Source organism: Anopheles arabiensis, chromosome 2 (genome assembly GCF_016920715.1).
Source record: "Anopheles arabiensis isolate DONGOLA chromosome 2, AaraD3, whole genome shotgun sequence".
Classification (NCBI taxonomy): domain Eukaryota; kingdom Metazoa; phylum Arthropoda; class Insecta; order Diptera; family Culicidae; genus Anopheles; species Anopheles arabiensis.
This window is the reverse complement of record NC_053517.1, coordinates 29,958,176-30,226,476: the sequence shown is the minus strand read 5'-3', so window position 1 is coordinate 30,226,476 and position 268,301 is coordinate 29,958,176. Positions and strand designations below refer to the sequence as shown.

Here is a 268,301-nt window from a genome sequence, read left to right as displayed (position 1 = left end):
TTTTGATGTCCCAGCTATACTCTTGACTACATAAATTGATTTAAATGTGTCCGTACGTACTCAAAGCCATTACGCGTGCAACAATTGAATTTCACTCTCTTCTTCAACGTCCACTTGCGTTCACAATTTCTCAACCAACTGCTTTTAATTGTCTCTGTTTCATCGATCAAAAGTTTGCTGTAATTGAAGAAGAAGTAAACACACTCAAGATCACATTTTACATAGTTAAGCCGTTTCCTAATTTGCGGAAATTTTACAACGCATCGCCCAGTTCCGGGAAAATCCAATCCAAACCAATTGGCCAAAGCAAACGTAAAATCGCATCTATCTTCTACCGCACCGATCGGCACCGATCGCGCCTGGATGACAAACCCATTCGCCTGGGCGAGCACCGATACACATCGAGATGGATTAGCACGGTTTCGGTATAGTTGCGTCGATTTCGTATGCTCTCGTATTTTATGGCTTTCCGTGTCGCTGTGTGTAAAATAAATCAAAAATTGGACCCAGCAAAAGGTAAGTTTACCGTTGAGAAATACGGCATTTCAGCTGAAACGGTTCGCGAGAAGGGGAGAGGGAAAGCGAAAACACCAACCCTGCAACAATATATTGGTTTTGCTGGATGTTGGATTAATTGGAATCGCGAGCAGGATTGAGGCAACCGCCGTGTTGCAGCCGCGTGTGGCATGGCACCTTGCGCGATTCGTTCGCCCGGTGACTTCGACATACGGCAGCCGGCAGTTCACAAATGATTGCCATGATCGAGCGCGCTTGATTATTGTGATCTGAGGTTTGTCTCGGTGAGGCAACACGGCTGGATGGCAACTACAGCCTATGGGGCATTTTTTATGACAGTTTTTTTCTTTTCTATTGCACGCTCCGCACTAAATGAGCGCCCTCGAAAGGGCGTTGGGCTGTGATGAGGTGAAAATATGCTTGCATGCGAACTAATCAACCCTAAAGCACCGAGTGATTATCACTTCGGCATCGATACATGGCATGGGCAAGTAAGGTCAATTGCAAATGCTCATACAACCCACAAACCCCCGAAGTCAGCGTCTAGTGAGCATTAGCGTCAGCTCTACTCCCAATTCATGGCTGAAAGATTAAGCTAGCTTTTGAAAGAAAAAGAAACACATGCACAACTCACTTCAGCCCTTTCCGGGTGACAAACCGTCGGCGCGTTTGCTCCCCCAAAAGCTACCAGGGAAGGAAAACGGACCGATTAACTTGAAGATCTCTGCATCAAATTGGATTGACTCAAACCGGCGTGCAGGCCCAAGCTGCCGAAACGAACCGCCACAGCCGTAAATGAATGGCGTTTTAGGCGATCCGTTTATTGGACTTACGATCGATTTATGTTTTATTCCCCTAACCATTCCGTTTCGGCATCGTTATTTCAGATCGCTTTGAAAGAAAAAGGGGGCCAACTTCAGCTTCACACTCGTATGACTTGACCACTTGGTTTCACTTTTGCTGCAGCACTGGATACTTTTGTCTCTCTACCGAATCACCGATCTGCCTCAGCCGATAAGTCCTGCCCGGCGCTTGACTCCAAACAGATTACCCGAGCCCCGGCTAGCGCTATTCCTGGGACTGCTTCGGGAGAAATTTTGCTACCAATTTGGTCGTGGCGATTGATCGATTCTGATTTGACGGTGACCAATCCGTCACTCACGGACAGCTTATAATGATGGTCGTTATCGAGGGCGTTAGGGGAAAAGTGATTGACAAATTAGTAACTCTATCAACCGGGACTTCTCGACCTTGCTGCAGCATTAAGTGCGAGCGCCCTTACGAAAACCAATGGTACCGGCTAGCGTGGTGCAATCGCCATCTCAGCGATTTCCTCTACCCGGCTGCCCACCAGCCTAGCACTGGCCAAGCAGCAGTGAAGGAAAGAGAAAAAAATGAGCCGCAATTTTTCCAACCGCCGCGATCGCTCAATCTCAATCATTACTTCCCTGTTCGAGCTTACCGATTAACGAGCTAAGGCACCGCCATCGCGCTGGAAGTGGGGCAATTTCTAAAATGCGTGGAAGGAGTGGGGAAAGGAGAGAAGCAAAAAGTGTACGTGGAAAAACTATCTCAACCGAAATGTGGGTTCCTCCTTCCTCACAAACCACGCTTCCACTCTCTTTAATGAGTCGAATCCGATGCGAATCACTGCGCACCTTACCCGCGTTTAGGTTTTTCCTAAATAATCTTAACCTCGTTTCACTCTCCCGGCCTGCCGTCACCCGTTTTTTCGTTTGCAGCCAGTGCGATACTGCTCGACTCGACTGTGGATCTGTATTGGGCTTCTTTTTTGTTTTGTTTTGTTTAGTGGTAAATTGACCTTAATTCGCCTATTTCATCCGATTTAGTAATTCATTTACGCCGGCTAGGGTTACAACAGCGTGTTTTGAGCGAGCGGCGATTCCGGTGCAGTTCGAAAGTACACACGGGGGGAGCGCGCATCGAAAGCTCAAGTTTGCGGATCTAAAACGGTGGGTTTGGCGCGAGAAATACAATGTCCAAATGGTAGTAATTATTCCCAAAGATTGTTTGGGAAAGAAAAAGGAAATCCGAAGGGATAAATAACACACAGTGATTAATAAGCTGAGCTGATCAGGAAACTAAATATTACCAAAGTTGATTTAAAATTGATAAAAATATCATGTTATACCCATTCAAAAAAATTTCAATTTCATTATTAAAAGCATTTAATTTAATTTTAAACGATTTCACATAAATTTATATCATTTTCACTAAAAACGTTTTAAGATGAGAAACGGAGGTGTTTCGATTTCTTAAAACTGTATGTTAAATCCTTTAGAAAATATATCATCGTGATTACCTGTAGTCTCATTACTTTTTGAAAGGAAGAAAGGCTCAGCTTTTAATCATTTTTAGATCATAAGATCGATTTTTTTTATTTACTTTTTTTAGTCTGATACTATACTAAAATAATTAATATTTTATTTATGAAGCCGTGTACCACCAAGAACACATTCGGGTTTAATAGACCTAAATTATAGCTCAATGAAGCAGACAGCATATGCATGAAACAACCATTTAAAGCCCTTGCCGGGATCCTGCCAAACCAATCGTGCATGTTTACATCGTACAGCAATGCACACAGCCACAAGATCAACCAATCCGCCTTTCCGCCTAGTCAAGCTCACTCACTCCAAAACATGTTGCTTTTGCCGGGATGTCACGCTTTATGTAAATTCTACCCCTAACCTACTCACAGCAAGCCTTCTATTGTATGTCTCCCCGGTTTCTAGCGTATAAACATAGCAGTGCGCTCAAATGTATGGAAATAGTTATTAACCAACCCTTAAGCAAACCACGCAAAACCCTACAATAGTGCATTAACACCACATGCAAGCGTCCTCTGCTAAGCAAACAGGAATATTGTTCCTTCCCCCATTGCACCGATCCCGCATCGGTTGGTGCAACATATTTATCACTGCTTTACACGCGTTCCTTCCCCCCACACACACTCATCAGTGGTGCGTAGGAAAAGTAAAACAAATCCAACCAACCAGCTCCCCATCAGCCCCATCATCTAGTGAGCGTAAACATTTGCGTGGAAAGTCAACATGTAGCCATCGTGAAACCAGCACCACACAAACACATCGAAGAACGAATGAACGACAAACATGCAACGCATGCTAGCAAAACGCTGTGATCGATTGGGTCAGGTTCGATTAAAGATTCTTTTTTTTTTCATCGCCCTTGCCATAATCCACGACCAAAGTTCTTTTGAAATATCTATCCATTTGAGTAATTCTGTAACGCTATTTCACAGCGCTCCTCCGCCAGGGGGAGGCATTTATTTATTGCTCAACCAAGCCGCTTTTGCTTCTGCTGCTAATATCACAATCTCACACACGCGGTGTCCAGATCCAGATGCCAATTTATTGCCCTGTCCGTGACGAACAATGACTTTATCCTGCGACTGTACAATAGCGCCAGTGTCTTTTCCCGCTGTCCTACTTTTCGCTGTAAGGTATACATTGCAGTTTTCCATGCACCCCGTGTGCTGTTGCGTACTCTCTCCCTGTATGCGCTGTACGATGGTGAAGGAAGTCGCTGCACACACCGCTACCGGTGATATGAAATCGTAAAGAAGCGCACCCGCGGTGGTGGTGGTGGAAGATCATATCCACGGCAAATGGCGGGAATGGCGATCTGGACGCCCACGGTACGTCCACGGACGCATGAAAGGGCGATCGCGCGTGCGCTCGTGCAGTCGAATTGCATAAATTGTGTCACTCAATTTAATTGCTAATGCGCAGCTGAGGCGCCCAGAACGCCCGCCTGTTGCCCTCTCCCCCTCCTCCGTGTGTGGTGCAGCTGGGGATGCGTGTCGGCCGATTGGAGTGGCACAGTGTACACAGTGTGCTACCATGACCGAACCTCTCGCCCTTTTCCCAACACGGGTCGGCACACACACACACATTGGCATTATTCAATTTGTTTGCACGCGTTTGCGGGTCGGGAGTCGTTCCCAAACCGCCGACCGAGCCCTTCGCGGTGGGCGATCGTATCGACCTGGAGGGTGGTCCGTCCGGAGGGTGTGCTGATGGAAAGTTCGTATTCATTCGATTGGTGCTTTTTCCATCCCCTTTCCCTTTAGAATTGCATTGTAGGAATAGGTACGGAGTGATTTTAACCCTCGGAGGTTATGTTTAGAGGTAACTATTATTTAACATACTATTACATGAAGTATGACTTTTTATTATTTTAAAATATGTTATGCTTTCACAAACACGCTTTATCTGAAAAAGCAAGCCAATATAAATCTAGAAAACACATGAAAAGAAGAAAACAACTTTGATAAATAAACGTTAACGTTCATGTATGATCAACGATCATTGTAAAGTATTTAAAGCATATTCCATACCAAAGCTTCATTCCACCAAACCACACAAACCGACTTGTCTTGCAAGGGTTTATGCAATCTCGCAATGCAATTCAACCGTCGCACGAGCCACGTTCACAGCACGACGAATGGGCGAGCTCGCGTCGTTCAACCCCGGCACTAAAGAGATTCAATAAAACTGTACCACCATCAGCATCACCACCACCACCACAATGGCGCTCATCCCACCACCGCGGGTACAATCTCGGTACAATCGGTCGCGCCACTCCAATCCACAATAGGCGAATGGCCATGATAATGAAAATTTCGCACCAGCAAACCAGTCACCGGGATGAACGTGACGGAGCGCTGGTAAAGGGGTTGTTGCTCACTGCCAGGCACCGGCCAGCGGGGCCGTGTCACGGTCAGTGTCACTGCCACCCGTGTTGTGACTAACACCCCCGGGGCGCTTTACTCCACCGGGCGTGTGAGTGTGAGAGATGGATCGCGCACGAGTGAATGACCGTCGTAGTCGCCGTCGCACCCGCTTCATTTAAGTGCCGTTGAGATGCGCATGTGATGGAAGTGCATTGATTGTTGGTCGGACAATTTAGCTTTGGCGTTTGATGTGGGTTTTCGCACCTTTTGAGGGAGCATCAAGATGAACTACACTGGCTTGGAGGAGTGGTCCAACAATGGGAGTGTGTTTGTAACCGGGCATTAAATACAATGGACAATTAACGGGGATTTGCTCTCCCCGACATTGAACATTGACAGATGGTTATCCCATATTTAAGCAACCAAAGACACTCAATTTCAAGACACATTATTTCAGTTGCAAACTAAGTTAAGTTACATTGCAATGTCCGCCTCAGGAAAATCTTCCAACAACATTACTTAAACTCCCAAATAAAGCATCGCTGTCCTCTATCCTATACACACTTGCTCCTGCCACAAAGCGGTCACGGTTCACTGTGTCACCGGTCTAATTGTGTTTGTTTAAACATTCGACAAACTCTTCAACTCCATTAATGGGAAACTATTCCTCCGCGTCGAATCCCTCCAGAAATCGCCTAACCAGGGATGGAATATTTGCAGATCATCTCCCAGTCTCCGGACGCGGTCTCCTGGGGAGAGGGGGGGGGGGGCGTTCCAACCTTCCCACCCGTACCGGCCGGTTTGCTACGGGGCTTTGACGCGGGAAATCGTCGTCGTAATTGAAAATTGAGGTTACGGCAACGTTGAATTTCGGCTCCAGCTCCAAGAACCTCTTTTGCCCGGGGGTTTGAGAAGTGTTTGCAAAACATCCCTCCCCTTTGCCCCACGTTCTGCCGAAAATGAGTGCCCTAAGCTAAAGTGATACCTACACGCTACGATACATCTTGCCCATGTCGGTGAGATGTCAAGCTTTGGTGTCCCAAAAAAAAGAGCAAAGGAAATGAAAAAAAAATGGAAAAGAAGCAACAAACATACAGCACCTTTACCAAGTGGCTAGCGAGCAGTTAACAAGCGACAAGGGCAAGAACCGAACGGTCTCCTCCACCTTGAGGAGCCAGCCAGCAAATCCAGCGATGCCACACAAGCTGGGCGGTGTGGGGAACGTTTGAAATGGCTCGTAAAGATAAGACATTCGGCTAGCTCGCATGTCGGAGCTCTTGCTTTGGGGATGACTTGTACGGAGCGCTTTAGGCAGAGCTATCCCACTTTCTGGGACATCTTCATGAGTCGTGAGGCACGCCGCTGGGCCTGAAGTTCATAGTTGAAAACCTGTGAAGCGCTTCGCAGCAAGTGACTCTGAAGGCTTTTGTCTTCTTTTTTTCGGATGCTTAAGAAGGGATAAAGTATTTTATGAAATGGCACAAAATGATTCGTGCTGGCTCAAACTGATGGAATTCCACTAGAATATTACCTTTTTAGAATACTCCTCTTTAGGTCCGAACGGTACGGATATGCAAAGTACAGTACCAGTGCAATCAATCCTTGATCCTACGCAAACCCCGCTCCATATAATTGAGCGTAATTGAGCTATAAAAAATGTTAAAAAAAACTAAGCCCCAACCCACCAACAACTAACCGTGTGATGTGTGAAACATAAAGGGAGACACACTCGACTACTTGCATTTTGCATTAACACATTTTCCAGGGCCCGTAAGACCCTCCCTCTCTCCCATACCATGCTCGCAAATCACGCATATCCGTGTGACCTTGATATTCAGCATCGATTAGTGCGATTATGTTGTGCCGTTGTGCGGTTTCGCCCCAGGCCTGCTTAATTGTGCATCCGACTGACTGGCCACCACCCCTTACACTTCCCCGCCCCTTTCCCACCCAGTGATTGCGATCATTTGCGTGCGTGAGCAGTAGCCGAAGCATAGCCTAATGCTGCCGCCACCGATCGCCACCAACCCATCGGTTCGGCACCGATCGTTCGGCACAACGTGCCACGAATGTTTGCGCCCACGCCTCCCCACCCAGTTCGGGCTGTGTAATGCTTTGTGCAATTATAGCGCGCGGCATGTGCAATTACGTTCACGTTCGACTTCCACTTGAAGTGGTTCATGCGGCCACTCATGCAATTGTACACGTTGTTTGACCTGAACCGTTTTGTCTTATTTCGGTGCAATTCGCTGGCCGGCCACGGAGGACGGAGGTATTGAGTTAAAATATCACATTAGGTCTGAATGTCAAACTGCAGAATATACCACACCTACGTCTGTCTGCTGCGTTGTGTTTTGAAGGTTTTGATCGCTCGAAGTGTTCTTTACATGCGTTCGACATTCACCAAAATCGAAGGTTAGTGTTTGGGAGTGACTGGTAGGAAATAATGACTAATGTTGCATGAGGTAAGCATAAGTTTCGACATGAAATGGTACAGTATTTAATAAATGAGATGCTTGAAGATCACTATCTCTTGACAAGTTGAAATTCTTTCAACATTCACGCAAAAAAAACCCTAAACTTCACACATTTAACCTTAGCTTGCGATTGATTGATCAATTCTTCTTGAGTAACGAATGCCTTTAAATTCAATCAAACCCAGCCCCCTAATCAACCACCCAATTGAACAAGTGGCCAACAGCCCGTATCATTCCATTTTCCATTCTCACACTATTAAGACGCCAGTCGGCTCTGCTCGTCCAGTTCAGCGGGAATCTTCGTTGAAGTTTTTCCCATTTCCCACCGTCACTCACGAGACGGCTCTTCTCGTGCCTGTGTATGCGAACATGACACCGATGTGACCACCGGCACGAGAAACACGAGACCTCCGACCATGCAAAGCAACCAATACCGTAAGCAAGCATCTCCATTGCAACCTAGAATCGCCCGATACGTTCCCTTTATGCAGCTCCTCCGGCGCAAGACTGCAAATAATTGAGAGAAGAAAAAAAACGGCAATCAACAGGATAGTGTACGTGCGAACACGAGGTGATAGCTATTTTAGGCAAATTACCTTTCAATTCTCTAGCGCTCGGTGCGACTTCACCCGGGTGGTTCCCGGCATCCGAGTGCATCCGAACCCGGTTGACGCCTTTTCACATCGCTTCTCGTCGTCGCCTTTGAGGATCGTCGGGATGACGCCGACAGTTTTTTATTGGACGATGAGGGTTGAAACGGTCCTTCCCTCTCCCCTGTAACCCGTGTAGCGATGATGACGTTGACGGGCATTGCTTATGATGTGTTGTGCCGCGAGAAGGGAGCCTACTTTTCAATCGTTTAGCCCTTCCTAACGCGGAGGACGCTGCAAGAATTTCAATCGCTTACCACTGCACCAACTGTTAGCTACGTGCTGGACACTAATAAGATGCCCTTTGGCATTGTTCCTTTCGTACGCTTGTCGGCGTGACGCATACCCACCTGTTCGTCACTCGTCACCTAAATACATCGCACTTCTTTTGTACGATGCCGCGCTAAAAACCTGCATGAAACGCTCTCGTGATCGAATATTACAGGCGCCTGTGACTTAACGAGGAGCACGATACGCTTATATTGTCCAGTGGAGGTCAAATGAGTGAAGAACATGGATTTAGCGATGAAATATTTATCAGCAATAAGGATTACAATTGAAGCCATCCACGAAATTGATCATGAAATATGATCGTTTGCTTTTACCGCATATGTGTGCATAAATGTGCATGTGTGGTGCAAACGTGTAAAGACTATGCTGTTTATAATCCAATATTACTCCCTACCACCTAGATGTGCTGTGCCACCTTTCCTCAGCGCGGTCTGCCGTCAATCGAAAGAAATGCGTACAAACGACCCATTATGTACTCATTAAACACCTCCAAACGAATGCTAAGGGGCCCACTTTAATCAATTTTAATTGTTATTCAAAAAATAATTTAACCAGTACAAGCACCATCCGCCGACGTGGGGTAGAGAAAACATGTTCAACACTGCCCGAGGCACCACTCGTTCGGGGGCGAAAAAAAGGAAGCGAACAATATAAAACCCCACCACGAGTGTCCCCGGCGAGGCCCGAAAAATGACGATGGTCCGAGTTTTGGGGTGTACGCAGATAAAGGTAATAATAAAAAAAAACCTAAAACTTCTCCTCCAGAACCGGCCCACGGGATCCCGGATGGGTCCGGATGGATGGAGCGAATAAAACGAGCATCCAGAAACATTCACTCCTCCTCACCCATCCCTGCCGCCCAACTCCCCCCGACACTCTGGCCCGTGCTGCTACGGGTAAGATGCATACCAGCAACGTTTACGATCGCCCACAAACACACGAAAATAATGATAATAAAATGAAACAAGGCAAGAATAGGTCTCCCGAGTCGCTCCCCCGAACATGTTGGGCCCGCCGAATGGGCTATAATCTGTACGGGGGACCGAGGTTCGGTCCTTCCCGTGCACCCAACGAACGAACCCGTTCGCGTGAATGCTGGTAACGTTGATGGAGGGAGGCTCGTGTATTTTATTTCGGGAGTACAGCCTCCTCATCGTCCAGTCAAAACGATGCCCGGCCCGATCTAGGCGCAGCGAGAGGGAAATCCATTTTTTTCTTTCTTGCGTTCTTCCAAAACCATCGTCCAATACACACCTACCCAAGCGCGCACCACGAACGACTGGTGTATGATGACAATAATAAAAAAACTCCAAACGAATAAACGGTTGTGTGTGTCTGTGTGTCGCTTCGGTAAGACAACGCGACCTACCGTGGCTGTAAACCGGGAGTGGTCACGGCCAGGGCCGAAACCCGACTTTAGATCCCCTCTGAATTCCCAGCTTCGACAAAGTCAACCCCACGTCCACGGACATTGTGGATACTGCGCCAGCGGTAAGGCAACACTCTACTCCTCAGCTCACACCCCTCCCCTCCCCCCCTCCTTCTCTTTGAACACCAGGCCTTCGGAACCAGTTTTCAGCTCATAACAGCGCCGTCGCAGTACCGTGCACCACATCGTCACCGTACCATACCCGATTCCGTGCCGGCCAACGGCGCAAAAGGAAAAAGTGTGCCGTAACCTAAATTTCTTCTTTCCTTCATTTCTCTTTCGATCCGCAGCGTTCCACAGCGAATGGAAGGGGCGGCGGGAGGGCGTGCAAGGGAAGGTAGAGAGGGGGGCATCGCACCTCACGGCTCCGTGCCGCACTTTGGCGCATGCGCACCAACCAGCTGTGCAGCGACCGATTGAAGCCCACGGTCTACGGGTCTAGGAGGTCTGGGTCTAGGCCACGGTGCAGTCTCGCAGCGCTTTGGCGACTGATGCTTCAGCGAATTTTGTGACTTTTAAACTTCTCCAGGGAAGCCACGAGGCGAGAGTTTTGCAGCCAGTGAGCTATGGATGTTTTGGCGAGATAGCAAGCGAAGAGTTTAAACTACGAAACCAAGTTTAACGTAAAGCCTGCTTACAAAGCTAAGGGTTGACTTGCTGGAAGTAACACACAGCTAGAGCGAACGACTAAACGCCAACACGAAACTGGTTACAGTCAGCTAAGTTTTACAAGATCAAGCTGAACGAAACAAGCCTGCCTTATAACTTGTTTTACCCTTAACAACTTCGCTCCAGCCAGCGCTCGGGTCGCTGCGTCATCGACTTCTGCAATCCCTTTTTGGAGACTGCTCGATCATCATCATCAACATCAACATCGTCATCAGTGCGCCAACCAATCGGACGGATGAAAGATCACTTGGAAGATTTCTGGAGATTGCACTGTAAAAGGGCCACATTCAGATGAGCGATGGTGGTGGCCCTAGCAGGCAGTGTGATTTGAAAAATGACTCCCCGCGCCATTGTGACCCCGGGCAGGGGCAGGGACGAATCGGACACTGTCAAGCCGCAAGCCTCCACGATCTCGACATCATTCGCGCCCGAAAACCCGATAATGAAATATTATTCCGAACCAAACGGTTCGAATGCTGCCGCTGCGTGCTGCCCCGCCTGAGTGGCAATTTTGGCCATATCCTATCTCCTGCCTCCCCTTTGCCCCCTTTGCCGGATCATGGCGGTGGGGTGGAGTGACCCGAGGTCGAAGCGTTTGTTTTGAGAAGGTCCACTCCAAACATCGTCACAACATGGCGTCGCCCTGGGCACCGTCCGAAAAGGCAGAGAAAAAACAAACCACTGTAATCTTGTGCTTGTGCTGGCCAACCCGCCCCAAAATTCCGAACCCTCGCATTAGCGGCCACAGCGCTCGAATACGCCGTTTTGGGGCACTCTTTCGGGAGGTGCGGAAGTTCCTCCGTGCAGCACCCGGCACGTACAACGCTGGGGACACACACACCGTGCTCTTAGTATGCACGTGTCTGTGGGGAGTGCGGGGCGCACCATCGCCTTCATTTGACTGGCAGCTTATCATTAGTTCTTGGGCGGCTATCTATTTGCGCGGAAGTGGGTCACCCGTCAAATACCAAACATCGATCCGAAACGATCCTCTCCTTGGTTTGGGAACGTGAACCCCGTAAAGGGGATTCTAGCTTTTCGACCGCTCAATCGCACTGCCCTCGGGAAAATGGGAAGGCATCCGATACGGCAGGCCTGTCAGGCCAGGATGGATCGATCGAGTTCTTTGTCTGCTGTGACAGTTTATTAACACCGGCTAGTTTAGCACCTTCGGATGCCGCCTGGCCGCGGGCTTCCCAAATTTGGAATAGAGCATTTTCACTCCAACCGTGTACCGTGTACCGTGATGCTATCTGGACGTCATACCTCAACGCGTTGAAGCGTTTCGCACCTTTTGGGGCGCTCGTAGCGAAGATGGGTGGCGAAAGATTTCGAGAACCCATGCTCTCTCTCTCTCTCTCTCTCTCTCTCTCTCTCTCTCTCTCTCTCCATTCCTAATCGATTTGCTTCTAACAAGTTCGCGGCATAATATTCGGGTCGAATGGTGTACAGTGACATATTCAAAAACATTGGGTTGCAAATGGGCATGATAACATGGACTCTTTCGTGCACTGTGGACCCATTTTTGGCGAACAAGATAACGTTCGTGGGTTTTGGGTCTTACCGAGCAAGATACACTCGGAGTTTTAGGACACTGATGTACTGATGCTTCAACATTTATGTAACGATTTATCTGTTAGGAAGTAGCATGAAGTGCAATTTGGTATAGAGTAAAAAGAAAATAATAATAATCAATAAAATTTTATATTATGTCTGTTCTTGAATCGTTAAACAAATAACTGAATGAAAGATACAGTTAATCTTACATGCAAACTATCACATAAAATTTAAACCAAATCATTTATTTATTTATATTTTTTCGTAAAAGCAAAACACTCCGATAGCTCGGTTTATGATAAAGATGTTTGTCAAAAATGAGTCTTATACGTCAAATTATTCCAACTCTAAATAAATGCTCATTTACCACCCTTTACGTTCGTACATTGTTGACCCATTCGCTGGCAAATAGTTATAGCCATTGAACGCTATTTAATCAATTTATTACCCCTTCACACTACAACATCAACTTCATCCTTCAATTGTGACGCTGGAGTGTGGTTGAACGTTTCCCTACTTATCTTAATTTCCACTCACAGTGCTCCATTAGTGTCGAATAAATTGTAGCTCTTTGGAATCGCAAACCGTTTGATTGCTTCAGCCTACCGCAAACGCACTCGACTCTACACAACAAACCCCAATAGCCAACCATTAGCCGTTTGACCATTGCATTTAAACAGATTTGTTGTTTTTTATTGTTGTTATCTGCTTCCTCCTTTTTGACTGTCTAATTTAATGCTAACCGCCTCAAAGTGGCTCCCGGGAGGGCGCCACGTACCAATTTTCACTCCAATTGTTGCCTCGCCACGACCCCTTCGGTGCCGGTATGCCTAGCCCATTTGGATGTTTGCAGCGGGCAAACGGTTGTCTAAGCCTCACCATCATCAGCTTATCGCCGACCTCACTGCAAAACCCGCGATCGCAAACTGACCTGGAAAACAAAAGGGCCGCTACCCCCAAAACACCGCTGACCAGACCCGGGGCCACAGATGGTTTATTTTGTTTTACTGGTTAACTCCGCCGCTGGGTCCGCAAAAAAAAATCGATCCTGGAATTTAAACGAAACGAACCAGCCTGGACGGGATCACCCGGTGGAATGGGAACGTGCCCACACACACACTCGCTCACCCGTTTCCGAGCCTTCAGTACCGGTCAAGTTCACAAGCCGACGCACACGTTCGCGTGGGCCACCACGTTTTTTTTTCGCTGGGTTGCATTATGCCGCCTAGCATGTGGTGATCGTCGAAAGAAACAAAAAAAAACCGCAAAACTATTCACGCGCCTGGCCTGGAAAAAGGTTCGCCGTCTGCACGCTGCAGGGGCTGTGCGATTGCGTACGAAGAGAGCATTAGCGATTTGGTGCTTTTTATCGCTTTTTTCCACTCCCGATTGCGATCGTATTGACAGCGTGAGCATGATGAAGATCACAGCTGGGAAGTGCTTACGGCAAGGGGGGGGGGAGGAGGCAGGAGTTGGGAGTGTGTTCCAATATATGCTGCGGAAAGTGTTCACTTCGTACGGTATGGTACGGCCACAAAAACCACAAGCTCACAATCCAAACACGCACACCGTACGCGTCCATGCGCAACTCATCCATTGATCGGTAAACTTTTTATCGTTGCGCCGTACTTACCACCCAACTTTAGCCTTCGATGAAGTGCTTCCTCCCCGACGCCAATGGCTTATTTGGCGCTCAGCAAATCGGGACCGCTTATCGTTTTCTTTCCTGTGCAAGTCTCGGCTAGCGAGAATTTAACCCCGATCAGATTGATCGTCCGAGCGATCGAGTGCAAATTTTATGTAGGTTTGTATGCGGTTGTGTATGTGTGTTGTATAATTCCATCACAGTAAAGCTATCCCCTCACCGACTGCCTCTATCCATCACACCCGATCAGTGGCGGTATGGTTGAGTTTGTTTGTGTTTACTTTTTTTTACTAAATTGGATGCCACTCAATCAATGGCACTGAAGACACTACGGGGCAGGGGGAAGGGAGGGGTAGCCGACAAATTCAACCAGCCTGGCGCCTCGAGCTATTGCGCTTGTGTCGCTTCAATAGATGGAAACATTGGGCAAAATAAATACGGAATAGATGTGAACCCGAGAAGGAGCATGTGTGCGTGGGAACAATTTATGGCTAAATTGATTAAAATGATCCCCATTTAGGGATCGCAAGCGGTTAGAGATCATTGATCTTTGGTTAGGTAAATATATTTAGTGAAACTATCCCCTCTAGTTTGGATGTTTTAGCTGCTCACAGTTTATTAAAGCTAGTAGACTACGAAAGAAACTATTTCCTAAGTCATAACATTATTTTTTTGTGAATATATAAATTGTCTTAATTTAAACAAATTTCCAAGAACAAATCGTGTTTTGCCTTCCAATATCCTTAATGTTATTTACTATGCCTTCGTTAAACGAAGATTCATCAAAAACCACTGCTGAAACGTTTCGAATATGTGAACAAACCTTGGCTTGTTTCTTTATTCGTAGTCCAAAACAAAAGACTTCCTCAAAAGCGACGAACTCTATAATTTTCAAAAAGTTTTGTTTATCTACAATTTGCGTTCATTACTGACATATTTCACTGAGCTTTTTTACTACTTACTGTAGTTTTATATTATCTACATGCTTTTATACCGCTTTTGCCTGCCCTCGTAATAAAATTTCGCCGGTGGTCCTCAGCTTACATTACTCTTTCTTCCTCCCAGCAGAGGGGAATGTCCCTTTGGAATACTGTCAACCGCGCAAAGACCACGCACAAAGCGGCTACGGCTTTGCGACGAACAATCAGCAAGCTAATGCTCAGCGCGGAATGCTACAATTATCCAACGGCAGCAACAGATTTATTACCCATCCGAACGCTGGCGCTCCGAAAGCGCACCGGGACCGTTCTGGCAAGTCTGGCTGCTCGCGGCGACATCCGACGCTGGGCGGAACCATTGTTAGCTGTCGGTTTCTGGAACACGTGTAACGAATCAGTTTTGCAGTAACCATTTCACCGCCGTCCGTCGCCCTCGCCTGGTGCGAGAGCCTGCGCCATCGATCGATTTCGAGCGCAAATCCCGCATTCAGCCGACGCACGGACGAGAGAACAAGATCGTACATTAACATTGTAAGCGAACTGATCGCATCGCTTGCGCGAGTGCAGCGCGTACCCCTTGCTTCGACTAGCAACCACCTCACCATACATGAATTCGTTAGTAATGAGTAGAAAAGTTGCCCAGCACAAGATGGGGAAGCTTTGAATGACAGCGCAACGGGAAGCGGGAAGCGGGAGTGGAATTTGAAGCCGAACATGTCGGAGGCTAATGTGCTGACATCGATGAAACCGGTCAGAATGTGTAATAGCACAAATGGTGGAGCGTGTGTGCTTCGGTATCAGCATCGGGAAGAAGGTCTGAAAACTGTGGGCGATTTATTTTCAAATAAGATGTGCTGATGCCTTAATTCAAAGCTGTGCTTTGTGTTTTCTGGTTACAATAAAATTTGTAGGTCGCTATGTAAGAGATTCGCTTCAACAATATGCCCTCCCTTCTGAATGCCTTCTTCATGCTTCCTTGTGCCATTATTTTCGCTCTCATCAATAAATGTTTGAATAGCTCCAGCATCATCAGTCACGGGGTTTTCGGTTGACAAAAAAAAACCGCTCAACAGGTGCTGTACAAACGTGTCTTTTTCTCTCGAAAACTGGACACAATTGTAACTAATCAGCTCGCGTAGCGGTTCGGCCATTGACTGTTTTCTTCCGCAAAAGACACGCATAGCAACTTTTCAACGCAAGCGTCTAACGGCTTCTAGCCAAAGTACGAATTTGAATAAAGCAAAGCCCGCAGCTACGTAGTGGCTTTCTGCGCAGTTTTTGCACTTTTCTAATTAATTATGCACGACAATTTATTCTCCTTTAGTTTGAGGGGTGTGTATGTGTGTGTGAACAGAGATAGGAGATGAACGGCAGGGAAACCTTTCCCGATCAGCTACGATCATTAGTCATTCTTCAATCAGTCTCTGATTAGGCATTTGGGATGTGTGTGCTGCTCGCTGGTGCGTTGGCAAGCGTATGAAAGCGCGCGAAGCTGCTTAAAGGAAAGATAAATGAAGAACATGGAAGGTAAAGTGGAAAGGCGTGATGGAATAAAATTAAAAGCGTAACCTCAACAGTTGTAGGTTAAATGGTGTGTATAATCGTTGTGCTTAGAATCATGCTATATTTTAATGTAGAGAGAAAGCCCATACACTCCTTTATGTTAAAAATAACGTAAATAATATCGCAAAAACTTTGCTAACGCAAGGAAAAACTACCTATGTGTCCTCCCATATGTTTGCATATTTCCACACATGATGCCTCAGCCGAATAGCCGCCCCTAGACAGGCGGTTACTAAATATGCGGTTACAGAATAGCCCGACACCCGCACAGCATAAGCATAAAATGCACATCGGTTTGGTGAAGCGAAAAAACAAAAACTTGTACCGTTCGCGAGCATCCGTCTTTGGGTCGACCTTCATTCGAGGATATTACCACAGTGCCAGTTGCCTTCGTTTTCCACACGTACGCACACACACACACACAGTGGACGGTGGCCCTGGCGAGGTCGTGGTGCGGATGATGGTGTAAAAGGTTATTCACCGGGCCAAGGTCAATAGACTGAATGTGTCGATATGTGTGTTCGGAGGATGAGCGTTTCGGCTTTGTTTTTCACCCCCTTTCCATTCGTCTATTTCTTGCGGCCCATTTTTCCCTGGTGATGAGCGCGAAGGTGAGAATAGAGCAAGGGGGAAAAAGGATGCTAGAACTTCGACCACAGCAAACCTCGAAAAAAACAGCCCAATCATTTTAATTCCCAAATCCTGTTTCGTGCGTCCCTGTGCAGGGGTTCGAAATCGGGAATTATGTTCGCGTTCTGTGTGTGTATGTGTGAGCCAAGTACAGCAAAGAGAGTAGTTTGAAAATGTTCTTTTGAAGTCAAGTTGGATTTGTTTTAAGAATTATCGTTACATAAAATACTTATGCTAGTAGAGCAAATCCATGCGCCATTATTTCAATTTCAAGTACGGCAAAAACTGGTTCTACGAATGCATCCTTTTATTTAAGGTTGAAGATCAAGCTCGATCGAAACTCACCACCACATAAGCATTGATGCTTGACTCCAAAATAATCGACCGCTTTGTCTGGAATGCTTCAACGTATTGTGTGATGTAAGAAAGACGCGTCATAAATTCTTTTTAATAGCCAATGCTCCCTCCCTTACTGCCGGCCCAATCTGTCTCAGTCGGTTGGTTCACCCTTACCGGAACATCCCGAATCTCCGGCTCCGGAAGGGGTCATCACCGCTGCGATCGACACAATCACCAAACCAAAATACCCCCCGTATGTGTCTATTAATGCACCTGAGCGATCGAGCAAGCTAGAACCGATCGACAGAACTAGGTGGTAAAGGTTCGGACAAAGTTAGAAGAACGGAATAGAATAGAAGAACTACCCAACCGCTGTGATATAATCGTATCTTCTCCGGGCTCTGCCCACAGCCACAGAGGACTCATAAACTATTGGTCAGACGAGTTCTGTGTATGTGTGCTTGATTACGATGATTATCAAGGAGTCAACGTACCCGGCGCGGTCCCTACTGACCAAGTTCCGTGACCTTTCGGGTTCGTTGATTTGGTCCATTTGTTGTTGTTGAGAGCGAGCATCTACGAATGTCTGGCCGAAAAGTATCATAACTAACGACAACCAAGTGAACGTTTAGTTTCTGAAGTTAACGTTTAACTGTTTATAATTTTTAAGAATACTAAAATTGTTTTGTGAGTCAACTACAGTTCAATCATATGCATTATCGTTTTTTCGGCGATTTATGAAAATCTTTAAAAAATCAAATCGATCAGTTTGCGAATGCTTTGAAAATATTTCTTCGTTTCAATGCTCAGTTAACCACTTTAACTGGTTTTCATTTAACAATATTTAAAATAATTAAAATCATTTTTAGCCCATCTTCCATCTTCCAATAATCTTAATATCTCATCATATTGCCTCTACACTTCCCCATCCCTACGTAGGGTACCCGCGAGCGAGAGGGAGAGAGAAAAAAATCGAATAAAGAATAATAACAATAAAACCCTCGTCCAGCGTGTTCACGTTAGCCTGGGAACGCATCGCGCACGATTCACCTATTAACACATTGCCCTACAGGTCCCGTGTAGGTCGACATCGATGCGGCAGCCTTTGGCTTCGGCGCGGTGGAACGAACTTTTCGGCCGTTTCGTGTCGATCGGCCGTTCCGTGCAAGCGAACCACCACCGCGAACGCATCCTGAAGCTTCCTCTCTGCCCGATCGTGCCGAAGGAATCCAGCCATCCCTGGGTGAGCTTTTTGGCCCTTTTTGTTCCTTCACCTTCACACGTGAACCCCCCATTGACGCTCCTTTATTGCTGGCCGTTCCTGTGCTGCTGCCGGTGCTGGGGCTGCCCGAGCCCCAGCTGGACGGACAAATTGGTTGCAGTCCGGTTGAGGTGTTTATTTTTTTCGGTATATCTTGCACGCTCTTTCTCTCTCCCTATGCTCGTCTCTCTTTGTCTCTTTGTCCCAATCTTTCGCTGGATGCTTTGAAACGATTCCGAATGATACAGCGATGATGCTTTGGCGGTGGGCACCGTCGTGGGATGGGCGAATTAAGTAAATTGATGATCCGTCCATCCGCCGCTCCGTACAGGGCAAGGGACGCCCGATTATGATGGCGACGACAGACGCAAACCGGTGAAAAGGACAACGAGGAAACATTGTCGAAGGTTGGGACAAGAGGGGCAAGAGCTAAAGCGGTGTAGCGTCTGAGAGAAAGAGAGCTGGGAAGGCGAGGAGAGCCCAAAATAATGACGATCGATTGAAAGAAGCTTCCAACGGAGAGCAACAAACATGTCCAGCGCCTCTGCATGAGCTGGAAATGGTGTGTTTAGTGCGAGGATGAAATGAAAAGAAGCAACACATATAAAAAACAACAAACGAAGGAATCGATCCCTTCGAAGGGAAAGGTGTGTGTAGCTGTGTGAGCAAATCTCAGCTACCGAAGCATACCACCGGGCTGCGAGTGTCATGCCGACTGGTTCAGATAAGAAAAGGGTACAACCATCGATATATATTGGAAGGATGTTGAACTCGTCCGATTGGAATGGTTTGTTTACGTGAGATGCCCTGCTGAAAGTGTAGCAACATGTTGCGAGCTTGAAACAGTTGTTATTTGAAGATGAAGATCATGAAGATCATGTATAATGCTGCTTGCTGTCGTTTGACAATTTTAATACAACATGAAAGCCAAACAGAACAAAAAAACTTTACACACTACACCAACCAGTCGTTCTGTTTGTGCCACATTCAAACTTGATCTTGCCACAATTGATGTCAACCTGTCATCTGCAAACACTTTCTTTTCCTAAAAATCCTTAACCCCATCCCTAACCCACCTATTCATTCCACCGGTGGATCAGGTGTAGCCGTGCAGGTTCCTGTTCTTGGCCCATGGTGCCTGCTCCAGATCCAGCTCAACCGATTCTCATTCCGCCCCGGGAACTGTCACGTACTTGTGCCTGGGCGCTGCCCCAAAACTGACGCGTACGCAGTCTGACCTCCCGAAAACTAGGTGCGGCCTAACGGTACCGCCTTGGCAGCGAGTTCTATCATCTAATCCGCTTATAGCGTTTCTGATTTGGTGGTGACACACCACCACCACCACCACCACCACCCCGCCCTCGGTACTAAACCCGGCACAGACGTGTGCGTACGCGTAATACTTGTTTAAGGTCGGCACAATGCGCCGCACGTTCTGGCGGTTTGCACGCAAATTTGGCCCAATTTTCAACAACCCTCGTGTTGTTGCCTCGTGCTAGGCCTTCCTTCGCTGGAGCTACACACACTTAACTTGTCGTAGACACACACACACACATTATTCTTTTACTGCTTCTTGGGTGCCGCTCTCTTCCTGCTGTTTGACCGCAATTTTTCCCGCAACGTCAAAAAGATGATCATCACTCGCTCGTGCTCGATCATACGATTGACAGTTTGACAGCTGAACTTGAAGTGGTGGCCGATACGATTCGGTGCTGTTGTGGTTGCTAATTCATTGCTCTGTTTTGATTCCCTTCGTAGTGCTACTCCATATGATTGGAAGGGTGCTAGTGGGGAAAAGAGAAATGTTTTAACCGACCATAGCAACAATCATCTTGCGAGTGATCTTTCAACGACACTTGTTACTTCAACTGCCTACAAAACTAATTGCAAAGACTATGGTTAGGGTTTTCTTACATCCGTAATAATGCTTTCCACAACAATGTTTTTCCCCATAACCCGTCTCAAAAGGATCCATCGGGCATCAAGTTTAAGGCTCGCATGGCTCGATCGGTTTAAGCTAGAGTCATCCTGATATGTCGCCCCATCCATGATCGCTTTCGCCCCCAGGGGGGAACAATCATCGCCGGACCGGACCAGATTTAGGTCACACAAGGAACCCTTTTGGTGAGTCTCCCATCTGAATATACTCCTGCCCCCACTCATCCCGCTTCCCTTGATATCGTTCACCTCGACGGTACCCTTTCATTTTGCCGCCTTAGGGAATCTGAAACTGATTGCTTCTCTCGCACCCGCAAAATCTGTACAAACCACTCGTAGTCTGCCGTTATCCTGCCAACAGTTGCCGAAACACAGAGAAAGAGAGAGAGCCTACACACACAGCGTTACACAGCATTTACGAGCAATTTGCTGCTGCCAAAAAGGTAGGAAATCAATTCCAGCCAGGCATGGGGCATGCGTGCCTCCGCGGGCGACGATATGCACGATTTATTATTACATTTTCTTTTCGGGGATTTTTTTGTTCGTTGTGTTAGTGCTTCTGGTTCAGGTTTGGGGAAAATTGGGAGGCGAGCGGCTTTGTTTTAGTGCGTATCTGCGGCCAATAAACCTGTTTCGGGCGTACGTATCGGGCATCAAAATGCGTACAGTCAGGTGAATTAGTGGCAGGTTCGTGCCCGTTTATCCCGTTGTGGCTTGTGGCGATCGAAAGCAGATAGTGTGCCGCGTGGGGATTTGTTTTTAACGATTCGATGTGTTTCTATCAATTTCAACTGTACTACCGTCTGGCTACTACTGTATTGTATTTGTGGAGTTTTGCGTTTGTTAACGCAATTAACTGACAATATTAACTTAATTGAGTTGATATTAGGATAATTAGGTTGATGATTAGTATTGTTAGCTTTTTTATTTTTCTAAGTTTTACATTTAACGCATTGATTGTTTTGGAGATCTTCAAACGAAACTATACATATTTGCTACAAGAGTTATACATTTGAATTGAAATTAGATATTCCTTAATTCCTTGGAATTAAGAATTCCTTCGAAAAGTTGAATAGAAATTAAGTATTCCTTAATTTCTTGGAATTTTCTTGAGCTGTATTTAAAAGCTTTGCCTGCTTACCGTTCTTAAAAGAGCGAATAATTGAAGTTAAATTGTTTATAAACCCACGTGGTAAACTGGTCTTAACTATGTAGTTCAAACTAATTTCAACGGTAGACTAATAACATCTTACATCTTCTCGTGCTGGTATACGCTAAACATCTTTATGGCAATTTAAAATATGTGTGTTTGTGTTATCAATAACACAAAGAGCATAAAACATTTCCCCCAACTTAAAACTCATCCTCTACCATATCGTAAAGGTGTAAAGCTATCTCCGAACATAACAATCCAAAACCGCACGTTCATTAGCGTTCGTTTTCATCGGTTAACCTAGTTGCCGCAGAAAAGCGTTCACACAACTGGCCGCTCTGCTCGTACGTCACAGCCTCTTGGGGTGAGGAAAAAACCACAAATCATCAGCACACACACACACACACACAGACACATTTACACCTTCTAGAGCCCAGAGTTTCTAAAACATTCGATTTTCAAACCAAGAGGGACACCCCGTTTATTACTCAACTCCCCTTTTTCGAAAGAGGAACGATCCGAACAACCGCCTCACCAGAATAGGACCAAAATAAGTCCGCTCCTAAGCAATGCAAACTAAAAATGAAGAAGAAAAAAACGACAAAAAAGTGCTAATTCTCTTTCTACGCGATCACCCATACATCACCGCAGCAGAATGGGAAGGCAAACGCGTCCCAAAGTCCCAAAAACTGAAGCAGCGAAAACGGTTCGCTACAAATCTAACCCACTCGCAGGGCTGGTGGGCTGATTTTGATCGCGACTAGTGGAACCTAGCGGCGGACTGCGATCCGATCCGAGCTTCCCAAACGATTCTCGTTGACCTACTTCTGTGGCACGGGATCCAAGGAAGCAAAGAAAAAGCATTCACACACCTTAACAGTGACTGACTGGGACTTCGCCAAAGCGGCTTGTTGAAGCAGGAAGGGTTGACACACCCGGAAGATCGGATGGGATAGAAAAAGTAAAATTTATTTCGCAACCAAACAACGCACCAAAATTTCACTAATCACAAGTGTACACTAGAGCGCGTTGGACAAATATTTCGGACGATGAATAGGTTTGCTAGAAAGACAAGTTTTTTTTTTTTTTCTAGGGAACTGCACTGCTGAGGCGTGGATGCTGACGCAACAGAGATGGAAAGTTTGTGACGCATCGCCATCCAGGCTTAGGTATTCTGCATATTCCGATAATTCTGAAGTAATATTATGTTATTGCTTTTATTCCTTTGTGAGTTAAAATCTATTCCAATTCAACAGTTTAAATATTCTGATAAAATCTTTTGACTCACTTTCTATTTCTCAAACTTTAATTTCTGAATTCCGCCTAAGTTCTGCCTCATTTTTGGAGCTTTTTTCCATAAATTATCCTTTCCAGACTGTGTTTATCTCACGTAGATATCGAGGCTCGATCTCCGATTCAGAGCCCAAATACAGGTAGCTTAATATTTCAGCTAATATTTCCGGTTCCAGAACACGATCGTTTCTTCGCCTGCTCCGTTGGGGACACATTTTCGGTAAGCCTGCAACGAGAAGCTGGTTTACAGCTTCCACATCAAGCATTTCCTCTTTCGCCAGCGGCTGTGTTGCACTGCTTCTTCCCTCCACCATTACCCAGCCCAGTCTACAATTGCTTCTTTCTTTCTTTACTATCTCTATCTCCCTCTCTCGATCTCACTCTTTTATCTCTATCTCTCTCTCTCCCCCCTTTCGCTCGTTCGCTCTCCTGGTGTGCTGCTGGCTGCGGCAGCCGCTTCATGTTGGGAAAAGTTGGTCACGAAATCGCAAGTGACCCACTTTGCCACGAGCATACGAGCCGCGTCCGCCCCATGTCCGGGATTCCATGTCCGTAGAGCAGCGCGATCTTCAGCAGCGGCTTGGCGTAGGACGGCTGCTGGACGGACGGGGTTGGGAAAACATGCGGGCCAACATAGCGCAGTCACCACAAGTGCACAACAGCGAGCGTTACAACGTGCCCGTCTGTGTGCGCGTGTGTGTGTGTTGTGGTTGGTGTGTACGTGTGCACGTCGCCACACCAGCCACGAACACATGGTAGGCGGGCATGCAAAGCTGGTAGGAAAAAAAAGTGTTGACAACACAACACATGCATCTTAGCTCCCTCTGGCTTCACTGTGCACTGCCAGCCGATGGCTTCATCTAGCATCCGCGACAGTGCAACGAAGATGCTTCATCATCGTCCGCAACAAACTGCACACTGTGTGAAGCCCTGCATAAATTTCTCCCCCTATTGCGCGGAATGTTGCTACCGTGGCGGCGGCGTACAGCCTCCTACCGTCCCAAGCGACAAAATCGACAGGCTTTCTCGCTCTCTCAGGTTTACTGATCTATTGGGTAGAATGAGAAAGCATGTCGATTTTGTTACTTGGGGTGTAGCTAGACAAACGACGACGCTTCCTCGCACCGGAATAAGCACCTCCGCCCCACGCGCGCATCGAGACGGCACGGTTCGAAAACACACCACCAGCGGCTGTACCAGAGATAACAACAAGCTGGCACCATGTTGCCCGTTGCTGCTGGGTAGTAAATTTCACGTGCTTTGCTCTTACGCAGCCAGCCGCGCGCGGGTGGTCTGCGAAAAAACAAAACTGTGAACAAAGTACAGCGCCGCTGCGCTACTTTGCTACATCTGCCAGTCTGCCGTTTTCGTACAAACCGATTCATCAAAGCAACCTTGGCAATGCACATTTTTCATCCCCTTCTGCTGCTGCGGCTGCACCGGCAAAGGGGTGTTATGGACCCATTTTTCCACTCCAATTCCGACTGCATCAACACATCGGGATCGGGCGACTGACCCAGACCCATGCAGTTGAAACGGTGCACACGTGCACGCGTGAGATTTAAGCTGGTGCAGCTAGATACTCAGAAGTGGTAACGATCGTATGATGAGAAGGGTTATATCGCTAAACGCCTGAAAGTATGCAATTTGCCTAGCAGCATGTACGAATTTTGAATTGGATCTGCTGCGCGACACGTGATTCGTTAAGCGTGTCCGTTAGATTATATTTCATCAAAGGAAAAGCCTTTTTTTATTATTTTGTTTATTATTTTAAGCCTTCTTTAGTTATTTTATTATATGTGCTAAGTGTGCGTAAAAATAAATGCAATCATATTCGTTGTGCGACTGAAGCTTCCCAGGGTGCAGCGTTAAGTGCGTACCTTTGAAGGGAAAAATATAGATTTAATCGTTATAATTCGAGCCCCGCGAAACATGTACCATGTTTATTGCGAAACATTATAAAAAGAAGCGACTCTGTACAGCGACATTGCACAATCATCTGATTCTACTACACACAGAAACTAACATAACGTTCACTTTTGATTTACAATCACAATACACTAACTACGCAGCTTTGCAAACCCGTTCATTTGCACCCGATAGCAATCTAGAAAGCATTTCCCTCCCGCTGCTTTCAACCCGTATTGCTCAGCTAAAGCTATACCCCCCTATAAAAAAACAAGCTACATCACGAATAGTATCGCCGTACCTCGTCCAGCAATCGGTCGATCGAGCTTTCGTCGATCGCAATGAACCGTTTCGAGTTGCGGCTAAAGAAGTAGATATCGCCCGTGTAGATATCGAACCAGAGCGCATGGATGTGCAGATCGTGCGATTCGAGCCGGCGCTTGAGAAACCCGTACGACGCCACGTTCTCGATCTGCTGCAGCGTGTTCACCTGGGACAGCTTGTCCTCGATCGCAAAGTTGTTCTCCGGATCGATGTACGCGACGAACTTGCGGAGCGGCGTTTCGGACGAGAAGATGAGCGGTTTGTCGAGCCCGATTTCTTTGAGGTTTTGAAACTTGGCCAGGCTCGTGTTGGCGTGCTCGCATAGCCACGCCCGCAGCGGCGATATGCGCCGGTTGTCCTGTGAAGCGAAGAATTGGTAAGGATTAGTGATGCGTGATGCGACACACTTCTGCTCAATACTCATCCTACCAACGAGGCAAACTCGGGATCTTTCAGCTTGTACAGCAAGTTCATCGCTTTACAATCGCTGTGCCCGCAGACGATGATGTGCTTGATGTTGTTCACGACACAGCCCAACTCTAGGGCGGCCGGTTCGCAGCTAAAGTACTCGTCCTGGAAGTGTTCTGCGTGCGGTACGAGATTGCCGGCATTACGCACGACAAACATGTCGCCGACGTGCGTCTCGGTAAACCGGGTCGGGATCATGCGACTGTCCATGCAAGTGAAAAACACGGCTTTAGGCTGATCAGGCGAAAAAGGTGAGAAACGAAAAATATCCCTTATTATCTTGGAATGAAAGAATCGCCCCCCAAATCGCTACCATACCTGCGGATTGTCACGAACTTTCCGAAATTCCTGCACCATTTGCTCGCGGGTCGTATGCCGGTAACGCATAACGCCTCGCAATATACGCTCCATGACTCACAAACCGACTGGACTGGGTGACTGGGGTGGATGGGTGGGATCGGCTTACGGAAGCAGCTCCTCGCGAAGACGATCTCCTACACCCCCGAGGCAGCGCACCCGGGCGTACAAACACGGCACTTGGAAACACTATGATGACACGCAGACACACTACTCACGGGTCACCGAATGGACGAGCATCGTTTCTGCTTTCGGCTTGTTAGCAACAATTACAACCTTGACCGATAAAAGCTTACTGCAGCCAAAAGAAATATCCAAATTAACACTTTTAAGATGCTGCTCGTCTTTAACAGCAAAGAATTGCAGAAGGGAACGTGCTTGCAGCACGTCTGTCCCCAGAGCCGCGTAGTCCAGCGATGACTTCACATCGGCTGCTGGATTAAACGCAAAAATAGAGTGACGATCGTAAACAGTGTGGTACGTCGCGATCAGCGATCGAATGCACAACGACATCGCCGATCCGAAATGCTTCCAAAAGACGTAACGCACACAGAAGCACTCGATGCTGCAGCCCCCCTTGAAACTGGCCATGTATGAGGGACATAAACGTGTCCAACGCGTCCACAGAGAAAGGGGTTGGAGCAAGGGCGCGCTTAGAGGGTGGAAGGGTGAGAATGATGACGGAGCTAGTAAACAAATCTGTGACGGTGTGCGTAAGCGTTGCAGCAAACGCACACACTCACTCGCACGTGGCGGTCCCGATGGAGCCGCCAGGGAGCAACGGCAGCGGCATCAGCAACACGTCCCTGACTACTATCTCTTTTCCGTGCAGGGCGTTATGCCGGCTGGCAATAGAAACCGTAGGACCGTCCCTTCGGCATGACACGAACGTACGATTGCGCGAGGCAAACAGATATAGTGTGCGTGAACCAGTCTCGGGCGAAGGTCACTCTCGATTTCGAAGCGTAAAGTTTCTACGTTCATTGATTTCGATTCGATTGGAGCAAAGCTGGAGCACGCACGATGTAAGCGATGATTAGATATTAGTTGTGGATGTAAAAACACATTAAACGAAATGAATTTAATTGTTGCAGTACGTATTTAATGAAAGAAATTCACAACTAAATGAGCCCTTCGCACACGGCGATCACTTTAAACCGATTTTGTTCATTGCAGTACACGAATAATTCTCTCCTTAAACGGTCCAACACGCACGAAAATCTAAAAGTGAACTATTTTACCAACGCTGGGCGCGAGCTCGCCCCTATTCCCACGGACGATGCGGCACTAACTGAGGCGATAGTCGGAATAAAGCGCTGATAAGATGTGATACCATCGCTAAACATCGGCACCCGACTTCGTACAGTGGGTCAGCTGTCGGCTGGAAAGGAAGGGCAGCAGAGTAAACAGGAATTGAGCGACGGACCTATCCCACACGCTGGGGCGGGATGAGCCATGATTAGAAAGAAGGGAAGAAAAACGGTAGAAAAATATCACGATGTGCATGCATTGCATTTTTGCTATTGCCAAAGGGCATTATGGAAATCGAATTCGAATCGAGCAGAGCCAAGCTAATTCAATTCCGACTAATTCCAATAGGATTTCATTTCTCCAACTAGAACTTAACGACAAGTGTTTATATCAATATTATTTTATTCATATTCTTCTGCAGTTTGGCTTTATTTTACAGTTTACATCTTCATTTGCTCCAGCCCATAGACCCTTCTCCTCCTCCTCCTCCTCCTCTGTTGTCCTGAATTTTACCACTATCAATAATAGGGTTCGCTGGCGGATTCGAAGCTCCTTCTACTCCTGCAGCAACAAAATTTACACCGTTTTGCTTTACTTCTTTCATTATTCTATTCTGTTTCAGTTAGGTACCATAAACGCTCGCTTTTTTATCTGGTCACAATATTCAATATTCTCCCCTGCGAAACACTTTTCCATTAGCGTGTCGATAGTGTGAAGAAAGGAAGGAGGAAGATCCTTTGGTCCATGTGTAACGAGAGTTCCAAAGGCGTGAACCTGTTTTGATTCGCAAAAATTGCACAACGAAAAGGGAAAGTGAGCGCTGGAAGCTGGAAGAGCTCAAACAAACAGCTTGAATCACTTATCCGAATAATCGGCTATTGAACACGGGAGCTTACAGGATCGATTCAGCGCGCGCAGCAAACCAACAGCAGCTAAATATACATATGGCGGGAGCAGCAGAAGCTAATAGTAACACTTCTAGTAAAAAGCAAACCCACTAATTTCTTCTGTAATCATTATAAAGTAGTAAAAACCAGCCAGCCACACACAAACATACGCGACTTAGGATCGTTGCAACGGGATTATCATCAGGAACACGTTATATTGAACAGTATGGTTGGAACGTTCTACTCCTAAGCGTCAAACCGGCAGCAGCGGTGCGGCCCTTTCGATTATTTGGAAACAGGAGGGATGCTTCAAAACAAGAACAACAACAACAACAAAAACTACGGAAACAAACTTGCCAATATCCTGCCGAGATTGCACGCGTTCTCAAACATTCACACAGCGTCTGACTTAGGTGGTGGAGTTTGCTCTTCCATAGGGGGGGGGGGGCATCATCATCCAATGTTTCTGCGGCTGCTCTCAAGCGTGCACAGTTTCGCACCTTCCACGCGTGGTAAACTAAACAACAAAATGACTGCGCAGGAAGGAACGTCGAAATCCGCACGACCATCAGGCTTTCTTTTTTTTTTTTGTCTGGAAGATCACGTCCTAGTATTCGTTTTGCTTACCGGAAGTAGTAGTACTTCTTCCGGTACAGGTATCAGTGATAAGCGTTCGTTGTGGTGTTGTGATGGTACGATTGATATTGCGTTAGGTGGTGTGGTTGCAGCTGCTGGTGCTGTTGCTGCTGCTGATTCGGTTGCTGGTAAAGCTGCTGCTGCTGATGCTGCTGCTGCTGCCCAGCGTACTGGTGATAGCCTCCGCCGCTTCCGGCGTACTGGTTTGGATGCGTCGCACCATTCACCATGCCACCGTGCGCACCGTGATGGCTGATGGCTGCATGGTGCAGGTGGTGATTGTTCGCATGGCTGGCGCCGGTGCTGCTGTTCGGGTTCTCCAGCTCCTCGAAGTACTTGCGCGCGTTCCGAATGTTGATCAGCGTTGCCTCGGACGGTATCGACGGATCGGACATCACCACCATCACGTACGTGTTGCTCGTGAACGTGTCGATAAACGCCGCAAACACGCTGTTGCGCACCTCCATCGACGAGAACTTGGCACCGAGCTTCGAGCAGGACAGCTTGAACTGTTTGATGATGTTCGACACCTTCTCGAACCGGTGGCTGTCCCGGTGCTGTTTGCGCTGGCAGTGCGAAATCACCAGAAAGGTGGCCCGCTCGAACAACAGCACCTCGTCCGCGTCCACCACGTTCGCGAAGTAGTTGAGCGAGTGCTCCAGCGCCTTCACGTTCGGGATCAGCTGGTAGACGATGCTGCTCCACGCCCGGTACAGCGTCTCGTCCCAGATGCTCGTCCGAAATGCCGTACACTCGAGCGGGCGCGAACAGCGCTTCAGGTCCTCCTCGCGCTCCTTGAATATTATGTCGCGCTGCTCCTCCGCCACCAGGTCCATCTTGTGCACGAGGCAGAAGATCTTCGCGTTCGGCGAGTTGACCAGCAACGCCTCCAGGCACGACTGGTAGTAGTGCATGTCCTTGTCCAGCTCGCGGCTCTCCACATCGAACACGTAGATCAGCACCTCCACGTTCCGGAAGATGTTGTCCTTCTGTGAGGCGAAGTACTGCTCCATGAACGATTCCTGCCCACCGCAGTCCCACAGGTTAAGCACGAGATTGCCCAAAAAGCGGACGTGTGAGTGTTCGACATCGACTGGCGGGGGGAAAACAATCGAAATTAGCAAATGCGTTCTGGTGGTTGTTCAGCTGCCTCGCAAGGACACTCACTTGTGGCCCCCAGCCTTCGTGTGTCACGGGCGATGTAGTTGGCGAAGATGATCGAACGCATGCTGGTCTTGCCAGAGCCGCTCTTGCCCATCAGGAGCACCTACAACCGGGAACGAAGAAATATATCCCATTTGCATGAATCATTGCCAGCCATTGATCAAGAGACACTGTTATGACGGCAAAGTCGTAGAAAACAAAACACACTACAAACCTTTTTCTTCATTGTGTCTGGGCGCGCTGGTTTGGCTGCAGGGAAGAAATATGTGCGCACGGCCACCGAAGCGTCAAGCGTCTAAATAAAAGCGTAGAATGTACACGAAAAAATTACAAAGTTCTGATTGAAAGTAGATTAGAATCACGGTCGTTCTTTCTTTTTTCCCTTCCAGCACAGATAGCAGCGACCAACAAAAAAAATAACAACAAATGTTATTGACGTTTGACGTTCCGATGACAGCTGAGGCGAAGCGTTATACGGAAATGCTTTACAAAGTGTTATACCGTTTGAATGTTTGGCGCGAATTCAAAAAATCTTTTTTTAATAACTACGAATAGCACAACATTTACTAAAGTACAGCAATGAAATCAAAAACAAAAAACATAAATGATCGCTTCCACACTTTAAAATACAGCTTTTGTTTTATTCTGATGGTATTTAACCTGTTGATTCAAAATTACAGGCGGTCCCCGAGATACACGGTTATTGGGGACCGAAAACGGCCGCAAAATACCGCGTATCTCGAATTTCCGCGTAAGTCGAATCTCGTGATTTCCTGCTAAAATATCACAAATTTTCGTGTAATTTTGCAAGTAGGGGGCGGTTTTAGTCACTTTATGAATTATTTGATATGATTCTGACTGAATATAACTGTTTTAAACCTTTTGAAATAGTTTTTAACATTCGATCAGAACGGAAATTATTTGGCAATTTGAAATTGATGTGTCAAATCAGTACAATTTGCTCAAAGAATAGTCAAATTTAGAAAACCGCGTATCTCCGAATCCGCGTATAAGAGGTACCGTGTATCTCGGGGACCGCCTGTATTTGGATTGGTCCTGTTTTCGCATAACGGTTATTGAAAATTAGATATGTTCATACAACTATCTTTATCTTTTTGGTGTAAGAGTGTACGTGATGTAATGCCGGGCCAATATAGACTCTGGAGACTTAAAGACTACAAGTAAAGTTATAAGAATAGTAAGTCAGAAGTTCCGTACAAAGTTTGAACCCACGACGGGCATGCTGTTAAGTCGTATGAGAAGACGACTGTGCCACGGGACCACCCCCAAAAGCGTTATCTAAATTTTGTAAAAGTTCTAAGCATCACACACATGTTTTAACATCTGCTTCATTCGAGTATATTGTGACATTGTACACTGATGATAGTAGAAACGTTCTCGTGAGTAAATGTGCTTCTGCCCCCTTTGAAAAGAATCCCAAGAATGTAAGGTATGGATTGATTTTTAAAATACAATTGGCACTCAAACACAGCACCTCGCAGTGCCACACTATAAAAGTATGGTGTCACAAGCGGTTGAAAAAAAATCTAGTTATGGCTCATTGTGTTAAGCTGGTGATGTTGCTCAAAGTGTTGCTCCTATCGTGCTGTTTCGGTAATCAAAGCTGCGTGCAGCATGCATTGCTAAACATCGTGTAATTTGAAATCCATCCCTTCCAATAGCACATCCAACCAATCAGCAGCAAACGTCCGATCCTCCCACCACGGAAAATGTGGAATGTTTAATCGAGTTTAAGGAGCTGCTGAAGCTCGTATTTAAACTTCTTTCTGTAGAATCGTTTGATTTGTTAAGCGAAATGAATCATTTCGAAAAGATGCAAGCTCAAGAAAATGTCGGCTCTGCATCATCTTCAAAATCGACTGAGAACAATCACGACAACACCGAGCAGCATATTCATTTCCTGTTGGAAAAGTTGGACATGCTAATGAGGAACTTTAACCAAACAGTTGGCACCCTTTCCTGCTTTAAGCAGGTAAGTAAAGAAATCGTTTAGTTGCAGTACTCAACTAATAAAGCATTTCAAACATTACAGACTCGCTTTAATCGCGAAACGGCTAGCCACGTAGCCAACTTACGCCAACAATCCACCATCAATTGCGACACTTCTCCAATGGTGTGTATGGTGTTTCGTCTTCTGCACTGGATGTACGTAGAGCCTACGTACGAGATTATCCAGCTGTTGCGCTTTTGGATACGTGGTAACAAATCCTTTCAACAGTGGTAATACCTTCAAGTCAATGTCCAATAAGGTGAGACCGAGATAATAAAGGATGGCGTTTTAACTGCCCATTTTAGATAAGATAAACCGCGCTCCTATCGATCGAAGGCGTTCGAACTGCCGGAAGGGATAGTCCCGACCCCGACAATACCGTGACACCTGACCAGATAAGACTGCACACACACAGACACACACACCCACGCCCGAGATGATAAGATTGCAATTGTTTTAAGTGACGGCAGATTTGCTTGCATTGATTGACGATCGAGTGGAAATTTGAATGGAATCTGGTAAATTAATAGCAAATCACAGACAGATCAAAAGATGGTTCAGTAGACTGAGGAAGTGTGTGCAATGTCACTGAACACAATAAAGTGTGACTAATACTTACTCCCCATCAAATGATTGATTTTAAAGAAACCGTAATATTGTTTCATTTTTCATTGTAATATCTTCATCCACATTGCCTCAGTAACTTTTCGACCCGGCCAACCTTTTCCCACACAATTTATCTCCATAGTTGATCACGCTCCATACAGTCCCCCTCCGAGCGCTAGGGCGACCAACTTTACCGAAACTATAGTACAAATGTGTACACAGACACACCTAACGTTGCAAACCAAGCCCACCGAAAGGCTCATGCTACACACGCATTACGCAGCCCAACGCTCTAACCGACGCACACTACGATAGCACGTGGCAGTACGCAACGACAGCCTGCTCGCCCGCTCAGAACGCACTCTCGCGGCTCCATCGCGGTCGTTGTGATGGCTTTATCCGATCCAAGCGTCACACACCGACCGAGGGTCGATTTTCGGCGGTGGGGAGGCGGGGAGTCGAGAACGGTGAAGCGAAAATAAGCATTTAGCACGACCCGTTTCGGTTGCATTCCGCTCGACACCTTCAGACGCAACGGATCAGCCTAGCATCCGACCCAGCAGCTTACGCGTGCTTTGCCAAGCCTTTGAAAGTGATTTTACTCCACTCTACCTCGGCGACCATGAAGCGATCTTTGGCGGCGGTCCTAATCTTTGCAGCGTTCGCTGCCAACGTGCAGGCGGTAAGCGTTAACCAGGCTGTGTGATCGTGGTAAAACCAAAAACCTTCGGTGGAGGTACTTACGGCAGATGTTGTTTCTTGTCTTTGGGACGGGTAGGTGACGGTGGACGTCTACTATGCCCACCTTTGCCCGGACAGTGTGCGCTGGGTGCAGAATCAGCTGCTGACATTGAATCCGGCGCTTCTGAACGCCATCACCCTTGACTTCATTCCGTTCGGCAAAGCGCAGGTAAGTGCAAAAAGCGACAAAAAGGGAAAGGGAGCCAAAGTTTGTAAGTAATTTTTAGGCTACATTTAATCAAAGTTAGCTATTTCTAGAGACAGACAGAGTAAGCTATTTCTATTAATTTGGGCTGTGTGAAACTATGTGCGTGCGGGCAGTATGTGTGTGTGGTGATGTATGCTGTGGTCAGTGTCGCCCACTAGAAACCTGTTTTGTTGCTATTTTCTTTGCATCAGTTCAGCATCAGGAGAGTAGAGCGAACGGTGGTTTCTACATAAATTAAATCTAAAGAAGCCTGGCAGCGCTTTGCTGTTGGATTGTTCTTAAGACCGATTGGAACTCCCCGCCCGAGGGTCGCGATCGTGCCTACGGAGAGCAAACCGGATTTATTTCGTAAGCTACGAACGGGTTGCTTGCCTGTGCAGCTGTATGTACTTAAGTGTTTTTGGTGCCATAATATTAATGTTTGAATGAAATTTCAAGAAACTTTTACAAAACACGGCCTCACGGCCTTATCCCCCCAACCGATCGCGATGTAGCAATACAAGAAAACCTTCCCACGCAACGCTAAGGTCAATAGCGAGATAGCGTTGAAATGGATCTATTAAAACACCTACACACACCGGGCCGATGTGCGCAATTGGGCGAGATTCTGCAACGATTTCGAAAACATCGTTTCCGTCCCATTCTTCTCCCTTCAAACAATGCGCGCCTGTGTGCTGTGAATTCTGGGCGTTAGCTAACTCAGTTGCTTTTATTGCATCCATTGCATTACTTTCCAGAGCGTCAACAATGGCCAGAGCTTCATTTGCCAGCACGGTCCGGCCGAATGTGAGGGCAATCGTGTGCAATCGTGTGTGCTCAGCCTGCTGCCGACTCAGCAGGCCCAGGTGAACTACGTCGGATGCCAGATGAGCTTCACCGCTGATCCACGCGGCTGGGAGGTAAGTAGCGAGAATTGATGCAGAAATAGTGGTTAACCTAATATAACTGTTTGCCTTTCGTCAGTGCGCCTTCCGTTCGGGCGTTAATCTTAACGCTGCCGAGCAATGCGTTGAGGGTACCCAGGGAACGACCCTTCAGCTTGAGGCGGAGCGTCGCACGCAGCTCATTACGCCGGCGTTTATTCCAACCATCGTGTTCAACGGCGTAAGCATCATGCAACTAACTATTTTGTATCAGCAAATTCAATTCACGTCTCCGGTTTTGTTTGCTTGTGTTTTGTTTCAGCAATTCGACCAGGGTCTCCAAGATCGATCTCTGACCGACTTTGCGGGCATTATTTGCGAACTGGCCGGACTCACCGGAGTGGGCTGTTAAGCGTCCCCGTGTGTGTTGACTGTATCGAGCTGACGCGTAGTGATTAACTATAAGAAAGTCAATCTGACTGCCAAAATAGCCGAAAAAGAACGTTTTTGAAATTGTACATCACTTCAAAATAAAAACAAAAAACAAATAAAGTACAAAATGTTCGCATGAACTAAGACACGCGAAACAACTTCTATCTTTGCAATTCCGAGACATGATTCTAGCATGTTTACGTAAGTTTGTACAAAAACAGGGCAAATCGATCGAACCTTATCATCGGTACACAGCATTGAACGGAGCCAATTTCCGTAAGCAAGTGCTATCGAATTTAAAGTCCGAGGCAAAATTATTGCTGATAAAGTATCGGACGTTTTAAGAGATTGTTGGTTTTCCAGACATAATCATGGTGATTAAGCACAAATTAAGCACAACAATGTACACTTATTAATCCTATTGGGAGGTCACAGTTTTACCGTTCTATGGCTAATCACTGCTCCGAAAGATTAAAAATGGCTTTTTTGAAAATTGAAAACAAACATTTTGAGAAATTTACATCCACACAAGATTTCACATTTACATTTACCCATCGGATTTATGACCACCACAAACCACTGGAGCATGCTTCTGCAAATTTAAGCTCAAATGCGATACGCAACGTTCAAAAATGCTGGCGCTCGACAAACGCGCTAATAATTCACCTTCTATAAACACACCTTGGTCGGGAGCATTCACTTCCATTGCCCGTCCTCTCGTGATTTGCTGATTTGCTGCAGCCGTTATATATTTTTGATTGTACATTTAAATCTGTAAGTATTTTACATTGTGTGTTACATTGACGCGGAAAAACTGGCTATTCTTCACTTATATGAGTGGTTTGCTGGTGTATTGTTTGCCATTATACCCTTTCGATGAGGCCAATTCCATCGCCATTATGAGCCCATTATGTCGAGTGTTATGAGGCTTATTAATTAAACATTTCTCATACATATATCATTTCCGAAAATATGGATTCAAACAACAACAAGCGACAATTGCCGTGGGATGGTAATGGCATTGCCGCTAGCCCAGATTCCAGGCGGGGCTGAAAACAAAACCACTGATATTAAAACATCAGAACCGCTCCTACAACGCTGGCTAGTGGCATTCAGAATGATTTTTTCCGCGCTAATTAAATACAGGAAAGGTCCAGCAGCCAAACCAAGTACAACTACGACAACAGCTTCTTTTTCATCATTTTTTTTTTTTGGCTCAACAACCGTTGTCGGTCAAGGCTTGTCTGTACCCACTTGTTGGGTTGGCTTTCAGTGAATTTTTTTTACCCCCCATAACAGGATAGTCAGGCCTACACGTATGGCGGCACGGTCTATTTGGGGCTTGAACCCATGACGGGCATGTTGTTAAGTCGTGCGAGTTGACGACTGTACCATGAGACCGGCTAACCGACAACAGCACCAAGGATAATAATAGCAACGGGGACAACAGCATCAAGGGCAACAATGAATCCTACTCAGGCCAAGAGCAGTCCAGCTCCAGCATGCTAGCACTAATTACTAGGAAGCTAGGAGGGGTTGGAGGCGGGCTTGCGGGAGCAGCAAAATGTCCAGGAATCCAAGCTGGACGAAATTCTGCAAACAGTGCAGCAGCAAGATACGCACGGGCTAATCATCCGCAAGGTAGTGGGAGTGATCCAGGCGGAGGTAGAACAAATCAAGGATGTGGTTTGTTCTTGCGAGTTTGTTGTGGCGATAACCCTCTTAAAACCACGGGGGAGAAACGCACGTGCGGAGGAGAAAAAAAGCCGAGATGGTGGCTGGCGTTAGCCGCTGCGTTTTGAGATGAGAAGCTTGAGAGTTGCCACACAAGAAAAGTGATCTCTCTAGCGATGGACTTGTATGAGATTTCCCTTTTTTCCTCCCCAATCGTACGGCTCTCAGTGTTGAACACCGATCATGTTGTATTTTAATGGAACTTTTACTGCTGCCACCAAAACACCCCGACTCAAGGCATCGTGAGTTGATCTTCCTACCGATTGTGGTGTGTTGCGGAGACAAAAGCGCGCCCGTTTATCTAAACGAGCAAACAAAAAAAGGGGAAATGTACACTGGGAACGAAGCTGTGGAAAGTGTGCATATTGTTTAGCGTGCACAGAAACCCCAGAAACCCCCGTTTCTAAATATCTAGCTAGTTGTACTTAAAAGATGTAAAATATATGTATACAAAAAAAAAGAAACGTTGCAGTTGACCGGAACATAATTATTCGTGCACCGTTGCTTTATTCTTGCGTACATCAACTCGAACTGTGCTGCTCTCGTGCATTTATTGTTTGCCTTGGGCCTGTTTTTCCAGCTTTTCCCGCTCCATGCTTTGCAGTTGCTCGAGCGTAAGTAGCGAAACGCCGAGCTGATCTTCGCGAGTGAACGGCTGTGCCATCTGTCGGAGCCAGCGTTTGGCAAGCTGTGAAGGGAAAGTGTTTGATTTTTAGCAAAAAAAAACAGTTGCATTAAAAAATTTGCTCTCTAACCTGCATCGATTCTTCCGTGCTGAGATTGCTCAAATTATCGGTCAGATGCTCCTGGATCCATTTCGGCAGCTTGCCCCGCTTGTCCTGCCGGGAGAAGCGCTTGTCCGCGAAGATCATAATACCGTAATCGGTCTTACCACTGTTTGGGGAGGCAAGCAAGCAAAAAACAAACCATTTAATGGGTACATACGTGACACAAAAAGCAGAACAACAGGTGCAGGTGAAAACCTACCGAATAGCACGACCAACGCACTGTGCCGCATGCCGCAGTGCATCGAAGGTAAGAAAATCGTTCTCCCGTATCTGGAACTGATCGCGCAAATAGTCCAACCGTGCCTTCAGTATGCGCGACTGGGTGTACACGTACGGAATGCCAAACATCAGCACCGCCCGACCGAGATGGTGATCGAAATCCACACCCTCCGACACTTTGCCACGGGCGACGGCCAACAGCACGGCACCGCGGCCACACTCGCACGCCTTCACGTAGTTCATCAGCGCGTAAGACGTTTCCGCATTGTCCTGCGTTTCGATGAACAGTAGCTTGTAGCGCAGCAGCGTATCGATGATGCCCTGATCGTACCAGGACGCGACGACCGACTCCAGGTACAGGTAGGAGGTGAAGAAGCACACCACCCCGTCCGGTACGGTTTTGGCCGTCTCCACCAGCAGCTGGCCGTAATTGCGCGTCACCGCCGTATCTTCGCGCGTTTCAAAGCGCGATGAGATGGCGACCTGATCATTGCCACGCGCTACAATCTGCGGAATGGAAAGAGCAAATGACAGTATAATCCCAACCCCATCCAGTGGGCCATTTGTTTCGGCGCCTTTGCTTTACCATCGGCAGCAAGCAGGGCCGGGCGAGCGTCATCGTGAACGAGCTCATCACGACCGGCTCAAAGTCCAGTATCTTCGGGTACATGTCCATCGGGGACAGCGTGCCGGACGTGATGACCACGCTCTGGAACCGCTGGAAGATCGGTTTCATCGCGATCGACGAATCGAGACAGCTGAAGTGCATGATCGGATTCGACACGGTGGGCGTTTTGTCGTCGAACGGCTCGATGATGATGGTAAAGCCCTTCGTGTACGTCGACACGAGCGTCGCGAACGAGGTAATGACCGACAGCGGGCCGTACTCGCTCAGGTCCGTGATTTCCAGCGTGCGCAGCAGCGACTGCAACCGATCGGCACAGAAGCGTAGCGGTTTCCGCTCGATGCACACCTTCTGCTGTACGTCGCGCAAAAACCCGGCCGGACTTTCCTGCACCACGTGCTGGACGCGCAGCCGCGATTTGATGTACTCGATGAAGCGCTTCAGAAAGGACAGGAAGTGATCCGCATTGCGTATGTTGCCCGGCACGACCTCCCTGATGACCTCGTTCGGCAACACCGGATTCGCCAGCACCATGTCGGTTTCGCGGGCGAACGACGCATCCTTCAAGCCCTGCACCAGCCGGACGTACTCTTCGTTGAGGCGACGCTTGTCGTCCTCCTTCAGTCTGCAAGCGGAAGAAAACAGCTTCATCAGAACGTGCTCTTCAGAATGCTGCAGCAATATAAACAAAAATCGCAAATCGCGCTTACTCGGCCACTTTCTTCTCCAGGTTGTGTATACCGGTCGTGCTGCGCTCGATCAGCCGCCGGTTGATCTTTACGCTCATCGAGTCCACGCACACGTTGTCGATGTTGTGCGCCTCGTCGCACACGACGACCGATTCGCGGGCCAGCTCCTTCGAGACCACCTCCGCCACCTTCGGATCGAGCAGGTAGTAGTAGCTGTACACGACCACGTGCGCCTGGTTGATGGCAAAGCGGGACAGAAAGTACGGACACCAGTTCCGCTCCCGGCCGAACTCTTTCAGATCGTCGATCGAGTACACGCCCGGCGGTAGCATGTTTTCTTTGCCCTCCGCCTGGAAACCCTCGTAATACTGGCACACCGGTGCCGACTCGTCGTGAGCCGCCCGTTCGCGCACGTAGCTCGCGGTCATGCCGTAGCACCGTGCGTCAACAATCTTGCCCTCCCGTTCGCGGCTCACCTCCGGATGGATGCACATGTTTTTGCGCGAGCTAAGCACCAGCCCGGTGATGTTCGGCATTGCGCCCGTCTGCTTTTCGTAGTAGTTCATCAGATGCTTCAGCTCGGCAATGACCTTCTCAATCTCGGGCACCGTACGCGAGCAGTAGATCAGCTTGCGCACGACGTGCGGGTTTTCCAGTATGTACGCCACGATCAGCGAGAGCAGCGTGGTGGTTTTGCCCGTCCCCGAGGGCATTTCCAGCAGACAGTGGCCCTTCGCATCGAACGTACGCTTCAGCTCGAGCATGTAAGCGTACTGCTCCGGGTAGATGTACTCGTACGGAAAGTACACCAGCAATCCGTCAACGCTGATCCTGTGGACGCAAGGTACCGCGGTTAGGGGAGTGCAATTGGCACATTTTGTTCGTATTCTTACCTCATTTTGTAGCGATTATTCCATTCGTGTGATGCAAACGAAGATGCGATGCACGCGCGCCGGCTGCAGAATGGGTTGTTGTTGTTTTGGAGGATTTTGACAGATAAACGATCAGCTATACCAAGGTGGATTAAAGAGATCAAGTGGACGAAAAGGGCCTTTGGGGGGTCGCCATGTATGAGGGACCTTACGTCATTTTAAAACCGTTAACGACTGGCTTCCGCACACAAAGTATAGCAAATAAAAAAAGATTGCTTGGTTGTTAAGTGCATTTTTGTATGTGTTTTGATTATCTTAAGAGAAATGAGTCAAATTAAAGATATAGTTTATGATTTTGTTAATCTCGAGATCTAAAATCAAGTAAATCACTTTATTTTCCAATGTACCTCATAGATAATTCGGAATGAATGTGAACATATGTAAAATAAAATATTTCTTATTTATTATCCTTAAATATGTCGAAAACAATTTGAATCATACAATACATTCTCGAAATAGCACTCGAATTATTCTTTTTTTCTGGGATATATGTGCTGAATCTATGATTAAATGTTTGATAAGAGCTCAAAAATCCCAAAATATGTTTAAAAGTATACGAAATCATAAAAAATTTGTAGATAAATTCAATGAACAAGTTGAAAAAACCTAAACTACAGTTTGAATCCTGGGGACCTTATGTCAAATGACGAATTGTCAAAACGCTCTAGATTCCACCACCTCGTTTCTTTAATCCACCTTGGGTAGTGACAGTTAAACAAAATTGACAACACGCACACACAGACACACTCTCTCTGTATAAGCAATTGCAAAACAAGAAGAGGAAGAAAATGAAGATAATGTGAAATGTAACGCATACCGTACGAAGGAAAAATCGAGTCCCCGTGTCGTGCTGCTAATTTTCTCCAGGTGTTTGCCCGTTTTTCCCGCAACGCACAGCTCACGCACGCTTCGGGCACGAGTTTCCAGCCAGCGAGTGTGCCCGTGTGGTGTCTGTGTTCCAGCTTCCCAAATGGTACGGATGGTCGCAGGAACAACCCAACCCGTCACCCTGCTCCGCATCGTTGGTCGACGACCGTGGCCGTGCCTCTCGCTTCAGTTCTAGATGGAGTGTTCGCCGCCGTCTTTGTGGAGCGCAAGGTAACTACGAGATTTGTCGCCCAGCAACTGTGGATGCTCGGGGATGCGTGCTATGGGAGCACCTCACTCTGGAACGATTCAACATAATTTCCACGCAGAAGAAGCAGAATCGCTTACCTCCGCCAACGTCATATGTGTGTGTGTGCGTGTATGTGTCGGGGTGCTTCGCCCAATTCGCAAAGCCTTTTTGCTTCGTGTTTCGCATTATCACTTATTCGATGCAGTGAAATGAGTTGAGTGAGTGTGTAATCATTCCGAAAATGTGTGTGGCTTCGCACTCCAGCGCTCCACGAAAAAAGAAGGAAAAAGAAAACAGACGGAAAACCCTCCATCGCAAGCCTCGAGGCTTGCGTAAATGAATTGCTGATTCACGCGAGACAGGAAGGGGGGACCGCGTTCGGTGTAGGGAGCAGGTCGCGTATGATTATCCGCCCTTTGCCCCTCCCGTCTTCCGCCCGCCTGCTTGTTCTGTCGCGTATTTCAACAAGCGCAAGCGTGCATGTGCAGCTTTGTATGTAGGTGCGTGAAGGTGTGTGTGTGTGCGGTTGTCGCGAGAACTGTCGCGACCATCACGCAAAACGGTATCGATTTGGAGCGAAATCCGGATCCGGTCGGTAGGCTCACGGGCACGGCTGGCATCCCATCCTCGTGTGCCACTCTTCCTTCCTTGCTAACGCTCCGCGAGTGCGGTAAGTCACCTTTACCCATCGGGGCAACCATAGCACACAGGAAGTGAAATGGAAGAACACCCATAACGCGACGTTTAGTGAGGGTGTTAGTCCGTGGAAGAAGGGTCTGAAGACGGAGAAAACGAGTGAGGCGGTACGGTGTGAAGTGTGTTGCTTCGAGAAAGAAAAGCTACAAGACGAAAACAGTGAGAAAAAACACACATGCGGGACAGCAGCCAGCAAGCCTCCCCGTGGTCGGTGGTGGTGTGCGTGCGTGTGCATCGCGCTCTGTGTACCTGTGTGAACAAAGTCGGCGGCGTTACCATCCCTAAAGTGCATTCGAAGAAACCTTTACCACCACCAGCACACCCCAAAGGTCTGATGTGGGGTGGCGGTGCGTTGGAACCGGTGTGTGATTTTTATCGTGCCCGTGCTAAAAACGGAAGGATTATCACCTCTCCCCGGCGTGTTGGCAAATTTGCGCAAAATGCAGCGAAAATGAGCCTCCGTTTCTGACGCCCCAAACGGTGCTGATAATGGACTTGCTTCGCTGCTTTTTATCGCCTGATTGGTGCCCGGGTGCCACAGCTCAAAGGAAAGATTGATGAGGACAGCGGCAACACACCTAGGCTGCGTCCGATAAACGTCGCCGTCGTAGGTCCCTGGTGCGGCATTTCCGTCATTATCGTCGGTTTCCCCGATTCCTCCCGAGGGAGCTATTAATGTTTCAAGCTTATGCGTGTCTGCATTAAAAAAAAAAACAGTATCGACGAGTGTCATCGAGTACCCAAAAAGCCTTAAAACGCAGCTGGACATGTGTCACCGCGTCACAAGCGCACAGGGAGCGATGTTTTATTCCATGCGGATGCAAGAGATTGTGGCTTGTGCACTTTTCTTCTATCCACACGACCGCAAATAGGTAAGTGCAATGTCGTTCCAAACATGAGTCATCGGTTGTATCACCTTCTTTGTAGGCCTGGGAATTGATGCAAACACATTGGACGACGACTGACGACGGCTTAGTTGCTTAGTATGACACACACACTCTCAGCCTTACAATATCGATAAAGAGTCATGTGATAATCAGCGCTTTCCGTTGCTGTATTTAGAGTGTGGGAGCCATTATTAGCAAAAATCATCCAAAAGAAAACCAGTGCGATTCAGTTACAGCAGCGGGAGATTTTTAGACTTCAATACTAAGCTGCTTTCTTTATGCAGCATTTGAGCCAGGAAATGCATGCCAGCTGGGAGCTTCTCCCGTACCAAGTCTCCACCCGCCCGACACGCTCCATGCTCACGCTCAGGAATGTTAAATTCAGTTTCCGATGGGTTTTGGATTTGCTTCTAAACTAGGAATAAATGGCCTCCTGCTACCCAGGGTGGTGGGCTAGTAGTAGTGGTGCCGGCGCTACAACACTCCCCAAAACCACACCATGCAGACATGCACTCCCGTGTCCGTGCCCATTCATCATGCTCCAATCCTGCCCGGAGGGTTGCTTCCTCCCAAGCGATCCAAAATAGACGGAAAAGAACTAATAAAATTAAACTGCCAAGGCGCGGGCGAGAACGCCACGGCGAAGCGTGCAGACCCCAGTGCGCAACGAACGCGAGGGGAGAGAGCGGGAGAACGATGTAAAGAAAACAAGCGTCTCCTTACAAATATAAATATATCTCTTAAGTGCTTCACCGCACACTCATATATGGACAGCACCACACACACACGCGCGCTCTCTCGCTCGCTCGTTCGCACCTCTTCCGTCTCGTCTACCGGTCCCAAAGGTTGGGTGATCCGGTCGCGATGCATTTCACCCCGCTTGCGGTACGGTCTGCGCCATGTTCTTTGATGCAGCGCTGTCCACGGTGGAAAATGGTTTCAGCTTAGCCTGTGTTCGGTGTATGTGTGTGTGTGGTTTGAGAGTGCCGTGTCACCCACTCCCTCTATACACCGTCTTCTCAATCAGAAGACGACGATGATGAGGATGATGATGATGATCTCTTTGGGTCGCGCATTTGCCGAGCCTTAGGAGAGTGTTGGTGTGTGTGTGCACTTCCCACTCCCACAGCATGCACTTTGGTGTGATGAAATTAATGGTCGAAACTAGACGGTGTGGTAGTATGTTGAACCCAGCTGTGGGCGAAGGTGGAAAGGAAGCACGGCAAGTAGCCGGCACGCGACGGAAGCAGCAGCAGCAGAAAAAGCTAGATTATTCCACGAGAGACAATTCCGCGAGATGTAAAATCATGACCGCATGCATTATATTCCCCATGATGATGCTATTGCTTGTGACACATTCATCTCTCCTACGGGCGGGAGTGCGCTTGCCATGGCCCCGATAAAAACAAGCTTAAGCGATGGTACGTGGAACGCGTAAACGTGTCACGGTGTGTGACGTATTTCATTTTCTTCACCTTACACTGTGACAGAGGTTTACTTTTATCATGCTCTAACCAAGGCCGCCGAGCGAAAAAGCGTCCACATCTCAACGCGTCCATCAAATCAAGCTGAGTGAGCTTTTTGTGATAGGAGAAATGGGGCTTCAGCTTTCCGTAGATAAAAGCTGCCGTGTTCATTGCAATGGGAGCGGTGGGCTAGAAAGAAGGTGCAGTGTCCCGGTCGACACACGCTTCATTCGCTTATCGTCATCGTGTATGACTAAAAGGTGTGACTCAACGGAAGGTTTTTGCCGTTTGACCGTTTAGTTCGGTCAGTCAATGTCTGTTGAAAGCTCACAGTGCTGTTTTCCGACGCTTAGTTTGCAATTTACTTGGACAGTATTTATTACACGATGTTTTGGGAAATTTGCGTGTATGTTTGTGTGGGGGTTAATATCGTACACGTGCGTTCAAGCTCATGCTTTTCGTCAGACAAGAGAGCATTAGGCTTTTGACAACAACGTCACTGCGCCACGTGTTTCTGCCATGGTAATGCATTGCGTACGATGTACAACAAGCTCCCAACTGAAAATTCACGCTGAGTTGGAAATGAACTCCAAAACTATCTACGAAGCAGCAGCAGGCGTTGGTTGCTGTACGCCGTCCCAAGAAGGTCACCACCATGCTGGCACCATCCGGTGCGGATTTTCCAATTTTCCTTTTCGACGATCGAAATCTTTGCGCTCAGAACCGACCGGGTGGTGCCGACCTGCTTCTTGTCCTTTTGTGTACAGCGCGCAGGGCCATTGACTTTTATCCGCAACACCCTAGGATAGGGCGTCAATTAGGGTCGTGGAAATAAAACAAAAAAGAAAAAAAAAGAAGCAAACGGAAGCTCACGGAGAGAGACAACGAGCTCTCGGGTTGTGCCATTTTTAGTTTGAAATTTTCTTTCCCCCCCCCCCCCCCACTCGTCGCCGCTTCAAGGCGACCGTGTGTAGTACATGACGCGAGCTGCCACTAGAACTTAAGACGCCCTAGCAACCAAAGATTGCTTCGCCGTGCTCGGTAAGCGATATGAGAAAAAAGCTATCACCAAACACAGAAGGAGCGGACATTCGTAGCTGGAAATAACAGCAGCAAAATTCACCAACCGCCGTTTCGTTGGTTGTTCATTTCTTTTGTCAGCGTTCTTCATTAGGAGCGCATTAGACACTGAACTTGAGCGGGGCGAGAATCGATTTTCGTCTGGATTTACTAACTTTTTCTTCCCATGTTCAGCAGCAGCGCCGTTGGGTGCGATTGGATTGGGTGACCATTTTGCACCCGCGTAGCCTCCGGTTACCAGACACAAGGTTAATTAAACGAACCGTCCTTAGCGTGGCTGGTTCAAAAGTTCTTGTCCTTGGGAAAGAAACTCCCGGGACGCTGTGTCAAAGTGGAGCATATATTTATGACAGTGTTGTGATTAGTTTGGGGATGAAATGAGATTCATATGACTAAAGTTGTACGCGCAGGAAGAATAATTAAACCAACAAAAAACCGAGCTGTGTCACTTTTGGAATCACTTTTTATTTTGAATGTTACTGAATATTGCTCGTAATGTGACGAACGAGTACTCTGTTGTACTAGAAAAAACCTAAAACCTCCTCTTTTACAGGGATTTCATAATTGTGCAACACTTCCTTGTCTCTTTTTTATAGGAAATTAACTGCATAAGATGGAATTTTGGACTCTATGGAACTCTTATAGGACAGGCTACTTGGAAAATCTTGTTAGATTTGTCCAACAAGGGTGCGATAGATTCTAATTCCCATAACATTCAGTTCATTTCTAATGAGAAAGTGTCAATAAAGTGTCCCAAAGCACCTGGAAAACTCAGTATGCTTTACAATTGTTCAATATCGTAACGTTGATCGTCACAGCATGTTTGCACGTCCTTTTTGATCACATTGATCATGCGATCGTTATTTAATGTGGCGCCTTCAGTTTTGCCGGTATTATTGGCAAAAGAAAAGAGATTGTCTATGCGGTTAACAATTCAACGACAGAGAGAAGATAAAAAAACGTTCCCTCGAAAACACACCACCAACGGGGAACACGGGACGCGATGACAAATAGCTTGTGCTTTTGCGGGTTTGTGTTTCGCACAGGCACAGGCGATCGACCTGCCAGCAACCTGAACGGAAAGCGATTCGTTTCGCTCGTTAGATAATATCGATGAACGAGAAGATCGATTGTATGTAATGAGTTATGCTATATCTCCCGAGCCTGGCAACCTTTTCGCCGCCTGCGAGGAAAACGAGGAATCTTTTCCGTATAGAAGGCAGAAGAAGAAGAAGAAGAAAAAAAAACAACAACAAACGGTAATGGTTGAATGAAAAATTGGTCTGTCGCAAACTGGTGAAGGTAACACGTTATACTGCCTACAGCGAAAGTCCAGCCTTTGTCCATATGGGACGAAGTCTTTCCATCGATCCGCAAACATGCGGTGGCACATGGTGGGTTGAATGTCTCATATTTATTCTTGGCAAAAGAGACGCTTGCAAGTCATTGTAGATCGAATGTGTGTTTTGTAAATATTATTAAGCTTAAGTTTAGAGGTTATCTGTTTTCATTATACCAGCCGATTCGTTGCGGCTTGAATATTGTGTAGACCTCTTTGCTATACATCTTCGTAAGCATTGGTAAGAACCAACAAAGGAAAAGGTACAAAAAAGCACACGCTTAGAATCACGAGTGACGACAATATTGTTTGCCAAAAATTATGTTGCCTCGAGGCAATGCTTCTCCCACCTCCTTTTGTGTACCGAACGGAAGCTCCAACCGAAACGCACGTACCCCACCGTACCAGGCCTGCGGCTCAATACTGTACGCGGCCGCGATTTGTCTAAATAAAGAAGAACTTTGCCGTGTGACAGTGGAATCGATTGAAACACTCACCTTTTCTTCCTCCGGCCAATCGGCGGTGGCTACCGATTCCCATCTTTGGCGTGCGGGCCATTTTTGCCGTTCTTTACCATTCTTCGCACACGTTTTGCTACCGGCGGAGGGTCTGCCTTTGCGGGCGAGCACGCGGTAGACGATCTTTTCCCGCTGCTCCAGCGTGTGTGTGTGTGTGGTGCGAAACAGGAAGGGGGAGGCTGGTTATGAACAGGGTGGGTGGTGGTGGTGGTGTCATCGCGTCCTGTTTTGTTCGTTCCTGAAATGGTTCTCGCTAATAATATTACCTCCATTTTTGACGGAGCCTCCCAGCAACATTAAGGTGAGGTTGCCGTTGTCTGTCGCGGGCGGCCGTGTCTCGTTTTGGAAGTATTAAGAAAGTAAAAAGAAACGCTTCCACCGGAAGCAATGCTCCTCCATCACACCGCCGGGCAGCCCTGCTTCTGTAGTGGCTTCGGCTGCTTGTTCGACTCCACGGCGAGAATAGCAGCGGTGAATAGAATTTACGGATTTACGGAAAATCTATATGGATCAACCGAAATCCGTTTGCCCGGTCTGTTTTTTTTATTCCTCCTCCCCGACAGCGTGCTTCGTTGAGGAGGAGGAAGGTTCTTTTCGACAATAATCCGTTGAACGAGCGCAAATTGGATTGCACTTTGCGCCGCCGTGGTTGATTCAATGGTTCACTGCCAATGTTAGACTCATAGTCGAGGCTTAACGTGTGTTCGCTGGCCGAAGGTTAAGAAAATCGATCCTTTTAGATGAGCTGGTGTGTAATGACCCTGTTGTGTTGGGCTCGAAGTGTGTGTTAGACGATTGTTCAGTCAGGTATTATTTGGGTTTAGGTCGTCCGAAGGCGTTCAAGAGTATGTTTCATTATAGAATTATATATTGTCGCTGTATATAACATCTTTAATGTATGCATTTGACTAATTGTTGTTTTTTCTATATTTTGTATCGTTTCAGATCACACCGAGCAATGAACAATGTCAGGCAGCGAGCTGGCATTTTTTCTCTGCAAATGCATATTATAAGCAGTTACAACATCAAATCTGCTTTCTTCTGCAACTGAAACATTTAAATGTTTTTTTTTTTTCTTCTATCAAATAGTATTTGAAGCAGTCAAATATTCTACAATAAATGCCTTTATCGCTCTATTCTCTCTTTCGTAGGTGGTTTTCAGTTCGCAAGTGTCATTAAACCAAACACGTGTGACGGCACGATTGTCTGCACTCATCCAACACCCGGTGCAAAACGCCAGTACCAGTGCAATGTGAACGTGCTCGATGCGTAAGGATAAAATCCTGCAAAATCCTTAAATGGCGCAACAGCGATAGAAATTAAGCGTTGGCTTTAAAGTGCATTTTCCCTCTACGTGTGTGTGTGTGCGTGTGTGTTGCTCTGCATTGGTGCATTTATGTTGTGTTACTTTTATTTACTATTTATTTCTCTTACCCACCCATCCCCCCGTTCCCGTTACCAATTGCGGCCACTACTGCGATCCTGCTTCAGTTCGCCTAGATGTGGTCTTTTGCTTGATTGTGGTTTAACCGTTAAAGTGTCCGTTTGGTCCGCCATTTACGTGTGAATCGTGTGTGCGCGAGTTCGCGACCGTTGCTTCCCTCGTGGTGGGTGTATTTTAAGTGTTCGCTTCCGTTTTGCATTTCGATGGGAGAAATCAGTTCCCCGCGTGGTGTACATGTGCGCTGTCGGTTGGTGTGAGCGAGCGTCGTCACTCGGTGGAGTTTATCGTGGAGTGCGTGTTGCGAATTAAATTATAGAGTAAAGTATTTAAAGTGTATTGAAAAGGCGCACAAAAAGCTGGCCAGTAAGGAGTGTACCAGTGGAGCAATAAAGTTGTGAAGCTGCTTTTGCTATAATAGTGTTGCGAGTGAAGGGAAATAATTGCTGCAAGAGGAGTGTGCCGGAGTGCAAGAAATAAAACCAAAGGGCGTTTGCTTGCAACATTTCGTCCCTTATTTATTGAAAGGAGTGTGTAGCATAATACATATCCCGCTTGAAAATCGTCCATCGACGAGAGCATCATCTGCGGCAAAACATGTCCAGCGAAGAGGATAAACCTCCGGCACCGCCCGTGCGGTTGACGAGCAATCGGGGTGGCGCTGGCGGCGGTGGTGGTGTCATTGGTGGCGGTGGAGGCAGCTCTGGAGTGATCGATCGAATCGATGGTGTCGCTCCGGTGGATATGAAGCCGTTGCCAAAAGGTACGAAAACGGGAAGAGCTGTTCAAACTGTACAATATTAGTTGAGAATTGCAACTGAAATTGTTCTCATATCATCCAATCAATAATCATCCCTAGATGAATCATTTGTTGAATCATTTCTTTCAACTTAAATTGAACATTTAATTAAACAAATTTCTAAACACTAAAGGACCATATATTGCATTGGTTTTTCCCTCGAACGAAGCGTAATATTAATCTTGATTCTCTATCCGTTCCCATTTTACAGAACCAGAAGATGCCGACCGGAAGAAGAAAACGCTCAAAAACAAGATCAAGGTATCGAAGGCGTCCCACAACGACTCGAAGCCGAATATATCCTATCCGACCAACTTCGAGCATACGGTGCACGTGGGTTTCGATGCCGTGACCGGAGAATTTACGGTAAGTGTGTGATAACGGAAACCAAAACACCAACAAAACACCCGTCTTAGGCGAGCGATGGATAAAGAGAGCGAGCGGGATGGAGGTGCTCGGCTCTTTAAATTAAACCCCGGGCATCCTTGGACTTGCACGAAAGCAAGCGCACGTGGTAAGATCGAGCAAAGGAGAGCAAGGTTAATGTGTGTTGTGTATTAAACCTCCTCCCACCCGCTTGGGCAGCAAATGAACCCCTCTGCCCCCTCATCCCAATATGTACGGTAAACAACGCACAAGAAACGCGTCTACTTTCCACTAATGGTGTGATGCAATCTAATTTGAATTGGTCGGCGTTTGGTTCAATTGCCCCCATCTGCTTTTGGATACAGGGGGGGATATGTTGGATATGTTAAGAATTGTGGAGTAGATGGCGCATTGTTTATATCGAGTACGGCGCCCTAAACAACCTGTCCGCCGGACAGCATTGCGCGTGTACATATGCCAATCAACCTGTTCACGCAATCAAGACGACCTCGCCAAAAATAAAACGATGCACCTTCTACCACCCCAAAACTTCACTTTCACTTGCGATGGCCATGTGTTGGCAGGAGGGGTTGGGATGGGAATTATTTTCCCTATGCGCGTTCCGCAAAACCGGGTGGGTCACCGGCAAAATCGAACCTTAATGCAAGAGTTAGTTAACGACCGATGGGAAAGCTGGTGGAAAGGAATAAGTAGAAGTGTGCTTCTAGCCAAGTTTTTGTTGTTGCCATTTTCCTTCTTTTCTTTTTTTAATCGCGAGGAGGGCCCAAATATGATGGCGATTTGGCGTCGCTATTTTGTTCCGGTTGTAATTTTTACCGCCGCAGCCGTTGTTGCCTTATTTTGATGGTCGTGTTTTGCGCCGTGAGTGTATGGAGGAGGGCATGTGCTGTGCGTGCGTGTAGCGGTGGTGGAGGAGTGTTTTTTTCTTCTTTCTGTTTTTTGGTTGCAAAAGTATTCGCTAGCATTTTGGCGCATTTATCTCGTTTGCCGAACGTGCGTCACGTCACGCCGGAACGATTTATGGCCGTTTTGTGTTGGGTGGTCGAATGGTAAATATCCCTTCCCGTTTTGTTTTTATGCTCCCCCATGCAGAATCCCAGCCACACCCTCCGCCCTCCCTCCGTCTCTTTGCGATCTTTCACGGCAAAAATTGTAACAGAATCCTATTTTTGTGTTTTAGCTCGTTTTGGGGTGTGTGTGTAACCTTTACCATAGGTTTTGCGTTCGCTTTCGTGCAGGATCGGCTCTAAACTTTCACTTCGACACGCCGAAACCCTTTTTTTACGACTTTTTGGCTTTATCTACTCTTCGTTCGGCTGTGAGCGCGTCCCATTCCTTGCGGTGGGGCTGCCTATGTCTGTGAAATTTTGATTAAATTGAGATGAAATTCCTCATCAACGTGTGTGTCACATGCACTCCACGTCAATAAAAGTTTCCATCGAGCGGACGCGCACCATCATTTGCATTTGTGTAATGCTACATGTAATGTTGTAAGATCGTATGGCTTGTGTTAGCCCTATGCTAGCAAATTTAAACTTTATCAGCAGGGTCCAAAGCGAACTTTTTTTTATTTTGGCGAAGGATCGTTATGCCATTTCCGATCGTGACAACATTGCAAACTGCTGGTGCTACATCTCACCATACTTTTTGATCGTTTCGGATTCGTTGAACCCCTTGCTTGACAAAAGAGAGAATGTTCTGTTCGGTCGGAACCTTGTTTGTGGTCGCTTAGCGGAGTGGCAATTGATTGATTTATCACGATTTTTTCGACAATTTTTGTTTGCTGCATTTTCTGCCCCGGTTTGCTCCTATTTTCTCATTTCCACTCGAACACGGCTTGAATAAAAAAAAAGGTATATTTTCCACCGAAATGGTAGCATTTTATGTACTGCAATTTGTGTGTCTGTTTTTGTTTATCGTTCTCAAATTCACTCTCGTGCAATAGTTATAAAAAAAAACAGCAAGTACATGGGTGGATTGGGATCGTCAAGAAACGCAAAGATAAACATGGGCAAACATGCTCTCGGTCTATAAAAGCTTCGTGATCGATTGTTGTTGCAGTTGGTTGACGAAGATTGCACCGAACGTGGCACTGCTTCGGCCATGTAATGAACTGCGATTCGATTGATGGTCGATATAAAATTGACATGAGCGTGACAGCATTCCGGCGACAGTTCGGCTGACGCAAATTGATAGACCCGCAGACGGAGAAACGTGTACGGTTTGCGAAGAAGATTCGGTGAAATGTGTGTGTGTGTGTCTTTAAATGTCCAAAAATATCATCCAGCTTTTTTTGGGTTGTTGTTGTGTGGAATGAGTGCGTTCTTTTATTTAATTTATTTTGAATGATCAAATTTGGTATCTGTCCGTCCTTCTTAAGATTGTTGCGTAAAGGGGTTGTTGTTTGCCAGCTTAATCCATTTAACTCTTAAAACCATAGCTCGACGAAGGTTTTCTAAATCCATTTTTTTACACTGTGTCTGTTTCGATTATTTGCCTCATAAATTCCAACTCCGCAACCTAGGGTGTTCTGTTCGTCCGGCTTTTTTTTTGGCAGACGCTAGAAACACACGCTCTACTTTATTATATTCGCTTTGGAGTTGTTTGTATCGGAAAACTATTCAACATCCATGCCACCTTCCCGCGCAACTGTGCGTCTGTGCAAACCATGGCACGGTATCTAATCTTTCCCGTTTGAGTGGCCGCACGAACGTCATCCCGGGCAACTGCAACACCCCTACTCGGTGACTAATTATGGCGGCAGCTGCTTGCCAAACAGTTCGTTGGCTCTCGCCACCACAGAGTTCGTTATGAGTCCCGGCGACTGGAACTGGAGCAAGATTTGCATTCGCCAGCATTCGCGGCCATGCTGCGATGTGCTTTCCCATTTTTTTTTGTTAAAGTCCAACCGTAGCCAAACAAACACTTTCAGCAAACTGCTGCTACGCCAAACTTCTTGCGCTACAGCTGCCAATCGGAATGCAAGATGTTTAAGGTGAATGGATGGTGGAAGCAATGCTGTGTAGTTGTGGTGTTTGGTTTCATTTTTTCGTTTTTTTTGTACACCCTGGAATGTAGGTGGAACTTACCTTTTGCGCAATGGGCATAATGGGATTGTAAACTGTGTGTTTCCATCGCCCACGCCACTGCGCTCCCCTTTGCCCCTTTGCTGTTTTGATGTTTGCGAACTGTTTATTCTGTTGGCCAGCTATGGGGCGGAACGGTCGCAAAACAGTGTATAACCCATAGCCAGGGGGTGTGGGGGATATCAATAACTACTGATCGATCTCGCAGAGGCTGACTGACTTTGTGCATACTTTTGCGCTTGTTTGCCAATGCTACAAGTTTTACCATGGGTCCTTTATTCTAGGACGTAGGAATTACAGGGCATCAGGTGCGGCAATGCCGTGGCGCGCTCTACTTGTTCATTTGAGCATCTGATTGCATTGAAGGCAAACGAAGTTGTTTTTCCGCATTTTTGCCTGCTGTTTTGCAATTAGTGAATTGCAATTCGCTCTGAATTTACGTTAATTGATGTTTGGTGGAGAAAATAAATCTTCAAAAATGAAACCGATACAATAATTAGGCAATAATTATGTCATGAATAATTACAAGGTTGTTTTTTTTTTTCGTTTAATTTACTGTCGTGATAATGTTTAGCAGGGGTCTCAAAGCTTAGCATTAAAATTAAGCTTCAATAATAGGACGCTGACGAATGTTTATATATCCGGTTAGTATTTTCTTATTAAAATGAGATTTTAACGTTCATCCACTAGCTAAAGCTAACGTCAAAATGGCCTTTAGCAATGATATTTATGAGACTCCTGATGTGTATCATCAATCGAAATAAGCAAGTATGTTGTTTGGTATACTTTGGTATAACGATTCTTAGAATATGCTGCTCATTAATTAGCTTAACATTTGAACTAAAATTAATACTGGTTCGAGCAGAAGTATCCAAACTTTTCAATTGATGGGCTACATTGCCTCCCAATTTACGTTGTCGAGAGCCATTTCCGCCAGGTTTAGCTAATTAAGGTGCTGTGCTGTATATGTCAATAAGTTTTAATAAGGAAATACAAATTGAGTATTTAAAATTTTGACAGTTTGAAGCCTTTTTTCATCATTTTTTTTAATTTTAATATTTAAAAGGTCGTCTAGGGCTGCATTCGCATTGCATTGGGTCTTGAGGTTCGCATTTTACTCCAGGATTACAGTATTGTACTCACATTTTTGCCTTCATAACTTATACAATTTATTAAATAACAGTATTGTGCTCACATTTTTGCCATAATAATTTATACAATTTATAAAAAAATTCCGTTTGTACATAAGCTATTTGTTTAAGCTGTTTTCATCTTGCGTTTGCTCATGAGTGCTGTATCGTGTTCTGCATGTGTTACATGAGCTAAACTTTAGAATATTTGATGCAAGAAACGATGCTGGAAGGTCCTTCAAATCTGAATTTATAAACCAATGACCAATGCAAAATCAATTGCTTGAGACGTTTAACAGTTTTATTCATTTATACATTTTAATACTTTCGCCCAATGTATTCAACTACCAGCCACTAGCCACAGGTGTTGAATTCAGTACGCTTCTAACGCAAGCGGAGTCCCCACTGACACTTGCAGGCGCAGGAACGTTGCTCATAATAATTTCAAAACCAAGTCACAGAACCACAACTGCAGCGCAGTTTCCTGAACTTTGCCTGAATGCTTTTCAATTGCTATTTGCAAAACGATTCCAATATTCCTCCTGCGCCCCTGTGTCACTGAAACTATCACCCTTCGTGTGTCACCGAATCTGACGACGCTTTTCGAAGTGCAACATGTGAGTTGAGGTAAACGTTTGCCAGCACTGGTGTCGCGCACCAACCCCGGGGGTGTTTATGGACCGGCTCGGTATATGCACATCGGCAGTGATTGCATCGAGCTCCAACACAACGCAACTCCCCTTTGGGGGGGTAGTTCGCTTTTATGCTGCAGTTGATGTGTCGGGATCGTGTCGGGTGTCGCAGCGTAAGCGCTCATTTAACTCCCGCTCGCTCGATTCCCGTTGCTGCAACAACGTGATGCTGTTTTGAGGGGAAGGGGGGAGGGAGGATTGGCGCTAATTAAGTTGTTTGCGGCGGAGAGGGCCCTCTCGGTGGAATGCGGTCCAAAATCAGGTGTACAATCTAGCTGAAATTTGCGGGAAGTTTATACCGCTCGACGTTGTGCCACCATTAAAGCGTTCGATGTCGTGCTAGAGCACGAGTTAAAGAGCACACACACACAAAACCCTAAAGAACAGACGGCATGACATTGAAGTCAGTTAGCAGGGAATGTTGTAGCTTTAATTCGTACTGTTTAGTGCAAAACAACGTGATATTAGGAGCTTTAAAAAGGACACTCATCTCACATGATCGTTAATTACTGCTTTCAGACGTTAATTCCAATATTATTTTAATCTGTGTAGGCTCCGTTACAAAAAAAGAACGACCGCTCAGATTATCCAAATGAACCTACTATAAATAGACCGTTTGCTCTCCAACGTTACAAACAACGCCACAACCAACGACAGCTGGTATGGTGTCTTTCCCATTACGCCGCCTACCTTCGCATTGCAATTCTGCGTTGCTTAATTAATTTAAATTCAAATCATAACGCCGTTGTGAGGATCCTTGTTTTTTTTTGTGTGTGCTCCTTTTTAAGTGCCCACTTTACTACACCGTTGCCCCCCCATACTCTGCTGCTTTGTGTGCCATGCCAAAGGAAATGAATGAGCAACTCATTCTCCGCTCCATCCCTTCCGTGGCTGCAACCGAGTCCGCAATTGGAAACGCGTGACGGAGCAACGGCAAAAAGGATTATCCTACTGCTGGCAGGCGATACCTCTCGATTGTATGCCTTTAATGCGAAAGTGTTTGTGTGTGTGTGTGTGGGTGTTTGGATGTGTTAGGCTAAAACACGTACAGACGAATTGAACTTCCTGTGCAGCCACCAGCACCATTCCACGCGGCGCTGTGAACTCCAGGTAGGTTATGGCAGCATCGTTTGCCGGCAAAAAGTGTCGGGGGTGGAATGTTTTTACAACACCCCTAGACATGCCCTGTGGGCGTGTGGAAAAGGAAAATTAGATTTTACGTAAAGGTGAAAAACGCTTCTCGCTACTCTACAGTAAAGCGTCCAAATTAGCTCTCTACCAATTCGCAACCCTCAGGCTAATTTGTATCGCACTCAAGAGAGCGAGAGAGAGAGACAGAGAATACAAAAACATGATTATTTTTTAAAGTTAGCAAAAATTGTAATAATTTTACACAACACCATTTCCCATCAAAACATATGTCCGTGTCACTTTTGCTGCTGGTGCTGGTACTGGTGATGAAGTTTGTGCGTTCTTAATGTGACACTTTGGTTAATTTGCTTCATCCATCTCCATCAACGTCTTGTGGCGCTTGACTGGCTGGGCGGTGTGGTTCGTCCTTGCGTTTAATTCGGCCTTTTCTTTTCGGCAGAAACTGGCACTGGCACGTTGACGGATCATCCTGTCCCCACCGCACGGCAACCCACACACGCGCGGCTCTGTGTGTTTTGCCCAGCTCGGATGTCGGCATCCTAAACCTAAAAATAAACTTCACACTCTTCGACGGTGCGGGTCGAGAGTGCGCTTCTAAGACGTTTGCCATATTGGCGGGGAAAATCACGGGGCGGGAAAGTAGGTGCCAGTGGCATGGTCTCTAGTTTACGGGTGCTGGAAAACAGTAGGAAGGGGAAAAAAACGGTAAATCAGAAATATGCGACACGCTGTTGTGTCAGTGTCAGTCAGCAAAAGGGTGGTGGCCACGTTTGTAGCAGCCACCCACGCACCCACGTTTCATTCATTCGTTTGTCGTTTGTAGAACGTTTGCGGCATTGCTAACGCCGGTAGGAAGATTATGATGGTGGTGTGATGATTGGAACTACAAAAAAAAAATGATTCGTATTTCATCCACAAGCAAATTTCATATCTTTTTATGTTGAATAAAAGTAAAGAAATTGCAAATATCTTCATTCGTTTTGAATCGTGTTATTGTGCGAGAAATTTGCTCGTTCTTCAATAACTCATAATGTTGTTAACATAAAATTTTAATTTTGGCTTATTTATTAATAATATTCATTTCCGAAAAATGTGCTTCCTTTCTTTGCACGTATTATAATATTTGTTGCAATTTTTTATGATTTGTATTCCATCCTGCATAAAACAACTTTTCACCAACTTCAACTTCACGCTAGTATTTTACCTTTATGTTGTAAAATTATATCTAAAAATATATTATCGTTTCATGCATCAAACATCATAAACGGTCAATTTCAAAACGATTTCACATCTGAAATGAACAAAAATCGATTCCAACCTCATCCCTTTTGACCCCGTTGGACGACCGTTGCTGTGTTGTTCGCTTCGCGCCCATTAACGCAGACACGGTATGTAAGCTCCTCTCACCAGCAAGGCAACATTCCTGTGCGATATTATGGCCTTTTATCATACTTATCGCGCATCCACACGGGGCCCCCAGGATGCCATGAGCATGCACCCACTCGTGTGGGAGCCGAAAGCTGTCAAACACCGGTCAGAAGCACCGGTTTTTTGGTCGAAACATCAAACACTGGAAAGCAAAACACACGAGATAACACGATCTCTGCCCCGATGGGTACTGCACACTCCTCTGGGATGGGTTTCGCGGGTTTCGGAAGCAGTGCGGGCAAAACGCTTTCGCTTCAAAACAGCTTTCTAGCTGCCCGGTTTTAGGACAGCCTCCGACACAATAGAATGTCTCCACTGGTAACGACGACAGGACGGGGCGTCGGCGTTGGAGACGGGGAGTAGCGATAAGATGCGCTTTTCCCGTTTCAACCAGCGAGCCAGTCAGCCATATCGCTCCAGGTTTCGCTGTCTGATGAACTGAAGCACCTTTTAGGGCTTAGGTCAAACGTCTTGGTCAAAGTAAAAGCGCGAGAGCTCTCGGAACCTCTACCCTCTTGCCACTGGGCGCGCAAAACCGACACCCACGGTGGATGGATCGGTCCGCTTAATCGGCCCTTCTTAATCTGCCCATCAAGGAAAGTAAATAATTCATCCTCAGCACACCCGAGAATCTACCGTGTTCCACGGCAGCAAGCTACGGTGTGTGTGTGTGTGTCGCCCAAGACCGGTTTATCCAGGCGAGGAGGGGAGTGGTGTGTGTGTGGTGCAGGATTAGGGTACATATTTTTTTAATGAATGTATTTTCGATAAAACACGCTTTTATGTTTATTTCCCTGCGGTTTTAAAACGGCTTCTCTTCGGTGACCCTCCCTCATGCTGGCATGAAGGGGTGTGTCAAAATGATGGGAAACTTAATTTGTTATCGAAGATCGAAGGGCAGCAGTGTTGTGCCACTTTCCAATGCATTTTGCTTTTGTAATGCTTTCAAGCGGAAGTTGTAAGCGAATCATTTTCAAACGAATGTCCGAGCTGCTGGATTGAGAATTGTGTTCATCGTGCGATAGTGAAAATTCTCCAGCATAACGTTCGGTCTGTTTCATTTCAAAGATATATACTTTTAATCTCAAATCTTCCTCCACCCGCGTGACCTCTCGTTGTGTTGAGCTTAGACGAAATGGTGAGAGAATTTTTGGTTTTGTTTTCTTCTCAGCATGAAGTGGGCTTTAATTTAGTAGTTTCTTCCCTCCGGTTACTCTCCAATGGCGATGGCGGAAGCGCACCCGCTGCCAGTGAAAAGCGATAAAGATGATCTTGTTGTGTGTGTGTGCGGGTCTGGTGCGCGCCAAGCATGATTGAGTGCCGTCATTACCACCAACCGTCGTCAGCATGATGATGGGGCATCCGTGATCGTCTTGCGCTTTGGCGTCCGACTTTGCTCATCACAAATGCGTCCATAAAATGCTTCCGTTCTTTTTGATGCCGTATCAGTTTGTGAGAGCAAGAACGTTGTAAATAAGAACGGGTAGAAGAGAGTCAGGCCTGGGAGAATATGCTTTCACATAATTTAGAAATGGATTAAAAAAAGAACGATGTGACAATTGTTAAGATTTAAGATAAGATTCAATCCTACAAACCTGCTTCTTTTATTATAATGGAAATCTTAATGTTATATTTACCGGGGGGGTAAATCTGAATATTTCCGGACAAAAACAATGAAAAACAATAATCCAGTAAGAAAAAAATGTGAATCCAAAACTAAACAGAAGGAGAAACACAAGCACGGTGGAGCAGCGGTGCGTTGAAAGCGATATTCGCACCGTCACGCAAAGTGCTGCAGCCAAACACTGCGCAAACGTCGGTAATAAAATTAGAACGTCGGTGTTAAATCATCGCAGCTCGTCGCGGGATCAACAAAAAACAAAAAAGACCTCCAACCAAAAACGATCGCTTCACTGTAGCCCTTTTTCCAGCCAGTTTCTTTCACGGTGTGTAGCACCATCGGGCAAAGGAAAGCCCTCCCCACCATGGTATGTGTCATGGGGCTTAGAATGCTGCCCCAAAACGCACACACACACGCATGCAGTGGCCACTGTAAGAGGAAAAACTTTTATGGATGTGTGTAATGGTTTATTAAAAACGTTTCGCGCTCGCAGCTGTTAAACTGTCTGCTGCGGTGAAGAAAACTGTATGCGGGAGAAAGTGTGCGCCCGTTCGGTGCGGCAAGACTTTGGAAGCATGTTTCAGTGTGTGTTTGAAATTTAGTATCGCCTGTCGCCAGCCAAAGGATGGGTTATAATTCTCGACGGAAGCGGCGGGCCACTCCGGATGGATGGTTGAAGTGCGTGAGAAAGGGACTCCTTTGCCGAGCTTTCATTAGGTTCAAGAACGGTACAAGAGTGCAAGCCTCGGTGCCGCAGTCGGCTACGCTGGAAGTTGAGTGGAGTGAAGAAAGGATTGTTTTATGATTTTATTAAATACACATGTTCCGCAAGCATATTCCGTACGCGGGAGCTCTTCTCTGTGCCACGTCCTTTCACAGAATTTACGATCAATTTTCCCGAAACCACCACCCCTGACACGCAGGCACGCACGCACGCTGCCGCTGCTCGCAACACTGTCCTCATAAATTATGCCCTCAAGAAGAATGTCTATCAAGCCGACAGAATTCGTTATGTGTGTGTGCGTGTTGAGCGATGAGAAGCTGGGGCTATATTATTGGTTGCGAACGTGCCACAGACCTTAGAATAAATGAAATGATGTCTTGTTAGTGGATGTTGTCTTAGCGATTGTGTAATGATATGTGGATGGATTAATTACACCAGATGTAGACAGCGCTCGAAGCATCAAACTCAATCAATCAATTCAATGCAATGAATACTATTTCAAAAGAATAAATAATTCACCTCGTTGTCGTTAATCTCGAATTGCTTGATTCCTCATTCGGGCTAGCGCAAAAATCACATTACTATTCAATTACCCATGCTCAGCGGATGGAGGCTCCCCGGTGTAGTGATGGGTAAATTTGGTAAAAATCTGGAGCCGACTCTGAACCGACTCTGATAAATTCGGAATCAACTCCGGAAGGTAGGTCCGTCCTGCACTATCCGGAGTCGTCCTGAGTCTTCCGAAGTTGTTCCGAGTCGTCCGGAGTTGTTCGGAGTTGGAGTCATTCGGAGTCGTCCGGAGTCGTCCGGAGACGTCCGGAGTCGTCCGGAGTCGTCCGGAGTCGTCTGGAGTTGTCTGGAATCGGCTGCAGATGGATTCATCCGAATTCATCTGGAGTCGACCTTCGAAACAAAGGTTTGCAAATAAAGTGCATGCGCAAAGTGAATGACAAAAAAACACAACGAAAGGAAATGTCTTATCACAAGCACATTGCACCACACGGCTTCTGTTGACCGACCAATTATGATTCCGGCCGACTCCGGACGACTCCGGCCGACTCCGGACGCCTCTGGATGACTCCGGACGACTCAGGACTACTCCAACTCTGAACGACTCCGGCCGACTTCGAACGACTCCCAACGACTCCGGACTACTCCGAACGACTCCAAACGACTCCAAATGACTCTGGACGGCTCCAGACGCACCAGAGAGCACATCACTACCCCAGTGGCCGCCCCAACAAAGCTTAGCATGCAAGCGCCCTGGCGAACGAAGAAAGTACACCCCGGAATGCGTCAAACCCTTGCTTCCCCTCACGAAGAGTGGGGATCATGTGTGTATGTGTGGGGCCTACGTATTTAGGAGCGCAGATGAATAAATTAATGTCATGTTTGAGTGGCAGTGGTTGGAACGTTTTGTGCACAGCGGCGCACCGCACAGCCTCTACCCGTCGCCAGTAGTGTAGTTCACGTCATGTTTCTGTATCAGCATTTCCCGGCCACATACTACCGGCAACTGTCTTCGCTACTGCTCTCCGCAGCATCACACCGGAAGAGGATGGTTTCGTTTTTCGTTAGTCAAAATCCACACACTCACACACACAGGCGCAAACTGATGCCTCCCCACATCCACCCATCATTTGTTTTCGACATCCTTAACAATAAAAACCACTAGACTCCGTTTGGCTGCCGGCTCCACGCAACGTTATGGTGCACTTCCCCACCACAGCATCATTTCCTCCCCCCTCCCTTTCACTACCCCATCGCACGCACACACACACACCATCGAGCATGAATTAAAGATGAGATGAAAATAGAACCGGAGTCCACACCATCCCCATCCACCGTTGTGTGTGTGTGTATGATCTGTACGTGTGCTATCGGTTTTTTGGGCCTTGTCCAGCACTTGGCCACGAAAACGAAGCACGGGAAGCTGTGTGCCGGAGCAGGGAATGTGAAGGAGCGTCGTTTGCAGTATGATGGTTTCCGCGAATGCCACATTCATACACTTTTGTTTGCGAAGCGGAAGATCTGTGTGTGTGTGTGTGTTTGATAACAACAACAGCAAAAAAACTGGGAAGAAACGAAAAGGCAAAAGCGATCGATTTACCCAATGTGCAAGGGAGACATGGCAGGGAGGCTCGAAGACTAAGCCCACGAGCATGAGAACCACGTCGTCACACTTCATTTACCGAATATGAAGCTGGTAGACCATTTATGCCGGAATTGGCACTGCCAGCACTGTCAGCTTCAGTTCAAAGACCTTCCTCATTGGGCCGGCTCCAACTACATACCCCTTTCTGCTGCTCGGTCCTTCCGTGCAATGCTAACGGGGTGAAACCGAGCGGGGAATATTAAAACGGAAGTGTGGAGCACGATGTCAGGACTGGGCGCGGGGATGCGGGACCACAAAAGGGGGGGCAACAAGCATTTGGATTAACCATTTTCAAGGTTGCTGCTGGACGAATGGAATTTGCGGCCGCTTCCACTGCATCGTGTTGCTGGTCGCTTTACATCACTTACAAACTGCTGCCACACGTGTAATGTCAACATTATCCATCCCCCCCCCCCCCCTGTGTTGGTTATCCTTGACGAACGTTTGGCGTTCTGAATTCGGTTGCCGTTTCTGCATACTTGGCCGCCTTTAGACATCTTTTCGGTCGATGCGGAGAATGAGTACACATGGAGCATGCAAACGATTTCAATTATCTGCCTTATCGTTATGTGTGACATTTTCTGTAGTATGTAAACCGGAAAGGATGATACGGGTGTGTTTTATCATCCTTTTTTAATCCTTGTATTTAACATGTTTTTTGGGAGCATCTCAAATCTAAATCACGAGTGGCAATACGCTCAAACTAGCTCAAAAGTTGTATGTTGATATTTTTTGTTTTTAAATCTCTTATTTTTTGTCACTTGGTTGAACCTGATCACATTGTAGACAGTGATGTAGATAGCAGTCGGATGGTCTAGTGGTACGTGCAACGGCTCTTGCACACGCCTTTCTAAGTTCGATTCTCGATCTGCGCACCATTTTCCATCTCATAGCCAAAGAGGAGGACATGTATGATTCGTTTTCGTGCCACAAATACGTTATTATACGGTCATAATCGGCATGGAGAAGGGGCTCATAAGTACATGAGCAAGAAGGGAAAACACCCCGAACCCACTGCCATTTCGCTCTTTTGCCTCCGGTGTCTTTTGAAAACTTTTATAATGTTTTTTTTTTAAGTTTAGTTTTATGTAATCCCAGGCCTACGTACTCCATGAATAAAACAATTGCAATGCGCACATACACACTATTGTGCGAGCGCCATCTACAAAAGGAACTCTACGCAACAAAAGGAGGAAAAATCGACTCGTTTCAAGCATGCTGCATTCATTGACAGAAAACCCCGCATTTAGAGTTTTCCTCGCATTCTCGGCGCTCTGTCGAAGTGCCAAATAAGCTCCACACAGCTACACACGGACCTCCCCCCCCCCCCCTCACCCCACTCACATCCCAGCGTGGTTGGTACTATTAGGGAAAGTCTTTTAAAACCCTCCGGCACATTATATGGATTGAATCTCGGGAAAGAGGGTGTACGAAAAGAGTTTTTGTATTGAAAGGTATGCAACCGGCAAAACGGTAACGGCAATGTTTATTCCCTCCTACCGAAAGCGCGATGGAAAAACAAAACTTTTCCTTCCACTAGTGCGCACACACCTGCATGAGTCGAAATAATGATAGAACGTAACGATTGCACTCACAGAAATACACACACACATACACACCACCTTCCAGCGTGTAGTGCCGTTAAGCAGATCTTGATGCTTCATTTAGTGTACACAAGGTGCATGGAAAGGGGTCCGAAAACCTTACAAACATTCTTTACTACTATCTTTCTTCTTGAAAATGTTGAAATACTCTCTGGTAGAATATAACGGGAAGGATATTACACTAAAGCTTGCTTCTGTTTGGGTGGAAAGAGCTTGGTTCTAGCATTTGAGAGCTTTTATATTTATCTTTCTCGCCTGATGCCTCTGCTGCTGCTGCTGTATGTGTTTCTACGACGTGTTTGCTTCTGTCCTGCGAACGGAACAGAAAGAAAAGGAACGTTGCTTTCGTATTATAATAACACTAACAACTCTGCTGCTTTGAACAACTCTGTGTGTAGCGTGTGCGCGATCTTGTGGTATTGATTTTTACGTTTTATATCTTACGTTGGTTTCTTTTTTCTTTCGTTTTTTTTAACAAGCTGCCTTTGAAAGTAAGTATTACCACATTTACGCTTTATTAAATGGAGAAGAAGAGGGGGGGGGGGAGGCGAAACAAACATAACAAACGTTCTTTTTTATCAGTTTTTTGTACGATGATGTTGTTTAAATCGCACACTTACGAGCATGTCCTTTAAATATATAGCTAATGATGTATGCTTTCGCTATGCTTTCTTCCTGTCACCTTGCTTTTCCTATCACTGTACCTATCGCTGCACTAGTTGTATGTATGCTACATGGAATTATAATAGCTGGTGTAATTGTATATACTGGATTAGCGTCTTCTACATTTCGGCATGGTAGTTGATGCTGCTTCACACATTTTCTATCATTAAATGGGAGTAATCAGCGTCGGAATGTTTCACTACGAAGTTCCAGAACCAGAATCCAGATCTAGTTCGATTGCACAGTGACTCGTCATAAAAAAAGAGTTGATGAGCTTTACTCGCCCAAACCACGGGTGATTTAATCAACTTCAAATTAATCACTACCGTGTGCATCACCGTTCCCTAATTCTGTCTATGACTCTGGGCACCCCCTCCCCCCTCTTTCCAGCTTAAAAAGAGAGAACTACGAAAAGATAAGAATGAAGCGTACAGACAAACAAACAAAAAATCCCGTTTCTCCCACCATCCCGTGGCAGCCAGCTAGCCAGCTTCATGCACTGTGCTCCAAGAAGTGTGTTGGGAACTTTGGGATATGTGTCTCGAATTTCTCTCACTCTTGCGCGCCTGGCGTTTTACGCTGCGCTGTCTAATTTCCACCTCTTGAGCACGTCACGAAAACTCGTGAGAAGAAGGCGTCCGAAGGCAACGGATGATCGGCCGTTATTCGCCTGATGTGTGTATGTGTGTGTGTGTGTGTGTGTGTGTGTGTGTGTGTGTGTGTGTGTGTGTGTGTGTGTGTGTATGTGTGTGTGTGTGTGTGTGTGGGGGGTTAGGTTGCAGTCTCCTCACGGTGTTTGTCGCACGTGAAATTCCCAAGCTTCCCCTTTTTTATTTTCTCTTTCCTTTCGTTTGTTTTTTTTCTCTTCTCTTTTATAACTGTTCTCAGCGTCTTTGGTCCAACCTGTGCCATAAACTTTCTGTAGTGAAAAGGCTGGTTAGTGGTGTTGGTGTGGACGCTTTTGTTGCATCTCCTTAACCCTTTGATGCTCTAGGTAAGAAGAGAGTTCGTGCTGCCGAATAGCAACTTTTAAACTACTCCACTACTGCTATTTTATTCTTCACAAAAGAGGAAAGTTTTCTCTACTGAAATGTTTTGCCAAAAATAAGTTACATCACAAAAAATAAAAATATTTTTTTGGCAGCTTCACCGAACAAGTGGTTTCCATCAAGTGAAACCAAACTTCCTTTTTTTCGCTCACAACGCGACAATCTTTTCCAGGGTTGAGCCCTGAGCAAGACTGTTGAATCGGTTTCCGAGCGATGCTTTCCGTTTTTCTCCCCACCACCGCGATCTCGCTCTTGCTCTCTCGCACGCTGCTCCACCGCTGGCCCACCTGTAAAATGGGAAGGGACGGGAAAAATCTCACACACACCAACACACACACACACACACACCGACAGAGAGCAAGCAACACTGATGACCGCCAGACTAAGCGAGAAGCCCTCCAGCGTGAATGGCGCACGGCGGCCTTTTTGCTCCATGCCCACAGTCGGAGGAATTGGAATCTCGTTGCATTTTGGAACGGTTTTCCATCGCATTCGGTTGTGTCGCGATCATCGCGCGTTGTTGTTGTTGTTCAATGCTCCTTGTGATCGTTTCTTAGCGTCTCAATGTGCTTTCGATTGGTGTGGTTTGTTTATGTTTTGTTTCTGTTTTCTTGCCGTGAATTTTCAATCATTTTCTTTGTTTGTTGCCTTTGAATTGCGCAAGTGTGTGTGTGTGTGTGTTCTGCATTTGCCGAGTGTGTGTGTGTGCTACTTCAGGGCGGAAAAATGTGTCGCTTAGTTTAAATCGTGATCAATTTGCGACCATCATTCGATCAATGTCGATGTGTGCCTACGAGCCACAGAGCGTACGATCCCGTTCCCGCCTCTGTCTGTCAAATGGTGTTCCAATGGTTGCTCCGATGCGTTTTTGTCGATTAAGTGTCACTGAGTGATCACACCCCGAGGGGAGGAGCACGGAAACGGGGAAGAATCTGTCAAGCCCCCGTCGCTGTTGTGTGTGTGATGTCAATCGATCAAACCAGCTGATCAGCTCCAGATCAGAAGATCAAACAGCGGAAAGAATCCGTTGGAATGAGTTACTTCATTAAGACCACACCACACTAATTTCAATCCAGTACTTACGGTGTTGCGTTCTATTTGAAAAGCAATACCACTGTGAATCATCCTCTCCCTCTCTCTCAACCAGTGATTCACCAGTGATACCAGTGTACGGTTTCCGGTTTATTGTCGGGAAAGTGGTGGGCCCGTTAGCGGATTTTCTAACCGAGTAGCATTATTTACTTCCCTAGACACATACCAGCGAGGGGCATTATCGCGTTGACATAATTCGAAGCTCTTACAAACGTGCCTCGCCGATCGTGTGGTTGTCTGGAACTGCTGACCTGATTGCGCATGCCAAAAGCAACCAGCGCCGGGCAGTATAGATTGAGCGAAGCTGCACGCACACCTGTCGTCTAGAACACGGCGTAAATAAATTGCGTAGGGTTTTCGTCTGCCAACAAGAAGTGCCTGTCCGTTGATGATATAATGGTGGGGATGTGTAGTTTCAGAGTGGTTAGCTTCGAATGAAATCATAATTGAAGTAGCAATTGCTTGCAAAACTTGCAAAGTGCTTAAGCTTAAAGAGGAGGAATGGGCGCAAGATAAAGCATCTGCAACAAGTCTCACATCTTAAGGGCGGTAATTGCAAGAGTGTAGCGGTGGTGTGTGTGTGTGTGCGTGTGTGTAACTGTTGGTGTGTAGTGTGTCAGTGGCCAGATTCCTGTTTCTTCTAGCGGCTGGGTTATCATCTTGTTTCGGGAACGAGCAGTAACAGTTACACGGAAGAATCGATGTTGATTTTTTATTATGTTGAGGTATGTGTGTGTGACTGTACAAATTTCATGCCATTTTTTTGTATCGTTTTTGACGAAGTGAGAAGCAAGATAATTACGACTGAAGACACTTTATGTCATAATTAATTACAATAAATTTCCCATTAATTCGCACCTCATTAGGCATAATAGTGTACGGCTATTTCCGTAATTATTCGCTCATTAACGACTGAAAAGCTAGCTCTCTCCATGTTTGAGGAATATTATTTTTATAATTTACAGGGAAATGATCGTGTAACAAAAATTGTACATTATCCTATATTTAAGATTTAATGTATCTTACAGGGTTTTCCAGGAGTTCTCATAGCTGTGGGACACTTCCTTGACTCTTTCTTAAGTGAAATGAACGTAATCTAACAGGAATTGGACTCTATAGCATCCTTGTTGGACAAATCCAATAAGAATTTCCTAGAAGCCTCCAAGAAGAGTCCAATTCTCAACATATCAAGTTCATTTCCTATAAGAAAGAGTCGAGAAAGTGTCCAACAACTATGAGAACCCCTGGAAAACCCTGTAATGGACATTAGCATAGGTTCTTGTTCAGTCGAGATGCAAGATTTGAACCCACATCGGGCGTGTTATTATTACGCATAAAGCTATATGTAAAGCGATGATCGCTTGCTAGCTGAATACGCAGCAGCTTGATTTCGACACTTGTTGCTGTGCTGCACCGTATCAACTCTTCGTGTGTCTTCGTTAAAAATATCGCCGTTTCGAAAGCAAAATCATCCTCCGCCATGGCGAAACGCGCGCGCCCATCGTTCACGCGCGGAAATATTGTATCGATTTGATCTATGTTTATTCGCCATTAAAACATAAGATTCTTGTTAACACGCCACTAGTCCGTTGCAGCATCGAACCTCCCATCCACTGGCCCACTTTTATCGCTCGCGACTGCGCATTGGGAGGTGAATGAGAAGTTAAACTTCTCACACGATTGCAATTTTAAACATTTACTAATCCACTAGTAGAAAACATGACAGCAGGGAGAAGAAGCATCACCGTTTCAAAATTGCCTGTACATTCGTTTCATCACACCCTCAAACCTTGTTTTTCGAAACGAAATGTTTGGAGGTTGCGCTGGAATCCATCCGACAGTGCGTAAACTGCGCAAACAGCTGCGTGCACACCAGTGGCTCAGTTAATCGGTATTTGGCGCTATTTTTTCTCCCCATGTGGCATTTCGGACACATACACCACTTTTACGGTAACTTCTACAACTGCGCTGACGACCAATTTGTCATCGTGTGCACGGTTAGTGTTTTAACCGCAAAGCATCCCCCCGTAGCCGGGGGTACACGAACCCTCCAAGGCAAGGTGCTGTTTTGGGTCATTTGTGTGACAGAAGCCCACCCCAGTGTTTCTTAGCTCCAGATGCCTTCAAATTTGTCTAACCACAGTGCATTTGTGCATCTCTACCCTGGAAAGGGGGTATAAGATGAAAACGACACTGGTCGTCGGGTGATGCAGTCATGTTGCTGTGAGGAATATTTACCCTTCTCCATAGAGTCGTATGCATCATAACTCGCTCCTCACTGCCATTGCGCCACAGTTCAGTTTTAAGTCTGCTTAAGGCTCAATTTTCCTCCATCACCAAGACTAACGGGGGGGTGTCTCTCTAACTATGGTTCTGTTTTTTTCACAATCTCCAAACACAAACCACATTGCTTGAGTGTGTGAGGTGCATCTTTCATGGTGGTGCTGCTACCGTTTCTCGCACTCGCATGTGACACACAGTCGAATGCAACAGCACACCCCAAAGAGAGAAATGTGGCAAGAAAAAAGGTGACTTTACAGATGTAATTGATATATAGTTGTTTGTCGATTTACCGAGACGACGACCACCACCACCACCACCCACTCACTCGCCCGTCCGTTCCCGCCCGTCAAAAGACAGCCAGGAGAGGCGCTGCGGCTGCTGTCGTTGAGAAACTGCTGTCAACTGCGAAGTGAATCAAATTTCATCGATTGTAATTGTATCTTTGATTTCGGAGTTGCTGGTTGAGAAAAAAAACGTCTCTTCAAGCAACATTACAACAGTTATCTGTTATTAAGGGCGAGGGATGATGCTCTGTTTAATATATGCGTTTTATAATGAATTTGTGGAAACAGTAGCGCAGCATCCAATTACAATTCCCCAGTTTCCTAAGCTCCTCAATCCTTTTGCTATATTTTTAAACAATTTTCTCGTGAACTCTCTCTCTCTCTCTCTCGCTCGGTCATCAAGTTATCTAGTGCGCGGCTGCTATATTGCGCCGGTGGCAGAGTTTTACAGTGTGGCAACTTTATGAGGTGTATCATAAATTGCAACCTTTCCCCCATGCTTTATCTTTCCTCTCTCCTACTTTACCTTCATCTTCTGCTGCAAAAGTGCAGAAACACATCGCGAAAGGGTAGCGCGAGACTGAACGAATTGAATTATTATGTCATGTGTCAAGTGTTTACTACGGTGTTCCACATCCGAGGTTCATCCGAAATAAAGGCCGTCCCCGTGCGTACACTGGGGTGTGATTAAGTAACAAAGCAAAACAATAATCATTCATAAAAAGACACGGCCCTCAAGCACAACCCCCGGTGGTGGTGGCTAGCGAAACAGTTACAAGAAGTTAATCGTCGGTATCATCGTGTCCTAGTTGAGGAGGGATGCTTTTAAGAGGTTTGTTTTACTTCGGATAACTAAAACGTCTTGCAAGATAAATGAGAATGTTGTTCAGTCGTCTTGCTTTCACTCGATCCTCCCTTTTTGGGAAGGGGTGGAGGGTCTGGTTGTGCGAAGAAAATTCGCTCTCCATTTGGGTGCCATCAATTCAAATGACCTTCTTTTCACACTCAACTGCTCGTCGAATAAATCACTGTTTGTCCGTTTTGAGGATGAATATTTAAAACCATGGATATTAATTATTCCCGTCAGTATCTCCTTCGCTCGTTGAAGCGCCGTTTTTTCGGTGTGGAAATTGAGAGAAAAGCTATCCTCTAAAGACTAGCACGGTTGGGAGGGAAAAAGGCACACTCAGAAAGTGCAGACGATTCAACACTTCAATTCTTTATTCTTTGCCCGGTTCACGCTTGATTGCTTGGTCAAGGGCAGATGATTGAGAAGAAAAACCTCTCCCATCCAGCCGCCTCTGCCGCCGCCGTGGCGTGGGCACCGCGTTGACAGCAGTGCCGAAACACCGATGCCAAGAAACACTGTCGGGGCTCGCCGTCAACGTTTTCGTGATTTCAAAAGCAAGCTGAAATTTGACCTTTTTTTTCCACCGGGACCGGCAACAACGGCGGGCGTGTGTTGTGTGAGACTAATCATCCGCCCGTGAAAAACTGCCGCCGGTGTGAGCACACAAATAACGGTGATCGGTGGTTTTGTTGTTGTGTGTTTGGCTGCTGGTTTGCGCGCTGTGTGTGTTGCGGTTGGTTTGATTCCGAATCGTTTTCAATTCCGTTTCGATTGATCGAGTATTTGCCATCCAATGTTTGACCATCGACACCCGCGTGCGCTCTGGCTGTTGTTCCCTCTAGAAGTTCCTTTTGTTCGATTCGTTCGTCTGTCTTGAGTTTCTGTTTGCATCATTGACTGTTTTCACATGCATAAGGAATATAACCAGTAGACAGTAACGATTGGGGGAAAATACTCGTAAAGCAATCGTGGGGGAAAAGGAATAAAGTAATTTTAAATTTGAAAGATCCCAAAATGGACTCGGGAAGAAATTTTAAAACCTCAACTGTTTGAATAATGATTTTACTGGCAATTAATGTTGCAGTGAGTTCGTATTAACTTTTCTCTTAAAAAAAACAGCCTCGCAGCAATCGTAACTAGCATCATAACCATGATTCTAACTTTCCATTCTAAAATGTTTTAAACAACTCGTAATGCTGGCATTTGCTCAAGTTTTATGTTTCTTCCATTACAAGAGCTTCCCCTTGTGCACTCTTCGCCACTCCGTGCTGCCGTGCTCTGAGAGGTTAATGTTAAAAATTTAAAGCATTCAATGTTCCCTTTAACCCCTTTTGCACGGTACATCGACGGCTGCTGCAAGACAACGGCACACACACACACACATCATGAGAAACGCACTAACGGAGCTCGAGACAAAGTCCCGCCACACACACCGCACGCTCCGCAGAAGACGAGCGACGAGTCGTAGTCGCGTAATCGTGATGGGAATGATAATAGATGGTAAAGTTACCGTTCCTTTTGCGCCTTCGTGTGGGTGGAAACCTAGGGGCACTAGCAAAGGGTGCCTGGCGGGCCTGTCGGCATGTTGTATCTCTGCTAGGATGTGCAAGGGAGAGAGAGAGCGCGAAAGTCCCAACACGATGCTAGATCTTTCGTTTGGGCAGTGTTCTGATGATGTCAAGAAACTTGTCTTCACTCAGACACGCCGACAAAACCACTGACGGAAGTCGACGCGGTGGAAGGGAGTGTAAACTAAAGCTCCCTCGTAATTGAAACTAGAATATGCATAAGAACGGTTCGTTCACTCTTGTTTTTGCTTTAGAACAACCGCACTCCGCACTCTTGGCTGTGTTTCGCTCATCAGCGGAAAAGCTTTGTGCCAGCAGCGCGCTGCGTTCGCATTTCCCCGTTGCGTGTTTCTATTCTATTCTATATCGCATCTTCTAGCGGTAAGTTATAATGAGCGGCTCGTTAAGGGGGAAAAGCAGAAGGATGAAAGCATGATGTGCCCTTTAGGGGAGGGGGAGGGGGGTTTCTCGTGTGAATTGTTTCTCTTACGGTTCATTTGAAAAACTCATGTACCAGGAAGGGGAAATGTACCGGGGTGAGTGTAACGTTAGTGGCACACAAGTGCTATGTATGGGCTGGGATTAAATCACATTTAAATGACAATCTTACTAGCCTCATTTTACATTTACACAGTATCGTTAGTGGGCTGCTTATGTACGATTATATTTTGTTTTTTTTTAATGTTCTTCATCCACCGTTAGAATTCATAAATTATGTGCCAAATGAAATAAACTCTTTTTTAAGCCAATTTCTTGCCGAGATGACAAACAAACCTTCTGCATTGTATTTCCGGCCTTCGCTCTTTAACCAATGCACAATGTATCCAACGCAAGCCGTTCATCCCACACACACGCAAGCGATGCAAAATCGTTTTCAATTTCACTTTCAAATCGAAAGACTTGCGGAAGCCTTTGCAAGCGACGAACGGAAACATATCTATTAGGCCCAGACAGCATTTTTGCCCTAAGCTCGAAGGGGTAGCTGCTGCATGTGTGGTGGAAAGCAAACGATTGAATTTCCAAGCGTATATTTATTGCGCTGCGAACCGACGATCATCGATCCTTGCCGAGCGAGAACGAAGCAAATAGCAAGTTTATCTTTTGTCATTTTTTGTATTTCTATCGTTTCATTTTATGAATGTTGTTTGGGAATGAATTGTAAATGTATGCAACGAGAAGTACCAACTATCCTTACTCGAATCAAACTGCTCTTGTCTAAGAGGCATTTGCTTGTCGTTAAGTCAATGAGCGGAAAGCGTAACTTCCCAGCAAATCCCATAAATTGTAGTCCCCTTAAGCGACGATGAATCGCTGGCCTACACTCCCTATCTTTATTTCGCTCTCTCTCTATCTCTCTGACGCTCTGTAAACACCCGCCCGCCCTGTGGGAGGTCCAGTGTCAAAAGGCAAGACATAGGACGCAACTTTCCCAACCGAACGCGGGGAACCGTTCCCGATGCCTCTAGCCACACTGACACCGAGAGTGCGCAGGGAATAAATAATCGCAATCATAAAAATAAGTACGATATTAATATTAATCGGAAAGCTAACCATCAGCAACCCAACAATAACAACAATAACACACACACACAGAACACACACTCGAGCAGAAAGTCGCTCACAGTGCTGCAGCACACACTATTTCGTACGAAGCAGCACGGGAACGGGAAAAACCGAGCCTTCTTTTTGCAAATGTGCTTCGCTCTCGTACGCACGTGGGAAGTAAAAGCCATTTCCACAGCAACACAAAATCCGCACACTCTTAATCCTCGACGTCTCTAAACAAATGAAAGGGAAGAGGGTCTCTCTCTCTCTCTATCTCTCTCCACCACGTTTCCCCTTGCGTAACAGACCCCCCCCCTCCCCCACTCCAAAACCCCCTCCACGCCGTGTTTTGTGCCCGGGACTGTGGCGACACTTGCACTTTTCTGCACCACATGCAACGATGGCAAAGTGACGTGACGGGGGGGCATGTGCGACAGGTTTCCCCCCGGTGGCGTTGGCAGGGGGGGTGGAACAGTTCCCGTTTAATCCAGCGTACGCGGAAACGGCTTAACCTGCTTAGCGTTTGCTGTCAGCCCACGAATACGTTTGACCTGGCTGATTTTATCCCCCGCCTAGACCCGTGTGCCTGAGTGTGTGTATCCGTTGGGCTAAGCGTGCCTAACGATGGCCCGGGCCCGGCATTTGGCTTCGTTACGATAAAGTCACGTTCCTGTCCTGAGCCTGCTTCTTCTCTGGTCGCGCTCAAACTCGCGCTAGTTGGTTTCCGCGGTTATTTGCGTGCATATGCCTTCATGATCGCAATGTACACAGGGTCACAGCAACTATTTGCTGTTTTTTTACTGTTTTGATTAATTGAACAGTTTGCTAAATGGAATGGTTTATTTGTTCTATTATTTTAAGCGATGTTTTCCATGTTAATCTGAAGCTTAATACGTCTTTTGTTAAACATTGGAACGTTTTGTTGTTAATGTCTTAAGAAGGAACAGTTATAGTATGCCATTTGCTCGCTTGTACGATCGTTCAGTGCTCTCAAATGGTGTACACAGTAATCACTTATTCGATTGACCATTATATGACAAATTGTACGTACCAAGCGAAAGGGCTCACACCCTGTTACTTTAATCATTTCAACCCCGTACCCGCAGAAACAGCGATTGTAAATTTCACAACGCTCCAAAGAATTTGTATCCATGTTTCCTTACTCAGACACATTCAGATACACACACACGGACACTTCCTTCAATCCCATTTTCAATGCAGATCCTATCGGCATATCATTCACGAGCGTGACATGCGAACTCGCCGCAAGCCTGCGATAAAGCACATCAAACGACAAGCAGCAGGAACCTCCCTGTTCGTGGCAGTAGCCGGCACCAGCACTCCATCAAGGTGCTAAGTGTGCTGAAATGGGCCAGACGTGTACGGGAGAGAGGTGAATTATGTGGAATCGGCCAGGAAACTGTCAGCGCGGTTTGTGGTGAGGAGTGTGCAACTGTGCAACGATACTGGATTTTGTAGCATTTGCTTCAATCACAAATGGAACTCCAAAGGCACACACACCCCTGATTTCAAAACCGGCCGATGGCTACTGTTTAAGGGCAATTTCGATCGGGCTCGATCGAAAAGATTAGTAAGTGCCATTAGGGGAGAGGAAAGAAAACGACGCCGATCTCCTTGCTGTGAGTAGTAGCACAGCATCTTGATACTGTGGCTTGAGAAGTGTGGAGTAACTCTAACTGTTTGCAGCGTTTTGATGCCTCGATAATGCAAAGAAACGACCACTGCACCATTTTGTGGGACCACTATTTACATCGTTAGAGTAGCACACGAAGAAAAAAATGGATACAGAGGGATAAGAGATCAACCTAAAGTGCAGTGTTGGGGTATACCAAATTCTCTCTCCGGTACGCGTTGTGTTGAAACATACGACTTTGGGGAGAGCTGAATTAGTTCATCAAATTATAGGGAGTGAAATGAGCATTAGGTTTATCGTTGAGCTGCAAGTTGAGCAACAAATTCCCCCGCAGGGGAGAAGAAAAAAAAAACAAGTTTCGATTTCATAATATTCCCTAACTGTCCAGAGAGAAAAGGTAGCAGCGATTTGTAGCAACAACAATAAAAAAACATCCAGAGGACGCAAAGTGCTATTATCAGACTAAGGCGGAATGACTTTGCTTCGTGCCGAAATCGATCACAAGAAGGATGTATACCGCTCTAGTTGTGGCAATGCTGTTTGCTGTGGTCGTAAAATATCATTACGTTTATGATTACGTAGTTGGGTGGTGGTAGTGGTGGATGCCGTTGGCGAAGAATTTTTGCGCTAATTTTCTCTCCTCCACTGTACGAACGAACCTCCCCATTCGCTGATTGTGCCCTTGGGGTCCCGGGTTGAGAAATAGGTGAGCTTTAGCTGGCTGAAAAAGTAATACCTTCATGAGGAGGGGCTTGTTTGTTCGGTTAAAATTTGACTAAAATGAGTTAATATGTATGTTTTGACATTAGATGGCATCAAAAAATTAGATAATCCCTGGGGGGCTACGGTTACGCTTTAAGAGTTAGATAAAATCAACCCTTGATGCGAGAGATGCGATGCTTGTTTGTTGGTCGCAGAGAAATCGGGCAATCAGCACTACAGCCTTTAAACCAGGCTGCTTTGTTCAAATCATCAGCGCGGTGGACAATGTATTTCGCTTGCTGCGCTTGCTGCTATTGTGAGCTTACATCATGCTCCACGTGTGTGGATCATCCCATCATACGGGCGATTATGGTGGCCTTCCTTCTTGTGGTGCCGGTGCGTTTCATGAGCATTAATTCGATTTACTCTCTCGAATCCCCCAGTCACCAGCGAACGGAGCGCGCAGCCCGGAGCATCTTTCAGACGCTTATGCAATGAGCTTAATCGTACAAATTATATGATGGTTGTGCCTCTCGGCTGCCTACATTCCGCCTCTTAGCAGCACACACTAATTGACACACATGCAGCAGTTGTGTATCGCATAATGTGAGAGCGCACACGTGTGCACACACTATCAAATCGTTATTTTGATCTGTGCTGCCTTTCCAACGACTTTCTTTTAATTTTTAATCAAATCGAAAAGTAATTGTGACGGATTAGTTTGTGACTCCCGCGATTGGTTTGGTATTAATGTTGTCTCCCTATGTTTGCGTGTGTGTGTGCTGTGGCTATCCGTTTCAAAGGACCAGCAATACTGCACAACTGCGGCCAGCTGTCCATCCATTTCTTAAGGGCTTCATGGTACTTCTGCAGTGTGGAGGAGAATGCTCTTAACACGTTCGATTGAGTGAGTGTGTCTGTGGATTGCTTCCCAAGTGCATGCTTTCGAAATTAGCGACAAACAGCGAAAAGCTTTCCGAAAGGCTCCTCTTAAGCTTTAGCTGCCACCACTTAGGCATTAGTTTTTGACTCATAAAAGCAGGACGGACGATTGTTTATTGACTGTTGCTACATACGTACGTCTACACTGAAACACAAAAGTTCATCTAGAAAGGAGGGACTATGTTTGCCACAAACAAGAAGACTTTTTAACATCGATCGCAAGCCGCTTGTTTCTTCCCAGAGTTCATTCACAGCAGCTACAAGTGTGAAATTAATGTATTTTCCAGCTTCCTACAAGTTAATTCATATACATCGTCCCCCAAAACGGGAAAGTTAAATAATCTGCCACAGTTCGCAACGTCGCCTGCTGCCCTGTTGTCGGTCTCCCGCCTCACAATTTTTTAGACGTAATTTGCAACCACTTTCTTCTGCACGGATCGTTTTACGCGCTCGGCAGAATCAAAAGCAGCGACACAGCGTCCTTTCGATAATCGCCCTGTGGAGCCTCCCGGGGAGGATTGCGAAAAGCATATCTGTCAAAACGAAATGAAATGTGAAAATGATTTCGTCTTACCGTGTCGCCGCACAGCAACTCGCGTGCACAGGGACATAGTGAAGGAACCAACCAATCTCACCGTTCAGCGGAGCCACGGGAGGAGTGGAGGACGGAGAAAGGCAAGAAGGGGTGAAGTTACAGACCACCCGTTGGGACGTTTGGACCCTTTAACGATAGCAAACGTCATCGAATGGGGGCCACGGCGACTATGCAACGATCCGCCCGCCGCCCGTATGAACGAAACGCAAAGGGAACAAATTAAGACGTCGTCGTCCTGTCGTTGTCGTTTGGTTGGTTGGTACCTTGCGGAGGAGAAGTATTTGTGTTTGTGTTTTACTTTACTTTTACCGCCCGAAACAGCCCGCAATCTTCAGGCACTTTCATTCCCGGTTTGTGGTACCTGGGACCCGACAGCAACACTTCAGCAAACGACAAATAAAAGGGACATACGGCAGAGAAGTTGGGCCCGCTTCCTTCTTCGCACGTTCACAAATAAACAAAACAAAAATTTGTCGACAAAATCAGTGGAATCAAATGGAAGGATTTTTTGGCGCTTGCGCTTGTGCCAAAAGCTCCCAAAAAGCAATTTATGAAAATGTCAAAAATGTCAGCCCGCAACCGGCCGCATTCGTGACGATGGTTTTGTGGTGTAGCCGTATGGCCGTATGATCCCGAACCAATACCATTCTCTCCCTTGGCTTCAAGCGTAGTGCAATTATAAACGCATTCTCACTGCTGTCAATTTGTTAAATTACAACAACTTGTTAAATCGTTTACAAAAATGTTAATGGAACTATCGGGTGTACATTTTCACTTCAACGGTGTAATTATGAAACTTATCGATCGTACGGAACGGTTAATCGGTAAGAAAGTTTTTAATCATTCTAAATTATTTAATAAATATATTGTTGAGCCACTAGCTGTGCGTGAAACAGTGGAATTGTGAATGGAAATAACTTATTACAGGGTTTTCCAAGTCAGTTTCGAAAGTAAACATTGTTATTCACCGCGTGCAAAATTTTATTTCACATCAATCTGACATTTCATTACATTCCATCATAATAATTTTTAATTTCTTCAGCATGATTTTCAACACAACTCAAGCTGGATAGTTTTTCGGTTCTTTGTTATGTGTTGAAAATCATGTGTTGAAACTAAAATTTCATTTTGAAGCAAATACACCATTTGACAGCTGTTGAAAAACATCTTGGATGCGGTGATTACAGGGTTTTTCAAGCCACATTCTAATGTGCACATTATTTGTTTACCCCATCCAAGATGTTTTTCAACAGTTGTCAAATGGTGTATTTGTATCAAAATGAAATTTCAGTTTCAACACATGATTTTCAATACATAGCACAGAACTGTCAAGCTCAATCCAGTTTGAGTCGTGTTGAAAATCATGCTGACGGAATCAAAAATTATCATGATGAAAATGAAATATCACATTGATGTGGACTAACAATGTTGCACGCGTTGTATAACAATGTTTACATACGAAATTGACTTGGAAAACCTTGTAATTATGCGCACATTCGAAAGTGACTTGGAAAACCCTGTAAAGCTAGGAACGCTTGGCTCCACCCATGCAATCTGTGCAATTTTGCTTCCTTCTTCCTTCATTGGTCGATACCGCAATCCCCCTATTCCACAAAGGATCTCAGACTTCTTCATGCATTTCGATACGATTCCCAAGAAATGCTGAAGTTGAAAATCTCCACATCCTTGTTGCTGTATTACGATGATGAGGCAACATAAACCACTGTGTCTGTGTGTCTGCAAAGACAAGCTCTAGAAACGATAGCTCCAAGAAGAAGAAGAAATGAAGCAAAACAAACAAGATCTCTAACTATGCATTACAGAAGACGAGGCGCCGAAGAGGAAAAATCGAAGTCATTTACACCGCGTGGTGGTGGTGGTGAGCGCGTGACGATTACAAATTAATCACTACCACCCCGGAGTACACGTGTGTGCAGTACCTTCTCTTCCGCTTGGAGTGGTTTTTTCTGTTTGCTCTTCTCCCAAGCACTCCCCAGCAAACCGGGGTTCCCTTCCCCCTGCGGGGCAGAATTGGTTCCCTTATTGGTTAAAATATAACATCTCACCCGTTATTACGCAAAGCTATTCATTTGCTCAGTCTACGAAAGGTTGTGAGCGCAGCCCGGACGGTTTGCCGGTGTTGGTATTCATTAGTTAACCTTTTTAAATCTGTTATATGTTCGCTCCGACCACTGTTTAAAGGTGTGCTGTTCGGTGGAAGGCGACGCGTTACAAATTCTCTTCAAAAAAATCGAATCTTTAAGGTGTTAAGGTTTTTCATATGTTCAAGATTCTTCCATTGCATGAATGTGTTACGACTTTACTTGCTTCGAGAACCGCTCGTTGTATAAAATAGAAATAGAGACATTTTCTCCATGTTGCTTGTTTTAATGTTCACGTTGGCTCGATAGTTTTTCACATTGCTCGCCAAGCTCTGCTGCTCGCTGCAAATCTATTGTTTTAGCTCGAACATCATTCCACCGCCGCCTCTCGTTTGGCGATGCTCTTCACTTTCGTCCACTGTGCGCTACTTTATCGTTCGAGCTCTCTGTATCGCTAGAGGTTTTATTTTTAGGCCAATCGAACTTCATAAATCACAAGCCTACATGTCTCTCCTTCTCTCTCCCCCTTCCCCTCCCCCCTTACAGCACCACACTCCGCGTTTCTATGTACCAATCGCTAATTGATGTGTTTTTTTTCTGTTCCCTTCCACATTCACATTCATCCAACAACACACACAGGGTATGCCAGAGCAATGGGCGCTGATGCTGAAGAACTCGAACATTAGCAAGCAGGAGCAGAAGAAAAACCCGCAAGCCGTGCTGGACGTGCTGAACTTCTTCGACAACAGCAACAAGCAACGGCCGAGCTCGAAATATATGACCCATGGGCTGCACACGACAACGCACTCGGGTAAGTTTGTGCTGCGAACTAATCCTATCCTATGCACGTGATGATAAGGAGGAGGGCAATCTCCAAACACGAATCGGGAGGAGGAAGCGGCTTACCCTTTCCCGATTACCCGAAGCAGTGGTGAAGAGGTTCCAACGTTGCAACATCGTGTTGTGGTGGGTCGATTGTTTCAATCAAAAGCTCACCCTTCATAGATAATTTCAGGCATTGTGGTGCGACTTTGTGAGAGAGAAAACACACGCCGCACAAGTCTCGATTTCCAACCACACCTGGCGCAATGGGATGCAATCGCCTCCAAAGTAATGCAATATACCACCTCGAAAACCGATTACCGCGCTGAACTTTAACAACACACCTGTTGCAAAAACAAAACGGAAACGAACCAGCCCAACAATAAGGGCGACCATCAACTGGGAGAGCGTGAACATCTACTCTATCATTTCGGCGAAAACTTTGTGCAAACCCATTAATTTGCATAAGCGTTTGTGCGCTCGGGAAAATCGCTGTAATCGCGTTTGCGTTTGCTGGGTTGCCTTTTTTTTTGGGGGGGGGGGGGGGGGGGGCTGCCGATTTCCTTTTCAATAGCTGCGGGGTTCCAACGGAGAGACCACAGGAGGGACACAAGGGGCTGTGGCAACACTGTTTTATCGAGAGCAGTGTGGGTCCCCCCAACGGAGCACTTGCAAAAAAGAGTTGTGTTGTGGAGGGTTTCCTTTTTGTTTTGTGCTGGGTAGGTTGGGCGGTGGACCAGCAAATTGTATCATCGGGATCTGTTCGTAGCTTCGTAACGATACAATCAGAGCTTTGGGTATTTTTCTCGATCAAAATTTTCACCACGTCGCTTTTCACCCCAAATCGTGTGCAAACTGAAACTAGTAAAGCAAAATTGAATTATTTCTCCTCGCTTTTGCCAGCGCTTCGTTCGGTTCGGTGTGGGGTGGTGGTTTGCCATTCTTCAATTAAAATGATAAACCCTTTTTTTCGCTTCGTGCTCCTCCCCACACAGATGGTGTCCGCGCTGCTGTGCCCGTCCACACAAATGAACTGAAACTGAAAACATAAATCTCCTCACGCGTTGGCGGAGGGGTTGTTTTCAAGCCTTTGGAGTTGAGACGAGGGAGCAGTTTTGTTCTGTTGGTTGGTGCCCATGCATCCCTTTTTTTTTGTAATGCCTATATCGAACGCTTAGTGGATGGCCGTCTGCTCTGAAGTGGAAAGTAAAAGCGATAAAAGTATGTGTAATTTGCAATTAGTTATTTTGCCACATTTCGTAGGTCGGGCGGTGGCCGGGTGGGGCTACCATTTGGTGTCCCAGGCAGATCGATGGTGCCGTAAAATGGAGGTGCATTTTGTTAAACAATTTACTTGTCTTGTTCGAATCAAGTTGAAGGATTTATTAGGTAATTTGCATTGATTTCTTCTTTTTCATTTTTGCAACATTTGACGAATTTTGAAATGTTCAATCAAATAATCATAACATTCAACCCTTAACTCCCTTGTGGAAGGTTGCGCAATTAAATGTGTCTTGTGCGTGATTTGCATTGTGTGTATGCCACTTCTTCGGTTCGCTTGTTATACTACTACTCCTTACAACCCGCGCAAGGAGCGTCTTATGCTGAGTCAATGCGTCTTAGAAACTCACCGGCATGTGAAACATGACTGTGGGAAACCAGTGGGAGTAGAAACCATTTTTGCACGTTCATGGCACCTTCTTTTTTGATCGGTTCCCTCTAGTTAACTCGTTGTGACGCTCATGTGATGTGTGTACTAGTGATGGGTAAAGTTGGCAAAAATCAGGAGTGAACTCCGATATGATTCCAATAATGTCGGCGCCGACTCCGGAAGGTAGGTCCGCCTAGCATTATCCGGAGTCATTTGGAATGGTCCGGAATCGCTCGAAGTCGTCGGGAGTCGTTCAGAGTCTGCCGGAATCTTTTGGTGTCGGAGTCATCTGGAGTTGTTCGGAGTCGTTCGGAGTTGTCCGGAGTCCACTGGAGTCGTCCGGAGTTGTCTGGAATCGTCCAACATCTATTGGAATCGGAGTCGGCCTTCGAAACAACCACATTGCACCGAACGGCTCCAGTTGACTCCAACCGACTCCAATTCCGGTGAACTTCGATAGACTTTGAACGACTCCTGTTCATTTCGACTCCGGGCGACTCCGGACGACTCCGGACGACTCCGGGCGACTATGGGCGACTCCGGACGACTCCTACTCCAAACGACTCAGGGCGATTCAGGGCATCTCCGGACGACTCAGGGCTACTCCGGATGACTCCGGATGACTTCGGACGACTATGGGTGACTTCGGGATACTCTGGACGACTCCGAACGACTGCGGGAGACTCTGGCGGACTCCGACTCTGAGCGGAACTAGAGGTCCGGCAGTCGGAACCGGACTAACAATAGCCGGAGTCGGATCAGAGTCGTAGATGCACTCCAAAGACCACATCACTAGTATGTACACGTCAAATCGGGCAGTCCTCCTCCGCTTTAAAAACATGCTGATCAGACAGATAGGACCGAAATGAGACGGCACTTCTATTCGTCTACCAGTGGAGCGCCAGCGTCCGGTTATAGTAGAGAAAGCCGAACCCAGAAAGTCGGGCGAAATTGTCGATCACAATCGAAGCAACCTTTTGTGCTACGTTTTGAAATATCAACATCAAAAATGGTTGCCTGCAATTTCTCCTGATGTGCTTATGTGTGTTGTGTCCTTACTCGCACCCTCCCCACCCGAAGCGCCGCAGTTGCATAATTTGTTGTTTGCAACAAACAACAGCAACAACCCCCCCATCGCACATAATAAAAGGTGACAACCACCACCATATTCCGTTGCGATCTTTCCATCCCCCCGATGCACGTTTGACATATTACTTGGGTCGGTGTTCCGCTCCCCCAGATTCTACCTCAGCCCTTTGGGGTGCCGGGGATGGAGATGAAGAAGGCGGCCGCCTTTTTTTGCAAATCACGCCAAACGCTTCACGACAAAGCATTATTTCGACGATATCTCGATCGGTGGTGTGTGGGTTGAACCGGCACCAGAGAAGGTCGACGAGCTGCTAGGGCGCAGTAATGGCCGGTGTAAATAACACTGTTGTTATTATTTGGTGGTGCCATTTTTTCCCCGAAGCAATCAGGGAGCCATATTTACGGTTCGCTTCGGGGGGTTCGAATTGAGCCATTGATGTTTGTGTGTGTGTGTTGGCACTTCTTTTGGAAAGTGCGGCAACAGTGAGTCGACAGTTCATTTGTTTCGTGTTTATTGACATTTTTACCACCCTACGCTCTCGCGATTGGCGGTGGAAATTGCACTGTAAACAGCGTTAAAATATGATGAACAACAGCATAAATCGTGACATTTTTCTGTGCATTTTGTGCGTCGATGAAGGGGAATCGAATGAAGTTGAATGGGTTTACAAATGATAATTCCTGCCCGTACAATCACTTCCACGTTTAGCTGCCATGTGCTACACCGATAGTTTGTGTTTAATTTGTAGTTTAAATCCCAAAACCATTCAAAACAAACTCTCCCACTCGCTTTCCCTTCCGGTGTGTGTGTGTGTGATTTTCAAACGAATGCAAAATGAAAGAGGCTGGAAAGTAGTACTCTTTTCCAATTGGAAACCGCCGCCCTTGCGAATGATTAAACCGCGCTCGAAGGATGACAATTGTATGGCGTGCTAATAAGCTTAATGCTGCCGCCGCCGGCGCGATATACAAGCTTCAAACAAATTCACGCCCCCGCGCGGTTCCAAACAGTCCACAAAACAATGTGACTAGTAGAAAGTAGACTGCGCGGGCGCGCAGTGAAGAAAATCCGCGATACGACACTGCGTGCGCGAAGTGTTTAAGCAGCAACACACATACGCAAGCCGGCAAATGGTTTTTTTTTTTGGATAAAGACATTGTACGCACACCGTTACTATGGAACCCGGGAAGAGCGGTAAGCCTCTCCCAAGACACTCGGCACCAAACAACCAAATGCACACACCGAGCGGTCGTGCGCGCGTGACACAAGAGTACACGGGAGAGACTGGAGATTTTTAAATGGCTTTTTGCTTTCCTCCCGTGCTCCCACCAGCGGAGTGGGTGGGTCGGCCAGTCGGTGGGATAGGTCGGTTTTTGGACGCTTTTCTTTCCAGCATGCTCTCCATCTCTCTCTCTGTCTCTCTCTACTCCGGTTGGTGTGTGGTTGTGCAAATTCAAGTGAAAGGGATTTCACTTTCGTTGACTCTATCGTGCAAGATTTTGCATCTCATTCATCATTCATCTTCTCCCCTTGTGCCCTGTCTCTTCCTCCTACCTTCTGACCTAAGCCGACGATGACCGACACACACACACCCCCACCACACTCTCTCCGATCTTTTGGAGAATGCAAATTCTCACGACAAACGCTTTTTAAAAGTATCGCAACACAAAACAAAAACCAGCTACCAAACAAAACAATGCAACAAACAGGGGAAGGGGGGGGGGGTCATGGTGAATAGTAGAAGGTGATGAAAATGAAAGAGCTCTCTCCAAGGGGGCTTTCACACACACACAGGCTTGTTTTTTTCTCATGGTTGTTTTGGAAGATCGTTGACACTTTTGCGCTTTTCCAGCTCACAGTGGACAGGTTGAAACAATTGCCGGGATAAAACTGTGGGCCACGTGTACCTCTTTTGTATGAAATATAAATTCGCATAAAATCGTGGTTAATATTAAATTGCTTTAGATTGTTAAAGTTAGAGCATATGAAAGATTTTTCTAAATTGACAATAAAATATGAATAGTTTTAACGATGTCAAGCTTTGATGATTTTTCTTTTTTTTTCACTATTTTTAATAACATTTGAAAAACATTGGATTTATCTTCGTTCAATCGTTTAGGTATCGTTCTTATTCTTTTGGTATTTACTGTCCAATTATGAAAATAATGACTTTTGATACAATTTTGGTTGTTTTCTTGTTGTATTTTTATTGTTTTGCTTTGTTTGGATCATTTAATCGAAAAAAAACAACAGTTCAATGTTATGCATAAATATTTTTTTCAAACAAGATGCAAGAGATGATAAGCGATCATGGAAACAACGTATGTTGACATTTAGATAATATTTTAACTAATTTCTGCTGTAAATTGGACAAGAGTTTGAAAACTAACATTTTAAGCAAAATATGTGTGGCTCCACTATATTGGTCGAAGGAATTGTTATTTTGCATTTATATTCTTGATATTCGACCATTTATATGGGTATCATTGAATTATTCTATAAAAAAGGAAAAAAAACAAAAAGTTACCAAAACCGAATACATTACAAAGTTATTTAACATTTTGTCGATCTTTTTGCAAAATTTCATGATAATACGCCCTATCTGTTACAAGATATTAGGATTTAAAGTCAATAATTCTTCGCTATCATATATGATAGCCATGACACTCAACGTGTTAAAGATGGTTCTTGGTTTGTGAGAACAATTATTTGCTCGGTCTCCAAACTTTTGTCTTTTTCTTATGAATTTCCTTCGCCTTTTCCACTATTATCTCAAAGCTCTCAAATACACCAGACTATCTTTGTAACTTATCTAATTATGGAATGTGTATTAATGTCTCAGGTGTAATAGAAAAATTACTGAACGTGTATAACGACGCCCTTCATCTAATTTTGGTTATATGCGCTAAAATACGGTAGCAAAAACAAAAAGCTGATTTTTATCTTTGAGGTTTGATCTCCCGGCCAATGCCCACTGTGCAGCCGGGTGAAAATGCGCTCCAAATTTGTTTGTGAGTGTGGTTTTAACGCGCTTTTCAAAATAGAAACACTTTCAATTGATTGGCTTGAACAAGTTAGGCTTGTCCACAAAAGACAGCACAAGAGAGTTTGGCAGAAGAATTGCATAGACCAGGGGTCTCCAAACTACGGCCCGCGGGCCGCATGCGGCCCTCAAGAGCTTAAATGCGGCCCGATGACTTTGCCAGATTTAAAATAAATATTAGGTTATTTTGCCTTTTTCAAAAGAAATTGTATTTTTTGCATTTCTTAGACAAAAATTAAGCTTTAGTAACACGAATCTGTTCAAGTATCGTTAGTATTTTGTTATAAAAATTAGATTTAAACGTTCAGTCATCAATTATAGGCAACATTAAATGGCCCTCAACATAGTGATTTTTGAAGCAATGCGGCCCGCGGGCTGAAAAGTTTGGAGGCCCCTGGCATAGACGAAGCGCAACAATTATACAAATTTAAGGTTTTTATAGGGAAATGTCTCTAAGAATAGTAAAAAAAACACGTGATGTTGTCCGTTAAAAGCTCTTTTTTGCTCGGCTATTCTTTGTTTCAATACCTCGCCAATCATGCTAGAATCATGTTATAGGGGGCCTTCACGATTCTAGTTAGTTTTTTGTATGGAGTTTGACAGTTGGAGGCTGAAATCATGTAAACACTCCATACAAAACCACACTAAAAACTAGCCTGCAATTTTCTGTCTAGATTATTCTAGCCACAAAGCTAGAATTAGATTCGAGTATCTGCTCGAAAACACGGTGTTGTTTACATTTATCCCAAGGTGCATTAAAGAGATCTGGTGGTGGATTCTGGAATTAAAGTGTATGAGGTCCAGGTGGTCTCATAGCATGTGTTTTATAACCAAATTTGAATATCACTTTTTGACAAGATGGGTGAAAACTTTTGCTCCAACGAGCTTTCTGGAGGCTTGACGAATACTCTAAACACTCTTAAAATCTTCGTTCAGAAGTAGAAGCGATAAAAATCAATCTGCTAAATTAATACAGCTTGGGATAAGCCCACCTGTATATTATACCGACTTAGATTCTTCTTCTTCTTCTTCTTTGGCTCAACAACCGTTGTCGGTCAAGGCCTGCCTTTACCTCTTGTGGGTTTGGCTTTCAGTGACTAATTGATTTCCCCCCATAGCAGGATAGTCAATCCTACGTATGGCGGCGCGGTCTATTTGGGGCTTGAACCCATGACGGCTTAGATAGCTGCTCGAAAACTGCTATACAATGCAAACAGCTGACAGGCTGAAATTTCAGCCTACGAACTTCAAACGGAAAGGGCCCCATAGACTGATTATTTTACTAAAACCTAAATTTCTACTACCAACCCTAACACAAACAACACACAATTTCAATCTGCTTTTCTTAACCGATCTTTGCCGATTTCATAAATCACTCACTCAATTCATTACAATCTACCGCCCCAAAATCCAAACCCCCGCTCACTATCGTTCCCCTAACAATCGCGCTGGCGAATGAGTGTGTGTGAGAGAGAGAAACACAGTAACGGGTTGCCCCCACTGTCGTTCCCAAAACGGTCGCCGTTGTTTGGTGGTTGGTTAATTGCTTCAGTTTTACATCACACTGTGGGAATAATTGTTGCCCATTTATTGTTTATGCTCCACCAAACCAAACCAGGATGATGGTCGAGGCCCCAGGAGAGAGGGGAGAGAAATCGAAAACTGCGGCTTTTTCACACATATTTCCTCCGCCAGAGTGCAGGAGGTGACCGGGTACCATCCGGTGTTCGTGGTGAGGGGAAAAGCCAATTAACGCTTCAATAACATAACACGCGCGCGCGATCCAGGAGTAGAGTAAGAATGTGTTTTCACTTTCTTCTCGGAGTGAACGGGGGAAACACATTCACAACGAATGGGGGACCAGTCGGTCGTCGATTCCATATTAGTTCATCAGCAACAATGAGACACACCATTCGTGCTAACCATCGACCATCAAGGGACAGGCACTCTCTCTTTCTCTCTAGTGGGAAAAAAGGAGCTGGAGTGGACATCTGATACACAGGACCGGAAGCAAACAATCGTCATCAATTTTCGCTCCATTCGTTGAGTGTGATGCAGGACGACCCTGTTTATCCTTGTATCGTTATCTCGCGCCTTTCAGTGTGATTGGTGATTGGGCTTTTAGGTGCTGAAATTGACGCACCAATGTCACATTGACTTGTCATTTGCCACCCGTCCGGACTTTCAGATTGGATTGGCTGGAAGACAGAGACAGAAAGGGGACACACACACACACGCATTCATTTCCTCACTCGTAGGCTGTATTAAGTTCATCAATTAGTACGAGAGGATTCATTTTCGTGCTGATGTGTGCTGTTTTTTTGTTTCTTCTTTTTTATCACACCCCCATGTTGATTGTCTTTTCTCCACAACCCGTTTGTGACAGAAATCACGTACCCTGCGGCGGCGGAGTGGCAGCAGCCTCCCTCTATCTCTCTCTCGAGGTGTGTCCATGATGGCGCTTAGTTCAAATTAATTGAGTTATTCAATGGGACAGACGACGGAATTGACTACTAAGCGCTCTGCTTCATCTTTCTCTCTCAAACGATTGCACCCCGGGGCAATCGGGGAGGAAGGGGTGGTGGTAGTTGGGAACTTCACTCAATTAAGGGGGGGACCAGTCGAACCATCGGAGCGAGGTGGCCTCTGGGATCCTCTTCGATTAGTTTCATAGCCCGAGCCGTATGCCCGCAGTGATACACGGGCAATTTTGGTGTAATTTCCCATCTTCACCACCACCCAGGGCAGGGTACGCGGAGGGAGAGGGTGTGTTACACCCTGTTACGTTGCACCGTTAGAGATATTCCGGAGCGGAAGAACAGTGTCCCCCCCGATGGAAAGGTGGGACAATCACACGAACCAATAAAGCACAAGCCAAGGGGGTTCATTTTTAGTCGAAACTCGTTGCGCAAGTCGTTGTGGCGTTGTTGCGTAAAGCAAATGGTTCAATTGTTTTTTTCGGAATTGAGTCATTTTGAGGTTTGATGTTATAACAAGCCCACAAGAACACGGTGGGTAAAGTTGTTGTGAGAGGCTGCGCCCAACTGGCAATCACTTAAAACAGTATCAAACACCAAATCGTTCTGTAATTGAATGTCGTAAGCAGTCATGCCAATCATGGGGGGTTAATTGTTACCGAACTTCTCTTAGACCACTCCAATCGCCGACCCTGTCTCATTTGACCTCTGCGCAATTACGGAGCCATGTTGAACTCTGGCGGTGCGATTCGATACAGTTTCTCCCATTCAAATCAGTTGCCTCGTTTCAGTCTGCCCATAAATATCATCCCGTCTTAATTTGACTATGAAATAGAACGACTCGCAATAGAATGTAACGACGAAACTCTTCACCCGGCGTCTATCTCGCTTCCTCTCTACCGGCAGTCATGCCCCCAAAAACCAAACAAACCCGGCCGGCGCAAATGCCGTGCAGATATTAGGATTTCGTTATTAATGCTCAACTGCAGCATCGTCCATAGGGTCGTCGCTGAGCCGGGTCAGCAGCAGCAGCCCGAGCAGCACGCCAACCGACTCGGAATCGCACGGCGGCCCCGGGGCGCAGATCATCTCGAGCAGCCATTCGCAAGCGTACAGCCTGGGGCTGTCGTCGCACAATTCGGCCGGCGATCATGACAGCGACGATCTGGGCATACTCAGCGGCAGCGCCAGCGGTAGCATCAGCGGCAACGGCATCCCACCGCCCATCGCCAGCCGCCCGGAACGGACCAAATCAATCGTAAGTATCTCGGTGCAATTTTGTATTTTCCATTTCTTCTCTTCGGGCAACACACAACTTCTTCGGTAATGGCAATGTCTAGAATATAAGGTATTGTAGGGATCTGGTGCGTGTTTCCCGAACAAATTACCATACTGTTCTAGCTTCGGAGCGCCAGGGGCGCTATTCCCTTCATTTCTTTTCCTTGTGGAATTTCCCAGGACCACCACCATGTGCTTTTACAAAGTCCGTGAAAAAAGCATGGAAATTAGAAATCCTTCCCTAGTAAGCGCCAATGCTCTGTAAAGGTGTTACTGCTACCATCCCAGTGACCCGTGACAAAGCAACCCGCTCAAAGCCAAAAGAGAGCAGCAGCAAAACAAAGGCTCCTAGGATGCCTCGGGAAGTCATCCTTACGAATTGTAGGAAGAGCAAGCAGAAGGAAGATCATAGACCATAAACGTTCCATAAATTCGTAAAGCATTTCCGAACGATAGATTCTCCATTTGTGAAATAGCTTTTTGGATGGATGAGTTTGAAATTCCTCACCAAAATTTGTATTCGCCAAGGTATCTTTCCAAGGCTCTGGTTTGAAGATCTTCCTCATCGAAGCGAATGATCGGACGTGTCACGTATCACGTCTCTCCAGAATATCCTCAGAAACTCAGCAGTTGATGCTAGTTGTAGAAGACCTCGTCTAGCATATGCTCAGGTCACGGTAGGTAGAGGAAACAGTTCTGAGTCTCAGAGAGGCACGGCAGGTAATTTGTTTACTGGCCCAATCGGATTATGACAACGTGCAAGAAAGGACACAATTCCCTTTGCATACTTGGATGTTAATTTTACCTGCCAAGATCTACACACACACACACACACACACACACATGATCTGTGTGGTTATATGTAGTCTAGTCCGAGTTTTCTAGTTGTAGTTCAAATGGAACATTGTTTTAAACTTCCCAAGTAATCAATTCCGGTATGGTAGATAGTAAAGCAACATTAACCGGAAGCAGCTGATTGATAAACAACACAAAAAAAAACCGGATTTCCAATCATTCTGGAATGTTCAAACTCCCAGCCAACAGCGCCGGGATTCCCCACGTTGGTTTTCATTCAGATTCCTATTTCACATTGCTGTCTCCTTTTCCCTTCCGTGTAACCTTGGCATGCCGAAACTCTTACCCGCGATGTGAAACTCTTACCTAGCCAACCCGAAGGAATCGTTTATGGTGATCCTCCCAGCAATCAGTGCGACCCTTGAAGCCGTGCCGCACCCAAGCCCCAGACCTTCCTACCCGCGCGTAGTGTTCTCTGTGCCTGTGTGCGTGTGTGTGGGTCAGGAATGCGGAAAGACCGGATAGAGCAACAAAGGGTCACTGGTGAGAAGGTAAATTGCAATAGCGAAACGCAACAACACCCACCGAAGCGCATGCACAATGGACAATGTTTTTGGGTTGATTTTTGACCAAAAAGGTTGACAGTCAGTCTCAACGCATCCCGAACCACCCGAATCCTTGATCTCGTCTCTCAGTTGCTCGTCTTCGATCGTCTTGGACGCACGCACCATAGGTGTTTGGAAGAGCGTGTGCAAGGGCGCGATGTGATCAGTTTAGGGTAGTTTTTACTGTACTGTTTAAGGGGTAGAAGTGTGCCTAGTTTTTAGACAACGTGCAACAATTGTGTACTTTTACGGGATAAACATTTTGCTTGGCAAAGCCAAAAGATGTTCCAAGAGATTTACAACATTTATCACGAAACGTTTCACCGTACGGTGTCGGGTATCTTTGATCGCCTGTCGCTGCTGCTGTTGGTAATTTGACATTCCCATTTTTCCCCCAAAATAAATTTCGATTACCGTTTTTTTGTGTAGTGTGCTGCTATTGCCCGACTGATGCGCTGAGACGGAAGTAACCCTGTAGTACATGAAACTAAATCGTATTTTTTTCCTTCTCAACATCTGCAATCCCCCCTCAGTATACACGCCCGATCGATGATCCGATCTCACCGCCAATACCTCCACACTTGAGTGCCGGTGCGACACACCACCAACACCACCACCACCATCAGTCGGTGGGCAGTCACGGGTCCGTGCGCAGCCCGACGCAATTCGACAAGAACAAGAACTCGGTGAACGCCGCGTCCGCACAAACGATCAGCAGCCTGGCGGCGGCAGCGGGCGGTGCCGTGATCGCGCCAGGCCAACCGCTGCCCCAGCATTTGCACCATCACCATCAACACCAAGGTAACATGAACGCTTCCGCTTACGACCATTTCGCTTCCATGCCACTAACCGTACCAATACGATTATCGCAAACGCAACCGTCTAACCAACAACAACAACAACAACAACCTCCTTCGCAACCAACTAACAACCAACTAACAACAACAACCATAACGCTAACAACAGTAAACAATAAAACGACAACAGTAGTACGTCCCGCGATCGCTGCACCGCTCGCACGATCCGACGACGATCCCGACGACCTGGACGACCTCCCACCACCGGGGCCCGCCGATGACGCTCCGACCGTTGACGACACGCACGACGACCAATCGCTGCTGCCCGGTGGCACCGCCTGTCCGGCAACCGAACCATCGCCAGCGGCAAACCGAGGGGACGAGGAGAAGGAGGAGGATCCGGCGGCGACGGCTGACGCCGATTCTACCACCATCACGACAACGACGACAACTCCCATTACTACTACTACTACTACTACTTGTTCTAACACCACTAGCACTAGTTGTTCCATACTTACTGCGACATCGCTTACCGCTACTCCGGCAGGGCCGGTCCCTCCGGGGGCCAGTTCCGGCGCAACAGTACCCCAACCCACACTCAATCATACGTCGTCCAACCTTACAGCTGCCAACAATGGCCTCAGCAGTGGTGACAGCACCGGCACCTCGGTGGTGCTGCCAGCGTCGGCCGCCGCCGCGGCCGCCACCACCCCGAACAACGTCAACAACGGCGGTACCGGGAACCTCAACACGGCGGCAGCAGCGGCGACGACCGGCCCGACGACGACACAGCAGCGTGCCGCCAACCTGAAGAAGAAGAAAATGTCGGACGAGGAGATACTGGAGAAGCTGCGCACGATCGTGAGCGTCGGCGACCCGAAGCGAAAGTACAACAAGATGGAGAAGATCGGGCAGGGCGCGTCCGGCACGGTCTACACCGCGATCGAAAGCTCCACCGGCATGGAGGTGGCGATCAAGCAGATGAACCTCAGCCAGCAGCCGAAGAAGGAGCTGATCATCAACGAGATACTGGTGATGCGGGAGAACAAGCACCCGAACGTGGTCAACTACCTGGACAGCTACCTCGTGTCGGAGGAGCTGTGGGTCGTGATGGAGTATCTGCCGGGCGGGTCGCTCACGGACGTGGTGACGGAGACGTGTATGGACGAGGGCCAGATAGCGGCCGTCTGCCGGGAGGTGCTGCAGGCGCTCGAGTTCCTGCACAGCAACCAGGTGATCCATCGGGACATCAAGAGCGACAACATACTGCTCGGGCTGGACGGTAGCGTGAAGCTGACCGATTTTGGCTTCTGCGCCCAGATCTCGCCGGAACAGTCGAAGCGCACGACGATGGTCGGCACACCGTACTGGATGGCGCCGGAGGTGGTTACCCGAAAGCAGTATGGACCGAAGGTAAGCAACGAGCAGAACGACCCCTCGCGTGTGTGTATGTGAAAGGGTAACGGTAACGATTTTTCTCTCCCTGCAGGTCGATCTCTGGTCACTCGGCATCATGGCGATCGAAATGATCGAGGGTGAGCCGCCGTACCTTAACGAGAATCCGCTCCGTGCGCTCTACCTGATTGCGACGCACGGCAAGCCCGAGATCAAGGAGAAGGAGAAGCTTAGCACCGTCTTTCAGGACTTCCTTGACCAGTGTCTCGAGGTGGACGTAGATCAGCGCGCGACCGCGTACGAGCTACTAAGGGTAATATTGTGCCGTTTGTGTTATAAACACACTCGCTCCATCGAACCCGCACTAACGCGCTCTCTCTGTTTTCTCCGTAGCATCCCTTCCTGAAGCTTGCCCGACCACTCGCCAGCCTAACGCCACTCATTATGGCCGCTAAGGAAGCGACCAAGGGCCACTGAAAGCGGGCGGACGTCGTGCTACCATCGGGCACCGCTGGAACCGACGATACTGATGGGCCGCCCGGCGGCACCGCGGCTGACGACGGCGGAGGTATTAGTAGTAGTAGCAGTAGTAGTGGTGCGATCGCTTCTGCCAGTATTCCTTCGCCGCTTCCTGCTGCCCGCAGCGGGGCAAAGGACTGTTGTGCCGCCGGTGGCAGCAGCAGCAGCAGCAGCGAGACAACACGTGATAAACCCAGTATGGCCAACGTACTGTTGCCGTCCATCGATAACAGCAGCTGCTGCTAGAGCGCGTTTGTGCACGTTGTATGGAACAGATCTTTCCGGGAGTGCACGTGAAGGGTTAAAGGAAGGGAATACGCAGATCAGGCCGCGGAAGATTCAGAGGGAGAGAGAGAGAGGAAGAGAGTGAAAGAGAGACACACACGATGGTTTGTACATAGTAAAAAAATGAATTCAGATGGCAGCAAAGGATGCGCGACGCAACGGGAAACTGCGAGACAAACAATACAACAACAACAACACTATTTCGTAAGCGCAAACGAGGAAACGCAAAAGGTGAACAAAGTAAACCTAGCGTAGTCAAACAAAAAAACAAGAAAAGCAAATACTTTTAGTGTTTGAGCATTAAGCATTAACAAACAAACAAGAAAAAAAGAAGACTAATATTTAATACATAGACAATTTAAGAGTTAAAGAGCAACAAAGCAGCAGCAACAACATTGTCGGTGGATCGAAATGGCAGAAAAAAGTCAAACGAAACGGAGAGATAGATGGGTAGCATTGCGAAACACAATAAGGACGGGAAACAAGCAATGTGGATCGTACATGAGAACAAAAAATAAGGAAATAACAAATACACTACACCATTGCAAACAACGCGAGCCTGCTCCCATTGCGGAAGCGCATAGTGATAGCATTGATAAGCTAACCTACAACGTGTGCAACGTGTAAGAAAACAGTACAGGCAACAAAGAAAACAAACCCCTCCCTTACAGCATTAATGTTGGTAGCACGCAAAAACAGGTGAAAACAGATTACGCCAACATACACACATACACGCACACAAGTACACTCCTAAAACATATAAGCTTAAACTTGTTGAGGTGGTCAAGAGAAACTAATTTTGAAGAAAGAAAAAAAAACCAATCGACTCTCCATTGTATAGTGTATATAAATAGTACAAAAAACAGGCAAGCAAGATAAAAACAAATAAACCAATAAAGAAACAAAATCTAAACAATGCGCAAAAAATGTGGAACACATGTATTTGCTACACACAAAACAGCGTGAATGGCTTAATATAGAAGAAGAGAAATTAAATGCATAATTAAAGTGAATGGATCGAATGCAATGAGAAACTATAACAGTAAAGTAGTACTACAAAAACAAGCAAACGCAAGAAACTATACCACGTTAAAGATAAAAAAAACCCTTAAGACCTAAAGACGTTTAAAAAAACACACAAACACACTTGAGAATAGATCGGAAGGACACAGGCGAAGAAACAAGCGCGTGTAACAATGTAACAAATAACAAACTAGGTAACAAGCAAATCATATATAGTGAGACATTCAAATGTGGAAAGGAGCGAGACGGTAACAGTAAAAACCAAGCACACACGCAATACACAATTGTGACAAAGGAAAGGAGAAAGTGAAAGTGCCTGAAACAGAAACATACCGAGAGAAGAGTAACCGACACACACACACACACAAACGACGTATGAACGACGTTAAGAAATGATGTGTTTCTACAGATTCCTACTCCAACACAAACACACTCACACGCGCGCGCGCTCATATTCGTTTTGCGTTTTTCTTCCATTCACCAACAATCGTTTAATGATCTTCTACGGTGGATCCGGAAAATACAACCAAATTTACAGCTTTTCAGCTTCAAACCCCCCCCCTCCCCCTCCCAGTTTATGTTATTAACATTGGAAAGAGAGACAAACGTGTAAAAACACCATTTCACTTGAAGCACTTATGAAAGCAGACAAGAGATAGAGAGAGAGAGAGACGACACAATTCGAGGCAAAGTATTATAATTACATGTAATATAAAAAAGGTGTAACAGAAAGCAAATGCACACGTAGACGTAAAACAAAAACAAATCAAATCAAAGGACATCAAGGGCCTATGTGTTTGTGTGTGCAGGTTATGTTTAGCATTTGCGTTTACCGAACCAACCACGTTGTGTGTAATAATCTTTCGTTATGATTAACACGAAGTGCGAAGAAATGATAAATTTGCATTTGTCCGTAGGGTTAGTTGTGTGTGAGTATGTGTGTATGTGCGTGTGTATGCATTTTGTTCGAACAAATGTATTCGATTCCGGCTCGTTGTGGCGAACGTGTTAGGTTTAATTTAAGCTTTTCTTCTAAACTCGCCCAGCAGCACGCTCGTTTCTCCTCTAAGCGATAGTTTTGCCTACAATCATGTACAGTAAAACACTATTCTGGGTAGATAATGTACCACAACACTCACTGAGTAGGCGTCGTACGACTAAGCATCGACTGAGCCTGTTCGGTTGGGCGTGTGTGTGGTTGTGGCGTACAGCAGTTCTTCACCCACTACACCGACGGTCGTCACTTACTTTCAGAAACGATAATGTAACTTTATTATACTGAATTATGTTGCGTGTGTGTGCGTGCATGTGTGTGAGTGTGCGAGAAGTAAGTCTTTTCTGTTTTGTGAGTTTCGAATTGCTCGACAATAAATGAAGCCCCAGCAATTGGGGGGGAGGACGACAGATTGGTAAAGAAGGATTATCGTTACTGCAATATGAGGAGGAAGTAGATCCACCCCCCGTCGCTGCTGCACACGGTGACGGTGGGGCGCAATAGTTAAAAAAAACGGAGAAGGGGACTATATTTTTATCTACTTTTATCCGCTTTTTGACCCACTGTATGATATATGCTTACTCACTATCACTCTCTCTCTCTCTCTCTCTCTCTCTCTCTCTCTCTCTCTCTCTCTCTCTCTCTCTCTCTCTCTCTCTCTCTCTCTTTCTCCAAACATTGTAATGCAAATAAGTTAATGCGCACAGGGCACCATAAGGGCAGAGAATGTAGCTAACAAGAAAGGGTTACACGTACAGTGAAAAGTTTGTATTATACAGCGTACAGCAGTGTGGCACACGGGGAAGGAAGGGAATCGCACATATTAGGAAGAGTTGATATAAGTATAAAACTCACAAGAACGAGCCAGCTTAGAGGGTGTGGTGGTACTACACACGCTAAACTCAGGCGGGCAAAAGTCAAAAGGGGGTAAAACAAAACCCTTCCCCAAATGTCTCATACATAATGAGAGGGGCATGCATATTATTACATTGCACATGTTGTATTTTTTTTTTCCTAGTCTTTTGATGTGTGTACCACCACACACAGTGGTTTTGTGTGTGTTTGTTTCATCATCATTGCATTTCACAAGCTGGTCAACAACAAAACACCATTCGGCGACATGCGTAGGATTGCAATAACTTCAATTCAAACACTCACCATCATCAGCAGACTACGGGAATACAGCAAGTGCTGAGTGCTTTGCTATAAAAGAGTATAAAAAACATAGCGCAGGTGTAGCAATCGAGAAATATTTATTCCCCTCCCTTGTTCCGCTTTCCTTTCATCGAAAAGTGTATAATCCTCGTTCAATGCAAAATGCATACATAGAAAAGGAAGCATATTAAAGGATGGTTAGTAATGGAAATAGATGACAGAAGAAATTGGGAGCATCGTTTCGTTAAGAACGTATTGAGAGTAGAAACATAATTTGCAAAAGAAGAAAGGTGAGAGAAAACAAAGATTACTGACCCACAAAACAAAACACAACACACAACTGTTCAGTTATGAAAGATGAAATAACTAAAGCATATATAAATATATACATAGTGAGCAGCATAAAACATGGAAACTTTGTCAGGTAGCTAGGCCGCTGCTGTAGTTAGTGGCAGACGAGAAAAAGCAAACAAACAAACACCTATACCTAGAGACAAAAATCAGGTAGTGTGTGTGTAGTACACAACAAAAACGCGACAGTGCTTACAGGAAAGACGCACGCAACACAGCAATGAACAGAGGGGTTGTGGGGTGTGTTGTTGTCTTGTTTAAAATAATATAAAAACACACACACTCACAGGCGAGATGCAAAACGTGTCTAAAATACACGATAGCGCACGATGATAAAACACTCATGTAAAATTATGTAAAATGAAGTAAAGAATGGAGGGGCCGGGTGGTGACAGCGCAGGAAAAGAATCATAGAATGAAGCGAATGAAAGCATGAGTGTGAATGGAATGAAAGCAGCGCGGTCGGGAAGAAGCAAGAATTACAACAAAAAAGCTATATAATAGAAGTGAATGATCGAAGATACAAAATAAAGAAAACATTTTATACGACATGGTGTATGCATGTGTGTGTGAGTGTCTTGGTCTTGCAGCAGCACACCTTTCTGCTGTTTCCAGCTGCTTTGTGTGATTCATGTGCAATATTGGGTAACAAACAGCATACCTTTTTCTCAGCACACCTCCAGCAACTCGATTGTCCTTCGGATTCGAAACCTTTCATTATCTAGAAAACTCCTGCTTGGTTTGGTGGTTTAGAAAACAGCTTCGTACGTACTAACGGTTTATTGTTTTATAAACTGACATCTTCGAATATCTTCCGGATGGGCACTGGTTTCATGTACCACTCAAGCGAATATACATAACATAAACTTTGAATACTTCTTTCCAAGCCAAAAACGATACTCCCGTTCCTTCCAGCATGTCCTTGCTAACTGTCCTTGCCGTGGGGCCTGCTACGATTGACGCCAGCTAACATTCAGATCATCGAACAAGAAACAAGCCGCCTACTGCGTTGTACTAACCAGTTCACTGGGCAACTCAATTCTTCAAAGATGCAATTAAACATGACTGCTGCAGGCACATTTTAACTCACTTTGCGATCGGTATTGTGCGTTTTGGGCACGTTTATGGATGATAATTTTCGTTCGCATAATTGCTTCAACGGTCACTTTCTGCACAACTTTTAACAACGTGTTTAAAGCTATCATTATTTCTTTCCAATCCTTCGCATAAAGTGGAGGTGTTGGATTTTGGGTTAATATTAATATTTCAAATATGAATTCAAATGGGAAAACACGCAGGAATTACAAGGAACTAAACCATAGGATATAGATAAAACTACTTGACTAATTAGGACTGCATGAAATGAACTGCTCGAACTACACGAATGAACTTTGTAATGAATTATGTAATGAACTATGGGACAAACGAATATACAGTTGCAAACAGACCGACGATTAAGGTGCACTCTTTTCATTCTCATCAAATTTACACAAGTTAATATCACAGTCCAGTACTTTAGTGAATATATTTCACATTTTTGGTCCTTCGAGCCGGATACGTGATTTAGTGAGTGTAAATTCGTTCATTCCGCATCAAGAGTGAACAACGGTTTTTACGGCTTCAAGAGTGCAAGTCATTACGTGACATTCCCGCCATCGCATTTCGCCCCGCATCAAGGGCAACGGTCGTTTTCGCGCCATCATTCGAATTTCGCGCCATCGTGTTTGTGTGTGATATCTGAGTTCCGGAAAATGGAAAAAATGGAAAAGAAAATCAAGCCAGTGCAGCTGAAGAAGAGGATCGCCGTGGAAAATATAAAGTCGCTGGAACGGTTCCAGGCAGAATACTCTACCGATGATGCCAAGCAGATTCCAGAGGCGTTAGAGGATTTGGAGAAGCATAAAGAAGGGTTCTTCGCCGCGGTTTCCAAACTGGAAGAGCTCGACGACAGTGACACAATGATCGAAGCTTGCATCATGGAAAGGATCGACATCGAGGAACGCTGCCGCAAGCTGAAATCTTTTCTTCGAGAGCATCAACCGAAGGAAGAAGGTTCCCTTAACGAGACGACAGGTTTGGCATCATCTACGCTTGCGTTTGGTCGACCTCACGCGCCAAACCTACGCCTGCCAAAAATTGAGCTGCCAACGTTCGATGGAGACCACACAAAATGGCTCTCGTTCCGTGATCGGTTTATAGCCATGATCGACGCTTCTGCCGAGCTACCGTCTATCGCCAAACTGCAATACCTGCTTTCTTCGCTCAAGGGGGATGCAGCATTACCCTTCGAACACACACCTCTAACGGCAGACAATTATTCAGTGACGTGGGCAGCACTTTTAAAACGGTACGATAATTCTCGTCTGCTAATACGTGAGTATTATCGTAAATTGCACTATCTTCCCGGAGTGCAATCGGTGTGCGTGGATAAGCTAACCCACTTGGTGGATGAATTCACCCGTTTCGTCAACGGACTGGTGAAGCTCAAGGAACCGGTTGATTCATGGGACACACCACTATCGAACATGCTGCTTATGAAACTGGATCGTGAAACGCTATTGGCTTGGGAAAAACACTCCGTACACTTCACCAAGGATGCATACAAGGATGTAATTGCGTTCGTGCAAGATCGAATCCAGATCCTCAAATCGACCAACAATTTTGTGAGTGAGCAGAGCGCTAGTGGAACTAAGGTGGCCGGCATTCATCGTCACGCAGTGCAACGGAGGTTCGTCGCAAATGCAGCTGCATCGTGCCCTACTCCTGCTGTTTCATCTGGTTCGATTCAGCAGCCCAAGTGTCCATTAGAGTGCGCAGAAGCTCACCCATTACGCAGCTGTCCAGTTTTTATCGGCAAGGAGGTTCAGCACCGCCGGGACGTCGTCTCATCGAAGCGGTTGTGCTGGAACTGTCTAAGCAGCACACATCAAGTCAGAGCGTGCAAATCTGACTATTCGTGTCGTACGTGTCGTGAACGCCATCACACTCTCCTGCATCACACGCCACCTAGAACGGTCACAATGGCAGCACATTCCGACGACGACAAAGTGTTTTTGGAAACAGCAAACGTCCAGGTCAAGGACGATTACGGCAATCTCTTCGAGGCAAGGGCCTTACTCGACTCCGGTTCCATGTCGAATTTCATATCCGATGAATTCGCTCGGAAATTGTTGACTAGTCGCAACAAGGTTAACGTCGCTGTATCGGGCATTGGAAATGCAGTACAGCAAGTGAAGGGTTCGATCGTCGCAACGGTGCAGTCGAAAACTCAATCCTTTGCTACGGAGATGGCTTTTCTGGTGTTGGAAACGCCATCAGCTCACATTCCCACTTCACCTACGGACATCTCATCGTGGAAAATGCCGGACGTGGCATTAGCTGACACCAACTTTAATTTGCCTGGGCATATCGACATCGTCATCGGAGGCGATACTTTCTGGGAGCTTCACACCGGTCGCAAGCGCTCTATTGGCAGAGGCAAACCGTGGCTGGTGGAGACGCACTTCGGCTGGGTGGTATCCGGCAACACACAGCACTCATCAACTGGCCCGCGGGTGTGCCATCTCGCAACACACGACATCCCCTTGGAGGAAATTATGCAGCGCTTTTGGGAAAGCGAAACCATAGCCGAGGATCCTGTGCTATCGGTCGAAGAGGATGCCTGCGAAAAACACTACTCATCGACAACCGTTCGCAATTCAGCGGGAAGGTATGTTGTTAGTTTCCCTTTTAATCCTAATCCAAATGTCGTTTTAGGGGAATCTAAAGCAACAGCCGATCGTAGACTCCGTTGTATGGAACGCCGTTTGGTGAATAATCCTACAATGAGAGACGAATATGTAAAATTCATGCGGCAATACGAACATTTGGGTCACATGAAGAGGCTTACTGGTCCGGTAGACGATTCGACTCAACATTATTACCTTCCTCATCATGCCGTGGTAAAGAGTCGAGCACAACAACGAAGGTTCGGGTTGTTTTTGACGCGTCGTGCAAGACGTCCAGTGGCTATTCGTTGAATGACAAGCTGTTGGTCGGTCCAGTCGTTCAGGACGATCTTTTCTCCATCATTCTTCGGTTCCGTTTGCATGCCATCGCCCTGACTGCTGACGTGGAGAAAATGTACCGTCAGATTCTACATCACTCTGACGATAGAAACCTGCTACGTATCCGATACAGAGAGAGCCCTACAGACGAAATATCCACCTTTGAGCTACAAACAGTCACGTACGGTACAGCATCTGCTCCATTTTTGGCAACTAGAACTCTACGGCAGGTTGCTATCGATAACAGCGACACATACCCACAAGCTATAAACGCTGCGTTAAATGATTTTTATGTGGATGATTTGTTAACGGGATCAAACGACATGAACGAAGCCATTGAAATGCGCACACAAATTTCACAAATGTTGGAATCAGCAGGATTCTCACTAAAAAAATGGGCATCGAATCGGTCAGAAGCACTAGTAAACATTCCTGCCGAAGACATAGCAATCCAACCAACGCATGAGTGGCAAGAATCAAACCATGTATCCACACTTGGAATCGTTTGGGAACCAACAGCAGACACGTTTCGGTTCCGTATTGATATGCCTCCTATCACAACCATAATTACCAAAAGGCTAGTTTTATCCTATATTGCTAAAGTTTTCGACCCTCTCGGCTTGCTTGGGCCTACGATCATCATGGCGAAAATGTTTATGCAACAACTATGGGCGCTAAAGAAGGATGGAAAGTCATTTGACTGGGATAGCGAGCTACCATCGCCCCTACAACGTGAATGGTTAAAATTTCATTCAACCTTGGGATCACTCCGTGATATACGCATTCCACGTTATATTTCCCAATGCACAGCTACAAACGTGCAAATACATATATTCGCAGACGCTTCACAATTAGCATATGGTGCTTGTTGCTATATTCGTGCTGAAAGCATAAAGGGAGTCAGTGTTCGATTGCTAACGGCCAAATCAAAGGTGGTAGCTTTATCTAATTCACATTCGATCGCTCGATTGGAATTGTGTGCAGCACGATTGGCAACAGTCCTTCATCAGAAGGTGCAACAATCACTAAAAATTTCTGCTACTACTATCTGCTGGACGGACTCTATGACGGTACTCCACTGGCTAAACTCTGCCCCCAACCGATGGAAACCATTCGTAGCGAATAGGGTCGCTAAAATACAACAGACACCTAACATACAGTGCTGGAAACATGTTCCTGGCATCGATAATCCAGCTGACGATATTTCGCGCGGTCTGACGCCGGAAAAACTATTAGTATGTGAGCGCTGGTGGCACGGGCCACATTGGTTATCGCGAGGCATGGAAGAATGGCCACAAGATCCACCATCACTAAATGAGTCAGGGAACGCGGAAGAGGAGAGGTTGGCATCACGGATTGCAACAACATCAACAATCTGCGAGTTTCGCAACGGATTGTTTTCACGGTATTCGGTTTACCACAAGCTTCAACGGGTTGTTGCATATTGCCTGCGCTTCATTCATAACATAAAACACCGCCAGCAAACTAAACCAAATGCTAAATCCGTTCCACTACTCACGGTCGAAGAGCTCACACAGGCAGAATTGAAATTGTGCTATTTGTCACAATTAGACTCGTTTTCCGAAGAAAGACATTGTCTACAAAAAGCAAAGAGATCCCTAAACAGTCTAAACTGAAATGGCTATCACCGTTCATCGATAGTCAAAGTATCCTACGCATTGGTGGCCGGCTCAGCAACGCACAGCTGGCAGATTCAACTAAGCATCCCATTATATTATCTGCAAAGCATCCATTATCAGCACTACTGGCAGTTTCACTGCATCTAAAGAAGTTACACACCGGGCCTCAAATGCTTCATACAACGCTACGCCAACGATTTTGGCTCATAGGAGGTCGCAATTTGTGCAAATCGGTCTACCACAGTTGTCACTCTTGTTTTAAAGCTAAACCTACCCTCGTCAAACAAAGCATCGCTGATCTACCAACGTCCAGAGTCACTCCAACGAGGCCTTTTTCTGTATGCGGTGTAGACTATTGTGGACCAATATACCTAAAGGCAACTATACGCAACAAGAGTCCAATCAAAGCATATATTGCGATATTTGTATGCTTTTCTACTAGAGCCGTTCATATTGAACTCGTAGCCGATCTCACCACCACATCATTTTTAAATGCACTACGCCGTTTAGTTGCACGTCGCGGACAAATTAGTGAGCTACACTCAGATAATGCCACTACATTTAAGGGAGCATTGCACGAGCTGAACCGCATTTACAAAATGCTCAAATGCGATGAGAACGATCGTATTACTATTTTCAATTGGTGCGCGACGAACGAAATCCAATGGAAATTTATCCCTCCACGGGCACCACACTTCGGAGGTTTATGGGAGGCAGCGGTGAAGGCAGCTAAAAAACACATAATAAGAACCATAGGAACGAAAAGCATAACACAGGAGAATATGCTTACCCTGCTGGCACAAGTGGAACAGTGTTTGAATTCTCGACCATTAACTCCTTTATCAGATGAGCCTTCTGATTTAGAACCGTTGACGCCGGGACACTTTCTCATCGGCTCTAATATGCAAGCGGTACCAGACGTCGATCACACCGGAACACCAGACAATCGGTTGAAGGAGTACCAGTTGGTGCAGAAACACATGCAAAACATTTGGGCTAGATGGTATCCGGAGTATCTGCAACAACTGCAAGCGCGAGCCAAACATTGCAACGGGCAATCGGTGTCACTGCAAGAAAACCAGCTTGTGATCATCAAGGAAGACAACATGCATCCTACCTCGTGGCCGATGGGTCGCATCGTTGCAGTTCACCCAGGCAAGGACGGAGTCGTTCGCGTGGTTACACTGCGCACAGCTGCCGGAAAACAAATCGTACGCGCAGCTAATCGTTTGGCAATTCTACCAAACCCCGACGTACTCAGCAATTTGGAGAAGAAAGGAGACACTGCCACTGAGTAACGTAAACTGCCTTGAACTACACTACATTGTTTTTGCACACACCACACTTTATTCCGGACTTGTTTACGTTGGACACTTGTCAGTGATAGCAGGACAGGATCCGTACATACACACATACACACCCACGTACATACGGAACGGAAGCTAGAATCAACGCGTTCGCTTTACGCTTGGTTAGCAGCTTGTTTATTATTTTCATTTTTCAATTAGTCTTGAATTTTAAAGAAGTTTCTTCTTTGGTGGCCGGTAATGTTGGATTTTGGGTTAATATTAATATTTCAAATATGAATTCAAATGGGAAAACACGCAGGAATTACAAGGAACTAAACCATAGGATATAGATAAAACTACTTGACTAATTAGGACTGCATGAAATGAACTGCTCGAACTACACGAATGAACTTTGTAATGAATTATGTAATGAACTATGGGACAAACGAATATACAGTTGCAAACAGACCGACGATTAAGGTGCACTCTTTTCATTCTCATCAAATTTACACAAGTTAATATCACAGTCCAGTACTTTAGTGAATATATTTCACAGGAGGAATGTTCGATAACTGTTCGATCGATTCTCATCCCGCTAGAACCACATTTAACATCGTTCCGGATCTTCCATGCTGTAAAAAGTAAAAAAGAAACAGTTAATTTTTTTAACAATACACAGACCCTATCTTGACAGCCAGCCCCACACCGGGCAGGTACGTACCGATGGATTGTTAACTCAGCCGTGGCCTGCACTTCGCTCATGTCCTGCGGTGTTAGAAAGCAGAACTGACGGTCCGGTTTCTTCATCGCTTCGTTCAGCAGCAGCCGCGTGATGGTGTGCCGGTTCACCTGGTCCGTAAACACGTCGTACTCGTCCAAGAAGAAGAACGGCGTGCTCACGCAGGACCAGAGCGCAATCAGGAAGGCCACGGTGGCGTACGAACGCTCACCGCCGGACAGGGATTTGGTGGTCGAAACGGCATTCTGCACGTTAGCATCGCGCGGCACCACCGAAAGGGACAGCCTGCATTCCTCCTGGTTCACCCGCAGCTTGCCGAGATAGTTCCGGATTTGCATGATGTTCTGGGCGGGGACAACGCGGGAAAGGGAAAGCGAAACGATGCAACGAAGGGTGTGGACAACTAGTTGTACTGCAATATACGTACCGTGAATTTATGCTTCACCCGAAGCGCCATGTGTGTGGTCAGCTTGTGCAGGTGGCTGAAGCGTGATTTGCGGATGTCTCTCATCATCTGGGTTAGGTCGCGCAGTGCCGTCGAGTAGCGGAGCAGCTCGTCCCGTTCGCGATTCTTACACTCCAGCTCCTCCACCACATCCTCCAGCTTGTCCTGCGTTGCACTAACCAGTCTGTAATGACCGCAAGAAACTTGTTAAAGCATCTCACGACAAAAGAAGGCAGTAATCATTCGCAACTTACCTGATGCGCTTTTCGGTGGTATGAATTTTCCCCTTCAGCTGCTCCACGGATGGAATCTGTTCGCTCTCGTCGGGTCGCTCACCCTTCTCGCTAGCTTCCTGGCGTGCCTGGTCCAGTGCCGCACTCAGGGCAACGCGTGTGCGCTTGCGCTCTTCCATACTTTCCGTCGATCGCTTCAGTGCTTGCTGCTTCACCTTGTGGTTCGTTTGCAGATCGTGGCGCGCCTGCTGCTCCTTATCGATGCTGGCCTGGATGCGGGCTATCTCCGCCTCCACCGCACCCATCGCATCCTTTTTGGCCTGTGCGGTCTGCTCCTCCTGCTGCACCGTTCGGCGCACTTGGTCCAGCTTGGCCTGCTCCTCCTCGATGCCCTTCTGCAGCTTGGCAATGAGCGTGCGCGAATGCTCCAGCTCCTCCCGCAGCGTCGTTTCCTCCGTTTCGCCCTCGAACACGAGGCCGGCCAGCTGCTGCAGCTGCTGCTCGTTCGTCAGCAGCTCCTGCTGCAGCTTCTTCATGTGCTGCTGCCGCTGGTGCAGCTTGCGCGTCATCTCCTGCAGCCGTTCGTCCTCCTTGGCGTACGCACCGTTCAGCTCGTTCAGCTCGCGCTGCAGCTGCTCCCGGCGCTGCTGCGTGTGGCGCTTCAGCTCGTCCATGCTGACCTGCAGGTAGCGGGGCGGCTTCTGCTGCAGCCCGTACGAGCGGTACTTGGGCTGCGGGAAGAACTCCGCGCACGGTTCGGCCACGATCACCTTGCTCAGGTTCTGCGGCACGTTCTCGATCTCGCTCGTCAGCTGTATCGCGACGCCCTGATGCTCGGTGACGAGGATCGTGTCAATGGCGGCACTATCGATCAGCCGATTCATCACGACCGGATCATTCACCTTGATCAGATTCATCAGCAGATGGGTGCCGTCCTGCTCCTGCACGCAGCCACTGCGCACATCGTACAGCTCCTTCACGAACCGGCCCGTAAAGATGGTGCGGTTCTGCAGATTGGGAAACTCGCGCTTGAGCAACGCGTCCAGCGTGCGCCAGTCTTCCTGCGTCGAGACGAAGAACGCGGACAGGCAGCCGCCGAGGGCGGTTTCCACGATGCCGCTCCACTTTTTGTTCCGCACCTCGATGTACTGCCCGAGCGGACCGCGCGGCATCTCGGAAAACTTGCCCTGCTGGTGCAGCTGGCGGATGCGGGCGACCAGGGCCGGCATGTTCGTACCGTACACGGCCAGCTTGCTGCGGGGAGCCGACTCGAACTGCTCCAGCTGCTTCTCGATGCGCGTCGTCTCGCTCTGCTTGGCGCACCGCTCGTGGTGCTTCTCCTCCCGGGCGTCCTTCACGTGTGCCATCGTGTTGTACATCAGGTCCACCTCACGCTGTGCGTTGGCAATCATCGACGCCAGCTCGTCGTTGCGTTCCTTGAGCTGCGCCTTTTCTGTCTCCACCGCTTGCTTCCTCTGCTCGACCTGGCTCAGTCCGCTGGGTACGGGAAACGAGACAAAAACAGTGAAATCGACTGTCGCTGAAACGTGACACCCATTACGATACTTACTCTCTGTTTCGTTCCTGCAGATCCTGCTCGATCTGCCAAGCATCCTTCTGGATCCGGGTCACACGTTCGGATGCATTGCGCATACCACGCTCGATGGCGGCCTGTTTCGCCTGTACGTCCTGTAACGTTCGCCGGACCGTCCCGTACGCCTCCTTCAGTGCAACGTATTCCTGCTTTTTGCTTTCGATATCGGCCCGGTACGTGTCAATTGCACTGTCCGTTTTCGCGACCAACGCCTCCCGGTTGCGTATCCGATGCTCCTGCTCTTCGATCGACGTCCGGAGCTTTTTCAGCTCGTCGTCCACCGCCGCCAGCTGCTGCTCCTGGTCGATCACGTTGCGCCAGGCCAGCTTTGCCTGCAGCTCGCTCAACAGTTCGCCCATCCGTCCCGCCGATTCGAGGTTGGATTGCTTTTCCTCCAGCACCACGATCTCGTTCGACAGGTACTCGAGGCTTTTCTCCTTCACCACCAGCACGTCGCGCGCCTTCTTGGCGATCACGGCACACTCGTTCAGCTTCTGCTTGATGGTGTCGATCTGGGTCGCCTTCGAAAAGAACGTGTACTGTTTGCTTTCGTCCGAATCTTTCAGCAGCGAGCGGGCCAAATCTTGGTTCAGCACGCAGATCGGATTGTCCACCTGGATGTTGAACGCGAGCAGTATCTTCTGCAGCTCCGCCCGGCTCGTCGACACGGTCTGGCCGTGCTCGTTCTTCAGCTTGTACGATCCGCCCCCGGACGCGTTCAGTGTGCGCTCGCATATGATGCGCCTGCCGTAGCGCTCCTGGTCGTACGCATTGAAGGCAGTGTTCTCCAGATGTATCTCGATCACGGCCTGCGTTTCGCCGTGCTTGATCAAATCCTTCAAGCTGCTGCACCGATTCGTTTGACCCGCGTTGCAACCGAGCCCGATCGTCATGGCCGCCAGGATAGCGCTCTTGCCGCTTCCATTCTTGCCCACCAGCAAATTGGCGCGCTTGTTAAACTCCACCACCATATGCCGATGGCACATGAAGTTCTTCAGCACAATCTTCAGCACCTTGCCGTTGCGGAACAAACTCAGCCCATCCGAATCATGGCTCGAGGGAACGGCTTGCTGCAAAGGAAAAAAAGAACGTAAAATAGTTTGTACACTTCGTTTTAGGAGGAATGTGCAAATTCCGGCACTTACGCTGCTGTGTACTTCACCCCGATGACGCTTTCCATGCGATTTATGGGCAGAGTCTTGCGACAAGTGATTTCTTTTCCGTGTTTCACTCATCGTAGAGCGATGCAAGGATGATGTACTATAAAGCCAGAACGCCGAAATTCACAAACAGAAAACAGACAAACGCACACATTCGATCACAATGGCAGCCGACGCTATGAAGCGAAATCCGTTGTTTGAATCGAAAGTACGTAGAAAGAAGGTAGGTTCATAACCGGTTTTGCAAACTAGATTGACATGCCATTTTGACAGTTGGGAGCAACGTCAATCGGACCGAGCACGGCACCCGGTGCAAATGCATTTAAACTGACAGTTACTTATTTAACAATGTTTAATTCTTCACAAAAAAGATAATATTAACATATGGGATATTACTCTTCACATCGAAAAATGCTGAAAGGATCAACTCAAAAACATTAATCTTGTTTAAATGTTCTTTTATCATTAAGGTCCAAAATAAAAACACCATTTGATTGATGAATTTCATTGCAGCTCTATTAGATCTACGTTACGTTTTCCCTATCCTTTCGGTTAGCTGAAGACCACAGAGCCAATTCAAAAATAACTTCAACACCAAATCATTTGACTGTTTTCATAACATCAGTTATATTTTATTTGTACCAGAAGCTGGTAGCTGCTTCATATTTTGTTTTACCATTTTGCGAGCGCATATTAATCGCCTGTTCATTCATTCTTTTTTCTGGGATTCGGATTCTTACACTATCGGAAGCATGCTGCTTGACTAAATTGGTTCAGCGATCAAATAAACAACGTAAGAAAACTTTTCCACGCAAAACGCTGTTCCTCCTTCACAAACGAGTAAATTGTAGGCAAAACCAGAACATGCAGGATGTCGTTTACAGTTGATCGAGTAGGTCTAATCCTTCAATAAATAGGCACACACAACACACACATACACGTTCTTCTTCCGATTTTCCGCTCCAGCTGGCTATGACGACACTGAACGGCACAATCCATTTTCTCCTGCCCATCCTGTCTCCATCCGCATGAAACAGCAGGTGGCTCGTAAAAGCTTGTTAAAGATAGTTTTAAACCATCCCTACACTGTCCAGCATCCTCTTCTGGGCCCTCCTCCTAGCTCCAACTCCGTGGGGTTGGATCGCCGGGTGTCAGCCTAGCTCGTACCGTCCTTGCGCTCGGATCCGGCGGGCATAAACTCGATCGACGCCGAGTTGATGCAGTAACGCTTCCGGGTCGGTGGTGGGCCATCTTCAAACACGTGTCCCATGTGTGCAGCACACTTCGAGCATCGTACCTCCGTCCGCACGCGGCCTGGTTGTGTGATCAACAATAGGATATTACCCCCTTTTTTTAGTGGTGATGTTTGTGGGTGGATGGGTGGGGTGATATTGCATGATGGGTTGGAATGTTGTAGTTTGGGGAGGATTTTTCACATCCAACGGCAGAGATGTGTGGATGGGGTGGGGTGGGATGGTGGACGGTGGTAATGGTGTGTTCGTTTAGTTACAAAAAAAAAATCCACGGGAACGAGGAGCAAGAGGATAGTGGAATGGTTTTGGCAATTGATGTTTGTCCCACATAAATTTGTTTCATCAAAACACAAAAATAAACAGAATATTGTAAGTAGAAACGATACAAACGGCAACAAAAACAAAACATATCATTAAAACGAATATTTCAGATTTTCAAGAAAAGACACAGAAATTTATGAAGGATGTAACAAATAAGATGACCCCGACATCCAATTGAACGAACAAGACGAAGTATTCGAACCACAAAAGAGACGCATTGAAATTATAATTAAAATCAATTTTAAGAGAATAAACCCCCCAATGAATACACCCGAAATCCGAGCAAATGAACGAATGTTATGATGTTATGGATTGTGTGTATGTGTGTGTGTGAAGTGTGTTCAGTTTTTTTTTATAAATAACATATGAAGTAAATGATGTGATTGAAGAATGCACACAGAAGCGAACAGAAGATGTTCAGTTGGTTCGGTTGATACGAAAGTGATACGTGTTGATAACCGCATAGTGGATCGATTGGCAGAAGTGAAGTACGAAATATATAAAGAGAAAGAGAGAAAAAGGGAAGAGAAGAGAGAACAAATTTACTATTAGAACCATCACCAGAAACCTTCGTAGTGGTAGAAGATGGCTGCGATGAAACATAAAGACGGCGCGTGGCAAATAGCACAGATCAATGGAAAAGGAAAATGCATCACTTTTTCTAAATTAGCAGTCTCACTCATATCATACGTAACAGCAAAGCAAAGCTTATACAAATAAAAATAGCATTTTGTGTAAAAAAAAAACAATGCACTAAAGCAAACAAATGATACAAACAAAGGCGCCTTAGCAACGTAGCCTAGCTAATCAAACAATCTCATAGCGAAACTATACCATTCATTAAAACACATAAATAAGCTACAAGAAATGGAAACAAAGTAAAGCGATTGAATCATTAACACACGTAAAATGTATACAATCAAACATTTTGCCTTTCCCTACACGAATTCCAATCAATGTGAATGAAGCAAAACATATGGCATTTCCTTAAGCAACCCAAAACCGTAACTGAAACAAAACAAACGGAGATGTAAATGAAACGGCGAAAAAAGCAACGAATCCAAATAATAATCAATCAATAGGAATTATCTGGACATCTAAATGATGTGGCTTTTCAAGGAGTTGGAAACAAAACGAAGCGTGATCAAGCAGTGACGATGGGACGGTTCGATTGCGTGTGGATGATTTGTCTTTTCCATTATCTTCTAAAAATATTGATGTACACGATTGTTTTCGATGATGGGACTAAACAGCAAAGGGCAGCGGCAGCATCCTCGGGATAGACCGTTCAGTATTGTGCTTGTTTTAAATTAAATGGTGTTTCTGGGCGAGTGACAAATGGGCCAATTATAAATTGAAGATGTGATGTAGTTGACGAGCTGTGTGAGCAGTGGGTGGTGCTTTACATGAAATATTAAGGATTAAAACATCAATTAGACACAAAGGATAGGAGAAGGTGATAGGAAAAACACGTGAAAGGGGAAAAGGGATTTATTAAGGAAAAGGTGTTCAATTTTTGTAACGAAACGAATCTCCATACCACAACATTTGTTTTGTTTAGAAAATTCAATCCACCTGATTTTTTAAATATTCTTAAAAATAAAAAAAAAGACTAATTTTGTACATCAACATCGTATGCAACAGATTGTTGTAATGATGGAAAGAGGTTAAGATTAAATCCAGTCTACTCGTAATTTAATTGGATAGGGAGTGTTTAAAATCAAACGATTAGCACTGAAATTAGTTACATCGCACCGTTACATTGGAAGCGCAATTTCGATCACAATATTGGCAAGATTATGTTACAAATGTATATGTTACTGTAGCTTGAACACCACCAGTCTTAGTTTTGTTAATCACAAGGGTTTCCACAGAGCTTACGAATAAAATTTTTGATCGATTTTCGACATTTCAAAGGCATTTGATAGCTAACATTAATATGAATTTAGATGTTATTATTCAAATACTTTTTTTTGCTTTGTTCAATGCCGAGTTAAATTAAAAAAAAGAGTAAAACAAAACAAAACCAAACTAATAAATCAAATAAAAAAAGAGCGAAAAAACAACGACTTGAAATTATTAATATAAAAACAATAGAGTTCTCCATAATGCTACAATGTAAGGTACACAACTTTTTTTTTTCTTATCACCAATAGTTTGGTTGCCCAACAACAAATCTACTTAAAAAATTAAGAAATAAAAAAAAACTAAAACAACTGTTAATAGCATCGAGAACTTGTTGCATTAGCAGCGATCACGCAAAAACCCGGCTCGGGATAGCGCGGTATGCGCGCAAAACCACCCACCACCCTCGCTTACCGGGAATGCTGGGATCTTTGTGCAGTGTCACCTTGCCCTGGTCGAGCACGTCGTTGAATGCTGGCCAACCGCAACCGGAATCGTACTTCGTTTCCGAGCTGAACAGTTCCTGGCTGCACACGACACAGATGTAGGTGCCCTTTTCGTAGAATTTGTTATACTTTCCGGTGAAGGGTCGCTCCGTGCCGGCTTCCTGCGTGACGTGATACTGCAGTGGTGTGAGCTTTGCCACCAGTTCCTCTTTCTTCTCCATGGTCAGTGGCGTTTGATGCTGGTCCGTACCTCCAGTGGATGATTTGTCTGCAGGACAGGATTAAGATTCGAATGATCATTGATCATTGTTAGCAAACAAGTGTAATTGAGTGTAATTTTGAATCGTCATAAACAGATTTGCTTGAGACGTCGTAAATCAATGTACGAACAGCAAACAGCAACGGAATCAAGATGAAACAAAAACAGCGTAAAACAGCCAAACGGTCATGGTCAGTAGCGTGCAGACTAGGGCAACACCACTTCCACCGATCGAACTTGATCAGATCGAGGTTTGGTCGGAACTAAACAACGCTTTCCGTTTTTTTTTCACTTTTTTGCTCCAAAATTGGCCATAGCCGTCATACACCATAGGTTCATAAATGAGCTCGATGTTCCGTGCCAATGCTCACATGTGCGAAAAAATACACACTTGCAGTTGGACGAACGAAACGAACACGCCACAACCCTCGACAATGCTGCTCTTCATCTTTATTCCAAAAAAAAAAAAAAAATATAAAAAAACAACGATACAATCAATCGGCCTGTGCGTTTTCTTTTTGCTTTGGTCAGTTTTTGCACCTCAAGGTGTAATTATCACATCAAGTTGCCGAATGTAACCGTTTTGCTAAGATCATACAAATAACTACCCGTCTGGCATATCAAAAAGCTTATCATCGTGACATAATTATAACACCTTCTTCACTTATCTCCACAGTGGACGCAAACAACTCATCGCTTACCGCTCTTATCAATCCACTTTGCAACACTTACATCCAATATTCATCTTCTGTTAAATCATTCTTCTACAGTGTACGTAAAATGTGCGATTGGCCAGTTAGATAGCTCCTACACCATTGTCTATCACAGCATGTTCGTCTGCAACCTGTCCCATTCGAGCATGTGTATTGTCGACTTCCGCCCTCGTGTATGGAATCTGACCGAGGCCCACACCCCAATCGTGTGCTGCGATCGATCGATGATACGCACCCATCGAATGACCAGCAGTTAATCGGTCATAGCCTCGATTTTTACGAAGCACATACATATCGTATTGCATTGTTTTCCTGCCTGTCCTCTCTAGTTGTACAGTTGGAATTAAACGTTTCAATTGAATAGCTTCCAAGTCGGCTAGTGATCCAAAACTTGGATATATGCTGACCGAGAACTTGTGAATGTTTCAGAAATTTCAAATATCGGTACCTGAAACACAAATAGGTGAAATTAATTATCTGCAACGTGTAAGCTAAACCGTTTTTCTACATTAAGTTGGCCATAAAAAAGAAGCTCACTTTTATTACTTTGCCCTGTATCAATTCCATCGTAAAGAATCGTAAAACATTACAATGTCAATTTAGCCACACCGGCGGTCCAGCACACACCTTTTTCGGTTCATTCGGTTCATTTCCAATTGACCATGACGGGAATGCTGCATGCTCGGCAAACAAAAAAAAATGAATAAAACAAACACCTTTTTGTCTGCATTCCATCGATCAATTCGCACCTTTTTGCGCAACTCCAGCCAGCCTATAGAAATTACGAAACGGGTGCACAACACATTTCTCCCAGCTGATGAGCTGAATGCGTCGGATGCAATTCAAACAACATTCTCTTCTTCGATCGGACGCTGGTCTTCACACACTAACCCTGAATGGGGCACACACATACACACGCATGATCATGACCAGCCCTCTTTCTAGCGCGGTATGTATTCGAAGCGCCATCCAAGCATGCATAGTTGACTACGTGTTGCAGCAAAGTCTACTACATGCGCCGGCTCCCCGCCGTTCGGGGGGGGAAGGTTGATCTCTTCTTGCGCACACTTTCTTTGCCTGAATCATCTCCCCGTGGTCAAATACAACGGAGGGCCTATTTTTAGCATACGACGACGATATTACTTTCGGCACACAGCATTTTCAACGCTGTAGAATATCGAAGGAAATGTACGCGGCTCTATGGGCGAGGTTTTTTTGTTGTCCTCAGTTTTGATGGTCACATCCTCTACAAACAATACTGAAGTGGCAATCAATCAACAGGATAACGTTTAGCATTTTACTATTATACCGCAATATTCTACTTCTAGTTCGTTTCACCAATTGCACATACTGGCAAATGGCGACCACTAATAAAAACCTTCTCACAATTGTACGTGTAGTGTAGTGCTGTTTGCCATTTCTTCCATAAACACAAACCTTTGCCTGTTTAGAAATGGAAACCTGTTGAACGCAATGAACACGGTACAACACGGCGCAATGACAATTATGGACACGTTTCGCTTTGGTCACTGCTAGCACCACTATCGCTATATATGGACGTACCGAGCTGACGAGGTTCACCAACAGGTCACTTCGCAGATACTGGACCGCAGGGACTGGCCTTAAATCGTCCAACCGAAGCTACTAGATTGGATGTCACCGCGGTAGCTTCCACGGCCTGCCTAGACGATGGCGAAGAGTGCGCGCGCGCGCCCGCGTACGTCCGTTTAGTTACGCACAGCTTCTGCTGCGACTCTCTGCGAGCGAATGTGCGATTGATTAACAGAACGGTCGTGAACGAGCGTGGTCCTCTATCGTGGCGCACCCAGCTCGCTGCAGGGTTGGCAAATCTGCCAAACAGTTCCAAACGTCTGTGGCGTTGTTGATGCTTACAAATTGGTTGCCTTATCGCATCCAGTGAGGTTGCCTATTTCATTCAATGATTATTGCTACTTTTTTATCGTGTAAAATTCCAAAAAGCTTAGGTATTTAAAACAAGACTAAGGTATAGCTTAGCTATCAATGCAAATGATACGATACTCCAGATCTTCCTGGTCCTAGTTCTATAGGACTACGTTGAGGGTCAAACTGGACAGCCAGATCAGAATAGGATAAGCCAGGTTTGGTACGGAAAGGAATTGAAACATGCTTGTTACCTTCTAAGAGTTCATCTCCGTTCATCAATCTCCTTCATTTCTACAGTAGCGCGGATTTAAAATTAATTTTAAATTAAATTTTAGCAATAAATTTCTACCGTCCTGGGCAAAGTTTGCCAACTCTGAAACTAAAATCTGCGATTCACCTGTGCTTCTATGCTTGTGTTGGTAGCCACTGTTTATGTAGCTGATACGAATTTGTGGTGGGAGCTCGGAATCGAAACTACCCGATTCCGATTCCGTGTTGGGAATCGATTCCAGAGCCGATTCCAGAGTTGACTCCGGATTCAACTCCGATGGGAATCGCAATTTTGATTCTTTGCGGCTATCAATATGTAGCATCATTGGACCCAAACGCCTATTCTTATGGGGATGCCAAAACCAGCTCGGATTTCGAAGCCGATCCTGATTTTCGGAGCCAATTCCGATTCTGGAGTCGTTTTCGATTCCGAAACTGATTCCAAAACCAATTCCGAAACTGATTCCAGAACCAATTCCGAAGTCGATTCTGGATCCTATTCTGACTCCGATTGCGATTCCGGAACCAATTCCAATCCAAAGCCGATTCCGGAACCAATTCCAAAGCCGATTTCGGAACCAATTCTGGAGCCAATTCCAGAGTCGATTCAGGAAACTGATTCCGGACCTACTATCCGGAATCGATTCCGACGAAAACTTCATTTTTCCCATCACTAAATACGAATACAATTGCTCAACCGTAAACAAATGCAACTTCCGAACATGATTCGCAACTTTTGTTTCCCCTTCGCCCTTGTCGAAATTCTAGACAAACGAAGACAAGGTTTCGCCAACGTTCTAGAAGTGTGCTAGAAGTGCGCAATGCCTAATTTCACCACATCACGAAAATCACCAGAATCACCTACCTCGTTTCGAGTTCCAAACCAAACTCCTCGGAAGGACACTGCCGCTAGAGCCCATAATCAACCCCGCACTGCCGGCCACTCGTTCCAGCTTCCGGCGAATGCCGCCACCACCTCCAACTGCAGTTGCCGAAGCCAGCGAAAAGTTCAGCGCCGTGCCGCGTACTTTCGCCTTTCGCACAAACTCCCGAAACAGAAGTGTCGTGGCGGTGACGGACACGCGGCACACACCGGAACTAATAATTCCAACCATCTGTGTGTGGTGCACAACACGGCCACAACCACCAGGTGACTACCGACACGGTGTGGGGGAAACTTTCACCGAAAACAGAGCAACCAGCAGCGTTACTTTGCGTGATATAACACAGCACACAGCACCCTTCGATCAAATGCCGGGAAGGAGCGTTGACGGTGTGCGTGTATGCGTTCCGTGTTGATAAACAAACTCGTCCGAACACAGACTCACACACACACAGCAATCGATCGATATGCGCGGTATGCACCAGGGACTGACAACGCAACGGGAAAGGTCACCGCTGCCAACGGGGACACACTGTACTTACTTCGGGGTTTGTCTTCCGCAACACAACGACAGGCAGGAGGAGTTTTGAGACCTCTTCGCTAGACACACATGTAGAAACAAACAATCAAAATTGTACCAGAGAAAATGACCACAATGAATGGGGTTTTTTTCCGGCACCAGCAGGTTGCTGTTGCTGTTCGGGCTGCGCTGCGGCTGCTGCTGCTCCGATTTGACAGCGATCGATGAAATGTCCGCTCCGCCTGACAGTTCCAACTGACGTTTGCGATTTGCGTTCAACAATTTAATAACATCGCAAACAACACCACATAAAGAAAAACGAAGGAACGGCCGTACGCGAGCACCCGTTCCCACGTTCCAGTGAAATAATTGTGCTTCAGAAGTTGGCCAATAATATGAAAACCAGCATCCCCTCATGAGAAAGGAAACAGAGTGCTAGAAATTGTCCATTCCACCCGACAGCGGTTCGTGTGTGTGTGTTTACAAAACAAGGCACACTACAGCATCGTATCCAGGAGTCGACAGGGAAGTCGGCAGCATCCGCAAGAGGGTAGCGCAACGACGGCACAATGGTGGCACGCGCGGGACGAAGCCGTTTCTTCGCCTGCCTGGCGCTGCTGATACTGATGGTCGGCTTCGTGACGATGTTCCACAGCTCGCAGCAGCAGCTGGACGAGCTGCGGCAGCTGGGGCTGCGGTGCGAGCAGCAGCAGAAATCCGTCCAGGCCCAGATGGAGGTGATCGTCGACCAGAAGCTGCGGCTGGAAAACTCGCTCGAGTCGGAGCGCATGATCAACGAGGCGAACCGGAAGGAGCTGAAGCAGAAGGCGAAGGAGGAGCAGGAAGAGCACAGCAAATCCTCGATGGAGGCCAACATCCGGTACGCTTCGCTGCAGCAGCAGTGCAACCTCGTCAAGAGCCAGCTCGGCGACGTAACGGAAGAGTGCAGCCGCAGCAAGAAGCAACAGTCGGAGGAGATCAACTCGCTCCGGCTGAAGGTGTCGGAGCTGCAGGGCAAGGTGCAGCGGTACCAGCAGGAGTCCGCCAACGATGTGGAGCATCTGAAGGTAAACCCCGCACACCCGGTTGTGTAGCGTTTGTCCAAACCCCCCACTAACAACCACCTCCTTTTACGCAGGCACAAATAGTGCAACTGAAGAGCGATAAGCTCAACCTGGAGGCGACGCTGCGCCGCCAGCTCGCCGAGAAGGATCATGTGATCGAGCAGATGCGCGATCTGGCGACCAAGATGGAGAAGGAGAACGCACACTACCTCGAGCATTGCAAGCTACCGGCGGAGCAGCAACCGAAGCAGCACCACCGCTACCGGGACGTGCTAGAGGCGCTGTCCAGGGACGCAGCGAAAGCGAACGCCCTGCCGGCGCACAGCTTCAACGAGCAGCTATCCGTGAGTGAAGACTTGTACCGCATACCGATCGCGTTGAAGGTCCGCCACCTGGCCGCCCCGGCTGCCAACTCCCCCACGGTATCTATCGGTCTGTCGCCCTCAACCCTATCTCCCCCTTCCGCCACTAACCAACGGTCCGACGGCATGGTGGTGCCGCGGGCCTCCGAGGAGCAGGAGACGCGTGTCATCGCCAATCCGTTCGATGTCGTGCCGCGTGCGGCGATGGATCCGGAACGACGACGCGATGAGCCCGGACGCGCTCCAACTAACACTGCCGGTGGCGCCAGCGTCCTGGACGCTCGCACCCCGCCCCATCCGCCCCTCGATGGTGGTATCATTAATTCTGTGGAAAATTTTCAGATCATTCCAAAGCCGCTGCCGGCGGTCGGCGCTCCGGACGGCGCCCAAGCAAGCAACGTGCTGCAGGAGCCCCAGCTAATGAAGACGTCCACCTCGGTGTCGACCAGCGGCAAGCGATCGTCCGACCGCAACCTGCAGCTGCCGATACTGGCCGCGCCGACCGTTCTGCCCGGCCCGTCCCTGGAGCAGTCGAGCAAGCGGAGCAACGGCAACGGTCGGGCTGCGTCAGATGGCGGTGGTGGAACACTTTCAGCGAGCAGCGGTAGCACCAGTACCACCACTTCCACCACTACCACAACGAGCGCACCGGTACGCAAGGCGAACCGATCGGCCGGTTCGGCCGCACGGAAACCACTGAGCAACCGGCACACCAAGCAGGTCCCGGTCGGTATCGTCCCATTCCCCGACATCATGCCCGAGCTGGAGGAAAACATTAGCGAAAACATCCTGGACAATCGGTACGCCAACGTGGTGGCCGATGCTGCTGCTGCCGGTGGATCGACGGGAGGCGGCGTTGGCCGTGCTGGCGCAGCAGCCGGTGCCGCCAGTTCGGTCGCCATGGCGAAAAAGAGCCCATCGGACAAGCGCGGCGCAGTGGGCGGTGATTTGAACTTTCTAAACGGTGGCGGTGCAGCCAACGCGGGCGACGACAACGGGGCGCACGAGGTGCAGGATGCCGAGACGAGGGTAAAACGGCCGGGGCACGATACGGCCGACGGTGAGCGGGGTGCCGACGGTGGATTGCCGGCCGGCGATGACGATCAGCTGGGCGTGGGCAACGAGAACAATCTCAACGCGGCCGAAGAGGACACGAATTTGTATGATAATGCAAACGATGCGGGTGTCGGCGGAGTCGCTCCCAAGGCACCGTTCGGTGCGGACCACCACCATCAGCTGGATTACAACGATGTGATGGTGCCGGGGCACGGTATCGGTCGGCGCATCGGAGCGAAGCGGCGTGAAGGGGGGGCCGCCGGCGGTGGACTCGATAGCAAGGGCGGCATTATCGACCGGTTGGGCGACAAGCTGATCAACGAAATTGCCCACGACCACGGCAAGGAGGGCGACAATTATCCGAACGAAATGGAGGATCTGCATCTGGTGGGAAACGAAGCTGAGGAGGAGGATGGTAAGAGCGAGTTGGGTGCGCGTTTGGCGGTGGAGAACGCAAAACATAATCCTTTTTTCTGTACTGTTTCTCTTTTAGTGAGCGATTACGATGATCCAACAGCACTGAAACAGGGACACGCTGAGCGTAACTAGAGGCCCGATGAGCTGCTCGGTCGCCTCCCGATCAGCGAACGTTCGCCAACTGACTGAACTGAACATGAAGCTTTGCTTAGCAAAATGTGCATAGCAGTGGGAGAGATTTAGGTCAAATCATGCTCTGGGATGGTTCAGTGATCATCATAACCCTCCCTTTTCATCGTACCTCGAGACTAGGCACGAATTCCATTCATTAACAATCAAGCAAAGACTCCAACTTACTCAGCATAGGAAACAAATTCATCACACCGTTTCCAGGTTCCATTTTCGTTGTACTTGTTAGATGTTTGCACACCATCTTCGTTAGAAATAATTGCTTCCTTTATCTATCTCTCTCCCTCGACTCTAAACCCTGCGCGATTTTATGGAAATTCCTTCAAGATACCAACTCAAATAAGCAGTAGTGAGTATCGTATAGATGCTCTATCATTGTATTAGCCAATAGCATTTAATGACACCACACAAGAGTCAACCACCCCATACAGTCAGAGCCACCAATCACCACTGCTTCCAATACTCGTCCCTCGTCATCCCAATTCATCCATCGATAGATCTCTATAGTTTCCATATTTTTGTTTCTGTTTTTTAAAGCTTTCGTCGAGTGTGTGTGTGTGTGTAGTAGTATCACGCGCATCTGTTGATTTTTCTTGTTATCTATGCTAACGTCACCAACAAATGCCATATTTGTTCCTTCCTTGTTTTAATTTATGTTTAAACTAATCTGAATGTCTTTCCCGATAAAAATTGTGCTATCGACATGCTGCGACGAGGGGATTCGGTTACTCAAAGGTAGATAATACTCAAGAGGAGGATATGATAGTACTAAAAGCGTTGAAGGCGGATCAGAATCTACTACTTAAGCGTACACATTTGGACAATGTTTTATGACGAGGCTACTTACTCAATGCGCAAAACAAAAACGCCCAACGAAGGAACGGTACTTATTAACGTGGTACCATTGTGTACGGTTAGGAAAACTCAAAACTCAGAAAAGCCCTCTCTATCCCTCTCTCTCTCTTTGTCGTTTCTCGTTAGTGATAATGCTGTAAGAAGCAAGACATCTGTTAGTTTGTAAGGTAGGGCCCCGAAGCGAACGAGCGATGTATATTGTATGTGATTGAGATGACTTTCCCCGTGCTGCAGGTGCACACAGACGCACACACACAGAGCAGAGCACAAATTAGCCACGATTTTAGTGCAAGTTGCAAAGCCACGGGATCCGAAGGAAGCCGAAACCGTTTGACTGGCTTCATGAACTTTTGGGCAGCATAGTGTGTAAGACGGCAAATTGCAAGAAGATATATATATTAATTCAAACGTACTGGTGAGTTGTAACACAACAAAAAAGGATCGTAATAAAATTGTATTACTTTACGAAACGCGTTTCGAGTAAATGAAGCTCCTCTTTTCCTTTTCGTAACCTCTAATGGCGGAGGGGTTATTGTTTCAGAGTTTTCCAGGAGTTCTCATAGCTGTGGGACACTTTATTGGCTCCATCTTACGTCAAATGAACTTAATGTAATGGGAATTGGACTCTATCCCACCCTTGTTGAACAAATCTAATAGGATTTCCCAAGGAGCCTGTCCAAAAAGGGTGCCATAGAATTCAATTTCCATCATATGAAGTTCATTTCCTATAAGAAAGAGCCAACGAAGTGTTCCACAACTATGAAAACCCCTGGAAAACCCTGTATGTTGGGGAAACGGCTACTCTGTCGATTTTATCATCCCGAGCCCTTCAACGGTCCTGTAATCGTATCGGCCTCGAGCCTTGCCACCACCCCGACTCATCTCAAAGATCCGAGCGATACTACCAACAAGCGCTATCAGTAATTTTCTCTCGCGGCTAAGTTGCAGACGCTTCTCTCTCTCTCTCTCTCTCCCTCTCACGACTATCAATCGCGTTGACATTGACCAGAACGTAAACAAACGATATGCAGCGTGTGTGCACGTGTGTATCGGACCCGACGGCGTGCTTCCAAGGGATGACAAGGGGTATGGGTTTCTTTTTCTTCCCTTGTTTCCCACCCCAAAACTCATCCGACTGCATTCTCCCCACATACAAACCGGGAGCGTAGCTGTCAAACACGGGCGTATGGTCTACGGACGACGACGACCACGACGACGACGATCATCATCAGCTGATGCGAGGGAGGCACCCATACGGGGCTGTGTATCTCTTCTATCACGCTAAGGGAGGTCTAAGCAAGGGCATCCCAGCGCCAGTACCGTTGTTGTGGTCATTGACAGCAGACGGCCTCGTTCGGTTTGCTTGCCGTGCACCGTTCAACCGGCTAATTCGTGCAGGGGTTTAGTGCAACACGGCGGTAAGAATCCTCCGGCCCCACAACGCCTCGAAAGTGCATCGTTGCAGGTTTTGGACCAGGGGGGAAAGAGAGAGAGAGCGCGAGAGAGTGGAGAGTTAGACGACACTATTAGCGGCATTCTTCGATTTTTAGGTAAGCAATGCTAAAACAACAGTACAATGTAATCATTACAGCGTTTGTGGGGCTGCAGCTGCAGGACGGCATTGTTCTCTAATCGCGTCCGATTGCGCCTGCAACAATGTAGCAGACGGTGCGATAAGATGTTCACATCCTAGTGCTGTTTTAGGCTTCATCATAGTGACTGTGGCCTTCATAACAGGTCGCAACACACATACGCCGCAGATCAAAGCAGTCCTCCTGATGCATATTAGCTCCAATTACCAGACTGATGGCGGTGGCACCCATGCGAAATTCGATCAACGGATACACAATATATAAGCGACGTGTGCAAACCAACTAAAAACAAGCAAAATGCCACTAAACATATAAAAAATCACTCGTGCACAACGCTTGCGTGTGCGGAAATGTGTTAATACCGTAAAACATCCTATGCTGTGCCGTTGTTGCTGTTGTAGGTCTAGCTGCCGGCTGCGAAAGGCCTAAAAACCAAACCGAACAAACACGCTTTCATTCAAATCAATCACAGTTTGCTTGATTCAATTTAAGCACTGCTAGAAACAATAACATCACACATTTAGCTGTGTCGTTATGTAATGTAAGCAAACGGACAGTGGCATCTCACCTAAAATACGACAAATTTTCTGGAGTGCGTGACAAATGTTGTGTTATTCTATTTTTATTACCTAACCCTGCACCAAAAAAATGCACATGTTAACTTGGGCCGGTGTAGACCCCGCCATGCTTGTCCTTCTTGGTGTGCTATCTATGGTTTTGGAATGTGTCCTGACCTCACAACCAATAGCCATTATAAAGCCATTCAATTGGAGATATAATCGTATCAATCACACGCTGATAATCAAGCAACAACGATTACACAGCACTCGTTTTGTCTATCAAAGTACCGTAGAATTATTTACACGCTTTCTATTGCTTGTCTTTCCGATAAGAAAATGCGCTAAATTCATAATCCGATAAGTTTGAGTAACATTGTAGGGAGGATTTATCGCCGCGTGCTTGTTTGTTTTACCGCGCATAGATATCTCCCATGATCATCAATGCCAATATGCACGATAAGTGAATGTTACCGCGCACGTCATTTAGTAATGATTATTGATGATTTTTGTTCCGACCATAAACAAGTTTTACTCACTCAGCCCGATTAGATTGTCCTTTCGCGGCTTTTGTTCCCACAGGTCGAGAGAATGCAACCATGGCTAAAGATATCGCTGCTGCTGTGCACGTTCGGGTTTCTCAAGGAAATTCGTCCCAGTGAACCATTCATCGTCGACTACCTCGCAGGACCATGGCGCAATTTAACGATGGAACAGGTACAGGGGGGAGGGGGGGGGGCTAAAATGAGAAGCAACAAACGTTAATGTAAAATCAATTTCGAATCCTACTTTCACCCCAGATCATCCAGGAAGCGTTCCCGATCGGTACGTACTCCTATCTGGCGCAGCTGGCCATCATCTTTCTGGTGACGGACCTGCTGCGCTACAAACCGATCATCATCGTGAACGGTGCTGCCGGCATCATTGTCTGGAGCATGCTTACCTGGACCACCTCGCTGAACGCGCTCAAGGTGCTGGAGATATTCTACGGCACCTACTGTGCGGCCGAGGTCGCCTACTTCAGCTACATCTACGCCAAGGTGGACCGGGAACACTACCAGAAGGTGACGTCGCACACGCGGGCAGCTATCTACAGTGGGCGCTTCTTTGCCGCCAGCCTGGCCCAGCTGCTGGTGTACTTCGAGGCGATGGACTACCGTCAGCTGAACTACCTGTCGCTCGCGGCACAGATCAGTGCCACAGTGTGGGCCCTGTTTCTACCCTCCGTACCTACCAGCATGTACTTCCACCGGCGAACCTTAACCGACGAGCTGCCGGAAATGTCCACGCCCCAACTGCCAAACGGCTCGGCCACCGCCGCCGACAAGCAGGAACCGATGGTGGACGTAATGGCCGACGATCGGTCAGATGATAGCAAACCTCCGGTGGGCGTCATAGCTCCGTCACAGACCCCATTTCGTTCCCGGCTGAAGGAAGCGTTCGTGCTGCTCTGGACACACTTTCGCACTTCGTTCACCAACCGGAGCGTGCTGCAGTGGAGCGTGTGGTACGGTCTGGCGATGGCAGGCTACATACAAATTCTCGCCTACGTGCAGGCGCTCTGGAGCTCCATCGACGAAACCCAGCCCGCCGTCTGGAACGGGGCGGTTGAGGCAGCCGTTACACTGCTCGGAGCCATCGTCTCCCTGCTGGCCGGTTACTTACACAGCGGTTTTCTAAAACCGCGCACCAGCCTACTATCGCTGGCACTGCTTTCGTTTGCAGCGGGCGGCGCAATGATGCTAGCAACCAACACCGGCAACTTGATCGTGTCCTATCTCGGGTACATGATTTTCTGCGTGCTGTACGCGTTCGCAATTACCGTGGTGAGTGCGGAAATTGCCAAAAACATTTCGGACGATTGCTTTGGGCTGGTGTTCGGCTTCAATACGCTCGTCGCACTGTCGCTGCAAACGCTGCTCACGTTCTCGGTCACCGATTCGGACGGCTGGTTTGCGCTGGACGTGTTCGGTCAGTTTACGGTGTTCAGCTCCTACTTCCTGGTGCTTGGTGGCATTTATACGGCGTTTCTGGCTGCCGAGATCGTTGCCAGCGTAATCAGGCGCTACAGGTGATGGTAGATGCGCCGCCACGCTCCACGTGAGAAGACCCCGGCACACACACACACACTGACGAGGCTGAAATGAACGCAACAGGTAGTACAAATTAGTTCTCGGGATGCTATATCGGTAACGGAGAACGGCACAAGCCAGCAAATACATTACTTACGTAGAAGAGATATTATCGATCGGCATGATCGCATGATTGAAGTGCTCTTGTATCGCAGTACATTGACCGTATACACACTTGATGGTTTAAAAGGAACAGATAGTGATTGACTGTAGGAAGCATTATAATGCGCACCTCCCCTTAAGGTAATGTGTCCTATTAGTGTTAGAAAGACTTTTTTATTTTAGAGCCCCTTTTAGAGACACATTTAGGCACTGTTTTGATTAATAATAAACATAAAAACCAAATCCCAACTGCACAATCTCAGCGTCTTGTGATATTTTTTTGTAATTTATGCTCGCCGTAAGTAAATATATAGTATCAAAAACTGCATTTTCGTTTAATTTTTAATACCGTAGCTTCTTTAATAGCTATTGCGTAAATCAATCGTAATAATTCAAAACAAAAGTATTCACTATAGTGTACGCGTTAGAATACGCATCTTGGAACCAATACAACACACTCAAGATGCATTCGATCGTAGTTTTTATCTCAAAAATGGTTTTAGGGGTTCTTATACATTTTGGGACACTTTCTTAACTCTTAATGGGAAGTGAACTTTGCTGTATAGGAATTATACTCTACGACAGGCGCATTGGAAATTTCAACCAGATTCCGATTGAGCCTATCCAACAAGAGTACAATCCGATTCCGATTCCCATCACACACACAGTTCTCTTTCTGTGAAAACGAGTCAAGAAAATGTCCCAAAATCATGCATTGAAACACCCTGTACCATCAGACAACCATATCGCATCCAAAGTGGATGATAACTGGTATACTATGACTGCCTTATAAGTGCCTCAAGTTTAAATTTTATGTATCTGTACATTGTTCAACGCACTCTGCATTAAGTTATAGCATTAGGATCAATAATAAATGTTTTTAACATTCATCTTTTCAAATGTTCGCACCAGTAGTAGTAGTAGTAGTTCCTATCCATTGACATTTCTGAGAAATCAATAATACCATCGTGAACGATGATCAAACTATGGATAAGCTACGTCTATAAAAGTATTGTAAATATAAAATTGTACGAAATTTTAAGTTAAGTAATACAAAGCTTTATGTGCTTATGTTATGTATAAAAAAAATAGTTCATTAAAGTATGGATGATACATAAATTAGTATTACCATTATCGCTAAAACACAGTCGGCGCAAAACTCGGTTGCGTGTCATAAAATATATTCACATCAGCATTTTCCGTGACACTGGCATTATCAGCATCATTGCTGTTGCACCGTTACTCCCCTGTGTTTGCCACGACCACGTCGCCACTGCTATTGCTCCCGGGTCGGTTTTTGCTTCTGCGATGGTACGGTGGCGGCGGTATGAGCCTGCAGGCTTCTGAAGTCACCTGCGGATTGGACGCTCAGCCCGCTCCTATCCACACCGCCGAGTGGTCCAACATTGCCCAGGTGCGACTGTCGCATGGTAGCTGATTGCATACTGATCTGGTTCCACACATTCTGGGAAACACTCATGCTGGCAATATCTCCGGTAGGGATAATCCGACTGTACGCACGCATTGCCATCGAACCAGTCGACGATGGTATCGGTACCGTGGTGATACGGGACGGTGACGTTGTCAGATCGTATGTGCTAGTTGGAACGTATCCTTGTGACACCTGAGAGGTAGTATTAGCAGAGGAAGGAGAGAGAGAGAGAGAAAGGCATGGGATTCATTAGCATAGTGTTAGATGGAATTTGATATTCATGTTCTACTTGTTTCCAATCACGACGACTTACTACACACTGCCAAAGACTTACTTACTTTCCCTGCATTTTTCTATGTAATGTGCGCAAGTACTGTAATGATATGCACACAACTATAAGGAAAAAGGAAAACCCACCTTAATGGAAGCGACATTATCACGACGTTCTGAGCGTTTGGTCGATTTGTCGCGTGATGTATTCATTCGCTGTTGGTGTTGTTGCTGTGGCTGGGGCATACTAGATACAACGCCAGCACTTGATACCAAGTTGCCACCATTGTGCGCCGTATGCTGCGGAAAACTAGCACCCGAATCTATGCTGTAGACGGCTTTAATTATCGGTGGAGTGTAAGATACATTAGCTCCCGATGTGCCTCCACTGGGATACGAGCGGGCCATTGCAAGGAACGGCGTGCTGGTTGCAGTAGGCACCATGGTACTGTTGGGAATTGTAGTGTTAATGTTGTTGGTGTCTCCTCTTGCGCCCGGCGAAGCTGTGCTAGGGCTAGAGGTCACTTTTTTACGCCCTCCTCCAGTGTCAGGCGTACCGATGCCTCGTGGACCGGTACCTGTAGCAGCAGCAGCTGCATGCTTTCGCATACTGCCCTTATTATTGTCGGGTGAAATGGTGACACTCGTCGTTACCGGTAACAGAAGCACGGGACGAACGCTGCCGCCATGCTCCGGCGTACGGCCCTTGCCATCCTCCGCCCAACAATGGTCTGGCACGGTCGGTACCAGCGACGTGGGTAAACCGGAACGTGCCCTTTTCTCCACTGCCTGGTTGCACACATCTTTGTGTTCGTTCCAGTGCTTCTCCTGGCAGGAAACTTCGCAGTACGAAGTGTTCCAACAGCAGTAGAATTTCGCTTCCTTCAGACAACGCTTGCACCATTGCTTCTGTTTCGCGGACTGCACTGCACGCTGCTTGTCCCGCTGCAGCTGCTCCCGCTGCTCGACGAGGGCGCGTTTTTTCTCCTGCTCAAGGGATTGGCGCAGTTCCTGCATCATGCCTTCGTACATTTTGCGCTGCTCTTCCAGTTCGGTTATACGCTGCTCGTGTTGCTTCTGAGATTGGTCCAGCTTTATTTTAAGAAGTGAAACCTCCGCCGCTGGCGAACCTTTATCAGCCAGTTCGGACAGCACGTTCTCTATCGTCAAGCGGAAGCTGTCCAAGAGCTGCAAATAATATGCGACAAAGAAAATAATTAATTAGAAACATTACGTAGGTAGGACACTGTCCATGTGCGGACAATAATTACCTGACCAGCGCAGTCGTTCAGCACGTCCGTAGGACGCACCAGCTCTTCCCGATCGGTCGATTCAGTTCGTGGACTCTGCACCTGAGGTCTCGGCACAAGTGGAGGAAGCGCCAATTGACTGCTTGAAGCACTGCTTTGATCTGCGGCCAACGGGATATCTTCGTCGATGATCATTATGTCATCGTTGTCCAAGTCAATGGGTGCCATATGTTTATCACTAATGCGATCAGCTGCACTGGGAATCAGGGAAATCGTCGTAGAAGCGGGAACGAGCTGCTTCGGCACCAAAGCGACACCGTTACTGTTAGCGCTGACACTCGTGTTGTTCATGCTGGCAGTTCGTTTGGGCGCCTCTGCGACTCGTGGAGGGAAAGATGGGGCTGCCGATGGTATGGGCACTGTCGACGGGCTTGACAAATTTGAATTCTGCGATCGTTTTGTCACCGTCGCCTCCTCACGGGACTTGTGCTCGATCGACAAGCTTTCCAGCGAAGAGTTACGCATTGCCGACACATTCTGTATGTTGCTTCCTACAGCGTTTGCGTTCGGTGGCGGCTGTCTAGCAGTAGCGGCGTGCTTTGCATTGGCTGCTCCGCCCGGAAAAGATTTTCTAGCCCGCTGATTGCTTGACACCACCGTAACAGCGCCCGAATCATTGCCTTTGGGAACCGCCGACACCGGCAGCTCTATCGCTTTGACCGGAACAACATCTCCATTCGCAGAGCCGTTTTCTTTCGTGGTCTTAGTAGCTGGCACTGCTGCTTGGTGTCGTTTCAGCCCGACCGAAACAGCTACGCTGCTATACGCATCGCTTGCTTGTAATGTGCTCGCCCGCTGATTGCTTTGTCCAATCGTAGTTGCAGTGCCCGCATTAGTGGTCGCATCATTTGTTTTTGCCGTTGTATTAACCGGCACTGGAGCCGGGACTGGATTGCTTGATACTATCTTTTGAGCACCATTTGAGTGTCCAGTTTTGATCTCCGCATTGGTCTGAGTTAACGACGTCTTGATTGAATTGGTCGCCATCGCAGTGTCATCTGCATTACTGCCAGCATTGGGAACGCATTTGCCCGGAACCACAGGCGCAGCTAATACTTCTTGTTCCGAAGATTTAGACAAATTTACTGAGGATACTCTTGATTTGATCGACATGTCCGATTCATTTTCCTTCCGTTTTACTTCCGTCGTAGTTGACCGTTCATTCTTGTCGCTTTTCCCCAGGGTTTCATCGTCGGAAATTATTTCCTGCTTGATGCTAATGTCACTAACCGTGGAAGACGTGCTATTTAACATGCTTGAAGGTGCTGTTGATGGTGTACCGCTTGCTGTTGCCGGTGCTCCACAAGCCTCTCCCGCAGTTGCCAAAGTTTTTGAAGTATCTTTTTCTTGCTGAGTGACGAATGCTGCAGTCGAATCTGCCGGTATGCTAACGAGTGCATGCTTGGTAACGCTGGTTCGGCACAGCTCCAACGATGTTAGCACATTTTCGGTAGGTTTTAATGCCGGCGGTGGTACGCTTTTAATTGCCGTAGCAGCAGCGTTGGCCTCCGGATTTGCACTTCCCTCAACGGGAGGGACAGGTTGACCTTCTGGTTTAGCTTCGGGCAGGACGGTGCTGTCCTGCTGAAGTACCTTAGGCAGCTTTGCATCCACTTTTTTGTTTGGCTGGGCCGTTTTAGAGCCGGCGGCTTTCAAAGCACTCTTGTCAACGGTCGACTTACGGCGCTTGGACAGTGGTTCCGTTTCCCACGATTGCGAACCGCGCCGTATCAATAGCGACAGCTCTTCGCGATCTTCATTGGCCCGGTGCCGCTTGTTATCGACCGCTTTACCACTAGCCACGGTTCCGTTCGCCGCTGTATCATTGTACGATGCATGGGAAGCAGCGCTCTCGTCCACCGATTCCTTCGATGTGTTTGCGACCGGTTCCACCGATTCTACAGGGCTTTTCATAATTCGAGACATGCGACGGGTCAGCCGCTTCCGAGGGCTGGCACCTTTGCTGGGCTTTGCGTCCTTGTTTGCAGACGGTGAAGCTTTCTCCACTTGCAGCTCGCTTCCGCCACCCTCTTTACCCTCCGACGGAGATGGTGTATCGTCGCACGTAGACGAAGCAACGGCGACCATCTCGCCCTCATTTCGTTTAATGGTGACTTTCACTTTTTTCACAAAAACCCCCGGGAGCATGGCCCGCAGCTGGTTGTCCAAATTGGAAGGGTCGAGCAACTCGAACTCCTCGGCATAATTGAACGTATTGTACTTTTCGCGCAGCTGCTCTATATGAAGCTCTATGTCTGCTATACTCTTGGCGAACGTGATTTGCTTCGATTTCACTACCACCTTCTGAGGGTTGGGATTGCCTTTGGCGTACAGATAGCAGTCCTTCACCGGCAACCACGCTCGGTCGTGATCACCAAAGAAACGAACGTGCGCCTGATTGTTGGCGTTCGTGCCGTATAGTTTGGCTGGCCAGTACGGGTAACCCTTAAGCTTGGCCCACAACAACAGGTGTGGCTTGGAACAGGGCTCTATGAACCAGTTGGTATCGCTCTTGGTGTTGGCCTTTATGTAACACTCCTGGCACGGCTCCATCTCCTCCATCTCCTGCTTTCCTCGCTTGAACATGGTGCGGGCTATTTTAACAAGATGCAATTGCCCTACAGAAAACAATAACGCTAGTTAGTTTTAATCTCCTTTGGTACCGAGTTGTGCTTATCGCTAAACAAATCAAAACGTGACGATATATTACACTTACCCGGATAAATTAACATATTGTGTACAATCCAGCTCAAGTCCGATACAAACTCTTCGGGGGCCCTGTATTTTCTTTGAGCTAATCGTTCATATATCACGGAAAGGTCCATGTGATGACTTATGTATTTATTATAGTTTTCGAAATCGGTCACGTTGAAGGGATTAAAAGTATTATTCTGAAACAAGAACAAAATTAATTTTGTAACAAAATGCAGATGAATTCTAATGTAAATATTCAAGCTCTATTTTATCGCATGCTCTATCGCAGTACAATGCAAAAACGATTTTCGGGCGGCTAACTATACTAGCTAAATCTTGTTAAAGCTTGTCTGTTAGCATATCTCGGTAATAAACCAACCCGAAACTTTACTTTGTTACGTACTGATATTACAGGGTTTCGAATCGTATAAGGGAATAGTTCAATCACTTAAGGGAATGTTGCAAATCGATAGGGGAATGTTGCAAACAAGCTGTGGAAGTTTGCAATCATATAGGGGAGTGTTGCAATCGATTAGGGGAATTTTGCAAGCGTACTGTGGAGCTGTCGTCAGACGGTGGGTGTTGGTGTAAAAAGCTTCGAATTGATGCCGATGATGTTTTTCTAAAAACTTCATTTGGAGTTGTTTTAGTGTGGGATTCTGCTGTACACATGTAAAACTAAATAAATCCTGCTGCGGAGCCATAGTTAAACATGATAAGTTAGTAAGATTGACGAAAATTATTTGAGGTATTTACAGCGGCACCCACAGTCTGATGACAGCTCCACAGTTCACTTGCAAAATTCCCCTAATCGATTGCAACACTCCCCTAAGTGATAGCAAACATCCACAGCTTGCATGCAATATTCCCCTACCGATTTGCAACATTCCCCTGACTGATTAAACTATTCCCTTATATGATTCGGAACCCTGTATTATATAATATAATGTATTATTACATAATATAATACAATATATTATTACATAATATCAAATAATATAATAAAATATATTACATAATATTATATAACATTGTACGTGTAGCTTACCTCATCACGCGTCGCGACTAAGTCTAACGCATAACGTAGACATTGCGAGAACGTATCTACGTCTGTGCGTAAGCCGGCCGTCGTCGCTTTGCATTCGGTGCAGCTCCAGTTGGGATTGTCCACTGTGTAACGTACGCAGAGTTTGTGGTAGCTACGGATGCACTTGCTGCATCCCAAGTCGGGATCTTTTGACTTGCATCGCCAACAGAAACGATCCCATCCAGGCTGGTGGAGAGAGTTCGGAGGAAGAGAAAAAAAATCCCTATCAATTTAAGGAACATTCGAGCTAAACCTCATTCCTACTCACCTTTGGTGGATCTCCGGGGAAATCGATAACGACATCCGGCTCTTGGTTAAGGTTGGCCAGGGACATAAATGCACCCGTATCATTTCCCAACCCACCAGTACCATCGTCATCCTTGCTAATGGACCTGTCGCTCCTGCCTGCTGTGTGTTTAGCTTTGTGTAGTGAATATTCCGATCTAGCGAAACGTATCTTTCTATTGCCAGGATCGTTTTCCAACTCTTTCGCACCCTCTGCGCTTGGATTTGGGTTCGCCACCGACCGGCTTCGGGTGCGTTTACGCAGTCCTGTGTGCGCACCTGTGTCAGGGGATGGGGCGGGTCCTCCACCGCCACTAGTCGAGCGACGCTTCCGCAGCTTCCCCTTACGAGACGCTTCGGACATAATATCCGTCAGTATTTTCGACTTTTTGTGCGTTTGCTGGAGTAATTTCATCTCCCTAGATGGCCGAGGGTTCATCTCCAACACTACCGCACCATCACCAGTCGTCTTTGCAGCAGGATCACTTTCTGCGGACGGTTCCTTTGCTGCATCTGTGCTACCACCACCAGCGTCGATCGCAGTTTCAAGCTCACTGTGAAGCTCAGCAACCGCGACACGTTCTGCTTCCTTTGGCGTCTCGCTGTTTGCCGTTGCCATGACAACGATTTCGTCATCGCTCCCCCGCTCAGCCGCTGATTGGCTACGCGCAGCAGCTTGAATTGGGGCAATCTTTATAACGATTGGTTTGTTCGTTGTGGCAGCCCTGTCCGCTGGCAATTCATTCGTTCTAGAAGCATCCCGCTGCACATCAGTGCTCTGCAGTACAGCAGCAGTTGATGCCAGCGTTGTTTCAGCAGCACTTCCTGCAGGATTGCCATTATTTGAAGCAACCTGAGAGGTTTCAACACTGCCAGACTGGACTGGCGATGCGACGAGCGATTTGGTAGTCGCTGCCAGTGCAAAAGACGCGTTGACAGCTGCCGGGGCAGGGTTTCCCGGATGGGATTTCATCATGTTAGCCGAAGGATTACAGCCTACCAGCTTCAACTGCCCTAAACTTTTCCCCTCCGGGGTACTAATTTCCACATACTGTGCGTTTGTCGCATCTTGCCCATTGTTACCCTCGATCAACTGCGTCGGGATCAATCGATGATGCACGGAGAACCGCCTGCCGACCAAGTTGTTTAATTTTGCCGTTGGCTTCGATGTTGGCACTTGCTGCCCACCACCGGCCGCGAATGGGCTGCTGCGATTCGCATCTTCACCGGTCACTTTCACACGCATCTCGATCCTCTCCGTACCACTTTTCTCGCTTGTACTTGTACCCGAAACCTTCACTGGAGCCGGAATGCCGACTGGTACTAGCTTTATAGCAGTTAGCGAGCCTGCCAAATTCACATAAGAATCATTCAACGAACATGGCACAGCCGGACTGGTCGACAGATGCCTGGTGCTAACCACTTGCTGCTGTTGCTGCTGCTGCTGCTGTTGTTGTTGTTGCTGCTGTTTTTGCACTGCAGACTGTGCTTTAGTGGACGGCACGCCTATTCTGTTCTTATCAATCAGCAATTTCAAACCGCCGGCAGGCCTTTGCGGTGCGACGGATGCTGCAATTGACACGGAGGAAGGGGTGTTTTCGGCTGCTGCTGCTACTGCTGCTACTACTTTCTTTTTACCACCTCCGGACGACATGCCCGGTAAAGTGGACGTCCAGGATGAGGCGAAGTCGTACCAAAGACTGCTTTAAATCGTCGCAGCAATCGGAGCTGACCCGGCGCCCTTTGGGTGACACTAAAAATAAAGCAAACGAAGGAAATGGTTAAAATACACTCGACAACACTACTACACTTCTCTGCTACACACCCCCCCCCCCCCCCCCCTTGTGTATCGTAGTGTCGATGTAAGCATTGAGTAAGATGAGCTTAATATTATTTGAAGCGATCGCAACAACCTCGTTCTGTACAGCTACGAATTAACATGCAATTTGCACAGAAATGTACGCATATAATTTAAAGGTAAAGTGTACGGGACATGCGACGTGGGTCAATCGTAGAATAACGCATTCCCAAGATCCATTTACCACCAAAAAGTTGGTCAAATTGTGTTTTACTTTCTTCTTAAAAACATCGCAGGATGAATGCATGCATGGTTCCGGGAAACATACTTCATACTTCTACTGCAGTATCATAAAGAGCAAGCTATGATTTTTGCTCCCCTTTCACCAATTTTCACCAACACAAGGGAAATTCGCTTAAATCTACCACCTCTATCTTTTAGGTTAGTTGTGGATCTTCTCAACAACAGAAAAATACGTCTCGAACATGAGAGACTCAGCGACAGCGGGGCCACAAGCTGCGCGATCATTCTTCCGTACACGATTCTCACCCATACACACTCACCCGCGGTGTACCGCCGCTTTGCTGCCAATACAGGATGGCACCCCGAGAGTCGTACCCTCAAATATGGAGTGCCGCTGCTGCTGCTGCTCTTATTTTGCTTTGCTTACGCGTTTGATATTCTTTTTCGCTGCCACAAGGACCGGATATCCTAAAAAAAAAGAACAAAAAAGACACAAAGGAATTACGAACAACATTCATCGGAAATGTTTCAACAGCTACGACATTCTTCGCGGAACCGGTCTCTCATCCACCATTGTTTTTTTTCGACGTGGGTATCGCCTGTGGCGGATTATGTACCGCGGGGACTTGGGACGCATTCTCCCGTACGAATCTGATGCGCCGTCTTGCGATGGTAGAGAGATGGCTTGCTGCGATCTCAGGACGACGTAGACAGCAGCAGACTTCTGTGCAAGCAGGCACGACAGCTACGCATAGCCTTGCTGTAATTCAGCGAATTCGGTACGCAGGAGACACACACGACCGACCGGAAGCTAAAATGAAAGAAACGGACGACAGTAAACGGGGGCATACCTTTCCGGATGATCCTGCCGACCCGGCTCCCGTTCGCTCGGCGTTCACCCAACACAACCAGCTTCCAAGTAATGAAATTCCACCGTGACACGAGAAAACGTAAGCAACAGCCGCACACAGAAGCGTTTCCGTTCACCGCTCTAGTGTGTGGTACACATCGAGGAAAGTAAAACTAACGCGATGCTCAACTTTCTGCATCTCCAACTCTACTGACTGCGTGTATGCGTGTGTGTCTACCGTTGGCAAGGTGTGTGTGTGTTAGTGAGACAGTGCCGCATCTACCCGTTTGGCGAACAAAACACATGCAAACAAAAGCGGAGCCAATTTGAGCGCTTCTTTCCGCGCGCACGTGTGTGTGTGTGTGTGCGTTGCCGTGGCACACAACTGTACGCGTACCTGCTCGGACGCGTGTGTTGGTAATGTTTTGACATTTCCTTGACACCCCCGGGACAGGTTCGCATGTGTGTGGTGGCGCGCAGGAATTAGCAAAATGTAGTCCACCTCTCCTCCCTGCTTTCTTTCCTTACTCTTTTCTCCCTGTGTGGTGTTTTGCCGACCCTTGCCCGGGGGAAAGGAAAGCGCCATCTTAGCGCACAGAGCGGCTGTTTCGGGGTTCGGGGAAATTTATTTCACAAAATTGTTCGAGAAAAAAATGCTGCACGGTGTAAATACTTTTTACGAAGGGTTATTATGTCTTGTTTATTTGAAGTTTGGTTTTCCTCTTTTTTTATGCAAAACTCAATTTTAATTTCGTTGTTGTACATGTAACACAATATTCGCACGAGCGGTGTGTGGCTTAGGAATAAAATCTAAATGATACTGCGCTTTGCTGTTTCCTCTCTCTCTCTCACTCTCTAACGCTAATACCTAAAGAGCATGCATACCCGAAAAATACAGAATAACACATTATACAATTCTCTGCTTCCTGTTCCCACTACTCTACCCTAACCGAATGCAAATTCTAAACGCACACATGAACGAACTTTAAAAAGAGACTACGAAATTAAGAGCGCAAATAACGGGGAAAAAGAAATTACACTAAATAACATGTTTCATATCAATCAGGAACGTCCGCGTCTGTGTGTCTGTGAATGCATGTGTGTGTGTTGTTGTCTTTAAATGTCTACATAGTTGCGAGGCACCGTCGCAAAAGGGGGCGGTGGTAAAGGAGAAAAACGCGACTAACTAAACGCGTCCCGCAGGAAATAAGGTGAACTCGGCCTCTCATCATCCCGTATATTAAAATGTAAGCAACTACTACTACTATTAATCTTGATCTGGCTCAAGGTCGGGTCGGGAGCGCAGCTGCTCCTGGCACCTCTCCAACGTGCTGCGGAACTCGGAAGCGATGGCCTCGTTCTTGAACCGCACCGCCAACTGTTCCAGCTGGCCGGGCGATTCGGCATGATTCATCGCGCCCCACGCGAACGCCTTGTCCGAGTTGTTCATCGGCGCGATGGACAGATCGGCCGTGACGGCGTGGTTCAGCACGAGCTTGAAGATCTGCTCGCGGCGCAACAGCAGCCGGTAGGCGTTGCGCACTGGGTGATGTAAAATTTTCAGCTCGCCGACGCCTGTAAAAGCAAACGAACAAAAAAAAAAGCATGAAATTTCGATTCCGATTTCGCTCCAAGCAACCGCTGACTTTCTCTTTGCTGCCGCTGCATCCCCCACCCCACTTACCTCGTTCCTTCCATTCTTTCGTGGTCGCATCGAACCGGTACAGCTTGGCACGCTCGCCGAACAGCTTCGTTTCCTCCTCCTCGCCCGTGCGCACCTCTATCTCGTCCGGCAGCTGAATGACGGGCGCATAGTAGGGATCATAATTTTCATCGCCACCACCGGCGGCACCGCCACCATCCTCACCGCCTGCTCCGTCATCAGCATTGCCGTTGTTGTTCGTCTGCGAGCTGTTGGTACCGTCCGTGCTGCTGTTCAGCTTGGTCGAGGCCGACCGGGAAAAGAAATCCTCCTTCACCGTGAGCCCCACGAAGCCGCCGGCCGGTTTGGCCGTACCATCGTCCGCCTGCTTGGTCGAGCTGCTGAACGCCGGACTGTTGCTGCTGGCCAGCGTCGCGAAGCTTACACTGTCGTCCATTTTGAAAATCGATGGCGCATCGGAGTTGTTCTTCAGCGCGGTGCTGATGCTACTGTTGGCACCACCGCCGGCCGGGGATTGCTTCGCTAAGCTGCCGAACGTAAAGCCGCTGCCCCCGAACACGGACGGTTTGCCGGGATCGCCGAACGCAACACTGCCGAACAGCGTCGAAGTATTGTTGGCGGCACCACCTGCCGTGGCCGTTGGCGTGCTGGTGTTGTTGCTACTGTTCGATGCCGTCGTAGCAGCAGCGATACTTTTGGTTGCATTCGAGCCAAAAATGTTACCACCACCGAAAATGTTCGTAGTACTGCCAGCCGATCCAAACCCTGCTCCACCGCCGAAACCGCTGAACAGTTTGCCGCCCGACTCGGCCGATTTGGCCGACGGTGGGGTAGTGAGAGAGGCGGGTTGTAGCAGCGGACTACTGCCGGTGGTCGCCGTGCTTGCGCCATCTTTCTTGCTATCGGTGGTGGAGGTTACTTGGGCACCGGTACTGACCGCCGTCACCGTACTGGTTGGTGCTGGCGAAACAAACGACGTCTTCGGCGTAGTATTGAGCGACGCGGAAAAGATTGACCCACCGGTAGCTGCGGATCCGAGCGGTGTTGAACCTGCAAAATGAATAAGAATCAAATTAAGTATGCTTTTTTTCGAGCGAACGGAGCGAGCGTGTGTGAACTGAGGCTTACTTCCAAACGCAAACTTGTTGCTGCCAGCAATAGCGGCCGCGGGGTCAGTCACCGTCGTGGAGGACGGTGGTTGTTGGGCGCCACCGAAGATCGATGCTGCAAACGGCGAAGAGGATGCCTTTTGCTCCGCTGACAGGAACGAACCGGTCGTGCTGCTGGCCGTGGTTGACGACGCTGGCGCCTTGAACGCGACGCCCGCAAACATGCCGGCACCGGTGGCGGGTTCCGAGGCTGCGAACGGCTTACCAGCGACACCACCACCACCGAACAGCTGCGCTGGCGGTTGCATTGTACCGGCGGAAATCGTGCCGAACGTTACCTTCTTCGGCGAGCTGTTCGCAACGGCGGCCGGTAGTGGCTTTACGCTCCGGATATCGATCGGCAGGGGCGCATCGTCCGCTTCGACCACGGCGAGCTGCTTCCCGTCCACGGCTGGAAACACGAACGCATCCGAATCGCAGCCCCTGCAGCCGGCGCAAGGCGTAGCGGCCGGGTCGAAGAAATTGTCGGGCAGTTTCAGCTTCTGTGCCGTTTCGCGCTCGTTCAGCGAAATGTCGCTCAGCTTGGAGAAGTTCAAATCGCCCACCGGCGAGCTGGTGGACGTGATCGTGATGTCGTTCTGCGCCGGGGACGTCACCTTGGTCGACGGTGCACCATCCTCCTTTGCTTCGACCGGCGCGCTCAGCTTGCCGCTCAGCGCGTCCGTAATGGCGTCCCGGAACTCCTGCGCAATGTCGGACGATTTGAAGCGCAGGCAGAAGTTCATGATCTCAAAGTTACCCTCGGAGAAATCGTTCGCCACGAACTGCCACGATTTGTCGTCCTTTTTCGTGTAGCAGATGTCCTCGGTGAGTGCGTGATTGAGACAAATCTTAAGCACCTGTTCGCGCCGCATCACCACTCTACAAGAGAAAGCCGCAACAGTGGGTTAGAAGCTAATAAACGCGAAAGCACACACACCGCATAAACGCTTACCTTAGATTACCCGTCACTTTGTGCTTCAAAATCTTTACATCGCCAATGCCGCGCTCCTTCCACTCCGAGCTCACAAATCGATACAGCTTGGCACGGTGAGCGTACAGCACGTGCTCATCCTCTTCGCCAGTCTTCACGTCGATCTACGAAATATAATTCGAAAAAGGAACATAAGAGAAAGTAGATAGGGGCATGAACAAGCCGAACGCTTACCTTGTCCGGCAGTGGAATGACGGGTGCGAAGTAGGTATTGTTTTCCTCCTCCGTCACACTGTTGTCGCCGGCGGCTCCATCATCTTCCGGGCCATCGCCATCACCGCTCAGGGTGCGGCCGGGCGATTTCGGCTTGAAAACAAACCCAAACGTCGCTTTCTCCGGCGGTTCCAGCTTGCTAATTGCCGACGACGACGGTGTACTCGCCACAACAGCCGGTCCATCGCCAGCCGCCTTCGCCGCCGCAGGAGCGTTCGGTGTCAGCTTCGAGCCGAAAGAAAGTCCTCCGCTCGGGGTCGGTAATTCGAACTTGAAGGCGGGCTTATCGAGCGTAGTAGTAGTAGTGGTGGCGGCGGCGGCAGCCGTAATGCCAGCCGTGGCCACCGTACTCGATGCACTTTGCGGTGGTTTCATTGGGTTGCCAAAGGAAAATCCTCCACCAAAGACGGGCTGCTGCTGTTGGGCTGGCAGACTTGCCGCGCTGGTGGTGGTCGTGACAGTGCCGGTGGCCATTGCCGGACCGGTTGCGGGTGTTATGGTCGTGGACGAAGGTAAGCCAAAGGTGAATCCTCCGCCCGCTGCAAAGCTGATCTTCGGCGCTGTGTCAGTCGCCCCCTTCAGTAATCCACCCGCAGCGCCGCCAGCGGACTTCTTCGGTACCGTGTCGTCCTTCGGACTTTCGCAGCTCATGCAGTACAGCGCGTCGGCCCCGTTGGAAAGGTAGCATCCGTTGCAGGTCCACGATCCGGGCTTGGGTTTGAACTGATCGCCGAATCCGCCGCCGCCGCCACCGGTGGACGCTCCTTTTGCAACCGGGGTTGATGTAACCGGCGCAGGTTTGGCCGGTTGCTCTTGCACTGGTTTCTTCGTGTTAGCCGCCGACCCGAACGTAATCGGTGTCACCGTAACGGAGGATGAGGGCATGCCGAAGGTAAATTTGCTCGCTGCCTCCGTCGGCGGTGCTAGGTTGCCAAACAGACCACCGGACAGTGACGGTTTCTGTTCTTCCTTTTTCGATGGATCGCGCGGCCCATTGCACGCGACGCACTGGGCCGTGTCAGCCTTGTTGTTTACGTAGCATCCAGGGCAGTCCCAGCTGCCCGTCTTTGGCTTGAAGAGATCTCCGAAACCGCTGGCAGTCTTCGCGCCGCCCCCAGCAGCAGCAGCAGCGCCTGCAGTCGAACCCGGGAGGGCTTTCTGTACCGCCGCTACAAACCGATCGCGCTCGTCAGCAGTCTTAAACTGTGCCATAAAGCTGATCGGTCCCGTTACCGCGGGATAAGCGGCGTCTTGTTGAACGGTCCAGCTGGAGGCGGTTTTATCGCTAGCCTTGATCTGCACCTCCTTGCTCAGGACGTGATTTAGATAGACGGTTGTGTTTGCGACGTTGCGCATCAGCAATCGCACGGCCGACTGCGATGTAAGCAGCCGCAGCTGACAATTGCTAACGCCACAATCGATCCACATGCCAGCCTGCTGCTCCTTGCGCTTCAGCCCGACTACATTCGTTTCGTGGGCACAGCTGAAATCGCGCTCCTCAAAGCCAAGGGAGGCAGCGCCGGCAACAACACCGGCACCACCGAAAATGTTTCCGAACGGTGAAGACCCGGCGCTGCCACCCGGCGTTTGCGCTTTGAAGGTAAAGGACGCGAACGGACTCGGCTTAGTATCGGTGCCGCCCTGTACGGTGGACGACGTCGGAGTGCTATCCGGCCCCTTGGCGCCCGCCTTCGTACCGACCACCGCGGGCGGTGTGTAGTTCTTCGCGAACGAAAACTCTCCGAACGGTTTTGCGGTTGCCTGCGACTGAACCGGCGCTGCTGCTGCCGGTGTGCTGCTCGCGGCCGACGACTTTGGTGTGCTACTGTACGCGAAGCTGCCCATCGTGGCCGGCGGCGGGGCAGCTGAGGACTGCTGATCGCCGCTTGCCGCCCGCAGACGGGCCACCTCGTCCCGGGCCGCTACAAAGGCGGCGTAAAACTCGTTCGCCAGCGCGGCGGTACCGAACCGCGCGCAGAACGATTCCTTCCGCGGCTCCTCGTCGGCAAAGTCCATCGCGGCCCAGATGTAGCACTCCTTGCGCTTCTCCATCGGCTTGATGATCAGCTCGGGCGTGATGTAGTGATTGGCACAGATCTTGTGCACCTGCTCGCGGCGCATCACGATGCGATACTTGCTGCGGTCGGCCTTCGAGCGCAGTATCTTCAGCTCGCCCAGCCCGCGCTCCTTCCACTCGCGGTCGACCAGCCGGAGCAGCTTGGAGCGGCCGGTGAAAATTTGCTCCTCGTCCTCCTCGCCCGTTCGCACCACGATCTCGTCCGGCAGCGGTATGATCGGCTGGAAGTCGGGCCGCGGATCGTACTCCGCACTGCCCGACACGTTCTTGTCGTCATCGTCCTCCTCCTCGTCGGCCTGGTTCGCTTCGGCCGCCATCTTGGCCGGGGAAACCATGTTGGCGAAGAACGAGGGCGTCAGTGCCGCTGCGGGGGCAGTCGCCGGAGCCGGCGCGGCTGCTGCCGGTTTGCTGTTGGCCAGCCCACCGGTCGAAACGATCGAGGGCATCGGGAATTTGGTGTTGGCAGCCGGGGAAACCATTTCCAGCTTCGGTGCGTTGCTGTTACCCGTCGTGCCCTGCGCAATGCTGGCGCCAGTGTTGCTGTGCTTGATGTGCTGCGGCGGAATGGTTACGCTGTAGGTCGGCTGCACAGCCGCACCGGCGGCAAACGTGGAGCTGTTGACGCTCGGCGGAGGGGGCAGCGGGTCCGAGCTGGTGATGACCACGTTCACCGGCGCCCCGCCCTTCAACTCGACGCTGGACGTTATGTGCGCCGGCAGAATGTTGGACACGGACGGTGTCGAAGTTTGGCCCATGAACGAGTTGTTGTAGGTGCTGTTCCAGCTGCTCAGCAGTGCCGGCGTTTGAAGCGATTGCTCAATCGAAAGGTTAGCGCTGGCGGCAGTTTTCGGAGCTGGCGCCACCATCTGGGACACTGCTGTCGGGGTGGAATGCATCACCGGAGCGACCTGTGGCTCGGGCTGAGGAGCAACGGGCGGTGGTGGAACAGCTTGCTGGAAGCCCGGCATGTGATAACCGCCGCCGGCAGCAGGAGAACCGCCCGCCGCCACCAAAAGATTGTCCGGGTGATGCTGGTAGGCGGCCGAGTGCATCGGCGAAGCACCCATCGCACCCGTCATCGGATGACCGCGGGGTGTTAGCATCTGTTGCTGCTGGTGGTGTTGCTGCTGATGTTGCTGCTGCTGCTGCTGATGTTGCTGGATCTGGCCGGGCATGTAGCTCTGGTACGCATTCGCGCCGTACAGCGTGTGGTAAGGCAGAGCGGACGCTGGTTGCTGCGGTGTCCCCATGCCAACGCCACCCATGACCGGAGCGCGGGCCGCAGCTGCGGCAGCCGCGGCCGCATGCTGGTAGGCCAGCGCTGATGCGGAACTCTGCAGCTCATCCATCATGTACATATCGTTCATGGCCTGCACGGCCGCTGCCGCTGCCGCTGCGCTCACCGAGGCCGAATCGTTCACGCCCATCGGTGTGGACGTTGCCGTTGCATTGGGCGCTCCCCCCTTCGCCTCTGTCGGTTTGCGGTAGATGTTTTCCTCGATCTTTACCAGCCGATCCTGCATGTCGCCTACGTCGTTGCGAATGCCGAGCACGTCCTCCTTCACGAACGTGAGCGTTTCCATCATCTGGCGCATCAGTGCCTCCAGATCGTTCGTCTTGGAGAGACACAGCGAGGCGGCGGCTGTAGCTGCGGCGGAAGCCGCGTCCCGTTCGCTAATGCTCCGCGACAGGGCGGCAGACATACCACCACCACCACCACCACCGCTTGCCATCCCCGGGTTGGTCATGGAGGATGTGAAGGACTGGAAATGATCGCTATCGTCCGCGCTGGCACCGATCGCACCGTTGGCCGAAGTGTTCAAACTTCCGTCCAACGAATCGTTCGTGAACGAGAGGCGCTTGATCTCGCTTTGCACCACGTAGTTGAGCGGATGGTTGCGCTCGACGTACGGCAGCTCCAGATAGCGCTGGGTCTGGCGGATACATTCACGCGCCCGCTCGGAGTAAAACTTCTTCGACTTCAGCGGGGTCTTGTTCTCTTCGTCCAGCTTCTTGAAGGCCTCGGCGCGGAAGTACGCCGCAAACGGTAGCGGAATGCCACCGAAGTCCTGCGTGAACTCTTCGTACCGGCCGTGCTTGAAGTACACGCCGGCCAGGAAGGTGATGGCCGACTCCGCTAGCTTCGCCAGTTCCTGCTGGCAGTCGTACGATTTGGCAGCATACTTGAAGAACAGCCCGGAACCGTACCCAGTCGAAGCGCCTCCGTCCATCCCGCCACCGTACGACGACTCGGCGCGCATCTTCCATAGCAGCACCCCGGCACGGTAAACGGCTTCCGCGCGCGTTTCCACGTAGCGCCGCTCCTCGGCCTTGGTCAGCGTCGAGGCCGCCGCCCGCTTGGCAAGCACCTGACCGAGCTTCAGCAGCACCATCACGTCGCAGAGCGGGGCGTCGGTGCCACGGATCGCCTGTATGCCGTGCTCCAGCAGCTGCCGCTGTTCGGCCACGCTGGCCGCCGCCTCCTTGGCCGTGCTGCTCTTGATCAGGTTGTATGCTACGCTCCACCAATCGATCTTGTTGTCCTCGCACAGCAGCGGCATAAGATTGGTCGCCGGCAGGAACGCGGGCCGGCCCTGCTGCTGGCTGAGCTGGCGATTGCCGTCCAGGTTGCTCCGGGCGATGAGAATGCAGCAGTACAGGAACGAATCCATGTCGAGCTGGTTCAGCGTTTCCAGATTGCTGTTGTTCAGATTGTTGGTGGAAAAGTTCAACCGCGGGAACGCTTTGCAGTGGAAGTCGGACAGATTTTCCGTCCCAACCACGAGCCCCAGATACACCAGATATGGCAACGAGGAGGGGTACAGTGATTGGGCCAGCTCCACGTACAGCTCCAGCTGTTCGCGCTTCGGCAGCACATACTGTGGCTCACCGAACGCGACACCGTCCTTCACGAAGTAGCCGCTGGACGTTGCCTTGGACGATAGATCGCCGGAGGTGTAAAGCGCTCGCGCCACACTCTGACGCCAGCCGGGATCGGAACAGAGTTGGCGTATCTGGTGCAAGATTAAAGCACATAAATCCAATTAGAATGTAACAACTCGCAACCGCGCGGACGCAATCGTCTATCCTACCTGGTTCACCAGATCATCCGCTGTTGTCCACACCTTCGACTCGGTGACGCTCTGTATCTGGGCCAGCACGGACACGTCCGGACCGTCCTCCACACACGACACCAGCGTGCTGCCGGCCTGGCAGCACCGGAACGCCGCCTGCTTGCTCCAAAAGCCCACCAGATGGCGGGCCATCTCGCTGCTCTGCTTCAGCCACGGTTCGTCCGGATCGGGTACGCCGCACTGGTACGCCATCAGCAGCAGTGCCAGACACTTTTTGCTCGTATCTCGCACCCGCCCTCCGACTCCCCCCGCGCCCCCGGTCTGATCCTGCGCCGCCTTGAATAGTAGCGCGGCCGAGTACAGCAGCAGCTGGCCGCGGTAGTGGCGCAGGTACGCATCGGCCATCTGCTTCTGCGGTGCCGCATTGCGCCCCTTCTCCGCCACCTGCAGCAGCGTCTGGTCGAGCTTGAACAGCTTCTGGGCGATTTCCTTCAGATTGCTGCGCTTGATCGTTTCCATCGTGGAGTCCGCCAGCAGGTTCAGGTAGATCTGTCGGTCGAGCACGAGCGCCTGCAGCAGGTAGTAGTTCCAGTGCTTCTGTTTGCCCCCCTCGACCGGCGCTTCGGCGAACTTGGCGAGCATGTTGGCCACGCCGTTCGTCCACTCGCTCGACTGCATGAACGGTTCGCAAAACTTCATCTCCAGCTCGAAGCAGTACTTGAACGCTTCGTCCAGCTTTTTCTCCTCGAGCAGGTGGTCCACCAGCCGGACGCGCAGCAGCGGATCGAGCGGCCGGGCCAACACCTCCTTCAGTATGATGTCCTTCACCAGCTTGCTGTCCGCGCCGGCGTCCTTGTTCGCGACCTTCAGCTTCAGATTGAGCACCGCCTCGTGATTGATGCGCTCGGATTCGGCCAAATCGCACCAGTGCTTCGCCTTCGACAGGTGCTTGGTGAGATTGTCGTCCATCAGCAGCAGCTTGCACACGTCCGTGATCAGGCCGGTTTGCTTCGAGTCGAGCTGCAGCGACCGCTGGTAGGACGTGATCGCCCGGTCGAACTTTTTCTGCTTCTCGTAGCACTGGCCGAGCAGTTTGTGTGCCGGTGCGCTGTCCTCCTGCACCGACAGATAGCAGGACAGCCAGTGCTCCGCGCTCGCATATTCGTTTAGCTTGAAGTACTGCCGCGCGATAGCCAGTCCCCGTAGGTAGCGCTGGAGGGAAATGCGAGGCAAAAAGAAAAGGTAAAAATGTGGAACACAATACCGGCCGTAAAATTTATCGGTTCCTATGTGTGTGTGTGTGTTTTAATAAATCGATCAATTGGTCTTGGAGCGAAAAGAATGACAGCCAGCCGAAGCGAACCTTCGCTTGAACCACTGACCGACCTAACCTCAATTGTTGCGTTTCGCGGTAATGCGTCCAATAGCGATGCTATCCGCGTTCTGGCTGAGCATTGCTGCCGACCGCCACTGCGAAATGCCGCAGGTTCCGGTTGCCTCAGTCAACAATCGAAAATAATAAATAAAAAAAGAGCTACAAAGCCTACAGAAAATGATTCATAGATCTATCGTCTATCGACCAAGCAGCGCAACAATGATCTTTCGAGAAGCAAAAAAAAAAGAAGAAAAACGCACGCAAGTCACCGTCGCTCGCGCTCCCCCCCAAGAACTCTTACCTCGTTTTCCGGCAGCTTGTTGAGCGACGTTTTCACATGCCGATCAATGTCCTTTTTCGTTGAGAACATTTTGTTCAGACGATTTGGCTCTCCTGTTGTTTTCCCTTTCTATCAATAAGCAGCGAGCATCAGGGCCGTGGAGGAATTTTCACGGCGACGACACGACGCAAATTGAGACGGCGGGGTCTGTCTGGTGTGGCTGTGTGTGCGAAATGCTGCTAGCTGTAATCGATGATCTTATTTTTTCAACGTTTTTCGCGTTCACCTCCACAAAAACCACCGGCAAGATTGCTTTTGGTCGTGCTAATACGATGGTAGATTCGTTACTTCCACACTTTTCACTTAGTTTGGGAAACCAACTTCTAAGCTGAACGGAATTGCAGCTTCTTCCTTCGCGAAAATAGGCGCCGGTTGAGGTTATTGATCAAAGCTGGCCGAATGGGCAGGTTCGCTCACCGCTGGCAGCATTTGACAGCAGTTGCACATCGGGTGACAGTTAAATTTGAATTCAATTGAAGTTTGTGTGGAAATTGGGATTTATTTAAGACAAAGTAAAGGTTTGAAAGCATTCGAAGAATTGATGATGAATAATTCATTAATAGGGATCAAAAAAAGGACGAAAAACAATAAATAAATCAATAAATTCCTTTCAACCCTCAGCTTCGTTCTCCCACCTTCTACTTCTCTGTCCCATACACCTTGTTCGGGTCAGCTGCATTCGCTTGACGTTTCGCAGTGACAGGCAGTTGATAACAGTTTGACAGTTTGCTGAGGACAGATTTTTTCCAGTCCGTGTTTAATTATTTGCATTGTGGTGTTCGCCTGTTCAAATTAAGTGAATTGGGAAGGACAGCTTTTTCTCATCACTTGAGGTCTGCGATATTAAGGGTTAATTAGGGTCTCAAGTAGATAGTTAGAGAGCTTAGGAGATAACGGGAGAGTCGGGCAGGACACGCATAATGAGCGCGAGAAATGCGTAGCCTCGCGAAAGTGCGTAGGTGCGTGAGAAAGGACAGGTGCGCGAGAAGGAATAGGCGCGCGAGCGTAAGGCGAGAGAGAAGGTATAAAAAGGAGCATCCGATCGGATAAGCTCTCTTTCTTAATACTCCGGTATACCGCGACAATACTGTTCTCCTGCGCACGATTAACATAATAAAGTGAATATAATTGTAGAAACTTACAAATTGGTGACCCCGACGTGATCTGAAGTGTGTCGTGAAAAGTGTCGTGATTAGTGCAACAAGTGCTAAGTGCATGGCCAATGGATAGAGGAAACAACAACCGTCGTCGCTAACGCACATCACGGTCCCACCTTTTCAGCTGTTCACGTCCCTGTTATCATCGTGCTGCAGCGCCGGACTGGAGTATAACGCACACGGACACATACACTGCGTGTCGGAACATTAAGGAGAGTGCAACGCGTTACCGCGTGGACAGTGTTTTACCGCTACTACAAAACCTGTCAATCCAACGTACGGGGTGAATGCCATCGTGAAATCCGCGTTTCGGACCATGCGGTAGCCCACATTGTGAGTGTCGCAAAGGAAACCACTCACGGGTTTTTTTTTTCTCGTTTTCGGATGGGAAGAAGCCAGCCCTCCGAAAACTGACGAGTGTAACACGGGACCACGCCAGAGCAGCGATTTTCCCGTGTGAAGAACAAGGCATAGGAAGCAACGCGATCTTCTATTTGGCAAACCGCGTGATGCAGCCAACCCGATCTTCTATTTGGCAAACCACGTGACGCAGCCATCGCGATCTTCTATTTGGCAAACCACGTGAAGCAGCCATCGCGATCCTCTATTTGGCAAACCACGTGACGCAGCCATCGCGATTTTCTACGTGGCAAACCTCGTGAAGCAGCCATCGCGATCCTGTATGGTGGAAACCACATGCAGCAGCCATCTCGATCCTGTATGGTGGAAACCACGTTAACCCATCGCGCAGCAGAAATCGAGCTGTGTAAAACAACGGGAAGCAGCATAAGATGACGTGCCAATCATTCGACGGAACATCATAGTGAACGAACGGACGCAGATTTCAACGTGAACGAACGTGCGGAACATCGTGGATGACGGGTGCAGCTTTTTACGGTGCAACATCGTAGATGACGTGTGCAGTTTTTCGTCGGCGCAGCCATCGCAATAACGTGTCGAGATTTTCATCGGCGCAGCATCGTCTTTGCTGCATGAACCACAACGCCGCAGCCGCTATCGAGAACAACGAGCTGAGAACCTCGTGGTGACCTACCGGCTGCTGACGCTATACGCCACGATATCGGTGAGCTCGTTCCTTTATTTTATTTTATCTTTTCTCTTATTATAACGTATTTTCCCGCGTTCCATCATTATATTATTATCGTATATACTATTGCGTTAAATATTGACATGCATTATATTTGAATTTGCCGACCTATTTATATATATATGCATATTTATACATATTTCACAATCGTTTCGTGATACGTCGTAAACATTTCAAACAAAAATTTTTTTTTCATCATAATACGCAATTTTCATTAAACCAAAAAAAAAAAAAAAAAATCAACTCAATAGTGTAAGCATTTTAGAGAGAATTAGGTACATTTTTTTTATTAGATAGGGAATATTCTGTGAACCCAAAATGTCAAAGAACGAAAGTGATGATAAAAATGCTGGTCCCAGTGCAATTCCGGTGCGAGCCGCGGGGCCGTCATCAGTGGCGGGAACAATGGAACAAGAAAACTCTCATTTGGCCATAGAAAAAATTTCCACAAAATTGCCTTGTTTTTGGGAAGACGCTCCAAGCGCATGGTTTGTGGCAGCAGAAGCTGAGTTCGATATTTCAAACGTTACAAGGGAACGCTCGAAATATTCTCACGTTCTAAGCGTGCTCCCCGAAAAACGTCTTGCCGAAAATAATGGACATAATAACTATGCCATTACCAAACAACCCGTACTCACATTTAAAAAGTCAACTTCTAGAAAGGCTTAACGCGAGTGAAGAACAACGAATCACTCAGTTGTTGTATCACGTACAAATGGGTGATCGTAGTCCGTCTGATTTTTACAGACACATGGTTCAGCTGGCAGGTGATTCTGCAAACCTCACTTCCGAGCTTATTCGTAAGCTTTGGTTATCAAGATTGCCAAAAACAATGGAAGTAGCGCTCATTGCCATCGGAAACCGAGAAATTAATGAGCTAATTAAAATCGCAGACAGGGTGTGGGAAGCAACCCAAGCCGGAGCGGTATCATCAATCGCAGGCGTTTCTTCTAGTGAAAGCTCGGGAAGAAATCCCTCGAATGAAACTGCAATATTGCGACAGGAAATTTCTGAACTGCGTAGTATGCTAAGGAGAATTTCCTTCCAAACAGGAAATAATAGAGGAAGACAGCGAGAAAGATCTCAGAGCCAAAAACGTGCAAGAACACCATCACAGGTTCGGAAGCACCCCATGTGTTATTTTCATTTTCGGTTTGGCGAACAAGCACGACGGTGCCAAAAACCCTGCAATTTTTCGCAGCAAAAAACTAATTTGCTCAACGGCAGCGGCGGGCAACCCGAGAGCAATATTGGGCTCCTCTCGTCTTTTCATTGACGATGAAAAAACAACATTTACCTTCCTTGTAGATACAGGAGCCGACGTGTCCGTCATACCGTACAATCTTTTTGGAAAAGTCATCAAACAAGCTGAACACCAACTAGTAGCAGCTAATGGTAGCCCTATTGCTACTTACGGAACCAAGTTGCTACAGTTAAGTCTTGGACTTAGGAGAGTGTTTTCGCACTGTTTCACACTTGCTGAAGTGAATCGACCAATCATTGGGGCTGATTTTTTAGCGAAGCACGATTTGTGGGTCGACTTAAAAAGAAAGAGGTTGAGCGATCATCTTACAGGACAAGAAACGATCGCAACCATCGCTTTAGTGGATACACCTACCCCCAAAAACTGGATGATTGAATCGAGCATATTTGGTGAAATTTTTAAAAAATATCCAACTTTAGTGGATCCACCAGATTATAAAAAGCCAGTTAGGCATTCGATAGTACATAACATCGAAACCAAAGGAAGCTTACCATTTTCTAAACCACGACGTCTGGATCCGAAAAAGCACAAGATTGCTCAAGCAGAATTTCAACACATGTTGGATCTGGGAATCTGCAGAGTGTCCTCGTCGTCAGCTTCGTCACCGCTACACATGGTACCCAAACCTGATTCAGATTGGAGACCTTGCGGCGATTATAGGCGTTTAAATGCCATCACAATACCTGATCGTTATCCGATCCCGCATGTGCAGGATTTTACGATGAACTTGGATGGTTGCAAATTTTTTCTAAGTTGGATATCATTCGAGCGTACCACATCATACCTGTTGCCGAGGAAGACATCCACAAAACGGCGATAACCACGCCGTTCGGGTTATTTGAATTTCTAAGGATGCCGTTTGGCCTCAGAAATGCAAGCCAGTGTTTTCAACGACTCATGAATAATATTTTTCATGATTTAGATTTTGTGTTTGTATACATAGATGACATTCTGATAGCTAGTTCGACGCGTGAATCCCATTTAGAACACTTGCACATTGTTCTAAAACGTTTAACGGATCACGATATAAAACTTAAGCCATCAAAATGCATTCTTGGTGTGAATCAAATAGAATTCCTCAGCCACACCATTTCGGCGAAAGGGATAACACCATCGCCAGAAAAAATAATGGCCATTCGAGATTTTCCTTCACCATGTTCGGTGAAACAGCTTCAAAGAGTTTTGGGAATGGTGAATTATTATCACCGCTTCATTCCTAACATTTCAGATAAGCTAAGAGTGCTTCACCAGTTAGTAAAAGAGCACAACAAAAATAGGAAAATCAAATTCGAATGGTCTGACGCTTGTGAACAAGCACTAAATCAAATAAAGGATGAACTTTCAAACGCTACCATGCTCGTGCATCCGAAAAGTAATGCTACTTATACACTAACAACAGATGCTTCTAGTGTTGCTGTAGGGGCAGTATTACAACAAACTAGCGAAGGCATTTTGGAACCTCTTGCGTTTTTTTCTAAAACGATGACGCCCACGGAACAGAGGTATTCCACATTCGATAGAGAATTGCTCGCTATTACTCTTGGGATAAAACATTTCCGACATTTTCTAGAAGGTAGATCGTTCACGGTTTATACAGATCATAAACCATTGATCCATGCCCTAAATTCAAAAACAGAAAAATCCCCAAGACAATGCCGACAACTAGACTTTATTTCACAATTCACAACGGATATAAAGTACATTACTGGCGAGAGCAACGTTGTGGCAGATGCGTTATCTCGAATAGGAGAAACCAACGAAATCACAAACTTCACATATGAAGCAATTGCAAAGGAACAACAAAAAGACGAACAGCTAAAACAACTATTTGAAGACTCAAATAGTCAGGCAAACTCCAAATTCAAATTAAATCAATTAATATTGGATAAAAACAAACTAGTATTCGAGTCGTCGACTGGACAGAATAGGTTGTATGTTCCTCAATCTCTAAGAAAAAAAACTTTCGCCAACCTACACAACCTATCCCATCCGGGTATTCGCGCATCACGCAAGCTGTTATCCGAAAGATTTTTCTGGCCGTCAATGAACAAGGACGTGGGAAACTGGACTCGTTCGTGTGTTGGATGCCAAAAAGCTAAAATTGGTCGTCACACTCGCTCGCCTTTGGAAGCATTATCCGTTCCAAAAGGGAGATTTGAACATGTGCACATGGACATCGTTGGTCCATTGCCACCATCCGAAGGAATGAGCTACTTACTGACCATTGTTGACCGTTTTACACGTTGGCCGGAATGCTATCCGATGCCTGATATGTCGGCTAAAACGCTAGCTGAAACATTTGTAAGGAATTACATTCCAAGGTTTGGTTGTCCATCTACAATCACAACCGATAGAGGCAGACAGTTCCAGTCAAAACTGTTTGAAGAACTAACAAAGTTGTTAGGAACACATCACATTAAAACGACTGCGTATCACCCTCAATCCAATGGAATGGTTGAAAGATTCCATCGACACTTAAAAGGAGCGTTAAAAGCCTGCGAAGACAATACGCATTGGATTTCTCGATTGCCACTGATTCTGCTGGGCATTCGAGTAGCATACAGAGACGCATTAAAAGGCGCTCCAGCAGAAATGGTATATGGAGAAAGTTTGCGACTTCCTTCCGAAGTATTTTTACCCTCTGCTGCAAAATCCGTCGAGGACGTACCCGAATTTGTCCAGGATTTTAAAAAAGCGCTAAGGCACATTGACCCATGCCCACCAAAACTAAATGATACAACACCGGTTTACTTACCAAAACACCTTCAAACCTGTAAACATGTTTTCGTACGGGTAGATAAAGTGAGAACGGGTTTACAAGCACCGTATGAAGGACCTTTTGAGGTAGTTCGACGGTGCAGAAAATTTTTCACGGTTAAAATCAAAGAAAAAAATGAATCTATTTCGATTGACCGCCTCAAACCTGCTTTCGAAATGGAGGGTGTCTCCAAAACAGGCAAAACCACAAATAGCCAAAAGAATGTTCGCTTTGCGAAAAACTAAATGAAATCTCAAGTTAAGAGACAAACACTCTCACAATTCTTTTTCTATCGCGACTCCGTCACTGGTGGGGGGTTCTGTGGTGTTCGCCTGTTCAAATTAAGTGAATTGGGAAGGACAGCTTTTTCTCATCACTTGAGGTCTGCGATATTAAGGGTTAATTAGGGTCTCAAGTAGATAGTTAGAGAGCTTAGGAGATAACGGGAGAGTCGGGCAGGACACGCATAATGAGCGCGAGAAATGCGTAGCCTCGCGAAAGTGCGTAGGTGCGTGAGAAAGGACAGGTGCGCGAGAAGGAATAGGCGCGCGAGCGTAAGGCGAGAGAGAGAAGGTATAAAAAGGAGCATCCGATCGGATAAGCTCTCTTTCTTAATACTCCGGTATACCGCGACAATACTGTTCTCCTGCGCACGATTAACATAATAAAGTGAATATAATTGTAGAAACTTACAGCATTCCTCGTAACATTCACCAAAAATTGATTTGCTCAGCCAATCGATAGCCCTCCTCCTAAGTGTTGCTCAGTTTGCGTCCATCGATGCGGCTCCATATCAGTATTTAGCATTTTCCTTCCTGCCTCGCAATAGTCTGCCCTGCTGCACGCAAAGAAACCCCATCACAGCCCCATTGCAGCAAATGAGTCACAAAATGGGCAAACAAAAAAGCAACACCGCGTAAGGTCGGCCCCCCAAAGTATGGTAGGCAAAGTATTAGCAGCTACGATGAGCAACGTTTGCGCTTCCGAAAGGCACGGTTGAACGGTGGTGGTCACTGCCGTCTGCTGCTCTTATCAAAACATCATCACATCTCACTGCGTACGAACAAGTGGCAGTTCAAGGCGGTTCAACAGCAAACGCATTACAAACCTCTCTTAGTACGCAATACGATGGATGCAACGAATAAGCAATACGCACTGCGAGATAGAGCCGAATTATCAGCGTTCGTTAATCAGCCGTTTAGAAACAATAGTCGCATTAAGGTAAGGCACCGAGGAATTGCTCGAGCTGTGTTCCGATCGTTTGGCTATAAATGCTTTATCTCTCTCTCTCCCTCTCTTTGGCGTAGTTCACCTGCTTCGACTGTTCGCCGAAGTACTTCGTGTTTGGGGCCAACTCCGGAAGCCTTTATCTGTACGATCGCATCACGACCAGCTTTCTGGCCATCTTCCCTAGTCAGCTGGGCACCATCGGCAAGGTATCGATTTCCCACAACGAAAAGCAAATCGCCATCGGCAATCAGACTGGCTCAATCGGAGTCCTGCTGGAGCTGGAACCGCCACACGTGAAGGAGATCCTCAGCACGGAACTAGCCCCGTCGACCGATGGCGAGGGTCAGCCGATCGATCTGGGCGGGCCCGCATTTGTCACGAGCTTCTGCTGGACGGAGGACGACCGGGAGCTGTACTGTGGCGACTCGCGGGGTATCGTGTCGCTAATACAGTTCTCGCTATTCATGGTAAGTGCGGCACGGATGGTGCATGTTTTTTGTATCAAAAATAATACAGAACCTGTTCGTTTGCCAGGGTCGAAACATCCTGAACATCAGCCTACATCCAGTGCTGCTGCTCGAAAATCGTATAGTACAAATAGATCGCTACAAGGATCTGCTGTTGGTGTCGACGCTTTCGAAGTGTGTACTTTGCAACACGGCGAGGGAAGAATTTAAACAGGTAAGGGAAGGAATGGCACACGTCCCGCTCGGTTTAGTTTCAGCGCTTACTTCGATGCTTTCGCTATCATCCCTCTACCCCACACGCAGATCGGTAACCGACCCCGGGATGGACAGTATGGCGCATCGTTCGTTATCGCTCATCCGAATACCAACGCAAGCGCCGCCACCACCACCACGCCCTCTCCCCCGCTGATGATTGTCGATGAGGAGGATGTGCGCATATTTTGCTCGCGGCCCGGTAGCCGCCTGTGGGAAGCCGATCTCGAGGGAAACGTGATTCGGACGCATCAGTTCAAACAGGCTGCTGCGGCGGCGGCGGCGGTAGCTGCCAGCCGTCGCCGCCGCAGCCACCAGCAGCAACAGCAGCAGCTACAGTGTTTGCAAGAGTCCGAACTGGCGACGGCACCGACGGAAGCGCCCGACGGCACGCTGATGGTGGTACCGTTCCAGGTGCTGTACTCCATTCGCCGGCAGCTGCTGCTGGTGCACGATCGCTGCCAGCTGTTGATAATCGATCCGCTGCACTCAAAGATCGTGCTGCGCACGGACGAGTTCACGGACATCACGCACGTGGCCGTGGTGGACGAGTGGATCTACTTGCTCACCGGCGAGAACCGAGTGTTTCAGGTGCGCGTGGAAATCCAGGGCGACGAAGACCCATTCCCAACGCCCGGCATGGTGGACGAACCGTGTCTCGAGTCGCGGAAACAAAAGCAGGGCGTGTACATACTAGACAGTATGCTCAACAACAACAACAACAATGGAAAGCAGCTGAACGGGAAGGAAAGCCCCCTGCTGCTCTCGACGGAAGCCACCATCAAGGAGGCGCTCGTGTCGGTCGTTCGCGGCAAGTACGGGCGCAACATTAAGCAAATGTTTATGGGATACGAGCAGCAGCAGCAGCGTACGCCCAACGGTGCACCGGAGCGACCGAAAACGTTGAATCTTACCAAGATCTACGAACCGAGCCGTTCGAACGCGTTTGCCAACGGAAACGGGCACGCACTGCTCGCCGAGTTTGGCATTGAGGCGGAGGTGGAGGATTTGGAGTGCGACGACATGATGGAAGAGCTGGTACAGACCCGCACCGGACAGGCGCTGCTCGGCACCGCGATGCCGAACGGCGTCGGGACGGGGAAGCAACAGCCGGGCAAGAAGAAATTTTCCACCTCCCTGCTCGACGGATACGAAACGTCGGAGGACGATGCGACGGTCCGCAATCTGTATCTGATCTTCCGCTCGTCGATCATTAGCAATCTTAACTTTGCCGACCGGTACGCGAAGATTTTCGACGAGTACGACACGGAAACGATCGTGCGGTTGCTGCGCAAGCTGGAAACGCTGATGGAGGAGAACGAGGAACCGAACGCGCGCCTCAAGTGTATGCGCATATACTTTCACTATCTCAAGCCGGAGCTGCTGTGGGAGATCGATGCCGACTCGCGCCAGTTCATCAAGGATGGGTTCATCGTGTGCAACACGACGGACGGGGCGGATCGGGCGTGCTTGGAGCGTTTGGCGCACTGTGCCGCCTGTGGGTACTATCTGGAGGCGACGGCATCCTGCCACTACCGGGAGATCGGAACGAGCCTGCTGCAGTACTACTGGTCGCGCAAAGAGTACGACGAGTGCTTTGCGATGGTCAAGCGCGTACCGTACCTGTGGCGTACGATCACGCGCTACTACATTCAGGATCGGCGGGAAGACAAGGTGGTGCAATGCGTCTGGAATCTGGCCGATCCGGAGCTGCTGGAGCGGGCGGCTGGCGAGCTGCCGTTCGAGCTGGACCACTGGCGGCAGCTGTTCGAGCTGGCGATAGCCTATCACCAACGCCACGAAATGATCTGCCTGAGCTGTGATAAACCGACCGGCGGCCGGCCGGAGGACAATCAGCGTGACAATAGATCTGCCGCCAAGGCTCACGGTGGCGGTGACCATCGTGCGGCGGGTAGCACCGAAGCCGAATCTCAGTTTCGCCAGTGGAACTATCTGCTCGGCGTTGCGCTCGCGCACATTCGCTCGCCGACCGAGCTGCTGTGCCTGGTGCGCCGTTACGCGGACAACATTCCAAGGGGAGCGATTGCCCCCAGCTTCTACATTCGATGTTTGCTGCTGGAAGCGAAGTAGGCTAGTGCACCCACCACACTCCGCCTGTGTGTGTGTGTCTGTCTGTTGTTAGGCAGTTGCCCGGCGTAGGTAACTGTAGCTCACGCTTCGGCCAGGGCGCAAGGATGCGCCCTGTACACGTAACGCTGGCGTTATTCGTACTTGTGTATTGCCGCTTGCCATTACCACCCACCGCGGGATAGTTGCTTGCTGCCTCTACTAGACGTTTGTTCAATGTCCGCTCATCGGCTTAGCGAGGGGCACGGCCAATGCTGCTGCCGTTGTCCCGTACCAACGCAAATATATTTGTAAGCTTCACAATGTCGCGCACACCGACCAGCCACTGAGTTTGAAATGCAACCAATAACAGCAAAACTAGCAATGCCAAATAATTGTATTGGGCTAAAAGGAGCAATGAAAATGCGAGAAAATAAAAGTGTATTTTCTAGTGAAAACGGTATAACTTTTTACAACAGGGGACTAGACAGGCGGAGCCGGCACTCAATGCTTTGCATCGGTCCCGGTGGAGGGTGGGCTTGTTTCCTCCCATGGTCGGGGCCCCCGTACGTTGTCCCAGTGTTCAATGTCCAGCTCCTTGATCTTCTCGAACTCCCCTTCCAGCGTAACATCCTCCTTCTTCTTCATGTTGATTCCGTACTTTTCCGCCTCCTGTCTCGTAAGCGATCCTTTCTTTGAAAATGTGTACCTGGTGATGAAAAGAGAGCAAACCCCCATGAAAGAAACGGCCCGGACATGGCAGATAATAGTCGTAATCTCGCTTACCTTAGCTGGGCGAACTGTTGCAATCCGAAGGAACCACCGACAATCAGCAGCAGGAACGGAACACCGTAGCGAAACGATTTCCGTCTACTGTAGTATAGGAACTTTTGCTGCAAGGAATTCATACTGCGCTTATACTGCTCTTTTCCAGCGATTGGGCAATTGTTTACTGTACTGCAGTGCAGAAAGTTTTCTTGAGTGCAAAAATTAGCCGCTGCCGATATTTTGTAATCGTTTTATCTTTGACAGTTTGTAATGTCAAAACACACCTTGGCAGAACGCAGAACAGGGTTAGCGGCCACCCTGTGGACTTGGTGTTGGAGGGCGGAAAAACAAAAACCGGAAAATCATTGTGGAATGGAAGCATGAATTTGGAAAAGCCGGATAGGTTGGGCAGATTTAGCATCATTTGAATATTGCTAAAAAAAGAGCTAAAACAAGCGAACTGGTGTGGCTGATTTGCTTTAGGAATTTAGTATCGCTATTGACTCCTAGATGGCGTCTGTGTCGGCAAGGTGATTTTTCATTTTTGTCGTTGATTTTCTAATTTGTTCGTTAAAATGTTTCAATATTTATCTTGTTCATTCACTGCGATGGTGTACTGTTAAAATTGTATTAGTATGTCATTTGCTTAAAAATTTTGATCTAATGTACGTTAAAACGTTTTAAAAATCTACAAAGTGCTAGAATATGGAATTATATTGTGATTTTTAAATTCCACTTCTAATTTCTGGCAATCATTTTAATGTACCGAATCTATTTCTGATGATAAGGACTAGGCTTGGGCAATTTGATTCTTTTCAGTGAACGCGTGCGATGTAGTTCGTTCAGTATGATGAACTGAACGCGTGCGGTAGGTCAGTCGCTCAATTGGAGCTAAGTACCATTTTTTAAAATATTATGTTTAATTTTATCGAGATTTTAATGCAAGAACAAAAAGTTATTGCTTTTAAGGCTGCATTTTTAATTATAAATACCGTCAGACCGAGATACGCGGTTCATACATAACTAGGTAACTAGGTTTTTACATTAAACCATTTATTCATGCAGAAAATTTGAAAATTTCTGGTTTTTAAGAGGCTCTAAAATTTTTGGTAAAACAGTAATTTATCTTGCATTTGAGAATCCTTTGATCCAATTATACTAATTGCACACAAGAACTTAGAAAACGTAGCTCGAGAACAAACTGTATATACTTAAGTTGATTTGTAACGAAAGCTAATCTAAATGAGTAAAATCTACAAGCTTTCTTTTTTATGTTGCTGTGCGCTTAACGAGTTCTTTTTGTGCGACTGAACTAACTGAACGCGCGTGCGGCAGTGTGCGGCAAGAGTTCTTTTTGTGCGACTGAACTAACTGAACGCGCGTGCGACAGTGAGCGACAAGAGTTCTTTTTGTGCGGTAGTGTGCGACTGACCCCACTGAATACGAGTGCGGCAGTGTGCGACTGAACTAACTGAACGCGCGTGCGGCAGTGTGCGACAAGAGCTCTTTTTGTGCGGTAGTGTGCGACTGACCCCACTGAATACGCGTGCAGCAGTGGGCGACCGAACTAACAGAACGCGCGTGCGGCAGTGTGCGACAAGAGTTCTTTTTGTGCGGTAGTGTGCGACTGACCCAACTGAACACGCGTGCGGCTGTGTGCGAATGACCCATCGGCTATGAGTGTTCTTTCTCACTCAGAATGGGGTCAGTGTGCGGCAGGAGTTCTTTTTGTGCGGCTGTGTGCGATTGATCAATCTGACCACGCTAGCAATATGTGCATTCTTTCTCGCGCAAAGTGCGATCGATCTTCTTGTGTCGTTGTGTGTGACAAATTCTGCCGACCCAAAACGAATGTTTTTTTTTCGTTCTGTCTATGACACCGACAGTTATCTTGCATCTCTTTCAGAGCACATTTCAGTTAGTTCTGTATGCGTGCGGAAGACCTATCCGTTCACTTTTTCGCGTGCGGCGATAAACCGCACACTATAATGAACTGAGTGTGCGGCATAGGTCTCGCACAATTGTCCCATGCCTAATAAGGACCATCTGGTACATACTTTATAAAGCATGTTTTGTGCGAGTAGAATACTTGTATGTATTGTAATTGTATAAAACAAAAGTTCCAACACATTTTTCGTTTATGTGAAGCTATTATTGGCCTGCCTTTGCCAGCAATGGCACACATACAGGCGTTGGCGTAAACATCAACCAATATCACTAGCCGACCTAAAAGCTTAGCGAATGTTGTGCCTTTATTGAGCTGTTATCGGTCAGTAAACGGATTACTTTATAATTTAACATTCGAGCATCATTTTGCACCCTTGCCCCTTACCCTTTGCCTCCGTCACCCGTTTGTCCCGCACCGCTGCCGATGGGAGCGATACTTTCGTTCAAATCGACCAACCGCTAATTTCCACACGTTTCTGGACGAGTGGCTGAATGGCCCGAACGATCCCCCTTCCCGGTGTTGGAGCACACACGATAAGCCTTTACCTCGCAAAAGGGGCCATGTCTTCGGCACACTTTCCTCGAAACTGGTCCAGTCGAGTTACGGTCCTGTCAGCGGGTATCATTCGGGTAGCCAAAATGCACTTGCCATCGTTGCTGTGCGTCGGTCTCGTCCTAGTGTCCACCGTTTCGTCCGATCGTACCGAGCTGCTGCCAGCCAATCATTCCACCCAATCGCTTTCCCGGCAAGAGCGAAAGGTGCTTCTGTTTCCCATCCTAACAACACTGCAGGTAAGTGAGTGTGTGCCACTGTTTAAGCAGGTTTAACTCGATCGTTCCGATCTCTCATCTCCGGTCGATCGCTTGCACACATTCACACACCCACACACAGGTCAGCATCTGTACTGCCACCGATGGGCGGCTGTATGCGCCGAAGGCAAAGTATCCCGCCCGCAAGCTCGGCATCAACCTGGGCTTTCAGCAAAACTTTAACCTCCCGTTCCGGTTGCTCGAGTTCTATAAACCGCCCACCTGGGCGCGGGCGATCGCCGGCATCATACGGGGCCAGTTCCCGTCCACCTCGGTCGTGACCGCGCGCAGCTGGAAGCGCTCCACCGACCACCAGTCGCTGATGCTCAGCGCCGGCCAGCTGTACCGGCACGTGGAAGACTTGCTGCACGTGTTCGGGTACGGGCGGGACTGTCTGCTGAAAAGTGTGTGCGAGCTGGCGCACAGCCCGTTCGATCGTACCGACTCGCCGGAGCAGGACGTGATGACCGAGGTCGTCCATTTGCTGTTGAGGTGAGCAGTGAGCCTTTTGTTTGTTTGTTTGTTTGTTTGGTTACACTGATCCAACGACTTTAATCCAACTTACCATAATTTTACGGGGGGTTTTCAGCCCGTCCGTTCACGAATCGTTCGGCGAGGACGAGCTGGAGCAGAAGCGTGCGTACGAGATGGCGGAACGGCTTGGTGCGAGCGGAGCCAACTGTGATCTGATCTACGACCGGTGCCACCGGTCCGTGTTGAGTGACTTTTCCAATCTAGTGGGCGATGATCGTAGCTGATTTTGTGGTTGGTGTGTGTTTTCTTAACGCCGGGCTACATTGACCGTACTCCGTAGTGTAATTTTGATTTTCACTAGCGCATCTGGCGGCGGCTGGTGGAAGCTTTTTTTGGTCGTCGAGGGAATGGTCATGCCGGATCTCAAATTTAAGTTGTTTTTCATCATTTTTTGATGCGAAAATGGCTAAAATACTTGCACAACATATTTATCTATCAATTGCACAGCTTTTCCACACCAGTTAAAGTAAAAAACATGGAAAAATAACGTATTTTCTGGAGCGGCTTCAAGTTGTTTGGCAAAATGCTTCGGTCAACTGCCGCCAGATGCGCTAGTGAAAATCAAAATTACGCTAGCGAGTACGATCAATGTACCCCGGCCTTTAGGGCTACTTTTGGTTAAGGTTTTTTGTTTGTTGCCAAGTGAACTGGTACTGAGCTAGTGCTGAACTGTAAATAAAAGTTTATTTCCTTTGCTAACGAAAAACAAAACGTGACATACCGGGGATGGTGATGCTAAAAAACCGTGTAAATAATGCTCCCCCCAAAAAAACGGGGAGCAACGGCCATTCGGCCTTCTCCTCACAGCGCAACGCATCATTGTGCTGTCGACGCGCGTTCTAGAAAGAAACGTTCCCTTCTTAATAATGCATCCGGCCGGCCGCCGGTCCGCCGTACACGCTGCTTGCTGGCTGCTGCTCGTGCTGCTGCTAGTAAACCGCACCGTTCAGGCGTCTCACTGCATCGAAGCCACCGGCGAGGCTGGCAGTAACGTGACGACACCCCCGGCGGTGCATCATAACCGCGATCGGCGGTACGTGCTCAGCTTCCCCATTAACGGCGGGGTGGCGAAAGTGATTTTCGGTTTTGTGGCCCCGGTACGCTTTCACCACATGCTGAAGCGCAGCCTCAACCTGGGCATTAACGTGCAGGCCAACTATCGCATCCTGCCGAACATTATCTTCCCCCATCCGGAGTCGGTGTGGAAGAACCGGTACGACGGTGGTGCCGGGTACGTCGATAGTGGGCGCCGCCAGCTGTACGCACTGTTGGAGAAGTTTCTCGGCCGGACGGATGAGAAGGAGGAGGAGGAGGAGGAGGTGGAGGAGGAGGAGCGAGATGGGACCAAGGCGCCCGGTGCACGTGCTTGTTTGCTGCGTACGATCTGCGAGGTAGCGGACAGGCCGCTGACCCACAATGGCATGGTCGGTGAGATACTGGACGTGGTGTTTAGGTACGGAAGGATCGAGATGTGGGTGGAAGGGCGAACAATACTACAATGCGTGTGTGTGTATGTTTGTTTCTTTTTCTTTCGTTCCAGTCCGGGCGATAGCGATGACCTGCCGGAGCAGTACAAGATGGCACGCAGGTACGGCGCGAACGGGGTCGACTGTGCCCGGCTGTACGCCGAGTGTCCGTTCGGGCATGGCCTATTGGACACGGTAACGGCGATGCATTGGTAAAGGGAAGAGGATTTAGCAATTAAAAAGCAATAAATACATAAAATGGAACAATTTTAAACAGTTTAATCGTTTGCTGCTAGTGTGCTAGATGTTACAAATCGCTCCCTTCGAGGCTGGACGTGCCACGATTCCTATCCGAACTGATCCACCTTAGCAAGGACAGAATTTCTCTGAAGGTAGTATTAAGAGTTCCAAATACTTTCGTAGCAATATTTATTAAACTTGGACGCATTTATTTATCGAAAATTTATCGAAATATTCTTTCATCTAAGGATAAGTAAGTAATTCATTAATCACAAAAGGCAATGTCTAAGTTAATACAGCGGGTAGGGAAGAATACAGAGGTATTAAGTATATTTTGATACGTACTGTAGGAGCAGTTGCCCACAAACTGTAAACAAACGGTGTTCGTCGTCTATTCTCAGCCTTATGGTTCATATGGGACCCAATTCCCCACTATTTGGAGCATTGCTCATTGCTTTTAATCGATGAGAAATGACTTGTTAAGACACTTGACTTTGCTAGTTTTTTGTATGTGTCTTTGCAGAAGATTCATCAAGAATCAGGGGTCCGCTAGTTGTCCATCCTCACCGCCCTGGCATGTTACTTGTCCAAGTAATTAAAACTATCATACCAAACCCTACGTGCTACTTCCGACAAAAAGAGAATTATCGACAACTTCCACTAAAATACGACTATTGTCGCGCGGACGTCTTCGTCATATATGCAATAATGAAGCAGAACTACCCGCAAAATCACAATTTTAGTTATTAAAGTTATTATACAGTTTAAACTTTTGTTTTTAAATACAATTTTCTTTACAATCTCACCTCAAATTCTTGAAATGTGGTTCCTACTCGGTCGTGGTTGGATGCCCGTAACAAATGGCTAACGTTTTTTCTCTTCTTGTTTTGATTGCATATTCTCTTATGATCAACGTAACATTCAAATTATTTATTTTACAATTTTAACATAAAAAAAACTCCAATTAGGATTACTTCTTGTAGCAATGTGAACGGTATAAATTCTAGGATTGTCTCATGCTAGATCATTTCTAGAAAGTAAGCAGCAAAACAACAACAAAATATAACAAAACTTACAACCAGAACCGTTGCTGAAGCTCATTTTCACCCCCTCCCGCTCTCGATCACGATCTGCTGACACACATTTGCCTGACGCGCTAATCACGCAACCAAACAACCGTGTACGCACGCACGCAAACGAAAGCTAGAACACGAGCATGCGCGTGCGCGCTCGCGCGAAGAAAGTTGATCGAGGTCGTCGATCAAGCCGGTTGACACATTTGGGCCCTAACATTTGTCTTCTCTAACTTGCGCTCCGAAACGTTAGCATGCCCGTGATCAAATAAGCTTCAGTAGACGGTGCGATCGGGTCGAGGGAGAAAATCCGATCGAGTGAATAACTGGTGAGAACTGGCGCGAAAAATGGATCCTTTTCGTTGGCTTTCGATCGTGGCACTGTTGGCGTTCTGTGGTTCGGTGTGCATGAGTGATAGTAGTGTTTACTCGAATTCAACCGCAACACTGGCGCGCCGAAAAAGGACCCTTATTTTCCATCCCATCTCGCGAGGATTCGTAAGTGTTACGGGGAGTTTTGCGTTGGAGTTTCCAGTTCTGCGAAGAATCATTCTTAATTGCTCTCTCCCTCCCCTCCCCCTCCGGTGTAGTTTCGTGTAAATATTAAGGATGCAATCGCCGATAACACCACGATCTGGGCGCACGGTATCGGGTTTCGTATGAACATTGAGTTTTATAACCCGCCCGGGCTGAAGATCACTCGCCGGGATGTGCATCAGTCGCTCGAAAGCATGATCATGTCGTAAGTTTGTGCGCTGTTGCACCTTCGTCTTAGCATTTCTATAACCTCATCGCACAATCAATCATTCCCTCCTCTCCCCCCTCTAAATAGCCACGGGTTCGATGGGCGTGCCTGCATCCTGCGCACCTTCTGCGAGGTCTCCAAGGCCATGACACCGAAGAGCGGCATCCTGTTCAAGCTGTTCAAGCTCATCTTCCGGTAAGTAGCGGGCTTGGTGCGACAGGCACGAAAGCGATACGATAAGCTGCCCTTCGCCACCCGGACAGTCTTACATGCTAATTTGTGTTGGGAAACTCGGTCTCTTCCTTCGGTCTTTCTCAACCGCCAAAAAACACACACAGATCGAATGCGCCCGGCTCTGATGACAGTTCCTCCATCGGTTCTTCAAACAGTTTGCCGGAGGGTGACGACGAGTACTTCCCTTACCTGACAGCGGACGATTGTAGCGAGCTCGATCGGCACTGTCCCATCTCGCAGCTCGATATGGAGGGTATGGCGGAACCGGCGGCCACCGAGGCGGTCAGTGAGTCCGTTCGCTCGGGTTATTACTGAAATCGGTCGGTGGTGGGTGGGTGATATACGGTGCGTTAAATTAATGTAATTAATAATTAGAAATATATTAATCTTTACGTGTTTTTTTTTGTGAATAAATAGTGAGAATAAAGCAAAATTATCAATCTGTTTGTACCATAAATGCAATTGTTGGACCTCCAGATTTTTTTAAAAATTTTTGTATTTGGTTTTTTTGATGCTTTGGGCCTTTTGGCTAACATTCGCCACTTTTTTGTCTATGCAGAGTGAAGCGTTTTGTTTAACGTTGATGTTTATTTTTCATTTCATTAACTTCCTTTTTTGCTTTCTTGTTTTATTTATTTCGCTTCACAGTTTCGTTTGATTTTTTTTTGAAGAAATGATAAATTTTCAGATCATTTTATTTATTTCGATCGCTCATCACGTAGAGTTCTTCATTTCCAGTTTGTATATTAAAGGCTACCGTTTACTTCGTGGAAAGGCATACACGTCCCGGCCCTGGATAAAGGTTCCCTGGGTTGTCAAAGATTAGTGTTGTTCCCATCTCTCTGTCTCCTTCCGAGGGAGGTCATATTTAATGATCTCAAAACGACTCAGACTCAGAAACGATATTTCATATTTTTTTCGATATATTCTTTCTTCTTCTTCTTCTTCTTCTTCTTTGTCCGTTGTCAGCCTGTCTGTACCGCTTACAGTGACTTATAAATTACCATAGCAGGATAGTCCACTGATCAGATCTTCACCATACGGCAGATCTTGGAGATGATGGCAGAAGACAGACACGACACGCCACCATCTCTTCATTGACTTCAAAGCTGCCTATGATAGCATAGTCAGGGTAAAACTATACGACGCTATGAGCTCTTTTGGAATCCCGGCCAAACTGATAAGGCTCATTCTAACTGACTATGACCAACGTCACTTGCCAGGTGAGGGTGGATGGAAAACTCTCAGGACCTTTGGCTACCACCAAGAGTCTGCGCCAGGGGGACGGGCTTGCTTGTCTCTTATTCAACCTGGCGCTAAAGAGAGCCATCCGTGACTCGAGGGTGGAGACTACGGGAACCATCTTCTATAAGTCAACCCAGATCCTGGCATACGCTGATGATATAGACATCATTGGTCTGCGGCTCTCCTATGTAGCAGAAGCCTACCAAGGGATTGAGCAGGCGGCAGAGAGCCTCGGATTGCAGATAAACGATGCAAAGACCAAACTGATGGTGGCAACGTCAGAGGGTCTACCAATAAATAATCCAAATCTACGTAGGCGTCACGTACAGATAGGTTAACGCACTTTTGAAGTCGTCCCACAATTCACCTATTTTGGGTCAAAGGTCAGCAACGACAATAGCATGAAAGCTGAGTTGCACGCAAGGATGCTGGCTGCCAACCGGTCATTATACATAGTCATTATAGTGCATATATAGTAACGGTACTCACATATGCCTCTGAGACATGGACACTGTCCAAATCTGACGGAACCCTCTAAGAGGCGGTCGAGAGGAAGATGCGCAGAAGGACACTTATGTGTAGAAGGACAATGGAGGAGCCGCTATAATGACGATCTGTACGAGATGTACGACGACCTTACTGTCGTGCAGCGTATCAAGCTCGCCAGGCTCCGGCGGGCTGGCCATGTGGTACGCATGGAAACAGCGTGGAGGACTGGCAGACGAAGGCGCGAGACCGTGAGCGGTTTCGGACACTCTTGAGACAGGCCAAGACCGCAAACCGGTTGTAGCGCCGGATAAGTAAGTAAGTATAATCTCTAATCTCTAATGATGAGACAACTGTGACACAGGTAGGCCGAGGCTGGTCTTAGCTTCTAAATAGGTTTGTAAGGCAAAAGCTTCCAAATTCTACCTTCAGGGAGATATTCAGCCTTAATGAAATGAGATGGATATTAGTTCAAGTGGAAGTTGGGTATTGGTCCAAATACGAAACAAACTATCAAATCTTTCATTTAAGGACTTTTCCTATCTCTTCTGTTGTTTATAAAGACCAAGTTTAGCGGTTAATTGTGATATGAATCGTTTGGCGTAACACACAATAAGAGCAATTTATTATCAATCTATTCATTGGCTGCGACATTTATCATGCTAAACGAAATAACCATAGCGATCAGCTTACATTTCGTAGTGGCGGGGGTTTAAAACATGTGTTTTGTTTTAACTTAATTTAACATTAAGAGAGCCCAACGGTATAGAACGATCCGGTCGAACGATCCGGTTTTTGCAAATAATATCATCGCTTCTATACGAATGCTCCCAGCCTGTGCCGTGTCGAACGTTTGGTTCCAGTTGCTACGCGTTGCTTGCGTCGTTTGTGGAATAGTCTATCGTTACATTGCCGGTGAACATCGCTTCCCACTTCAGCGTCGTCCAATCGTTTGAGTAGTTGATGTGTGTTACCAGTGTACAAATTACACGTAAATTACACGCTCATTAGCAAAGCATACTGGCAGGTGCAGCGCACGGTTAGAACACAAAATTCGACGACCAAAAGCTGTCCTCGCAGTAGGAATAGGTTTCGGAGCAGTTTCCGGCATGGGCGTGCGCTTCATCGTACAGCCGGTGCTTGTGGTGTGCCGGAGGTTCATGGGTGGCGGGCAGGCTAATACAAAACACAGGAGAAGGGGGAAAAAGAGCTCAATTAAAGTGCACACAGAGTGTGATACTTCGCCGCTTCGGCCCGCTGCCCCTACCTGAATATGGCGCGAAGAATTTCCTTTAAAAATGTGTCCGGCTCGGTGTCATCTTTACGCTGGCCGCTTTCGCAGAGCGCCCGCAGCACGCAATGGTGACCGTGTTTACCCTTGCTGATGGATGGATGAGAAGGGGAGCAGTGGTTTTAAACTTCCTTTGACCTCCTTTTTTTGGCTTAGCTTTAATACTTACGCCGTAAGAAACTGCTCAATCTGCTCGTACAGCGTGTGGCGCGTTGTCCGATGATGGTTGAGAAAGTGACGATCGAGTGGGGCCGTGTCTTCGCGGATGCTTCGCTTACCAAACACCGGATAGAAGCGCTTTTTGGCCATCGGATAGTTGGGCGGATGACGGCGTATCCAACCTTGAAGGTATCTGTGAATGGGTGAGGTAAGAGCGATAGTACAATGGTCGGGAGTGCATAAAACGTTAACGTTTGTATATATATATAAACTCTCCGTTTGCTATGCAATGAGTAGCAACAAACAATTAAACACCCCTTTTCCTATTCAACAGCGCGCTCACAGGGCGCTCACATTAAAGCAGATGTAGCATTAAAGAGGTTCTCATGCAAAATTTTACCTTTATTTTGGTCAAAGTGTCATGAAACTATGTGAACACTGGATGCCTCGCCTAGACGAAGACAGGAGTTTGAAGACAAATCTTTTTCTTGTTGGCTTAATGACCACACACAGACATTCTGACCTATACAGCCCTCCAATACTTCAGTCAGTCCTAGGTTACCGGAGGACGACATTAAACACATTTGGTTCCAAATGCGTTTGAAGGGTTTCTGGCAATTTTTTGCTATTTTAAAGTACTGGATGTGTGCCAAACGATGGTTTGATTGCATGTCGGCTCGTCGGTCTTTGTTATGACAGATCTATGACCTCGCGGCACGGATTATGAAACCCTGTAAAAACATGATTGCTCACAGTTAATAATAGCAACACGCAACAGGATATAAAGCGCGCATACTCATATTACATTCCCCGTTTTCACCACTTCCCTTACACGCCGGCCAACCATCATCCTCAATCCCAGCATACTAATTGGTAACCGAGAGCAAGCCCTTCGACAGACAGAGGGCGACCGGGCGTTGCAGTTGCATCGTATGCATCCATTGACGCCCACCCACCCAAAGCATGCATGCAAAAGGTAAAACCACAATTTTATCACAGGTCTGTTTTCGCGATTAATTTGATTCCCGTGTGCACATATTGTGTGGCAGCCCTGTGGCACTTAATTGTGGGTGGCGATTGTGTAAGGGCCTTTGCGTTTGCCTGCGTTACCTGTTCACAATGCTGCCAAAATCGTTCCCCGTCGGATCGGCGTACGGTGGATGCGGCAAGCGGTTCGATACGAACCGATCCCACGACGGAAGACGCTGCCCGTATCGATCGACCGTATCGTAACGTCGGTCCGGTGCGGTGTAGTAATTGATACGGCCGGGCACGTTCCCTGCCGGTCGTCCCGGTGTTTGGTAGTAGTAGTCGAAGATGTTCTTGCGCGCCGGTGTGGTGGACGGTTTGCTGCTATCGACCAGGATGGTGTTGTTCGCGTTGAGGTCCATCTTATCGTCGGCCGCATTTTCACGCAGCATCTCCTCGATCTGGTTGAAGGTGATGCTCGGCAGCTCGTACGCCAGCGCGACCGTAATGCCGATCGTGAACAGCCGCTCGACACCGATCATCGGTATGGTTTGATCGTACACTGGGCGGGTGGGGGGAGGGGAAGAATGAAGAATGATCATTGCTTTGCTAAGTTTATTCAACACTTTAAGGATGCTTATTCTAAGCTGTTTAGAGCTATGTATTAGCTTTGGTGATGGCTTTCAGGAAAACGGGTTCGTAGGCTTTTTTTTTAGACAGAAAATGTATTGTTTTTTTGAAATATATTGTTGATAAATTCAATGGAAAATATCTCTGCTACAACTGCTAATTAATGGCAGTGATAAAACTGCCTAACTTTAATTCAAAAGCCATCCTCAAATTAATAAAGCTTCTTTTCAAGTTTAAAGCTAATAACACTTTCTTAAACATATTTTCTCATAATTTGCATGCTGTTGGTATGAAATGACTTTGAAATTCCCTTGATATTTAAACTATTTACTGATTGAATTAACATAATATTTGAATTATTTAAATAAATATTCTTTTTTGCTACTGCTTCCTATGTGAAAAAAGCATCGTAAAACGTTTCTGTTATTCTTTCCTTGCGATGCAACACAGCCCCGATGCAATCATAACCCCACCTTACTGTGTCACCCTATATGAATGTCTTCCAATAAGAAACAACCCCCCCCCCCAGCACTTCTCAAAGCATACGTCACATACCTACTTGAAAGGAACTTCCTTCGGGAAACGTCAGGAAGCGTCGCTTGCGCGAAAGTATCCTTTGCGGGGCGGATGCATCCTGCGCTACTGCTCCAGCAGTACCACCACCATCATCTGCACCATCGTACACACCGGCAGTGGATGAGCTAAGGCACAGCAGCAGCGCAAACAAACCCCAAAGCAATACCGCGCTCGGCAGCTTTATTCGTTGCCGTTTCTTAGCAACGCCGCATGTAACGTTGCGCATCATGTTGCTTCGTTGCTTGGCTCACGGAACACGGAATGTTTGCACACACACACACAAGGTGGAAGGTTAATTTCAAAAATTCGTCGCTCTAATCACACCGGACCGCTGTGGCTGTGGTGGTTCCGTTATAGCAATCACATCATTCCCTGCTCCGTTTTCTCCGGAGGGGGGATAAATTAAACTTCAGTCCACTTTGAACTGTACTGACTGTTGGGAAAAGGGGCGCACAATAACAGGAAAAATCTACCCCTACCGCACTCGGCTCACTTTAGCGATGGAGACGTCCACTGTAACACTGTAATGTCCACACTTTTCCCTTGGCACAAAACTACTACACTCATTAAGCGGCACAATTACGGGCCACGCAACATAAACACACACACATACGGCTCTATTTGGTTACTTCAGCGTACTGCAGCGTTAAGATCAAACGTTTAACGCACTCACAGTACACTGCGATCAGCTTCCAGCGGGAGAGAACGTTTCGCACCATCTAACGCGACCATCCGGCAGTGCCGTGAAGCGAACCGTGTGGGTTTACGCCGTCCATGGGCCTTCCTCCACCAATACCACCAATGAACGCACCAACAGCTAACAGAGCAACACGTATTGGGTGGCTTTTTTTTCCTTTCAACATGTTATATGCATACATTTCCCCCAGACTACGGCCATCACCACTGGAAAGGGGTGCAAAGGAGGTCACATTCATTAGTAGCGGTATGTTACTTTTGGAGAAAATACATTCTTTCCACGGGTGGCGGGTGACCGTTCTGGGAAGCTGAAGCTTCCTCACGCTAGGTTCCAAAATCTGGACCTAGCAGCAGAGCAGCACTTCCGAGGTGACCCGATTTTGGCCTACCGTACCATACGCTTCCGCGGTGGTAGGTCCCTCCGCGTCGGTTGCATTATTTACGACGTCAGCTACACTGGTTGGTCTGAAATTCATAAATTTCGTTCCCAATCATCCGTCGAGCTCGTTGGCAGACAGGGGGACCTGGTAGCACACCAGGTCCGGCCGGCCGACAGTTCTAGCCAATTCCCACGGTGGGCACGGTTGCACAAAACACAATCTGGCGCCGTTCGGTGGAATCAACCCCTGGGCTCACACACACACACACACACACACACCAGGGGATTGTGGACTTCTTTCTCGCAAACTTAACTCAATTAGGGCGTCGCTACAACTTTGGGGACTTTCGGCGTTTTCCGATTCTCAGGATGAAGGATGAAGTTTTTTTTGTTTCCTTCTCTTCTTCTCGTTTTCTTTTCCAGATTTTCACTTTGCTGTTTTTTTTTGCTCGAACTCAGCCTCCCTTTGGCATCTTTTTCGTCCCTTCGTCGCATGCCACGTTTTTGCCTTTCTGCGTGCGTGCGTTCGTTGGCTTTGATGTGGCTTTGAATGATTCTCGGTATCCGCATTGGGAATTGCTCCTAAGGGTCGATGGAGACGGGATGGTATTAGAGAGGGGGGTTGCTAAAAGCAGGCCGTTTAGTGTGTGTGTGTTCCTCCCTCTTCGTTTGTTTGTTGGAACTGCTACTGTCACACGCACGCACGCAAGCTTTTGCGTAGAAATCAAGCTCAAAGAGGAGTCTTGCGTTTGCCTACGCACAGAGCAATGGCTCCATTGCGGGTACGGTGTAAGTGTGTGGTCGGCTGAGGCAATCGAAACGTTGATATTTTGACAAAACACGAAGAACAAAGATTTGCTCTCCCACATGTACGCACACACATGCACAGACATCGGAAATGCTAAGATTGCTTCCGGGGGGCGGGTAAGTGGATCGAACCAGGTAGACAAAGTTATTGCACAGAAAAGGACAAAGCAAGCTTGGGAAAAATTCGATCTCTAAATTGGCCTCCAGGCGCGCTTTGCGTGTGAAGTGCTCGGTGGATACGGGGCAACGTACCGCGCGCAGCAAAAACCGCACTAACCGATGCGAATATGAAACGATGCGGTAAGGCTTTATCGTTGCTTTCTTTAGACGAGAGAGAGAGAGAGGGAGAGAGAGATAGCAAACCAAAACATCCTGCAAAACATTCCGCAAGAAAAGCGTCCCTTTTGAATGTATAATTGATTGAAACACAGGACGAAAGTTTGGGCGCTGCTGTTCCTGCTGCTGGTCCGGTGAGTGGTGGTACGATTTTTTTTCCTTCCTGCTGTCTCCTTGTACGTGTGTGTGTGTAGGGAATGTAGGAAGTGAAACGTTAATTTGCTTCCACACTGCACCACCACCCAGACGGCCAGCACAACCAACACAGCCAGCGGTTAAAATAAATCGACATTTTTACTAATGGAAAATGGAAATCATTCAATTGAGGTTTCCCGTATTGAAATGCGTGGCAAAGTGGCAAAAATAGCGTGCGCGTTTCGATGCGTTCGGCCGTAAGGGAGGGATTTTGGTGGAGGCTTGCAGGAACGGTGTTAGTTTTGCTAATGAAATTGACACATTTCCCGTGTGGCACCGACGGGCTTGCCCTTAATTGATGGCGTCAGTTGTTGGTGTGCAGTTTTTTGTTTTTTTGGTATCTACTTTATCCTCCTCAGCACGTGTAGTTCCTCCGTTGATTGGTGGTGGAAATGTTAGAGAATGGTATGTATTTATAGCATAAATCGATTGCACGTGGAGGCTTGAATTTGTAACGGCAAAGCTTTTTGTTTTGGTAAAGCGAAACAATTGCAAACATTGGCACCCACAGTCTGATGACAGCATCCACAGAATGCTTGCAAAGTTCCCTTAGTCGATTGCAACACTCCCCTATATGATTGCAAACTTCCACAGCATGCTTGCAACATTCCCCTACCGATTTGCAACATCCCGTTAAGTGATTGTACTATTTCCTTCTCTTTTTCTATTTGGCGTAACGTCCTACGCGGACATGCCGGCCTATGTAGAGGCTTTCGAGGCTTAATTCATTACCACGTAGCCGGCTAGTCAATTCTTGCTATTCCCTTACATGATTCGAAACCCTGTACATTCATTTACTGACTGATTGCTAAAGGTTGAACAAATAGCTGCATAAAAATTCTTAAAATCGAGTCAATTTATACAATATCCTCGTTAAGACGGGCCCCTCAAAGAATTATTTTCTAGCAGATCGATTGAGTTTGGAACTAAACCAGCCATTGCTACCAAGTGCTGTCTCTGTGTCCCAAATGTTGACAGTATGCAGCCAATTTTGCTTCTCAACCATCTATTTTTGACAAAGTGTATCAGTTGTTGCTATCAAATCAGATTTTTTTACTGTAAGCCTGTAATGTTTGCCTCTAATAGAATACTTGATAAACTTACTAGGTGTTTCACTTGATCGATCACAATTTGTACGATCTTCTTCTTTTTTTATTTGGCGTAACGTCTTACGGGGACATGCCGTCCTTATTCAGTACCACGTAGCCGGATAGGCAGTCAGTGGATGGTCCATTGTGGACATGAACCCACGACGGGTATGTTGTTAGGTCGTGCGTGTTCACGACTATACTGTGTGACCGCTTTTTGTACGTTATATGATACGTTTTAGTTATTTTTGAATATTATAGCTTCATGTTATTTGTTCATGCGCACCAACTGATCATCGACTTCAAAGCGGCCTACGACACCATAGACCAGAAGAAGCTATGGAGCATCATGCAGCGGTACCACTTCCCGGGGAAGTTGATCCGGCTGTTGGGGGCCACCATGAATGGGGTGCACTTTCAAGCTGAGAGTATCGAACTCGAGCTTAATGTCGGAATCGTTCGCATCTCACAGCGGTCTGAGGCAGGACTCCCTGTCTGCTCGTCAACATCGTCCTGGAAGGTGTCATTCGAAGCGCGGGGCTAGACAACGACATCCGTGGCACGATCCTCTACCGGTATCTCCGATTTCTTGGCTCACATCATCATCATCATCGGCAGGACAACAGCAAAGGTATGTGGTGAGGCGTTCAACCGACTCAAAGGCGAAGCAGCAAGAATTTTTATTGAGAATCAATGCGACGAAGCCCAAGTACATGCTTGCAGTGTATTAATTGACGACGACAATCTCAAGGTAGTAAAGGAGTTCTGCTATCTTGGGACGATCGTTTCTTCGCACAACTGTATACAACAAATCTCTGACAGGCCTTGCTTCACCTTATCCAGTCATCGTGCTCGCTGTCATCGCTCCCCCGCATCATGTGCCAAACTGGGGATCGCTTTCGAACACCTTCTTGGTGGGGCATGTGTCCGACTTGCTCATACCATACCCCAAACTATTGATCATTCGACTTGAATTAACTAATTTTGAAACACATCGTTTGACTAAATTGTATGTCGGATGCATGGACGTTAACTACAATGATGAAGACGATTACTTTGCATCGACACAAACATATAAAAACCTTTATTCCCTAATTATAAATTACTAGCACGGGCCCTTTAATCCTATTTGCCTTAGCTCAGCCGCACGAATGAGAATACTCACTGCATGCGTGCTGTAAGTTAGATCTCCCTCTCTTTTGTACTATATCTCCCTCAATCCTCTGGTCAGCAACCTGTAACTCACGCACATCCTTCCACGCACACATCATACGGAAGCCGTCGACTGCTATCGCTGAGTGGCACACCCAGGTGGACAGAATGGCTAAGTTCGATCGGACCACAACACTAAGTAACTACAACAAAGTAAAACATTCTAAACAAAGCGATTGACTAGTAGCTAACAATTTGGAGCTTCAGATACAAAAAAGGTCACTTGCATACGTGGCGTTTAAGTGATCAAAATACGACAAACATGATAGAGCAGGAATAGAAATTCTACCTTTTGGTGACACGCTTCTAGCCTACTTTTCTGCCCCATTGGCATAGGCGATCGAATGTAGAGCGACTGTTACAACGCATTAGCAACACAGTTTATGGAACGCAACCCGTCCGGCACCAGTTAACACTTGCCTGTGAATTAATCGTTCGGCGCACGATTAATCGCCCGCCAATGCAGACGGAGCACCGGGTGACTGGCACCAATGGCACGCGGTTTGAAAAGCACCATCTATTCGATGGTACAGGAATAGGTCAGTGTCACTCATCAGCTGGTCGCGTGTACAGTAAGATTGATGTGCTACAATTGAATACATCGAATGACGGCAGATTTGGCACACGGTCGGCAACAATGGAACTGAAAACAATTCTGCTTGCCCTATCGCTCGCCAGCGGGGTACTGTGCACTGCGCTCAATGAGTCCACCACTTCCGCCGGCGATGAATCCAAACCACATTCAAGAAGGAAGCGATTTCTACTGTTTCCACCGGGTGCGAACATTCTGGTAAGCGTAACAAGCGTTTAATCCGTTCCGGGAGCTAATAAAAAGTTGTAAATGCATTCTGTCCATTCCAGCTCACGTCCTCGTTCGGTAAGGGATTGGTATTTCGCGGACCGGCCGGGTACGTTTGCATCGGCGAGCTGGATCTGTACTTTCCGCTGCCCGACTACAAGTATCACGCGAGTGCGCTGAAGCTCGGCAAGATAGCGATGTATCCGCCGGAGCCGAAAAAACCAGCCCCGCCACCACCACCACCACCACCCGCACCAAAAGAACCCGATCATCACCACGATCACCATGACGGGGGTGAGCTGTCACCGGCCGAGGTGGAACAGTATCTGAAAGATCACCCTGGCACTTGGGTTCCACCGGGCTGGGGCAAGGAGCGTGCCGATTGGAACGCGGAAAACCTCCAATATCGGTCGGAGTATTGGGCACCGAGCATCGGGGGGCAACAGCGGTACCAGTACCCTTCGAGCACACTTGATCGCTACTTGGGCGGCGGTGGATGGACCGAGCGGCCGTACGATCGCTACCGCCGATCAGTGCTCGAACAGGCACTGAACGAGGAGGAGGAGCAGGCGGAGGAAGAGCATGGCCGCCGCAAGTGGCTGAGCGGGGAGATGTTCAACATTAGCCAGCACAGTGATTGGGAACACTTCCATCACTATCGCGATCGGAGGGCACTGTTTAGCCATCTGGAGGAAACCTTGGGCTCGATGTGAGTGGATGGGCATCTCCTGTGCTTTTGCAAAAGCTCTGCTGAACTCTACTATTAGTTATGCACTTTTTGTTTCCCTCTCGTTTCCAGTACCGGTTTCCACATGAAGGAGTGCATTATGAGGAGCATCTGCGAGGCGAAGAACATGCTGCCGCCGCCGGGCCGCTCGATGGCGATGGACATCTTCCGGGTGCTGTTTAGCTTCCCGCTGAACGAAGCCCTCGCCGACGACTACAGCAACGCGCTGCGCGATGATAACGTGGACTGTCGGGCGCGGTACGCCAGCGGCTGCCCGATCAGTCTGCTCGATCTGGTACTGTTCGGAAAGTTTGAAACGTAACACGGACGCGCGTGCGATAGGTTTAATTTTAATAGAAATAAATACAAGTTTTTATTTGAGCTGAGCTTTCCCGGCATTCTGGCTTTATACACACACACACGCGCACACCCGCACCTGTCACGCCGATCACATAAACCCGTACGGGGTAGAATACTTCCCCAGCGCCAGCTCGAGCAACGAAAACTGGCAGTTGCCGTACAGCGATTGGCACGGTGCCATATTGCGCCCCTTGCGGTGTGCCTCATCGTACAGCCGGTGGTCGGCGTGCTCGAACGAGAGCACCTTCTGCTTCGGGTAGCTGAACAGTGTGCGCAACATCTCCGCTATCATGTTCTGGCCCTTGCCACCGAAGTACTGCGAGCTTTCGCACAGCGCCCGCAGTATGCAGTCGCGCCCATCGTACCCCATGCTGTCCATGATCACCTCGAGCTTCTGGTAGAGATCGCGCCGGAAGCGCCGCTGCACCATCGGCTTCGGTTCGGTCATCTCCTTCTGGAAGCTGAGCGTCTGGTTCGGCAAATTGTACGCGATGCCCCAGTTAAGGGCCCAACTTACAAACTGATAGTTCGGGTTGCCGTACAAACCGATCGTCATGCAGACGGCCACCTGCAATGGAATGTGCCAGCGCGGGAGTGAGTTAACATTGGACTTTACACAGGCTTTACACAGCGTGTACGTACCGAAAAGCTGGAACCTTCCGGAAATACGATGAACCGTTTCCTTCTCGACAGGACCTTCCCGTGTTCCGTGTCCTTCCACACTGGGCCACCTGCTGACTGGTGTGCTGGTTCGTTCGTTCGATCCATCTCGTCACCGGTCGTGTTGAAGCGGTCGGGTATTAGCAGTGACGCTTTACCGACGCTTACCATCGCAAAAATGCCCAACAAATGCACAACCTTCATCGTTCACGTAGCAAGTTCACTCTTGCAAAGGCACCGCGTACAAACTGGTATTCACAAGCAACAACCGTCCACCAAACGATGTTGTGGATTGTGGGTTCCGAGACGACAAATGGGCACCGTTTTACCATGCAAATATTATTACCCGGCTTCACACACACACGCACACAAACACGGTGACTGTGGGAAGGCAGGGCGCACTGTGTAGGATGATATAATTCACGACCGTAAATAGCGGGCCACGAACCGCGAGCGAACAACGACCAAGGTACTCTGGATCCTTGGCTTTCGTTGCTGGAGCAAGACGACGCCAATGCACAGACACACACGCACACGGGCCACGCACCCGGCCACTTAGTGGGCTGATGAAATATGCAACAAAGATGCCCCTTTGGTCCGTTCCCGATGCCCGTTCGGAGCCGTCTCGACCGAATGCCGCTGGAAGCGGCCGCCTCAACTCGGTCGTGCGGTAAACGGATAGGCTAATCTAAAACAATTTTCCCATTTAGCTTCCGCGCGTTCTTACTTGCCCTGCTTCTTGCGCACCGACGTACGGCTTCGTGACGGCCAACGCGAGACGTAACGCGTTCCGGGATGAGCCGGTAGGTGCTAATTGTGGTTTATTTGTACAACTTCGATTGTGGCTATGGGGCGGTGGCACGAACGGAACCGTCGACTGCCCCATTATGAAAAGTGACGGACGGGTGCTATTTTGTAACGGGTTCTGTATCGGGAATGCTTGTGCTTTCTGGAGCAATTAACATGTCGCGTGTCCGTTCGCTGCCCAGAGACTGGGTCACCGACGTGGTCTCGGGGTGGAAAATCAACGAGCAAAACCCCGAATCACACGCGCCATTGCTCTGTGCTGACGGTTATTTTTTTTTCTCTGTACCTTTCCTTTTTTCTGCTGGTGCTTAGTTCTGGTGGTGTTGGCAATTTCCTGAATCTATTACGCTTAATAGCATGCCATTTCGTCCAGCGGATGGAAGGAGGAAGGATAAAAAATTCAAAAGAAAAAATACACCACGCTTGTTGTAGACGTTCAGTGCGGTATAAATAAATGAAAAAAAAAAACAAAAACAGCAAGGGATGCGGAGGGAACAGGTTGAGCCAGTCGGTAATAGCGCTAATTGGAATGATGGACATATTTCCGTTGATGAAGTCTAATTCAATTTTGGATTAAAACATGATGGAATGTGATAGTATTGATGGTGATGGTGAAACAACAGAACAATTGTGAAAGTGTTGAGAACATGGGAAATAACAAATTTTTGGGTTTAAGGTGGGGCAACAAAGCGAGATAATGGACAACAAAAAACACAACTTGGGTGATTGTCATCCAATTTGCTGAACAATTTGAAACTGAAGGTAAATAGAGGGAATGAAATAGAGATAGAAAACGAATGGGGAAATTAAGGAGAAAAATGAAGAAGAACAAAGATTGAATGATGAAAAAGACAGAAAAAAGAAGCAACAAGAATTAAAATGCTAATAATAAAGAAATAGTACAAGGGAGAAGAAGACAGGAAGAAGGAGAAAAAGATAAAAAAGTATCATGAATAAGATAGGATAGAGAAAACAATGATCAGAAATAACAATATAAGATAAGAAGAAGAAGAAAGAGATAAAAAAAAGAAAAAAGCACGGATGAGATAAGATAGAAAAAAGTGATAAGAAATAAACACAAGGAAAAAGTGAAAAAAATTGAAAACAGGTAAATCTAAGTAAAGTATAAGAAAATTTGGAACAAACAGAAGACAGCTATTAAAAGATATGTATGCAAGATTATGGAGAACAAGTAATGTTTGAGTTAGAAGAATTTCAAAGTTGAAAAAAAGAAGAAGAGAAAAAACACAAGAAATCCAAATAAGCTAGACAGTGCTCCGTTCGGGGCAGTTTTGATTCAAGTTAGTCGTTACATTTTATTGCCCTACTGCGCAGAACAGTTACTTACCGCTTGGGTGCATGCCTAAAATGCGTTCTTTTTCTTTTGCTTCAATGTTTACTGCTTTCTCAACACTCTCAACACGTTAAACGCAGCACAGAACAGGTGGGTATATTTTTTTATAATTTATTAATAACGCGTAACATTTATTTATATATGTATATATTAATAAATTTCTATAATATACAATCTAATACCTTCTTATCATGTGGTTTTGCTTCGTTTCGTAAGACTGCCCTTTTGCCAGTTTAATTTCTTCGTACCCCACACCGCCGGTATTCGTACCCCGGCCCGGAACCGGTATTTTACATCGCTCACCACTCTATCCCACCTTTCTTCCGTCCACCTTCCAGTCAACCTCTGTAGCAATAGTTTTGACTTGTTGTTTTTCTTTTTCCTCTTCTTCTCTTCGTTTGTTTGCTTTAAACTGTTTGCTGTGCGTGTCCGTTGTTTTTATCAATGCTAAGTATAACTCGTTACCAAAAAAAAAAAAAAAAATAAAACCTGATCAGATTCCCTTGCGTCTTCAGAGAGCGATCGTGGGTTTACACTGCGTAAGAGCGCGAGCCATACGTTCGCCCTTTCCTGTTCACCCCGTTGCTACGCGACGGAGGCGCAAACACTCGCACACGCTCACGTGTTCACCTGATGGAGCATATATCCTTCGCACGGGTTGCTGTGGGTGATGATGGGTTGCGAGTGTGTACTGTACCTATTATCATTCTTCACCCTCCCTCTCCCGCCCCCTCGTGTTTGCTGCCCTTCTTGCCCACACTGCTCAACCGTGCCTTATTGCGCGCCCTTTCAGAGCGGCAGAGTAATTACTTCCGCCCATTTCGCCCAGGCGCTGTTGCTCTATCATTTATGTATTCACGTACTGTTTGAATGTGTGTGTGTGTGTGTCTGTGTGAGTCTTTGTGTGTGTGTGCAGGTGTGTAAGTGTGATTAACAACATTCGTTTCGATTGACATTGCCCTCAGACATTGCAGCTTCGTCAAGCTGAGCGGAAGATTAACGCGCATCATTGTGCCTCTGGTGCGATTCGGGCGATTCTAATTTTTTCTTCGTCCCTTTTCTCTTCTGCTTTGCTGTTCACTACACCTATCATTTCAGCTGTACCTACGACTCTCTTCCCTTCCCGGGTAGACCTCCACACCCGCTCGTATCCTAATTCCACGGCAATGGTGTTTTCGTCACTCCGTGATTTCGTGATGCATCATCATCCGCTTGGGTTCGTTTTTTACACGTGACAGTAACATTAAGAATGAGTATTTTGATCACAACGTATTTTATTCCTCGCCCTGTCCTCTCTCACCCACCTCCACCTTCGTATTACACCCTCCGTGCAGTGCAGAAAGGGGCACGCTCCCGCGCGAGGGTTTTATCGTTACCGGTGCGCCGGCACAGGGGCACGGGTTCCGTGGTGCACTTATAACCTTATCAATTTGCAATATGTGAGATTATTTTGTTTTTTGGCTGTGTTTTGTTGGGTTCACGCGTGTCGCGCCGGACACTCTCCCTTTTAGCTGGAATTGGTTTGATTTCTGATTTCGCACGCACTGCCAACATATTCGCTATCATTGTTTGGTAGTGTTGTTTTGGGGGTTTTCTTCACGAGTTTAATTCCTTCCAGTTTCCTTCGTGTTTCGGCCAGCAGCTGGGAGGAACGGGTACGCCAATATACGCCGAGTACTGTTCGGCACCGGTGCACACTTACCACCGCCCTGTCCGCCTCGTGCTAGCCCTTAAACACTAAAATCAATTCACCAATGTTTGGGGGAGAAATTTAAGGGAATAGCGTAGAATGCCGGCTTACGATCGGAGGTGTGGAACCGCCAGCGTAACTATTTAAATTAGTAGCCACATCTCGCATTAAGTGTGTTGTTATGTTGTTTGTTTTGCTGCTGTTTTTCTCCGTACCTCAGCCTCAGTGTCCTTTTGACGCCGTGTCTTTTCTACTGCGTCGTTTCTTATTTTCTGCTCATTTTTAGTAAAAAGTATGCATGTGTCTGTGTGCTTGTTTACTTACAGCTTAATATTTATAATGTTAGGGGGTTTTTTCTGCACCTATCAGCGCTGTTGTTGTTGTTGTTGTTGTTAGTTAAGTTTTTTTTTCTTTCACTATAAATAATTAACTTTCATCATCCTGTTCTGTACACATGTGTGCCACAGAGACGCACAGTTTATGAGTTGCTACAGTGCTACACGCCTGTGTGTGTGTGTGCGTAGCAACTGTATGTTTGAAAAGGTGTTCGGCGCACCTTTAATGTGGGCGCAACCTAGCAACCGATCGGCCGAACCCGGGACCGATCATCGTTAGCCACCGATCATCATCACATGGATCGTCGTACTATAAATAATGTTTATTTTTTGCTTACGTGTTTTGGTTTTACTCCTTCGCGTTTGTTTTGCGCTTTGCTTTTGGGAAACAATTATAAAAATTTATTTACGTGTTTGTTTTCTTCTTCTTCTCCTTCTTCTTCGTCGCCTTCCCATCATGGTTTCGTTAAAAAATATATTTACATTACTCTCTATGTTCAAGAATCCAATGCGATGTTTCGTGTACCCGTGCGCACGTACCCGCGCCCGATCCGGCGAGCGACCCGGCTCGACCGGCACCACCAAACCATCCGCACACACCCGCCCATACACACACACACACACACTTGCGTACGGTGGAGGCGCATTATGCTTCATGACCAGAAGGGCTGAAGCTTCCGGCGAGATTGAGCGGAGAGAGTGGTGGTGCACGCCGCCAGGGCCGGCTCACCTTCCCAGGGGCAGGGGACGCTCGGGACGAAGGTTCTGGTGCGAACCCCCGTGAACAGCATCGATTAAGATTCACAGCTCTGGTTTATGTTTTGTTTCCATTTTCAATTAATATCATTTGATCAATTTAATTGAAAAGTACGAAATGTTTTCACACAAATAAAATCATTACAATAGAACGAAAAGTTTTTTTTTGTTTTGGTTTCATTATCTTTAGATTGTTACCTTTACTAGCTTTGCCAGATACAGATGTATCTTTTGTTTGTGCGTGTGGGATTGGAGTTGGGGAGGGGGGGGGGAGGGGTGAGTTTGGAAGGGAATGAAGCCTAATAGAAAATGGAAGCAGCATAGTGTAGATAATGGGTTATTGAAGTGGGGAGGAGACAGGGTAGAGAGAGAGAGAGAGAGAGAGAGAGAGAGAGAGAGAGAGAGAGAGACAGAGCGAGCGAACGGGGTAGAAGTTTGGGAAAGGGAACTTGTGAGACAGGAAGGAGGTGACAGTTGGAATGGCTGGTGCACTTGTTTTATTTTGTGGGATGCATGTTTCGCATGTATTCGCCCTGCTACATCCATCGCAGTTGGCGGTGATGCTGTTGTCATGAGTAATTTACAATTGGAATGAGTTAATGGACAAACATCGCTATGCGCGATGGGCATTGTTTTTGGCTTGTTTTGTTGTGTTTGTTAGTTGATTTTGGTTTAAATTTTATCATTATAACTACCGTTCGAGTATCGATAAGGTTAGGTTTGTATTTGAGTTGTCTTGGGTTTTACTTCCCTTACGTTCTGCATTCTGTTTTCGTTATAAGGATGTGTTTGTGTGTTTTGGATGTTCTCGAGAAAGTGTGTGTGTGTGTGTGTGTGTGTATGTGTGTGTGTATGTGTGTTTGTGGCAGACATTATGCACATTTTTGCTTAGTGTGTTGTTGTTAACGTTATACGTTAGCTTTCTCGCTTACTGTCCTTATGTTTGCGTCTTAGGAAGTTTAATTTGGCGTGAGTGGGTCACGTGTGTTAGTGGATTGAGCTTCTTTTTTTTTTTTTTGGTTGTTGTTGCTCCTGCTAATGTTTATCCGATATAGAGCCGCTCACGATGCTTTTCGCCCCCTGCTTTCTGACTAGCGTTGCATATTTTTTGGTAGTTTCACTTAGTTTTTATGCTTTTTTCTTACAAAACCATTACACGGTACGTATAAAAAATGTGTTTTGCAATAGTTAGACGATCTCATCACACGCACACACACACACACACACACACACTCATACACATATTCGCAAACGTGTGCTTTCTACACCCGTGCCCCGTGTTTCGCGCAACACTTCTGGATGAGCGTCCATGTATTATTGGCATGGCAACCAAAAACGGTGACACAAAATTAAACTTCTCATTAATTCGTCTCCTTCTCGAAGTGGCTCGAAGAACAGTGTGCCTGTTTGTATTCCGTACAAAAAAAAACAGTAGCAGTGGTAGTAATAGGAGTAATATTAGTTATAGTAATAGTAGTAGTAGCAGTGCATTGCAATTCTGGCTGCAATAGTGAAATGTAACCGTAGGTGCAACCGCTTCCTTGCACCATCTTATCTGCTGCTCAGGCAATACATCGCTTCTCTTTCAAAATGCATAAACTTTCACCACCATTTTCATCCATCGCTTCTTCTATAATTTGTACAACGTTTCGTTTGCGCGTTAGCTACGTATGTTTGCATGGTTGGAATGAGAATGTGTGTGTATGTGTGTGTTAGCGCGCGCGTTGCTCCAACTGGAAGATTCAAAGCTGGCCATGATGCTGATGCTGTTGGCTTGTGGGGAGTTTCCACTGCCGGCGGACAGGCCTGTTCGCGATGGTGGTGCAAGCAAAACCTAAAACAGCAAACAGGTGTCGAAACGAGTGTTTGTGGTGTGTGCGTGTATGTGTGTGTGTGTCTGCATTTTTGATAGAAATTGTACTTCCGGTTGCTGCGGTTTTTGTTTGCATTCTGGCCGCACGCTGGTTCCAAGGGGCTTCCGGGGTCGGTAGCTCCGGGCGTTTACTTGCTAAGCGATTGTCTCAATCAACAGGCGGGCCACGAAAGTGTAGAGCGCTGTGCGTGTGTGTGTGCGTGTGTGTGTTCGATGCATTTTACTGTGCAACACAACCGTGCTGCAAAGCGGCTGCCCGGCAAGGATGAACATTCTTTTCCCAGAAGCAAGGCGTTAAAGTAAGAAATTTCCGCACTAATGATGATTATTTGTCGTTAGTTGATTGTTGATGCAGTAGATGGTTGGGTTCGCGTTTAGCTCCTTTCCTTCTTTCCCTTTTTTTTGGTGGATAGTTTGCCGGTGGAAAAAAGGAAGGGTTTTGTGCTCCCCGGTCCCCGAAATAGGAGCGCACCGTACCGAGCACTGTACATGTATGGGGTTAAACGATGTTTTAGTATGTACAAAACTACCAATTTTTGTTTGGCAATCATATTATTATGCTGCTTATTTACACACACACATACACAGAGGGCGATACAGTTGCTGTACTGTACTGTTGTAGATCATTCGTCTTACGATCGTTCTCCTGCCGTTCTGATGCTTGTTTTACTTATATTTTCCTTCGCCCTGTCTTAGCGAATGGGCGTTTCTTGGCTTCCCTATCGTACTAGATGAAACAACCTTCGAATTTCAGATTTATTATTTGCTTTTGTTTCATTAATTCGTCGTACACACACACACACACACTTGCGAACTACAGTTTCCTCTGTGTGCGGAAGGCGGAATCAAGTCCCAATGTTGGGACAGAGAGGAGCGAAGATGTTGCTTTGGCCTGTTTTTTCTTTTCTAATTGGAATTCGGAACAATGAAGCGGAATGGAAGAGTGTTTTATGCTTGTGTAAGTGAAGGCCCTCTTCACACACAACTGCACAAGCGCAAGCAAACGGGGAAGCGGCAACTTTAGTCGGCTAACAGATTGACCAACTGCATACACACAAGTCAATGCATTTCAGCAATTGTTTACCTTACTTTTTGGGCTCTCTTGGGGCGCATTGTGCTGCTTCAAAATCGTCCAATAATCCAATTACAACTCTTGCTAGTAGCGAAACTTTTTCCCAACGTGCTGCAAACGTAACGGTCCATTCATTGCGCATTTCCCGCACCACCAAATCATGCATCTTTTGTGTCGAAACGACGACCACCATCGCCTCTCTGCTGGCCCCTTCCAACCCGCAAAGCAGCGCAAAGACGAAACGCTCCACCTAGACCCCTAGGCCAAAACGCGGAAAACCTTTCTTCCCGCTTAATTAACCTCAATTTTGACACGGTACACCGAGCCGGACCCGTTTCCTAACCGATTCGACCGGTCCCTTCGAACGAATACCGGTCTCCCATTGAATTTGACAAAAGTGGCTGCTTTTTCTTCACTTTTTTCCCCCCAGTTTGCTAGCAAAACGGACGGGACCTCCGCCCTGGTTTGGATTGGTTGGTTTTTGGGGTGCCCTTCTCGGTCGCAGGTCAATGCGGAACCGGTCAATGGTCTGTTCGTGTTCAAATGGAGCGAAAAAGTGCGGAAACGAGAGTCGGAAGTGGTCGGCTGGCCCTCGTGTTTTTTTTTGGTCTTGTATGCGCCACGCTCCAAAGTGCGCCCTAGAGCAACAAATTGGATTGGCAAAGATTGAAGTGTCCAGTAAGAAAATAAATAGTACAGAATCCGGATCGGCCGCAGTGGCCAGTAAAATGGGAGGGTGGAAGAAAACAGGGCCAAACATGGGCGGAGAAGAGCGTCAGTTAATGGCACTGGACGAACAGTAGAGATAAAAATCGCACAACTATCTCCTCTGAGCAGAGTTTGGACAATCCTCGTGCACAGTGCATGCTTTCCTATTTCTGTTTTTCTAGGGCATCCCCGCTTGTGTTGCTTGTGTGCCAGCAATTTTTGTGCTGCGTTTCACTAAGCAGTGTATGCCACACAGTGGCATATCGGTTTGATGATAGTCGGGTTAGCCTCCGAAGCCTCGATGTCTGTTGTCCGCTTTAATGGCACCCGTCAACATTTCCGTCCGAAAAGTGACAAGCATCGGTGGAAAAAAGACAACAACAAAAATGGCAGGGACAATCGACCACCAGCAGCAGCAGCAGCAGCGCTAAGTGCAACGACCACTCACGTCCAGTCCATTTCGCGAACGAAATGGACGGGGAAGCCGTATTGAGCCATCGAGTGGCACTGGTATCATTTATTCTGGTGATTGAATTTGGCTCCATTTCGTCGGAATCCATCGACACGAATGTGCATGTGCTGTGCATGTTCGGGCACGGCTCCCTAGCAACGGGCCCGTCGGAAGAGCCTGCTGTTGCTCCGTGCTGCTTGCATCGCACGCCGTCGAACGAAAGAAGCACGAGCATTTCTTACCGCTGCACCCATTGCACCACCCGCAAGGGCAAATTCGTGCCGGAGTTCGTTATGTCAGTAAACATCATTGCCCAACACAGAACCCGCCGGGGGCCACCCGAGGGGCGATATGTTGCGATGTTGTGTAGATGTGGGTGTGTACAATCCGGTCGGCCCTCAACGGTACCGAATGGCCGTGACAGCTCGAGGAAAACCCGTGGCACATTTGCTGTAAAACCAACGGCAACGAACAAGCAAACCAAAACCCAAGGCATGCTGAAACGGTGTGTGAGATTTGTTTTGAGTACTTTTTTTGCAGTTTACTCTTTCTCTCTCTCTCTCTCTCTCTCTCTATGCCACTCTCTTTTAAAGGGGCTGCTCCCTTTCAACAAACCGGGAACAACTCGATGAGGTTGTGGTGGTTGATGATTTGAGTGATCGACCGAATTCGTCGGCGTGGAACGGTGTGTGGTGTGTTGGATTCAAACTGCCAGCCAAGCATAATAGTACAAAGAAGCTGAAAGCGAGAAATGTAATGGCTTACTCCGGGTCGGGCCGGGATTGGGCTGCACTTGCACTTGTTTGGCATGTCACGTTTTACGCTCGCAGAAGGAAAAGCAATAAATTCGGTGGAAAATACTTCCGGCCCTGCTGGCTGCTGCTGCTGCTGCTGTGTCCGCTGTGTTTGCGTGTGGTTACGATTGAGTAAAACGGGGCGGATGGCTGAACCTAGGGAGGGAACGAGTCAGTCAACCGACAACCGGCTGAGTGAATGGAGCTCTTTTGTGTGTATGTGTTGGATATTTTTTCGCTTTTTTTATTACCTATTTGTCATGATTTTGACGAATCAGAATTATTGCCATTATTAAAGCTTAGGTTGAGATTGAGTTACAGCTGGAAAGACATATTTGGCGAAATTTCATGCATACATTAGTAGTTGCAAATTCCATACAAAAATGATGCAAAATTCCTTTTACAAAAAAAGACACCCTCACCGGACATGAACGTGTCCGAACACGATCCATATCCGTGGCAGGATAATCGGTTTGCATCCTGTAAGCCGTACCGGACGCCGTACCTTAATCCTTCACGCGAAAATGTCGACCGCGGCCACAGATGACCCGGCTAGGCGTCGGGGCGCGGCTTACACGCGTAGAATTTACCTAGCCAAAAGGGGAACGGAAAGCAACTATCAGCCGTACAATGCGATAAACGAACGCGGGTAAAGAAAAACAACTTTTTATCCCGGAAGCATCTTTCCGGAGGCGGTTTTTCTTTCCACGGGAAAGGAAGCGAAAGCCACTGGCTCCGGCTGAACGGAGTATCCGGGTGTTCAGGGTGTGTCGGAAATTAAAATCAACGACGATTCGCTTCATTTTCCAATTTCCCTGTTCGGGACAGCCTCCCGTCTGCTGCGAGGAACGCGTGCGTCATCGATCGAGGTGGATCAGAAAAGTTCAGTTTTGTGTGTTTGTGTGTGTGTGTGTGTGTCGAAACAAAATCGTTTTCGGTTGATCGAATTTCATTCATTTAAATATTCCAATTGTTTCAGTTTCACATAATAAGAAGTTCGTTCCTTCGCGGCCACGCGAAGCTGGTTCGTGCTTCTTTTATCGATAAAAAACACAGCGCCCGTAATCGATTTTCCCTACCGACCGGATTAATTGGAACAAAATCGAATCTCGTCCGCCCAGAAAACAGATGGCCTTTTGTTCGGTTTGTAATTGTTCTGGTGGCAAATGAAATTTTCCATTTTTGGGAATGCAAGAAAAAAGGCACGGAAATAAGGTTTTCCGTTTCTCGCTCGACAAAAATTTTGAAGCAAAGCATTATGGTGCGATAATTATACCATTTTTCCCGCCTCCAAGAGAGTGCTTTTACAACTTATCAACGCTTCCAATGCTCGTATCAGGGGCGACAAAACAACACTACGAGCAGTTGATTTTCAAACGGCTTCGCCTACTATGATTGCAACGCCACCATTTGCATGCACTTGTGTGGCTAGAGGGCCCTTACCGCGCGGCTACATGAGGTGAAATATACAGCGAAATGTACTATTTGACAGGCGAAATATCTGACAGGTACAGCAAAAGGGTTGGGGGAGACACAACATCCGCTTTCGAAATTCACTTAAAAATAATATCTTCTTAAGCAGAACATTCCCTAATTGGAAGAAATTGCGAACTGTCGACTAAAAATTGACGAAGTACTGGATATTGAAGTTATTCAATGGATTTAGTTACGATTTTTTGCACGTTATTTGTTTACATTGCACCAAAGTCCATATAATACAGAGGTCGATGCATAGCTCGATTTTGGTCCACCATTTTGAAAGCTCATTTTTGACAGTTAGATGAAAAAGCGTTCACAAACGATTCCAAACAACCATACACTTTTTAGGGCTAATTGTGCTTTTTCTGCACAAAATCTAGTGTAACTATACATTTCCTTCTCATGAACGTGGCATGGAGTAGTTTTTTCAGTAATTCATCACTTAAAAATGACCAGAATGATCAGAAATCTGGCCTCTTAGCTTTGACGCTCTTGAGCTGCACAAGATTTCGTCGTAATTTCGGGCACTGATCTTGTTGTAATTGATAATTTCACTATAATTCTATCTTTTCTTGATATTTGTCAACTTTTTAAAGTACAATATTACAAACAAACGATGTAAAAATGACCGAAAGTGCTTTCAGACCACTGCATGCACAACAACTAAAACCTCAATGTATGCTACGATGAAACTATTGAAGCTTCTTCATCCAGCTGTCAAAACTTTCCCACGCTTTTTGATCAAATGTTCTGGACGACTCGACCTCTGTATTATATAGACTTTGCATTGCACATCAGCTGGTTGCTGTGATGCTTAATCCGTCAGATATTTCGCCTGTCAAATAGTTCATTTCGCTGTATATTTCACCTCATGTAGCCTCGCGGTTATGCTTTAATGTGTTGATAAAGTGTTTTCCGTCCCTACTTTTTGTGGCTCGATCACCGGCTGCTGCTGCTTTACCGTTTGATGCAGTTCTTAGAAGGCTGTGCTTTTTCTGCCTCACTCTCTCACTCTCTATCACTCTCTCGCTCTTTCGTTCTCTCTCTCTCTGTTATCCTTTCATTACATTTACCTGCAGGCTGGTTATGCTTTTAAGCTTGGGAGCTTTTTGTTTGCCTTTGCTCGTTTTACACACGCTTCACTACGATTTCACTTTAAGGTGCTTCGCCGCCATTTTCTTACTTATCCGCCTCCCACACCACAACGCCATAACATTTTAAAACACACCTTTCTTCGTGTTTCACTCGTTCCTTCCCATCTACTCGGATAATAGCCAAAATGCACTGACATGTGACTGGAAGACACTCGATTTGAAATCAGGGTCATGCCATAATGTTCAAAAGGTTACGTTTCGCTTATGCAACTACAATGTCGGAGATCACGATCAGGGATTATCATTGTAGAGTTTGTCTATATGAGTGTGTGTGTGTGTGTGTTTTTTTTTTGTAATGAATATTTCGAATAGTTTTCTTATTTTGCTTGGAGACATTTCCAAGGGGACATTTTTAATGGGCAGGGGCGCATACAGTAGTGACGTGGAAGGGAAGTGAATTACACACATATCTCCTGTTTACCTTTACCTTAGCACACAATTGTAGAAGGGTTGTAATCAAAATGGTTGTCTGTGTTTCTGTGATAAAACATAATATGCTTTTGGTTTTGTTCGAGGCATTCTTGTCACATTGAGTGAAGTCTTGTTTTTTGTTGTTGTTGATTTGGATAGACGCTAAATAACTGGACGAACTTTTTACTGCAAAATATTCGATCAATAAATGATGCTACCAAACAGATTGTCATGAATAAGCTACCGAACAAAGCTATCAACGTTACATTCCTTAATTACCATAATAAAGGTTGTTACTATCTCTATCTCTCTCTATCTCTATCTCTCTCTCTCTCTCTCTCTCTCTCTCTTACTTTTCCTCTTTATATCTTCTCTCTAGCTCTCTTTACTGTTTCAGAGATAAAACAAAAACCTAACGAAGTATGTGTAACAACAAACAACGCGATTGACTGGGAATCATTTCCCTTAAGTTACAAACCTACCCCATTAGTAACTAAACCATTTAAAACGAGTTTCGTACCTTGTCAACAAACAAAAGTGTAGCTTATCTCCCGTCCCATTATCGCCTACTCGCTCGATATGAATGTTTGCAACAATGATGGATACTGAAAAGATCGGGTTTCACACCTGTGTAAAGTAAGTTCACTTAAGCTCCTCCAACATGTCGAAGATGAAAAAGGACAGTCTATCACCCTCCCTCCCCTGCCAACCCCTCCACCAGATTTGCTATCATCACCAACACCCGCTCGCTCACTTGATAGAAAATTAGTTAATATTATCTCAACAACGTCTTTGCTTTGTTTAATGTTGTTTTCTGTTGTTTTGTATTTTGGTTGTTGTGGCTGTTTTGTTGCAGCTGCTGCTACTAAATTCTATCTATTGGCCTAGGAATGGCCACATCTTTTCCTTCATTCTGCTCCCCCCCCCGTCCCCCACCCCTTCTCCCTCACTCTCTTATGCACATGCGTGCTAGTGTGGTTTGTTTTTAATGTAATCGCTAGTTTAAATGTTTTACTTTTACTTTATTATACATGTTAACTTTGAGCACATTTTAATGTATCCGTTTTGTTATGTTTTCCCTCCCGTACCTCCCGCTCCCTCAATTGAATTCCCTCCGTCGTTCACCAGAGGGTGTTCATCCCATGGTGCTGAACGAGTGTTGTTCGGTGTTGTGGTTGTGCGATTGTGTTTAGTTTTGTTTGTCTTACCTTTTGTGTGTGTGTGTGTGTGTGTGTGTGTGTGTGTGTTGCTTAATTTTGTGCTGCCTTATGTCATTCTTTCTTTCACATTCGACAGTTTTTGTTAGGTAATAGCAATAGTGAGTTTTGAGTGTGTGTGTGCGTGTGTGGTTTCTTCTCTTTCGTCTTTCCCTGTTCGTCGGCTTGTTTTCCGTGTTTAGAGCAATTGTTCATTTAATAGCATTGGCAACTACAAACAGTCTGGCATTTTTTTTTTTTTTGAAAAAGGTGAAGTGTGTTTTTTGTTTCATTTTCGTTTGTTTTTTTGTTACATTCTGTCTCTAGTACGCGGTTTGGTTTACTCATGGTATTATTTTAGGCACCGGCCCCTTTGTTGTTTATGGGCGGGATTATTTCTTTTTTAATTTCATTATAAGACGAAGAAAATGTTATGAGTTGTTGTTGTGCTGCGTGTAAGCAAGCACGGAGAGATTGTATTTGTTCAGTTTAGTAGCTTGAGTTTTTTTTGACAAAAAAATAAAATAAAACTTTGTTGGAATGCATGTAGTTTAACAAGATGACAAATTTCAAATTAACCAAATTTAAATTAAAAAAATAAAGCTCAATCGTTCTAAAAAATAAAATGGACAGTAAAACGTATAAATCGATAAACGTTCTGCATTGACAAACATCCAAAAAGGTAAAATCTATAATTAAAACTAACCAAAAAAGGGTTGTCGTACGACATTCGTTTCAACGAAAAAGCAATGAAACAAGTTGAAATGTTCTACCAATCCAATCCATTTGCTGTACAAATTATACCCATTTCTTTTCCTCTAATTTGCTGTTGTTTGATTTGCTAACGCGCTCGGACAGTATGAAACGTTTGAGCCGTGTACTTCATAAATATTGTACCTTGCTTGCATTTTATCAATGGTTCGATGCAGATTTTGTAGTAGCTATGGACTAACTTGCTTATCATTCTGTTAACTATGAAAAGTGTTTGCTTTTTTTATTATGTTTTGTTGTTCTTGTTTTAGTTGTTGTTGTTGTTGTTGTTGCTGCTATGTATTTCTCGTTGAGCCCACCTTCAGCACTGTACGATGAGGGGGGTTTTTTGTTTTGTTTTGGGTTCCGTTTTGTATTTGGTTGATTAAAAAGTTGATTTTCGAACCGTCCACAGGTCGTTCAATTCGGTGTGGCCATCCGGCATGGAGTAGTCCCATTGGCACTGGCCTCTTCTCTCTCCCTCTCTTTCTCCCTCTCTTTCTGTCGCTCCCTCTCGGTCGAGCAGCTGTAGCTTCGATGTGTTTGTCGTGGGGGGGCGGGAAAGGGAAGCGGCATGAGGTGTGACCAGCGTGACTGTGAAACGTGAATCGTGCGCTCTACTGCCTCCCCTCCCATCATCTATACTGGCGAATTATTACAATACCGTCAGCAGGCTTACGGCTATCATTTGACTAAAACTATTGGTTTTTGTGTTTTGTGTGTTTTGTTTGTTAATGTGACCCACCGCCTCGAGATCGTGATGCGCCAGCTGCACAACCCGGTACGCCAGGTGGCGCGGCGCACCCGTGTTCCGATCTGCGGGCTAGTGGGTGTGTGTGTGTGTGTGTTTTTTTTTTAATTAATTTACGTGTTTCACCAACCTTTTTGATGAGTCCTTTTCACCCGCGCACAACGCACCATAATCGACTCGTGTGCGACTGATACAAATTCTAACTACAGATACATTTATAGCATTACTTGTTGTTTTATGTTTGTTTGTTTTGTTTTTTTTTTGTATGAAAATCTTTATAACTTACGTACACGCTTCACACACGCTTTGCAGTGTTATGTGTTAGTTCCTGTAATATACAACGCGTTTTAATTTATTTTCTGTATTTGTAGGTGTGTGTGTGTGTGTGTGTGTTTGTGTGCAGCACTAGTAACAAAAGTACCCACCACCTTACCCCAACCTTACTCAATGATCGCATCAATTCCCTTTGTTTTTTTTGTTTGTTTTTGTTACTGTCACCATGAATATAAAATACATATACACTCGTCCTATAGCGAATACTTTTAAGTACATTAATCGACTTAGCTAGGTTTTTGGCTTAGTAAAAAATGTGTGTGTGTGTGTGTGTTTGAGTGTTTTTTTTTTGTTGTTATCTAACAGTACTTGTAGGATGTAATAACTTCTGTTTTCTCTTTCATTTCTCTGTGGAATGATGTTTGCTTACTTACTTGCCTTTACGCCCGTGAACTTGCTATGATTGTGAACTATTAAGTTAGCTTTCGTCTAAAACGCATTTACTCTTCTTCTTCTTATTCTTGCAAACCTTCTAGCCGTCTGCCTCGTTCCACCGTGTGTGGTGGTGTGTAGTAGTTTTGATTATTTCACTCAATTAGTTAGAAATGGCTCTACCCCAGCACTCCCCAGCATTATCCTAGTTGCGAGTTGAGATGGAGACGGGCTTTTACGGCGTTTGTGTTTGCCGGTTGCTGTATAAAACGCTACCATGTTTTTGTTTTGTTTTGTTATTCGTGGTTTCGGTTGTTTGTTTTTTTGTTGCGTGACACTGAATTGCTTATTATTTTTTACATTAAACGCGTTCGCACCGCGTTTTCTTTCCTGCTGATGTTCTAGAGCGGGACCAACACCTGCTGCGGATTGTATTCGCAGCGGGTTTGTACATTATGCTTTTTTGGGGCCCCCCTTTAATCCTGCACTGTCACGCGACACGCGTCGGATCGGCTCCCTAGTGCTTCGCTTTTTATATAATCGGGAATTTTGGTAGAATTTCCTGTAGTTAAGACACTTCATTATCAGACCAATTCATGCTGATTGTATTCATTTGTTTTTTAAACATATTATTCCCTAACGCCGCACGTACGGCGACACCCATGTGCGCCATCATGCGTTACCGCGCACGCCACTGACGGACGCTTCTGGTTATAGTGTGTAGCTTTTTACAAGAATTGGAAAGGGGGATTGGTGATGGGGGGGGGAAGGAGAGGGATGGTGAAACATTTCGCTCCTCCTCTTTGAAACATTTACAACAGTCGAGTTAAAATCACTATCTTTTAACGTAAGTAATGTACTCCCTTCCTACTGGCATAATACGTTGCGTAAGTGCAACGCAAAGCGCCTGCGGCTTGTAATGCTGCAAGTTCTTACATCGAATGAATTTAACTTTAATGTATCGAAAGGGCGAAAAACAAATAAACAATCAAACCCTACACACAAACAAACCGTTCCGCCTGGCAACAGGTGCACAACACTGGTGCTAATAAATTTAATTTGCGCTAATAAAACCGTATAAAACACGTTGCCGCGCGCATGCCGGCTGCGTTGCGTGCATTTTCATAACGTTAAGCTACTGTCGTGCGCCGGTGGCCCTGGTGGTGCATGGCATTTAACAACCAAAACCCTACTTTAAATGCATGCTGATGTATCTGCCTGCTGTGTGTGTGTATGTATGTGTGTGAGTAACTGGCTTACCAACAAAGCATAAATCCAACGAACTGCGACCACTAGCGCACTGCACGAAGAGTTTGTATCCATTTCGAAACCAACTCAGTAACGGTGGGTAAAATTGAAAAAGTACTGCTCGAAAACGGTAACCTCCGCACTACAATTTGGCGCATACCGTGGCCAAACAAAATTGCAAACAATTACCGCTACGCAACGGTTTGCTAAGCTGCCGTCGTCTTCGATTTGATCGCACTGCGATCGCTATGCACAAGGCAGGGTGCCGATAGCGGTAGTAGTAGTAATGAAGAGCGCGCCCACTGAACGCGACCGTTAATTAATCTTCGCCCGGAGGTCCTTGCACCCATCTCGTTTTTCGTTTACGATTCTGTGCCGTGAAGTGTTTTGCTGGTTTCCTGGCTACCGAATGGGAATGTTTTTCCGCAACGCGAGGGAGCTAATATGGTGGCAATGTTTGGGTGGTGCCCTAAATCGAACCGGCCAACGACGTGTTTTGCTACAATTTCTTCTCCTAGGCCTTGCCTCTGTGTGTGTGTGTGTGTGGGAGGGACAGTAGTGTCTGTCCACTTCCCAGCCTACCTTCACGTACCGGGGCCCTACCGCCTGAGCTATCGTTTACATTAACCTTAATTTGATTGTTATTGACACGTTGCATGTTTTACCAACACGCCGCGGATGGTTGTTGATGGGAGGGATGGAAGATGAAGGAAACAATACCAGGGTAGGAAGGAAAACATAACGCGCATAATCATGATGATAGGAACGTGTGTGTGTAGTTCGCTTTCCGTTTCCGCTTACACCTGGGGAGGTCTAAGCATTGCGAGGCGCTGAAGAGCCTTTTGCATGAGCCGTGCCTTTGCAGCGTGGCTTGCTGATGAAGTGTGCGCGCTACTCGCTGTAGTGTGTAATGGTTGCCATGGGTGGCGCACTGAGTGTCTGGCTGACTGAGATGAATGAATCGAACACATCGTAAGAAAGAACGAACGGGAGACATAGAGCAGTAGTAGTAGTAGTAGTAGTAGTAGTAGTAGTGGTAGTGATAGTAGTAGTAGTTGTAGTAGTAGTATTAGTAGTGGTAGTGCTGCAATAGAGTGAGCCGCATGTCCCATGTTCGTTGTTTGCTGCCTGTGTTCAATGTGTTCAATTTGCTATTGTTCGATCGTGTGTGTGTGTGTGCGTGGGTGCGCGTGTCAATGTGCATGGGCTGATGCGATGTTGTGTTGATGATCATGATTGCACGCCGACTTGATTGGCGTTTAGTGGTCATCCTCGTTGACCAGGGTTCGCATCCAGTTCAGAAGATACTTCCAAACGGCGGATGCGAACCCGGGCGGATGCTATACATTCTCGCTGCCCATTTTGAGCAGCTCCATCTTCTTCTTGGCGATCTTCGAGTACATCGCGTCGATCGGTTGCGTGTTGTCGTACAGGCTGGGCGCCTGCAGAATGATTAGGCAGGTGCCCAGCACGCACGCTATCGTAAATATCCACAGAAACAGACGATCCAGCACGAGCGCCACATACTTCCAGTCTTCCTCTATCTGCCGGTTTCGGGGAAGGGAGTGAGGTGCAAATCATAGATCCAATTCAAAACAATATCGAAAAAAAGACACATATTTGGGTTTTAAAATGATTTCATAATAGCAGCTCGAGGTTCAGCTGGCTGGTTCGGTCTGCAATGAGTTACCCGTTTTGCAGTTCCGCCGCCGGCTCTCGTTTATGGGGGGCAGAGGTTCTTCCCAGCAAATAATCGGATGCCGTGATCGTACCACTGGCTGCCGGGGAACCCCGGCCCCTGACCCTTTGGGACTGTGCTTTGCAAACTGAGTTTGTGTGTGCGTGTGTTGCAGTGGGCTAGCGTTTTTTTTTATTGCGGCAACAATAAATGCCAGCCCCGTACAGGTAACTCATTGCGGACCGAGGCGTCAGTTTAGCTATAGTTATTTGTTTTTTTTTTTGACTTCGAAATTTCCTTTAGAGAAAGAAATTCTGTTAGAGTAGAAATATAGAAAAAAGAATTGCCATCGCTTGCTGGTTTACTTACACTTTCGAACTTGTCCTTGTTCCGCACGTGCTGGGCGACAAACCGCGACGCCTCGATCGTTTTCTCCATCTCGCGCAGCAGCGGCTTCTCGAAGGTGGGGCTGAGATCGCCACAGCACGTCGGGCTCATGTCCCCGTTGCCGGTCGGACTGAACAGATCGTCGTCCCCGCCCGGCAGTGGCAGTGCAGGTAGCGGCGGCTCGCCAAAGCATGGCCCGACACCACCGGAGGCGGCCACATCGAACCGTGAGGGGGGCAGTGCTGTTGTGCAATTTCGAGAACGAAAACACGGAAAACAGAGTAAAAACAGAGGGACGTTCACCAAATGTTCGATAGTGCACTGGTGTTCCCCGGGCGCCCCATTCCTACCGGGTATATCAAAGTCCGTGCCGTACTCCTTCCCGCAGAAGCCGACATACTTTTCGACGTCCGGCGGCACCTGGAACACGTCCGTCAGTACGTCGGTCGGCGTCTGGTCGTCGTTGTCCGACGGTTCGTCCTCCTTCTTCGGCCGCTCTATGCACAGCACCTTTGGCAGTAGCTCTATAAAAACGCGATGCACCCACGGTGCCATCCGGTGCGTGACGGGTGACCTGGGGACAAGAAGCGGCAGAATGCACAACAATGCAGAACAGCTTGCAGGAGATTGGTTGCTAGCGGCCGCGCAGCTTACCGAAAGTTGACGTTCAGCACGGCAATCGTGACGACGACCGACAGCGTGACGAGCATCATCGTGAACAGCAGATACTTGCCGAGCAGCGGTACGGTGAGCGACGTCGGCGGAATGATTTCGGCAAGCAGCAGAAAAAACACGGTCAGCGACAGCAGTATACTTATACATAATGATATCTTCTCGCCGGAGTCACTCGGCAAATAAAACACTAGCACGGAAAGGAACGATATCCCAACGCAAGGTATGATTAAGTTTACGGTGTAGAAAAGTGTCTTTCGCCTTAACGTTATGTTAAATATAATATCCGGATATGGTTCTTCACAACAACTATAAAATTTTTCATTCCTAACGGCAGGCACCTTCATAATGTCCCATTCAACTGATATATAGTAATCTTGCAGATCGATGCCGATGTCGATGTTGTCCGAGTCCGGTGTCTGCTGGAGGTGCCGAAGATCGACCTGCAAAAGGGGAGGGAAAAGGTAAGCATGATAAGCCAACGGACGGTTCCAAGCCCATCTCCCCATCCCCCCCCTTCCCCTCCGCAACCCCTCTCACACTTACCATGTAACCGTCGTACGTCCAGGATCCGAATTTCATAAAACATGTTTGCTCATCAAATGGAAAATACTCAACATCGATTTCACAAAATGATTTATAAATGGCAGGTGGTTTCCATACTACTTTACCCGTATGATGTAAAATTGCTTTTGTCATTATTGTCACCTCATAGTTACCGTCCGCACTGGGGCCGCGCGCGAGAAACGTGAGTGCAGACAAAAAAGGTTGGGTTGGGAAAGGCAAAGAAAGAGAAGGTGAGAAAGAGGAAAAGCTCGTGAGAATCGTGACACACTCAGGTGAAGTGGGTAGCATTATTTGTTGTTGTTGTTGTTGTTGTTGTTGTTGTTGTTGTCGTGTGTGTTATCTGGCCCGGGAAAGACGGAAGCACGCCCCTTTGCCAGTAGGAGCGTTCCGATCCGGAGTCTGCTTCAGTCAGTTTGTCAGTGTCACGGGCAGACAGGCTGGGTTGGCCAGAAGTGCTACTCGAAACCGAGAACGAGTGACCACGAAGCGCCGGGTGGGGTGATGTGGTCGGTCGGTCCGCCGGTCGATTTTACACCGGTTGCATCAGAGCACAACCGGAACTCACCTGTCACTGACCTGCGGTGACCGACCGGGACCTCATAAATCATCACCCATCCCCGTTTCTTGGCAAGCAACGAAGCTGTTGGTGGTACTGTTGTTGCTGGCGCAGCAACAAATCGACACTTACTTATTATACAACACTATATCTGGCAGCCAAATGTGTTCGGATGGGACGTGCAGGGTGTCCACTCCGCCGTAATCATCTGGGTTCCATTTGAGCTTGTAATCGTTCCATTCCTGGGGAAGATGGAGAAATGGAGAGCAAGTTTCGGGGGTTAGTAGCGTGAACGGATTACACAGATGATGGAACATCGCACCGGCACTTTCATCGGTAGGGGGGAGTGTGAATAAGTTGATACAATTAATCTTTGGCAGAAACGATACAACGCGATTGCTGCAGTGGATAAACCCGAGCAGCAACATATTCATTGTAGAGCTTTAGCATGGGAATTGCGAGCATTGTTAAACGAACCCGTACATACAACTTTTTTTAAATTAATATTACAGTTGTTGTCACCAACTTTTGGCTCTAAGGCTTACATTTCTGACGGTGCGCATCAATTTTTAACTCTGATAGGTGCGTTTTTGTCTGTAAGTCATCTATTTTTCGCTTTTGCAGGAATCACGATAATATTGCAAGGTCTTTGAGTAGATTTTTTACAAATTTAATTTTAAATTACATCAACAATACAAAAATCGTGTAGTTTTATTATTTTTTTTATGGAAAAAATACTGACATTTTATAAATTATAAAACCATTATCTACATCTGAAAATACATGCCAATGGTTTTCACTCCATTAAAACTTCCAAAATCTCAGGAAGATATTCGACAGTCCATCTCTTCCAAGGCTTAACAAGTGTTCTATTTTAAATTCCTTCAATGAAATTATTCACTACTTAACTTGCTGTCAATAATTTCGGAACACAAAGTTTCAAAAATTACGTTCAAATTTTGTAAATAAAGCAATTGACTCACAGTCAAAAATAGATGCCTTATCGCGCGTCTACACGAGGTGAAACATACAGCGAACTAAACTATTTGACAGGCGAAATATCTGACAGATATAGCTAAAGAGTTGGGAGAGATACAACATCCGCTTTCGATATTCACTTAAAATGATATTTTCTTAAGCAAAACATTCCCAAATTGGAAGAGATGATGAGTTGTAGACTGAAAATTAACGAAAGACTTGATATTGAAGTTATTTATTGGATTTAGTAGCAATTTTGTACGTGTTATTTGTTTACATTGCACATCAGCTGGTTGCTGTGATGCGTTATCTGAGGCTGAAAATAGACGTACCGAGATTTTCACGGTACTGTGAAAATCGCGTATCACTTGTACTGTCAATTTTGTTATGAAATCTGACAGACAGGCTAGATACAGGCTCCTATCTCTACACGAGTTTTCAAACAAAATTCACCAGAAAAGTGGTAATCGGTTCGCCATAATCGGTTCGCGCTACCGCGAAAATCTGAGCATTACCGAAGTTGGGTATCTCTGCGAAATAGCAGGGGCGATTGGAGGCGCGGTAGTTGTAGAAACTGTTATAAACAAGGCTCGAATTTCGCGGTACCGCTACGATCTCGGATCGTGTATTTCCAGCCTGACAGATATTTCACCAGTCAAATAGTTCTTTTCGCTGTATCTCGTGTAGCCGCGCGATAATAGAATGAGATAAAACTACCGCACACTAAGATCCTTCTAATTATAAAATCGTTCTAAATATGAATGTATCTGTCTGTTGAACTAAATTTCTCATTAAACTTTTGTCGTGAATACCTACTACTGAGTGTTTAAGAGATGATTCAAATGTCCATAGTTCAGAGTTCAGACTGTATTGTCTTGAAAATTATATCGAATGGATTCAACTCGCCGATTTAACGCGTTATATTGTTTTGCTGTCTTGCATTTCTACGCTATGCATAGCACTATTAGATGGGCATAAACCCGATAAGATAAAGTCTTTAAATAGATAAACTATATTCAGCCCCCTTTACTAGCTTCATTTCATAAAATACAACCGTTCCAAACTCACCATCTTTAGCAGTAATTTCAATTTACTTCACACGTTATGCTATGCAACTAATTACTTCACCAATTGTTGGCGCTACAAAATCAATTTCATAAAACGCTGGACGCGCTCATTATCCAAATTTAACATCACCCCAAACTCATCGCACCACATGTCAGCTCGGGCGAATCTACACACAATGGTGCAGCCCACAAACAGAGTGCCGTGAATCTAATCTACAAGATCACCACCGCGATACAGTGGGGTTTTCGGTCCGGCCGTCCTACGGTTTGTGTGCCTGTAGGACACCTTGCGGCACAGTAACGCACCGGCACCGTTGTCAGTCGGGCCGGGGTCGGTGCTTTCATGTGGCCGCCTGAACTGCTGCTGCTGCTGCTGCTGCTGACAGCTCAATTATGAATCGTTTATGCTGCTTGGTGAGCACCGTTCCGGTGCTGTCCGGTGCTATCCTTGTGCGCCGGTGAAGCTGCACACTTAAGCAACCCTCGTTTTCGCGCGACAAGAACAAGAAGTGGAGCTACTGCGAACCGCAGGGTAAAAGGTAAGCGAAGGAGGGAACGAAAGTAAATGTCAAACCAGTACGGAGCAAGAAGCTTGCGGTGGCCGGTTTCAAGACAGCTGGTCAGCTGGATTGAAGTCGTTGCGGTTACTTGCGGGACCGCTGGTGCTGGTGAGGGCCCGGTATCGATTTCGGTCAAACCACAGCTGACCATTCGTCAATATACCGCACGAATAACAAAAGCGTGGGCATTGCAGGGCCTGGCCCAATCACTGTCACGTTCCACAAACTGCAGGAAGTCAGTCAAATTTCAAGTCCTTCCTCCATGTACCGCACGCGAACGTTAACTGTCTCGCCAGCCAAACGCAAACGCTGACGAATGGCCCCCGGAAAACCGGAAGGTGCCCGTATTCCGCCCCGTTAAACTAACGACCCGTGTAACACTGCTGCTGTACTCTCACATCGAAAACCAAAACAACAACAAAAAAAACCCCACCAACATCCTCTCTAGCAAATGCTCTACCGAACGGTTTTGTGGTGGCAGCTGTTTTGTATCCCATTATGCCAACAACGCTGACCCGATGATGCTCGTGAACTTGCTGCAGCACTGTTTACTGTTTCTGGCCTTACGCTGCCACCGCGGACGCTCCCCGTCGATGATGGAAATTGCGACACAATGAAAGGAGAGCTGTGCATCAGCGGCACACACACATACACACATTAGCCATCCGGGGGCCGATCGCTGTTTTGGACAAAGGCCAGCACCGGGACAAGCGCATTCCGGCTGCAGGCGCTGTACTGTTTATTGCATTTTAATGGCATGCAGCTGCACCGGGCGTTCGGGTTTGCGTGATCTTTCTCCGACTGCTGTTGCGAGTGATCGAGCACACACACACACACACACACACACACACATATATACACACTCAATGTATTTTATTTGTAAGCGTGGGTTGTTTTGTTTTTCCTTTTTCTTTTCGACTACTGTCGCTCACCGCGTACCGTGTAGTTTCCGAATGTCCTCCGGGGACCACTTTACATTGGGGGTGGCTCTTTTCCGTGCGTCACACACCGTATGGCCCACGCACGAAAGAGCATCCCTTGCGTCAGCGGCATCTAACGACATTTACAGTAAATGGTGTTTGAGCTTTTAAATTGCGCAAACACACCACCACCACCACCACCAATTGCCACATCCCCCTTTTCGCTCCTTCGAGTATGGCCGGAAGGGTGGACGGAGTGGACGGGAGCGTGCTGAATAATATTTTACTTTTTGGCTAGGATTGCAATGAATGGCCATTAATTTTAATTGTTTGTTAACTTTACGATAATGGCAGATGGGGGGAAAGCATAAACGATACCTCCGAGTGCTGGTTTTCGATCGATTGGCACGAAATGTTAAGCACCAGCTGGGATGGGAAGGTTGAACGGTAACGCGCAAGAGCTTGACATGACGCGAAATTGCAGAAAATTGTATCGACAGAATTACTGCGAAATTTGTCCTTAATGGAAGAGTGAACAAGGCTGAATTGTTTTTAAATTTTAATATGTAAATAAATAACACCAAATTGTGTGTTATTATTCAAAAAAGCGAACGATTCATGTTAATGAACCAAAGATGTATCTGCTTTGTAGAAACTTTTCCTTCCAAAGTTTGTTCGTATTGATCATCCATTAGCAAAACCGTGTTGAGGAGTCGTCAAAAAATATCACATAAAATGTATGTTTTACCACACTCAATAAGACAAATCACACACGCACAGTCAGTCCTTTGCTAATACGTACGCTTTAACACAATTACGCCTCCCACAAGTGTACGGTTGGAGCGCGTGGAGTGCTTTTAACTTCATGCCCATTTGTCTAAACGCAAGCGAGCAGCTGTCTGCCGCTCTACCGCCAGCCAAAGCCAGTTGGCTAGATTGGCTTGTCAAATTAGTTTATTTGTCATGCAAACAACTCGGAGTGAAAGCGCTGCTCAAAGAAATCGCTTCCCTTTGGAGTCTGCAGCGGCGTGCGTCGGAGCGCCGCCTTTTGTCAATTTTTTCCACAAACAATACATTCCGGTCGTGAAGTGAGTGTGTGTGTTTTCTTCTTTTGGAAATGCGGCAGCCTTTCCTGGCCCTTCCCAGGCGTAGGCGAGAACAAACAAGTCGAAATGTTCAATCAGTTCCAATAAGCCTTTCGTCTTGAGCAGCAGCAGCATCACCAGTTCTGCCGTTTTGCGCACGTCATGCTTTCAGCGCACATTATTGTGTACGGTGCGGTAGCGGGGCTGTTTCTGTTCGGCCAGCTCGATGCGGCACAGAACAACGGTACATCCACGACGACGGGCAGCAGCCAGCGGGACCGCGTGCTGTCACGAAAGAGAAGATTTTTGCTCTTCCCACCCGGTGCTAACTTTATCGTACGAAGGTTACAACACGCAAGTGAATGAGGCTTATTTCATCGCGTTGTTTACTGCAGGTTACCATATCCGGTGGTAAAGGATCGATGTTTGAAACACCGCGCGGATACAACCTGGTGGCGGAGCTGGATATGTATCATCCGCTGCCGGACTACATGTACCACGCGACATCGCTGCGGCTGGGCGAGATTGCAAGGTACCCGAACGAGGTTCAGCCTACCACCGCGGCAAAACCGGCGGCCACAGCACCGACGATCCCGCACGGCGAGCACGTGCTGTCCCAGCAGGAGCTGGACGAGTATCTAGTGCAGCACCCCGAAGCATGGATACCGGCAAACTGGGCAAACGATCGAACCGACGGAGCTGGTTCGAAATATACAAGCGGTATGAAATATCTTACCGCAGGCAGACCGCACTCTTCACCGCCCATCACCTATCAATCGTGGAAAAGAAAGCTTTGGGAATCGACCGGAAACGATCGACTGTACTACAGCAACCTACCCCCCAAGCGGGCTCGATCGATGGCTGATGCTGCACGTGGGGCGGCCACAGAACCATCCCTGTGGATGGAAGCTAATCATCTCAACATAAGTCACCATCGTGGATGGGAACATTTTCATCACTATCGCGATAGGAGAAGCCTGTTCGATCATCTCGAGACGACTGTGCCTAGTTTGTAGGTTAACAGGCAGCGCCATTTACATGCTGCAAAGTAGCACACACACACATACACTTAATGACATCTCATTTGTAACACTTTCCTTTCTTAGCTTTGGCTTCCACATGCGGGAATGTTTGCTGCGGTCGATTTGTGAAGCACGAACCCTACTCCCGCCCAAGGGACGATCCATGACGGCTGATATATTGCGAGTCATTTTCACGTAAGCAGAAAGGCAGCAAGCATATTACTTCAATGTTTGATATCGTTCGTTCAGCTTATTCACTGCTTCCTGGTGACCTTCCTTCGACAGCTATCCACTGAAGGCCGATCTTACCGACGAGTACAGCGAGATGCTGCGAGCCGAGCAGCCCAACTGTAGGCAGTTGTTCAGTGAGCGTTGTCCGCTCAGCATACTGCAGCTGCTATTGTTCGGAAAGTTTGAGCTCTAGCTCGGACGGAGACCTCTGGGTAAGAGTGATCCTTCGTTTTTGCGTTTTTTGTTGTTGTTGCTGATAAAGGAGTGATTATGTTTCGTTCTGAATAAAATCAATTTGCAAAGGACGTGCGCCTATTGCCTGTGGGGCATAAAATATGAAGTCTCGGGAGAAACACAACAAAACGAACCACCAGTAAAAGGTATGGAACGCACACACACACACACACACACACACACACACACACACACACGCAACAACTTACCTGTTCTACCCACACGTTCGTCGTCATAATTTGATTCTTGAGATTCTGAAACGAGAAATAAAACACACAGGCGCATGAGTACGGACCGTTTTGTTGTTGATATTGTTGTTCGACATCGTTTCCCTGTCAGACTTTTGGAGATGTGTGTCATGCCGAAACGGAAAGAAAAAGCACGATTACATAAAAAGCAAACTCGCCCAGTGGAGCGCTTCCGAAGCGCTTGCTTCTCTCTCGGTTCTCTTCCTGCCGCCTCTGCTTGCTCACAATCGATGGTAGATTTGAGTAGAAATTTTCTTTATAATTCACTTTCCAATCATTAGCATACAAATTGACGAAGTCAAATTCGACACTAAAGAATGTTCTGAATGCAAAAGATGGATCGTGGTCAAAGCGCTAGGCAGTAAATCAATCTCTCCGCTCTGCCCACCACTGGCGCTGCACCGCTGGCAAGCTCTCGCTTTGAGCCTTCGGCTTGCGAGCCCATCGATACAGGGTGAAAGCAATCACCGATTCACAGTCGTGAGCGGATCCGTGTGCACGAGACAGGAAAGGCTTAATTTATTCGAACGTTTGGGGGTAGCTTTAGATTGAACGACATAGACGGAGAGAGAAAGAGAGAGAGAGATAGAGATAGACAGAGTGTGAGCGAGTGCGAATGATGTTGTGCTGTGTTATGCTTCGGAATGGAGGGAAATCCTCCTCACCTCCGCGTAGTGGGTGATGACACCGACCGACGAGCCGATGGACAAAAGAACGTGTGTGTGTATGTGTGTGTGTGTCGGAGGAATTTTCTCGTTCTATTTCCCAAGAAACTGTGGCCTGATGACGACTGTGCCTGTTAGCAGAAGACAACAAAACAGCACGCGGTACCTGACGGGGTGTGGAGCTGGTGAAAGTCCCAGGATGCAGATCTGGCAATGAATAAAACAATAGAACTGTTGTTATTCCGCCGAAACTATGTTCCAACAAAGTTCGGAGCGAATTTCAATCGGCAAAGTACAAACATTCACAATAGCTGCTGGTGCGGTGCCGGGCTGTACGTTCGGTTGGTTTGACAGTTTTATTTGCAAACTTTCGTAACACTCGTACCATCTGAACCAGGGGAAATGGGATTATTGCTGTAATACTTTGTTCCATTTTCCGCCCGCTCTGCGAAGGAAAATGCGTTCTGCCTAGCGGCGTGGTATTGATTTTTAAAATTCAAAGCCACTTGCCTGTAGCACGAACAGACAGACGCACCCACCGCAGGCTCTTAGGTGTAACCGCCATTTTGTGGTAGCAATGGCAGATAATCTTTGCATAAAATAAGGCACACTTTAAAACAAAAAGGGAAAGAAGGAAATGGATCCGGTTTCTTCCGGTTTCGCGAGTTTATCCCACACTCTCTCGTATGGGAGATAGAAAGAGAGAGAGATACATACATTAAACTTTAATCGAACATTGAATCTACTTCACGTGCGCGTTTAAAAGCGTTTCAATTTGATACTACAGACACATTTCGCAGGCATATATAATTTCTACCAAACGGTACAACAACACAACCGAAAGATGCACTTTTCATCCTTGAAAGAGTGTGGTAGAGAGGAGAGAGAGAGGGAGATAAAGACAGTGAGCTAGAGAAAGCATTACAAAAACGGGGAATACACGCAAATCGTAAAATCCACCCGAGAAAGCAGACACAGCCGTTTCCATTCCATATCTGCCCACCGGCAGAACCAGGAACCAGGGCAGGCCAGTGAAAGGGCCATCCTCGCCACTCGTAAATTATTTTTATGTATGCATTCACATCAAAACGTCCTATTTTGAGGGAGAGCTGGGGGGCCAGTGGATGATCCCAGCACTACCTACGGAAATGGCTGGCCCCTAAAGAGCCAGCAAGCAACCGGCGACCAGTTGCGGCAAAGTGCGCTATCAAACGGTGGAAGATTTTCGGTTTTTATTGAACACTTTGCCGTCATCCCAGCGCGCAAATGGCAATCTGTTGACCGTACCCGTAAGGAACGGAAGCCCGAAATCGATTCTCACCCAAAGCCTCGAAACTCTGCCCTATTCTATGGAGGGACAGCAAATGTGGTCAACGGAAGAAGAAGTAGTAGAAGAAGAAGAAGAAAGCGACCAAATAACCTTCTGCCGGGATCGATGTTTCGTCCCCGGCCGTGCGGGATGTATTACACCGAAGATGCAAGGCCGGTTCGGTGGTTCGAGGTCGATGTGATGCAAAATTAAACCCGGACCCCGGGACAACTCCCCCGGGGAGCGACGAAGCGCTGGAAGCGAACGGTACGATAAATAGGGCGGCAGCCACCAGCCCGACGACGGTTGCTGTTTGCGACGAATCGCAAGAAAATGCTGGCAAATCGATTTGCAAATCAAATCACCGAACGATGGTTTTAAAAATTTATAAGCTATTGAGCATCTTGAGGTTGCTCAAACCGGCCCCCGGAATCGATTCCGGGCTGTGCGGTCGAAACCATTTGCCAGCCAGTGTGATAACGACGATCAACACGCCATGGGACACTGGTAAGCTGGGGGAGTGGAAAGGCAGAGAGAGAGAGAGAGAGAGAGAGAGAGAAGAAAAAAACGCTCAGCGCTCTGTCTCTTGTGCAGCTGGGTTCAGTAATAATAAACTGCGCCCGTGGCCAAGTTATCATTTCAGCGCACCGGAACCGATTGAACCGGCCGTGGCGGAATGGGGTGGGATACGATGGTTTGCTGGGTTTTAAATTTATTCCTTCGGCAGCTGGTGACACTTTGCCATCGATCTTCGGGCTGGGATGGGTACCGCTACCGCTGGCCAATTCACTCTGCCCGGGCTACTTACTATCCCACGCGCAGGGCGGCAAATGGTCGAGCGAGAAAAAAGAAGCGGTGCGATCTCGTTAAACGTCCTCGGCCATAAACGGAAGGGAATGTTTTGCTTTTGTCGGCTCACACAATCAAGAAGAAAAAAACAGGAAGGGGAAATTTTATTATCAATCAGCAGTTTTTGTGTGTTTGTTTTAGCGTGCTTGCGTTAGCGGTGACTGTCTGTGACCACTCGGTCACGACCGCAAACGAGCACGATAGACGTTTTGATATTTTAACAATGTTGAATTTATGGCACGTTGTCATTGAACCATTGGACCATTGCATTTTCCGACACATTTTAAATGTATTCCCAAAATCCGTACCAACACTTTACTAAAGCAAAGCTTGCATAACAAAAACGGGTTTAAAGCATGTGTTTGAATATAAATCTTTACACGAAACTTCACTTAAAAAGGTTGCCATTAACACAGGATGGTTTACCATGTAGATAATTTCCTTCCTCATTAACATTCCGATCGATTTCCCTATGGAAACACAGACTGTGCCCCCCTTATCCAGCGGCTTGCCTCATACGAGCTGACCACCATCGTGATATGCCCGAAAGCACACTGTAAAACAGTCTTCCTGGGTTTCCAGCCTCATATCAGGATCCATCTGCTACGGCCACAGCTGGAAGGATATCTGTCTGGAACTGACCGACTCCGTGGTCGGTACGGCATTGGGACAGCATCCCTGCGAAGGCACTCGAGGGGAGTGTAATTATTTTTAATGTCCGTACTTAAAAACTAAACTTTTCCGTCCTCTAATTAATTACTCGTTTCACTTAATGAAGAAAACGTACGGCAGCGCACTCGGTTGATTGGGATGGCCCGGGCAGCGAGACACTACTGGCCGGCACATGGCTGACCGAAAACCGGAGCCGGAAGAACAGCGGATGGTCAGGCGAGGTGGCGTACCATGGACAGTGGAGAAACTTTAAAGCTATCCCGAAACCTTCACGCTTCGCTTGAACTTCTCCTCTGACATGGTTGCAGTAACGGTAACGGGCGCAGTGAAACATGGTGTCCAGTTTGAGGTTATCCCCAGCACACGTCCCATGCCCACTGGATGTCTCTAACCTAACACACACACACGTATGGACACCATCTGTTGACCATTGCAGCCAACGGTGAGCAGAAGAACACAATGAGAAACTGGAACCGTCAAAAACCTTCGTCATAGGGATGCACGGGGTTTGAGGCAAACTGGCTTGAGCAGGATGGCTGAGATCCAGTTCATGGCAAAGCTGAATTTCGCTAATGATGATGAATCACTGGACACCAGCATGTTCCAGGGAGTTCTGCTTCTATATTTACAGGCCGGGTGGCACAGCATTGGTGCTGTCGCCCATTTCTTTCGCCCCAACGTGTGGCGCAAGGATGGAAAGAATTGTTTGGTGCCTTTTTGGTGCTTCCTCTCACGTAGAATGTAACAAAGCCAAAGAAGAAAAAAAAAAAACAAAGCAAAACAAAAAACAGACAGGAAGAAAGAAAGGCAGGAAACGAACATCCCCCCAAAATGGTGTGGCCCAGGCGCTGTAGCACGCCGGCCGGCTGTGCTTACCACATCAATCAACTGGGAGAGCCGTAGACCCATCTTGACTGTCAGACGATCGGAGTTGTTGCCCACGGGCCGTATCAGTCGGTTGTAGTTGCTCAGCAGGTCGTCATATAAACGCTTGGAGTCAGGGTTGGCCAGGCCGGTAGCAAATTGTAACGCTATGAACACAGCCGTGAGTAGCACGCTCCCCATCTTAGGCCAGGTCCACCCCTAGAACGAGAAAAAGAAAGGGAAGATAAGAAAAGCGAATGGTATCAGTTGTTTGATGATCGAATGCGGAAATTTGTTAGCTACACAGTCGATAGTATCGTGCCTGTGTGGTGAAATTATTATTGAACAGAGGTAAAAATGAATGACTTCCCTCACCTGAAACGCTGAGAGCAGATTAATGCCGTTCAAACAAATCGCCTCCAACTAAAGAGCGAACCAAAGAAGTTCAACAGGTAAAACCAAACGTACGCATCCAACCTTTGCGCAATTAATTTTCAACCTCCCTCCAGCATCAAACCGATCATTAGCACCCAATTGGGTCCAGCTGCTCGCAGTGCGCAGTGCCTATCCCCGGCGGGCCGAATGCATTTGCACCTACTCAACCTTCAAGCTCCGAACCGCAACAATGTTAATCATGGCGAGTACTTTTTGGTGGCGTATACAACTGGCGTGCCAAATCCGGGTGGGCGGGCTGGGGCGGCAAAGGGGAATCGGTCAACGAACTGGCACGCAAACGGCACACGAAGCGAGAGGGAGGAAAAACGGGGTAATTAAATCAAATTGCTAGTGCACGCGCTTGGCACGCCATACTGGTGTTTCCAGGAATGGAAAAAAGAAGGGATCATAAACAACATGCTCGTTTCATTACATTCGCACACACACACACACACATACACACCCACGTACACGATGTGAATAATGCTTTTGGCGCGGCGGCCACAGTAGCACACATCTTTCATCTAAGCTCGTGTGCATGTATTCCTCCACCCAGCATTCACCCACAATTACACCTCCGCCCCTCTTTTAAAGGGGAGGGAGTTTCAGTGTCGAATTAACAGAAAAACGGGCTCGCAGGATATGCCAATGCCGCTGCGGATAATTATTTATTCCATGCATAATCCACCAATTTATGCATCAGCGCTTCGGAGCGCGCGGATGGCAGAAAACCCAAATGCTGGATGCAGTGCCATACAGTGCCATGCAGCTGCCATCGGACTAGTCGTTAATTTCTTTCCCGGTTCCACTCGCTTCGCTTCCCCGAGCGGTCCCGTTTCCGATTTGGAGCATGTTCGATGAACCGACGGTTTGTGAGCGGACGTTGGCACCGCTAAAGTTGGCCCACGTACTTGCCCGGGTTTGGGTGTGGCACACTGCAAGCAAAAACACGTCCGAAACCCATCCCCGCTTAGGGGTGGGAAACGTTCCAGCGTTTTCTAGCGGAGGCTGCATACTGCTTGCTGCGGTAATGTTTCTACATGTGACACCTTCCTCCACGGTGGCAGCAGTCACCGATTATGGAGCGGGAGCATTCGGAAAGCAGAGTTCAAAAACTCGCCCAAACCACTGGTGTGTTCGACTGGTTCTAAGGGACGCGAGTTCGCATTTCTAATGCCACACATTCCCACTTTCTTCGAGGATGTGTTCTGACGGTGGAGTTGAAGGGTTGAAACACGAGTTGTGTAGTGGAAAACGGGCCAGGTTACTGGTGTACGATATCACCAGCACACTCCAAAACCAGCTCCTATTGTTAGGCAAATTTATTCTCATTAGGAATGGATCCGGTTTCGTAGCACAGCGCGAATCACACACACACACACTGCAGGAGTCGGAATTTTGGGACAGGAGGAGCAGGAATGAGTGTGCGTTTGGGTGCTTCGTTTGAACATTACACTCTCGGGAATGGTTTAATGTCTTATCAATTAGTTTGTACGGGAGCTGGATGGTGTGCTGTGTATGGCTTCTTGCATGGTTGGATTACGACCAGTCAGCTTTTACACTGACGTGCTTTTACTGGATGTGACTATGCTTCGTAATTTGTAGAGAAGTAAGGCTAAGAATGTAAGAATGTTCGTCTTTGAAGTTGTCAGTCTATTTAAATGGTCGATGTACGTTGTATTTTTAAGAATCGTTCTGTTTGTTGATGTCTCAAAGTTTTATATAAGAGTGGTGATTCATTGAATACTTTTTTGTAGTAAATTAAAACACGAATTACATTTGGACTTATGAAAAACTAATCAAATGCCTTCATACAGTTAGTAGTGAAAGTTCCATATAGGTACTTACAATCACATGGATTTACAGGGTATTTCAAACCAGTTCATCAACAAAAACAAACACTGCAAACGCTTAAAACACTATTCAATAATATCATTGGTTACTTGAATGATCTATCATTGGAGGCTTGAGCTGCGTTAGACACACACTTGATAAAGTTTAATGGGGATTAAACTTACAATGCTGAACAGGGTAGAACAATTCAGCATTACCGTCCACTTCTTGGAAAATCCAATCCTATATCTTCCATGTGTGTTGCGTATTGTAAAAAAACGTTTTATTTGATTTAAAATCAAGTTTTTAAGCATTTTGGGCAAGTCTTAATCCCCGACGAATTGAACAATTTCTATTGATACAGTAGCGGCCACCCTAAGTAAAACACCTAATGTATTATATTCCTCATGCATTGCACCAGCTATGTGATTGCTTTGAGGCTTCCTGGAAAGTTATATGAACTGCGTATTGAAATTGGAACCAGAATCAGCCATATAATACGATTCCATAGTCATCTCCCTTACCCTTCCTTAACGAACAACAACAAAACTATTTCATCATCAATTCTTGTACACTTACAATGCCCGCAGCAGGGTCGACCAATTGCCCATCACCGCTGGGTGGCACATGTAAGGTGAAAATGCTATTCAACAAGTGTGCGAGTCGAGTGAGATATGCGGAAAGGGAGAGAAGAAGAAGAAAAAAAACAACCCCACACACTCACATCCACGTTGACGGGCTGAGTGATTGAGTGAAAATTCATACCCAAGAGCATCGATTTTGGTTTGAACCTACCGAGCACCTATCGGCTGGCTGGCCGACCGGGCTGTCAAAGTTCCTCGCGTGAGCTCGACAAAGTCGAATGTGGGGCGGCATTGTTTGTTGGCCGTTTGGCACCTAGCAGCATTCCGATGGGCTACTTGTTGCCTTCGTAGGGCATGTATACGTGTGTGTGTGATTGGAAAGAGTCGTCACATCCAATGCTTAACTCGTTAATGGTGTGAAAATTTTATTGAATGATGGATAACATTGGTTCCGGTACGTTTCGCACCATATCGTTCGAATGGCGTACGAACATGGAAAGGTGTGTTCGGATAGAGTCTGCAGCAGCAGCTTGTGGTGGTGGTATTTGTTTTTTTGTTTCCGTTTTGTCGAAAATGCTACCCAGAATGGAGAACTTTGATATCGTCCCCAAAAAAACTTTAGTCAATGTTCGAAGGGCTAACTCATTAGCAAATTGTGCTGCATTTCTTCTGAACAGTTTCTGTGTGACCTGATCTTACATGAACGTTATCTACATGAACGTTCCACACAAAAAAACACCGTCTAATTCACATGGATTGACGCAAACAAACCACAAAACCACTGCCCTACCCTAGATGATGAATACGAACCATCCTTACCATCGTCTAGATGTATGGTACCTTGGTCAGTGTCCCTCACAAACGCACAAAGCACCTAGCAAAACCATAATACCATCAGGTAGTGACGTGGTTCCTGCTAGAACTTTTCCCCAGTCCCTCCCGCGCGTCCCGTAACGTACGATGTCTTTAGACGATAAAGGACAAGGACAGGGTCTCGCGCGTGCGATATTTCGCGAAGCATAAAAGCAAACGTAATCGTATATTCATAATTAATAATGACAAGGCAAAGCGATCAAAGCGAAGCTTGAAGGAATGGCCGCGGAAGGGCAAAGAAGCGCCGGCAAAATGGGACGTCAATGAAGTACGCGTCATGGTTGGTTAGCGTCCGGAGACGTAAATTGTGGTAGGCAGTTTGTTCTGGCGGGTAAATAGGCTGCAGGGTTGTGTCTATAGATATGCGCGATGAGGCTGCTTCTATGCCTGTGCCAGTGTGTGTGCTACATGTGCGTTTGTGTGAAAATGGGGTCCTTGAGGGGTTTAGCACCACCCCAACCATTCCTTTCCACCCCTCCCCCCGGTCAATTGGTTGATTCAATAGAACGACGGAAGCGAACGTCGGCGGCTAACGCCCTACCGAACAGTCAATCGTGTATGATGGTGCTATGTTGCTTGATAAAGACTGGCAGTTTTGATCGTTAAACGATGGCAGCGGAGGCGCCAAAAAGATGAAATATGATGATTCATCATTATTTCCCACGATTAATCGTTGCGCAAATACTTGGGCACGGCAGAGTTTTCGCGGCTAACCGGAACGCGGCGTTTAGGGAACGGCGTTGCCTGCTGCATGTTCTTGCTGCGCTTCGCGGCAAAGGCCTTACGCAAAGGCCTACTCATGCCCAGTACACGGTTCAGTACAGAGTATCGATGTTGACAGATAAGCGGCAGCTTCATAAATGTCAAATTGGCTTCCATCGCGAAACAATTTCGGACAGGTTCAGACACAGGCGAAAGTTTACATGTTTCTCAAATATTTGCTTTAAACGCCACAACGTCAGCCAAATACCGAAAACTACCAGCAGCGCTGTGTAGCGTGCATATTGCGCAAACAGCACGGCAAGCTCGTCTGTTTGCTTGAGCGTTTCCCATCAGCTTCGCTCGAAATTGGATGTAAGCGATGCTTGTGGGACAGTTGGTCAGAGGCCCCCAACCATAACGGAGGGAGTTGGATGCAGTTGGTTTGCAAGTTTCGCCAAACTACTAACCCCAAAAGCTGCTGGAAGCGGTTGTGCCGGCTTATGGTGTAAACTAGCTCGCCCCAAAACACATGTAGCTGTCTAAGGGTAGGGAGGGTGCACGAGAACGGGATACGCTTCCCGTCCGCCCAGTGGCACCAATCGAAAGGACAACAGCGTTGCACCAGTGGCACAGGAACAAATAAAACTTTCCGAAATTGATGTACAGCACAGCTGTGTGTGTGCTCAAGACAATTTACGGGAAAACGACTTTGTGCCCTTCTACGAATCCTCTTCTACACATGTGTGTGTGAGTGTGTGTGTTTGTATTCAATGGTGGCAAGAGCCATCCGCTGGTGAAGCTGAGACACACTATTAAGAATCGAGTGTCATGGTCAAACGGTCGGGATGCTGGGAGAAGCATACACGGATGTCCGTACGACATGCCATTCCGAGCCACCGAGAACCGAGCCGTCCACCGTTCTCGCGCTTCGTTCCACCTTCCTTTGCGGTTGGGGAGGCGATGGGGTGGATGGGTGTGAAAAATATTGCACCACCGAGAATACACAAACAGCGCGCTGCTCGAAACCGGCTGCGGGAAGGAAATTGCGGAAAAATGCGGCTCCAGTCAGGACAAGTCAATGTGTTAGTGGGTTAGGCACCCCTACCCCCTTTCCTCCCGAAGGCACACCCTTACCAAGTTTGGGGGGAGCCGTTTGGGGCCCAAACGACGCTGCCAGGGAGGTGCTCGCTCGTGCGTGATACTCGTTAAGCGGTCATAAATCATCGAATGTGAGTGACTGTAACAGTCGCGAGAACGAAACAAGCAGCAGCAGCAGCAGCAAAACGGGCGAACCAACAATAATACGCCAGCAGCATGTTTCGAACAAGTTTTCGAACCGACAGCACTATGGGTGAGATGAAAATGCTGCCCTTTCTCTCCTTCCGTTTGTCGTGCAGAACCAACGTCTCCAGAAAATGGGGCGTTTTCTTGACTTTTTCGCTCTATTTTTCCGCCGGTTCGTTTTCGGTTTGGCATTGGCGAACGATGGACGAAAGTTTCGCCACCTCGCATGATGTGGCTGGCCGTGTATTTAAACCCCTGGATGGTTGGGGCTGGTAGGTGTTTAAAGTGGGAGGGGGGGGGGAGAGGGAAGAAATAAAAGAAAATGTTGTGCCCCAAAAAATCAACGCGGCAAAACCCCGTTCCATACACACGGGGTCGGTTTGAAAAGTGTGGAAGCAAGTGAGGGAAAATATTTTTCCATCGTTAGAACACGATTTTTCAATCTAAAACCGAGTCATGCCCGAATGAGGCGGTGTGGGAGAGCTTTCTGCTGACAATGCTTGCGGGACTGTGGCAAAAGGGCAAACTTTTTCCCACCGGCTTTTACCTGCGCTAACGTTCGTGCGCTGCGAATGATGCTGCTGACGCTGTAACGGTGATATTATTAATGTAGCATTACCGACGTTTTTAATCATGCATGCAATAAAAATATTTTATTCCATTCCATGACCCCCGCCAGCCAGGGAATATGAGCACAAAATGGTGCGACCCGATACCACGAGGGTCGGGGACAGAGCCGTTTATTTATTCAACGCGCAACAGTCGTTTATTGCATTACCTGTCATGGCATTACGGTTTCGGTACCGTTTGACCCTGTCGCGCAACATTATACTTCACTTTTAATACGCACTATTGCGAATGTGTTTTTGAAGACATGCTCTTTTTGCGTTGCTCAAGATAGAAGCAATACCGTTTCTTTCGTGGTTGGTTTCAACCCAAAAACTTTTGCTAAAAGTGCACCTCCAACACTCAAGGCAATTTACGCACACAGCGATCAGAACAAATAATACCTGTTGGATAATTAGTCATTTCATGTCTTATTCATACATGCAGCCATTAACTATGCATGCTTCCGTCCCATATAATCAATCAAGTTTTTAGTGCCGCAAGCGATCGGAAGACTGTGCCTGCGTAAGATTGAGCTTAATGTATGTGTACCCCACCATTCCCTCTCTGATGAGATTCTCAATATGAGTGTGAGTGTGTGTGAGAGGGATTAATTTGCATGCATGGATAGTGGAATGGAGTGCATGCCGCACGCTGGAAATCGTTGCGCATTGGTTGAGGGGGAGAAACATATAAGCCGCCGGGTTGATCATGCCGCCTTCTAAAAGCAGGAAAAGCGAACAAGTAACGTGGCGAGAATAAATGAAGAATTAATTATTCAGCTACGATGAGCTGTTGGTTTTCACACATGTCGTATAAAGGGGCTTGGGGAGGGGGTGAAATCTCGCTTCTCTAGGATCGGCTCGATGAGTTGAGATAATGCTTTTGTGTGCCGAAAGCGGTCAAAACTTTCCCCCTTAGCTAGTGAGGCTCGAAACTGTGGAAGCATTCGGTTGGATTCAGTGATTAAAATCGAGAAGGTTATGTACGTTTGCGTGCACAGGTAGAGATTAATTTTCAATTGATGACCTTTTATGGGGGCTTTAAAGACAAACGATAGCCTATATTTGTGAGGACACGTCATTTAATATTCACTAACCTCTTCCGTGAACTTTAATTGCATTAGTGAGTATAGTTACACAAAGAGAACCGATGCGGCGCAAACTTTAGTCATGATTCATACAGTTAAACGATATTTGTTTGTTTTATAAATAGGAAAATGTCATGCAAAGGTAAACAATTAGGAACGGGTGCCTTTAGATGAGGCATGAGAAATTTCATCTTCCTCTTCTTTGGCACAACAACCGTTGTCGGTCAAGGCCTGCCTGTACTGGGTCTGTGGCCTTGTCTTTCAGTGACTTACGGATAACACAGCAGGATAGTCAGACCTACGCATGGGGTGAACGGTCAATGCAAGGCTTGAACCCATGACAGGCATGTTGTTAAAGTTGAAGTTGAAGTACGAGTTGAATTTCGTTGAAATTTCATCTATCGCTTCGAAAATAAAAAAGAAACCCTTGACGTTGAACGACACTCTCCAAAGCAGAATTCCACACAAAGGATGAGAAATACAATTTAATGTAGCTGATTTTCCTACTTTTTGGCTTTGGCCGTATATATCATTGGATATATTGTGCACACATACAACTCGTTGCATTTGCGACCCTTCAAGCAACGAAAACAAAACCAAACAATAACCTTGTTGATTACCAAATTTTCCAACCGTGCCCTTATGTACGCTATGTTAACCGCCCGCAAAAGCGGAAAACATGCTTACCCTAAAGCCAACTCTTATTCAACCGCCGGTGGTTTACCGCCCGGCACAAAACACAAAACAATCTGAAGCCGTCTCAAGAGAGAACCGGCCCCATGTTGGAGGCCGCGTGCTTCGTTACGGATCTGCCGTCCGAAAGCATTTTCCATTTTTTGAAGGGTCATTCAGAGTGTCCGCTCCCAGAACGCTTACCTCGCGCAGGGATACAGAGCGAGGGTACTCGTGTCACTCTGTGTCAGCGAAAAATTCGAGCTGCCCAACCGAACAGCCACCGCATAATAAACAGACTTAAGACGATTATGAGCCACTGTCACTGGCATAATACAATCAGCGGGCGTAAAAATCTCACTATTGAAGCTGCATTCTAACCGGCGCCAAAGGACACACAGTCGTGCCCTATTATGGACGGAATGTCTATGACAGTGTGGTTTATGCTGTTGTTGCTGTGGTGATAATCATTCTATAGTAAATGTAGCTAAACTTGAGATAAATTTAATAATAATGACTGATGTCATAAGCGGATAACGAAATACATTAGATTATTAGAACGTATGTGAAGCAGTAACAAATAAAGAAAGTCATTTGGTATAAACTCATCAAAAATGAGTTTTCCAACCTTAAAATAACTTTTTTGTTGCTTTAATTAACAGTAAAAAATGCTCTAAAAAAGCATAACATAGAAAATAGGAAATAGTATCCATTCGAATGGTCCAATTATCTTAAAAATGTATCCGTTTTCCGGATCCCGTTGCTAATAAACGATAAATAAATAACACTTTTCAAAAGAGTGAATACGAGCCGCCAAACAACCGTGCCCAAAGGTAAAGGGAGTTAATTAACAATGCTTTGTAAACATAGCCCGGTGGAATTGATACTTTTGTTCTACCATGCTACACACCAACACCAGCGCAATCGAATATTGGGATCGTTCGTTTGCTAGCATAAACTAGAAAGATTCTTACAGTGCCTCTACCACTTCCCCATGTTTCCGTTGCTAATGCAAGCCCAAGGTCCCTGGGGCTCGGTAACACTGGTGACACCGTTTTGACTCATTAAAATTCAGACCATGTTGAACTAATTGTGTCGTTCGCTCAGCATTTGAATATTCCATGACTGACACAGTCACCGAGATCTCGGCGTAATTCGACCACGTGCTGCAACCATGCTGCCTTCAAAGGAACAGTGTTGTGGTGGGACGGTGCTGGGGCGGGACAAAAAGGAATCCCCACTTTTCCCCCATGTGCAGTCGCTGTAGTAAGGTGTAGCTGACCCAATCAACCCCTTTTAGGGTGGGTGAAGTAGACCCTTTCTCACCCCACAGGTGCATGAAATGTGTTCGTGTCGCAGTGAACACTGGTTTCATTACCGGTTGGCAGGTTTGGGGCACTGCAGCGGCCATGTTTGCTCTTCGAGTGTAAGGAAAGCAAGTATAGGAGTGTAGAAATGGCTTGCCATACTGTACAAACATTGTAATGAAGAAAGAAAAAAAAAAACATTTCAAAATAAATACTATCCAATTCGTAAAGCTTGTTTGCAACTCTCCCGGCTCCCGAGCGGTTCCCATCGTGTCAATTATAACTGCAAAACCTTATAAGGTGTACAGCACACTTCCGGACTCCCGGAGGTGTTGACACAGAAACTAATCTTACAAATCGAGTTCTCACACGAGGTCGGTTTTGGCAAGATTGTACCAACTTTCTACTTCACTGGCACTAAGCCTCCCGGCCGACAGGCACCGCAGGGACTTCCGCATCACCACAGCACAGGGCGTAGGGATTAGGGCTTTAGAAAAGTTTGTTATAATTTAGCGCGTAAATTGCTTTTCCGGCTTCCATCCAGGCCAACGTTTCAACCGACAGACTTTAAGAAAATCCATACCTTATCTCTTTTATTTTCGAATTCTTCATTCACCAGTAGGCACTGTGTACCTTAAATTCGTTTTGCTGTATGTATCTATGTGAGTGTGTGTGTGTGTGTTTGTGCAGCGAATGCTAGTCCTATTTATCTCAAGCCAATTCTTTCTTCCGCGTTCCGATCGGGAGTGAAACAAAAAGAGATTCCCACAAACGCAATAAGGAAGGGAAAACAATAACCTGATCCCAGCGATCTCGCCCCAGGTGAGACGGTTTTTCATTGATTATTTTGAAGGTTTGTTTTCGTAGCAAAACAACAGGCTACCAGAAGTATACCTCCCGAACCGCCGAGAATTATACGCACGGAACGCGGCATTGGGGCGCATTCTCACTGAATTCCCGACGACGACGGGGGAGAATGATTTCACTTCCTCCAAGGACTCTTCTGCATCCTTTGTAGAACGGTTCATCATCATCATCATCATCATCATCGGCCTGCGGAAAGCACACCGAGACGGACGCCTTTGAAGCTCTGTTTGCTTTGAATTTTCCGTCGCAAGTGAAGCGTCCATCACCGTCCTAGGGTTGGCTTGAGAAGGCATCAGCACAGCACGGCTAGCACACTCATATCCAATCAGTGTGCCCTTACACGCACAGTCGATGGGACTTTCAGCTCCTACCCCACCCCCACCCTCTTGACCTGTTCACATGCACACGAAGATCATCGCAGGAACGGCAAAGCAAACAAAGGTCCACTAAAGCTGCCCTAGTTGAGACGGTTCGGGCTTTCACGCTCCAAAAACGTTCATCCAATATATGATTGGCCCGTGGAACGCAGCGATCGGCGCAGTGCTCTGGAGATGTTTACAAAACGGTGCATCATCGCACGGGGGACAGGATTCCCTGTTTTGATGAGTTGTCAGTCAGATGAAACGTTGGACGGTTTATGGAACGGAGCTGAAGACACGCTGGGGAAGATTGAAGCTTCTCGAGATGATATTTTGTGGTTGGTTTTTTATGTGAGCATTACACTGTTTTACGGCTCAATTTTCAACAGTGAACAGTGTTATTCAAATCTTGCAAGATGTGCTTCAACAGTTGTCATTATTTATGAGAGCTGGTCTGTTAAATAACGCCTCTCGTGCAGGTTAAATAATGCCGTTTACATTAGAAAATGACCTGGAAAACAGTGTAATGCAGGCATTAATGCTGCTACACTACGGCACAGCTAAAAGCATGTTGTAACGAAACGATATCCAACCAACACACAGTGGATAGCTTGCAAAAGTCCCAAGCTACACATTGCGTCCATCTTCGGATGGCCCAGACTCAAAGCGAACCGAACAGGACGTGGTCTTTTGCATATTAAATTCCAGCTTCGATACTCTTGCACGTTGGCTTCTAATTTGACAACATTGAACAAAGCGTACAGATGATTGAATTCACTTACATAGCATCATGCGATGTGCCATGCAATGAACGACAGCGATAGACAGCAATCGTGTGCAATATATCCAGCCCGTTCTACGAAACAATCATTCAATCAAACAACCCTCCCAATAAGCTCAGCCGGCCCTGTTTGTGTGTGTGTGTTTGCTTGAAGCAATCTTTACCAATCAGTCAATTCCCGCGTGCTCACTGCGGCCAAGCGCACGCGGTAATTATTCATATCGTGCCGTTTAGCGTGTCACCTCTTGCATCGACAGCGATATCTAGCCGTAACCATCGTGCACACGTCCGGCACATCTGCATCCAATCCCGGTAAGTACATCGTTTCATAATCCCCCAAAAGCCAAAAGCCCCGGTGGCCCCATCGTGCCATTCCTTTCGCCCCGTGGTGGATCCGAAATCAATAAACAACGGTTGGAAATATTTTGTCAATTTCCGGAATCTTTCCATTTACTCTCAAATAATCTCGATGATGACGGTCTCGGCGCACGGTTGTCCCGGTGCTTCCAGCCCGTGGCCCGGGGTTGCCGCTGGCACTCTTCCCCGTACATGCCCCTTTGCCTGGGACACTTCCCATTCCGCTCTTCCGCTCAGTCGCACGGCGAGCTCGAAAATCCAATCAGAACAATATTGATCCTTATGAAAAAATATTGCTCATGAATTATTTACGCACACTGCCTTAGCTTCGGGGACTCGGGGCGACTCGGTCGGTATCATTGCAGACTGGGTGTGATTGCCGGAGCGGGCGCGTGCAGAAACCGGGAGGTCAGCGAGGCGCCAGGCATGATCCTCTTTTGTTGTGCTCACTGCAGCCGATATTCCCATGCCATTGGGCGTGTGTATGTGTGTCAAGTTTGTGGCAAGCCGGTTACTCGCACACGTTTATACATCCGAGAGTGCCACTTGGAAGGCTGAGTTAGCTACTGGCTACTGATTTCGACGACAGCGTTCGGAGTAAAACTTTACCATCGGTGTGTGGCAATGTTCCGTTTGACAATGCCAGTTTTGTTTCAAAAGGTTGACCCACACACGCACACATGTTCCACCGAACGCATTAGCAAATGGGCACTTTTTGGGGGAAATTTCGCTTGAACGGTTAGTTTCACCGAACTAACTACCCAATCTGTTTTGCATGGACGTTTTTCCACCGAGTAACTGATTCGATGCAGTCGCTTTCGTTAATTATCTAGATGTACTGTATTCAGCTTGTTAAGTGTGTGCTTTTCAATTCACAAATATGCATCCGATTGCTCAATAGGTTCAATAGATATTTAATGAACCAAGCCTATTAATACGTAAATTTCGAACAATGCATCAACCTGCTAACTACGATTGTTTTGATCACAATAATTTTAAATTACAATGTGATGCTTCAGTGCCACATTTAACTTTTTTTGTTCGAACGTTATACGATTTATACTCCATAAGAAAACAAAAAAAATATGGATGCCTAGAATATTTACATTAAATAAGACACAATATTTTTTCTATGATTCACATTTACTTCCCCCAACTTACACTGAAGCGATGTAGCTTTAATGGTAAAATTAAATTAAAACCTTCCAATTCAAAAACCCACGGCTTATATACACTGCACGACGGACTGCACACACTAATCAGTGTGATGAATGAAGGTAGCGTAAATATTGTGGTGATAATTTTTTTTTGTCTTAAAATGCAGTCAAAAGCTAATTCAATCATTCTTAAGCTTTAATTGCTGCATTAAAAAGGATTAAAACTCTTCGTTTTCTTGCCACACTTTCAAAATCAAACACAGTGCCATCGTAAAAGCAAGCCTCTTGCCAAAAGAAAAAAGAAAAAAAATCACACATACACACACACAGACACACACACACCGGTACGATACTTGATAACATCATGTCAAACAGTGCGCCTTTGCTGTTGTCTTCAGTCACTCATTTAATTCCGCTACAAGTTACAAAGACAATTTGTCATTTTGTCACCGTTGGGGGGCTTGTTGTTTTTGTGTGCACGGTTTCCCACTTCGTTGCTACATTTCTCTCTCTCTCTCTCTCTCTCTTTCTCCTTGCTCTTGCCCTCCTACACTCCCGCTCCTTAGCGGCATTGATAATCATTGCCACTTTTGGTTCCGGTTTCACGGGAAGGGAACAAGCGATGTGTTAACGCCGCACGCCGCTTGGCTTAGCAGAAAGGGATCACTTCCGCCAGCCACTTCAACTCTTTTACGATGGCGACCGTTTCTCATTTCATGCTCACGTTCGGCCGCAGCACTGGAGGGACGGGTGGGCGTGCCTTTTAAAGCAGCAGTATCCGTTCGTGTACCGAGACGCGACAGGCGGGTACGGTGGGTCGGTGCGAACGAAGCCGAAATGTCTCTTTCTTTCGAAACTGGGTCTGCAGATTATCTTTGCGCGTCAAGCATCACTCAAGCGGCCGCATGCGGAGGGATGATTTATTAAGCCACAAAAACGGCACCACCATCCGTCTCTGGACCGCGGAAATGAGGCTGAGAGAATTTTTGCTCCCAAACGGAGAAAGGAAATTACGTTCCCTGCAGAAAAAGGTTCGGCGTATCCTTCACGACTGGCATTTTTGTGTGTGTGTATGTGGGCTGGGCTCTGCTGATCCCCGTGTCATGGCACGTTCGTTACAAAGCCAAAAACCTTTAGTGCGTGGTTTTGGAGAGGAGGAGGGGAGTGCTCCATAAGGGAGGGGAGTAGGGTTTTTTTTTGTGTGTGCGCTAGCTCCTGGACGCAGGTACACCGGCAATTCGAGGGTGAGCAGAGGATCTTCTTCGTCAACTTTGCCGTTTGCCGGTCGGAATGTGTCACGCGTGGGAGGGTCGGGCAAAAGTTCGAATGCGGTTTCATTAATTTCGGTCATAAAATTCAATTAAATGTATGATTAATGCCTATCCCTCGTCACCTTTGCGGGTGTGGAATAAGCAGTGAGAGGAAGGCAAAAAATAACCCTCCAAAACGGGACCATACACCACCATCAGCAGTGCATAAATATCCCTTTTGTGCTATCACCGTCCCTTTAATATGTTGGCAACGATAACAAAAAAAAAGAGAACGGTTGGAGTAGAATGAATGTGCGTAAATAATAATAAGCGGATGCCGATGAATGACATGCTGCCTTTGGTGACCCTTATTAACATCAGACAATTTTGTGAAGAGCCCTCAAAACAAGGGTAGCAGAAATTAAAAAAAAAACACACACACACACATTTTCTATTGCACCATGACCGAAAGCACCAGGATGATTGCGCATTGAAAATAAAACGATCTATTTGAAGCATTTCCGCGAACATTTAAAGCATCAATCTGGCTTTCATCATCACTTCCCATCATCGATTGCTGAAATGAAAGCTTTGCCCTTTTAATTCAGTTGTTCGTGTTAGCATTACTGGGCTAGGCTCGTAGCGTAGCTTCCCTTTACGTCAATGCTTTAGTTGCCTACAAATATTACAATTTAATTCCTCTCTTGTTAAAAGTAATCGATCTCAAACTCAGCGAAACAAACAAAGCCTTCCGTAAGCAAATAACGCGCCCACGACTTTAACAGCTTAAACGACAATAAATCACAAATTCGTTTACGACATAGTTCTTATGCTCATCAAACAACCATGCCCGAGACCATCCAGGGGCAGGACGTTGGTACTCGGAAGTTAAGCCTTTTTTATATGCCCCTCGAAGATGGCAAACAGTTTCACATTGGACATCAACAGAACACAAACACACACACATACGCGCATGCTGGCGCGATACACATCGTTTGACGGATGGCAAATGTGACAAGTTAGTCCCAGGACGAGGGATAAATCGAGCCGACAAGAAAACAAACACCGTCATGTATAAAAATAAAACAACCAGGGAAGCCCGAGTATCCCGGCCAAGTGAAAACACTGCTCGAATCCCTTACCCGTGTAAAACACACGGAGAGAGAAAAAGAAGCAACAGTAACAAAAAAACATCATCCCTCTTTGTGGCCAAGAACGGCTAAGTGTACGGCATCAATTGACACCACATCCACCGAAACCAGCAGCAGCTGCAGCCCGGGCCGGGTTGGTTGGCCGACGGATGACGGATGGGTTGTTGACTTTTTGCCCACCGGTTAGCACCATACGTCAGCCCATCGCTTGGAAGACGTTTCAGTGGTTGAGCAGCAGCCCTGCATACCTTGGAATGGACAATATTTGAGTTTCCCACTGAGCTACTGCGAATGCCGGGAAGCGGAACACTATTTACGATCGGCTTCCCTATTCCCCGCTTCTTCCCGTGGAAGGAAGGAGCTTGTTCCTCTTTTTGTTGCTAGTTTTACGGAGCTAAACCGCACTCATGATTCATAAATCTTGACATTTTTCTTAGCGTCCACGGTGTCCACGTTATCTCAGCCGAAACCTCAGCTCAGCTGGACTACGGTTGCTTGCCGTTCGCTTTCGTTTTACCTTCGAGACGGACGGGTTGTGCAAGGCACCGTGAGGTCAACTGTAACCGGGATATAATATTATGTTTGATTGTGCACTCCGGCACACCGTAACGGAAAGAGAACGGTTTCGACTGGCAGTGGAAAAGCTAGTGCTGTGCTGATATGTACCCATTTGTCAGAAGGGAGTTTTGCGCTCGGTCCTAAAGGAGGCATTTGAATATGATAGAGAGGATGTTATAAATGAAATTTGAAAAAAATGGAACCCCTTTCGAGCGAGAGGTAACTGTTATTTGAAACAATTCTTATAGTATAGCAAGACGGTAGGCTTTTATGCTCACAACATTATAGTGAGATTAAATCAGTCAGAAATTGCATGTCCAACTCGGATGTATCTTTAACATCGTTCTCTATCCTTCACTTTCTCTCTTATTTTTCTCTCTTTTTCTCTCTCTCTCTTTTAGCTTCACATTGTAATTCGCAAATCTATGATTGCCCAACCATCTCTGCCGCCCATTACCGGTCAATGTTGGGAACGAAATCACCCCGGGACCGGTCAAAGAACCTTGACAATAGTGCTAGCAACGCAACGCATCAGCCTTTTAGCTCGAATGCTCGAATCTCGAAGACCGATTGCCGTTCAGCCAACAGCTATCTCGTTCCCCCTCCCCCCAAGCCTCTCTCGACCAGCAGGGACGAGCAAATGGCTGATGATGAAAATCATAAAATACATTTTATATTCCATCGCGTTCCATCGCGCCCAAGCTCCACTAGTTCGATGACGTGCGGGCTGCGAAAAAGGCTCGGCCAGCTGAAGACGGCTCTTGGGGCGAGCTCGAACACCTCCCTCCCTCGCGCTTCCGCAGGACGCCCGTTGTGCGCCTTCCTCGAGGGCAGACATATTGGCGGTTCAGTGTCGCCAAGGCACAATCCGCCCCGGGGAGCAATTTGGGCTTCGGCAACGATACCGCCGCACGCTGTCGCGCTGTCTCGCTCCGGGAAGTGAGGTTAGTTTATTGGACCCCGTTACGGGTTTGTGGGTTTTCTCCGGGCGCGAAGGACTTCGCTTCGTTTGCTGTAATGTGGTACGGATGCAGAGTCTTCAGAGTCGCCAGCGTTTCTTGTTGCTGTTTTTTTTCCTTTCTTTCGTTTTATATCGTTGTTTGTTTTGCACTCTGCTTTCCCACTGCTGTGACGCTGCTGTGGCACTGCTGCTTTGCTTTGTCGCCGTGCACGAGGCTTCAGACGTGGAGACGAACGAGTCCAACACGATTTTGGCGACAGATTTTCTTCACCGCTCCGCCCCGGGCACGGTCTCGGGATGGTGGTGGGTCAATGCTTCGGCCTACCGAGATAGTGCCAGCGAAACATGACACAAATCACACACACACATACACACACACACACACAAGCGCACAAATACCGTATCGAACACGCACGAAATCTCAAGGACAAACAGTGCCTCCGCAAGGGTATTTTCCACCCACTTTTCCGCTCCCCTGTGCCTGTGCGCTCCGGGCGCGATGCGTATCAGGCGATGGAAAAATTAATCAAAATAAAGATGCTTGCTCGCAAAGCTGGGGGTGCTTTTAGCTTTCCTGGCAAGGATAAACTGCTTCGGCCGCGCCTGATTGTTCTCCAAACATCTCAATATTTCATCCCGGCGTGGATGGGTTACGTTCGCCGCCGGCACTTACACAGCCATTGTGGCGGCGGCCTGGGACACGAACGCGTTGTGCACAGAATTACCGGCCGCCAGTAGGCGCACGGGCAAACAGCCTCGTTCGCGTCCATCATTATTCACGCGATTGTTGTTCATTAGTAACAGAAATTGAATAAAGCGGCTGCTGATACGATGAGGAAGCACTAAAGCTGTTAAGTGCAGTGGGAGTGAGCGGATTAGACGGCGATGCGGAAGCGAAGCGGCATGCGCCACGACGGACGTAAGGGCGAGAGCGGAGGTGGAGGGAGCGGAGCAAAATTACTCTGTAACATTCCTTACGCAGTTCGTTATTTTTTTTCCTTCTTCTTCTGTTTGCAATTTAATTGTTTCTCTGCCCTGGTAAAATGCTGGCACCGGGCGATAACGGGCGAATGCCCGGGCGCGATATCGAGTGCGCGCTTGGGACCGGCTCTCTCTCTCTCTCTCTCCCGCTTGGCAGGGAAATCGTACGGAAAATTGTTTCTCCCTTTTGTAGCTACTGCTCGCAAACGGTTTCATTCCAAGCTAAACCACGGTTCGAGCATAATTACGATGAAGCCATACTTTTCGAATAAATTCCAGGAATTTTGCTCCGTTTTGCTGGAATCCACGGTGCGGCTGTCTGGGCGATTTTAAGTGTTCTTGCGCAAGTGGAGGTAGAAGGTGTGCTGGCGCACTATTGAAAAGTTTCCCCAGTGCACTTGTTATGGTTACAGTAAAAGAACAAGGAGATAATAAATGGGAACGATAACAAACACGAGCCCTGTAGGGTGCTGTGGTTTGTCGGTTTGAAGGGGTTTTGTTTTTAATAGCGTAATGTGTTCTAGAGAAAGAGAGACAGCAAGTTAATCTATTACGCTCACTGAATCTTAAACTTGCAGCATTAATTTCATCACGTCAGTGAGTTTTGATAATAGTTTAGAAGGAAAATAGCACACTGAAGTAAAAGTGATGGTTATTTAGAACACAAATCAATGCCAAAAATGAAATGTGAAACATTAGTCTTTGCCTAAAGATCTTTGTTTTACAGCATTACAATGTAGCCCAAGTGGTGCGGGTGACTTTTTTTCTTACATAAAAGCCCACAAACGGGAAGCGGTGCTACACGGAAGCCATAGTCAATCCTGTCGGCAAGCTCCTGCGTCATTATCGTTACAATCATTATTATTATGAGCCGCTTTCACCCCGAAGGTAAAGTTCCTGCCCACCGTTTTCCGTGCAGCCAATCATTTCACCACCATCACCACCAACAGCAACAGCTCCGGAGACTGCGGGTGAGCATAACACATCGATAATAATAAAGAAGTTATAATAATAATCCTACCCATAAAAATGCTTTGTTTACAAGTTATGACGTTCGAATCGCCCGGTTAGCATCGTCTCACACACAGCGCGCATATAAAGCGTACGGGGTGGGGCAGCCGTTTTTCGGGCAGGACCTAAACCTTCCACAGCAGCACCGTGAGGACGGTGACCGTGCTTTCGCTAGCGGACGTCGCTTGGCCGGCTCGTATCGAACGGCCGAAACAGCTGTCCCGGGGGGGGAAACACTCGCAAGCGGGACAGGGGATGGGTTGTTTTCTTGGCCCGCTTCTTGGGCCGTTTTGGACCGAGGATAAGACAAAGTCAAACGCGTCAACAAAAGGGTAGCCGGATCGTTATCGTTCATCTCGAAATTAATTGTGTTATTGAACTACATAATCGTTATGGTTGGCTTTCTGATACAAATCGGCGGCCCTCGGCTGGCTGTACCGTTAGAATTGATGAAGGAGAAAGATGAGCAGGTTGCAAGCATGCTCGTAAGCAATAAATGCCCAGCGCAAAAAGCCAGTTTTGCCAGCGTCGCTAATGGAATGAAAAATCAATATGATGATGCTGAAAACATGTAATTGTTCGGTAATAAATGCTGGCCCAAACTAAACATGTAGTACACAAACGAACGATTGAAGCATTGTTTGGCATACATTACCAGCGCATTGAATCATAAACTATAGCAGAAAGCAAATTAATTAAGCAATTCACGAATAACAATATTAAGCGAACACAAACAAAACTCTTTTCATTGGAACTGTTCCCTTCCCGCTTAATTCCGTATCAGTGAATAACTTTACATTCGCTTTAGTGCGCCCGGAGGTAGCGCTTTGAAAATACTTTCCACTTTCCAGGAAAAGTGGCTCCCAATACACGGAAAAAAGTTTATACGACCCATCGGTTCGGGCCCGATGCAACATTGCCACTCTGTTTACGGTAAACTTGAAACAGGCTGTGTGCTCTGCTCTGGCTCTTTACCAAACTGGGGCTGCTGGGTAGACACATACCCACGAATACACATACCCAACACATCGTTTCGAGAGAGGTGAAGCAAACAAAAAAAGCAACGAAACTCTTCACTTGTGTGTGTGTGTGTGTGTGTTTGCAAGCTGGTTTGAGGGAAGAAGCAGTGCTCTCGAAAGTGGAGAAAAAAATCAATAAATATAAATATTAAATGAACGCTTTATTATTTTGCATGAACGCACCATTTTCCCTGGTCGCCCACGTACAGCCGCGTCCCCGTACCCGTTCATTTTGGCGCAGTTTTGCCTTCCCCGCTGATGAACGGGCAGTGCGAACGAAAGAGGAACATGCAAGAATCCGACCACTCCCCGGTAGGGCTGAGCTCGACCAACGAAACGAGCAACAGCCGCAGAACATACTTCCTTTACCGTACCACCCGCACATGAGGGCTTCCCATTTGAATGCTTTGCCACATTTTTCACCAACCCACATACACACACATGCAGGGTGTCGTGCTTTAATCGAGAGAGAGAGAGAGAGTGAAGGAGAGAAATGGAGTGCGAGTTATCGGTGCAGAGAGAATAACGAAAAAAAGGGCATAATAATAAACCCACGAGGAGCACTCGCGCGATGCTCTTTTGCTTGCTGTGCCGTGATCAGCTCGGTCGCCCCCGTAGGGAAATTCACTGCCAGCAAAAGTGCCGCCCGCCGGCCCGAGATTCACGGCGTGGAAAAATACACCGAAAAAAGAGCCTGCACGAAAGGGAAATAAAACCATCGTATCGGGATGTTTATCGGCCAAGGTTGCTGCGGGATGCTGTGGGATGGGGCGAGGCCAAATAAACACACTACAGGTGAGTGTCTCACCTGGCTGAGCTCGAGTAGCGCAGCAACAAAAAAAAAAAAAAACCCAGAGAAGTAGGCGGAAAACGATGCCCCTTCCCCTCTTGACGCCCGTCCTCTCCGTCTCCTGTTTCGCGATACTCAGCTGCAACTGTTGGCATGATTTGCATAATAAATTATGCCACTTCTTTCTGCGGGAGTGGGGAAGTTTTGTTTGCGTCGGGTGTTCATGCAGATATATTTTGCCTTAGCGTAACTCTCATACGAGGCTGCGTCTTTCGCACGTTATGTACGCATCGTGCTATGGTCGTGGTTTTACATATTTTCTTTCCCCCAGAGTGCCAATACGCGCAGCCCTGCCTCACTGTGTGCATGTGAAGTAGTTGCACTGAGCTGGCGAATGTCATTCTTTGCACAGTATTAAAAGTTCACGACACTTGAGCGGGTTGGAAGAAAAAAAAACGGCACCCACCTGGGACGGTCTCAGGCCAATGCTCCTGGATTGATTTTATGATGATATTTTATTTATAGACAGTAGTGTTGTACTACACAGCAGAAAACAGAGTGCTAGACAGAAGCATTTGCAATCAACTGGATTGTACAACATCAGTTTATTGTTGCAATAAAAGTTAGCTTTCTATTAACAAGAAAAATACCTTTTTAAAACACTATGTTTCAAAGATTTATAGAAAAAAAATACTCACATTGTTTCCCCATTTTAAAAGCCCCACATTGTATCTCACCATGACAGCGTGCGGCGCTTGCCGAAATGAAATACCGAGCGCACAAGATCCAATTATTTGACTGCAGAAGCTTGAGTACATTTCTAAATTATCCCACCGCTCGAAGGAGCGCTCGTTCGCTCGGAGGCGAACGTGCCTAACATTGAAACATGAACATCCCGTGCCAAACTATCCATTGCACTTTGTACAGCGGCCGGCCGCTGGCTGCCCACGTTGCCCCGGTGGCCCCAGTCGAGAAGGGAAGAAGCTTCTTCAAATATATTATTATGTTCCACACAGAACCGCCACAGCTTGTCGTTTGGCATATGGTCGGACAATTCTAAACCCTTCTTCGGGTGCTGTACTTTCTTCACTTCCCCTCCCTCCCTAAGCATCTCCAGGCATCCCTGACTTGCTTGCGTGCCCCTTGATTGCTGCAATTTTCTTTACCCAGGCCCTCCGCTTCCGAGCACGCGTTCCGTAGAGCACGGGTCCGAATTCGAAAGACATATTTTACTGGCCAAAATGTGCCGCATCCCCGGGAGGAAGAGGAAGAAGTTTTTGCCGCAGAACGTTGACCACGGGCCAATGTGCCGTCCGGTTTGCTCCTGGGTTTGCACCCATAACACACGCGCACACACACACATACACACATGCGCTGTTTTTGGTGCTTCACAAAACATAAACGTGAGGTTTATAATCAAAAGGATGCGCGCCTTCATTTCCGACTCCGAACGCAAACTTTCTTGAACCGACCGTTACCGGCGCCGGGCCCGGGCAGGAGGGATCGTGCAGCATTTGCATAACGAACGAGCCAGCACCGATAGCCCAGACTTCAATACTGAAAGCCAAACGTTCGTTCAGTCGGTGGCACACACACACATACTCACAGAGAGAAGGACACGAGGCTCCCATTGCTGTTGGCACAAACAACGAACCCCTGGCGGCACTGGACATTCGATACGCTTGACGTTGCCTTAAGGGTATGCACCTGCAAGCGTTAAGCGTTCGTTCTCCCTCTTTGGTGCGTATCGTCGGCGCTCGTCTTGCACCGACCCCCTCCCCCCCCCCTTGCTGTACACATAGAAAGTTGCACACTAATTGAAACTGGCTCCCGGTGAAAGCGAGCTCAAATAAATCGCACTTTGCAAACAATGGTTGTACGGTGGCGTACGGCAGGCTGCTTCCAAGAAACTGTTACTCATTTCTGGCTGACCGAAGCTGGTACTACAAATTACAGCCCGCGGTGATCCACTGCCGTCCAACTTTGTCCAAAAACCGATGCTAGACAGAAAGCTTCCGTTTGCAGTGGTGAAACTGTCTCAGCTGTTACGCTGCGCCGAGACTTGCCATTAAAACGATCGCTGTTCTGTTGGAGCTAGTCGTGTACGTAAGTAATATCATCCCTTCGCCGTACCATCCACGTACGCCGACCCTCCAAGGCTCCATCGGCTGGCCAGCACAGTTGAACTAACTTAATGATTAATGATGAGTCCCCGCAAACCACACTGGGTCGGGTCGGGATGTGTCCGTGCCGCATTCTTCACCAAAACGTCTCCCAAAACCCGTGCCCGTTGATAATCCTTTGGACAGGCGAATGCGTTCGTGGGATATTTATGGGGCAACAGGCCAGCCGCTAGAACGAGATGCAAGGTATAACGCCCGGAAAACCGGGTGGAGCGGGGTGGGTGTGTGTGCCAGTTTGCGGCATAATCGTGCATGGCGCGCGTGCGTTTCGCGCAAGCAAATTCATTAATTTTGCTCCGTCGGTTGTCATTCATTGCGGTTCATTGAGGAGATTTATGTGACCGGTCGCAAAGTCTGCCCGGTTCGCTGTGTGCGCAAATTAAACGCCCGCAACCTTTCGCTCGGAGTGGCTGCACGGCAAGGGAAAAAGGCTGTTTTTTGTCTTTATTGGAGAATGTACAGGAAAGAAAAGGGTTGACAATGAATTAGTGACTTTAATCGTTAAGCTAAAGATGTTGGGGAAAAAGAAAGATCTGATCACGTTACTTCTTAAATTGCGGGTTATTTAATGAAGGAAAAAAGTCCTTCTATTTTTGCGGTTTATTAGTCTGTACTAAATTTAATGCTTTAATAACTGCGGCATATTAATTGGATCAGCAACTTTTTGAGTTTAATCAGAGAGTTTGTGTTTTTAAACAACCAAAGCTTACACAAACATTGTTCTTCCGAACTGTTACGCCTTGGTTAAACAATGCTCCCGGTTTTCAATCGCTCGTCTAAGCGCTGAACTTGATAACTCTAAGTGCTTTCAGAGATAAATCACTTGTAATCTGCTGCAAAAGCTTAAAGTTATCCAGCAACTTGTCAGTCCGCGTGGCACCGCTCGTTCGCGCTCGGCACCGCTAACAAAAGACGGAAGTAATGATCAAGTCTTTGATTTATGAAACAATCTATCGCCCTTCCAGCCGACTGCCGGAGATAAGATTGTGTGATAAAATTCACACTCGTGCATCTCAATTTGCCTCCATCCCCTTTTATCGCACCACCGCACAAATCACCGCCCTAGTGTGTGTGTGTGTGTGTGTGTTTTCCAATGTGTACCGCACAGGGTAAGGACCGCTGGGAAATTCGCATTCGAGATTTTCGACCGACACCGGAAGCAGAGCGTTGGATTTAGAGCGATTTTCGAGCCAGGAGTCGGTGAGATTGTGCGTAAATTAAATATGTATGATGCGGCGATAAATTTATCGATGGCGTGTACGAGCCATGCCGCATTAAATGTGCCTGCGGCAGCGAACCGTTATTGCGCTCAGCATCCAGAGCTCGGTGCGCTTGCGGTCCAATTGCGCCACCCTGCAAGGGGCACCCACCGATTGGGGCGACTGCTGCTGCTAGCCGTATGGCAGGCCGGCCACGCATGAGTGGTTTTTTGTTCTTCCCGTTTGTGAATTCGGCTGCTTCATGCATCGCTGGCAGGCATCGAGCGCAAGTCGAATTATTAGAGAGCGTTTTACGCACAAATCCACACAATCACAATAGCTGCCGTTTATCCGGGAGCGAGGAAAGCTGTCGGCTTTGTGCTCGGGAAGTGAAAACCGTGTTGCTCGTGAGATTATTGTTGGCTAGTGATTATGCTGTCTACGCAGTATTTGCTGACCATCGCATGTGTGTATTTGGCGAGCTTAATTTGCTTCATTGGAAAGGGACGATTCATAAACTGAGGTATATTGTTGAAAGGCACTAGATGATTGGAACAGATTTGCATGACGTTGCTTATGCTCAGCAGTTATTACGATGGAGAATTTGAAGAATGTCTGTTTTAAATGTCTGTTTTGTATAAAATGTTGTGGTAAGCTGTACGACAAAGGAAATCAAATATAAGTTTCGGCATTTATTTGAAAGGGCCATGCGGCTACATTATGTTCGTTCATTTTGAATAAACAAGTTGCTGTGGTGTTTCCAAACCCTCAATATTAAAAAAATAAACGTTCGGGTGTTAATTTTTTCTCGTTTCGGTGTTTCAGCCAATTTCTGTTATAAAGAATATGAAAGCAAATCCATCCTATGAACAACCATGCGTCTCCATTACGCTTAAATTATATCTTTCCTGTGAAGATAAATTATACCTATCAATTGCATCTTGCTTATAGCTCGAAACACAATGGCTTGAAGGAATTATAAGAATGCATGGCACTTGAACGTCCTTAAAATTGTTACATCGTCAAAGGCATGTACAAATTGTTATTCAAATCCCTAACTAGAAAAGCACCATGCGCCTCCATGGTACACCACATTTTCTAAACATTGTCCAATAGTTGTTTGTTCCCTGCTGTGTCTCAGATGCTTTCAATTAAATAAAAAACGACAACAAAAATAACTGTATTATTTCCTTTCAGTTCAACAGATACTACAGCGGTACGCATTTCATGAATAAATCATCGTTCGTACCGACAACCTGGCGTAGCAGTTACGCAGAAATGCTGCCTCAAGCCCTAAGGTCGAACAATGTCGGGCCGTGTGTAAGCTAGGATCCATCTGCTTTTTAATGGGAAAGCAAAATTCATCATTTGCCAACGAGACCACTAGCCCAATCATTACTGCAACGCAACTCAGCTGTCAGCTTTGCTGGGAAAGTTGTCATCCGGGAACGCTCATAAAGCATTTCACTCGGTGAACTAATTCGACCGAATCTGAGCTAAGCGTAAGCCCACACCAAATGCCCCAAGCGCGTTTCTCGGTATGTAGCAGCTGAACAAAAAAAAAACAATCCATTTCAGTCCAACAATGGTGAGCCACAAGCATTTCAGCGGAAGTATATCCTTACGTTCGAAATTTATTGCATTTGATTATGTTAATGAGAATAAATTATTTTCATAATCATTTCTGGACTGTATAGCCTGCGTGGCAGAACGGACGATTGGCACATGGTACGTAGCACCAGCTGGTGATTTTTAAATGAAAATAATATTTGGAATAGAACAATGAAAATTAAAACCAACTATGGATTGCAAACACGATTTAAACAGTCAATCTAAAACAGTGTGTGGTGAAACATCCGATTGCTGGAATGTAGTTTAATAAATTATTTTAAAATACTGCTATGTAAACCGAAATCAACCTCCAGCGCCCTTTTTAAAGCAATCAATCACTTCGCAAGCAATATCGTTTCAATTTATTCAAAAATTAGCACATTCCACAGCGCACCGAATCAGATAGCTGAAGCTAATCATTCCGCTGATTCACTACAGCATGATCCACTGGCGACAATCATCGAGAAGAGATAAATTTTCAACGCTCTCCAGATGTCATGGCCACCACGCTTTGCTGCTTCCTTGGTACAGGATGAATTGTGAAGGGCCATCAGGCTTACTTATCCGTGAATCTCTAGCTAGAGGCTCGAATTTCGAGTTTGGTGCTTTTTTTTCTTCGCCGCTTAAGTTGGCGCCCAGTTGCCTACACAATGCTGCCAAGTTTTCCGGCATAGGCGGAGAAGAAAGCCCAACGGAAATAGCCAGAAAACGTGAGTATAACAGACAGAGAGAGATATATACCGTTAGATAAATAGAGAAAGTGAACGAAGGCCTGCTTAATGGTAGAAGAGTTGTTGAAAAAGTGCTCTAATGAAGCTCGAGGCAGAGTGATACATACACATACACAAAAAACATACACACAAACCAAATAAGCGATACAGTAGGAATAAAAGTTTTGATTCTGTGTCGGCAACTCTGGGAAAGCTCAGTCGAAACTCGGCCTAGATCATTATGATATCTTTCCGTCCCCGGGAGACAGGGTAGAGGAAATTTTCACTCTCCCACATGGACCGTTTTGCAAACTCAAACGGAGACGCTAGGTAACAGAATACTAACAGGCACAAAAAAGAAACAATCAGTATAAATAGCACTGAGCATCGCAGCCCAGCTCGTGAAGAACGTGCTCGGGCATAGCGTGAGCCTTAGCAGAATACGCTCGTAAAGTCTCATCGTCCCCGTGTTTCGACACATCCCCTACTGCGGCCTGCGTACAGCCTGCGTTCGTTGCGCCGGAAACGCCACGTTGAAGTATTTGTTCAGACGAGTATGAAGTCGATGATTTTGCTTCGCACTTTGATTGCGAGCGAACAACCACACCCATATTCCGAGAGCACAACTCGCTTTCATAACACGTTTGCAGGTCGCTACGCAGGAGACAGTTAAGCTTATTTGCGTGAGCGCGTATGTGTGCGTGATGTGAATTGGGATCAGACACTTGAACATGTATCGTAATTGACTTCAAATTGGCAGCAATAATGCAGCGAAGAAGCTGCACAGCTAATTAGTGATGATTAAGTACCGGGTTAGTTAATTAGTTTAACTATCGCTTTAAGCCAACAATTGAACAGTTGCTTGCCGTAACATGAGTGCTTGAATTAAAGAGCTACAAATTTATTCTAATAATTATTTAATTAAAGTGTTTCCCGTCTTGATATACTTTTGTTATCCTAAAAAATGAAATACCGTTCAATAATGTTTTCTTGAAGTAATCCTGTAAGCGTATTTTAAAAATACAGCAAGAAGCAAGCATTTGTTACGCAGTCAGACTACAATTCAACACAAAATGAAGCATGATGGAAACAATACTATCACCCATTCTACTCAATTATGCATTGCAACGTATCAATCCGGAGGGTCCTGAATGTTGTGTCAAATTATCTCAGAACGTTCGCCGATTAAGTGTCTAAATAACCCTTGGTAATGCTATTGTGCGTGGCCCTTCCGAACGAACGGCAACGTAAAAGGCACACCCATTACGGAACGATGTAAAAATCAAACTACAGAACAACTGCGAAAGCACGCCCGGAGAAGCCGCACGGGTAGGCAAATTAAAATAAATACTTGCCAAATGGAGCACAATCCCGGATGGATCGGAAATGAGCACAAACCAAGTCGCAAACAAAAGGCTGAGAGAGAGAGAGAGAGATAAAGAGAGCGAGAAGGAAAAGTCTCAATGTTTCGCACAAAAACCGGCGAAGCAAACGGTCCTTTGCAGCCGAAACGAAACCATAAGACGCGCGCAAGTGATATTAAGCTGCCGGTTGTGTTTTGCATTTTGCCTCAATGTGCGCGATTTCGCAAAAGAACCTCTGAAAAAAACCAGCATGAAGAACGTAATAAAATCAATTCGATAAGAGGCTTTTCCTCGAAACATTCACCATTAATTCAATATGATGCGAGCGTGTGCGAGCAAAGCGCAACCCGCAATCGTCTCGGGGTAGCGCATCGTGAGGACACGCGCCCACATACAAGGCAGGAACCAAAAAAATCGACACGCAATGTGTATCTCAGCGTTCGAGAGGAACATATACAATAGACAAAATAGCAGCAGATAGCACGACTTGCGTCTAGCAATCGTTCGAGATGGTAATGGAATGGGCGCACTGGCTGGCTAGTCAGCGAGAAAGAACAATAGCGATTTGTGTGCGCGCTTGCGTGTGTTCGGCAGAGTAGGGAGTGCTGATGGATGTGATTTATACTAGAATGTTCGATATTTTATGTCACAAGATGGGCTTTGCGACTGATTTTCTTACTTTCTACTTTGCAGAACTCGATATGATATGTATCGTTCTTTAGTAGTGTTTAGTCAGATTTATAAAAGCATGATTATTTGATTGCAAATTAGAAAGAAATAGTAACGATTATGGAAAATGCTTTCATATATAAAATAGTAAATTTTTTGCCTCCATTCTGTTATTATTTCAAACAATCCTTCACCGTAAATCTTTACTAGATTCGGCCGCTGAATGCTTTCCATTCTTACTGCGTCCGTTAAGCGAGACGCTCGGACATCTCCGAGACGGTTAATGATCTAAAGTCGTTTGGCCGAGTTAGCCAGCGCTGAACCATGTGTCACGCAAAATACTTGGGGGATTATATTTTGTTTTATTGCCTTGCTGCTGACCTACAGCCCACGCCAACCAGCCATCCAGTTGACCGTACGGGAAGTGGACAACATTTTTTTGTGAGGATTTGTGTCGTTTCTTTTGTTTTAGAGCTTAGCGAGATGTTGTGGATCTGGGTTTCTTTATTAATGACGACATAGATTTGATCTCGGAAATTGAATCGGAAGACGAATCACAATTTAACGAGATGGATTTTCTCGTGTTACCATTAGGTTTGGTACGGCTGTGAGTGATTTTTATTTTTATTCTTAAACAAAGAAAGTATAATAATTCATGTTACCATTAGCCTTGCACCGTTCAAGTACGAACAAAAATACATAAACGCAAACAAATTTTGAAGTTATTTCGCTACGTACCAAATTGCAGCCAACAACCAGGACGGCAAGCAGGAACGAAAACAATTTCCAAAGTGCGCTTCCAAGAAGCAACCAGAATGCCGTGCAAACACAAACACACTTACACGCCCAAGCACTCCAAATGCCTATTCAGACTGGATTTCAAGTGCCAGAACTTGACCTAGGAATTTAGATTGCGAAACTCAACCGCTGCCAACGGGCAAAGCCTACCGCTGGGATGCGTATTTGCACTGGAGTCTTATTCCGAGTCGTGGAGGGCAGCACATTTTCCACCAGCAGCTCATACCGACACTTACGTGCTGCGTAGATGTTGCTGGAAGGTGGTAAGGTGAAAATGAAGGAAAAGGGACAGCCTTATACACGGTGTGGGAGATGACCCAGGTCGTGCTGCGGACGGATACATATTAGTTGCCCTGGGGCCGTTCGAAACTAAGTCTTGTTGCGGACGCTCTACGGTGCACGTGGTCCACACTGGCGTTTGCCCAAAACGGAAACTCAAGCCAACTCCTGCCCAACAACAACAAACAACAAAAATCCTTGGCCCTCAAAACATTTCCAATTCATTTTAAGAACGTTGCACCACCAACCCCACACCTTCCCCCACTCCCTTCTTCTCCGTAACAATAGAAAAATAAGGAGAAAATGACGTTGAAGAAGAAAATAACTAAATTCCAGTGGTACTTACGGTCGATCCGCAAACCGGTGCATCGCCTGCAGCTGGCAGCCTAGCGCCTATGCGGAGCCTCCTTCTGAAGGAAGGCGGCACCTTTGGCACCTTCGTTGAATGGCGCCGTCCTCAGAGCCGTCGCGGAAACGCTGCCCCAGCGCCAACTGAGTCGGTGAGTCGCTGAAGCGGCAACTCAAAACACACGTCAAACCACACACTCGGTCGTACCTGGGATGCGGCGCGAGCCTGCTGGGATACTCTGTTGTGTAATCTCTAGCCAAGCCCTATATCCCTTTGCCGATTCGGTCAAACACACACGCACGAACACCCACACATGCACATACACTGCAACTCACAACAACGTGTCGGTATATCCGACCCCGTCACTTCGACTGCGATACACACTTGGCCACGGCAGAACCGACGGTATGAACCACCCAGCTCTCGTCGGTAACTATGGTGACAATAACATGTATTGACAGCAGCAATCGTAAAATGGCAATGGCACTGGCTTGCTTAGTTAGTTTGCTTCAAGCACCTTTCACCGCCACCGCCGTTGTGGGTAGTTGACGTTTGCCCTTAATCCTTGCGTGATCCATCCAGGCCACCACACTTGCGAGGGAAGGATTGGCTTTATTTAACTTTTCTTTTAAAAATTTCAATTAGAAAGAATTCACACGACAAACACACACGCACACGTACGACACACACTCGCGTTAATAGTACACCGATGATGATGATGATGATGATGATGACACATGGGGCACACACGCACTTACAGATCGCCGAACAACTACTCTATTCGATAGAGCGATAGAGTGTGCGAAAGTGAGCACGAAGGGAGAATGGGAGATTGCTCTACTTTTGTTTTGAATTGTTTTGCACTGTTAAGAACACGTTGACACTTAGATATTCAATTCGCATGGCGATAGTATATCATTATTCGTTTCGTTTAGCTGTTTTGTTGTAAAGGTTATGTTTTAAATTCTACTAGGATAACATTTTTACAGACGTTCGAGTGTTACGCTAGTTCCATTTTCGTGTGATCAATTCTAACCATGCGAGGGTTGCAATTACATTGTCGCCCTTTCTATGAACACACACACAAACAGATACTGCCTTCAATTCCTATATGTATGTGAGTAGGAAACTGTGGTATTACGTGCGTTTTATTTCCGTTTTGATTACGCAGGAGAGGCGTTCTTCTTATTTTGTCTTATGTTTTGAGCCCTTGACGCTACTTTCCAACAGCTGTAGCATACCGCAGGAAACAGGCTTTCTGTGGCTAGTTTCGCTTTGTATCGATGCTATCCCGTGCGGACACTACCGGCGGTTGCACTAAAACACTGACCAGAGCTGTCACCTGTTCCATACACTGCATTGTCGCTGCTGCACATGAGCGCGGGGCACCGTTATGTCTCACCGCGAAGAGAGCCCGATTACGCTATGTTGCCGCTCTTTAGCCATGCCAAACGGTGTGTTTGATTTTGCTTTGCTTATCTACTGTTCTGTGCTGTATTGTACAGCTGCACGCTGAGTGGACGATTAAAACATTAGCTTTGGCCGGGTTATCTTCTACTTTATGACGGTCGCTCGGGGACGCCTTGATTCACGATCACGAATTGACTACCATCTGTAAGCAAGAGAGCGAAGAGAACGATTTAGGAAGGTAGCAGCGGGAATGATTCAATATCATAAAAATGAAGAATGTGTCCATTCAAAGCTCGAGGGAAAATATTCTTACGCAGTTCCCCTGTCCCATCATCGATGGGTTAAACCCCTGAAAGTTAGATATGTTTGCATATAATAATTCATAACCGTTAACTTCTGTTAAAGCTGCTCTGTCTCCTTTTAAATAACGTTTTGCATACCTTCAAACGATAAGTTGGGACAATGTCCACAATTTCGGTATTAACTATGAAGACTTCATTCGAACTTTCAAAAGTTACTTTAATACCCTCATTTATAGTACCGCCTTACTGAGCGAGTTTAGACTGTTCAGCATTCTGTCACGATCTAGCTTATTTGCTCGTGCTATCACAGCGAAACAATTAGTGCTATGGCTCACAAAACACACAACACCGATAATAGAACGCAGAGAGGCAGAAGGCAGCCCTCCCTACCACGGCACCCATCTGGCCAACAATCTGCTGACACACTCACTAACACGGTGTCATTATCGTACAAAATAATCCGACCCTAATCCAGCAACCGGTGGCAGCAACGGAACCAAATCGATTCACCAAACCACCGGTTCGTCCGTTTCGCCTGCCGATCGGTGCTCTCCCTGGTGCCCGCTGGTACCGTGGGCTCGTGTAGCAATATTTTGCTTTGCGCCATAATCCGTAAAAACTACAATTCCATATCGTCATCCCCGAATAGGGGCGATGAAGGGGAGGGAGTTAGCCTATATGCTAACCTCAATGCCAGCCGCTGCCTTTCGCCTCAGCAAAATCCGACGGTTCGAACAGACTGACTACGGACGTATACGGGTGTCGTCATCCTTTGGCACAGTGACCGTTCAGACTTTGACGATTATGTTTAAAGCTTGTTTACATTACCTTACACACCGCTGGCAACCCGTTTTTGTTTTGCCTTTGTTTTTACTACTATCAACCACTGTGTCAACGAACGTTGGCCCGCATAAATTTGAGGCTGACAGGCAGCGGCTATGTGTTTAGCAAATGTAGGGACACACAGGCCGTGTTTAAGTACTGGGAAGAGGTGTGGAATGTTGCTTTTTTCCCGTTTTTTTGTTACAATTTCCTACAATTGTTATCTTTAATATTTGAAACAATATTGCATTAAATGGGTGTAAAAAAACCATATAAAAATCTTTTCGACACAAACTCTTAGTAAAGTATTTTCTAATTTGACACGGGGCATCTGTTTTTGTTCCCTGTCCCAATTGGTTGATTTCCCGCAAACCAAGTTTTGATTATGATGATGGTGATGATGATTGCGTGAACACTTTGCACAGGCTGTTAAAGGGAGCGGTAGCAGCTGTCACACTGTTCCGTTACATTTGCAATAGTTCGATTGGATTACGTACGGCAGCAGCAGCAGCAATCCAAAGTGTTTACAAAAAAAGGAAAAAAGAGAAGCGCCATTCGCCACTCTTCCCAATGTTTCATTAGAAATATCCTTCCCCGGTGCCCCAAAATCAAAACGCTATTGAGATAGCACGGATGTTGCGTTTGCGCTTTTCGGAGCAATACCGATGCCGCACAACGCTGCTTCCCCAAAACACAAACATACAGACACACACATTTATGCCATGTACTTCATATTTGTCACCCACCCCAGCACGTTATGTAGCGACTGCTCGTTGCGTGCGTGAATGCGAAACCACAAAACATACCCTTGAAAACAAAAAAACAAAAAAAACAGCAACAACGAACTGCTCCCTATATCGCTGACGGGACAAGCATACATGTTTATTTTAACGAGCTCTATCATTGGAAGCAAAAAGGAAGGGTAGCCCACCCAACATCCGGCGAGATCCGATGTTGATTTTAGCTTTTTGTCGTCGTTCTTTCTTCTCTTCCCACTTCAAGCTCGCCTCCCTCGCTTTTCACTATGTTTTCACTTATTAAGAACGAAACAATAGCTGCCCCACCCTCCATCGGTTGAGCGGTTTGTGTTTGGATTTTCACGCGAAACGCACGTCTATCCCGCGGCTTGCCGCACTGAAGTAAACGCTCTGGCTGCGAGCTTAACAAAGTATCGCAAGCAGTGGTGGTTGGCTTATGGAATGAGCCTGTTGTTGTTTTTTTACTGCTTTTGTTGTATTCGAATGGTTCTTTTGTACTTTTTCTGCGCGCATTTTGTTTTTTGTTTTTTGGTATCTCCCCTGTTCACCCTCGAGGAAAGGAAACTGATGTGCTGGTACTTTATTTTTTGCTGTTCCCTCTCCTTCGCCCTATTCTTTGTCTTTCGCGATTTGAATAGTCGTATGGGGAAAACACAGGCGACGAAAGCTTACCGTTAATACACCAGTCGGCCATATTTGGGGGTTAAAACTTTCACCAAAACCAGCCAACTTCGCTTAAGTTGCGTTGCGGGCGTGAGAGTTGTAGAGATGGGAAAAAAGAGAGAAGGTAACATATCGCATACAACACACACACACACACACACACACACACACACACACACACACACACACACACACACACACACACACACTGTCAAGGAAAACATGAATGCATACACGTACAGTGATAGGCCCCGTGGAGACGTTTTTGCTATCTCCCAGCCCATCCGTGCTATTAACATAACAAAGTGAAACAAAATAACCATTCCTGCTCGGTGTGATCTGTGCTGGGTGTGCTGGGTACCAGGGGATAAAGGGAGGACGCCCGCAATGCACAAACGGAAATTCGAACCTAAATTCAAACACACACACATACACACAGAGGCAAGCCTCTTCATCACCACTTCCTTTGCTGCTAACTCGCAATCTTCCAAACACAACAACTGATGCTGATGCGCCGATGAAAGCAAAATTGCGCTGGCTAGAAAGCGAACAAACACAACAAAACCAGAAGCGGCTAGGAGGCAAGCGTTACGGCAAAACGATAAGGAAAACTTGATTATCGCTACCGTGGTATGAAATTTTAAGGCGCACCGACTACACCAAGAGACACGAACGTTGTTACGTTGCACTATCGGGCAGGCAGGGGACGAGTAGCGGTGTCCAAGTGTTCGATGGAACAGCAGAACGACGACCAGCGCTCTAGCTTTTTCCATTGGAAAAGCGGGAAGACTTCCTGCCTTATTTTCCAGCCGTACTTCGGTGAGCGCGAGGAAAGAAGAAAAAAAAGTTTCAAGCAATTGTAAATTACTGCCAACTTTTGAAATGTACTTATTTTGCTGGCTTTTCCAACTGCCAAACACAATTTGGTTGTTGGCTCTTTTTTGTTTGGTGAGTGCTGGAATCACTTTTAACACAGTTGAAGAGCTTTTCAATGAGCTTTTAGATATTACATTGTTGCCCTCTTTAGTCACACTGGAGTTTTTTTTTATGGTTGTATATTTTATAATAATGTTTATCTCTTTTTTTCTCATATTTTAGCATGGCTTGGAGTATGTAGTACATAGCATTTGTTGTGTATTATGAATTTTGAGACGCTATTAGCCAAATTCTGCCTCTAAGATTTTTGTCGCTAAAAAACATTATTTTGGTCTAGCGATCAATAGCTCAAAATTTGTCCACTTTTTGAGTCTTAGTTAAGTTTTTCTTAGTTTTATCAGCTGTATGTGCCAAAATTCTTCAATTTAAGACTCATAATCAGTAAAAAGAAGGCAATAAATAAATAAATAAAGCCTTTTGTATTGTAAAGAATACCTAGATTGATATAGTTCCTTAGTACAATTAAATTGTTGTATGAGTTCTTCGCGTTAATTAATAAAATAACACTTTATTTCATACTCTTTAAATGTAAAATATTGGTCGCTAGCTTGTATCTAGTCGTCATATATAAAGTTCATTACCTAGTGAATTAAAATTGTTTTCATTTAAAGCTTAAAACTGTTGCGGGTACGTAAAAGGCATAAATTGATGCATAGTGTTATACATTTATTACTTAGAAATAAAATCTGTACAGCGACTGTAACACGCCTTTGATATGTCTTTTAAGGCATGAATTGATCTTATCTTAATTTATAGTAGAGATAATATTAAAAGCATAAAGCAAAGTTAATTAGTTAAAACAAATAAAATACCAGCACTGAAAAAAAAACTAATCGCTTCATACATCCTTCCACGAGTTTAATGAAATCTTTTATTCCGAGCATCTGAGCTGTGCAACGGATTTTGTTTGATGTCTTTTTTTTGCCCTCCTCCCTTTTATTCCATTTTTCCCTCTCTCAACATGGCTCAGCATTAAATGAGGGCGATTAGTTAGTGCCCGTACACACTCAGCCCTGATTGCAAAACTGACTGCAACCGAGCGCCCTACTTTACCGTGCTGCAGTGCTGCAGCTGAACCAAAACCCACACTCACCACACATCAATATCCACGCTATCGAGATCTTGCCCTCGGCAGTAAAACACATGCAAAAAAAAACGAAGAAAAAAACGGCTGCTACTGCCATCGCGCGGCGCCAGATAAGCGATTGTTCATTTTATTTTTTTTTTGTATCATACCTCCCTGCACACCCATCGCTCTCTTCCATTTTCCAGACCATGTGCCCATGGAGCCCTGGGAGTGGCATATGGGGGGGGGGGGTAAACCTGCTCCAACAAAACCCCACAACACTGCACTGGGTAAAACGATGCATTCGGGAACGCAAGCAAGAAAATAAAACCCACCCAGCAAAGCACACACAGACGGCTGGAGACGAATAACGCTGCTTCGGCGTAAAACTTTGCTCCCGAGCTTGAGCACCCACTTGATCTGCAGCTGCCGGTCTCTTGTCTGCTTAAAATGAGTGAAATTAAATTATACACTCGTCAGTGCAGCGACGCTTGGGCGGGGCTGTGGATGGGAAAATCTCCCCCTTTGGACGTTCGTTTTCCCTATGCCGTAAGCCACACAGAAGGGGATGATTTTTTCTTCTTCTCTTGTTGCGTTGCTGTTTTTTTCCACGCCTCGCTTTGGCTTTGGGCACGCTGCACGCTGACGAAAGTCGATCAATCATCGAAAGGGGATATTACGGTATCGAGACGCTGCGGGAGAGCGTTCGAAAGCGATACTCATCAAACCGGCTTTGACCGGTGAAGGGTGGCAGCTGGAGTGAAAGCGAACGAGTAGAAAAAGTGACACTCAAAACATGATGCGCTGTAACCGGCATGATTTGAAATAAATGACTAGAGGGTTTTGCGTTCGCCCTTTCTCCCTACACAACCCCAGCTAGTGGGAGGGAATTGAATTTGAAACTTAAATTGGAAGCCGTAGTGAAATTGCTGCCCGGAATGGCATTTTACACGTTGGCCAAACTTTACACGCACCAAGGAATCCGCACGTAATGTTTTACAGCAAAATGACATGCTTGCCCGGAAAGCCGAGAGCAAAGTTTTTCTCGCTTCACGCTGCGTTCTACTACCCGCGACCAAAGTATCATAATCTGCGCAATTTTATGGCGAGGGTACAATTAACAGAAACACGGGCAGCGCAGGGGTACGTTTTCCCTCCGCATCGCATTGCGAACCCATTGCGAGTGAGAAACAGTAGCAAGCGATCTTAACCTACCGGAAATTTCATTCCCCGGAGCCGGGCACGCCTCGGATTTCTCAAACCCCGTGACGAACTGGACGACAACTGGGGACCGAGCGCTCGAACCGCGATAAAAATGATCGTTTTATTGAACCTTCCCACTTACCAGGGCGTGCTGCTAGTGCGCCGGAGACACTTTTAATATACAACCTCGTGGGCCAGGCTTGCGAACCGAGCCATTAAAACGATACCGCCAAAGAAAACAGTGTTGACAGTGTTGGAACAAGAAAAAGTTTCCCACCCCTCCGCAGTTTCTTTTGCCCTGCTCCACCCAGCTTCTGTTTCTTTTTGTGCGCTCCGGGTGTATGAGAGAGCGTTTGTCGGTCTAGTTTATTCGTTTCTGCATTTTTACTGCTCCACTTCCACTGCACTGCTACAAAACGCAAGCGAAAGCAAAGCACAGCAAAACGGAACGAAACGAACGAACACCAGCACACACCAGCAAAATAAACAAGTTTATTTACCCTTGGTTCTTGCGCACCCGTGGTCGGGGCCTCCGTGTCTTGCGCCGTGCTTGAAACGAAATGTTTTTAATTATTAATTTTCTGCAAACATTAAGCAAGCCGAAGTAATCCATCCAGGGCCGCTTTAAGGTTGTTCCCGCTTTCCGGTGCGCTTTTCTTCTCGAGTGCGTCCCAGACTTGCGTAGGGGGGGGGGGGGGGGGAGATGGTGTTGGGCCAAACGGCGAAAAAGGCCATCATTATCCGCGCCGCGTTTGCCGTCCTCTCGTTCGCCTCATTATGACGCGCTGATGTACAACGTCGTTATCATCAAAAGTACAGCGATTTATCATCGCTTCGCTCCCCTCATTTTCCCTAGAAAAAGCGAACACCGACTGAGCGTCATACGGAATCGTTACGCGTTTCAGTTCCATACCCCCTCCCCCCTCATCCCTCCCTCCCACATTGGTGCGGCTGTGCCGTTGCGATGATTTGTTTCCGAGTGCAACGGACGTGATTAGAGCAATTGCGAGCCGCGAGCCGTCAGCACGCGATGTCGCCACCACCACCATCATGATCATCATCATCATTATGCACCGGCGTGGGTGCACGAGCTCGCCGGAGTTGTTTGAATTTTATGCACTTGGGGCGAGTCCGTGCTGCCCGGGGCAGCCTCCATACCGTCCCGTCCGTGGATGCTGCGAGCTGATTAGTGAAGTTAGCAGCAGCAACAACGGCGAGAAGGTTGAAACTCATCAAGGCTGCTGACGAAATGTGTCGCTTACAAATGTGCAAAAGGGAAGAGTGGAATGTGTCGTAGCCCATAAGGCTTCGCTCAATCGATAGGCGTTAGCGATTCGAAGCACGGATGGGCCCGTTTCGGGACACATGGTTCCTTTCGCCCGTAAATGAGAAATTGGATTGGCGTGACGAGATGGTTTAATTGAGCTGCTTTTTTAAATTATTTTCAACTTTAATTGACGCATGTAAATTGGTAGAAAATGCTCAAATGATATGTTCTGGTCAAGTTTGAATAGTACGCAAAATAGTGGATCATTGGCAAGCCGGATGGGATGGTAGTGCGTATAGTAAACGAAATAATTACTGCAAAAACCTAAATTTAAATGTCCTGACCTTGCTGGATAATTGCATAAGCAATGCGAACCAGTGTGATTCAAAGTGTAACTTGACCGTGCGGCTACACGAGGTAAAATATACAGCGAAATGAACTGTTTGCCAGGTGAAATTTGACTGTTTGACAGGTGTTTCTTCTTACAGGGTCTTCTTAGAGCAGAACATTCTTAAATTGGAAGAGATGATGAGTTGTTGACTTAAAATTAACGAAAGATTTGATATTGAAGTTTTTTAATGGATTCAGTAGCGATTTTGGACGTGTTATTTGTTTACATCAGCTGGTAGCTGTCATGCGTTATTTGACAGATATTTCGCCTGTCAAATAGTTATTTTCGCTGTAAATTTTAACCGTGCGGTGAGCTACATTTCTTCTATATTGTACGTAATGTTCAACCAAGATATAATTAAAATGTAATGTTTTATTTGTAGTCCTCAATTATTGCAATTTTAGGGTGAAATTTATGCCTTAAACATTCAGGTTTCTTCAGGTTCCCCGTAAAATATATGATTGAAATAATAGATATGGAAAAGAGTCTGTCGGGAAAACCTTTACCAATTTTTGTTTCGTTGGATACATTTCCGCCCTTATTGTGCATCCTCAAGCCGAGTCTAATCTCTTAACCTGGCCGTGCAAATCATCAACCAAACCATACAACAGCTGTCAGGACTGTCACTTAGATCCACACAAACGCCATACACAACTACACCAGCCAGCTACTAGGGAAATCTCTCCATTTGAAACAGACGCATACATTACAACTCAACTCACAAGATCAAAGGGCAAAGTCAACGTTGCACCTCTAACAATAAACAAACCTGACGTGGCCGACATCTAAGCTAAGCTCAGTCTCAAGCCTAGCTTCACTGCTGCAATGGCAGCTACTGACTGCTGCTAACAGGTTGGGAAATGGGCCTCCCTTCGCTCACACCTACACACCTTGCCACACTGGGCCACCGTGGCGATGACGGGACGGGCAGTGGACATGAAATTGATTAATTCCATTACCACCGTGGTGGGGTCGAATGCGTGAACAAAACCGTTGACAGGTGGGACACATATTCCCGAATGTGTTGTGTTTTGGGGTTCATCGTCAGAAAATCCTTTCTCGGTCGCTTTGCAGGCAGCCGAAGCTGATCCATTCGAACCCTTTTTTTCAAGGCGACGTAATGATACAAAAAGACTCCGGGAGCAGAGTAGAAAATAAATCAGGAACATCATTCGTTTTCGCTTCACGTCAATCCTAGGCCACAGCATAGGCTTTCGATTTGTGTACCTTTTGGGATGTGTTATTTAGCAATTAATCATTCTTCCGACTGAATTCAAAAATTCACAGCACGTTTTTTAATACAATATTTACACAAAAATACATTCTTTAAAAAGCCATTAACACAAATTGACTTCACGTTCAAAAATCTATTAAAAAAGGCTCTTCATACCGTTCTCACTTGATATTCGTAAAACAAACATCATTTGTGCTAGCTTGCCGATGTTTTCAATTAGATAGTATCTTCTAAAGATCAAAGTCTACGGGATGACGAAGCTGCCCTCTCGAGCTGCCCAGGCGTTTCAAGCTCGATCGTAAACTATCCCTTGACAGGTCGCACCTTCACCGAACAATGCGCTTTGTTTGGGGCACCGAGCGTGTAACCTTCTTCTGATGAGCCGTTCACTTGCATCCTCTCCACCGCCCACCTAACCACCGCACACGCATCACAAAACAGCTTTCCAACTGTTGTTGTCGTGGCCCACTTTTGCCTGGTCCGTGAAAGTGTCAGACAAACCAAAAAAAAAAAAAAATGGAAGAATGAGCAGACCAGAAAAAAGGGCAGTGCAGCAACACTTACGCATACCGCACCATTGCTTTTTGGTCCGATTTTATGTTCCACCACCATCACCAACCGAATGACTAAACTACAAGTCCCGTAAACACACAAAGATACACACACACCGTGACCTAGACTGTGACCTCATCCCACACTGTTGGGGCGAAACCGTCCTAATAAGGAGCTGTTTCGTACGTCTTAACCGCCCCGTGGGCTAACCCGATGCTACTACGCTGAGCTTGTCGCCCGTTCGAGCATCATGCTGCGTCCCAATGATGACGTGGATTGCAGCTGGCACGTCACCGAATTTGACACTGAGGCGCGTCCACACCGAGCCAGCAACTAGCAGCACGCCCTGTCGTTGTATCCTTTTCTTTGCACGACCACAAACACAAACACACAGCAGCAGAGTCCTACACACTCAAAGGCAACGGGCATACAGACACACACACGCACATGCACTGTCACATTTACCGTACACGTGCAACTCGATACAGTGGTTCATATCAGCTCACTGAAAGTGTCAAAAATAACACACGAAATGTACACACGCCTGACAATGCCTACTGCTTTTGGTTCGGAAAATGGAGAACTGATGTGTTTTAACCTTTCCGTATGAATACGCACACACACTCACACAAACACGAACATACAGAGAGTCCTTTGGTGAAAACGTGCGATGAAGTGATCCTTGAAGTGTGATTGCTTCTTGTAGCAGTATAATTTTGTTTGAAAAAGTCCATAACTTTAGCTAAGCACGGTCGGAAACAGTGAACCAATTTCGGGGTTTCTTCTAACATCTACCAAATTCCTATCGGTGGTGCATTTGCACATGTTTTTCTTTTGCTTATTTCACTGTCCTTTGAAGGTAAGGTAATGTATTCTTCTTTTACAACAAAAAAAGCTATTTTATACCGTAAATCCTGATCCCTGGGAGCAGTGCTTCAGCCCACACGGTCGAGCTTGCCACATCCCGCACACGGGTGGAGCTTGCTGTGTAATATCGCCCTTTTTTTTGTTGGTTCGTTGCTGTACTTGCTCCTTGGTACAGCAGTGGAATTTTCCCAGCGGAAAATGTTAGGCGTTTTTCGGTCTCACAAACTTCCCAAAATCCGCACCATACTCACTCACTCTCCGCAACTGCCCCCATGGCCTAACCTACTCACTTTAGCACACACACACACATACACACACATACTCACACACACACACACAAACATGGCTCTCTTGCTTTCTCTTTCCCGCTCACTCTGCTGCTCTCGGTAGGCGCATCGCATTCGAGCAACGGGCTCTCTGTTGTTGCTGTTCTGGGCACGGTGACAACGGAGGACGTTGATGATACTTTGATGATGCTGCTGATACAATGACAATGACGGTTTCGCCTTACGGCTCACGTGCAAGAGGGAGGAGAAGGAGGAAGCTGCTAAGAAGCTAAGCAGGGGTCCAGCCTGCCGTGCGTGACCTCTGGGTTTCGGCGAGCGGCGGATTACATGGTCCGCTAAGCTGTACGACACAAACTGCGGACAGTTGCTGTTGGGATTATCTTACCAAGGAATGTTCCACGGTGCTGCTACACGAGGATGCTGCTGCTTACGCGTGTCTGCTACCAGATGCTACGGTGCAAGCAAACGCTCTACTTGTGCATTGGTTGTTTGTGGTTACTACTAACTGCTACTGCTGCTGCTCCTGCTGCTGCTGCTCCTGCTGATGCTGCTGCTGCTGGAACTGCTTACTTTACGCTATCAGTGGCTGAGCATCCCACTTGCGTCAAACCGGGAACGCCTAGCGTGTTCCTTACACGGGCCAGGGGCAAAAAAACAGCTCGGTCGCTGGACCACGACAGATACCTCCCGCGAGGACCGTGCTGCTGGAACCTGCGAGGAAGGGGCCGTTGTAGCGCTTGCTACGCGCTTGCACGGGTTTTCGGTTTTCGAGGGCGTTTTCCGTTACGGGCAGCCTCGTCTACTCTTTCCCCGCTGACGAGTCGCGTGGCCACACGGAGCAACCCGAAACGACCGAGCAACGAGCACTACCGTGGCACCCAGTCAGGTTCACCAGGAGGGCCCTCTGTTTTGCTTTTCACTCGAATGCAGCCCAAAACCAGCACCAGGACCGCGACTGGACCAAAACGTCACACTACCGTTCCGCAACTAGCCAGCCAGCGTTTCGCGTTTTGTGTGTGAAGCCTGTTTTCGTGCGCTTTTTTTGTGTGTGTGTTAATCTCTTCTCACTCTCTGTTCTTCCCTTGGTTTCTGGCTTCGGTTTGCTGTTGTGTCGGTCGCGCCCCGGGCGCTCCTGTCCTGTCGTGCGGTGCAGCGTTGCAGAATGGTGTGCGTTTTGGGGTTAACAAAAATTATCTAATATTGACAACAAATCGCAATCGGTAACAAACGGTCGAGGCGATTTCATCAATCCGCGGGCTCAAAGGCAACTGGAGATGGCTGAGAAAAGATCAGTGGCTGCGCAACTGCGCAGGTCTGCAGCGGTTCGACGCGCAGCGAGCGACGGCTCCCGTACGGGCCCCGAAACCACGCGCGGCCAGCCCCGATGTTGGATGCGTTCGGGCCCCGTGTGCGTCCTCGCTCACTCTCGCACCTTCGCGCGGTCTAGTGCCTGGGCCTGGGACGGGTTTGATACGGCTTTCGCCAACCGTTCGGGATGCTGGCACCATCTCCCCATCTCTATCGCTGTGCTCGCGGCAGCCTCTCGCGTGCTCTCGTGCGCTTGCACAAAAACACGGAGATGCGGCTAAGATGAGACGAGAGCGGGAGAACGAGCGAAAGAGCGCAAGAGAGCGACCGTGCTGTCCCGTTCCACGGTGGTGAATGGTGAAGCCTTCGCTTGGGAAAACTTTATCTCATGAGTTTTCACACATGCACACACACGCACACATACACCATCCCTATGGTTTTGGCTTTCGCGTTGAGCGAGTCCTTAACTGCTGTTTTTGCGGACGGGTTCGCCCTGTTCTTCACTGTTCAGCTCACAAATGACACACCTTCTCACGTGGCCCGACGGGCATGATGCGCTCGACGCAAGACATCGTCTCCTATTTTCCACTGTTTTTGTCCTCTCTCTCTCTCTCTGTCTCTCTCCGCTCACATACACACACAAAAAGGGAGTGCCCCAAGTGTCAGCTTACAGGGAGTTCGAGATCGGACATTCAGGAAGCTCCGAACCGTCCGCACGATTCACGCCACATCATCATCATCATCGTCATCATCATGGTCCCGGTTGATCCGGTCGTACTCCGGGTTGCGGGAGTATAAATTCCTTTCTTTCATTCTTTATAATTTTTATAGTATTTGGGCAGGCCAAACGACCGTAAAGGGCTCGCACGTACGTCAACACAGTCGTGACGGTTGCGCTCACTTGTGCTCATTTTCGTACGGCTCACCGTTGTTGGCTCACTATGGCTCACTGCAATGGATGGTGGCGGGTGACTGTTGATGGAAGGGGGGAGGGGGAGAGATTTTTACTACCGTGGGAACAGTTGTTTTACGAAAAGGCAGCCAGCGAAAACAGCTACCCGTTTTGCCGAGGTCGCGCGTTAAGGGGCATAAGCAACGGCAAACGGTCCCGCTGACGTTTGTGCTTTCGAATGCACACTGCAATAATAACCACAAAGGGCGGGCACTCCGGGAAGCATTCGGCAGCTGGGGCGTCAGACAATATGCCAGACGGGTCGAATTGGCGCTGGGCGAGACGTTCCTGTCGGGGGTTTTGTTGGTGATTTCTTGCAGGATTTGCGATACAAAAGATGGTTTTTCGGTTGTTATAAAAATGAATCTAAACTGATTAGTTCAGGTGGTGGGGTAGAGGTCAATATATTTCTTATGTTTACAGATTTTTCATGTTTGAAAGATTGTTAAGATGTTTGTTTAATAAATACTACATAATAGATAAATGAGAGCTAGCTTTCAGGGGACATGTTGCTATGGCCAAAGAAGATAAGTTATAAATCAATTTTACAAAATTTTATAAAGTTTTAAATACCTATGGTTAGCTTCAATGTCTTCAAAGTTCAAACAATGTTGTTATTGAAAAGAATTACCCATAATCGAGAAGATGCTGACAGAAGGAAACCGAAATCGTTCAATACCTACGTCACATCACATGGTAGGTTGCGTACTAGAAAAAAAAAGCTGCTGAACAAGTCGGTAGAGCGTTCTAGCTAACTATTGCAGCAACAGAAGAATAAAAAAAACCCGAATATTTTGGGCGTGAGGTGACGATGATCGTGACAACACACGCGAAAACTGTGGCTGAGCGCCCGCACCAGCATCGTGAGGCACGAAAGACACGCGAAGATGGTGGGACTGATTCCGGTGAGCACAGCAAACAGCACCGAGAGAACGGAGCACTCCGTGGACGGATTTCTTCGCTCACCAGCCAAGGGGCGAGGACGGTCATATTAAAATACTCCACAGATGGGCGCACATGGGCTAAAACTTCTCTTTTGGGGCCGAGAAAGGGCCGCTTTCTACCGCACTCTTGTGTAGTACAAACAGCGAGAGAGAAGAAAAGCGAAATAAAGAGGGAGAGAGAGAGAGAGTGAGCAAGTGATAATGTACGATAAGATATGTGGGAACAAAAGCAGAGCAAGCGGGCGTGAGAAGATGGAAAACAGAAAGGGTACGTTATCACATGGCACTAGACAAACGGTTACTGCAATGTTGGGGCAAGCCAGGCGGGACACTTCATCCCGAGCAATACACACACACTCAAAAAAGGAAAAAAACCCTAAAAAGGCACAAACACTCAACCATATCCAGCTTCTCGTTGTTTGGTGTTGTACACAAAAACGAAAGTTTGGCAGAACAGTCATCGCAGAACGGTAAGCGACAATCGGCAAACAAACGATTGTAGGCATGCTGCGAGGCTCGGAGAGGGGGGGGGAGGAAGAGATCGTTCGTTGATTTGGGGCTTGCTTGCCTATTGGTAGGATCGGGACACCCGACACACGAGCCAGTCGCAATGAACGTCAGTGTGGGCAGCCGGACTTTTGTTTTTGGCTGACAGTGAGTTCAGGGTGTTCCCAGGGGTCGCATAAGTAAATGGGCGACAAACTGCACCAGTCGATGGCAGACATGAGAGCGATCGGAATGAGGCAACCGGGTACATAGGGAAGGCAAAAAGGTCGTCCCAGTTTTTTGACACGATTTTCGAATCGGAAGGGTAATGGCGTTTTGCATGCAAAGCGGTCGTGGAAAGTGTGGAAGCTGTCCGGAATTCGCTGTCGAAGCTGTTTACGCCCTGTACGCAGATGGTGGTAATGATGGTAGGTAGTAGGGCAGAATGGGGAGGAGGAGGAATCGCATAAATGACCTCACAGATTGAAGCTATCTCTGCGTGTGGAGGAAGAGGTGAAGCTTGATCTCAGCGTACTCAGCGCTCGTTTAACGGCGTGGGGTGGTGGTAAAGCCATTTTACTGTGACGAGGCAAACAGTCACAATCGGTAATGTGGGTATGTGTATGCGTGCGAACCGAAATCAATCGTAAGTATTCGTGCACCCTGTTTGCGAGGAGTTTAGCAAAATCAAGAAAAATTTGCCACACGCTGAAAGAAAGAGTGTAAAAAGCCTTGAACTCCGCTCTGTTCCATCTTCGTACATTGCTTTTGTCGATTATTGATGTCTACTACTTCGTTCACTGCCCTCCATCAACCAGTTCAATCGCACGATTCCAGGGTGGACATTCATCAGCGCTGAATGTATCGATATATTGATTTGCTTTCCTTTCCTCTAAATTAATCTTCACCCTGATCTGTTATCGATAGCACAACACAGCTCGGTCAAGAGAACACATCCGGCATTCAAGCATCCAGTTCCGTCTTTGTGACGCCTGCCACCCATTGGCTGGGGCTTCATGTCGGCGGGTAGTGTCCGATTTCCGCTAGCTCCTTTTGCCCCACTTGTCGTGCGCAAATCAGCACTTTTGTTTACCCACAGACACACACAAACACACAAGCACACATAGCGCTAACATGCTTGCAATAAATCATACCGTTAGCTAACTAGCCTGCTTCCGCTGCTCAGTCCGCCCGGGTATGGTGACCGGGTGTCGAGCGATCACGATAACGGGCTCGGGAGAAAGCACCGATCGGCACCGGATCGTGCTAGTTCCGGCTCGAGGTATTGTGTTGAGGTTCCACTTCATAAGCCAAGTACAAAATACCCGCAAACACACGACGATTTTAAACACTGTGCAAAACGGGAAGCCCCACGTTTGCGAAATTGGTTGCTCACAATCCAATTACAATCACGATCGGTTTTCGAAGAAATCTGGCTTTGCACATTAAAACAACACTGTGCCAGCTTAACGAGAAAAACGTGTGTGTGTGTGTGTGTGCCACCTTCTGGTGCGCTTTCGTCACTCGTTTGCCCGGGTCCACGCTCATCCGGATTTACTGCCCCACTCTCGGGACACTGGCAAAGCTTAGGTGATGTGCTTGATTTAATCGCAATCCACTTGCTTCAAGTGGCAGCTGCCCCTTTCACCGACTCCAACTATACACAGCCACACCCAACAGACGGGGAGAGTCCCAGCAGCAGCAGCAGCAGCAGCAGCAGCAACACCATCGACAGCGGATGTGTATTTATTGCTAATTAAAACTCTTCGATCCCTTGATTAGGTCGCCATTGTGCACTGCTCCTTCGGTCGCTTGTGTCGAAGCAACATGACTATACCACGTTCCAGTAAGGCAAACGCTTACCATTGCCTTTGGGCGTAGAAAAGGGCACTAACGCAACGCCACATCGGTGCGATTGATCCCGTTGAGCTGTGAGGGAGAGAGCAAGAGAGAGCGAGAGGATGTGTATGTGTGTGTGTGTGTGTTGGAAAATTATAAAACACAAAATTAGCCATGTTTGGTTAATCTTTCTGCCTGATTACCCAAACCGAGCTGGTGCGTGGGCTAATGGGAGTGAATAAAATCGGAGCCACCACCGGTGCCTACATCAACAAGTACCGGGCGTCTCCATCGTACCCGGGCGTAATTGACGTAGCAGGCCGGCTCACCAGCACGACGGCTGGCAAATGGGTGCGGCGTATTAGGTGATGCTGAATGATTTTGAATGATGGTTGGCTATGTAGTAGAAGCTGTACGTTCTACTGCTCGTACTTGGGGTTTCGTGGGGAAACCAAACGAGGCAAACGATTTAAAATCTGTTTTTAATTGTTGGATAATATACGGGGAGGCATAATATTCAATGTAAGCGTATATAACGATACTTTCTTCTCAGATTCAGCTTCCATGAGCTTGTAAGCATGTACTAAACCGATGGTAATAAAGTTTCTTTGGACATATTTGTTCTAGGAAACACCTGTTGCTGATAAGAAAAAAAGACAAACAAATAAACTGGTATATTACTACCTTCCCTTTGGTGTTGCAATATATAATGATTTTTTTTATCGTTTACGAATCACATCAAAGGGCTTAATAAGAGTTTTTAATTAGTTTTGGCTAGGTTAGGGACAAATTATTTTTCTCCTTTGTAACAAACCAGCAAGGGTAGAGAGCGAGAAAGAGAGAGATAGAGAGAGAGTGAGAGAGAGAGAGAGAGAGAGAGAATAAAAAATCAATTGATGCATAATTAAGTTTTGCTGTATGATATGTAATAGAGAAAAGTTTGATGGAAAGCTGTAATTTATAGAGGCACTTTTTCCATAGACGTATGTGTTTTTTTTTAAATCTACTCGGGAATACTACTACACAGACGTGCCGGCCTATACACAGGCTTTCGAGACTTTATTCATAACCACGCAGCCGGATAGTAAACCCTTGCTATGGGAGTACGGTCCTTTCTAGGCTTGAACCTATGACGGACATGTTATTGAGTCGCTCAAGTAGACGACTGTTCCACGAGACCGCGCTATCATATTTCAAAAAAATACTACATATTTCTTCAACAAATGTACACACCTGCAACGATCACTGCGTTCAAAACAAATCGCTGCACGCATCCCCATAATGGTGAGATTTACATGGTGCTAACATATTTCCCTCCCCTTACATACTATTGCTAGCGACCCATTTGTGAGCCTACTGCTCCATATTTCACACCCGTTCGACACGCACGCGTTCCTGGTGCGTACATCTCACCGAAGAACGCTAACGGCCGTTCGACAAACGAACGATGACGATAACCAACACACCAACCAACCGACCAGAGCAGAGCAAACGACCGACCGTTGAAGGTTTTTCGATGATGCCAGCTGGACGAAACGGGCAGCGCTCGAAATGCGATAAATTATCTTCTTAGCACTAATTTATGGCTAATATTGACTTGCGGGTTGAAATCTTCCATCGCTTTCGGGACGGTACTCGCTGTGCGAATAGTTTTCTCTAGTTCGGTCGAGTGGGACGTTCCATTCGTCGATTCGTTCCATTTCGTCTAGTCTCGTCTAGCTCTGCACAGTAATGTTGGCCACCATTTGCGATTGCACGTACGTACGTGCAGGATGAAGCGGCTCGCAAGAAAAACGACACTGGCCATAACCGTTTACTGAGAACACATCACGCGTTTGCTGATGCTGAATGGCACCTTACCGGAACGGAGCGAGAGTAAGTACCCTATCCAGAAACTCCCCAGTAAGCTGGCCCGTGCGATAAAAGATCTGTGGGAATGAGTTCCACAGACTACTTGCTGGCGGAATGTGTTGAATGTGTTCGTAAAATTTACCGTAAAGAATATTATTGCTAGTTGAGTAGCTGCAAACACGGCCGAACGAAAGGCCCCCTCCTTTGAGCAAACATATCCTACTCACTACCTTCTTTCTACCCCCCTTCCCAACAAAGTGAGTGGAATTCATGAACTGTGTACCGTGATTTATGGCGAGACATTCTGAGAGATGGGGAGAAAACAAAAGCAAAAAAAAAGAATCAAGGCGAAACCATTCCGGAACTATAGCCCACTCCCATCAATGCAACGAATCATGAACAATTATGTTTTCCTTCGCCCGATTCTGGTTGAAACGGAACCTACAAGACGGAGCAGCGCTGGCGGATAAGCTTCATCGCAGCTTCAGCACCGTTCCATCTGCTTGACTGCTTCCCTCTCTCGGCTTATGGATGAGTCCCGTGGGACTCGCTCGGCCAGGGTGGAAACTTTCGAGTTTCGAGTTTCGAGTTGGAATTGGATTGGGATGACTTTTAACTTTCCGTGCAGTTGGAGCAGCGGGATTCTATAGCCGTATAGCCGCGAGCATCCGGCAAAGGGCTAGCTGGCGTTTGCGTTTTTATTTCCCCATTATTTCACACCCGTCAATGATAAACAAGCTTCACAGGGGCTCGAGTGTTTCGAGTGCAGTAGTTGTTCTGTTCTATTTGCCTTGGCTGTCGGTGGAGATGCTAATTTGATGCCAGCGAAACCAATGCCAATGTCCAATAAATCAATCGAGCGGGATGAGTATAGATTGATCGATTTTTTCTTTCTACCATCGCATTCAAAGAAGTAATTTGTAAAAAGACTATTGAACAAGACAGATACCCAATTTACTGGCTGATTTGTCATACATGTTTGTTTATTTATTTATCAACGATTATTTAAAGGCATTTGTTAAAATTACATATGAGCTGATCATCGTGAAACGTGATCTTTCACGTGATTTACCTGTGCATCATTTCAATTCGTGATGATCTCACCGAGCCGTGCGTGAAGTTAAAGGACAGTTGGTATACAAAATCATTAAAAAACATAATTCTCTTCATCTATAAAACTTACTGGGGTAAATGTACCAGTATTGGGCAGGTTAGTGCACCAGTTTCACTAAAACTGCTGGTACACTAACAATTTTTATTATTTTTCGTGAAAAAGAAAATATTTTGAACGATAAACCATCGTATTATGTTGTGTTAGTTTTTATTTGCCGATTGAAATGTATTATTTAAGAGATATTCAGGAAAATGCAAACATTGTTTTTGTTCCCATTGTCGACAGTTTGGTCCTAGTTTCGGCAGGTTGTGCTCCCATTTTCGGCAACGCGAATATGGTGTTAAAAAGTCAAATCTAACACCATATTCTATCTAACTATAAAATTTTTGCTGCTCATTTTGGTAATTTTTCTGGTAGTTTTAAAGTCTCATTGAAGTGAGTTACAAACAAAGAAATCCTTGAAGAAAAGAGACAGTCTGACGGCTATAGAGTACTGGCTCACAAATTATTATTTTTCTCTCAAGTTATTAGATTGTATACAGTGAAAACAGTGGTGATATTTGATACATGAAATGTCGTTTTATGTGTCCTCATACGCATTGTGATAAATGAATATTCAGCAAAATAAAAAATGTGTTATTGTTTCAAGTTTCGGTAGGAGCCTACAGCATTGATTTGTCAAAAATCAACATTTACCGTGTACCTATTTCAACCGGTACCGTGTACCGGCAGCATTTAAGGTGAATAATTATTATTTTTCGTGATTTAAAAATTCTAAACGGACTAGAATAAATTCTACAACCATAGAAACTTTCATAACAAAACCATACTTTCTTTGTTTTAGTGCTCTGATTCTCTTAATAACGAAACCTGCCAAACTATTGGCTGACAGCAAATATGCCGAAAAATTGTGAACTCTGCACATTTTGTTTGATATTTTGAAAAATATGCGAGGGAATGATGTGAAACCTCGTATATGAATAACAAATGAGCATATCTATATTCAAAACATATTTGTGGAGACTATTTTCAACGCGTTTTTGCGTCATTACACGTTTTTAGTTACCCTGCCGAAAACAGGTACACTGCCGAATACTTCTTACAGTTACCCTGTAAGGATCATTGATTAACCAAAGACTCAGCAACGTTCAGCAATACTCTCCAATAAATCAATCCATCCAGCTCTTCTTTCTTACTCAAAGCAGCGCCATTTATTTCGGACAATATCCTACCACAAAACTGCCTACAATGATGCCCTTTCCATTAGTAAATTAGCAAGTGGCATAGAAAGAGCGTAGAAGAAAGAAAAAAAAAGCACACACACACATTAGTTTTCAACCCCCTCGGTGAGATGCGAACCTGAGCAGCATTAAGCAAAAAAGTTTCAGTTCCCCATTGTGTACGTATTATGCTCCCCACGGACGCAGACAGTACGCTTGCCGTGCATACAATCTGTACGGCGCGTGCTGGGCTCACCAATAGCATTCACTCACGCTTTCGTGTGACGAATCGGTTCCCTCCGTTGGGGAAGCCCATCGGGTTTGGTGGTGTGAGGGGGGTGGGGGGCCACTATAACCCTCCAGCATTGGATGCTCTTGCCTTTCAGCGCATTTCGCCGATGGAATTGTTAAGAAATTCCGCTGAACTATGTATGGAACCCTCATCAAACGGGACACAATATTTCATCGTAGCTGAATTTTTTATCATAATTGATTTCTGCCATGGAAAGCGTTGGCTCCACTTTTCTTTTTCGTATTTTTTCTGTGTGTGTGCATCTCTTTCCTTTCGCTTCCAACCGTTCAGCGTGGTTGGCGGTTTCCACTTCACACCGTAGCCGTGGACGGGTGTGTGCGGCCAGACGAACCCACTAGACTGTCGCTTGCCGTAATGTATTGCCTTTTTTTTTCGTGTGTGTGTGTATGTGTCAGCTTCCGAAACCGTAACGAAGCGATTCCGGGTAAGCTGGTATGGTACGGGGGGAACTCCCTTTGGGGGTTTGGTGGAAAGTTTAAGAAATCCGAGAAGTCATCTATTGTGGTAAGTTTTCGTGCTATGTTACCTTTCCCGAAACTATGCTGTGCTAGGTGGTTACAGTTATTTTTTCTTCAGATTTTTCTTCGAAATTTATACTTTCCTAACCATCTTGATAATTTTTCAAAACTGTTCAGCTTTTAGCTTTCATAAGTTTGATAAATGAACCTCGAAAGAAGGGGGTTTCTAACAGCCTTTCGCTCTCTTCTCGTTCCCGAAAAACGCTAAAAAATAATCTGAAATGAACCGACTCGGCACAACTTTTCCATCTCAATCTGTTCAATCAAAAGTGATTTAAACTCAATCTACATCAACCTAACCGTACAGCAACTGTGGGCGATGTGAATAGTTTTGAAGCAATCTTTCCGGGGAAGGAGGGGAAGAGTGTCCCCTTTTTACAGGGCACCTGATTGGTGACACAATTCTCGTGGGGAGACGATCCCTTCGAACGGTACCGAAAAACTTGACCGGATGTATCGAACACGAATTGTTAGGCGGTTGCTGGTGCACCCCATTACTAGCAAGCGTCCGCCTGTCACAACACGGCGTAAATCTTGACAAACAAAGGGGCTAAGAGGAAGTTAAGCTAAGGCAAGGGCACACGAAGTTGTTATAAATGATACAGATGGCTAATAAATTTAACGAAGCCAGATAAATCGCTCAAATCTAACCACCCCCGGGTTCGGGTTCACCGTCGATCGTTATGCTGCGCCGTAATCCGACCCACCTTCCGACCAAGCCTAAGGTTAGTGAAAAGGTGCGTTCTTCACAGCACCGGCAGCAGCAGCAGCAGCAGTTATCCCTTTTTGTTCTACCCATCTTAAACAACTCTCCAATGTGTGTGTGTTTGTGTGTGTGTGTGTGTTGGAAAACATTTTTCCAACAGCGTTTATTTTTCACTCGTTTTTCTTCTTTAAATCCAATCTGCCACACATCTCCACATCCCATCCCCACTGGCGGCGTAGGGGTGGCGCGTGAAGCATGCAGGTACTCAGTGCGGGTGACACTCGAGCTGGAAAATGTGCCACCCGAGAGCCGGCGGTGAATTGACTTGAACGGCAAATGGATGAATGGGTGGCAGTCGCTGGGATTTCGCACGCCGCGTACCGCCACCGAAGCCAACAAGCTGACGCACGTCCGTTCAATGGAGCGGGGGATGAGGACGAAAGCTTACTGTCGGGGGGCCGGGTAGTCGGAGGGCACAAAATGGATTGAAGATAATAACGATCGCACTGAATCAAAAGCGTGCTTGAGATAAAAGCCCAACCACCGCTTCCCGGAGCGGTGGTTTGCTATTGGGGGGCGAGCACGCGCGGAAGAAGGAAACGAGTGCCAAGCAACGGAAAGCGAAGAATATACGTTAAATAAATCATACACTCATGTTCGACAAGCGATGGTCTAGCCTGTATTGGAAGACATTTCACTTGTCAGCGAGAACTTTTGTGCAACGCCGAACCGAGGGCAAGTGCGTACGGATAATTGACAGTCGGGCTAACGTTGGTGGGGTGTACATGAGACGCGAGCGAGCTTTGGCAGTGTGTGAATGTGTTTTTTTCCGTTTTGTATTACAAAAGGCTATTGTAAATGAATGTTTTGAGCCATAAACATAAAATATAAATGCCATTAGCTTATTGAATCAATGGTAAACTTAACCTATTAGGAGTTTTATGCCAATATTTTAACCAATTTTAAAGAATTACTAATAGCATTACCTTTGATGTGATTTGATAGTGTATATTTCTGAGCGTCAAAAGAGGTTTTGAACGTTATTTTAGCCTTAAGATAAAAATAAATTTAAGTAAAACAATTTTTTGCTAAATCTGTATTTATGTGGAGCCATACTTGATGTTCACAATAGACTGTTGTTCATGAGCAACAAGATCCACTGATAAATTCAGGCTATTTATTTATTTATTTATTTCTTGATAAAGTATTTGGCCTCCGTGGCTTACATCTTTTTCGGCTTCTTTTGGTACAAAAACCGTTGCCGGGCAAGGCCTGGCCTGGGTTGGCTTTCAATGACTTTTGGGTTACTACCCACAGCAGGATAGTCAGTCCTACGTATGGTGGCACGGTCTATTTGGGGTTTGAACTAGTGTTGGGTCATACGATTCATTTCACGACCCGACCCAGAGTCGGGTGCGAGACAGCCGGAATCAAATCCGACCCGCGAGTGCAACGAGTTCGGGTCGACCCGAAAGTTCAGAAGGTGTGAGAAAGCATAAGCGACTCCGACCCGATGGTGCAGCGAGTTCGGGTCGGGTCGAGTCAAGGTAGGTTCAATACCCGACCCGAACTCGCTGCACCAACGGGTCAGAGTCGCTTATGTTTCCTCGCACCTACTGACCTTCCGGGTCAACCCGAACTCACTGCACCCTCGGATCAAACTGAACCTACCGTGGCCCGATCCGACCCGAACTCGTTGCACCAACGGGTCGGAGTCGCTTATGCTTTCTCGCACCTACCGGAGTCGTTGCACCCACTGAACCTACTTGTACCTTGCGGGTCGACCCGAACGACTCCGGTTCGCTTACGGATGGCTCCGACCCGATAGGTTCGGGTTGACCCATCACTAGTTTAAACCCATGACGAGTGTAGCGGGCAGAAATTCTTTCGAGCTCAGGAACTTTTAAGTCGAAGAAAAGTGAACAAGGAAAGTTAGGCGAAGTATGGCCCCGATCGAACGCTCGATCGCTCTTTTATTCTTTGCTAACCATTTGTGTGTCGAGGGGGGTGTGGCAGGTTCTGGTTCTGGTTCTGGTTGCACCATGAGATGTACATCGTTCTCAGCAAATTTGGTTGGTGGAGGTTCAAAGCAGGGGCGGATCATTCGGTGGGGAAGGCGTTCCGCTGACGGTGCCATTCTGCCAGTTCAACTTCGGTCATTGGTAGTTGGGTTGGCTTCAGGTGTGCGTTGAACTCCACGCTATGAGCTAACTATGCTGACCGTGTATGGTTGACTGAGGGTTCCAGGTTCGTCTTTGGACAGCACGCGAAGCACGTGTCATCGGCGGTATTCTGTCATTGGAAGCGACAAGAAAAAGGGGTCGCTTCACGGGCATGCTGTTAAGCCGTACGAGTTGATGGTACATGGTACAGTCATATCAGACCGTGGTCTACATACATCACTTAAATACTAAAGGACCTATAACTAAACGTTCCTATGATCTAGTGCTACATGTTCTTTTAAGCGTCGCAAACATTTGGTAACATTAAAGGACAAGTCAATTCCAATCGAGTAGTCATTTTGAACATCAAAAGCAAAGGATCCCTAGCGCAATACAAGCAAGAACAATGGTCAATATATACAAATTGTCTGTTTCTTCAATTTCTACTTGAGACAAGAGACAACAACTGAGGTGCATCTATGTCTGACTGGTCAGTACTTTAAAAACAACATGCACATGTACTGTATATGAATGATGAAAAGAATCTATCTTTCAAGCATCGTGCCACATTGACGCACTACAAATTGTGTTGGTCACGAAATTGAATCGTCATCATTTAAAACTACTTTGGTCAATCAAGAGAACTTAAGCGTTTTACCATACTCCGAAATAATGCTCATAGATAATCCCTATCGGCGGATTGTAATGATACATCTCAAATAAAACATGATACCTTTGCTACTCGTAATGTCTCATTGAAACCACCAAAACCGTTTAAAACCTGCTCTATTTTTACCAACACCTACTTATCCTCCGCAACAACAAAAAAAAACCCCAACCGACCGTCATGCACAAAGCAAATTAGCGCAAAAGCCCACCGGTAGGCAGCTTTGCTACCATATGCTTCCGGGCTCCCTGCCCTGACCACCACCACTCACCCGCGTTATCTCGTTTGTTCTTATGAGCTGGACCGTGCTGGGTGGGCATTGGGCACACGAAAAGTGGAATTCTCCTTTCCTCCCGTCCCCGCAAGCACAGCAAGCGCGATGAATTATTCATACCGCTCCTGACCGTGGCGAAATTGTCCACGCGGAGAAGTACCAAAACGCTCTCGCTTACGCGCGTCCCCGGGATTGGTTCACGCGGACAGCAGCAGCAGCACCAACCGATGCGGCTTGTAAGTAACCCCGGGGGCTCAAATGCATTCGAAATCCAATTAACGGGGCCGTTTTTCGTTGTAAATAATGCCGCACTGACGAGCCAAACCAATAAACATGCTACGAGCTCGCGTCTTTTTTCTTCTTTCCTTTGCTCTTTGTCCACCGTGTCCACCCTCCTCCTTCGCTGGACAGCAGCAGCAGCAGCAGCATCGTTACATTATTCATTGCTGAGCTTGTTGGCTGTGTATCTTTCTTTGGCTATTTTCAAATAAAAAGCAAAAGAAAGAAAAAAAATCACGGGAATAAAATGGAAATAAAAGTCAACAACGATTGGTTGGGGGAAGACGTCGCCCGTCGCACCGCCCGTTGCCCTCTGCGTTGCCATTGGATTGCAATTGATTCCCGTCGATTAATTCGACCGATTCGCTTTTCCGGCTGGTAACTGTTCCGCTTCCGCTTTGCACACTCGAATTGGGTGGGTTGGGAGCCGCGACACCGTTCTAAAAAGCCGCCCTAAATGGAGCAAATGCTGTGCAAATGGTACGATTTTTTTTGTTGCTATGGGGTTTGGTGGAATCGTGGGAAGGCATATCGATTTTCATTTGCACTCGATTACCCATCTAGTGCCTGATTACAGCATTCCGCGGTCAGTCACTTTCTGTTGACAGCGGTCGGTCGGTCGGTTGGTCGCGGTTTTTTTTTTTTTTGCTGAAGCGTTCTGCTGAATCCGCCCGGAACGAATTCCCGGAACTGGCCGGGCAAGGAGCGATCGGTTGGGTCATTTAATTAGGACGAAACGTTAGGGAATTGCCCTTTCGTTTGCCATTTTCCACGAATTTGCTAGCACTCCCGCCGGTGGCTGACGCGGCCCGGCGAGCAACGGGGACGTTTTTTTTTCTCCATCCTGTCCGCAGGTTTCGCACAATATATTTTCAAGGTGCTTCGGGCGCTTTTGCAAAACTGTCATCATTGCGTGCGCTTCGGCAGAGTTCGCAAGAAAAAAGGCCCCCACTTTTCGTTAGAAGGAAATGAAAGAGTAACGAAAATGAAATTATCACTTCAAAGTGAACATTTCCTCGACTCTTCCCGAGCTGCCTGAGCCTGCGGTCTGTGGGAGTGTGACCCCGTCCCGGGGTACACGGTACAATCGGTTGCAAAGGTACATCAGGCACAGCAGTAGGCCGTGCCGCTAGGAAAAGGGCTTTCCCGAAATCTTAGCAACGCATACAGCAGCAACGGGTAAAACCGGGAGCCTCGGGATTGTTTGTGGTTTGAGCAAACGATTTAAAACTCATTCCACCACCGTCGTGGCCGTCGCAGTCGTTCTCCATTTCTCGCCCGATTGCTGCAAGCACTCGAACACTTCGCCCAGCCGGGCGCGTTTCACTTGATCGTCACCCTACGTACCGTGAGCCCGCTCGCAGACGTTTTATTGAAATTGTCTTCCACCAGGGCGAACGATATAGTGCTCGCGGGGAATCGGTACAGCATTAGCATTGGCAATGTTCGGTCTCTTTGCTGCTTCGCTGGGGGGGGGGGCGGGTTGTGATGATGCCCGGCAGCCATGTTCACGGCAAGCCACGAACGGGGGGCTGAGGATCGTATCGAAGATGAGAACATTAAACGGAGTGATAAAAGATGTGATCCCTTTTGTTTCCTCCCTCACTCTGGCAGCGCTCTCCCTACGTGGCCCACACCACGGTTTCGTATATTGCCACATTCCGGCGCTCAATCGTAAAGAAAATGTAGCACAAGAATCTAATATGTCGGTACAATTGTCAAATGCCGGTACCGTTACCGGGAGCTATATTCTAGATAAACTTTGCCACACGTAGAAAGTGGCGCAAGCCTTTTTTGCAAGATTTTGCTAAAAAAAATAAAACATGGCATGATTTTACGGTTGAATGGATGAATGCAGATGATATTATATCCTTTGAAAGATTGATAGGAAGGATAGTGGAGATACTTGAGTGGTTGAACAATCTTCTCTCTATGTTGTATTTTATGTATCAGAAAGATCCGCAGCATACGTTCAGGACCAGTTAGAGGACCGTTTTAAGTCCAGTATCAGTTCCAGTATAGGTTTTGTTTCAATATCATTCCGAATCGATTCCGAGATCGGAATCGGCTCCGGAGTCTAAATCGGTTCCGGAATCTAAATCGAACTGGTAATCGCAATTTGCTCCGATAACGGAATCAGGATTGACTCCAGAAATGGAATTAACTCCGGAATGAGAAATAGTTCGTGAATTGAAATAAGAAGTTTCAGAAGCAAAATCAGTCCAGAAATCTCCATGAGAATGGACCGTTTACAAGTTTTTTTTGCGGCTAACAATACTTAGCATCATTCGACCCAAACGTCTTTTCCTATGGAGAAATCAAAACCTACTCCGCTTCGAAGCCAATTCTGATTTTGGAGTCTATTCCGGAATCGATTCCGATTTTGGTGTCGATTATGGGGCCGATTCCGAAACCAATCCCGGAGCTTATTCAGGAACCGATTCCGGAACCTATTCAGGAACTAATTCTGGAGCCGATTCCGGGATTGATTCCGGAAACTGATTCAGGACCTACTATCCGGAATCGATACCAGAAAACTTTGGAGCTAGCGGGAATCGCTTCCGACGAAATCTTCATGTATCCCATCACTAATGACTAGTACGGGTTGAAGAACAATGATAGGTTCGGTATGGGTGCCAAATCACTTCCATGTTAGTATCAATTCCTATAACCTATGATAGCTCGAGATCAGTTCTAGGAACGATATGGGCGCAGTATTTTGATTTTAGACCTATATTTGTCTGGGATCAATGCCAAGAACAGCGTAAGTTGTGGGACCTATTCCAGCCTGGATGGGTCCCGGCCAGTGGCGTATTTAACGGTAAGCAAAGTAAGCAATTGCGGGGGGCCCCGTCAATGAGGGGCCCCGGAATCTTTAGTCCATTATCCATAACAGTTGATAAAATATGGCACTGTATTAGCAAGGAGGGCCCCGTGGGTGATGGACGTTGGGGCCCCGCGCTAGACGAACCCTAAGCACCCCCCCCCCCCCCCGGCAGCAACCAAATTTTAGTTGAAATGATACATAATCAAAGACAGATGCCGAGTACCCCCCAGTAATCATGTACAAATGTAGTAATCATGTCTCAACACTTCTTACTGCTTAGGGCCCCCGACACTGTAAACCCGCTGCTGGTCCCGGCAATGGTTGCAATTAGTTTCGCTTGATGTTTCCGGTGGACTTAGGAGATGTCTGAAGATTAAGTTGTCTTTAAAAAAAGATAAGGAATTTATTAAATAAATTATACTAAAGATCCCTTTAACCTGATCAGTTATACTAGTTAGCTTTTATATTGCTAGAAATAACTCTTTTGCTTAATTTTTAGAGTGATAAAAGTTGATAATTTAATCGAAAATTTCAATGAGTATTAAATGCATAGCTAAAGTAAGTCAATACCACACAAAAACGAAGCCCCCGCCGAAGACACCCATCGAACCGATGTACAATGTATACAACCCACCTCCTGTCGTACGATTAACCGTTCTGCAAGCTCTGATTCATTTTAATAATATCAAACTACTTCCAGGGGAGAGGACGGTAATGTTCTTTGCACATCTACGATAACTGGATTACTGACGCGATCATGTCGCCGTTTCCGGGTAGCTTGCCACACATACACACACACTCACCTTGCCTTGTATTATTC

At 46.9% G+C, this 268,301-nt stretch overlaps 20 protein-coding genes across 35 annotated transcripts; 11 read left to right on the top strand and 9 right to left on the bottom strand.

Moving 5' to 3' along the window:
* Positions 1–24,967: 24,967 nt before the first annotated feature.
* On the bottom strand, positions 24,968–27,192 carry LOC120893603 (beta carbonic anhydrase 1). Its single transcript, XM_040295589.1, has 3 exons — positions 26,085–27,192; positions 25,728–26,000; positions 24,968–25,656 (listed from the first exon to the last, which is right to left on the bottom strand). Exons 1-3 carry the CDS (start codon positions 26,175–26,177, stop codon positions 25,255–25,257), a joined length of 768 nt encoding a protein of 255 aa, XP_040151523.1. The 5' UTR covers positions 26,178–27,192; the 3' UTR covers positions 24,968–25,254.
* A 566-nt stretch (positions 27,193–27,758) lies between these two features.
* On the bottom strand, positions 27,759–30,489 carry LOC120893602 (ras-related GTP-binding protein A). The gene is made up of 3 exons (XM_040295588.1): positions 30,276–30,489; positions 30,065–30,164; positions 27,759–29,990 (listed from the first exon to the last, which is right to left on the bottom strand). The coding sequence occupies exons 1-3, from the start codon at positions 30,285–30,287 to the stop codon at positions 28,921–28,923; spliced, it is 1,182 nt and encodes a 393-aa protein (XP_040151522.1). The 5' UTR covers positions 30,288–30,489; the 3' UTR covers positions 27,759–28,920.
* A 1,058-nt stretch (positions 30,490–31,547) lies between these two features.
* Positions 31,548–32,720, top strand: LOC120893605. 3 transcript variants are annotated; one of them, XM_040295593.1, is made up of 4 exons: positions 31,548–31,675; positions 31,744–32,054; positions 32,115–32,299; positions 32,378–32,720. In XM_040295593.1, exons 1-4 carry the CDS (start codon positions 31,615–31,617, stop codon positions 32,379–32,381), a joined length of 561 nt encoding a protein of 186 aa, XP_040151527.1. In that variant the 5' UTR covers positions 31,548–31,614; the 3' UTR covers positions 32,382–32,720. The 3 variants fall into 3 exon arrangements, with proteins under 3 accessions (XP_040151527.1, XP_040151526.1, XP_040151525.1); XM_040295592.1 differs by having other exon boundaries at positions 32,115–32,302; XM_040295591.1 differs by lacking the exon at positions 32,378–32,720 and having other exon boundaries at positions 32,115–32,371.
* Positions 32,721–33,142: 422 nt separating this feature from the next.
* On the top strand, positions 33,143–35,084 carry LOC120893604 (GILT-like protein 1). Its single transcript, XM_040295590.1, has 5 exons — positions 33,143–33,360; positions 33,457–33,588; positions 34,365–34,526; positions 34,591–34,731; positions 34,813–35,084. Exons 1-5 carry the CDS (start codon positions 33,301–33,303, stop codon positions 34,900–34,902), a joined length of 585 nt encoding a protein of 194 aa, XP_040151524.1. The 5' UTR covers positions 33,143–33,300; the 3' UTR covers positions 34,903–35,084.
* Positions 35,085–37,122: 2,038 nt separating this feature from the next.
* Positions 37,123–39,986, bottom strand: LOC120896486 (general transcription and DNA repair factor IIH helicase subunit XPD). Its single transcript, XM_040300645.1, has 6 exons — positions 39,871–39,986; positions 38,999–39,808; positions 38,250–38,913; positions 37,644–38,170; positions 37,412–37,550; positions 37,123–37,344 (listed from the first exon to the last, which is right to left on the bottom strand). Exons 1-6 carry the CDS (start codon positions 39,873–39,875, stop codon positions 37,207–37,209), a joined length of 2,283 nt encoding a protein of 760 aa, XP_040156579.1. The 5' UTR covers positions 39,876–39,986; the 3' UTR covers positions 37,123–37,206.
* Positions 39,987–40,652: 666 nt separating this feature from the next.
* Positions 40,653–94,414, top strand: LOC120896761 (serine/threonine-protein kinase PAK 3). 9 transcript variants are annotated; one of them, XM_040301174.1, is made up of 10 exons: positions 40,653–40,882; positions 48,164–49,216; positions 49,464–49,618; positions 63,711–63,722; positions 79,200–79,371; positions 88,633–88,901; positions 90,855–91,122; positions 91,744–92,531; positions 92,608–92,826; positions 92,907–94,414. In XM_040301174.1, exons 2-10 carry the CDS (start codon positions 49,051–49,053, stop codon positions 92,988–92,990), a joined length of 2,133 nt encoding a protein of 710 aa, XP_040157108.1. In that variant the 5' UTR covers positions 40,653–40,882; positions 48,164–49,050; the 3' UTR covers positions 92,991–94,414. The 9 variants fall into 9 exon arrangements, with proteins under 9 accessions (XP_040157108.1, XP_040157113.1, XP_040157107.1 ...); XM_040301179.1 differs by having other exon boundaries at positions 40,653–41,007; positions 88,645–88,901; XM_040301173.1 differs by having other exon boundaries at positions 40,653–41,007.
* A 3,166-nt stretch (positions 94,415–97,580) lies between these two features.
* Positions 97,581–116,469, bottom strand: LOC120896758 (structural maintenance of chromosomes protein 6-like). 2 transcript variants are annotated; one of them, XM_040301168.1, is made up of 10 exons: positions 115,924–116,469; positions 111,880–112,179; positions 109,154–109,333; positions 108,137–108,234; positions 106,803–107,896; positions 105,254–106,729; positions 104,982–105,183; positions 104,537–104,898; positions 104,376–104,447; positions 97,581–98,078 (listed from the first exon to the last, which is right to left on the bottom strand). In XM_040301168.1, exons 1-9 carry the CDS (start codon positions 116,171–116,173, stop codon positions 104,423–104,425), a joined length of 3,987 nt encoding a protein of 1,328 aa, XP_040157102.1. In that variant the 5' UTR covers positions 116,174–116,469; the 3' UTR covers positions 97,581–98,078; positions 104,376–104,422. The 2 variants fall into 2 exon arrangements, with proteins under 2 accessions (XP_040157102.1, XP_040157101.1); XM_040301167.1 differs by lacking the exons at positions 109,154–109,333; positions 111,880–112,179; positions 115,924–116,469 and having other exon boundaries at positions 107,972–108,197.
* Positions 98,084–100,859, top strand: LOC120897836. The gene has a single exon (XM_040302966.1). It carries the CDS (start codon positions 98,592–98,594, stop codon positions 100,857–100,859), a length of 2,268 nt encoding a protein of 755 aa, XP_040158900.1. The 5' UTR covers positions 98,084–98,591.
* Positions 116,470–116,716: 247 nt separating the features above from the next.
* LOC120896760 lies at positions 116,717–120,893 on the top strand. Of its 3 annotated transcripts, none has more exons than XM_040301171.1 (4): positions 116,718–117,528; positions 117,600–117,869; positions 118,230–119,358; positions 119,437–120,893. In XM_040301171.1, the coding sequence occupies exons 1-4, from the start codon at positions 117,031–117,033 to the stop codon at positions 119,490–119,492; spliced, it is 1,953 nt and encodes a 650-aa protein (XP_040157105.1). In that variant the 5' UTR covers positions 116,718–117,030; the 3' UTR covers positions 119,493–120,893. The 3 variants fall into 3 exon arrangements, with proteins under 3 accessions (XP_040157103.1, XP_040157105.1, XP_040157104.1); XM_040301170.1 differs by having other exon boundaries at positions 117,600–117,947; XM_040301169.1 differs by having other exon boundaries at positions 116,717–117,528; positions 117,600–119,358.
* A 551-nt stretch (positions 120,894–121,444) lies between these two features.
* LOC120896762 (thiamine transporter 1-like) lies at positions 121,445–125,044 on the top strand. 2 transcript variants are annotated; one of them, XM_040301182.1, is made up of 3 exons: positions 121,445–121,954; positions 123,136–123,270; positions 123,354–125,044. In XM_040301182.1, the coding sequence occupies exons 2-3, from the start codon at positions 123,145–123,147 to the stop codon at positions 124,626–124,628; spliced, it is 1,401 nt and encodes a 466-aa protein (XP_040157116.1). In that variant the 5' UTR covers positions 121,445–121,954; positions 123,136–123,144; the 3' UTR covers positions 124,629–125,044. The 2 variants fall into 2 exon arrangements, with proteins under 2 accessions (XP_040157116.1, XP_040157118.1); XM_040301184.1 differs by having other exon boundaries at positions 123,106–123,270.
* A 67-nt stretch (positions 125,045–125,111) lies between these two features.
* On the bottom strand, positions 125,112–135,117 carry LOC120896757. 2 transcript variants are annotated; one of them, XM_040301165.1, is made up of 8 exons: positions 134,758–135,117; positions 134,227–134,374; positions 131,849–133,618; positions 131,542–131,766; positions 130,516–130,690; positions 127,761–130,417; positions 126,637–127,677; positions 125,112–126,411 (listed from the first exon to the last, which is right to left on the bottom strand). In XM_040301165.1, exons 3-8 carry the CDS (start codon positions 133,517–133,519, stop codon positions 126,064–126,066), a joined length of 6,117 nt encoding a protein of 2,038 aa, XP_040157099.1. In that variant the 5' UTR covers positions 133,520–133,618; positions 134,227–134,374; positions 134,758–135,117; the 3' UTR covers positions 125,112–126,063. The 2 variants fall into 2 exon arrangements, with proteins under 2 accessions (XP_040157099.1, XP_040157100.1); XM_040301166.1 differs by lacking the exon at positions 134,758–135,117 and adding an exon at positions 134,524–134,672.
* Positions 135,118–135,426: 309 nt separating this feature from the next.
* Positions 135,427–146,037, bottom strand: LOC120896756 (E3 SUMO-protein ligase RanBP2). Its single transcript, XM_040301164.1, has 7 exons — positions 145,602–146,037; positions 143,944–145,137; positions 138,736–143,865; positions 138,523–138,665; positions 137,548–138,449; positions 136,441–137,469; positions 135,427–136,331 (listed from the first exon to the last, which is right to left on the bottom strand). Exons 1-7 carry the CDS (start codon positions 145,668–145,670, stop codon positions 136,024–136,026), a joined length of 8,775 nt encoding a protein of 2,924 aa, XP_040157098.1. The 5' UTR covers positions 145,671–146,037; the 3' UTR covers positions 135,427–136,023.
* A 6,590-nt stretch (positions 146,038–152,627) lies between these two features.
* Positions 152,628–156,401, top strand: LOC120894452 (Hermansky-Pudlak syndrome 5 protein homolog). Its single transcript, XM_040297045.1, has 4 exons — positions 152,628–153,148; positions 153,235–153,624; positions 153,692–153,838; positions 153,928–156,401. Exons 1-4 carry the CDS (start codon positions 153,056–153,058, stop codon positions 155,965–155,967), a joined length of 2,670 nt encoding a protein of 889 aa, XP_040152979.1. The 5' UTR covers positions 152,628–153,055; the 3' UTR covers positions 155,968–156,401.
* LOC120894454 (cytochrome c oxidase assembly protein COX16 homolog, mitochondrial) lies at positions 156,368–157,010 on the bottom strand. Its single transcript, XM_040297048.1, has 2 exons — positions 156,730–157,010; positions 156,368–156,652 (listed from the first exon to the last, which is right to left on the bottom strand). Exons 1-2 carry the CDS (start codon positions 156,849–156,851, stop codon positions 156,448–156,450), a joined length of 327 nt encoding a protein of 108 aa, XP_040152982.1. The 5' UTR covers positions 156,852–157,010; the 3' UTR covers positions 156,368–156,447.
* A 2,153-nt stretch (positions 157,011–159,163) lies between these two features.
* LOC120894453 lies at positions 159,164–160,254 on the top strand. Its single transcript, XM_040297046.1, has 3 exons — positions 159,164–159,450; positions 159,551–159,960; positions 160,058–160,254. Exons 1-3 carry the CDS (start codon positions 159,220–159,222, stop codon positions 160,224–160,226), a joined length of 810 nt encoding a protein of 269 aa, XP_040152980.1. The 5' UTR covers positions 159,164–159,219; the 3' UTR covers positions 160,227–160,254.
* Positions 160,255–160,868: 614 nt separating this feature from the next.
* Positions 160,869–161,684, top strand: LOC120897823. The gene is made up of 2 exons (XM_040302949.1): positions 160,869–161,455; positions 161,543–161,684. Exons 1-2 carry the CDS (start codon positions 160,869–160,871, stop codon positions 161,682–161,684), a joined length of 729 nt encoding a protein of 242 aa, XP_040158883.1.
* Positions 161,685–163,059: 1,375 nt separating this feature from the next.
* LOC120897816 lies at positions 163,060–164,075 on the top strand. The gene is made up of 4 exons (XM_040302938.1): positions 163,060–163,279; positions 163,372–163,523; positions 163,614–163,721; positions 163,865–164,075. The coding sequence occupies exons 1-4, from the start codon at positions 163,130–163,132 to the stop codon at positions 164,073–164,075; spliced, it is 621 nt and encodes a 206-aa protein (XP_040158872.1). The 5' UTR covers positions 163,060–163,129.
* Positions 164,076–166,255: 2,180 nt separating this feature from the next.
* Positions 166,256–177,117, bottom strand: LOC120897814. Its single transcript, XM_040302936.1, has 8 exons — positions 176,358–177,117; positions 175,808–176,283; positions 174,493–174,616; positions 169,096–169,357; positions 168,052–168,472; positions 166,952–167,134; positions 166,759–166,872; positions 166,256–166,667 (listed from the first exon to the last, which is right to left on the bottom strand). Exons 1-8 carry the CDS (start codon positions 176,577–176,579, stop codon positions 166,532–166,534), a joined length of 1,938 nt encoding a protein of 645 aa, XP_040158870.1. The 5' UTR covers positions 176,580–177,117; the 3' UTR covers positions 166,256–166,531.
* LOC120896914 lies at positions 174,187–175,732 on the top strand. The gene is made up of 3 exons (XM_040301438.1): positions 174,187–174,619; positions 174,691–175,337; positions 175,428–175,732. The coding sequence occupies exons 1-3, from the start codon at positions 174,290–174,292 to the stop codon at positions 175,675–175,677; spliced, it is 1,227 nt and encodes a 408-aa protein (XP_040157372.1). The 5' UTR covers positions 174,187–174,289; the 3' UTR covers positions 175,678–175,732.
* A 13,368-nt stretch (positions 177,118–190,485) lies between the features above and the next one.
* Positions 190,486–251,270, bottom strand: LOC120898242 (acetylcholine receptor subunit alpha-like 1). Its single transcript, XM_040303804.1, has 10 exons — positions 250,407–251,270; positions 238,261–239,875; positions 208,486–208,692; positions 204,076–204,120; positions 197,902–198,011; positions 197,193–197,373; positions 196,629–197,089; positions 196,325–196,548; positions 195,957–196,216; positions 190,486–195,453 (listed from the first exon to the last, which is right to left on the bottom strand). Exons 3-10 carry the CDS (start codon positions 208,672–208,674, stop codon positions 195,250–195,252), a joined length of 1,674 nt encoding a protein of 557 aa, XP_040159738.1. The 5' UTR covers positions 208,675–208,692; positions 238,261–239,875; positions 250,407–251,270; the 3' UTR covers positions 190,486–195,249.
* Positions 251,271–268,301: the final 17,031 nt, after the last annotated feature.

What these genes read in the sequence shown, in the direction of transcription:
- LOC120893603 (XM_040295589.1), bottom strand. Translation starts at nt 26,177, where the DNA reads ATGGAGCGTATATTGCGAGGCGTTATGCGTTACCGGCATACGACCCGC. An exon ending in AAGTTCGTGACAATCCGCAG is followed by an intron (nt 26,001 to 26,084) that starts GTATGGTAGCGA and finishes TCGCCTGATCAG; the next exon opens with CCTAAAGCCGTGTTTTTCAC. An exon ending in ATCCCGAGTTTGCCTCGTTG is followed by an intron (nt 25,657 to 25,727) that starts GTAGGATGAGTA and finishes TTCGCTTCACAG; the next exon opens with GACAACCGGCGCATATCGCC.
- LOC120893602 (XM_040295588.1), bottom strand. An exon ending in ACGAAGGCTGGGGGCCACAA is followed by an intron (nt 29,991 to 30,064) that starts GTGAGTGTCCTT and finishes TCCCCCCGCCAG; the next exon opens with TCGATGTCGAACACTCACAC.
- LOC120893605 (XM_040295591.1), top strand. Translation starts at nt 31,615, where the DNA reads ATGGCTCATTGTGTTAAGCTGGTGATGTTGCTCAAAGTGTTGCTCCTA. An exon ending in GCTCCTATCGTGCTGTTTCG is followed by an intron (nt 31,676 to 31,743) that starts GTAATCAAAGCT and finishes CCCTTCCAATAG; the next exon opens with CACATCCAACCAATCAGCAG. An exon ending in CCCTTTCCTGCTTTAAGCAG is followed by an intron (nt 32,055 to 32,114) that starts GTAAGTAAAGAA and finishes CAAACATTACAG; the next exon opens with ACTCGCTTTAATCGCGAAAC.
- LOC120893604 (XM_040295590.1), top strand. Translation starts at nt 33,301, where the DNA reads ATGAAGCGATCTTTGGCGGCGGTCCTAATCTTTGCAGCGTTCGCTGCC. An exon ending in TCGCTGCCAACGTGCAGGCG is followed by an intron (nt 33,361 to 33,456) that starts GTAAGCGTTAAC and finishes TGGGACGGGTAG; the next exon opens with GTGACGGTGGACGTCTACTA. An exon ending in CTGATCCACGCGGCTGGGAG is followed by an intron (nt 34,527 to 34,590) that starts GTAAGTAGCGAG and finishes GCCTTTCGTCAG; the next exon opens with TGCGCCTTCCGTTCGGGCGT.
- LOC120896486 (XM_040300645.1), bottom strand. An exon ending in TGCGTTGGTCGTGCTATTCG is followed by an intron (nt 37,551 to 37,643) that starts GTAGGTTTTCAC and finishes CTCCCCAAACAG; the next exon opens with TGGTAAGACCGATTACGGTA. An exon ending in GCACGGAAGAATCGATGCAG is followed by an intron (nt 37,345 to 37,411) that starts GTTAGAGAGCAA and finishes TTCCCTTCACAG; the next exon opens with CTTGCCAAACGCTGGCTCCG.
- LOC120896761 (XM_040301174.1), top strand. Translation starts at nt 49,051, where the DNA reads ATGTCCAGCGAAGAGGATAAACCTCCGGCACCGCCCGTGCGGTTGACG. An exon ending in GCACACGACAACGCACTCGG is followed by an intron (nt 79,372 to 88,632) that starts GTAAGTTTGTGC and finishes GCTCAACTGCAG; the next exon opens with CATCGTCCATAGGGTCGTCG. An exon ending in GAAAGCAGTATGGACCGAAG is followed by an intron (nt 92,532 to 92,607) that starts GTAAGCAACGAG and finishes CTCTCCCTGCAG; the next exon opens with GTCGATCTCTGGTCACTCGG.
- LOC120897836 (XM_040302966.1), top strand. Translation starts at nt 98,592, where the DNA reads ATGGAAAAAATGGAAAAGAAAATCAAGCCAGTGCAGCTGAAGAAGAGG.
- LOC120896758 (XM_040301168.1), bottom strand. Translation starts at nt 116,173, where the DNA reads ATGGTTGGAATTATTAGTTCCGGTGTGTGCCGCGTGTCCGTCACCGCC. An exon ending in CTGCAGGAACGAAACAGAGA is followed by an intron (nt 106,730 to 106,802) that starts GTAAGTATCGTA and finishes TCCCGTACCCAG; the next exon opens with CGGACTGAGCCAGGTCGAGC. An exon ending in GGGTGAAGCATAAATTCACG is followed by an intron (nt 104,899 to 104,981) that starts GTACGTATATTG and finishes GTCCCCGCCCAG; the next exon opens with AACATCATGCAAATCCGGAA.
- LOC120896760 (XM_040301169.1), top strand. Translation starts at nt 117,031, where the DNA reads ATGGTGGCACGCGCGGGACGAAGCCGTTTCTTCGCCTGCCTGGCGCTG. An exon ending in ACGATGTGGAGCATCTGAAG is followed by an intron (nt 117,529 to 117,599) that starts GTAAACCCCGCA and finishes CCTTTTACGCAG; the next exon opens with GCACAAATAGTGCAACTGAA. An exon ending in CGAAGCTGAGGAGGAGGATG is followed by an intron (nt 119,359 to 119,436) that starts GTAAGAGCGAGT and finishes TTTCTCTTTTAG; the next exon opens with TGAGCGATTACGATGATCCA.
- LOC120896762 (XM_040301182.1), top strand. Translation starts at nt 123,145, where the DNA reads ATGCAACCATGGCTAAAGATATCGCTGCTGCTGTGCACGTTCGGGTTT. An exon ending in GCAATTTAACGATGGAACAG is followed by an intron (nt 123,271 to 123,353) that starts GTACAGGGGGGA and finishes CTTTCACCCCAG; the next exon opens with ATCATCCAGGAAGCGTTCCC.
- LOC120896757 (XM_040301165.1), bottom strand. Translation starts at nt 133,519, where the DNA reads ATGTCGTCCGGAGGTGGTAAAAAGAAAGTAGTAGCAGCAGTAGCAGCA. An exon ending in TAGTCGCGACGCGTGATGAG is followed by an intron (nt 130,691 to 131,541) that starts GTAAGCTACACG and finishes TTCTTGTTTCAG; the next exon opens with AATAATACTTTTAATCCCTT. An exon ending in TGAACGACTGCGCTGGTCAG is followed by an intron (nt 127,678 to 127,760) that starts GTAATTATTGTC and finishes TATTATTTGCAG; the next exon opens with CTCTTGGACAGCTTCCGCTT.
- LOC120896756 (XM_040301164.1), bottom strand. Translation starts at nt 145,670, where the DNA reads ATGTTCTCAACGAAAAAGGACATTGATCGGCATGTGAAAACGTCGCTC. An exon ending in TCATTCCACTGCCGGACAAG is followed by an intron (nt 138,666 to 138,735) that starts GTAAGCGTTCGG and finishes TATATTTCGTAG; the next exon opens with ATCGACGTGAAGACTGGCGA. An exon ending in CAACAAGTTTGCGTTTGGAA is followed by an intron (nt 137,470 to 137,547) that starts GTAAGCCTCAGT and finishes TTCATTTTGCAG; the next exon opens with GTTCAACACCGCTCGGATCC.
- LOC120894452 (XM_040297045.1), top strand. Translation starts at nt 153,056, where the DNA reads ATGGATGCAACGAATAAGCAATACGCACTGCGAGATAGAGCCGAATTA. An exon ending in GAAACAATAGTCGCATTAAG is followed by an intron (nt 153,149 to 153,234) that starts GTAAGGCACCGA and finishes TCTTTGGCGTAG; the next exon opens with TTCACCTGCTTCGACTGTTC. An exon ending in TACAGTTCTCGCTATTCATG is followed by an intron (nt 153,625 to 153,691) that starts GTAAGTGCGGCA and finishes TTCGTTTGCCAG; the next exon opens with GGTCGAAACATCCTGAACAT.
- LOC120894454 (XM_040297048.1), bottom strand. Translation starts at nt 156,851, where the DNA reads ATGAATTCCTTGCAGCAAAAGTTCCTATACTACAGTAGACGGAAATCG. An exon ending in CAACAGTTCGCCCAGCTAAG is followed by an intron (nt 156,653 to 156,729) that starts GTAAGCGAGATT and finishes TTTCATCACCAG; the next exon opens with GTACACATTTTCAAAGAAAG.
- LOC120894453 (XM_040297046.1), top strand. Translation starts at nt 159,220, where the DNA reads ATGTCTTCGGCACACTTTCCTCGAAACTGGTCCAGTCGAGTTACGGTC. An exon ending in CCATCCTAACAACACTGCAG is followed by an intron (nt 159,451 to 159,550) that starts GTAAGTGAGTGT and finishes ACCCACACACAG; the next exon opens with GTCAGCATCTGTACTGCCAC. An exon ending in GTCGTCCATTTGCTGTTGAG is followed by an intron (nt 159,961 to 160,057) that starts GTGAGCAGTGAG and finishes GGGGGTTTTCAG; the next exon opens with CCCGTCCGTTCACGAATCGT.
- LOC120897823 (XM_040302949.1), top strand. Translation starts at nt 160,869, where the DNA reads ATGCATCCGGCCGGCCGCCGGTCCGCCGTACACGCTGCTTGCTGGCTG. An exon ending in ATACTGGACGTGGTGTTTAG is followed by an intron (nt 161,456 to 161,542) that starts GTACGGAAGGAT and finishes CTTTCGTTCCAG; the next exon opens with TCCGGGCGATAGCGATGACC.
- LOC120897816 (XM_040302938.1), top strand. Translation starts at nt 163,130, where the DNA reads ATGGATCCTTTTCGTTGGCTTTCGATCGTGGCACTGTTGGCGTTCTGT. An exon ending in ATCCCATCTCGCGAGGATTC is followed by an intron (nt 163,280 to 163,371) that starts GTAAGTGTTACG and finishes CCTCCGGTGTAG; the next exon opens with TTTCGTGTAAATATTAAGGA. An exon ending in CTGTTCAAGCTCATCTTCCG is followed by an intron (nt 163,722 to 163,864) that starts GTAAGTAGCGGG and finishes AAACACACACAG; the next exon opens with ATCGAATGCGCCCGGCTCTG.
- LOC120896914 (XM_040301438.1), top strand. Translation starts at nt 174,290, where the DNA reads ATGCAGACGGAGCACCGGGTGACTGGCACCAATGGCACGCGGTTTGAA. An exon ending in CACCGGGTGCGAACATTCTG is followed by an intron (nt 174,620 to 174,690) that starts GTAAGCGTAACA and finishes TGTCCATTCCAG; the next exon opens with CTCACGTCCTCGTTCGGTAA. An exon ending in GAGGAAACCTTGGGCTCGAT is followed by an intron (nt 175,338 to 175,427) that starts GTGAGTGGATGG and finishes TCTCGTTTCCAG; the next exon opens with TACCGGTTTCCACATGAAGG.
- LOC120897814 (XM_040302936.1), bottom strand. Translation starts at nt 176,579, where the DNA reads ATGAAGGTTGTGCATTTGTTGGGCATTTTTGCGATGGTAAGCGTCGGT. An exon ending in CCCCGCTGGCGAGCGATAGG is followed by an intron (nt 169,358 to 174,492) that starts GCAAGCAGAATT and finishes CCGTGAGCCAAG; the next exon opens with CAACGAAGCAACATGATGCG. An exon ending in TTTGGCAGCATTGTGAACAG is followed by an intron (nt 167,135 to 168,051) that starts GTAACGCAGGCA and finishes ACCCATTCACAG; the next exon opens with ATACCTTCAAGGTTGGATAC.
- LOC120898242 (XM_040303804.1), bottom strand. Translation starts at nt 208,674, where the DNA reads ATGGGGAGCGTGCTACTCACGGCTGTGTTCATAGCGTTACAATTTGCT. An exon ending in TCTCCCAGTTGATTGATGTG is followed by an intron (nt 204,121 to 208,485) that starts GTAAGCACAGCC and finishes TTCTCGTTTCAG; the next exon opens with AATCTCAAGAATCAAATTAT. An exon ending in GTGCTGAACGTCAACTTTCG is followed by an intron (nt 196,549 to 196,628) that starts GTAAGCTGCGCG and finishes TCTTGTCCCCAG; the next exon opens with GTCACCCGTCACGCACCGGA.